Source organism: Parasteatoda tepidariorum, chromosome 1, assembly GCF_982258835.1.
Source record: "Parasteatoda tepidariorum strain Cologne lab strain chromosome 1, Ptep-v5.0, whole genome shotgun sequence".
NCBI classification, from domain to species: Eukaryota; Metazoa; Arthropoda; class Arachnida; order Araneae; family Theridiidae; genus Parasteatoda; species Parasteatoda tepidariorum.
In genome coordinates this window covers 47,358,675-47,605,071 of record NC_141755.1, presented here as the reverse complement: position 1 = coordinate 47,605,071, position 246,397 = coordinate 47,358,675, and the positions used below count along the sequence as shown (strand labels likewise).

Here is a 246,397-nt window from a genome sequence, read left to right as displayed (position 1 = left end):
AATTACTGAAAACCCGTTGTAGAATTCTTATCAAATCTGTACCAATTACCATAATACCAGTAGAACATATTACCGTCAGTAGTACACAATAAGTCAGCGTCATCTGTAAATGGCAATTTTCTATGGTTTTCCTAAGCGAATTTCCCATTAACCTTTTTTTCTTTAACTTCACATTTTAGTTCATAGCTTGTTTTATTTATTTCAATTAATTAATATTATCAATATTAATTAAGCATTAGTGTCATTAGTAATGTCGGAATTTTTTACGGCTCCAAAGATGAATAAGTATGCTTTCTCCATTATTTTTGCTTTTTAGTACAAAAGTTCTTTTTTTATCAATTAACATACTACTAACATTAACTTATCATCGTTGTCATCAATGATAGTATGATCATTACTTAATGTTCTTCTTGATAAATATCTTTATTACATTACTTTTGAGTTCTAGTACATAGTTTATTTATAATATTTCAATATACATATATTACCTAAATTAATTAAACGACATCGTCGTCAATAATAATATGGCAATTTCTTTTGCATTTCTTCTAAGCGAATTAGTACCAGTTTTACATTAATTTTGTCTTCGAATACATAAATATTTCTTTATTCAATTAAAGGTGATTTTAAATAATTATTTTTTCGAAACGGATTTTAAGAGAATTAGTACAATAAATAAAAAAAGCGCTTGGTATCAGACAACTGCAAAAGCATAAATTTGGTGACGCAGAAAACGCGTGCTACCACGTAATGTTGTTCATTTGATTTATCGGATACGGCGAATGTAAATAATTAAATATTTAAATCCTCGCAAGAAGCTATTTTTTCTTCAAATAGAGTATTAAGCTAGAAATTGTCACTGATATCATCTTTAAAATATGTGAAAAACTGAATTGCTTATAGTAAAATTTAAAGCAATGAGCTAACACTTAACCAATTACACTATTCTATTTTGTTTTTCACGCATCCTGCTAGAATGATTTATCTTAGAATGTTCTAATGTCGGCAGTGACCTTCCTCGTGCTTTGAACTATCTGTATGCCAAGTTTCACAGCTTTCGGTCGGATGGTTTAAGAGTCTATAAAGGACATGCACACTAGGACTGATCTATAAATCGATGTATCGAGACATATCGATTTAACGCATATATCGGCAAGACGATACAGCGACTTTCATTCAAGGCGATGCATCAGAAATCTGATTTAAGCCGCCGAGTAAAGACAACAAACGCAAAACGATATAGCGATATAAGGCAAGCAAGGATATAAGATAACGATATAGCGATATAAGACTCTTCTCTTACGTTCCGATGTCGACTCGCGCTGTGGAAGACGATGTTCGTTTCGTTATGTTGAAATGGCCTTGATTGTTGAGCTGTAGAATCAGAATCAGAGTTTTGAGAACACATATCGTTATATCGCATGTTCCTCTTCGCACCTCTTAGCTTTTATTTTCTTTGTTGCGACTTTTCTTGTAGGTTATTTTCAGTGGGACTAACTTCGTGATCGCCGATGTTGCCTTGTTTTGAAGGCAATCTATTATTGAAAAGAATATATAAAGCAGAGTTTCTTCATTAATTAGATAAGTTTTTTTTAAAAAAAACTTCTTTTTATTTTTAAATGTGAAAATTATCGGCAATCTAATTTAGTCGCCCATAAAGAATAGAATTTGTTAGGTTTTATTTTTTTACTTTCTTTTAATTTATTAAAAACTTTTTGGATGAAACTTCTAATAATTTAATGAGTTTTTATTACTGACTTTAAATTTATTAATCTTGTTGTTTTTATTTTTAGAAATAAGGTTAAAACAAAATTTATTTTTGTCATTTGGATTTGGACATAAGTCAATCAACTTTGTTTATACAAAAAAAACTTGAAAGGTTTGCGTATTTTATTCATTTTTTTAAATCATTTAGCACTTCGTTCTATTAGAGAGTATAATAATTTTTTTTTATAAAATATTCTTTTCATATTATTTGTTAATTAGCTAAATATGTTATCGAATATCACATTTTTTTTTAGTTTTAAGAAATTAAATCTTACTTTGTTCTTCGTTCATAATTCGGTCATTACTTGTGCGGGTGAGTGACCACTTGGATCAGTCTACGTAGGGAGCGAGGGTGTGCGGCATGGGTCCTCGTCAAACTGTTCTACCTTAAAGTGCTCGACTTCGCGTGCAGGTCGTCGAGTTACCAAAGCGGGGGTGCCATCCCATCTGCAGAGGATCAAAATTGTGATGGCATGTCTTCGGATCATTCTCAGGAATGTTTCCCAGACCGTCGCCAATAGCTCATTATGCAGCTCTGGTGTGACGTAAATGAACTATAATAGAACTATAATAACTGAAATGATAATAATAAAAAATATTGTTTTAAAAGCGTTTTTTTTTCTAAAATTTATTTAGCACTTTGTTTTAAACATACAATTCCTTTTTAATGTTTAATTTAGAAATTGAACAATACGATCGAACTTAATAATTATGTAATTATTTATGCATAATAGTACTAGAAAATATTAATTTGTAAAAAACGCTTTAAAAAAATTTTTAACACTTTGTTTTACGCGTATTATGAATTTCTAAACAAACATTTCAATAAATATTTCAAGTATGATTTGTACATTGTAGTCAATTTATTTAATATCTTTCTTAAGCAAAACATATATATCTTCAAATTTATAAATTGATTTAAATCAATCTGAGTATGAAGTTTTGATAGAAATCTGACTTTCTGTGTCTTTATAAGTAAATGAAATTCAAAAATACTATATCGCGATATATCGCTATATCGCGATGCAAAACTGACGATGCATCACGATATATAATTTCTAATATCGCCCAGTCCTAATGCACACACAGACATTCTTTTTTATATAGATAGAATTCTGGATGTATATAAAATACTTTTCAAAAATATGACGTATATATTTATATATATAATAAGAGAAAAAATTAACAAAAAATTTATGGAAAAAAGAAAAGGTTCTCTACAGGACGCATTCCTTTACGACAGTGAAATAGACATTTTTAAATAAGGAAGAATTATCCTAAGACAAAAATCACTCTTTATAATGCGTCTATGCCTCTAAAAAATTTAAAAAATGCAATTGTAAATGAGTTTACGATGAAAGAAAGAAGAAAAGCAAAAAAAAAATACCAATATAAAGTAAAATTAATTAAATAAACATGTGATAAAACTAAATATATAATCTAACAGTTAACAAAAATTGTTAATAAGAAAAATATAATGAATGAGTTTTGATTTCATATTGTATAATATAATTGGTGGAAATATGGAAAATAAATTATATTTTGGTGTTGCCATCTATGAAAAAAACACTTTAAAAACCAATACTAATTAGAAAATTACACTACAACTAGTCAATAAACTGATTGAAAACAGAAAAGATAAAAAAAAATGCTCTTTACCGTAAACCATATGGTAAATGGCATGGATCGACAAGCTGTTATGGTTTATTTTACAAAAATTTTACGAATGAAACTTCTAACAATGTGAAAGCACATAGAGCTAGTTTTAAAAAGTTATTTTAGGCTAGAGTCAATTCATATTTTTAGACGCATAAGAAAATTTTCTGTTAATACTAAATGTATACTAGGAAACATTTTAATCTGTCTTGTACCTCCCACCATTAATGATTTTTCTAATAATTTGTTGCACTCAAAATTTATTTAAATCTGATTACACATTTTTAAAAATGCCTGGTTGTAATTAAAAGTTTTCGTAGAATATTTGCAAAAAAAATTATTTTCTTTAATGTTATTAAAATCAACAATTTCTTGTAAGAGCAAAAATTGCCACTCTTAAAATTACATATTGAATCAGATACGAAAATGTGCTTGAGATGGTAGGGTGTACTCAAGTTTGAACAAAATAGAATCTGAAATCTTTCTGAGAAAGGTTTTAGTTGTTTGATAAGTTCAATAAGTCTTTTGGACTCTCCTGTGAGATATTTCAATGCCATTTAATGAATAACTCCATTAAAATACAGCATAAGAATTCCTTAGCCGTCTTAAAATACCTAAATATGTTTCGTCTTGCCAGGAACTACATGTTATGCCAGGAACTACAGTTTAAAACTGTAGTTCCTGGAAATAACTTTCCATGTTTTACAACTGTCCGGAATTGGTAAAAAAACGTGACAATGTAGATTCAGACATTAATTATCAATTAGGGGGATCCTTTGAAAATAACCGAGTGCGTGCCTTCTGAAAACTTCGGCTTATAAATGATATTCATCATTTTAGGTAATTAATTGTTTTAAACGTGTAACTATCACAAAATAGACCTTCCTATTAACTTAGCCTGCCGGTAAAAAATGAATATGATTTGGATAAAAAATGAAGTTTAAGTAGAAAAGAGTTTAAAATTCAAATATGAGAAATATCTCTTACATGTCGATATTTCTTCAAATTTTTACATGCAAATTATATTAAAATCTTAAGACATGGGTAGTTCGTGTGGGTTTTTAACTAAATCAGAAGCGTAAATAAGTGAAAAAAACTGAACCTCTATGCTAAGTTATTTGTGCTTATCTAGGCAAAACTTGATTCCCCGGTAGATAGGGGAGAAGTGAATTGATTTCTTTCTAAAAATGCTGTCAAGTTTCAGCCCTTCGATATTTTTTTTTAAAATTCACAATTAAAACTTAAAAAAAATTACTTTTTTAAAAGAAAAATGAACTTAATTGTACTAATTAATGGAATGTGTTTTAATTACATTACTAATTTAGAAGTAATTCTAAAAATTGACTAAACTTAACCAAGCTGCTTATACTTTCCTTATTATATTAAAATGCACATATATTCTCATAACGTGAATTTTCGTAGTCATGCATTATTTATTTTTTGCGTAATAATTGTATTTGTTTTTATTGCATTATTACCAACCAAAATTTTGATATTACTTCTCCAGTATTTTACTGTACTTTGTTTTACTAGTTTGTTTCACTGTCCTATTAAAATTTATTGCATTTGATGGCATTATTTTATTAGAACTGACCAATTTAAATTTATTGGAATTGACCAATGCAATGTTCAACCACAATTTTTCTGAGAGGTAACATTTTTTGTTAACCAGTCATTTAATATTGGTTTTAGGAATATACTTCTAGCTTGGCACCATATTAGGGTTCGAACAAAATTGAACGTTATTATGGTTCGAAATTTCTTATAATGTTTAGTGACACATTTAACTTAAATTCAACAGTAGTTAAAGGATTCGTTTGGATTTATGCATAAAAGCGTCGCTATTCCGCAGTATATTCAACGTAACCTAATAGTTGCAAATAATTAATTTCAGAAATAAACTCCCTAACGTGATTATGATATTCAAGATCACAGAAATTTTTACTATAGTTTTTCCTTTAATTCACAGTTTTATTATTATGAGCTTTTTTTGGTGTCTAGACAAAAGTTATTATTTCGAAACTGACATAACTGAAATAAAAATGGCAAATAATTTGATAATTTGTTTATTCTTTAAGACAAAATGTGCGTGCATAAAATGTGAAAAAGAATGGAGTGCGAAATTGCAAAACAATAATTCCGTGAAGGAAGTTCAGCAGGTTTGAGGAATAATTATTGGAATTTAAGTGTTGGTTTAGCACGAAAATATTTGTTTCGGAGAATATTTTGTTCAAATAGATTTCATTCGTAATTTAAAAAAATTATATGAAATCATATAAAAAAGTAGCTGACAGATTCAGATTTCGAAAACATCTAAATCTGTCTTGTTAGGTAAGTGTATTTTTAAATTTTTGTATAAGTAAAAGGTGGACATAGCATAAAAGTGCTTCAAAAATTTCAAAATTCTGTTTTTGTGTCTTTCTTATTTTTATTCATTTATTTATTTATTTTTGCTTGCAAAAAATTAAAAAATTCCGATCTTTTTAGAGAATTTCTCTGTATATTTGACAGTTTAAAGCTGTTTTCTTGACAAAACAGTTTTTCTCTAACTACTAAACGTCAGTTTAAATTCAAGTTTTTTCCTCGCACGTTTGCTTCCCGTACGAAAAACTCCACAATTTTTTTAAAGCATATTATAACTACTTTCTAGACTGACTCTCATTTTACAGCAATTGTTTTATAATTTTGAACATTATATGAATAAAACTGGGTGTTTATTGTCTATCTGATTATTATATTTCTTTTTTATACAAGTATTTGGTTAAGTTGCCAGACATTTTATACGGGCAAGCTACTATAATTTTAAACATTTTTACACTTAAATATCATTTCAATAAGTGGGAATTTTAAAATGGAAACAGTGAAAAAAATTCTTAATACTCTGCTACTAAAGATGTGATAGCTTGGAGAACAGAGCTCCCGCCTTAGCGCCACTGAGGTGTCCAAGGTTTGAATCCCAGCATCGACTGGCCGTAAGATTGTTGCGCTGGGCTCGCGTCGACCACAATAATTATTAGCAGGCATAATTATTTCATAGATTTTTTTTGGTAAAATAACAGTTCGTTTGTCAAAGTAAACGGAGGTTTTTTAATAAAATAGCTGTATTTCATCTGCTTTGAAAATAGGCTGTGCTTGTTTAAAATTATATTATTTTTCGGCGAAATAAGCAGTTTTATACGGACATACCAGTTCACATTTTTTTAATAACTTTAGCAGATTTTTTGCATTGTAGAAACACTAACTCATATGTTTAAACAATAGTATGCTTGCATGCTTTATTAATGAATTTAAAGAGTATACTTTTTTCTTATCGAAATTGATTTTTAACTCAGAACAAGGCAAATTTTAAAGACACACAAAACATGTCTTTTTCATCCTCCAAAAGGTTCTAAAACCATAAAAAAAAGTCTACTTGAACTTTTCGAAGCTGGAAAAAAAATCTGCGATGAAGTACGAATTTTTTAATTTTGAAAACGCTGAAGAATAATTTTTTTTTGCATGTAGTATAAATAGAATTATGTTTTACATGCTACAAAACAATTATGGTGCATTCTATATTATCTTGAAATGAAACAATTCCATATTCAAAACAAAAAATGAGATATAAAAAGGTTTAAATTGTAAAAACACTCTGAATGTAAAATTTTTTTGCAATAAATAATAAACTCTGAACATGATACAGAAGGTAATAATTTAGAACTTTAAAAAATGGTTAAATATGACATCAATTTTAAAAATTTAAGTCGGTAATCTCGCCATAAAATTTTATTTAAGTACTAAACATTTTTAAAAAATACACCAATCTAAACACATTTTCTATCAGCTTGGTGTTTAAAATTTAAGCAATTCGCAAATTTTGTTGCTACAAACTGCCCAATTATAATCTTCAATTATAATCTTACTAGACTGATATAAGATTATAATTGCCAAATATAATCTTATATCAGTCCCATCACTTTCACAATTCCCTTCACTTTCTTGTAACCTATATCAAAACAAACGCCGACTAGACTATATGTAGATCCGTGTAGACCCTCACATCCGAAGATCCTGGGTTCGAATCCCGGACAAAGTATGGATGTTTATTTCATTCCCTGTATTGTCTGTGTTTACTGTGAGAGCAACGTTGACCCACCTAATATAGTGCCCCTGAAAGAGTGGTCAGCATATCTGCCCTACTATCTGACGAGTGTCAATCCGGTGGGCATTGGCAATATGAAAAATGCAATAAGGATTGGCAATATCAATATCGGTTGTGTGAGCAATATAAAAACAAACTGTATATTATTACCTTAAACTGAAATTGTTATATTTCTGCAATTTATTTAGATCATTTATATTCAGTTATGAAAAAAATGAATAACTTGTGGATAACTCTTCTTATGTGCGCCGTAGTGGAAATTTACGCTGCAGAAGACGCCGATCACGGTGAATATGGTAACAATAACTTATGGAGAAAGACAATATGCGGTAAGCAATTAATATACATATACCCCATTTGTATACTGCAATATTCTGTTTACTTTCAAAGCAGTACTTGTAACTGAAAATAAATGTGATATTAATCACAAAACGAAACGAATTACATTACATTATTTAAATTACAAATTATGCAATCTGAATAAGAATCTGTATAAAAAACATTATGTTTATTTGTAGAAAATTTAATTTTGATTGTAAAATGGGTGAATAATTATATTCATGTTATAATGTTCTCTTAGATCTGAAAAGCAGAATTTATATTGTAATAATAATCATTAACGTTATTAATATTTAAATAATAAATGTAATAATCGAAGGATTGTCTTGTTTTAACTAATTTCAGCCAGGAAAAATTGCTATTAGAAATTCTAGAACACTGTTAAAAAAGTTGTATTGTGTTGAACCATGATATACTGCAATCAAGCTGCTGCCTTGAAATGGTGCTAAATTGAAGAATATTATCCTTCAAATTTGCCGCTTCTTTGAAATGATGCTGAGTTGAGCCATATTATCTTTAAATTTGCTTCCTTGAAATGTTGCTATGTTTAATCACGTTTACGTACAGTATGCGAAATAAAAACGGTTTTTTTTACTAAGACTTAATCTTAATGGCTCGAGGATCTGACTTCTGAATCAGACACGAAAAACATATCTCAAAAATAAGCAATTTTTTTGTCCCGAGAGCTGTCAAAAGATTGGACCCCTTAATGCTAATTTTGTTTTTTCCATTTTTCTCCATATCTTTAAAACTTTCTAAGTGAATCGAAAAGTTTTTGCACACAATCATAAAATTTGTTTCACCAGAGATAATTCCCATACAAAAATACAATTTTTAATAATAATTTATGATTTCTTTATATCTTATTTAATAATGGTTGAAAAAATAATTTGAATTACAATGCATAAAATTTTTTATATCATTTTACAGAATATAGTTTTATGCAACAAAATACAAATTTGAACATAATCGAATGAAAAGTTAAGGTGAATTTAAATTTTAAGTCTAAATGTTTCTTTTTTAAATTGATAACTCAGGAATTATTTGACCGATTGCGATGAAAATATGGAAAAATTGCATGCTGCATAAGTCCACAGTTTTTTGAATATTATAATAATAAAATAATAAATTTTGTATTTCAATATGCAAAATTACATTTTTCAAAAATAAGTAAAAATTTTTATACCTTATAATTTTTGTCTGTTATTAAATAAACTAATAAAAATAATAAAAGTTTAGAAAAAAATTATGTATGGAATTATTTTTCGATAAATTGAATTTCAAAGATGTACGCAAAAGTTTTTGACTCGATTAAAATGTTCTCGAGATCTGAGAAAATATGCAATTGGCGCAGTATGTCCTTTTTTGGACCTTGTGCCACTAAACTCCACATTCAATTCAATTCAATTCAAATATGCACACAAAAAAAACTAACAGCAAGGGATCCAAACCTTCAACAGTTCTCATGATCTATGTGGGATCATGTTCCGTACTTTATTTTGCACAATACTTCCTAAACTTATTGCATGATATTATGATTATATTTAAATAAAATATTGATAGCCAAGTCCATATTAGTATCACAAAAAAGCTTTTCAACGATTCCTTTAAAGTACCGATGTTATGGTTAAACGTTAAAGGTTTCTATTGTAGAAAACAATCAAAATTTAACTTAAAATTCATCCAAGAAATTTATATTCAGTTGAAAATTCAATCTCTTAAACCATCAATTACTATGATGAATGCTGCAGTGATTTACATATCAGATATTTCTTTTTCTTTAGGGAAGAATGACGAATCTCTGTTTTCTGAAATAGATAAGTGCGTAGATTTACAAACAAAAACGGTGAGTTAAAAATATCTCAATGGTTGGTAATTTTTTTATGTAAGATCTTACAGATAACATTAAAGTACAATGCGTATTTTTTTTCAAGTACAGCAGAACACATACATTTTGCAGACATTTTCCAATTTTCTAATGGAAAAATCAAGCATAGGTGCCCCTTTAAAAGTGCATTGCTGCGATTTTCCTCTTTTTAAATACAATATTAATTTTGCAAGATATAATTTTAGATAAATATTTCTTTTCATTTTCATTTACAACTTTTTTTTGTATAATTCTCAATTTATTTTAAATTGTGTCTCTTTTTCTTATATTAAAGCAAATATATTTTTTTACAAGAAAACTTTCAACTTTATTACGTTTTCATATATTAACAAACCAACACAGTTTTTTGTGCAAAAATAAAAAATAAAAAAAAATTACCTTACGTTTGCAGTCTTATTACTTTGTTTTTTAACCTTACTTTTTTAATACTAGTTAAAATTATATCACATACAATTTAGGCTTATCATTAAGAAAATTATTTTTAAATTCAACTCCACTCGACTCAAATACAAATCACCTACTATTATACTTATAGATTAAAGTTTTCATTGATTTTAAATGAAATAAGCTATTAAAATATTTCTTTTAAAAGTAATTCAAAAACCTCATAATAAACTCCGTAAAATCACATTTTACATGCAAATATATAATATTCACTCTCGCAACTCAATCTGCCCAGTATGAGGATTAGATACGCGTGAGGCCTATTGCTTGATTGAGACAGAAACTAAGATTTAGCACCGTTAAAGAAAATTTTAAATTATCTTGTAATTTTGAACTCCCGGGCCTTCTTAAAGTGACGTTTTTTGGGATTTTTTGGGATATATACAATCTTTTATTTATTAAACATAGTTAATTTAAATGTCATTAGATATTTTTTAGATATTTTGAAGTATGAAATTGAAGATATTTTAAAAGGAAATTATTAAAATGAAAACTAGTGTTATTTCTGAAATGTATAGTCCAAAAAATATTTATCTCTCAAATCTTTACTAAAACTTTAAAATAATATTTTTGCATGAATAGTCAAGTTATTCGTTATAATTTTTATATTGAAAATTTTATTTTATTCATTTAGATACATGAGGCCTTAACAAGTTGTATGAAGAAGGTTCACCCATCTTCCGAAGGCAAATATTCACTGTATTTAAAGGAAGCCTGCAATAATGTGCCTCTATTTCTAAAGGTAAGGCACAATATTTTATGTTAAAATCTATATAATAATAAGACAGATCACCAACTTGTTTTAAATTTTTATTCATTCAATAAAATTCAATTGTTTTCGCACGATTAAAAAAACTTAAGAAACTGACATAATAATTTTTGATTTTGATTTTTTCAATATTATTTTTCTTTTAAAGACCTTTCTCATTAATATTCAACTTCTTCACTTCTTAAGTCAAGTTTTTCTGGCACTAAACTTATATTTAACCTGGTCACCTGATGCGTCACCTTGAAAAATGTATGGTCAAAATTATCAGAATATGGTAAAATTTACCGTGTTTCTGGATCTATGAGAACGCTAAAAAGCACAGTACATTGTCCAAAGTTCATTCCTAATGGCTTAAGGCAAAATTAGCAATAAAAGATGGTTTTAATATCATGCTGTATGGGAATAAATGTAAAATGTGGCAATTTTATCACTATACCTTAGAGAGTGTCACAAAAAACATTTAATTGGTAAAATTTATTTTTCAATTTAGTATTTGTACTAAGTGTGTGCTGATAAAAACTTTCCTTTTTAAAGCCAAAATTTCCAGCAAATCATTCCCATTACAAGCGGTAAAATTACCAGATGAACCTTGATAAAAACTGTCATTCTGAAAGCCAAAATTTCCAGTAAACCATTACAACTACAAGCGGAAAAATTACCAGATGCACCTGGATAAAAACTGTCATTTTGAAAGCCAAAATTTCCAGTAAACCATTACCACTACAAGAGAAAAAATTACCAGATGCACCTTGATAAAAACTGTCATTTTGAAAGCCAAAATTTCTGGTAAACCATTATCATTGCAAACGGAAAAATTGCCAAATGAATGGCTTAAATATTGTATATTTTAAATTCATAATATGAATTATGTTTCTTTTTGAAATCAAAATACCTCATCCTTTTTCTATTAATTTTTTCACGTAAAAAATAATTTAGAATTATATAAAAAACTGAGGCTTTTTGAACTTTCATATCTTTCTGAAATTCTCTAAAAAAATTTTGTTGTTTTTCTTTTAAATTTTAGAAATTTTCATTTTTATTATTTTGCTTAAGCAAGTATAACAAGCTTTATAAAATTAAATGAATGCGTTCTAAACCAAAACAATATTCAGATAAATTCTTTATGAATAAACCAACAATAAAAAATAGTGCGAATATGCTTTAAATGGAATACATATGCTCAAGATGTAACTAAATGTATCATTGGAAGAAAATTGAAATTATATACCCTAAACCCTAAAGCACTTACATTATATGAATGTAAATAGTTATCTAAATCTTGATATTTCTTTTATTTTAGATCGATGACTGTATGGAGCAACACAAATCCTTATATAAAGAGGTTAACTTCTTTTTACATCTTAATTAGTGATAATATTAAATTCTATAAATTTATTTATTTTCCATTTCAAGGCACTGCGTTAAATATTAAAGCTAGTATTTAACCTTCTTCCAAATTATTGTATTTCCTTTTTATTCTAGTTTTATTTTATTTGTGTTTTGTCTTTTCAATAAATATTTAGAGTTAATTTCTGGCCTCTCATTATTTATGTGAATTGGTAAAAATACAAATAAACCCAGACCTCCCCTGCAAAATACAATTTTGAAAACTATAATTTCCGACAAACCGTTACCATATGAACGGTAAAATTATGAGTGGTTTGAATACGGCATATTTTGATTTTATTATCTATAATTATGTTTTATCTTATTATTAATGTAATTACCATGCAGTGCGGTAATTTTAACATTTTGTTTTCTCCGTGAAGAAAAATAAATCCAAGCTATACTCTGTATTTTTATTATTTCTGCAAAGGACACATTTTATTATTTATGGATATAATTGTTTTAAATCTCTATGTTATTGATGGAAAAAAATATTATATTGTGATGAAATTTTTTTTCTTCTTTTAGGTGGGGATCGGAGAAAAAGCATTAGTAAGTACACAACTATACGATCAGAGGACAGAGTACAAGCATTAAAAACCACTATATACTCTAAATTAGCTCAAAACTTCATTTCAATCATTTCATTATTTTATTTTTTCTGCATCAAATTTAAAAAATTATTTTATTATAACCGCTTTCATTCACTGTAAGAAATATCCATTAAATTCACGGAATAAAACTGTCAGATGGTGTGCCAGTATAATACCGTTTACTTCGCAGAAAAATACTGTAATTTGAAACAGATTTTTTTAAGCAGATGGGTACTGGTATTTTAACAAACAAATTCCGTTATTTTAACAAGCCGACACTGGGATTCAAACGTAGGCCATCTCATTGGAAGGTGAGTGCTCGTTCTCCTGAGCTATCACAGTATGAAAAAATCCTAAACTATTTTTATGTTAAAAGCTTTACTTATTGGAACAATATTTAAGTATAAAGTTGCTTAAAACTATAGTAGCCTATCCGCATAAAAATGCCTGGCCTAATATCTGGCCACCCGTAAAAAAATAATTTACCCAAAAATTAGATCTAACAAGACATAATAATCAGGTAGAGTATCAGGTGCTTATTTAAATAATGTTAAAACCATTAAAATAACTGTTGTATAGTAAAATAAGAGCAAGTATTAGAAATAATTTTAAAATGATTTGAAAAAGATAGATTATCGTAAAGTAAACAAAACTGCGTGTCAAAAGATAGAATTTGAACTAATCGCGATTAAAACAGCTTTAACAGACAGATATTTAGAGAAAGTCTGTAAAAAAGTCGATAATTTTTTACAGTGCAGTTATTATGCACATACGAACATAGAACGCATGAAATATTATCAATTTTTATGCAAATTTTATCAAATAGCATCTAATTAAACGCATCAAATTTCAACTCTTTTGCTGTTTTTTTGAAGGATTGTAAAATGGCCTGCTTGATAATTTTTACAAGTTCACAAGTTTCTCAAGTTTAGCAATTTAAAAATTTTTAATTTTAAATTTTTTTCATAACATTCTCTCTTTTTCTATATATCTTCGTAATTTCACGTTATAATTTTTATAATTTCTGCATAGCGAAACAAAATGTAACGTAAAGTTGGGCAACCGAAATAGCAACGAAAATTCTTATGTTACTGATCAATATAGTTCAACATAGAAAGATATCAGAAAGCTTTGATTTATTTTCATTTATTTTGCTCTATGGTATCGCACTTAATCTTTATTTTTTCATGCAGAAAATTTTATTTTTATATTTTCTCCATTCCTTAATGATAAGTTGTACAAATTCTTGTTTAAAGCTTTATTATGTAATTCACGTAAACTTTACCAGATCTTTAAATGTTTTGCAAATAAAAATTGCATATGATTTTGCAATAACATAACGTCATGCAGTATCACACAGAAATTTCTTTAGCAGTTAAATTACTGTAATTTTGTTACTAAACTTATAGCTGATACAATGTCTAGCTTCTAATAATGTCAGTATTTTTAAAATAGTTTTAAATAATAACTCTATCAATAAAAAAGAACTCAGATTTAACTTAAGCATTATTCAGAATGTTTTTTTAAGAATATGCAATACTTAATTTATGTCTCATTATCCATGATAAATTAAGAAAATTGTTTTTATTTACTTCATATTAGTGACAGTTAAATTTAACTGGGTTTTCATTATTATTGAGAGTCTTGCCGTCGAAATTTGTTATTGTACAGAGCTCAAAATAAAAAACGGATCACGTAGAATAACTTTTGATTTATTGATCGAAACTTCCCATTCTAGGACTCGATTTTAATGGTTTGAGTGCGTGACCTCAAATATGCTACTTAACTAAGTTTGTACCCCGTAATGTTAATTTTACTTTTTACCTATTTTTTTCCAGTTCAAAAGCTTTTTATGCGAATTGATACATTCTTGCACATAATTAAAAAATTCGTTTATCCAAATACATTTTAAAGCAAAAAATAAATTTTAGTAATATTTGTTATTTTATGCTATAATAGTTGAAAATATTTTGAATTGTAAGATAGACAAATTTTTATACCATTTTAAAGAATGTGATTTTGTATGGCAAACTACAAAATTTGAGCGAAATCAGTTGAATAGTTTCTGAGAAATCGAATTTTAAAGCCCTATTTTTAAAATTCATTCTCATTAACTATTCAACCAATTTCGCTCAAATTTTGAATATTTTTTACAATGTACAATTACATTCCTTAAACTGATGTGAAAAATTTTATGCCCTGCAAGACAAAATTTTGTCAACACTTATAAAAAAATAATTAAAAAAAATGTATATTTGCTAATAGCTTTTTTTAAAGGAATTATCTTTAGATATAAAATTTTTATAATTGCGAGCTGAAATTTTTAAATTCACTTAAAAACTTCTCGAGATATGGCGAACTATGCAAAAGATGAAAAAATAACATTAAGGAGTGTAAACTCCGGACATATATCCCAAATTGATATCCTCCAGACAAAAATGTATTTCCCAGATTGCGGCTACCCCCTATATTTCGGAGATCAGAAATCCAATTCAACTATAAAAAAATTATGTTTATTTAGAAGAAGTACGTAACTAAAAATTTTGCTTGCCTATTTAATTAGCATATTGGCCACCAACTCAAATCTATGAGATTAAGTCCTAGAACGTTAAGATCTAAGCATTAGATCAAAAGTTATTTAGTTCGTTTTTTATTTTACGCGCTATACAATAATAAAATGCTAAGAAACATGGTCAAAAAAATCTACCAATCTAACTTTTAACTTCTAAAAGGTTAGATACTAAAGATGAATTTGGAAGTTTACCTTAGTCTACGAATAGAATGCTTTTTTAAATGTGAATAATATACTGTTTCAAAATGCAAATTGCTCTGTAATCGACACCTTTAATGTATACTTTCAGAATTCTTATCAAATATGCAATCAAAAAATATCCTCATAGGGATCACGAACTAATAAAAAACACTCCAATTGTTAAAAACACTTTCTTCCACCTTCCTACGTCAATTAAACAGGTTTAAATGCTTAAACTATTCCACTTGCAAATCCTTGCTAATATTTCATCAATTCTTGGGGGATATTTCAATATCGGGATTAGTCATGACTATGAAGAGGTTAGCCGAGTTAAACCTTTCAAGTTGGTCCCCTTGTGTGATTTTTTTGCCCGGAAGTTGCCAAGACTTGGAGAGTTTTATGTCACAGATTACGATACGGGTATCTTCCCAATTTTTGAAAACGTTCTTCTTATTTAAAGTACTACTCTGCGACTTTTATTAATATACTTATGACTTAATTTCTAGTGGAAATTCTAAAGGTATAAAGGTGGTGGTTACGGAGCAAACTATTAAACTTCATTATGTTTTGTAAAGTATTATTTTTTCTTGCATAGGCTTGCCTTGAAGAAACGATGAAAAAACACAACTTGAGGGAATTGCTGGAGTACTATATCGACACAGAATCTACTGAAAAATGATTTAAGCATCAGTTAATTTTACTTATCTTAAGGGAATAAAAAAATGTACCACTAATATTAATGATGATAACAAATATTTCTTCTCAAGACAAAGCTGACATTTTAGCATTAAAAAGGCTTTGGTGACCTGTTTCTGTCACTAAATTAGGCAACTCTTAGAATTTAGAAACAATCCATGTTGAATATAGATAATTAGAAACCAGAATTCACAACTTACTTTCATCCTGAATCAATGGATGGTACACTTTATGTAAGGTTTCTTAATCTAAACGAATAAGGAGAAAATTTTTAAATGAGTCGAAAAATTAGAGTACATTTACTATAGAATAACAATACTATAGAATTAAATGTAGCAATTATGCATTAACTGGTGGCCATTTTATTTTTTTTTTAATTATGAATTTAAAGGATTTTTATGTTTTCACTTCAAGTTAAATTCTCCATAATTGATTTTTTCTAATTAAATCCTTTATAATTACTATAATTTATTAGAATTCGTATTTGTTTGATGTGTGATATGTATGCCAACTTGTGTTGGAATATTGCACATCGCATTATAAATTATGCTGAAAAGTTAGCCTTGTCACATTTATAGTACATATTAATTTTTTAAAAAAATGCAATGTATGCTGAATGTAATAATAAAATATGTATTTATAATTTCCCAATCATTTTTTATTCGTCTTAATAAATGATCTAAAAGATCTTAATTATTTTAACAGAAACACTTTCTATCGGTCGTGAACTATTGAAAATCGAAAATTGCTTTCGACACGTGAAACTTTTAATTCGCATATTACGAAAATTTAAAAAAAAAAAAACAATTAGATTGCATTAATAAACAGTTGCATAGTTTTAGAAACATGTTTTACCATTCAAACAAAGTGAACCATCTAGTGCCCTGTGCATCCTAATAGCATGAATCAATGAAAACACGAAATAAATAGTAGAGTCTATATTTGTTTCGGAGTCTCTATATTTGTTTCGGAGCTATTTTGGCACATTTTTGATTAATTTTGAGAACTCCTTTTCAGCAGTGTAGTAAAAAATATGGCTATTAAAAATCTTTTTTTCAAACATGATGCTTATTATTGTAGTTTTCATATTTTATGAAAGATATAAAATGTAATTCCCTGACTCGCTGTCGCTCGAAAACTGCTATGATAAAATTACAAAATAACTAGCGAGCTGCACCAGCTACTCAATTTCCCTTTTTCTATTAAAAGTGAACTGTTCCAAATCTTTCGCAGGTATGTATGGGTAAGTTGGTAAGAACTAAAACCTAATTGATAACGGAAGAAAACTAAACGGAGGTTATAAATGATTATTACATACATTTTCAAGTTTCATACTACAACTGAACTGGTTTTGAGTGGTTTTTTAGCCAACTTATCTAGTAGTTTTAAGTCGGATTTTTTTTTTAAATAGTAAAATTTCGTTTCGATGATATTTTTTTCTGATTTAAATAATAATTTTAAGTTTAAGTATGCATACTTACAACTATTATAAACTAATAAATTAAAAGCGGGCATACTGAAACATCTTTTTTTTTTGTATATAAGTGGAACTGTGTTCTGCGAATGTGAACTTATGCGTCCATTTCAGATGGGCGGAAATTTTATTTTTTCGGATAAAAAGACCGGTTAGACAAAACAATCACGGATAAAAGGATAATTAAACAAATATTGTCATTAATTCATTACTCTGTCAATTGATTAATTAAAAAAAAAAATTTTATTTCTTTCAATTATATTTCAATCAATTATCTCTCAATTATATTTCAATTATTTTTCAGTTTTACTTCAATTTGTACCTATTACAAAAATCAATTAATCAAAATGGTGTCAATAATAATTTATCGATTTAAGTTTCTTCTGAACGAGTAATCAACTTTTCCCCATTAACTTTGCTCTTTGATACATTACTTATATTTATATTTCAATTTCCGTTGATTTTAAATTATTTGGTTGTAAATAGACGTGTCTTAAAGCCACAACTTGAAACTAAATAAAAAGCTCGCGGAAATACTATGGAAGAGCCACCTATGCAACCACGTTCATGCTGATCATTGAGTTTATCTGACATAAGGAATAAAAAATACTAGTGGGCTGCGCCCCTTGCTCGCTAGCGCTCGCCAACACCCGAAAATTGCTACGCAATCTTATATGGTTTGCTTCTCAAACCAAGCTCGCTTCGCTCGCTACTAACTTAAGTACGTTCAAATGCACAAAATGTTAAGAATTCAAATCCATATAACAACTTTTTTTCAAAAAAAATTACATCTTTTTAGTAAATACTAAGTCATTAAAATAAATTTGAATTAATAAAAACTCATTGACTGAGACTCGTTTTTCAATGAATAACTAATAACAATAATAAAACAAATAAATTCGTGATATAAATCAAAAATCGTCAAATAAATTCATAATACATAAATTCGTGAAAAAAAGCGCTTTCGACAAAATACTAAAATAGAGATCTATCGGCAAAGACTACTCACTTCTGCCTAGCTTAATAGTATGAGATTGCAGCAGCTGAATTGTTATTTCAGTTTCCGCTTTTAAAAGCGCTATAGGTTGAGCCACCTCAACTAGATTTGGCATGTGACATTTTTAACTGCAATCATTGGTCAATTTTCTAGCGTTGCCATTCGGGGAGTTGTAATGAGGCTTTTTTTTGTCGCCGTGTAAGAGAAATATATATATAGATATTGAAATATTAAAATACTTGAAATAAACTCTTTTTTAGAAAACAATGATAGCTATAAACCATCAAACACCATAGACGTCTTTAAAATACTTCTTGAAACCGAATCACTCGTAGTTTAATTTGAAACAATGGCTTACTCTAAGCCAATGAGAAAATTCTATTTCTCATTTTTTTCATTAATTTTGTTTTTCAGTGCAACATTTTATATTTTTATTTCAATTACCATTGATTTTATATTATTTGGTTTCATAGAAACACGTTTTAAAATCTCAACTATAAGCAAAATAAACAAGAGGATAAAATACTAATTAAAGGGCATAGTAAATCTCTATTACCACAATCATGTTGATCGTTGAGTTTATCTGACATAACGAATAAAAAAAGTTAAATATTAATGAACTTGCAGGAATCTCCCTTTTTTCATTAACGAGAGTTATAAGCTAGCAAATATCACTGATATTACCTGATTAGAAACTTCATTTGCTCCAAAAATATATAAAAAGGAAACAACAGTCGAAACGTTTCAAACGCTCAAAAATAGGCGTCCATTTTCAAAACTTCCCAGACTTCTATTTTTGAGCACTTGAAACATGTCGACTGTTGTTTTCTACTTTTTGAAGCGAAAGAAGTGTATAATCATGTAGCATTTTGCCGCTGAAGCTTTTTGAGACTATTTATTTAAAACATCACTGATGTTATCTTTAAAATATTTCATAAAACCGAATGGCCAATAGTTTAATTTTAAACCACGGCTGATTTTAACCCAATAGGAAAATCCCGAACAGTTTATTATCTAATTTTAGGACTTTTAGGATAGGAAACTAAAATGCCTCTTTTTTTCATTGTCTTAAAATTTTGACAAAAATTAAAAACTCTAGGTTCAGGAGGTATATGATAGACACACAGACAAAATCTTCATACTATTGTTATTGCTAAATGAGCTTTAAAAGAGCTTAACATCAAAAATGTCATGATCAAGATAATCATTATCCTTTCTGAAAACATGCTATAGATATCTAAAATACACAATTAATGAATTTAAATTTGCTGAAGAATTTGTAAAAGACTTTGGATCCATAATTATAAGAAATATTGGGATTTTTTTTAATTATACTGAATTTGTTTATATTAACAAGTTTAATAGTATAAAATATAAAGTATTTGTTAATATTTTATATGTTTACATTGTATGAAAATGGTATAATCACGATGTTTTGTAGGCTTGGTAAAGATGCTTAAAATCACAGTAATAGCGATTTAAAACATTATAATTTCTTGAAGAAGGGAAAACAACGATATCACCAAAATTCAAAATATCACCAATGGTCAGCACAGTTTTGTACAGTGTTACTACGTTTCGTGAAAGATACCATAAAGTTAACTGAAAGTATTGAAAAAACAAAAAACAGTAAAATAAAATGAAAATAATTAAATATATAACCTAGGCAGTCTATCGCTGCTTGTAATTTTTGGGATCGTAACTTGCCTTAAAATATTAAATAAATACTTGAATAAAATATAAAAATAATGAAGAAAAACAATAAAATATTTTTTATTTAATATGACCTATTATGTAAGTAAGAATGACTCGAATAAACTTAACAAGTACAAATATGTTAAATATGCCCTTAACGTGTCTGTAAGATATATAGTAATTTCTTGCTGTAACGATATTCAAATCATGAAGCAGTTTGATTCATTACTAAAAGTTTTCAAAGTTTACTATTTCCTTTCCAGTATTTGTGACAATTTTGTAATAGTCTATAATCTTTTCAAAAATTGCATGACATATTTCCGTAAACGCGAAGAGTTTGATAATGACTCACTGAACCGTGAATACATTGTCAAGGCTGAAATTGGTGAATTATCTAGGAGAGAAAAAATTGCTTTACACGCTAACAGGGAAAATCATCCAATTTTCTGCATCGCTGAATTTTCATTATATTCACTATAATAGATCTAATATGAATAAAATTGTTATTTTTGTTACCAAAAGTGTTTATTTTTGGAGTATAAACTACGCAATTGTTTCTTTTTTTAATGAAAAATGTATTGTTTCTTAGATATAAGGACGGAATGACATTGAGGGATTGTAATTAAACTGTATTACAATATTATTCAAATCTTTCTTAAGATAGACAATTTTCATGTTAGCGTCATGTCTTAAATTTTAAAGTCTATACGGAAATTTTAGGAAAAATAAATACTTTAAAAATATTTTTGACTTATTTTCTTTAATCAGTTTGGTTACCAATAAGCTAGTAAGTATCAAAATATTGTAAGTATCTTTTTGAGATTTTAGCAACTTCCAGATTATAAGAAAACATTATGCTTAAGTAAAATATTTTTTTGTAAAAATATATGTCTAAATTGTGTAAAATATATTTAGTTATTACACAAACAAATGAAACTATGCACATTGTAAATTGACTATTTAATTAACTAGCAGTCATTTGGCATTTTGATCTTGGCAGTTTTTTAAATTATTATTTTTACTGTATAATGCAAATTTCGAAATTAGCATGCAATAAGTATCTATTATTCATTACAAAATTAAATGGGGTATAACATTAATTGCCAAATACAAATTGCATAAATTATTGTAGACACTACCTAATGGAAGAGACACTTTCAGTTTTAGACATTTTTTGAAATTTCCCAAAAATTATTTTGAAGATTATATTATAACTTATACAGGTTTTTAGGCCATGTAATTTCAGATGCTATCATTAAATTTTAAAACTTTCTGAGATTTGAAGAGGCGACAATAAATTACAATTAAAAACCAGCATTTTTAAACACCCTATGGCAAGAAAAATAACAATAAATTTTTAATTTTTATCGATCATTTTGGATGTTATTTGCACTAATTGCATACAATTTGGTAAACTTAGCTTAAATATTTATGGAAATATTAACAGTTTTATAAAAAATAATTTTTTGTCTTAAGTTTTTCTACTATAACTTCAAATATATTCATTAAAATTCAACAAAATATTTGGAAAAATTTTGACCAATAACAAAATTTAATTTTAAAATTCTAACGAAATTCAATAGAAATAGCGCTAGGTGTGAGAACTTCAAGTAATTCTTTCATACTGAGCATGCACAAATTTGTTTTTGTAATTTAGTAATGAATCAAATTTAGTAACTTATAAAAAATACTGATTTAAATATCTCAAAATTTGAAAAGTTTTAAGCTATTTTTCGAAGTAGTTTTGTACTTTTTAAATGATTTCTTTAAATAATAATGGACTTTTTTCAATTTTGTTTACAATAAACAATTTTTTTTAATTACAATTGTACTATGAATTAAATTTAGTTAAAAATTACTTTGATATTGTGAGGCATCATTTCTCGTAAAAGTATGTTTCATTTCCTTATATCATTTCATTTAGCTCTAGAAACGATTATTGTAAGGGATTATCATTTGCTATTAAATTTTATTTTATAATACGAAATGAAGTTTGAGGAACAGCCTTTATAATTTAAAGCGCGACTTTGAAGGATACAAAAAAGTAATTAGAAAATTGCGGACTTTATTTTTTAATTTTAAATTTTTACTTAACTTTTAAAACTTTCAAGATATTAAAATCGAACTTTTTTCATTAGTTATCTAATGCGATTAACTACAAACTTTTCCAATGCGGTTATCTAGTTATCTAATGCTATTAACAACAAACTTTTTATTAGTTATCTAAAAACGATTAACTTTTTCTACACACGCTGAATAGGAAAGAACTCCTTTAAATAGTTATATCTTGAACTACTTTTGACATAAATTTTTTTCTCATTTTAAAATTATAATTTTGTAATGAATTTAAAAATTCTCCAAAAATTATGTTTAATTTTTTAGAAGTTATTTGAAGATATAGCAAAAACACATAAGACCAAAATATTATTTTTTTTCATAAACAAAAATGTCCAAATCTATTTAAATACATTAGCTTGGTGTACGAAATTTTATGCGGTTATTGCAAACAACAATCACAGCAATCGGTACATATAACAAGTTAATTGTTATATTTTCTGACACAGGGGGGGGGGGGTTCGAAGATTTTTTTTCTTTCATAATTTACTGGTTCCTCATACCTCGGTAATTTATGCATTTTAAACTTTAACGAAAAGTATGATTAATCGCAGAGGTGTTAACCTCTGAAGTTATAAAATAATTCTATAAGTATTCTTTACAAAAATTAATAAAAATATTAGAAACTTGTGTTCAAAAGTGTTTAAATAATGTATCTTCCAATATTGTATAGTAGTATATAATGTAGAATCAACTATTGTACATTATGTAGTCCTAATTACTGTGATATAATATATTATTTTATAATACTATTATGTAGAGTCATTCAGGAATAATATGAAACATTGTTAAATTGTATTTAAAATTTCAACAATTTTTAAACATGCGTGTATATATTTTATTTCAATGTTTACATACTTTACGAGAATTTTTTTTAACTTATTAACAATTTTGTGACAAAATTTCCTTCCTTAGAAACGTAGTTAAATTTACTTAACTAAATGACTTATAATTGTTGAGTAATTAATATCGTGCATATTTAAACCATGAAATATGTGTGCACATCTTAGTTATAGGATTATTGTTCATCTTTTAGGTTCCATATGTAATTATTGAACTTTCCCTTTATTAAAACTCGATTTAAAAAAAAGAGTATGTTAAATATTCTAAACTGCAAAAATTTTAGACCAAATTACGGTAAAATGTTCTATTACCCTGAGTACTGGCACTTTTTACAGGAAAACTCATTTATGCAATGAATTTTTACGAAATAAAAAAATCTGATGTAACACAATTTTTACAGTATCACTGAGACACTGTAATTAAATAAATACTGTAAAAATAACGTTATAAAATATTTTTGTAAAAACGGATATTGCTGTAAAATGACTTTTATGTCTACTGTACTCAGGGTGACAGTAGATTTTTACTGTAATTTAAATAGGATTTTTTTACAGAGTACTCTTGTAAGGGTGTGCTGTATTTCGTGTGTTTTGAAACATAATGTCGAATTGAAATCCTGAGTTGAAATATTACAGTTAATAACGTTTTACAACAAATATTACAAATTATATTTGCAGGTTTTTGTGAACTTAAAATGAGGAATTTAATTTTGATCATCACTTTATGCACCTTCGTTGCGGCAGATCAGTTTAACGATGCTTGGAAGAAAGCAACCTGTCGTAAGTTGTTCACACGCTAATGCCATAATTAAAGCGTCTTGTTTAAAATAGATTATGAGTTTGAAAATTATATATTACAATTTTATTTTGTTGTGAAACTAACCTGCAGTTGCGTTTATATTTTGTACTCTTATACTGTGGATAATTTTTATTAGATATTTGACATAAGTACTCAAGTACTATAAATTATGCTCAAAACTACTAGAATATGGAAAATTTTACCTTGTTTCTGACTCTATGGGAACGTCTAAGGGATCAATATTTTTTACTGAAGCGCTTTAGCAATGATTTAATAAAATAAACAACTAAATTTAGTTTCGTAAACTACATACATAAAAATGGATGTTTATCTGTGTGTGTGTCCTTTATTATCTCCTAAATCAATTAAACGAAAACAATGAAATTTTAATTGATTGTTTAGAATGCCTGGCATTTTCAGCAGAATGTAAAATGTGAGAATTATTATATACTATTTTGCTCATTTATTGCCTAAAATATCGAGGAATATTATTGCATAAAATATCTGTACACATCATATACTATGAAAAATGCACTTATTTTTTAAATTATTTTTATACAATGATAAATGCACAATAAGGAAAATAAAAAACAATTATATACAATTCACCAAATCACTGTATAGAATGCGTGTAGTTTTCATAAGTATCTTTTCTATTTAATTCTTGGGCAATGTGTTAAATATTTATCAAATTCCATTGAATAACAGATTTCATACAGGGGCATTAACTTACAAACAAAAACTGTTGAGGAATTGAGATATATTTTTAAAACATGACTATACTACAAAAAATTCCGGTTTATATTATGGTAAAGATACCGGCTCTTTGAGAGCAACATCCACAAAATCCATTTTATTTTAAAATAATACCGTGATTTTTAATTGGAATACTTCAACGATTTTACTGTTATTTTTGCTGTAAAAATTATGGATGAATTATCAGATTTTTTTCATAACAAGCTCCGGTAAAAATAGATTTTACGGTTCAATGAATCAGCACCCACATTCCCGGTACATTTCATCGTAAGTAGATCCGGAATTTTTTTTACTGTATATTTGATCAAAATTAGCATTATTGTATGTCACTATATTTAGTATCACTATAATTAAAAACCTCTATTTATTTAAATAATTCTAAAAAATATGTTTTCAAAGATTTTTACCAATATTAAATCAATTAAAAAAGTTTACTGTAAAAAAAGAAAAAAAACTATTAAATTAATTATTTGGACAGATATTCACACTTTTTTTAAGAAGTCTTAAAAAATTACTTTTCTTTTTACTTTTAGAAAAAAATGTTGAGTTTTCAAAAGGTTTAGCAGTATGTTATGAACTAAAAGACAAGGAAGTGAGTATTATGACATCATCTCTTGTACTTTATTTACATTTTTGCTTGAATCTACAATTTATATCTTCATCTAAACTATATTTTAGCACTTCTTCATCATCGTTGTTGCATCCCTCTTACTCTAGGATGGATTCTTTTAAATCACTTTTTTAGTTTTCCTAGCAGTCATAGAAGTACTTTTTCTGTTAACGACACTTTTCGCAACGTTTTTTGGCTAATTTGAGAACATTCTTTTTTAAACTCATTTAATAATGTAAATTGTTTTTTAACTGATAACTAGCCAACGTGCAAAAAAATAAACAAAATACTCGGAATAACTCAATTTTACTGGTTCCTGGGTATAGCGACCAATATGCTAATTAATTATTACAGACGATATTTTAAATTATGATATCAAACAAAAAAACGAACTTTTCATGAATAAGTATACTTTTTTTGACGGATTTGGCCCCTAAATTATTGGGGGTCACTGCAATCTGGGTAATATGGTCTCAATAGTTTTTTTCAGAAAAGCAGTGCAAAATGTTGACCTTTTTATAATATTTATTTATTTACTTGTTGTTGCGTGTTTCGCGATACCAAGAGAATTATCTAAGTGAAATATTTAATTGTAAAATTCGCTTATCCAAATATAAGTCCATGCAAAAAATAATTTTTAGTATTTATTTAATACATTTTATTATTTTATTTTATAATGATTAAAGCCTTTTGAGTTGTAATATGAGCAATTCTACAAATAAACGCCAATTTGACGGCCAATAAAAAAATAAAAAAAATTTGGCGGGGCACACTATTTCTACTTGAATTTTCTTCTTTTTTACACCCTACAAAGGCAGGAAAAAATCGTGAACATGAAATTTTTTCTTTGTGACATACTTTAAATGACAAAATACCAATTTTCAAATTTTCCCGATTTTTCATTTTTCGAACTTTGATTAAGTTTTTTTATTTTTGTTTTTTATACTAAAATATAATCTTATAGTATGAAATCTCTATAAATACATTTTAGAGAGACATTATAATAATATTATATTTATGTAAAGGTCGTTTTACCTGAATAAATGTGTCAGATAAAAGCCTCATTTTAAAAACGAAATTTATGACACATTTTTTGCATCTAAGTAATTAATATGTTTGTTGTTGTTGTTGTTTGTTGTCTTTGATGGCTATAGAGGACATAGCTTCAATCCTCTGCTCGCCACTAGCTAAAAACAACTTGAAGAACAAAAAAAAGGACTAATTTTTGGAAAAGTAAATTTTTACACAGAGTAAATTTTTGAATATGAGAAAGAAAAACAAATGTCTTTTTCGAAGTGTATCGTACGCCACGAATACTGTGAAAAGTATAAAGCATCAAATTTCTCAAGTTCAAACCAAAAGTAAAAAAGAATTACTTGCATCTGTTTTTTCAAATCATTTGTCTAATGAAAGTCGTGCTGTAGATAAAGACTTAAGTCTTTATAATCATCATTATTCTAAAAAATTTAAGAATGAATCGTTTGAATCAGTCGAGGCGGTTGCAAAAATGCAAAGTGAAAAGAGTCGTAATTTAAAAGCCGATGTGACTAATTTTTATTTACGAGATGAAAATTCTTCATTAGCTCCCGGCGCTAAAGACTTTATTACAAAAAATAAATTGAAAATGCGACGACGTTACTTGGCTGATACCATTTGTATTTTATATAAAAAATATTATTCTGAATCGAAAAATACAATTTCTAGAGCTTTGTTCTTCAAACTTCGACCGTTTTATGTAATGAACCGCAAAATTACCGCTCATGAAACTTGTTTATGTAAAGAGCATGAAAATTTTAAACTTATGTTGGAGAAATTACGCTTTCATGAAATTGTAAAAGTTGAGAATGTAAAAGAATTTATAAAATCTATTTGTTGTGATGATACTAGAAAAAAGTGTATGTTTAAAGAGTGTGATAAATGTTCTAATTTTGAATTACCAAATATAACATCCGAAACTATGACATGGGAATGCGAAAAAATAACACGTAAAGGAGCAAAAGATTTAGTGTATAACGTTAAAGTGACATTTAAGAAAAAAATAAGCTGCACTATTACCAATTTGATAAAAAAATTCAATGAAAAGATACCTAAATTTTTGATTCATGCGTATAGAATTTCACATCAATTTACAATTTTAGAAAAGTTAAAAAACAATTTGCAAAAAAATGATGCTCTTCTTGTTGTTGATTTTTCGCAAAATTATAATTGTAAATATGATGAAGAGATTCAAAGTGTCCATTTTGGTGCGACAAAGAAACAAATTTCTTTACAAACCGGTGGTCTTTATATAAAAAATGATTCTGATCAAGTTACCTTTGAATCGTTTTGTTCAATTTCTGAATGTTTACGTCACGATGCTTCTGCAGTTTGGACTTTACTTAAACCTGTATTTCAGAAACTTCGTACTTGTAACCCAGATATTAGTACTATTCATTTTCGAAGTGATGGACCCACAACACAGTACAAGAATAAAACTAATTTCCTTTTGTTCAATCATTTCTGTAAGGAACTGAATTTAAAAAATGCTACATGGAATTTCACTGCTGCTGGCCATGGGAAAAGCGCTGCTGATGGAATCGGTGGAAACGTTAAAGCAATGTGTGACACAGCTGTATCATGTGGCAAGAGTGTTCTTTGTGCACAAGACATGGTTGACATTATTAAAAGTAAAGATACTATAATTACACCATTCTTAGTAACTGAAGAAGATATGAAATTAGTAGACAATTTAATACCAGAAAAAGTGACATCAGTGCCTCAAACAACTGTTGTGCATCAAATATTCTGGACAAGATCTGAAGAAAGTCAGCTCAATTTTCGATAATTGTCTTGCGATTTATGTATTTTGAATGGTCATTGCGATCATTATGGCCTCGAGAAAAGTACAACAAAATATACCGAAACGGTTTCCAATGAACTTGTGGACGCTGTAAGTAGCTTAAAACTTACCCCAGAAACTTATGCTGCAGGTGATTGGATTGTAGTCATTTATGATAAATGGTATCTGGGAAAAATAGAAAAAATTCAAAATAGTATTTTGACAGCTAATTTTTTATCTAGAAAAAGATGTGTATTAACATGGCCAGCAACACCTGATATTCAGGATGTCTTACCGGCGCAAGTACTGTGTAAAATTCATGCTCCATATGAAGAAAAAATGAAAAATAAAAGTACTTTATGTTTATCCGATACCGAGTTTAAGTCAGTTCAAAAAGCAGCCAAAAATTGCATTATCTATGATTAATTTATAATAATTTATTCACTTATATGTAAATATTATTTATTGTAAATAAAATTTTTATATAACTGAAACAATTACATATTACAAGAATTTTGAATTTAGCTTTATTATAGTAGCAAAATTTCATAACAATTAATGCAAATTACTAAATTCAATGAAAAAAGAACAGCTAGGTTCGAACACTATTATAAATTAAAATTTAATTGAAGCTAAAGTAAGTCATTATTTTTATTTTATTTCAAATAAGGAAATGATAATGTCTAAATAACATGTATTTATATAGATTTTATACTATAAGATCATATTTTAGTACGAAAAACAAAAATAAAAAAAATTAAATCAAAGTTCGTATATTGAAAAATCGGAGAAAATTTAAAGTTGGTATTTTGTCATTTAAAGTATGTCACAAAGAAAAAATTTCATGTTCACGATTTTTTCCTGCCTTTTTAGGGTGCAAAAAAGAAGAAAATTCAAGTAGAAATAGATGCCCCCCCCCCAATTTTTTTCTTGGCCGTCTAAGTGGCGTTTATTTGTAGAATTGCTCATATAAAATTAGCTAGTGGCGAGCAGAGGATTGAAACTATGTCCTCTATAGCCATCAAAGACGACAACAAACAACAGCAACAACAAACATATTAATTTCTTATATGCAAAAAATGTGTCATAAATTTCGTTTTTAAAATGAGGATTTTAACTGAGCCATTTATTCAGATAAAACGACCTTTACATAAATATAATATTATTATAATGTCTCTCTAAAATGTATTTATAGAGATTTCATACTATAAGATTGTATTTTAGTATAAAAAACAAAAATAAAAAAACTTAATCAAAGTTCGTAAAATGAAAAATCGGGAAAAATTGAAAATTGGTATTTCGTCATTTAAAGTATGTCACAAATAAAAAATTTCATGTTCACGACTTTTTCCTACCTTTTTAGGGTGTAAAAAAAAAGAAAATGCAAGTAGAAATAGTGTGCCTCAAAAAAAAAATTTTTTTTTTGACCGTCTAATTGGCGTTTATTTGTAGAATTGCTCATATGTACAAATTTTCACAATACATTAAATGATGTAATTGCGTATGCTAAGTACAAAATTTGAACAATATTGACCAAAAAGTTCCAAATAAGTAGAATTTACTGAAAAATCAAAAAAAAAAAAAAAAAAAAAAAACTCAACTTTTCAGCACATATTTAATATTTGATTCACCAGCGCAAATTTTTGAAAATTTTTAATTTTAATTTTAAACATAAATATGATGAAATTAAACTTAAATATACTAACATTCGTAGTTGTATTCGCTTAAATATTTAATGAAAACATAATAATTGTATAATTTACACAATTATAAGAAGCATAATTTTCTGTTAGATGCTGGTTATCGCAAATTTAATAACGTTATTCTTCAATCTTTTCTACAATATCTCATTTAATGTCTTGTTGAGCAAAATACGAACTTTATGCAGTTTTCATTATAGGTATAAGGTTATATTTAGGTTTTACAGCAAGTATGATTGCAATGTTGCTATAAAAATCCTCCCTCTCCCCCTTAAAAAAAACAAACGAAATAAAAAAAATCAAGAGAATGAAAAATATATAATTATTTACGCAAGTAGCTATCTTTTGGGGTGTCTAGCATAGAGTAGAATAGAATAATTTAACTCTAGAAATTGCAGAAAATGACGTACTTACGCAATTAAACTAAGTATTAAGGGAAAAAGAGCATGTTGGAAAAATATTTATAAATGTAGGAAAAAATTTACTAATAGTATATTTTTTTAGGATTTTATTTTATAAAGTAATTTTTTGCAATTTATTGCATTTACGAATTTTTCTTAGCTCCTTTTACAACTTCCATTAAAAATCATAAAATGCATGAAAAAAACATCAAGAGTAATCAATATATTGAATTTAAAAAAAAAAAAATTAGTGAGAAAATAAAATCTATTTTAATAAATAAAAACTTTAAATACGGAGAAAAAAATCCAATTAATTTAATTTCTTTCACAAAATTAATCCAATTTAATAAAATAATACACTAACAGCAATAAATCCAATTTTCAGAGAAAGCTCAATATAAATGCATCTACTGTAGCCCCATAAAAGTATTTGCTAAAGTTCTATCGGTTAATGAAAAATACGAAAAAAATATGTATATATGCTTTATAACATGTCCTATTATTTAAAGGCATCTTTATTATACATATTATTGTTTAAAAGCACCTTTATAATATCTTATATTATTTCAAAGCATCTTTATAATATCTTTTACTATTTAAGAACATCTTTATAATACCTCCTAGCATTTAAAAGCATCTTTAAAAGATCTTAAAAGATTTAATTTTCCAATCTCTAAAATAATTTTTACAATACCTCCTACTATTTGAAAGCATCTTTATAATATATCCTATTATTTAAAGTCACCTTATATCTCCCATTATTTGAAACAAATAGTCTTAAGTGGCAAATAAACGTCTAAATAAAAAAAAAATTACAATTTTAAAATATATTGCTTTTTTTATAATTTACTACTAAACAATTAATTGTGTGGTCTTGCAACTATACATGAAAGCGTAAAACAATAATGGGAATCTGCTTATAGTTCTACTTTTGACAGGTAAACAAAAAAAAAAAAATTCCAGCAGCCCACACGAGCTTCGTTTCCCCCACTATAAAAACATAGGTAATTTAAACATAGAAATCTAATTATAAACAACTTAGGTTTGTAATAAAATAAGACAGTGCTTCATTTAACGCGTAAATTCCAAAAAATAAAATAATATTTATAACTAAGAAATCCTTAGGTGTTTTCTTATCGTTTAAGCTTGAACTTAAAATTGGTGCGCATTGAGAAACATCCAACTTCTTATTGCGCAACTTATTCTTATACTTCTTCAAGCGCATTGAGAAATCATCTGGCAACAATACAAGCGTTTTTTTTTAACCTTCCTCCGCAATACTTCAATAAATTTATGTTTATTTATAACTTTATCAGCAGCTAACGTTGTTTATTTTCTTCTCTCATTTAAAGGTCCAAAATGCTATTGAAGAATGTATGTCTGAAATTTTTCCATCATCTGATATGACTATGGCAGATTACGTCACAGCAGGATGCAAAGATGACGTCCTATTTGAAAAAGTGAGTTGTTTTGGCATTTATTTTATACTCTTAGTCCCAATTCCAATACATGCTATTACATGCTTATAAGAGTTTCATATAATAACTGAGGGATAGGATTTATGAAAACCATGTATACTTTAGCGTAATAGGATTTACTTTAAAATGTATACTACACTTAGAAGAAAATGTACTGTCAAAATTACCATAAAATGTTAATTTACCGCCTTTCTGGCTCTAAGGAAACACCAAAATTACGGTAATTTTTACTGAAGTACTTTGGTAAAATTAACTATAAAATATAATCTCATAACATATGATAAAATTTGATAATTTTTATCGTAATACTTTAAAGCATGGCATAACAGCCATTCATTCGGTTAAATTTACTTTTCAGCTCTGTATTTTCTACTAAATGTGTGGTAATAAGAACTATAATTTTGTGTACCAGAATTACCAGTAAGCGTTGCCGTATGAACGTAAAAATTACCAAATGAATGGTTTGAATACCGTATGCCTTAGCCTTTATTACGAGAATTATAGTGTTTTTAACCAGAAATGTCATTGCAATACAGTACGGTAATTTTACAAGAATGTTTCTTACGGTATAACATCAATATAATATGATACTAATAAGAGCACTCCATTTTGCAAACGATACGCAATTTAGAAACTAAAATAACTCAAGAAAAGAGTACTAAATAGAAAAAATATGCGCAGAAAAATGGAACAAAATGGTGATTAAACTAAATATTTCTGCCGTTTTTATTGCTATTTTATATAGAAAAGGTACTATATAGATTAAATTATGAAAAATCCTTAGGAAAAGATAGAATACTAAGATCTGATAGAGAGATGGGAACTATGGGATCTAACACTTCGCTTAAAAATAGCTCGAGGATCTCTCTTCTGAATATAAATATTTGAAGGAAAAGATTCTCGGCATTTGTTAGTGCATGTGTGCGATGCGCGAAGAATAATTGTTTCACATGCCTATTCTTATTTGAAGATTTATAATGTAGTCCTTTCATAATATAGTACAGTCTTCTGTCATATATTACCCCAGATTCTCGGTTATAATAAAAAAGGGTAGTAATGATACCATGCTTGATATCTTGTCTCCTTCTTTTATGCACTCTCAAATATCGAGTTTTAAATCTTTTTCAATGTTATTGTTTCAAAACAAATGATACATTTCCAGAATTATCTCATTACAATGCTGATTTCTTTTTAACAGATGACTGGATGCTATCGAAAAAATGAGTTGTCCAAAGAAGTAAGTATGTCTTTAACAGGCACAAACATCTCATCATCCAACCATAATCAAGCCCCATTTTTTAGGGTTCTATTTCTTGAAGGGCATGGTAGGATTTCCAAGGTAGGATTTTTGTTTCGCTTAAGTGACGTTAACAGCACCTGAGCTGCTACCTTATCCCCAAACTTCCACACCACATCCTACGAGAGGACTTACAGCCACGATGGATTTAACTCGCATCTTATACTACGTATACACGCCGGTTGTTTTCTCGACTACTATGTTCGAACTCACTACCCCAGTTTTCCAGCCAGTGGTGTGAGTTACGCCACAGACGACTATGCCACCGGAGCTTTGATTAACAAGCACATAGATGTAACTGTTTCTGAAAGATTTTTACATTGCTCGCAATAAGTACGTTATAATGGATATAATGCGTTTTGCAGTCAAAGATTAAAATTTAAAAGGACATTTTTAAGCATAATTTTTACCATAATATTTTTATAAATCTATTTACTATTTTCCCCAAAGAAATTTAGTAAAATTAAAAATAATGTCATATTTAAATAACGCTATTTACTATTTAAAGTCAGTATACCAACGTTATAAATTTGTAAACTCATTTAACGTTTATCTCCATTTATCAATAATAAAAACTATTGTTTTAAGTTTAAACAATAACTTAATGCAAACAAAATAAAAACACATTATTTTACGTAGACTTGGCTTTTCTTCACGCATTTTACAAACCATTCTCCGTATCAGTACTTGAAATTCCATAAAATTTCATATGCTGATCCCTACTTAATTTATTAATATCCGATTTCATTTATTCATTTCCTTATTTTAAGTCCCAGCCACTTTGAAAAAAATATATAAACCAAAGTTTAATTCACAGCAAAACACATGTGTAAAGCTATAATTTATAAGTAGTTACTTTTCACATGGGTTTTATGATTTTGATCTATCGGCAATAATCACTTTATCTTCAATATTTTCTACGCCCCACATGAAAAATAAATTTATATAGAAATGAGTTCAAAACATACTTGTTTTCTTCGCTCCAACTGACGAAAAGGACTTAAAATATGAACTCGAAAAGTGTTGTTAATAAAAATAAAGTTAACTTTATTGAAAACTTTGTTCTTGTTGCTTGAAAGAATTTTAATATTCATCTTCACGCCAAGCGGATAAGTTAGGAAGCACAAATCTAGTTAAATAGGTTAAAGAAAAAGCTTTTCGTACTTCTTTAATATTAAATTGTTTTTTTACAAGTTCTTTCTCTAAAGCATATATTTTAGCATAAATGTGAAACAGAAATATTATTACAAACTTTTATAATTCATTACAGGAAGAAAAGTACGAAGAATCTGTTGTAAGTATACAATCATTAATATTTCATGAAATAAACGAATACAATCAACAGTAATTAAATCATTAAATTATTGATTTACATCAATCTTGAGTAATCATTAATGCTGAAATATTATTAAATTACATAAACGATAAATTATTAATAATTTTACTGTTGAAAATGGTTTTTGACGATATTTTACGAACCCGAACTGATTATTAAAATCCCACATCATTGCCTAAAATAGTCATTTCATGTATGAAAAGACATTCTGAGAAGATGCCATTTTAAAAATCCATTTTCGTTTCAGGCCTGCTATCTAAATTTGTTTAAAAAGTATGAATTCAAAGAATTGGAAGATATCTACAAGAAAAAGCATGGACATTAGCACTGATGAAGTCTCCAATTATGGAAGTGGAAAATTTTTTTAATTTGAAAATAAAGATTTAAATAAAGAAAAATTATTTTCATTTCATTGCATTTAAGCAACACACCTTTCTCTTCCGATCATCTTTCGACGTAAGTTTTCCTTTGTTTTTAATTAAATGTTCCGAAATAATTCATAGAAACTTTTAACGTATTTTAATTCTTACTTAAACAAGGTGTCGATTTTAGAAATGTATTTAACGTGTGACATTTTTGGACTTTGTTATGTACGAGAACTATTCTAATAACTCCAAAAACAATTTTATTTACTCATTAAAAGTCCCGCAGTGGATTGGTCGTTAAGACACGGTTCCCAGCAGATCACCGAAGTCAAGCATTACTGGCTGCTGTCAATGTGCGGGTGGGTGACCACTTGGATCAGTCTGCGTAGGGACCGAGGGTGTGCGGTATTGATCCTCGTTAAACTGTACTACCGTAAAGTGCTCGACTCCGCGCGCAGGTCGTCGGGCTACCGAAGCGGGGGTGCCATCCCCTTCACAGAGGATCAAAATTCTGATGGCATGTCTTCGGATCATCCTCCGGGATGTTTCCCAGACCTTCGCCAATAGCCCATTGTGCAGCTCTAGTGCGACCTAAATTAACAGCAACTTTACTCATTAAAACATAAAATATGTATTTAATAATTGTAATCTCTTATTATGGTTCTTAAAAGTTTTCTAATAAATTACAAAAAAATTTTTAAATGTTTTTGAATAATAATGTATGAGCAAAACACTGTTGCCTACTATTTACTATAAACTAACTGTATTGCCAACTGTTATTACAATTCACTGACTCAAACTTTTCTCGATAAATCTAACTCAGAATAAAACATAATTAAAGTTTTATTATTTGTTCATATCTAAGAAAAGTTTAGTAAAAACAAATTCTTTCTAAAATACCGATTTGTTTGTAAGCAATCGGATTGAATACTGATTCAAAGATTTTATTCGCTTAATTCACTCAATAATTCTATTCACTAGCTTGAAATTTACTTTAATCATTTAACTCAAATTGATAAGATTTAAATGTTTCGAATCATGTTTCCAGTAATTTGAATTAAGATTTGAATCGAGATTCGAATAATTAAATTTAGATTAAATAAAGATTTGATTGATTTAAATCAAGAGTCTAATGATTTGCATTAAGATTGGTAAAACTGGATAGTCAAATTAGTGATATGAATGAAGAAAAATTGAATTCAATTAGGAATTGAAAATTTTAAATCAAGATTTATAGGATTCATTAATAAATTTAATGATTTGAATCAAGATTGATTAAATTCATTGACAATTTCAATGTGAAAAAAGTTGGATTCCTTAATTAATTTCATAATTCTCATCAAAATTTATTAAATTGAACATGAATTTTTAAATTTAATTAAAATTAAATCAGTTGATTTTAATCACTTGTTTCGAATCAGATTATTCAAATTACTTGTTTGAAAACAGTCACTTTAAAACTTAATCAAATTACTGTCCATTTTTTTAACTGACTTAAAAAAAACTGAATTCTAGTTCTCTTAGTTAAAATAACTTTTTATTTCAAAGTTATGTGGCACCATATGTAATTAAAAACTATCCTAAACTGTAGAATTCTTAATGCATTCTTTAAAGATGCATGTAGAACAATTGCTTGTATTTCATTAATTTCAAATTTCAAAAAAATTCCTTAAAACACTCTTTTTTTAATTCTTTACTTTTAATAAATCTAAGCATGCACTGATATCTTGCTTTCTCTGGCCAACGTTCAAGGAAAAAAGTAGAAGCCCTGTTTTTTTCAAAAATTTATTTATCAAGATTTGTTCCAAGAGATCAAAAAACGCTTGCATCATCTTCCTATCTATGCCAAGATGCTAACCCTTTGAGACCTTTTCGTATAAAAACAAGCTGTTAATGGTGACAAAAGAACTGAGTAAATACATTCTTAACTTGCCAATTTTTTTTATTTGTTGAGCCTGAGAATAATACTGATGATTTCATCAAAATTAAAAGCTTATTTTGAGGGATCATATTTTCCATGCTCAAATCCTAAGATTTTGTTTAAACAAAAAAAAAATATTATTTTAGATGTTCTATTTAAGATCTTTCCCCAAAATAACAATAGCTCTCTTTAAGTCATTATTTTTCTCCGTTTCAATGCGATTGCTGCACTGTGTGTCAAAGTATTCGAAATTATTGTGAGTAAAACGAACGGCATTTAAACAAGTAATTTTTTAAATTTCTTGTTCGTATGATAACGGTTTTTCATCCTGGTTTTGAAAATTATAGTTCTTTTATTACCCAACATTTAATAGAAAAGAACAACAGCACTGAAAAGTAAACTTAACCCAATAAATGGTTATCCTGCCATGCTCTAAAATATCACAATAAATTAACCAAATTATGACTAATAAACAGCATGGTAATTAAATCATATTTTATAGTTGATTTTACCAAATGTCATTACTTCGGTAAAAAGAAAGTAAAAGGTGTTTTGAATTGTTCACATTCTGGTAGTTATGACCATACTGTCTTTCTCTGTGGGGTACTGCTTATCTTAAACATTTGCGTCATTTATTGCATTCAGCAAACATTTGATTTCTGTTAGCATGTAAAATCAGGCATAAATTCTCATCTAATTTACATAACACTTGAACATCCAAATACATTTTTGTTTATATCCGTGTTAAATTCGTTAGAATTTACTGAATTCAATGGATCTTATGTTATTTTGTAATTCTGTGAAGCAAGTTATGATCTAAAGCTTGTTATTACAATTTTTTTCAGTTGGTATGCACTTATGTAATTCATTTGTGCCTTTTTGACCACTTTGTCACTAACTAATTAATTAAATAAGATTTGTAGATTTCCATCTGCCTATCTTATTTGAACTGACCTTTTATGTACTTTGAGTGAAATTGAGTTATAATGAAAAAAAATTATTTTTACTTTTTCTCTCGTATGACTGCTTGATTTTGCTATTAGAGTCTGGTTAATTGAAAACCATCTGACGGACAATATGTCTTATTTGGCATGGTAGCCATATTTTATAAAAGCAAATATTACTTCTTTTATTCGAAAAAAAATAATTTTGACAAAAACACATAAAATTTAAGCAAATGTGGCCCTAAATAGCCAATTGTTCTACGTAGGTTAAAAGAGAAGTGAGAAAAATATGTAGATTTCTTTTTTGAAGTATAAGACAAAATACCTTTTTCCCTTTTTTTGCTCGTTTTTATCTTTTTTGGTGTAAAATATTTCCTTTCAATTTTAATTTATATACCTTAATAGTTTTTACAATATTTGGTTCCCTGAATTTGTTGTAAAGTTTGTTATTCTAATGGATTTTCCAGGCATTTTCTCACAGTACCCTTGCAACAACTCATTTTGTGGATGCTTTATATGCTCATTTAACTTATAATCAATAATTTATCTTCAAAAAATAATTAAACTGCTTAACTGTTTTTAAATTTTAAAATAAATTGAAAAAATTCAAAATTTTTAAGTCCGTAAGGCTTTTTTATTTTAAAATATTTGAAAAAACTTTTTTTTCTTAGTGCTTACAATATTCATCTTAACAATTTTGTGTATTCATTTGTTGATATATCAATTAAGATATTTTTCATAGATAATTTTGTAAAAGAGTAGAAAAAAAGGTTAAAAATTCTTGTTAGGTATATATAACATGCTGTAAAAATTTTAATACCGCGTAAAGTTCTTATTCTATGCACAGTTTAGACAAGTGTATTATACATTAAAAAAAATTTTACTTCAAGGTTTTATCTTAAGCAATTCCTTAGAGATTTAATCAGGATTAAAACGCAAAATTATCATCTATGAGAAAAAGCACTTTAAAGTCTGTCTGCTGAACAAGTTTCTGTATTAGGATAATCTAAAATCATTCATGACTTTTTTTAAAAATGTAGATAAAGAGATGACACAAGCCTGCGAAATTGAACTTTTTGAAAAATACAAGAGAAGTTATTGTTGATTTATATGTTATTTGATGTGCTGATTTTGAAAATGACCATCATTTTTCCCAATCACATCAGGATTTTTTATAAAATTGATATTAATGTTTTTACTAAAATCCTATTTAGAAAGGAATTCTCTCAAACAATTTTGCATGTACTATCCGGTAACTCTTCTCTTCATTCATTTTGATCTATGTAAAATTTAATCTTGTGAAAGAAAATTGATTTTTGAGCTATCAACTGATATTTTATAGGTTAAAATGAATAAAAAATACTGTTACCAGACAGCAGAAGTCACCTCTGGTCAAGAGGAAATAATAAGTTCTTTGTGCAACTTTTTACATCAGTTTCTAGGAGAAAATCACCAACATACCATTTTAATTTGTTCTTATTGAGATAACTTACGTAAAATTGACGATTAACCAAGAATAACAAATATTGTGTATGTTTAATGAAAGTTTGAAACAAAAAGCAATACAAGCAAAAAACAAAAGAGAAAAGTTTCTATTTATGTATATACTCATTTTCCTCTGAAACTTATTGTTGATGATCTCCTTTCATGCTTAATCTCAGGTTTATCCCGAGCTATCATCCAACAGTAGTCAGTGAACATGTTCTTGTCCCATCTTCCTTGATATTTATGCTAAATATCTCTGATATCTTGATGGAACCTGTCCCCTTGTTCTTCGCTAACTGCTCCTAAATTTTCAGGGAAAAAGTCCACATGTGAGTGAAGGAAATGCATTTTTACACTCCTGGAGCAACCCAGCGTTTTAAATTTGTCCAGCATTTTCATTACAATTTCCTTATAATCAGGATCCTTGTAGTTACCCAGAAATTTACTGACGACATTTTTAAAAGCAACCCAAACTTCTTTTTCCCTTTCTGTCATGTTAGTCTCAAATTCTTTATCCTTCATGAGTTTGCGGATATCTGGACTAACAAATATTCCTTCTTTCAACTTAGCTTGGGAAAAACCTGGAAACGTTTTGCACAGGTATTTGAAACAATTGCTATCTTTTGGAACAGCCTTGACAGACTGCTTCATTTAGCATAATTTTATATGTAGCGGAAGTAACAATATTTTTTTCGGACCAACTAAGCTGTTTCGAATAACGTTCTTGGTGCCTGGGTCAAGATTTTATCTTTTCGGTCATTCTTTTTTGACCCAATGTTGAGTCTTGTCCCGGCTGTCTCACTGACAAAATGAAACATGGGTACTTTATAAATCCCTCTTGTTAACCAAGAAGCATGGAGATAACTTTCAAATTACCGCAAATGCTCAAACTGTGGTCGGTATATTTTATTTTGTTCAGGACGAGAGCCAGGTTTAGTCTTTGATTTTTTCGGTTATACCCACGAACATGGCAGGAACAAAAATAACAATCATCAAAGTGGTTTAGGGGCTCTCTCCACGTCATAGGAATTCCAAATCGTAAAGCAGTCTTCTTTCCTTGATGCCATAAGCGTAGATCATTGAGACACTGCACACAAACTTTATGAGGTGCCCAAGATTTGTCCTGATCTCCGAGTTTCAAGTCAAAATAAGCGAGATAAAGTTGTCTTACATAGTCTGTAATGCTCCTCATGCGATTTTTAACTACACTATATTCGCTGCATGTATAACAAAAGTCATCTGGGAAATTTTCACAATGTCCTGAACTCAAAGCCATGTTTCACGAAACGCTCAGAAAAAAGCAAACTTTAAAATGTCTCCCTATAACGCTTGCTAGTGCTTCTGAGAGGTCAGCGGATATGGATAAGGATTCTCGCGACGCTATTGGTAGAGAGAGATTGTTACAGAGAGAGGAACGGTGACAGGAAGTAGTGATAGAGTGGTACTTTTGTAGATTTGACCAAAGTAGAATGCTGGTTCATCAAAAAAGGAAGAAATTCAAAAATGAAAATTTTTTTATGGTAAATGTTCATAAAAATTCCAATAAAATTGAATTTTTCTAAAAAACGTGATGTGATGGACATTTTTCATTATTATTTTCCATTTCAGCACCAAAAAATACATTAAGTTCAGCTATCAGACCCCTTGTATTTTTTTCATCGCAGGCCTGTGTGATTTTTTTCAGGGCATTTGAAATAGTTTGAAGTTTTATAATAAGCAATAATTTTTTTAGATATTTTAGTCATTTTTTGGGTACTGTGACACCTTAACAACACGAAATATTTTTCTTATCGATTTTCACTGAAATATTAATAACCTATTTTCCTAAGCTTTGCTCATGGGTCATCATTTTCCTATCCATTTCCCTATCTAATCTATATTTTCCAAATATAATCAATATATTTTTGAAACAAGAAAATTACTTTTATCATTTGTGTTAAGGGAAAATCATCATTAATCGTAAATAAAAACCCCAAGGAAACTGTAGCGGTAAGATATTACTTGATTGGAAACTACGTTCTTTTAAAAAATAAACAAATATGAAATAACAGTCGGCATGTTTGAAGCACTTCAAAAATAGGAGCTCATTTTCAAGACTTGCCTGACGTGAAAGTAAAGAAAACAAAAATTATTTGAAATTAAAACGTAGAGTAGTCAACGAAAACAAAGTAAAGATGAAAAACAAAACTATAAAAACTATATAGGCTGAGAGAGCGAAAAAAGATGAAAAACAGAACATGAAAAATCACAGTTGTGAATAAAGTTTCCAATTAGGTAATATTACTGATGTATTTGGTAGAAATTTGAATAAAGGATATTTTTGTTCCTTTCAAAGTTTTAAATTGTTCTTATATTTCCAGCCAAAGATTCAAATTTCTACCACTAATTGAAAAAGAATTTGCTATCAAGTTACAAAATTACATTGAAATGGCGCAAGTTATTGTTGTCAAATTAATATTGACTTTACCAACCATTCCAAGCGTTTTTTATGCTACTAATTAAAAATATTTCCCATTGCTAAATTGGAAACAGCGTTAAAAACACCCAATTCCTCAGACGTTAAAAGTAAATAATGATAGAAAATTATATTGATTTTAAAAGCCATGCTGAGACTCACTTTTTAAAAGGGTAGGTGTAAAAATGAATTAAATCTGAAATGCCTTAAAAGAAAACTTTCGATAAAAATATTTGATGAATTTTAAAAGAACATTACAAATCTCACATAAATATAATTACCAATTTATTGACAAAACATTACATGTTTAATTGATTAATTATTGCTTTGTTAAGAAATAAACAAATGAATTTTTGTTCGAACAAACAATATGAGGTATATATTATTGAGGTATATAAACGTAGATATAAAAAACTTATCTCTACGATTTTATCTGTGTAATAGTGATTCAACTTTGTTTCTTACTCTCCCAGTGTTCTGCACTTTTGACTAAGTTATGTTTCTTGAACAATTCTGTATAACAAGCCTAAAATTGCAATCGGAAAAAATCAATCATATTAAATACAGAACTAATACAATAGGAATCAAAAATATCACAATACTTATACAACACATCATTATACAACATATCACTATCCTTATAAACACATATAGATCTGTGATATTATAGATTAGCATTGCAGCAAATATTGAAGTGATAGTTTTTAATTATAATTTAATTATATATTCTTTGCACATTTTATTGTTAACGCAAACGTTATTGGAAATATATTGTAATGTGCAAACTGAAACGGAAATCTAAAAATAATGATCTTATTTTTCATTTACAATCAGGACTGAGGAGTATAACTGACTGAAAAAATGTTTCCGATAATTGAAAAACAATACCTCCCAAAAGTTGTATACGTACTAGTGAACTTCTAGTGACACGCGTGAATTTTTTTCAGATTTTTCATGCATCATATTCATTCTCTGGAAAAGCCTTTAAACTTTAAATTTTTTTTACAAAAAACAGAAAATTTATGAATTTTTTAAATCTTTAAACATTGTCATATAAAAACAAATTAACACTCAAAATTTGTGCATTAAATAAAATATTACTTGTGAATTTTTCACTTGTTTTTCAACGATATTTTTGTTTTTTTGCAACAGCAATAAAAATTATGAAATTTTACAAAAAGTACCAGAATTTCTTACAAATTGTTAGGAGAAACTAAAACATCTTGCAAACATTGCGTATTTACTGAAATATTACTTAGGAATTGTTTTGAAATTTTTCTGGTTCATTTTCCTCTTTATTAAAAAAAGAGCAAAAACAAGTTTTTTTTAGCTTCTTACATATTAATAATACTATATAGTGAGACTTATGAAATTGCTACAAAAGGTAAACAAGAGAGAGAAAACCAAAGAGTACGCAATAATTTTACTAAAATATCATTGATGGCTTATTTACATTTGATACAAAATCACAGGAAATAGCAAGACTAAAGAGCAAGATTATTTTCATGACTCACAAACTGTAACATGAAGGGGTATAGATTCTATAAATTTGCAAAAGTTTGTGAACAGTTAGTTAAAAAGATGGATAGATAAAAAATTAATCTAGCTTTGGGCGAATCACAAGTTACCAAATTTCAAAGAAAAGAAGAAAAAAAAAGCCAATTCAAAACATTTTAGTTACAAAAGAAGGCAGGAACATATGCCAGATATAGAATGCTGGATAGACTTGGTGCTGCCTTTGTTGTAACATTACCATATGATTTACAGAGAGCAAAAACGAAGAAAATACAAAATAAATTATAAAAGATTAAGTTGCAAAATATAAAATCTGAATATAAAGATAATCTTCTGAATATAAACATTGAACTTATTTTACATGATAATAATAATGTTTTCCTGAAAGTTGATAATTTGAATAAGTCGGAATCGAACTCTCTAGAAAGTTTGAAGTCTCACTGTAAAAGAAGATTTCTAAGGATTGAATGAATATGTGTAAAAAACCTTCGAAACAAATAATAGTCGAATTTGAAAACCCCATATATTTCAAATTAATAAACCATTCATTCATTTTTGTGCAAAATGCATAGTCTACAAACTAATGTGGAAGAAGAAATGAGTGAGAAGGACGTTCGTTAGCTGATTGCAGGATTCGAACCAAAAAACTTTTAAGTTTTAGTAGGATGTTCTAACCGAGTCATGCACCCCAGTCCTGAAATAGTTAGGAAACTATATATGGTGATCGTTACAATTACACATCATGACAAAAGTGGAAAAGAGATATTCACTTGACATTAGCTGTAATGCAATCCTTTTAACCAAGAGTTATGTAATAATTTATCAATGAGAAATAATGTAGTTTTAACCTTCTCCCTCCAGTCCAAAGACTTATAAGGTGGTCTCTGCATACACTTTATAAATTTTTATGTTTTTGTGCTTTTGAAAATCTATTTTTGTGCTTACAAATTTTCAAATCTGCATTTATTTCAGAAAATATTTTGAGTAACAAGCAAAAATATACTTACTGTCATTTCCGGATTATCTTCTTGCTAAAATAAAATAATTTATCAAGTCAGTCAAAGTTTAAGTTTGTTGCAAACCCATAAATTAATAAAATGAAAGAAAAATAAGAGAATTATAAATCAAATTATGAATGGTGCGCTTAAATAAATCCGTAACCATAATAACCAGTACTGCTATACGATATAGGCATTACAATCTTCTCTCTTTTTTATAAGATAATCACTGGTACCCTAATTGCATTTCTTTTTAAATGAACAAAACACACTAAGTAACATCGCATTACTAATTTTGGAGAAAAAAAAATAAAAGTATAATTGGAAAACTTTTATTTCATTTTACTGACTTTCGTGCAATTTGCATCTATGATAAGCTTAAGTATATTCCACGCTTAAATCCTTAACAAGTCATTTATATTTAACAAAATAAACAATTCAGCACCACATTTAATATCCGCATTCAAAATTTATGCCTTTTTCTAATTATTTTCTGTAAAGAAAGACAATGTCACCCCGATCTGATTTGACTCTGCTCCTTAAAAATTTCCGAATCAAATTAATGTACCATTGTTATTTTAACTATAAATTCTATCTATCGATCCATTCTATCTGTAAAATTTTTATCGTGAAATCTATTTTTACTGTGAAATATTAAACTGTAATGTTTACAGTAATATTTATTTGAATGGTGTGCTTCAGTGTTTTTTTACGATAATTATTACTGCAAAAAGTACGCGGCTTCAGATTTTTCGTCCATTAACATGTTATGGAAAAAATAGATTTTGCGGTTAAAAGTATCGGTACCCTGAATGACAGTACTTTTTACCGTTTTTTAAATTGATTTTTTTACAGTGAGGTTCTTGGTTCAAATTATAAAGAATAACAGATCACTGAGAAAATAAATATGGTCAAAACTACCAGAATATGGTAAAATTTACCGTGTTTCTGCCTCTTTGGGAGCACCAAAAGGCTCGATATTTTTTTTTGAAGTGCTTTGGCAATGATTTTTAGTTAAATTAACAATAAAATATTGTTTTATAATATGAACTAAACTTGGTAACATTTAGTAATTTTCTCAGGACGCCTTACAGTTTTGATTCATCGGAAATTTTGCTTTTCAAAATTACAGTCCTTAACCACACATTTAGTAAAAGTACAAAACTGAAGTAAATTTAACCAAATAAAGAGTTTTAATGCCATTATGAAAGATTAAACGGATAATTTAAATTAATGGTTTAAAGGAATCGTTTAATAATATAATATAATTATATAATCCAGTAATAATGGTTTTAATGTATGAGTTTTTCTTACCAGAATAATTGGGGGGTTTTTTAACCAGAAATTTCATTACAATAGAGTGAAGAAATTTTACCAAAATTTCCGTGAGGAACTACTGTAATACTATCAATGGTAAATGAATTTTACTCTTATTTGCTTCTCGGCCACTGCGATTTTTCTTGTTCTGTTTTTCCTTTTTTTTCTCTCGGCTCCTGTAGTCTTCTGTATTAGCTTCTCACCTTCATTTTTCTATTTTTCTTCGGCAACTTTACGTTTTTTTATTTCAAAGGATTTTTTTTTTACTTTACATTCAGGTCTAGCAAATTTAGATAATGGGTGACTAGCTTTAAGCCCTTGAAACATGTCAACTGTTATTTCTTAATAGTTTATTTCAGAAATGAATGAAGTTTTTAATCAGGTAATACTATCAATAGTGAGTATAAATCATCTTCATTTAAATTTAACAAGTGATGATTTAAATAATTAAACACGATGTTTTTATAAACATCATTTGAAGCATTTTATATTTAATGTACACAATGTTATAATTCACTGTTACCCAACTGTACTTACTTCGCCAGATACATCATAGCCTGCGTAACATGAATTCATCTGTAACAAAAAATACACAAATTTAATTTCTATGAAAATAATTTGCTTAGAAATGAAAGTTAATAATTTTTCCCTTTTAAAATATGCGTGTTTAATTTTTCTGTTAATAATTTAATTTTCAAGATATTTGAATCAGCTGAGAGCTTAAAGACAAAGCATTTACGTAGTGTACCTGGTGTACGTACGTACCTGGATTATTGTAATATTAACTAAAATGTATTGTGAGCAAAAATAAAAATCCATTTTGGTAGGTTTGCTTGTATTGCAAATCACTTTTTCGGAACTGGATATAAAAATGGATGTTATGAATATATTTTAAGTCTTTCAAGATACAATAGCTCTAAATACAAAATTGGTCCTTAATAAGAAGTCTGTAATGATCTTATATATTTCTAGACAATGGTCTTAGAATAGCTTTCTATATCGGACCGAGATTGAGGTGTATAATTTGTGTAATAATAGAGCCTAGAATGCTTTATATTCTGGTTAAATATTTATTTTTATGTAGGACCTTTATAGGTTCGCAGTATAGGGCCATTATTGGGTTGTCTAAAGTTTTTAATATTGGTCCTGGAATGGTTTTGAACAAAGGACCAATGTTAATTTCTTTATAGGACCCTTGTGGCCATTACGATATTAAGCGTGCAGCGTAGCTACCACTACAACTATTAAATTCTAGTTCACTAGTATATAAGACATGTTAACTTTATACTATACTAGGGTACCTTTGAATAGATGAAGGTTGACATAGTCGGTATCCTAGCCTCAAAAGGGCTGCTCGCTGGCTTGTTTGCTTTAACGATCACTCTTCATAGGTGACTTTCGTGCGTGATCTGAACATGCCCATCTCGATATGAACACACTTAGCTGATGGATTTCCATCCATCAGCATAGTCAGCATTTAAGTTGCGATTTGTGACTGCGACATTGACTTTTTTGTGATGTTGCTATTCAGTCTAAGATACAACGGGCTACTTTAGTCTAACCCTATATGGGCGACTCGCGGGCGTGATCTGAATGCGCTTGCCTTAACCAACAATCTACAAGCCAATATTGGGGTGTCTATATTTTGTAATATTGGTCCTAGAGTGGCTTTTAATAATGGTTCAATATTATTTCCTTTTTTTGTCGTATGCCTGTTAAGGCGGTGGGGGTGCGATTGTTCCTGTTTTTCAGTGGCGCCATTTATGACCAAGAATTCGACTTCTGCCACGCCATTCACACAACCACAACCTGTTTATAGAGCGGGTCACATTCACACACAAAAGAGAAAGGACATAGAACACACAGAGAGAGAAAGAAACATCCATGCCTTGCCCGGGATTCGAACCCAGGACCTTTCTGATGCAAGGGCAGTTACCCCCTACACAGGCCGGTCGGCATTATTTCCAATGTAGGACTTTTATAGAGTTATAATGTTGGGTAAACCTGGGTAATGTTGGGTAAGGATGATACATAACATAGGGAAACATAAGGATGATCAAGATTTTTCAATATTTTCCCTAGAATGCCATTAAAAGGGCTTATTAATAAACTAATATCATCAATTTCTATGTAGGAACCTTATAGACTTAAAAAGTTGGGAAAAAATAGGAGTGTCTAGTTTTTTTTAATATTGGTCTTACAATAGCTTTCAATAATGGACCAATATTATTTTCTATGGGGAACCCTTATAGAATTGTAATGTTTGATAAACATTGGAATTTCTAGATTTTCCAATATTGGTCCTAGAACAGTTTTCAATAATGGACCACGATTCATTTCTTTCTAGGTCCTTTATAGGCTTATATTATTGGGTAAATATTGGGGCGTTTATATTTCGTAATAATAGTTCCAGATAGAAATGATTCATATTCCAGTATTGAAAAAATCGTGTTCCAATATTTATGTTCCAATATTGATTTATGAGCTTTTAAATTATGATCTAAGTATATAAAGATATCTAAAGATATAAAGATATTTAAAGTTATCTAAAGATATAAAGATATTTAAAGATATTTAAAGATATCTAAAGATATAAAGATATTTCAAGATATCTAAAGAAATAAAGATATTAAGATCTAAATATATTCAAAATCTAATATAAATTAAATTGCACAGTTTGGGAGTAGTAGAAGACAGAAAAGATTTATAATGTAAATTTGAAAAAAGCATTTTGTATGTGTGTTTTGAATTTGAAAAAAAATCTGAAGAATTTCATACTTCATCATATAGAGCATCATCTTTACAAACTGACTTAGTGAATTCTTTAAGGTCATCGTTGGCTGTTGGAGACATTCTTGAAAAACATTCTTTAATGGGGTCTCGATACTAGAAAAGTACAAAAAAATATTTTATCAATCAGATATATTTCATGAACTGCGATGTAAAAAATTCGCTTTCTTTCAACATACTTTCTCTGTATACTTTTCGCGTAAAGCTGTTTTGTAACTAATCATAAACGGATTAAAATCGTCAGTTCAAATTCTACTATTTGCCATGTGGTTTTGCTTACCGTACGATAACTCTACCCTTTTTCAATTCATTTTGCGATTATTTTGTCAATTTTCTCTTATTTTTTCAGGAATTACTTGATGGTCGTGAACGTCGTATAAATATAGCTGCAATTTCATTTTCTATGCTTATTCCATTTCTCTTCAAACTAAGAAACTAAGACCTACCGAACCTCAAAGAACACGGTACTCGTCTACGAAAATTATTCGTTATTATGGGTTCGAATACCAGCGTAGACTAGTAATATAAATACTGCTCTGAGTTCGCCCCGACCAGACATTGTTAGTTTAGAGCATATTTTGCTAAAATAACAAAGTTTGTTGAAATAACATAACTTATCTGCTCAAAAGTTGGCACCTGGTTTTAAGTGTCAGTACCTTTCCGTGCAATTTTATACAGGCACACTATCTGATAATTATTTTCTGTTAAGTTCGCAGATTGTTTTACTGTGTAGATTAGAAGCAACTTAATTTTAATTGCAAACTCCATGTTTTTTTTAAACATTCATATATGCTACATTTCAATTAAAAATTTGCTATTATACGTTTACTAGCGTTTATTACTTCTTTTTAAATATCATTTGCAATAGATACATCGCTCTTTCTTATACTTTACTCTGAATGATTTTTTTTTTAAATATTAGTTAAGCAAAGGAATTTTACATTTACCACTTATAACTTAGGTAAACTTTTAAACCTTACTTTTATTATTACCTTGAAGGTATATTGTTATCTTTAAGGTAAGGTGAAGTAATTAGATTTTAAGACAAGCGAGCGTTGTTGAAACATACATAGGAAATGAACTTTGACAAAATTAACAGCATTTTAAAAAGTCTTAACATGCAAAAATGTATGAGAGAGTGTAGAATATTCATAAAAATTAAAACAAAATGCAAATTATTAATTTTTATGAAAACTGCATTTCAAGGAATTTTTTCATTAGCGAATATGAACTATAAAACTTTTGCGCAGCTCATAAAAAAAGGAAGTATTAAGAGCAAATTTAATTTTTTTTTTCATTTTTCAAAAATTATAATGGATAGTCATTTCTCTCCTTCTTATTCAGAAAATTCTTTCAACAAAGCAAAATGGTATATTTTAACTCTTTCTCTATAGTAACGGATACAATATATTTCTGAAAAAAACTTGGAAAAATAATTCGCACTTACTGCTTTTGGCTCCAATTCAAAGCAATTATATATGTCCTCCAACAATTCATCGTCATTGCCTAAAAATTTAAAACAAATACTGGAAACAGATAATTTTTTTAAAACTTCATTAATTGCATTACAGCTTACAAATACAGCTAAAGATATATTCTCTGACTTGTATATCATACTTATGCGCCCAAGGGGCGAAATCCACTAACTGCACTTTAAAAAAAAAAATTAGAGAAATACATCATTGTACCAAATCTTCATCTTACATATGAAAATACTCTTGCTTCACTGCCAATTAGAAATTACCTGAATATTTCAATTTCGTTTTAAAAAGAACGCTAAATAACTTGCTATCACAATAAATTTTAACAATTTTACCATTTTTAATCTTTTGTCTAAACAGCAGTTTACATGTTTTGCATTATACATAACCATTAAAAAACAATGAAAAAGATTTTAAAAAATGTACTTCCCACAATGGTAGTTCATAGTTGTTTTTCATACTAGTAACACTATCCGGACCCTTATATATTGGTCAAGTCTATATGTTCTTTTATGCTTCATTTAAGTGAAAAAAATATATATGCTTCTTCCATATTGAACCATAACCTTCTAGAAATGAGAAAGTCTTTGCATGGATCACTATAGTCTGAAAGAACGAAGATAAACTGTGCAGTGAGGGTGTTAAGAAAGATACCATAACTTTGAGACTTCTAAACTGAGATGTGGGGGAAATTGGGAAAGTTGTCACAGAGTTCGAACTATTCAAGGATCAGATTTCTTGCTTTTTGGTAACCCGTTCTAAGACATTCTTGCTTCTATGAGGTTTAGATTAAACACTTTAAGTTTATTCCATCACAGGCATAATGAAACAAACAACTGTTTGTACTATGTTATCATGAATACATTATTCTACTTTTAAACGTAATTAGAAGTAAATAATAATTAAAGCCGTTCTAGTAAAAAAAAAAAGTTTATTCGAAGTCCTGCATTCAACTAAATGTTTCGTGAAAAAATTTTGCTTACTGCATAATGCTGCCTTCCACTCATCCCCTGCTTCACCTGCCGCTGCATAAGTCCAGATGGAAATGACAAGAATCAGACCCAAGTACTTCATATTGAAATATTCTGAAAGACATTCATTACTGTTAAAAGAAAGTAATTATTTCATTTTGATAGTCAAAAACTCCATTTTTGATGGATTTGAAAAATTGAAAAAAAAAAGTCTTTATTTTTTTTAATATTTTTTTTCATGGCCATGGTAGCTCAATGGTTATACAACGGACTTTTGTCCGAAGGGGCTAGAGCTTGATCCTCAACCCCACTGAGACCCACCGAGTACATGTAATATTCGTGATCGTAAAATCTATAGAATCGAAAGTCCTTCGGTTGGTCTCTGAGCAATACCTAGGGTACAGGGTTACAGAGAAAATTTCCTCACCCTTCCGATCTACTTCAAAATTGAGGAAGTGGCCACTGGAATGAATAGTACTGCCATCTTACCAGTGGGGTTCAGAACTAAGATTTACTTGCCCTTTTGTAGTGCTCTCGTGTCAAACGACAGGTGCACCTTTTCAACTTAATTTGCAAAAAAACCATTGGCTGGTGAGCTTGGCTTGTCCAAGTGTCATTGGAAACAACAGCAGCAATACTTTTTCATAAATTAAATCATTAACTTATTAAGTGAGGAGTTGTAATGACAAAAGATTGCAAGTTTAATTTTATTCAAAAATCCCTTTAAATGCACCTCATTCAAAACTTGATCCTAGATTGTTTCATTACCTTTAGATAATTATATTAAAGTCTCTTTTTTGTTATAACGCAGTTATTGGTCTAATTATCAATGCGTGTCGAGAAGTAAATCACAGATAATCTTAAATGAGTTATGAAATTAATCTTTTTCATCACTCTGACAAAATCTCAAAACTCAGATTTATTATATACTATTTTCCCGAGATTGTTGGACGGAAATAATTGAGCAATAAATCTGAATCTCAAAAACCAAGTTTGTTAAACTCTATATTTCCGAAATAACACGATAGAAAATCTTTTGGCTCAAAAATCTTAATAACAAAAATCAGATTTATTGGAAAGTATATTTCAGAGACAATATAACAAAAAATTATTGAGATTAAAATGTCGATCTCAAAAACCAAGTTCATCAGTACAAATATTTCCGACATAATGTGACAAAAAATTGGTGACGTTAAATTCTTGATCTCAAAACACGCTTTATTAGAAACTATATTTCTGAGATAATAAGGCAGAAACCGTACTCAAATTAAAATCTCAGTCTCAAAAAATCAAATTTATATGACCGTATATTTCCAATATAATTTTAGGAAAAGTACTTAAAATCTCTATTTCAAAAACCTAATTTATTCGATACTATATTTCTGAGATGATAAGACAGGAATTTTATTAAGATTGAAATTCCAGTCTTAAAAATAAAATTTATTTTAAAGTATATTCCGGCATAACGTGGAAAAAGTATTTAAAATCTCATTTTCAAAAGTCGAGTTTATTCGATACTAAATTTCGAAATAATAGGACACAAATACTATTAAGATTAATATCTCAGTCTCAAAAATAAAATTTATTCGACAGTATATTTCCGATATAATATGGATATATATTAAGATTCAATAAATTTATTTCGGAAATAAGTATTATCTATTTCCAATATAATAATAAAATCTCAATCTCAAAAACAAAGTTGAAATATTTTGAAACGTAGGGAATTGTCCCTGAGTCCTGTGGATGATTGTTCCTTGCATTTAATTTTTTTAATTTATTAACACATTTTGAACAAAGTTAAGTATGAAAAAAATTGCAGACACTTACTCTGTTATTCAGGCGAAAATGGAGAGAAAAAAAAGAGAGAAAAATTGAATATGTTTTATAGTGTTTTATTTTTTGTTTTGTATTTTAAAAATGACCAAAATGAAAAATGATGTTTGAAACTGGTATCGTGTAGCTGCTATTTAAATTGAAGTGTCAACCTACAAAGACAGAGCGTGTATTCAGAAAAAATATAAGCATGACAAGTTTTATGTACAGTTTCCTTGTGTGTTAAAATAATTGTCGCATTGTTACATTGTTTTATTGAGCTTTTGATAATTTAAAAAGTGATAACATTTATGTGTCGGTAACTTTCCTTATCCACAGAAGTACTATGCCGTTGAAGAGTAATCGAAATTGTTGAAGAGGTTGAAAAACTAATTTAGTTACATTTTCCGATTCTATTATAGCCATTACAGCTGTCACAAAAATAAATAGGCTTTTTTTTACGGTAATTTCCTACATAAATTACTAAAAAAACAGTTTGGTATAAACTCAAGAAATTCTCAATCTGGTACAAGACAATTTCTTGAAAATAACTTGTTTTAAAGGCAGTATTTATGCGATGAAAAAAATAAAATGATTTCTAAAAATTAAGGCTTTCTTTTACCTTTATAATAGTTGCTATACAAATTGATAAGTGTATTTTAACAATTGCTGCGAGAATTTGTGCTGTAAATTAACTTATTTTAAGTTTCTTATAAAATACTTAGAAAAAGGTTTACTTGGTAAAAAAATAGTTAAAGGTTGACATAAAAAATAAATTTTTTATTTATTTATTTAAAGAGTATTTATACTCTCTTGTTAACACATACTTATAAAATAATTATTCTTAATATTATTACGACTACAACTACTTTAATAATAAGAATTTTTATTACAGTGGAAAATGTATTTATTTTTTATTTTAATTTTTTACTTTACTGTTATTTTTTTTTTAAGAATAAATATAACTTGAAGAAAGTTTCACTTTAGAAATTGTGCAAAACGTTTTTTAAAGCGTTTAGAGTTTGCAATTCGGTCAGATATAAATTTATTTTATATAAAATAAATCACTTATTTTAAAAAAATTAAGCTTCGTTAAAAATTATTACTTTAAAAACTGATATTTTTGAAGGGAAAACTATATTTTTATATTCTTTGTTTCAGAATATACTACGTTTGTTTTTATACAAATAATCTGCTAATTTTTAGATATTTCAATATTTTTTTCGTATTGCTTACCAAATAAATTTTTCGAAAGAAGTAAAAAGAAAGGTATTTCCTGTAATATTGAAACTTTCATGTTCGATAATATCCAATTAATTCCTGATTTTCGGTTTCGGTGTTTATTTGTTTTAACAACATTACAACAACATGCAGACAACGCTTTAAGAATAGTGAAAATTATTAATCCGTAATATGACCTTACAATTTCAGGTACATTTTTTTATTAATGACTATATTCGATTAAGGGGACACGGGACCTTTCAAATGAAAAGTTATGAAAACTTGTTTTTTAATTTAATTTTACTATTATGAACATAATTTATTTATTTTTTAGCATATTTTAGGAAATAAGCCAAGTAAAAACAATTTTGGTCAAAGTTTTTTTAAAAATTTAATAAAATATGAAAATTTTACAAAATACAAAAATTGTCCCTTGTGTCTGAAATTTCATCCAAATAATTTAAAATTTTTTCTATAGATAGATAATGATGATATAAAGACTCTCTAGCATCAGTTATTGTTTCACTTCAAAAGGTTTTGAGAAAAAAAATTTTTTTTAGTTCCGACGCTTTTTTTTCGAAAATTTTCATTTCCTCCTACAGTTAAAGTTGTATAAAAAACTTTATAATTAATATTTCGTGAAAACAATGCTACATTGTCTTTATAACAGTCATATGAAGCATATGAAAAATTTTCAGGCAAAATTTTCAATTATTCAGGCACAAGGGACAAATTATAGATGTAAATTATGCAAAAAAAGTTAACGGAGAAAAACTATTTTTTTTGTGTACATTAACTAAAACTCACTGTAATAGCTATAATATCATGCTTAAAATATAAAAAGAACTTCCGATGTATTCTTAATATAATAAATGCTAAATTTTTACCAATACAAACGATTTTTACATAAAAATATTGTTCGTTATGCATCATATCAATGTCATATGTAACCTTGAAACAAAGAAAAAAGATTATTTTTGTGTGCATAAAAATTACACTAAAAACATTATTCTCTATAATTTAAATAAAACAAATAATATATTTGATACCAGATAAATTAAAAAATTATTGACATTGACATAGGAAAAGCATATTGCAGAATTTCGATAACATGCTAGAAAATTTATATACTAATGCTATATTAATTAATTAATTTATTAATGCTATATTAATTAATTAATTTATATGCTATACTAATTAAAAAATATTTTATAGAAATATTGATTTGAACATAAAAAAAAATCAAAATAAGCTTGATAACTACAATGTAAACAAATAGACAGCTTATGGAACGTCAAAAGTGCCACGCCCACTTTTCAGAAAAATAGCTATAAAATCATAAAAAATCATCGTATCGAAAAAATTTGAACAACACGTGATTCAGGCTGACTATCTTTATATATTTAACAAAAAAAAATTTTTATGAAAATTTTATGATTTCAAGGTCCCGTGTCCCCTTAAGTTTACTTACAGAGTTTTGCATAAAGTTTACTAAAAGACAAACATAACTAATATATTGCTTAAAATAATTAAAAAATATAAATACCTCTTGTTATTGTGAAAGTTAAATCTTCACTGAAAAACAAAATAATAAATTATTTCTTTTATAAATGATGATATCTAATCTGATATCAATGTTTAGATCGCGTCATGTAGTTTGCAAGTCGTCATGCAATAAGATTAATCAACGTTTATTCAATGCTTTTGAAACCAAGATGGACTACGAAAAGAATGAACTAGGATAATGCATATAATTACTTAAATATTGTAACTAAAATAATATTTTGTCTGAGATGTTTATTTATTCACGCAGTTAGTTGTAAAATATAGCGAAACAGGTCCCTTCACTAACTATTTAATCCATGTTTTCGAGATTCATCGGAAAAAGAGAGTATTTATTAAAAATATAATCGGTTTTGTATCTAATTTTCTAAATTAATAAATCAGTTGTTATTTTTTAATTAAAATATCTTTAATGTACTTTTTTAATCCAAAAAGAGGCATTTTGGTGAGTAAAAACCTAATTATTAGATCAAACGCAATAAAGCGGGACCTTTCTTATTTTAAACATTGCTCAATTTGAGGACATTTATTATTCAGAGTTATTGGGGCGTGCTTTTTCTCTCTCAATCTGGGTGTTACGTATGGTTATGTAAGTTAATTAGTGCTACTTTGTAAGCAAATTTTCCATATTTCACAGAGAGCTTTGTATTTTGTAATTTCTTTTTTAAAAGAAAAGAAGCGAAAAGAGATAAAGCGAGATGTTTTAAACTACTCTGCATCGCAATTTAAGTGCAAAATGGATAAAGGCTCTAATAACATTATTGTAAGTTTAAGTATAATACATCTAAAACTTATGCTTCAAGAACAGGAAATAAATATTATGCCTTTTTTTCCATCATTTGTTCATAAACTTCAAATCAGCGAAGTCTGTAAATTCCTAACTCTCTTTTAAAGCGTTTCTACCATAGATTGCATATATTTAGCGATCAAGCAAAGTCCTCGAAATACAGATTTAAGTTTACTGCGCGTAGAGCTTTACTTTACTTTTAAAGCACTCACTTTTGAAATAGCATGAGTAAATAGGACTAAATTAATGTTTTGCATCAAGAAATCTCATTAAAAAATATATCTTGGAATATACTTCCACTAAGCACACCAATTCCGATTTAATATACCAATTAATCTGCTTCATATTTTATAACCGTCATTGAACAGTCGACTATCAATGTTCAACTCCGTAGCCTATAATTTTGAACCCAATCCAGAAGACAAGGAATCTCCTGGATCGAGTATTGGAAGAAATTTGTCTACGTGGAGGACTTTTTGATGGAACTAACCCGCATTTGTGTTACATGAAGGGGAAAACCACGAAAATATTCACTGTTAGCCAAAGGGCAAGGGGACTTTAACTCATGATCCGTTTACCACTGTGGATATTTTACATCAGCACTGTGGTCGGTGCGAGCCGGGTTGGTGCGAATTCGTTTCGACCAGCCATACAGCCATCATGGGATGGGGTTCGAACCCGGTTCACCTCATTGGAAAGCGGATGCAATATTCCCTGAGTCACCACGGCTCAAATATGGAAATATCGAGTTTTTTTTTTATTTTCCTGTAGAGAAATTTACTTTTTCAAGGATTAAGGTTCTAAATTTTTTTCCAGTCATTTAGTGGCAAATAGGTGTTATATTGAAATAAAAATACCTGAATGTAAAATTTTTTTAAGAAATAAACGGATTTAGTTGTTAATATGTCAATTCTTGCCAACGGGTAATAAATTTTTTTGTTAATAAATCGTTTTTGCATTTTTTTAAGGAACAGAAATTAGTTATATACTTAATTTTTTAATTCTAGATAACAAATGAAACATATTTGTTGTTATTTCTGCATATGCTTTTTAAGAGAATTGGAATTTTTAAATTTATTTGTTAATTATTGACAATATTCATCGTTAGAAACAGTTTAGTTTCCTTTCAAATTAATAAAATGTATTTTGTGTTGAGCTTGATTTATATTAGTCCTTTTAAATAATTAAAACAATAAACAATGTAAATTTAGCGTACTTCGTGCACATTTTTTTTCAACAGGGCTAAAAAATAAATGTTGAATGAAGAAATTTAAAAAATCTGAAAAACAATTACATTTTATTTGAATTATGAATAAATTCAACTCATTTTTTTCAAAAACAGACAAATATGAAGAGCCTGTGCTTGATTCTTGCAATTGACTTATTTTCCTTTGCGGCAGCTAATGATCATAAGGAAATTTGGCAGAACGCTTAATGCAGTAAGTTTCTTTTTCTTTTCTAAATATTTTCTATAATTACGTTTGAAATAAAAATTTGTTATTGTTATTACCTGTTATTTTATGTATGATGAATAAATGGTGTTGTGTTAAGCTGCTTCTTACACTACATAACTTTCGTTGTATCAAATCATTGCAATGATATCACTGTAGGAATCCTTCTTATATATAGGGGTTATTCTACGACCATGGAAAATCAATTGAGTGTTATAAATCAAGCATGTTTTATATAGGAATCTTGGGTACTAAAGGGACGTGTTAAGACACGGAAGCAAAAAATGTCATGTGATAAAAATGTGCTTATTTACAAAATCAATGCAAGGCACTTCTTTACAAAAATACAATATTTACTAAAATGTTCAAAATTGTGTCCCCTAACTTTAATACGAACTACATCTGTGATTGGTTGGCAACACAAGGGGGGAAGGCTATAGGGAGTCGGGCAAACCGCAAACTGTTGCGTCAACGAAATAATGTTCTTCGCAATTATTGATGGTTGAGATTTCAAGCGCGATAAGTGGTTTTAAGCATGGTGAAGAGACTGACATGTATATAATGAATGGCGCTTCTAATTAGAATGATAGGTCATAGTTACGGTTGTCACAGAAATATTTACAGAGCTGGCGTATGCCAAAGCTCATAATTTTCGAGAGATTGCAACGGTCCCTGTATGCAAACAGGTCATTTGCCACCATCTCTGACAAGAGCAGTGTATAAAGGACTGTACTGCATCCTAGTAAGAAAATCTTGTTGTGAATGAAACACTTCACACAAGTGCAAGAATTGTCAGCCGGGATAGCCTGGTTGGTAAGGCGATGGGCCCATGTCCGAGAGTTCGTAGGTTCGAACCCCGCCGGCCGAAGACTCCCCGTGTAGTAAAGTGACTGATGCACGTTAAATCTGTGGAGTCGCAAAAGTCCTCCATGTTCCCATAATAAATCAATACCTCTGGAGGTACTGGATTGGAGATCGATCGTTCTCCGATTCAGGTCAAAATTACGATCTGCGGTTGAATGAATGGATGTATGAATGGGTAAGCCCTGGTGTGACGTTTGGTGTGGCAGAAGTCGTATTCTTGGCCATAGATGGCGCCACTGAAAAACAAGAAACGCACACCAACAGGCTTGCCCGTGTGGCAAGTGGCATTGGAGCCAACCAACCAAGAGTTGTCCTCTTGATCGCAAGCGGAGTTAGAGCTTATTGCGTGTCAACCGCATGTGAGAGAGCCCAACATTTAGAGAGTGTTTAAGAAAATTGCTTGCACCCCTACAATTTGCAGAGAGTCCAAGTCTTGCAAGTGACTGATTGTGTGACTCTTTGTGTTGATTTCTGTCCATTTGTTTCTGCAGCAGTGAGAGGTGCAGACGAATTTTTCATCTGATGTGCTGTTCACAGAATAAAAAATTTTCTCGCAAAAAATCGTCTTCATTATTTACAAGAATCATATGTGTTCAAATGAGTCTACATATGCCACACATGCATTCCAAATTCACTTCTCTGTGAATGTGTGAGCGGTTATTTTAAACGAATTCCTCATTAAGTTTTACCTCCTATTGGTACGTTCCGATCTATGTTAGATTTAAAATTAGGATTATCAAACTCACGTTTTCTGTTAGTTATGACACTTGTTACTGGAGGCAGTGTTATAGATTTTTTGTCAAATTTTGTTGAGTACTTTCAGAAGTGATGAACCACATAAACTATGTTCCTAGTTATTTTAGGACATTAGATCACCTGTTATAAAAATTATGTCCTTTAATAATAAAGAGGGGAAAAATCAGATCTTATAGAGCTAGCAGGCAAGCAATGTGAAAATATTCCACTTCAGGCTCATGTGTGTGAAATAAAAGAGCTAGTTATGGGTTGTAAAAATAATGAGATTGAGGATACGAAATTGTCATACACTAAAATTATAGAAGAGAGAATTGGGCGAGAAGGACTTGAACTAGGACTAGGACGGGAATAGTAATAAGAACTTGAGTGACAAGAACGACGAGTGGAAATTGAAGGACACCATACATTAGAATTGGGTAAACTCAAATTCAAATCAAATACTGATATTCATAAGCAAAACAGACTGGTATCAATCAAAATAACTTATAAAATACAAATTTATAAAATAACACCAAAAATAAATTGGTAAAGATGAAATGTAAATGTATCTCATATGGTTTGAGCAATGAGCAGAGATCATTTAACGCGACTTAAAAAATCTTTCGAAAAAAATTCATTATAAAATTAGAAATAATGCGGAAACAACCTATGCTACAAAATACAATATAACTTACAATTAAAATAGAAACACTCTGTTCGTGGAAAGACTTATAATCCTCAATAAAACTCAAAAATAAATGAAAATAGTAATTCAATGATATCAAAATAATTTTTTTAAATCCAGTTCATTTAATTTAACAAGCCTTTTAGTTTCATTCTTTAATGTATTTCAGCATAAATGTGTTATAAGTACCATTTGTTTTCCCCCTTGCTTCATTATTTGTTCTTTTTACTTATTTTTTTGTCTATTTTTATTATATATATATATATATATATATATATATATATATATATATATATATATATATATATATATATATATATATATATATATATATATATATATATATATATATATATATATATATATATATATATATATATATATATATATATATATATATATATATATATGAACTTTTGCGAAATACAAAAATCTGATGTAACGCAATTTTCACAGTATCGCTGAAACACTGTAATTAAAGAAATATTACTGTAAAATGACTTTTATGTCTACTGTATTCAGGGTGACAGTACATTTTTACTGTAGTTTAAATACGGATTTTTTTACAGAGTACTCTTGTAAGATTGTGCTGTATTTCGTGTGCTTTGATATTAAATTTGAGTCCTGAGCTGAAATATTACAGTTAAAAACGTTTTATAACAACTATTACAAATTATATTTGCAAGTTTTTTTCAACTTAAAATGAGGAATTTAATTTTGATTGTCACTTTTTGCACCTTTGTTGCGGCAGATCAGTATATATATGCTTGGAAGAAAGCTGCCTGTCGTAAGTTGTTCATACCCTAATGCCATAAATAAAGCGTGTTGTTTAAGATATAATATGAGTTTGAAAATTATATATTACAATTTCATTTTGTTGTGAAACTAACCTGCAGTTGCGTTTATATTGTTAACTCTTATCGTGGATAATTTTTATTAAATATTTAACATAAGTACTCTAAGAAAAAATTATGCTCAGAACTACTAGAATATGGAAAACTTTACCGTGTTTCTGACTCTATGGGAACACCAAAAAGATCAATATTTTTTACCGAAGAGTTTTGGTAATGATTTAATAAAATAAACAACTAAATATAGTTTTGTTACCTACATATATAAAAATGGATGTTTATCTGTGTGTGTGTCCTTTATTAATTCCTAAACTAATTAAACGAGAAAAAAATTACATTTTAAGTGATTATTCATAATAAATTCTCACATTTGACACTTAATTGAAAATTCAAAACATTCTGAACAAAGATTTGATTAATTTAAATCAAGATTCTAATGATTTGTTTTAAGATTGGTGAAACTGAATAGTCAAATCAATGATATGAATTTAAAAAAAAATTTAATTCAATTATGAATTCACAATTTTAAATCAAGATTTATACAATTCATTAATAAATTAAATGATTTGAATCAAGATTGATTAAATTTATTGATAAATTCGATGCGAAAAAATTATATTACTTTAATTGATTAATTCCAATCAAGATTTATTTAAATTAACATGAACTTTTTAGTTTAATTAAAATTAAATCAGTTGATTTACATCATTTGTTCAGAATCAGATTAATCAAATTACTTGTTTCGAAACAGTCACTCTAGTAACTTAATCAAATTACTGTTATTTTTTTTTTATTTGAACTAATTTTAGAAAAAACCCTAAATTCTAGTTCTCTTTGCTTTAAATGACTTTTTATTTCAACGTTATGTGGCACCATATGTCATTAAAAACTATTGTAATGGGTAGAATTCTTAATGCATTCTCTAATGATGAATGCGGAACAAATGCTTGCATTTCATTAATTTCGATATTTCAAAAATATCCCTAAAAAAATTTTTTTTAATTTCTCAGTTTATTTTTTATCTTTATATTATTTAAATTTTTTGAAAATAAATTCAGATGTTTTATTTAAAAAGTTCAATACATTATCATATTAAAACAAAACAATACAAGTTTTTTTTAAAACTATCCCAAATCAAAATTATTTGATCTCTTAACACTAAGTAAGTTATATGAATGATATAAAAACGATATTTCATTTTTTAAAGATCTAAGCATACACTGATATCCTATTTTCTCTGGCCAACGTCCAAGGAAAAAAATTAGAAGCTTTGTTTTTTCGAAGTTCATCTATCAAGATTTGTTCTTCGGGATCAAAGAACGTTTACACCATTACTTATCTATGCTATGATGTTAACCCTTTTTCTCGACCTTCTTTTCGTATAAAAACAAGTTGTTAATGGTGACAAAAGAAATGAATTACATTTTCTTAACTTGCCAATTTTTTTAACTTGTTGAGCCTGAGAATAATACTGATGATTTCAGCAAAATTAAAAGCTAATTTTGAAGGATTATATTTTGCATGCTCAAATCCTAAGATTTTGTTTGAGCAAAAAAAAAAAAGATGATTCTAGATATTCTATTTTAGATCTTTCCCGAAAATATCAATAGCTCTCGTTAAGTCATTATTTTTTCTCCGTTATAATGCTGTTGCTGCACTGTGTGTCAAAGTATTAGAAATTATTGTGAGTAAAACTGCACGGAGAAAAAAATATGGTAAAAATACCGTACTTGTATAATAAATACTTTTTTGTTTTTTCCTTTAAAAAAAGCAACGTAATTCTAGTAATAAAGCTTAAATGGATTACTTTAAACAAGTATTTTTTAATTTTCTTGTTCGTATAATAACGGTTTTTCATCCTGGTTTTGAAAATTATATTTCTTATTACCAAACATTTTATGGAAAAAAATAGCACTGAAAAGTAAAGTCAAACCAATAAATGGTTATCTGTCATGCTCTAAAATATCACAATAAATTATGACTAATAAGCAGCATGGTAATAAAATCATGTTTTATAGTTGATTTTACAAAATGTCATTACTTCGGTGAAAAGAAAGCAAAAGATATTTTGAATTTTTTCACGTTCTAGTAGTTATGACCATACTGTCATTCTCTGTGGCAGTGTTTCCTCAAGTGGTCCATATGGACCCCGTGGTACCATTCAGGTGGTCCGTGAAAAATAAAAACTGATTCAGGAGTCCCTGAACAACGTCAGGGGATCCACATGAGGTTTAGTATAAAATAATAAAATTGTGATTTGTTTTTATTATTATGGAAATTAAGATTAATAAAATAGTAGCGATTTTTACCTCCTAAGTAAACTATAAATAAAGGTGGGTGCTTATAATTATTAACAGTGGTCTGTTACAAATTAAACAGTTGATTTACAAATTTTCTTATATCTTTTGTACCCTTTTTAAGAGATAACAGTATGAAGGAGTCGAAGAAAAAGCGTCGAAAATGCAGTGTTGAATATCTAAAGTATGTCTTTATTTCTTCACCAGGAAATAGTACTTTACCTATGTGTCTTCCATGTAATAAAACTATAACAAGTGATGCAATGAAATATTCCAAGCTTAACGAACAATTGATAAAAATCCGTAGTGACTAAAAAGATAAAGATTTAACTATTTTTCAAACAGTCAAAGAAAAATATCTGAAAGCACCGTCACTGCAACAACTTATAGGTACAACATCTAAGCGAGGTAACGATGGATTGCATGTTTCTCATAGTTTCGCATGTGTCTATATATTACATGATTGCTAAGTCCGGAAAGCCTCACACTACTGAAGAACTTATTTTACTAGTTGTAAGTAAGATAATACTCACCGGGTTGCACAAACCACCTTTTAACATTGTAAAAAGATTTCCACAGAGTAATAATAATGTACAAAGAAGGATTGACAAAATATCTCAGTGAGTAGAAAATTCTTTATGTGAGTACTAAAAAATATCTGAATTTTCTATGCAGCTTGACGAGTCAACTTATTCAGGAAACGAAGCTTTTACTTTTCGTTTATGTAAGATTTGTAAAAGAATAAAAAGTTTATCAATAATTGTTACTTGCTAAATGTTTGGAAAGCGATACGAAAGGTGAAACGCTATTGGCTGAATTAAAAGCTATACCCTTGATTAATATCATTTCTGTAGTTACTAACGGTGCTCCGGCAATGGTAGGAAGATACCGACGTTTTCTGGCTAACTTAAAACAAGCTGCAGCGAATGTATTTTCAGTATATTTGCAAAATTTAACGAAACTAATTTGAAACTACAATATAAACAATTAAATTTAATCAAAACTAAAATCGTAAAACTTCGTTTGTTGCAAACCTTTTTCTGTATAAACAAAATTTGGGAAGATGATATTGTTCTCTCAGTTTCAGTGCCGTAATGAACCTCATCACAAAAAAGTGCTCACAAAAAAAATGAGCCGGACATAAATACACTCTTAAAATCTCATCATGTTCATTCAAGTCATTAATTTTTTTATTTTATTTTAAACAAAAGATGTAATTTCAATAAATAGTTCTTCAACAAAATGTATTTTTTTAATTTGTAATTTTTATACTGTACATATATGCAGTTTTTCACTTGGGAGTCCGTGGGCAAGTTTTGACTATAAAAAGGGGTCCATGGATCAAAAAAGTTTGGGAAAAACTGCTCTATGGGGTACTGCTTATCTTAAACATTTGCGTCACTTATTGCATTCAGCAAACATTTGATTTCTGTTAGGATGTAAAATCAGACATAAATTCTCATCTAATTTACATATCACTTGAACTTCCAAATACATTTTTGTTTATATCCGTGTTAATTTCGTTAGAATTTAATGAAATCAATGGATCTTATATTATTTTGTTATTCTGTGATCTATAGCTTGTTATTCCAATTTTTTTCAGTTGGTATGTACTTATGTAATTTATTTTTGCCTCTTAGACCACTTTTTTACTGCCTAATTAATTAAATAAGATTCGTAGGTTCCCATCTGGTCATCTTATTTTGACTGACCTTTTATGTATTTTGAGTAAAATTGCAAATACCCGTATAACGTAATTGAGTGAAATTGTTAAACGCTGTATCTTTTTTTAAGGGTTATAATGAGAAATTATTATTTTTACTTTTTCTCTCCTATGACTGCTGGATTTTGCTGTTAGAGTCTGGTTAATTGAAATCATCTGAGGGACAATATGAAAATTTTAATTAAATTATTTGGCATGGTAGCCACATTTTTAAAAAGCAAATATCACTTCCTTTATTCAAAAAAATAATACTTTTGACAAAAACATGCAAAATTAAAGCAAATTTGGCCCTAAATAGCCAATTGTTTTATGTAAGTTAAGAGTTAAGTGAGAACAATATGTAGATTTCTTTTTAGGAGTATAAGACAAAATAGCTTTTTCCCTTTTTTTGCTCAATTTTTAAATTTTTTTAATGTAAAATGTTTTTTTTTAATCTTAATTTATGTACCTTAATAGTTTTTACAGTATTTGGTTCTCTGAATTTGTTGTAAAGTTTGTTATTCTAATGGATTTTCCAGACATTATTTTCTTTAACAACAGAAATATTTTTCTTGACGATTTTCGATCAAATATAATTACCTATTTTCCAAAGCTTTGTTCATGGGTCATCATTAATTTCTCTATCTAATCTATATCTTCCAAATGCAATCAATTTATTTTTGAAACAAGAAATTTATTTTTATCATTACCAGGAAAATCATCATTAATCGTAAATAAAAATCCCAAGAAACTGAAGCGGTAAGATATTACCTGATTGGAAACTGACAAATAAACAAATGTGAAATAACAGTCGGCATGTTTAAAGCACTTCAAAATTAGGAGTTCATTTTTAAGACTTACCAGACATGAAAGTAAAAAAAAAGAAAAATATTTGAATTTAAAGCGTAAAGTAGTCAACGAAAAAAATAAAGGTAAGAAGCAAAACTAGAAAAGCTGCATAAGCCGAGAGAGGAGAAACAAGTAGATTAAAAACAGACAAGAAATATCACAATGGTGAATAAAGTTTCCAATAAGGTGATATTATTGATGTATTTGCTGCAAATTTGAATAAATAATATTTTTGTACCTTTTAAAGTTTTAAATTGTTCTTATATTTCCAGCCAAAGATTCAAATTTCCACCACTAATTGAAAAAAAAAATATCGAGTTAGAAAATGACTTTGAAAAGTTTAGGAAATGGCGCGAGTTATTGTTGCCAAATTAATATTGGTTTTACCAACCATTCCAAGCATAACTTTGCGCTTTTACACTACTTGATTATAATTCCACTACTTGATTATAATTCCCATTGTTAAATGGGAAACAGTGTTAAAAACACGTACCACCTCAGACATTAAAAGTAAATAGAATATATATATTAGAAAATTATAGAAAATTATACGGATAGAAAATTATATTGATAGAAAATTTTAGTGATGGAAAATTATATTGATGGAAAATTATAGTGATAGAAAATTATATTGATTTTAAAAGCCGTGCTAAGACACAATTTTTAAAAGGGTAGGTGTTGTAAGAATGGATTAAAACTGAAATGCCTTAGAAAAAAATTTTCGATAAAAATATTTGTTGAATTTTAAAAGAAAATTACAAATCTCACATAAATATAATTACCAATTTATTGACAAAACATTACAATCTTAAATTATTAATTAATGATTTGTTAAGCAATGAACAAGGTAATTTTTGTTCGAACAAACAATATGAAGTATATATTTTTCAGAAATAAAAAACTTATATCTACGTTTTTATCTGTGCAATAGTGATTCAACTTTGGTTCTTACTTTCCCAGTGCTCTGCATTTTTGACTAAGTTATGTTTTTTGAACAATTCTGTATAACAAGCCTAAAATTGCAATCGGAAAAAAATCCATTATATTAATAGAAAATAGAGAACTAATAGAACAAATAGAGAACTAATAGAATGGGAATCAAAAATATCACTATAGTTATACAACACATCATTATACAATATATCACTATACTTATAAACACATATAGATCTATGGTTTTACAGATTAGTATTGCAACAAATATCGAAGTGATAGTTTTTAATTACAATTTAATTGTATAGGCGTTACACATTTTATTGTTAATGTAAACGTTGTTATAAACATATTGTAATGTGCTTACTGAAACAGAAATCTAAAAATCATGATTTTCTTTTTCATTTACAATCAGGACAGAGGAGTATAACTGACTGAAAAAATGTTTCCGATAATTGAAAAACAATACCTCCCAAAAGTTGTATACGTACTAGTGAACTTCTAGTGACACACGTGAATTTGAAAAATTTTCAGAAATTTGCTGTTCTTAGAAAAATTTTAAAACTTTAAGACAGGCTTTTGAGGGGATCGAATATAGTGTGATATACTAATCCATAACTTTTTGGAGGTAGTGCTTTTCAATTATTAAAAATTATTCTTTCGCACCCCGCCCCTCCACTGAGAAGAGCTGGAGAAAATTTTGCTGGAGTCGAAGTTGAAGCTGAAATCGGTATAATCTGCGTAACTCCGATTCCAGATAGTTAGACTTTTATTCATGTAGCTTAAGAAAGAACAAGAAAATTCTGATGTTTAAAATTATTTAGACGAATATACACACTTTTTTTTGTAAGTAAAAATGTAGCTTAAGTATTATGCTAAGTTTAACTTATTACTTATCACAAACTCTTAATTATACACATTCGAAAATTTTTGAGCCTACTTCTTACTAAAGTATTGAAAAAGAACTCAAACTATAAGTATTGAAGAGTACATAAACGAATTATAATAACCAAAATTATTTGACTTAATTACTAAGTATATTAAAATGACGATGAGTTTAATATGTCCATTTTCTAATTCATGCACATACATTAAATACATTTTTTGCCATGAGACATTTATGTATTAGCGAATGAGCGTATGAGATGTTAAAACTATTCCTTTTCTTATAATTCTTCAGCAAATTTTCAATATTTTGTACACGTACAGCTTTTAAATTTGTTTCTTTAATTATTGCGTTATAATATGCAAGATAACTTTAAATCGAGTACAGTTTACATAGAAAAATAGAAATATATTATTTGATCTTATATAATTGATCATATTTTACATGATAATAATAATGTTTTCTTGAAAGTTGATGGTCATTTTAATGAAGAATAACTCTCGAGAAAGTTTGAAAGATTCACTGTAAAAAAGCATTTCCCAAGATTGAAAGAGTTTGTGTAAAAAACCCACGAAACAAATAATAGTCGAATTTGAAAGCACCATGTATTTTAAATTGAAGCAACATTCACTCATTTTTGTGCAAAATGCGTAGTCTGCAAACCGATTTGGAGGAAGAAATGGGTAAGAAGGAAGCTCGTCAGCTGATGGCAGGATTCGAACCAAAAAACTCCAAGTTATAATAGGATGTTCTAACCAAGTCATGCACCCCAGTCCAGAAATAGTTAGGAAACTATATATGGTGATCGTTACAATGACACATCATGACAAAAGTACAAAAGTGATATTCGCTTGACATTTGCTGTAATTCAATCCTTTTAACCAAGAGTTATGTAATAATTTATCAATGTGAAATAATGTAGTTTTAACTTTCTCACTCCAGTCCAAAGATTTATAAGGTGGTCTCTGCATACACTTTATAAATTTTTATGTTTTTGTGCTTTTGAAAATTTATTTTTGTAATTACAAATTTTTAACTCAGCATTTAATTCAGAAAATATTTTGAGTAACAAGCAAAAATATACTTACTGTCATTTCTGGATTCTCTTCTTGCTAAAATAAAATAATTTATCAAGTCAGTCAAAGTTTAAGTTTATTGCAAACCCATAAATTAATAAAATGAAAAGAAAAATAAGAGAATTCCAAATCAAATTATGAATGGTGCGCTTAACTAGATCCGTAACCATAATCTTGCCTATAATATTTAAACCAGTACTGCTATACGATATAGGCATTACAATAATTTTCTCTCTTTTTATAAGACAATCACTACTAGCTTAATTGTATTTCTTTTTAAATGAGCAAAACTCACTAAGTAACATATCATTACTAATTTTTGCAAAAAAATAAATAAAAGTATAATTGGAAAATTTTTATTTCATTTTACTGACTTTCGTGCAATTTGCTTTTATGATAAGCTTAAGTATAAGCTATAAATTCTATCTATTCAATCCTATTCTATCTGTAAAATTCATTTTATCATGAAATTCATTTTTACTGTAAAGTATTAAACCGTAATGTTTCCAGTAATATTTATTTGAATGGAGTGCTTCAGTGTTTTTACGATAATTATTATTGTAAAAATTATGCTGTTTCAGATTTTTCATCCATCAACATGTTCCGGTAAAAATAGATTTTGCGGTAAAAGGTATCGGTACCCTGAATAACAGTACTTTTTACCGTTTTTTAAATTGATTTTTTTACAGTGAGATTCATGGTTCAAATTATAAAGAATGACAGATCACCGAGAAAATAAATATGGTCAAAACTACCAGAATATGGTGAAATTTACCGTGTTTCTGCCTTTTGAAGTGCTTCGGTAATGATTTTGGGTGAAATTAACAATGAAATATTGTTTTATAATATAAACTTAACTTGGTAACATTTAGTAATTTTCTCAGGATACCTTACAGTTTCGGTTCATCGGAAATTTTGATTTTCAAAATTATAGTCCTTAACCACACATGTAGTAAAAAATAAGAAACTGAAGTAAATTTAACCAAACAAATGGTTTTAATGCCATTATGAAAGATTAAATGAATAATTTAAACTAATGGCTTAAATGAAATTCTTAATAATATAATATGATTATATAATATAGTAATAAGGGTTTTAATTAATGAGTTTTTCATGCCAGAATAATTGGAGATTTTTTTAACCGGAAATTTAATTAAAATGGAGTGAGGAAAATTTACCAGAATTTCCGTGAGGAACTACTGTAATCAATGGTAAATGAATTTTACCCTTATTTGCTTTTCGGCCACTGTGATTTTTCCTTTTCTATTTTTCATTTCTTTTTTTCTCTCATCTTTTGTAGTTTTCCGTATTAGCTTCTCACCTTCATTTTTCTATTTTTCTTCGGCAACTTTACGTTTTTTTATTTCAAATGATTTTTTTGTTACTTTACATTCATGTCTATCAAATTTAGAAAATGGGTGCCTAGTTTTAAGCCCTTGAAACATGTCAACTGCTATTTCTTAATTGTTTATTTCGGAAGTGAATGAAGTTCTTAATCAGGTAATACTATATCAATAGTGAGTATGAATCATTTTAATTTAAATTTAACAAGTGATGATTTAAATAATTAAACGCAATGTTTAATAAATATAATTTGAAGTTTTTTATATTTAATGTACACCCCTATGGGTGTGATCAATGTTATAATTCACTGTTACCCAACTGTACTTACTTCGCCAGATACATCATAGCCTGCGTAACATGAATTCATCTGTAACAAAAAATGCACATATTTTAATTTCCATGAAAAATATTTGTTTAGAAATGAAAGGTAATCATTTCACCCTTTTAAAATATGAGTGTTTAATTTTTCTGTTAATTATTTAATTTTCAAGATATTTGAATCAGCTGAGAGTTTAAAGACAAAGCATTTATGTAGTGTTTTTTTTAATTTCATAATAAATAATCCTAAAAAAATCCCTTCACTCCTGAACAGTTTTTTCAAAATTTTATCTGAACTATCAGAAGTTTAATAGACAAGCATTTCCGTTCAAAACGTGAATGTTTACATTGTACTTCAATTATTGTGATGTTCACTGAAATGTATTATGAGCAAAAATAAAAATCCGTTTTGGTAGGTGTGTTTGTATTGTAAATCACTTATTAGGGAACTAGATATAAAAATGGATATTATGAATATGGTTAAGACCTCATAAAACAATTTAATTTTGTGCTGCCTGCAAACACTTTAACTAAATGAACTAATATGTCAGTTTCAGAACCATCAGAACGGCGGTTCAAATCCTATTGTTGACACCTCAATATGTATCGTGGTAGCATAAGCGTGGTAGCATAAGCGGACTACTTTCCCAGATAAATATTTTTAACGCAGTCTAAAACAACGTGTTTTTTATATAGTTATGTTTTTAAAGCATGTTTTAATAAAACTCAATAATTTAAAATCAACGGTAATTGAAATTAAAAAAAAAATTTTAAACAGAAAAGTTAAGGGAGAAATGGTACTATTTCGTTGAAGAGAATCGTAATAAAATACCAATATTATTACAGACATCCGTGATTAGTTATTTTAGAAATAATTACAAATTGAAGTAAAAAATAAGTTAAATACTAAAGGCAAAGTAATAATCGTTTAAGAGAACGTCAAAAATCAGCAAACTATTATTCGCTACACCAGTACTGTACATTTTTAAGATAGATTTTTTTACGACCCCTCTAACATGAAAATATTGGAGAAAGTAGCTTTACTGTGATAAATTTTAAATATCACGAGTTGCCTTGAGCAACAAAATTATGCCAGATGATACGGCAAAGAGTGAATCTTTATTTTGATGGAATAAACTTTTAAAAATGTTTTTTTACTTAACCAAGTTACGAAAGCAATAGCAAAAGCAACAAATAATAATAAATTAAATAAAACATTTCGCATGATTTTGTAGTATTATTCAGTACTGATTAATTGGTGCTTTGCTTTTCACTCAGTACGAGGAACGGGCATTCAACTGGTATGCAATAAAAAAAGTTTGTTTAATAATCGTATTGTAGGCGACCTTTGAAATTTTGCTGGGAGACAAAATCCCTTAATCTAGTTTTAAATAATAATTGAATTTTCATGTGGTTTAAAAATTCGATATGGAAACTAAGAATATCTGTTATTGAGAATGATAAAGGAATTTCAACCATAAATGCAGAAAAAAAAGGTTTCAATTTGTTTCTATTTTGATGATTGGACAATTACAATTGATTACGATATTTCAATAATCCAGTCACATTCATCTTGTTATCAAGCTAGTTTAATTTAGCATATAGAATTCTAATTAATTTATGCAAAATTTGATGTAAAATCAAAAATATGATGTTTAATAATGATGTTTTTAAGTAAAATCAAAAATATGTTGTAGATGTGGATTACATTAAAATGTGGGGGGGGGGAAATAATTTTTCGTAACTTCTACTGTAACTATACTAAATTTCCTCAGATTAGATGAGATCCCTAAGTTTATAAAGCAACTATGTTTTAATAAAGTTATGAGCTTTTAAATTATGATCTACATATAAAAAGATCTTATGATATTATGATAAAGATATAAAGATATCTAAAAATAAAGATATCTAAAGATATAAAGATATCTAAAGATATAAAGATATCTAAAGATATAAAGATATCTAAAGATATAAACATATCTAAAGATATAAAGATATCTAAAGATATAAACATATCTAAAGATATAAAGATATTATGATCTAAATATATTCAAAATCTAATATAAATTAAATTGCGCAGTTTCGAAGTAATAGAAGACAAAAAAGATTTATAATGGAAATTTGAAACAAACATTTTGTATGTGTGTTTTGAATTTGAAAAAAATGATCTGAAGAATTTCATACTTCATCATATAGAGCATCATCTTTACAAACTGACTTAGTGAATTCTTTAAGGTCATCGTTGGCTGTTGGAGACATTCTCGAAAAACATTCTTTTATGGGGTCTCGAACCTGGAAAAGAACAATTAAATAATTTATCAATCAGATGTATTTCATGAGCTACTATGTAAAAAATTCGCTTTCTTTTAACAGACTTTCTCTGTATACTTGACGTGTAAAGCTGTTTTGTAACTATTCATAAACTGATTAAATCCGTCAATTCAAATTCTAGTATTTGCCATGTGGTTTTGCTTACCGTACGATAACTCTACTCTTTTTCAAATCATTTTGCGATTATTTTGTCCATTTTCTCTCATTTTTTTAGGAATTACTTTATAGATTTGAACGTAGTATAAATAAAGCTGAGATTTTATTCCCTTGTTCATTCCATTTCTCTTCAAACTAAGTTACTGAGACCTGCCGAACCTCAAAGAACACGCTGTTTATCTACGAATTATTCGTTATTACGGGCTCGAATTCCAGCATAGACTAGTAATATAAATGCTGTTCTGAGTTCGCACTGACCAGGCATAGTTATTTTACAGAATATAAAATAACAAAGCTTGTTTGTTGAAATAACATAACTTATAACATAACTTGAAATACCACAACATAACGGCTCAAAAATAGGCATCTGGTTTTTATCTGTCAGTACCTTTCTGTGCATTTTTATACTGATACACTATCTGATAGTTATTTTCTGTTAAGTTTGCAGATTTGATTTTTTTACTGTGTAGATTAGCAGCAACTGAATTTCAATTGTAAACTCCATGTTTTTTTAAATATCCATATATGATACATTTCCATTGAAAATTTGCTATTAGGAGTTTACTAGCATTTATTCCTTCTTTTTAAATATCGTTTGAAATAGATACATCGCTTCTTCTTTTACTTTACTCTTATTGATTTTATTTAAATATTGCTGAAGTTACATTATTGAGATTAAAGAAATTATACATTTACCTCTAATAACTTGGGTAAACTTTTAAACCTCATTTTTATTATTACCTTTAAGGTATATTGTTATCTTTAAGGTGAGGTTATGTAATTAGATTTTAAAACAAGCAAGAGTTGCTGAAACATGCATTGGAAATGAACCTTGATACAATTAACAGCATTTTAAAGAGTCTTAACATGTAAAAGTGTATAAGAGAATGTGTATTATTCTCAAAAAGTAAAGCAAAATGCCAATTATTACTTTTTCTGAAAATTGAATTTCAAGGAATTTTTTCACTAACAAATATGAACTATAAGACTTTTGCGCTGCACATAAAAAAAGGAAATATAAAGAGAAAGTTTCGTTTTTTTCATACTTTAAAAATTAGAATGTAAAGTCATTTCGCTCCTTCTTATTCAGAAAATTCCTTCAACTAAGCAAAATGGCATATTTTAACTCTTTCTCTATAGTAACGGATACAATATATTTCTGAAAAAAAAACTTGGAATATTTTAAGCTTGGAGAATTAATTTAGACTTACTGCTTTTGGCTCCATTTCAAAGCAATTATATATGTCCTCCAACAATACATCGTCATTGCCTAAAAATTTAAAACAAATGCTGGAAACAGACAATTTTTTTAATTTAATTAATTCTATAACAGCTTGTAAATATACCGCTAAAGATATATATTCTGATATGTATATCATACTTATGCCGCCAAGGGGCAAAATCCACTAACTGCACTTTTGAAAAAAAAATTGAGAAATACATCATTATACCAAATCTTCCTCAGTATGAAAATACTCTTGTTTCACTGCTAATTATAACTTACCTAAATAATTCAATTTCGTTTTAAAAAGAACGCTAATTGACATTCTATCACAGTAAATTATAACAATTTTCCCATTTTTAATACTTTGTCTAAGCAGCAGTTTGCATGTTTTGAATCATGCACAACCATTTAAAACATTTAAAAAAATGTAATTCCCATGGTAGTAAATGTAGTTCCCATGATAGCAGTTCATAGTTGTTTCCCACACAATCCAGACCCCTATAAAATGATGAAGTCTATATGTTCTTTTATACTTCATTTACGTGGAAAAAAAATGCATAAATATACTTGTTCCGTATTGAACCAATACCTTCTAGAAAGGAGAAGGCCCTTGCATGGATCACTATAGTCTGAAAGAACGAAGATAAACTGCGCAGTGAGGGTTTTAAGAAAGATATCATAACCTTCGGACTACTAGACTGTGCAGTAATTAATATGCTACGTTAGCACTGTATATTATAACAATTTTCCCAATTTTATTATTCCGTCTAAACAGCAGTTTGCATGTTTTGCATCATACACAATCATTAAAAAACAAGAAATATCTTTTAAAAATGTTGTTGTCATGGTAGTAAATGTAGTTCACCTGCAAGTAGCTCACAGTGGTTTCCATGCTCATAACGCAATCCGGACCCCTTAAAATTATGAAATCTACATGTTCTTTTATATTTCTTTTAAGTGAAATATATATATAAATATATACTTCTTCTGTATTGAACCAACGCCTTCTAAAAGTGCGAAGGCCTTTGCATGGATCACTATAGTCTGATGTAATAAATAAAAATTTTATTAATTTTTTTTTTGATAAGTACTTTTAAAGATGGATTTACTTTTCCAGAGGAAATAGTTCACGTATTTCCTCAATAGATTGCAGCGCTGGTTAGCTCTGCTTATTAATGAATTCTTGTGAGTTTTAATGCTGTATAACAGGGGTGTCCAACTGGCGGCCCGGGGGCCACATCCGGCCCGCGGAGCCTTTTTTTGTGGCCCGCGAACTAAAATATATTAGTTGTCATTTTTTGCCGACAATTTTCGTAAAAAATCTATATGGGTTTAAAATACTTTTCCCATTAATAAAAACCTAATTTCTTCGTTTCTGTGAAATTTAACATACCAACGGTAAAAAAAAATTTTTTTTTCAGGTCTTGCATCCAAGAAAATATTTATTCAAATACAAAAATAATTGTGTATGTTGCTCTTTTTTATTACATTCTTTTGTATTTTGTGAATATAATTTAGCATGTGCGCATCAGAAATTTTTGAAAAAATTCTCCGATTTAACTTTTTGAAACCACTCATTTAGGACGAAAATATTTACACACACATTTGTAAATTTTAAATGTAAATATCTATTTTCTGGTGGTTGCAGCAGACAAACCTCAATTTTCTCATTGAACATTTTGTGTGCTACTATGTAAGTTTTAATACCAACCTTTTTAAAGTTTTTTATCTCAATTAGATGTCTGTTGCACATTAATTGTTTAATACATAGGTGCACATTATTGTAGCCCGAGTTTTTATTATTTATTTAATATTTTTAAAAATATTATTAGTAGCAATTAAATATTTTTTAAAATCTACTTCTTATTTTAATTTGTAATTAATTCTTTTGCTTGAACAACTTGGTAAAAATCTGACAGTAATATTTAATATTCCTTCAAACAGAAAAGAGTCCTACATAAAATTTTGAGAAAGTTGCGGCCCGCTACTTGATTTGTGTTTTTAATTGTGGCCCCCGGCCTCATGTAAGTTGGAAACCCCTGCTGTATAACATGATTTGCCTCCAGGTGGCACCACTGTTATAAGTTTTAAATTGAATCACAATAGTGATATTTATCTTAAATTTTAATTGTCTTTTTAAGGAAAATTTTTGGTTGAATTATGTGTATTTGAGTTTATTTATTTTTAATTAGTATTGTTTTATCACTTTTGAAAAGTATTATTTAATTCGTGACTGCTTTTATCGTTGAACGATTTTTTTTTTGTGACGTTCACTGATGTTGTGCTACTGTTCATGGGAGGAAAAAGGTTAGTCTAAGATTCATTCGCTTTGCTGGCACCAGGAAAAGGTGGTGGAGAATGGCTGAGATAGTTGATGAGTAAAAGTGGGGAGCGAAGTTAGGCTCTCCAAGTCGTCAGATTGCTGAAAGTCGGCTGATCCACAGGTGCTAACTGCCATACTAGAAAGAAACCTGAAAGGAGTTTTAATGTGCTGTCGATCAGAAACTGGAATGTTGAACTGTTCCACAAGTTCTGGCTGCAAAACCGGTGGGCGTTCAAGGGATTTGATTTGAAGTTTAAAAACTCTAAGTTTGATTTTAGAAAAGTTTTGAAAGAATAATTTACCTTTATTAATAAATTGCTTTTAGTAGATTTTAAGATACGTGTGCCTTTTATTTTTAATTGTTTTTACTGGATTTAGAGATTACTGAACCTTATATTTTTAATAGCATTTTATTGAAAATATAATTGCGTATTGCTCAATTTTAAACCTGAAGTGGCTAATAATTTGTACATATGTGATATCTACGTAAAAGCATTTGGAAATTATACGAGTTTGTTTTTGTTTGGAAATATTTATTATCAATAAAATTGTTTCTAAATGTTTAATGTTGCGAATAATTCCTTGATTAATTTTTTTTTCGAACCTGGGTAACAGTATTGCCAAAGTTACTATATTGATCACTAGATAGCATAAATCTAAATTTCAGAGGTAACAGTACACTGAAAGATCGAAGATAAACAGTGCAGTAAGGGTGTTAAGAAAGATGGCATAACTTTGGAACTACTAAACTGTGCTGTGGGGGAAATTGGGAAAGTTGTTACAACATTTGGACTATTCAAGGACAAGACATTCTTGCTTCTATGAAGTTTAGATTAAGCACTTTAAGCTTATTCCATCACAGGCATAATGAAACAAGCAACTACAATTGTACTATGTTATCATGAATACATTATTATACTTTTAAACGTAATTACATAGAAGCAAATAATAATTAAAGCTATTCAGGGAAAAAAGTTTATTCGCAGTCCTGCACTCAACTAAATGTTTCGTGAAAAAATTTAACCTACTGCATAATGCTGCCTTCCACTCATCCCCTGCTTCATCTGCCACTGCATAAGTCCAGATGGAAATGACAAGAATCAGACCCAAGAACTTCATTTTGAATTATTCTGCAAGACATTCATTATAGTTAAAAGAAAAAGTAATTATTTCATTTTGATAATCAAAAATTCAATTTTGAAGTAGTTGAAAAATTGAAAAAATATATTTTTTTTATTTATATTTCTTTTTCCAGACAATTTTAGCTCATTGGTTATACAATGAATTCTGGTTCAAATGGCAGGGGTTTGATCCTCGACCCCTTTGAGACCCACCGAGTACAATCAATATACGTGATCGTAAAATCTATAGAATCGAAAGTCCTTCGGTCGGTCTCTGAGTAATACCTAGATCTACTTCTAAATTGAGGAAGTGGTCACTCGAATGAATACTACTGTCATCTCTCAGTGGGGTTTTGAATTAAGACGTACTTGCCCTTTTGTAGTTCTTTCGTGTCAAACGAAAGGTGCGCCTTTCCAACTTAATTTGCAAAAAACATTGGCTAAACAGCTTGGCTTGTCCAAGTGTCATTGGAAACAGTAATAGCAACACTTTCTCATAAATAAAATCTTTAACTTATTAAGAGACTTATTAAGAGAGAAGTTGTAATGACAACAGATTGCAAGTTTAATTTCATGCAAAAATCTCTTTAAATGCAACTCATTCAAAACCTAATCCTAGATTGGTTCCTTACCTTTATATAATTATATTAAAATCTCTTTTTTGTTATAGCACAGTTATGGGTCTAATTGTCTATGCATGTCGAGAATGTGCATGAATCACAGATAATCTTTCATAATTTTTAAATGAGCCTTTTTCATCACTCTAACAAAATCTCAAAACTCAAATTTATTACATACTATTTACCCGAGATTGTGTGACAGAATTTATTGAGCATTAAATCTGAATCTCAAAAATCAAGTGCTTCAGTCACTATATTTCCTAGATAGCACGATAGAAAATCTTGTGGTATAAAAATCTTAATAACAAAAAAACAGATTTATTATATAGTATATTTCAGAGACAATATGACAGAAATTATTGAGATTAAAATCTTGATCTGAAAAACCAAATTTATTAGTGTATATATTTCCGACATAATAGGACAAAACAATTGGTCACGTTAAATTCTTAAACTCAATAATCTCAATTCTTAAACGCTTTATTGGAAACTATATTTCTGAGATAATAAGGCAGAAACCGTATTCAGATTAAAATCTCTATCTCAAAAAATCAAATTTATTTGATCGTATATTTCCAATATAATTTTTTTTAAAAAATACTTAAAATCCCTATTTCAAAAGCCTAGTTTATTCGATACTATATTTCTGAGATGATAAGACAGGAATTTTTTTAAGTTTAAAATTCCAATCTTAAAAATAAAATTTATTTGAAAGTATATTCCAACATAACGTGGAAAAAGTATTTAAAATCTCAATTTCAAAAGTCGAGTTTAATCGATACTAAATTTCAAAATAATAGGACACAAATGCTATTAAGATTAATGTCTCATTCTCAAAAAAAAAAATTAATTCGACAGTATATTTCTGATATAATATGGATATGTATTAAGATTCTATAAATTTATTTCGGAAACAGGTTTTATCTATTTCCGATATAATAATAAAATCTCAATCTCAAAAGCAAAGTTGAAATATTTTGAAACGCGGGTGATTGTCCCTTAGTCCTGTGGAGGATCGTTCCTTGCATTTTATTTTTTTAATTTATTAACACATTTTGAAGTATGAAAAAATTTGCAGACACTTACTCAGTTGTTCAGGTGAAAATGGAGAGAAAGAAAAGAGAGAAAAATTCAATATGTTTTATAGTGTTTTATTTTCGCTTTGTATTTTAAAAATGGCCAAATTAAAAAATGACGTTTGGAACTGGCATCGTGTAGCTACTTTTTAAATTGAAGTGTCAACCTACAAAGACAGAGCGTGTATTCAGAAAAAATATAAGCTTGACAAGTTGTATATACAATTTCCTTGTCCGTTAAAATTGTTGTCGCATTGTTACATTGTTTTATTGCGCTTTTGGTAATTCAAAAAAAGTGATAACATTTATGTGTCGGTAAATTTCCTTATATACAGAAGTGCTATGCCGCTGTAGAGTAATCGAAATAGTTGAAGAGGTTGAAAAACTAATTTAGTTACATTTTCCGATTCTATTATAGCCATTACAGCTGTCGCAAAAATAAATAGGCTTTTTTTACGGTGATTTCCTACATAAATTACTAAAAAAACTGTTTGGTATAAACTCAAGAAATTCTCAATCTGGTACAAAACAATTTCTTGAAAATAACTTGTTTTAAAGGCGGTATTTATGCGATGAAAAAAATAAAAAGATTTCTTAAAATTAAGGCTTTCTTTTACCTTTGTAATAGTTGCTATAAATAGATAATTGCATTTTAACAATTGTTGCGAGTATCTGTGAGGTAAATTAACTTATTTTAAGTTTCTTATAAAGTACTTATAAAAAGGTTTACTTCGTAAGAAAAATAGGGAAAGGTTGACATAAAAATACATTTTTCCTTTATTTATTAAGACAGAATAGTTAAAAATTTAAAATATAAGTTAAAATTATTGAATGCTACCTACATTCTTAGCATTACAAATTATTTAATTTTCTCCATTATGTTATTTTTTATGCTTAAAAGGAAAATTATTGGAAAACAGACTAACAATTGTTCCTTTATATTTTACCACAGCCTGTAAACTTAAACAAAACAAATCATCATGGTGATTCAAATCAATTGAGTCACATATTTGACTTAAGTGATGAAAATCAATGATTTGGATCATAGATTCAAATGACATGTTGATTCTAATCATTTACTGATTCAACATCAACAACTGATTCAAAACAATTATTTAAAGCCAAAACAGTTAAATTGATTCGAAACAATTGATTCAATTTATCTTTAGTTCATATTGTTTCACAATTGCAAAACAGATGGCAGAAGTGCATGAAAGGTGCTTACTATAAGACTCTCTTATATGTGGTACCCCTATTTTATTCGAAAGAGATAGGGAACTCAACCAATCTTGAACTAAAACACACTTGTAAAACACACAATCACTCTAGTTTTTCAAATTTTTAAAAGTTTTGTATATTGATTTCTTTTATAATTTTGTGAAAAAGTCTTAGTTTTGTATATTGATTTGATTTTGTATATTGGATACCTTTTGTTCTAATTATGAAAATATAAAAAATAAAAAGGTTTGCTCAAAATTTTATGTCAATCGGACAATTACAAGGCAACAGTCATCGATGATTCAGTGTGGGAATTTTCACACAAAACGTTGCTTTTGAGAAATTTTTCTTCACTCGTATTTTCGTATTTTCAGTAAAACTTTTATTATTGCTGACTTTAATTTCTGTTACGAGTAATATTTACCTATAACCTTTCTATCTGTGACCTTGTACGCATTTTTTTGGCCCCTCTTTGATAAACAGACATTCAGGGTCCCGTAAAATTCATTTTACCATAAAATTCATTTTATCGATATATGTTACGAAGCATAAAAGTTAACAAATTTCAATTTTTACTGTAATAATTACCAAAAAATTACTGATTGAATCTAATTAAATAAATATTGTTATAAATGTTTATATAATGTTTTAGGGTAAAAATAGATTTTACTATAAAGAGGATTTTTCGGAACTTGCACCCTAAGTTCCAGTACTTTATACTGTAATTTGATCCGGAATTTTTTACTGTGTGTGATATTAACTATTATGACAAAATAATCTGTAATGACTATTTTTTTAATGCGTGTTTTCAGAACCGTTATCAGAAATGAAATTATAAAAATTCATACTGCTGTATGCTATAAGCTACACAATATGTGTTTTGGAAACGCTTAGTAAAAGTTTGTATTTAATAAGATACTTGATTTAAGTAATAATCATAAATAATATTTCGCAACACAAAAACAGATATCTTTAACCCAAAAGCAAATGAATAATTTTATTTGTTTTATAGTGTTCGCATATATATCACAGATCTGTGCACTCAAAAAACGTTTCAAAGTAAAATGTTTTTGGAATTAACTATTATTTAGGAATAACTTATTCATTATAATGCTAACTATTAGAGAAAGTTTTTGAAGTTTTTTACTTGCTTGTCAAACTCTTCAAGAGTTTACGAACTGTTTTTAGTTCATTTCCTCAAAACTAAAAGAACAATTGTGTTTTTATTTAAAACTTTGTGCTGAGCGTTTTTCAACAAATAGATTGAACTGAAATTAAAAATTGTTTTAATTGATATCAAAAGAAAAAACAATAATAAATTAAAATTTAAAAATTAAATAATCACTAATAAAATAACCATTAAGAATAAATTAATTTGAAGACATTCAATCATCATATCTAATTAAATGCGCAATAAAGAATTATATTTTTGAAAATAAAATGTAAAGGATAGAATTGCTTTTAGCAAACACGAATGATTTTCTACCGTATTGCGTGTCTCAATTCAAGGATATTAAAAAAAATTAATGCAATTGCTTTATTTCGTTTACTAAATTCTAACCTGCTTATAATTTAGTGAAAATTGTATAAATTACTGAAAATTGCATGAATTACAGTAATAAAGTAGCAATTATTTTTAAGGTCAAACCAATTGAATGTGAAAGTTGTCAGATTTCTATTCTTTTTTAAAAATGCAAGTCTTTCATTGGGAGATGACACTTTAATTTAAAAAGCTTAAACAATTCTACAGTGTCATATTTTTTTATGAATACATTGTATACATCACAGTAGTATTCAAAACTAAAACTCTATAAAACGCAATAAACATTTTCCCTTTTTCCTCAGTTTTGTCAAAATAACTGAGTAAGTATCTACATTTTTTATTTTGAAAATGACAATTTTTATAACTGTATTATAACGTATTAAAAACTTGTCTAAAAATTACATACCTGAATACAGTTATTACTTTATCAGTAATAATTTCAAATTTTATTCTTTTTTCAGATTTCGTACATTTCATTAGAATAAATCTACAAGTTCCTATAACGCAATTATAATATTTTCGGAAGAGAAAAATAAGAAAAAAAGGTTTATTTGTAAAATAAAGCATTTTTTAAAAAAAAATTGAAGTAAAATTTAAAACTACGTTTTTCTGCCCTCAATTTTCACAAATAAGAGATAACAAAATTATCACATAACTTAAAATCCTTTTCCATTGGCACACAAAAAAAAAATATTCAGAATTTTTTAAAACTTTTATTCTATAACTTTTATATTATAAGTTCATTGGTTCTACCGTCTTTTTACTTTGAATATATTTTTTCATTTCCTTTCAAGATTGCTATTTCAATTCGTTTCAAACTAAATTACATATTTTAAGCTTCAATCATACACGGAGAAAAAAATTCTTGTAAAATTATCGTACTGCATGTTACTAAAATTTTTGGGTAAAATAATAATAATTTTGGTAAAAAACCAATATATATAAATTATTTAAATCTTTTATTTGATAATTTTTAAATTTATATGGTAACGATTTAGAGGAAGTTCTGGTTTTCAAAATTATTGCTAATATTACCACACATATAGTAAAAAATAGAAAACTGAAACGCTAATTTTACCAAAAAATGGCTTTCATGCCATGTTTTAAGGCATGATTAAATTATCAAATTTTATCACATTTTATGTGACCCTATTTGATTACTAATTTTACTTCATAGCTACTCAGTAAAAATAGTCCCAGCTTTTTGGTGTCCCCATAGAACCAGAAACATAGTAAATTTATCCATATTGCTATAGTTTTGACACTATTTTTTTTCTCAGTGAATTATATGTTTTTTTAATCATATTACAGATTTTTGATTAGTGCACATTTTCATGTAGTTCTGGCAGCATTATATAAAGTTCCTTTTTTTTAATGTTTGAAAATAATTTTTAAATTATTTCAAATTTTTTTTCATAATATATTTAAACATTTATGCTTTGTTTTAATTGAGACTTAAGTAAATTTTTAGTGAAAGTATACAGGATGGCCCGTTAATGTTGCGACAAATTCTATGAGAAGTAGGGCACATCATAGGAATTAAGAATTACCTAGGAAACCAGAAACGGAAATGTCATCTTACGCTGCTAGGGGCGCTTTTCTATAATCGACATATAGTTCGTGTGCCTTAGAATTTTATTTTTACTTTTCAAGAATATTTTAATCTCATATCAACTTTGAGTCACCATTCGTTATTGTCAAGAGTTCGATTAAAATGGGCTCAAAAATGCTGTTTTATCGTAGTTTAATGACTCGGCGAGCTTGTCCAGTTAGTTGCTAATTGATTGAATTGCGATAAAACAGCTAATACTGTACTTTCTAACAAGCAGTTTTTGACAATAATTTATAGAATACAAAAAATTACGGTAGTTATGTAAATAAAAGTACCCGATGTTTAAAGGAACACGATGTATCAGTTCATAATAGGAAAACGCCCGTAGCGGCATACGATATCATTTCTGGTAATAGTTTCCGAAGTAATTCTCAATCCTTACAATGTGACCTACTTCCCCTAGAAGTTTCGAGTGAACTTTACGGGGCACCATACATAATAGATATATTTAAATTCTAATTCTAGAATTGAGCATTTAATAGTAGTTAAGAAAATCAAATATATTAATGCTGTATAACAGGGATGGGCAAACTACGGCCCGCGGGCCAACTGTGGCCCTCTGGAAGATTTTATCCGGCCCGCGGATAGAATTTTTATTTGCCGATCAGTGGCAAATATAAACAATATACATCCATTTTCTTGTCGACTATGTTTAAAATTATTTCTGTTTTTCCTTTTTCAACAAAGTACCGATGAAGTTTTTGCTTTCTCTATTTTTGTTCTACAAAACATAAATTGATGGAAATAGTTAGCTCAGACAGCTTCAATTGGTAAAATGTTGAAAGCAGAGGTTCTTTATAGAATAGTCGTAGATTGGCTGCAACTAGCGCTTGTCTCTCTTGAGGAGCTGACTTATGGAATCTAATATAGGTAAATTGCACTTCAAATTTGGCAGACTGCGCATTTTACGCTCCAAAGAGCGGACAATTTAACAATCATCTGAAGCAGTCGTTTCTAAATATTCCAAAGTTTTACAAATCAATACAAAAAACAAGTTTCCGTTCATGCTCAGAAAATCAGTGCATGTATGCTTCATCTTATATATGTGAACAAGTGTTTTCATCTATGAACCTTAGAAAATATCATTTCAGAAGTAGACTAACAGCAAAGCATTTAGCCTTGTTCCTTAAAATAAGCACATCTCACTTCCAACCTTAATGTAAGGAACTTTTAAAAATGAAATCGCAATTTCCTTCATCTCACTAAATATTTAAATTAAAACTTGTATATCACCTTTTTTTCTTAAATTTTGAAGCTTTTACTTGGCCCACCAAGCATTTTTTTTCTTGATTTTTGGCCCCTCGACCAAAAAAGTTTGCCCATCCCTGCTGTATAAGCAAATAAATATTAATAATATTTACACTCTCTTGATAGCTCATACTTGATAGCACATAAAATAATTATTTGTAATATTATTATGACTGCAACTACTTTAATAACAAGAATTTTTATTACAGTAGAACTTGTATTTATTTTTGTTTTTATTTTTTACTTAATTTTTATTATTTTGTGCGTAAGAGTAAATACATTTTGAAGAAAGTTTCCCTTTTGATATTGTACGAAACTTATGATTTTTAGTTATCTTTTAAGATGTATTCTAAAGCGTTTAGAGTTTGTAATTCAGTCAGATATAAATTTATTTAATATAAAATAAATGTACTTACTTTTAAAAAAAATTAAACTTCGTTAAAAATTATTACTTTCAAAACTTATATTTTTGAAAGGAAAACTATATTTCTATATTCCTTGTTTCAAAATATACTACATTTATGTTTAAGCAATATCAATTACAGTTACCAAATAAATTTTTCGAAGTAAAAAGAAATGGAGTTCCAGTAGTATTGAAACTTTCCTGCTCGATTATGTCCAATAAATTCCTGATTTTCGGTTTCGGTGTTTATTTGTTTTAACAACATTACAACAAGATGTAGACAACATTTTAACAATAGTGAGAATTGTTAATTCCTAATATGAGTTTACAATTTTAAGTACCTTTTTTATTAATGATTATATTCGATTAAGTTGGCTTAATATAGTTTTGCATAAAGTGTACTAAAAGATAAACGTAACTAATATATTGCTTAAAGTAATTAAAAAAAATATAAATACCTCTTGTTATTGTGAAATTTGAATCTTCACTGAAAAACAAATAATAAATTATTTCTTTTATAAATGTTGATATCTAATCTGATATCTGTGTTTAGATCACGTCAAGTAATTGGCAAGTCGTCATGAAATAAGATAAATCAAAGTTTATGCAATGCTTTTAAAACGAAGATGGACTAGGAAAAGGATGAACTAGGACTAGGATAATGCATATATTTACTTAAATAACTCAAATAATATTTTGTCTCAGATGTTTTTTAATTCACGCAGTTCGCTGTAAAATATAGCGAAACAGGTCCCTTCACTAACTATTTAAATAATGTTGACTAACAATTTAAGCAATGTTTTCGAGATTCATCGGAAGAAGATAATATTTATTAAAAATACAATCGGTTTTATATCTAGTTTTCCAAATTAATAACTCATTTGTTATTTTTCAATTAAAATATCTTTAATGTACTTTTTTAATCTTAAAAGAGGCATTTCGGTGAGTAAAAACCTAAGTATTAAATCAAAAGTAATAAAGCGGCACTTTAGTTATTTTACACATTGCTCAATTTGAGGACATTGATTAATCAGAGTTATTCGGGAGTGCTTTTTCTCTCTCATTCTGGGAGTTACGTATGGTTATGTAAGGTAATAAGTGCTGCTTTGTAAATAAATTTTCTTTATTTCACGGAAAGCTTTGTACTTTGTAATTTCTTTTTTTAAGAGAAAAGAAGCGAAGAAAGATGAAGCGAGATGTTTTAAACTACTCTGCATCGCAATTTAAGAGCAAAATGGATGAAGACTCTAATAACATTATTGTAAATTTAAGTGTATTACATTTAAAATTTATGCTTTAAGAGCAGGAAATAAATATTATGCCTTTTTCTTCCATCTTTTGCCCATAAACTTCAAATTAGCGAAATCCATAAATTCCTAATTTTCTTTTAAAGCGTCTCTACTATTGATTACATATACTATTTAGTGATCAAACAAAGCCCTCGAAATGCAGATTTAAGTTTACAGCACGTGAAGCATTCCTTTACTTTAAAAGCACTCACTTCTAAAACAGCATGATTAAATAGGACTAAATTATTGTTCTACATCAAGAAATCTCATTTAAAAAATGCATCTTAGAATATATTTCCACTAAGCACATCAATTCCGATTTAATATGCCGATTAATATGGTTTATACTTTATAACCGTAATTGAATAGTCGACCCAATTTTGGGTTTTCGACTGCCAATGTTCAACTGTGTGGCCTATAATTTTGAACCCAATCCAGACGACAAGAAACTCCTGGATCAAGTATTGGAAAAAATTTGCCTTCGTGGAGGACTTTTTGCTGGAACTAACTCGCATTTGCGTTACATGGAGAGGAAAACCACGAAAACATCTTACTGTTAGCCTAAGGACTAGGGGATTCTAACACATAATCCGTTTACCACTGTGGATATTTTACGTCAGTACTGTTGTCAGTGCAAGCAGGATTGGTGCGAGTTCGTTTCGTTCGACCAGCTAAACAGCCATCATGGGCTGGGGTTCGAGCCCGGTTCACCTCATTGGAAGGCGGATGTTCTATCCCCTGAGCCACCATGGCTCAAACATGACTTATGGAAATATCGAGTTTTTTTCAACTATTTTCCTGCAGAGAAATTTACTTTTTCAAGGAAGAAGGTTCTAAAAATGTTTTGCAGTCATTTAGTGGCAAATAAGTGTTATATTGACATTAAAATAGCTTAGAATCAATATGTGCTTTAATACTTTCTTACTTATGAAGAAAAGCATTGGTTTTTAATTTGTTGGATATAAAGCGTTTCTAATATATATTTTACATTTGTTAAAATAAACTTCATCGTTATCTGCAATCTGAGTGATCAATCTTTCTTTACTTATTCTAGAAAATATTTATTTACTTGGTGATTATGGTATCTTCTATTGTTTTAAAGGTATATAAATGCAAAATATATCTGAGGATTCAGTTAAAAACCAAATTGGAGAATTTACAAATTTTTTACAGGATAGAAAAAAAACTTTCTTGTGGAAACTCAATTTGGTTTAATGGTTTTTGTTGTTTTTGAAATGAATGATTTTTTTTTTTATTCTTGATATCGAGTTTATGATTTTCATTATTGTAGCAGTTTTTTAAGAAATAAACGGATTTAGTTGTTAACATGTCAATTCTTGTCGACGGGTGAAGACCTTTTTTTTGTTAATACTTCTTTTCTGCGTTTTTTTGAGGAACAGAAATTAGTTACTTAATTTGTTAATTCTAGATTAAACATTTTCGTTGTTATTGCTGCGTATGCTTTTAAGGAGAACCGGAATTTTTAATCAATTTGTTAATTATAGACAACATTCATCGTTAGAAACAGTTTGGTTTCCTTTCAAATTTATAAAATGCATTTTGTGTTGAGATTGATTTATATTAGTCCTTTTAAATAATTCAAGCAATAAGCAATGTAAATTGAGAGTACTTCGTGCACATTTTTTTTTCAAGAGCGCTAAAAAATTAATGTTTCTTTGAAGAAATTCAAAAAATCTGAAAAACAATTGCATTTTACTTGAATTATGAATAAATTCAATTTACTTTTCACAAAAACAGAAAAAGATGAAGAGCCTGTGCTTGATTCTTGCAATTGCCTTACTTTCTTTTGCGGCAGCTAATGATCATAAGGAAATTTGGCAGAACGCTTTATGCAGTAAGTTTCTTTTTCTTTTGTAAATATTTTCTATAATTACATTTGAAATAAAAACTTGTTGTTTTTACCTGTTATTTTATGTATCATGAATAAGTGGTGTTGTGTTAAGCTGGTTTTTACACTACATAACTTGCGTTGTATCAAATCATTGCTATAATATCACTGTAGGAATATCTGATCAAGAGTCTTAAAATCTTCCTTATATAGGGGTTATTCTACGACCATGGGAAAAACTTAGAGGAACGGTTGAGTGTTATAAATCATGTATGTTTTATATAGGAATCTTGGGTACTAAAGGGGTATGTTATAAAACGGAAGCAGAAAATGACACATGATAAAAATGCGCTTATTTACAAAACGCAAAGCACTTCCTTGCAAAAATACAATATTTACAAAAAATATTCATAATTATGATCACTAACCGTAATACGAACTACATCCGTGATTGGCTGGTAATAATACAATGAGGGAAGGCGATAGGGAATCGGGCAAACCGCAGTCTGATGCGTCAACGAAATAATGTTCTTTGCGATTATTGTTGGTTGAGATTTCAAGTATGATAGGAGGTTTTAAGCATGGTGAAAAGACTGACATGTATATAATGTATAACGCTGCTGAAATGATAGGTCATAGTTACGATTGTCACAGGAGCCGAGCTTTCGTATGCTAAAACTCAAAATGTTCGAGAGATTGCATCGGTCCCTATTTGTAAATGGTTCATTTGCCGCCACCTCTGCCAAGAGCTGTGAATAAAGGACTGTATTGCATCCTAGTATGAAAAAATCTATCTTGTTGTGAGTGAAACACTTCACACAAGTGCAAGAGTTGTCCTCTTGATCGCAAGCGGAGTTAGAGCTTATTGCAAATCATCTGCATGTGAGACAGCCATCATTTAAAGAGTGTTTAAGAAAATTGTTTGCACCTGTACATTTTGCAGAGAGTTCAAGTCTTGCAAGTGACTGATTGTGTGACTCTTTGTGTTGATTTCTGTTCGTTTGTTTCTGCAGCAGTGAGAAGTGCAGACGAATTTTTTATCAGATGTGTTGTTCACAGAATAGAAAATTTTCTCGAAGGAAAGCGTCTTCATTATTTACAAGAATCATATGTGTTCAAATGAGTCAACATATGCCACACATGAATTCCTAATTCACTTCTCTGTGAATGTGTGAGCGGTTATTTTAAACGGATTCCTCAATAAGCCTTACCTCCTATCTCTACGTTTCAATCTATGTTAGATTTAAAATCAAGATTATCAAACTCACGTTTTCTGTTACTTATGACACTACAGACTTGTTACTGGAGGCAGCGTTATAGATTTTTTGTCAAATTTTGTTGATTACTTTTAGAAGTGATGAACTTCATAAACTACGTTCCTAGTTATTTTAGGACATCCTGCTATAAAAATTATGTCCTTTAATAATAAAGAGGGGGAAAATCAGATCTCATAGAGCTAGCCGGCAAGCTATGTGAAAATATTCCACTTCAAGCTCATGTGTGTGAAATAAAAGAAATAATTATGGGTTGCAAACATAATGAGAGACTGAGGATGCGAAATTATCATAGACTAGAATTACAGGTTAGAATTATAGCAGAGAGAATTAGGCGAGAAGGACTTGAACTAGGACAAGAACGGGAATAGCAATAAGAACTTGCGCGAGAAGAATGACGAGAGGAACGTGAAAGGTAACGTACATTAGAATTGCGTAAGCTCAAATTCGAATCAAATACTGAAATTTATGCGTGCCAACACAGACTAGTATCAATTAAAACAAATGATAAAATTATAAAATACGAATATTAAAAATAACACCAAAGTTTTAAGAGGGTAAAGATAAAATGTAAATTATATCTCATACGGTTTGAGCACCGAGCAGAGATCATTTAATGCCGCTTAAGAAACGTTTGGAAAAAAATTTATTATAAAATTAAAAATAATGCGGAAACAACCTACGCTACAAAATGCAATATAACTTACAATTAAAATAGAAGCACTCTCTTTTTCGTGGAAAGTCTTATAATCATCAGTAAAACTCCAAAATGTATGGAAATAATAATTCAATGATGTAAAAATAAATTTTTAAAATCCAGCTTATTTAATTTAACAAGTCTTTCAGTTTCATTCTTTAATGTATTTCAGCGTAAATGTGCAATAAGTACCATTTGTTTTTCCTCTTTCTTCATTATTTGTTCTTTTAATTCATTTGCTTTTTATTTATTTTTGTTTAATTTACAGAATTGGACGAAGAGCTCTTGGATGGTACTGAAAAGTGCTTTGTGTTGGAAGCCGAAGAAGTAAGAATTGAAAATATTATATATCTATTATATCAGCCGCCGTATATATATTGTCAGCCGCCGTAATTACCGACAGCTTTCCTCATTGTCGTGAAGCCGACTCTTGTCGGTGTTTTGGTGTTTCGTGTTGTCGGTGTTTTTTAAATTGAGTACTGCTAAAATGCATGTCATGATATTTTGCCCGGATGTCATCTCAAAGAAGATTTTTAATTCATTTGTTCGAATACTATATTTGAATAATTCAGTTGCTTGAGGAAACTTTTTTCAACTTGTTTTTTTTCTTTATATATATTGATATATTTAAAGAATTTTCTTTAAATATTTCTGACCCTATTTTCTCAGTGCTCTAACCAGTTATTCTTTCTAATTTAAACCTTGAACCTCACTGTAAAAAAAATCACACTTAAATTACTGTTAGAAGAACCTTTAAGTCGCAATGTAATCCGGAATTTTTACTGTGTAGTGCGCACACTTTAATTTTTACTCAACTATAACAAATTTAATCAACTTTTATTTGATTTTCCGTAGTAAAACAATCACTTCCTTCTTTTAACAATTTAAAGTATCTGATTTATTACTCAATTCATTGAACTCAAATATTAAAAATTATGCTTACCTCTTTTTAAGATTCAAACTGCTGCAAAAGAATGCATGACGACACTTTCTCCATCCTCCAGTGACGACATAAAGCAATTCACTAAAGAAGCTTGCGAAGATAGAGCTATCTTTGACAAAGTATGTGCCAATTCAGATAGATTATCTTTTTTAAAATATCAAACATTTTATTTTCTTCTTTAGAGGAAAAAAATCTTAGACTTAGTATCATAACTGATAAAGCTCACTGAATAATTTTACATTCCCTTAGCATTTTCAACTTTTATGAATACGTCCAGAATATATTAAAGTAAATAAAGTTTTGAGCATACAGGACTTTTGACCGACACCAATACATCATTTTTAAATGATTGTAAAAAAGGAAGTCACTATAATAAGTATATTAGGGATTGTGTAGTGACGTTTAAGTGAGACAAAGCGCACATCTATATTTATAATTATCAAAACTGATTAATACAGTTGGTGTGAAGAAGTTAAGGATGAAAATTAGAAAACCCTTACAATTTTGCATTTAAAATGAATAATAGTTTCCTTTTTTTCTTTTTCTTTTTTCGAAATCCTTTTTTTCTGAAATGATCGTCATATTTTGATGAAATTCGTCATATTTCGTTGAAGTTGATCTGTTTCTTCATTTGAATATGAATTTACTGATTAAAAATTTTAGAAACAATAACGATCACATTTTTCACCGGTCAGATATTTCAAGGCAGGTAAAGGATCTCCGCCTCTAATTCTTTTCATAATTCTCTTCATATGGAGGAGTTCAAGAGTCATTATCTGCTTTCATATGGAGGTGAACAAGAGTCATTATATGCTTTCCAATATCCCATAAATCGGTCATTACGACTGCGGAAATTTGGTAATCTAAAAGGGCTTCCTGTTGAATATCTGCACATTCATCCGTGCCTTTTTAAGAAGTTGACTTCGCTTGGTTTGAGGGGTAAAGATTAAATCTTGGAGCCCTATGTTTGCTTCTTTGGGTTTGTAGTTAGCCCTGATTCCCTTTTAATGGGAAACAATTCTTGGACAAATATCTATATATTATTATTTTCTAATCTATCTTAATCTAATCTATTTTATTCTAATCTATTTTAATCTAATCTATTATTTTCTGTAAGGTGAAATTATTATCCTGGTGAATGTACCGGCCAGGTCTCCTCACCTCATCTCTATATTAAGAGACTGTGGGAAGAGCATATGCAGCTAGCAATCTCTCCCATATAATACGTATGGTCAAAAAACAGCATTGGTGGACAAGAATAAATAATGCAGTTTAGAGTCCCAGGGACTCTAAACTGCATTACTTCACCCGTAAAATCACGTTATTACGCTGTGTATGAGTAAGAGGCAGGTATAATATCTCCTAAAAAGCTGTATCTTCAAAAAAAGCACCTAAGAGGTTCAATTCTGCTACCACTATTTCGCAATTCCAAACTGAGTGTTTTATTTGCATTGTATTCACCTATATGTTAATACCAAATTTCATTAAATCTACTTTGTAGCTTTGAAGCGAATTTCTTGAATTTATTTGAATTATAACAACACAATACTCTCCATTTATTTAATTATTAACAAATCTAAACATTTTAATTCATTTTAAGCTGAAAATGTTGTATTTTATTACAGAATAGGGGTTATAACTACTTTCTAAAAAGTAGGAGATCGATTATTTATAAATGTCAAGTAGGTTTATTGTTCTTCACACCCTTTAAAATACTGATCATCGTATACCTTAAAGTACACAGTTTCTTCCTGGTACATAATTACTCTAATTCAACTAAATTGCGTTTGACCTATACATGTATATTTTTGAACAATAATTTTAAACCACCTAATGTGTATTAAAGATAATATTATTGTAATTTTTATTATAGTTGGAAGAATGTATTGACGGCAAGGGTTTTAAAGATGACGTAAGTATTTGTGAACAGTGATTTTCCTCATACTAGCGTATCTGTAAATTTATAAATCTAGAAGGATTTTTTATAAATTTCTTTACCATATCATTAAATATTTTTCAGATTATTACTTAAATAGTATTGAAATATCTTTAAAAAATTATATTTTACATTGAATTATTTTCAGCTTTAAAGATATGACACAAAAAGGAAAAATAACAATAAGCCAACTATATTTCTCCGCCTTTCTGACTAAACTATTATAACTATAATTTCCAAAGTGCTATCTGTTTTCCATAAATTGATGGTCAGAAATCCAAATCCATTTATAAAAAAACTTTCTTATTCTGAAAAAGTACTATTTTGAGTCTATAATTATTTGTGACTAAAAGTATTATACGCACAAGCTACTTAGCAAGTAAGACTAGGTTTTCATACTATAGATTAAAGTTATAAAGATAATCTATTTTTTTCTTATTTAGTGTACCATGTAGACAATATAGCAGATTTATATATATATTTCATCACACTGCAACTGTGAGTAGGAACAAAAAGATATTCTCTTAGAAAATGCAGTAACGTTCTAGTTATATAAGTGTTTAATACAGCTCTATATGTCAGACGACATGACCTATAGGTTATGTCTTTCCACACTTTTAGCAGCATGTCTTCAATGATGTCCAGCAGCAACTTCCGTAATCTTGTGCTTCAACTCGGACAGTTAGGGCTGCGTTGGCTCAGGAGATAGAGCGTTCGCCTCTCAAAGAGGTGACCCTGGTTCCAATCCCAGTGGTGGCCGGTTGATATGAATTCTGCTCTCGGCTCATATCGACCACAGTGCTGACGTAAAATATTCTCAGTCGTAGACGGATCATGGTTAGAATTTCCTTTCCGTTGGTTTTACTTCGAATATTACGCAAATACTGGTTAGTTTCATCAAAATTCCTCAAAGTCCAATTTGTTCCAATACTTGATACAGGAGTTTCCTTGTCTTCTGGGTTGGGAACAAAATTGCAAGAACTTGTAGTTGAGCATTGATAGTCTTAATCTCGGAATCAGGTTGACTGTTCAACGCAGTTTATAAAATAGAATAAAATAAAACTCGGATAGTTGAGTACGCATAGGAAACGCTACTTCACAAAATCTCAAAGGGAAAAAACCCTTCTTTCTTAGAACAGGAGTTTTCGGTACAGTCTGTGAATACTGACGAGGAGTTCTAAAGCATGTTATACTAACATGAGCGTTACATTTGTCGTAACAGAATGCCCTCCCAGTTTCGGTATGGAAGAACGGGGAGTTGAACTTAAGGCCCTCACCAACTCAAGCATTGAATCATTATTATCAAAATGTATCATAAATATGTGGCGCTGTCAACAGTCTTGTTTAATTTTAGGTATACAAAAACCCAAAGTTACTGCTAACAAATTTCCGGAAATTAACAAATTGATTAAATTGGTGGTGTTCTAGAATATAGAGCGTCTGTCTCCCAATGAGTCAGTGCTGACGTAAGAATATCCTCTGCTACAGATGGATCACGAGTTTGAATCCCTTTGCGGCTGAGCTACCCATGGGAGATTTTCATAGTTTTCCTCGTCATATAACGCAAATGCTGAGCAGATACAAACTTACAATGTTCATGGTATTTTCAGAATCCCTTATTTCTCGAATTTTGTTACTATGAGAGGCACTCTTGTGTCTCTAAAAATATTGTAGAGTACGTATTGTAGAAGTTAAGGATTAAGGACTAATTCAATCTTTCAAAATTTAAGTTTATTTCTATTACTTTTCTCATTTTAAATCAAAAACTTTTATTCTATCTTGTTTAATGAATAAGAAAACTTTAATTTTAGAAAGAAAATAAACCAGACGAAGCAATCGTAAGTATATATTTCTTTTTTCAGCAAAAAATTGTTCTATAATTTTAAATGTATTTGAACATGATTTTCAACATAATCTAATTTGGAAAGCAAGCAAAAAAAGGAAAAAATTGCTTAAAATTTTAGATTGGGTTATTTTTCTCGAGTTGTGCTTGTTCTAACATAATGGAAAGCTTTTTAATATAATTTTTAAAAAAATATTTTAGTCAAAATATTCCATGTATACTAAATGCAAATAATATGCAATAAATTTATTCTTAATGAAATATTTTAAAAACATATAAATTAGTGGTTTAAATACCAAGTCCCATTTTGATTTTTATTACTTGAATTATGGTTTTATATACCAGAAATTTCATAACCATGCAGCACAATAATTTTACCAAAATTTTTTTCTCCCCATGGCACTAAGTTTCGGCGAGTTACGTTCATTCTTGAAAACGGAGAACTACAAGCGCTATACCTCAAAGTGTGACTTACCGGAGCTTTTATTGGTAAATTAACAGATTGTAAGGAGAGAACTTTAAAATAACATGTCCAAAATGAAAGAGCAAAATTTTTTTCTCCACATGGCACTAAGTTTCGGTGAATTACGTTCATTCCTGAAAACGGAGAACTACAATCACTATACCTCAAAGTGTGACTTACCGGTGCTTTTATTGGTAAATTAAAAGATTGTAAGGAGAGAACTTTAAAATAACATGTCCAAAATGAAAGAGCAAAAGTAAACACATTAAAAAAGAATAAAGAAACCAACACATAATTGGCGTGTAGATGCTCGAGATGTACTTCTTAATTAAATTCCCTGCCCAAAGTGGTAAGGTAAATGATAATATTTAATTGAAAGGAATTAACACAATAGAACGATGCATACCAATTGAATTCATGAAAATCTAAACCCATATTATAAATTCATTTTTATGCAAAATGTAGGCGGAAATTATTGTATGGCATTTCTAACAAGATATTGCTAATTTATCTTAGAAGTTAAAAATATCCCATGAAAATGTTGTTTTTACATTTAAAATAATATTAATATAGAATATTTAATGACTTAAAACTTTATTTTAAAGAATACTTAAAAGTTTTATTCTTCATAAAATATTTCCCCTTTAACCAAATATTAAAAATTTTATTTCAGAACAAAAATGGATTTAATGTTTTAGAGTTATTAGGCTTTAGAAGCTCCATTCGGCCGGATGCATGGTGGCGTTGTCTCTTAGCCCCCTCTGCTTAATACGGCCACTGGAAGGTGTTGCAAATTATACGTAATATACAACGACTATAAACTAGAAACCATTCATAATTTTACGTGTATTTTGAATTTCTACTATATTGCACATTTACGACCAATACAACTACTGGGGATGCTAAAAGTTTCGGGCAGACATCTAGAGACAGACATGACATTTACGTTTTCTGAAAGTTCGCACCTTCTTAAACCTACCAGATGTATCTCACCAAACGCATCCAGCAGCCACAACTATCTCTCGCAAAAAAATCATTAGATCTTAACTAAAAGAAAGAAAGATTTATCTATATCCATCATACAAACTACCCTTAATTTCTCTCAAAAAAATTCCAGTAATCGAAATGTAATTGAAGTGAGCTTTTATATGAATTCTTTAACTCTGAGAATTTTATTTTTTTAGACTTGCTATCAAGAATTATTCAAGAAGCATGGCTTAACCGAAATGGAAGATTTATTCATGAGGAAGTAATTATAAAGAAAACTGTACGAATTGCAGCGTTTGAAAATGCAGCTGTTTACCTTGTTTTTGCGGTCTCTGTATCGAAATGTGCTTGCTTGAATAAAACTTTATTTACATAATAAAAAATCCTTAATTATTATCAGTTAAAGTTCTTTTAGTTACTTTAGCGTCATTCTGAAGAGTTGAAATTATTTATTTCACGCATAGATAGCTGTATATATTTTTTCTGCGGGGAAAACAAGAATATATTTCTCAAGTTAACATAAAAAGAAGTGCTATTGCTTTTATTGTTTAAAATACGATCTCCTAGATTATTTAAAAAGTATTTTTCATTTCTCAATTTCTACTGAAGGATTTTTTATTAAGCCATTGGCCATACGAACTTATAATATAGGATCCAGATTTGTGTTGGAATTTTGAAAAAAAAGTTTTTTTTTCCTTTATGTTATTTTAGTTTGAAATCATCTTATCCCTTCATTTCATGCCCTTTTCAAACTTGCAACATATATTTCAATTCAGCATTTGCATATGAAAAGTACAGGTGCCTCGTTCGTAATTCTGCATATTTGTGTAAAATCTCCTAGTTTTGAACGTATGAGCAGCTTGTGTCCAACAAATGGCGTTAGGGGTCTCAATAAGGAATTTCAATGAGTGGGAAACGTCCATTTGCATAACCCGCACGATAGACCATCTGTTTCAACCCGGCTAATTACCATTAAAAAACTTACAGTTGTACAGCTGTAAAGGATATACACATTTTAAATTTAATAAATGACGATTGCACTTTTGCATCACAAAGGATAAGAATTGATTCCATAGTCTTCATGCGAATTGAATTTGGTACCATACCTTTAGCATACTCATGATATTGAAAGTGCGCAACATACAATATATTTGATACACATAAAGAGTTTTCGCAAACACAGAACTTCTTATTTTAAAGCTTTTATTTAAAATATCTAGTTAAAATATATTGATAAAATTATAAATTCTTGATATTAAAAATAAAAGAAATGTAAAAGTCTAATTTCAGTATATAGGTTCCTTTTAATTGAAAAACAGAAAAAGCTATCCTTTTCCAAAAATCAAATTAGAAGATTTAAGGAAAAACATAAAACGTATATAAAAAATGAAGTTAACTATAGCATAAAACTATATTGTGCTGACTTAATCCTTAGTAGTTAATATAAATTGTGTGCATAATCGTCTCTTGAGAATTTTCTCTTTACTAAGCAGTTTATAAAAATTTTCATCTTCTTCATAATATCTTTATTTCTTCTTTTCCAAAGTACATTATATAATTCAAGGGTATCTGATCAAATAGTATCACCATCCTAACGATCTTTAGCGTGGGTGTAGCGGGTTCTAATCCCACCTTAACCCTAGATTCATCTTCGTGCTGTCCCTCTCTGAATCGTACAATTGAATCGTATTTATTGAAAAAAATAAACTATGTATTAAATGGCAAAACTATTGGAGAATATTTAGGAGAAGCGTACAAAATCGTCATATTATTTATTTTTATTTTATTTTATAACAGTCGTTGAACAGCCGACCCATTTTTTGGGTTTACGACTGCTAATGTTCAACTCCGAAGCCTTGTAATTTTGAACCCAATCCAGAAGACAAGGGAACTCCTGGATCAAGTATTGGGAAAAATTTGCCTTCGTGGAGGACTTTCTGATGGAACTAACCAGCATTTGCGTTACATGGTGAGGAAGACCACTAGAACCTCCCACGGCGTGCCTGACGGCAAGGGACTCTAACCCATGATCAGTCAGTCTACCACTAAGGATATTTCATGTTAGAACTGTGGTCGGTGCAAGCCGGATGCGGAATTTGTATCGACCAGCCATCGAACCCCGGTTCACCTCATTGGAAGACGAACGGTCTATCCCCTGAGCTATCGCGGCTCTCCTATTATTTATTAACGCCAAAGACGCTAGATTAATTTTGGTAAAATGTCCTAAAAAACAACTTTATTCGTGAAAAGGTACTTATTCGTTTTGTGAAACCGTAAAAAAAATCACCATACTATTATTAAAGGTCCTTGGTGTCTGCAATAGCTGATAATTTTATTTTATTTTATAACCGTCGTTGAACAGCCGACCCAAGTTAATTTACGACTTCAAATATTCTACTGCACAGCCTTGCAATTTTTAACCCATTTAAGAAGACAAGGGAACTCTTGGATCAAGTATTGAGATAAATTTACCTTCGTGGAGGACTTTTTGACGAAGCTAATCCGCATTTGCGTTACATGGAAAGGAAAATCACGTCCATCATTTCGCATATTGTATGTCAGCACTGAGGTCGATGCGAGCCGGGTGCGCAATTTGTATCGACCAACCATTGATGGGATTCGAACCCCATTCACCTAATTAGAAAGCGAATGCTCTATCCTTTTCCACCTCAGTTCTTATAGATGATAATTAAAATTTAAAATATAGCCTTTCTACTTAAAAGCAAAATAATGATTCTATTTTATTTAATCACTAAACTATTTTTCGAAAAATCACCCAACTATTTTTTAAAGAAATAGTTTTAGAGAGAAGTAAAAAATCACCATGACATTTTTTACTCCAATGATGCTCAATTAGTTTTAGTAATAGGTACTAATTAAGACTAAAAAAACAATTAATGTACTGAAAAGCAAAACTGGAGAAGAAATTATACGAATTCGTTATTAAGAACCATAAAAAATTACCATACGATTATTGACGCCTATAATTATTAATTTATTTTGGGAATAAGAACTACTGGTAAATTACACAGTTTTAATAGGTACCAAATATACTAATAGTACAATATATATTACAATAGTACGTGTCATACTTATCAAATCAGTACCAATCAAATACAGTGGAATGGAAAGAGGGTTTTTTACGTCTTCTTGAATGGTACAGGTAGCGAAAAAAATAGAATGTGGTAAATTTTGACCACCCTTACAGTTCATGCTAAATGATACCGAAAACAGTTCATTTTTATTTTATTGGAGTGACCTACTAAAAACTTCTTTTGCTTAATCTAATAGCGTAACACAGGGAAGGATTAGTATATAATAATAAATAAGAAAAATTGGAATTATTTTAGATTTATTAATTGTGTTGCCATAGGTCTTTCAGTTTTGTGCATGGTTTGGTAGTGTTCTTCAACACCATATATGGCAGTACTTTTACTTTCGTTACTTGTACCGCCGGTACAAGTAAAAAGTACGTACTTTCACTTGTACTTCGTTACTTTTTAAATTTAGTACTTTTACTTGTACTTTCGTTACTTTTTTAGGGAAAAAGTACAAGTATTTAAAACGGAAATATCGAATGAAATCGTTACTTTTTTCTAAAACTCGGTAAGCTTTAAAAAAATTAAATTAAAGAAAAATACTTATGTTTTTTTTACTCATAAAATTAATGTGCAATATATATGCATTCACAGCTAACTTCGTGTTTAAATCCGTCTATTTCAACTTATACTGCACATTCAATTTTTTTTTACTAGCTCACAGATCACAAAGCTATCTGAAACCCCTTGTTTGCTTTGTTTACGTTTGTGCTTTTAAAACGCGTTTCTAAAGAGTAAAACAATTTTAAATCAATGGCAATTCAAACAAATAAAAATAATAAACTAAAAAATAAAATCAATAGATAAAATTTCTTTTTCGTGCAAATCCATAAAAAGTTTTATATTAAAATTATATTTGATTTTAAAATTATATTATACGATTATATTATAAAATTATATTATAAAATTATATTATAATATTCTTCCGAATTTAAAAATAAATTAATCTCCATAACTTTCAAAATTAAAAATAATTAAATAAATAACAACAATTTTGCAAAAACATTAAAGAACATAAGAATATTATTCAATAAAAGTTTAGGTTACTTTGAACTTTCGATTTCCTAGAAATGTACTTTTAAATCGTTACTTTTTTGTTCAGTACTTGTACTTTTACTTGTACTTTTTACTCGTTACTTTTTAAAATAAGAACTTTTTACTTTTTACTCGCTACTTTTTTTAAACATACTTGTACTTTTATTCGTTACTTTTTAAAAGTAACGTTGCCATATATGTTCTACACTGATTAAAAGATTATTTTTTTCTTTTCTCACAGTACGATGAATCGGTATTCAGGTAGTACTTTATAAAATCCACAGCAGCGGAGTGGATTCAGAACAGTAATTCGAAAACGTACGGTGGTTATTTTCATATTTAATTATCACTTTATATAAAATATGTATTGAATAGAGATACATAAAACTGGTTGTGGGCCTCAAACACAAAAAGAATATTATTAAACATACCAAAAAATTATTTTTCTTCGAGTTAGATTTTTCGTATTGCAGTTTCTATAAATTAGAGAAACAATAAAAAACTATTAATTTATTAACATATATTTCATCTCTGCTATGATAAAAAATATACCATTATTAAGTTCTAATTTTGAATCAAAGTTATTCAAAGTAATTTCTCTTTCTGCCTGATAAGAAATAATGTAAATAAAATGACTATCCCAACAAATGAATGAAATGTACGTTAATGGTTAAAAAATTAATTCTTGGGAGTAATAAAAATTCGAAATATGTTTGGTTTCTAAGTTATTGAACCTTCCATAGCAAACATAACGTTTTTACCGGGAATTGTGGAATGAACATTTTTAAATAAAATTTTGGATATAACTATTAAATTAAATGATGAAAAATTTAACTCAAATTAGCTTATGAAAAATTATTAGCGTAGAAGGCTTTTATTTTTAAATATTTACTTAATTCAGTTACGCATCTCTTGAATAAAACATACAATTTGCATTTACATCGCTGCAAAAGTTCAAAAGAAAAAAAACTCTGTATTCCAAATTCTAAGTTACTAATATCAAAACTTGCTAAAAAAGAAAACTTGCAAATATTGTTTATATAGTAATCAACTATGACGAAAGTAAGAGGGAATTTAGAGCTTATTTAACTTCTTGTGTAATTTAACTGTTAAACAAAATCACAGAGACAAAAAGATTTTTTACTGAAAAAAAAGTATTTTATAATAATACATTGTTGTAACTAATTAATCGAAGAATTGAAACCCAATGATTTTCGTTCATATACGAATGATTGCAATTTAAAAATTAGATTGAAATAATGCTATTAATAGCATATATTATAATAACATTTTGTGAGTATTGTATTATAATAACATTCATTAATTCATCATGAGAGTACTATCCATCAGACAAATCGTATGTTTATTCAGGGAAAGTATGTTTTTGTGTATGATTTCTCAACTCAAAATATCGTCTACACTAATTTATTAGCATGAAGTCCCCACTGAAGTCAGCCTTCAAGATTGAGTCCTGTAATGTAAAATACAGATCAAATAAAAAGTTATTCAGGGTGGTCCGTTTCTTATTTTGTGCAATACATTGTATAACTGTCCTATGCATGTCCCATGCATGAATGTACAATGTATGTATCCAACAATGTATGCATGTATATACGATGTGTATGTACAATGTATGCATGTATATACAATGCATGTCTGTATCCCATGCATTTTTGTACAATGCATGTTTTTCTCATGAATGTATATACACTGCATGTATGCTCAATGCACGTATGTATGATATATGTATGTCATATGCATGTATGAGAGCAATACATGAATGACCCTCATGTATGTACATTATATGTTCGTCCCATGCATATATACTCAATGCATGAGCGTCCCATGCATGCATGTACAATGTATGTTGGCCCACTCATGTATGATCAATGAATATATGTCTCATGCATGTGTGTACAATGTATGATATTTGCAATGAATATACGTCGCAACGAATGTAATGTATGTCCCCATTTACAAAGTAAGAAACAATAAGTTGGTGGGTCAGAGTATGCGCAATCAATGAAACATTAAATAAACTTACCACAAGGATTTGAAAAATCCCTCACATCCTCTGTATCATCATCGTGTCATAAATATCTGTGTCTACAAAAATAAATGATGATTTGAACTTTATCATTATAAATAAGATTAAACTGGACATAAAAACATTTTTATTCACAAATGCTTCTTCACATTTTCTTTTTAAAAAATATCATTGCTTTTGCAATAAAATTGAAAATCATGATTGTGTGATAATCAGAGCTATTAAAAAGAGAGTTATTTATAATATATTTAACTTGTGATTTTCTGCATAAATGTAGTATTGTAATCTCTTATTGTGGGCAAAAATATTTCAAACGATATTCATCCCATTCTGTGTTTTTGCTGTCCTATGTAACGTCCCAAGATACTTTCCTCTGTTTCTCCATAAAAACTACCCAATAAGCAGAACTAAAATATTGTTAATTCAGGAATAGATCTAGACAAGAAAACAAAAGAACAATTTTAACCCTACCATTGTAGGTTTTGCCATTACATTGCAATACTTTTTGCAAAATAAAAATAATTTTTCAAACGCCACAAAGATTTAAATAGAATAATAGAAATATGAAAATCTGTCGCACTGATTGTTTGTGCCATTCAGGACAATAAACAACGGTTTTACCAACTAATGAATGGGATTGTTTTCTACTTGTCAAAATTATGAATTCTTAAACACTTTTATTCAAAGCAAAAATGGTCATAATCCATCATACATTTTTGTATAGGTATAGAATAAAAGCTTGCTTTACCTTGTGAAAGATTTCGATTCAGTTCAGAAGCAAACTGTAACAATGTTGCTTGATGAAAGCTGTCAATCATCTTATTTTCATTGTGGTGAAGATAACACTTATTAATATTTTTTTTTTTTTAATTTCTGAAAATGAGTGCTTATAAAATGAATGCCACACTGCTATTTTCATTAGCATCGTTTTTGTGACAAAGTAAGTTCCTTTGCAACAAAGTAAAAGTTAAAGTTTCCTTTCATTTTAGATTTAGAAAAGTAACTTATGAGAAATGAATTATAAAAGTCATTTTTCTTGGTTGTTAGTGTTTGTTTGTATTAATATATTTCTTATAGTCTTCAAGGACATTGTAGTTATCATTATCATTTATACAGATAAGCAAATTAAATTTCAAACTGCGACAGTGAAAACTGCGGTATAAAAATTTTGTATAGTGGTGCTAAGTATTTATCAATTTAAATTACCTTATTACAATCTCATAAGAAATTTCAAGTTTCAAAAAATTTCCATTGGAATTAACTTTTTTTATTCGAAAGTACGAATTACTTCGGATGAAATGATATCTTTCATAGTTATTTTACATTGTGAGAACTGATATATATTTACTTCATAAATATAATATTCATAAATCTAAAAAAAGAGATATTGAGATATTATTTATGAAAGTTATAAAGTCAACTTTAGTAATTAATTTTTTAAAAAATTTGTAACGTTATTTCGAACAACTCCATGGTCTAATTTTGAAGCATAGAGTGTAGCTATTTTTTCCCATATAGTAAAATAATAATGTTTTTAGTTATGTAAATTTGAACTCTTGGTCTATCTTTTTAGTAAAACAATAATTTCGAACCATAAAGTAATAAAAGGGATTTACGCAACGTAATGTTTGAACAATTATCTAGCAAATCTATTTTTAGCATAATAATTTTGAAACATTTGAAAGTATAGTTGTTTTAACAACTGTTATTTTTAAAGCATTAAGTAGAAGAGCTGTTTTTTGCGATATCATTCTTAAGCAGTTAGTAATATAAATATTTTTTTATAATATAACATTTCGTTTAACGTGTTCGTGTTGACGGTTATAAAAGGACAATAATACTTAACTGAAAACTATTACTTAACTACGTTATATTTTTCATAAATGGTAACAGCCAGTATTTAATTATGATCTTAATCGCAGAGACACTCATTAAATGAAGGAGATAAAAGAAACAATTACAGTAATTTAATAGTATTTCTACACTGAGAAAAAATGTGTGGTCAAAACTAGTGAATTGTAGCTCAGTAAATTTTATCGAAACACTTTGGTAATGATTTTAATATAATTAACATTAAACTATGGCTTTATAACATGTGATAAAATTTGGTAAAAGTAAGAAATTTTGGCAGTTTTATTATGACCAGTTTTATTATGATATCTCTTAGAACATGGCATTCAAATCATTTATTCAGCTAAATTTACTTTCAGTTTCATGTTTTTACTAAGTGTGTTTATAATAACTATATTTCTTATATAACTATAATTTTTAAATAATATTAACAATTTGTTTATAATTTTATAATTTTTGATAGTAACTATAATTTTTAAATAATATTAATATTTTTTTAATAATTTTATAATTTTTATAGCAACTATAATTTTTAAAACCAGAATTGCTGGAAAGCCGTCATCATAACAAAAAAGTACTAAATGAATAGTTTAAATACCGTATAGCTTGGTTTTCATTACCAGTTATTAGTTTTTTAATCAGAAATGTAATTACCATTCAGTACGGTAATTTCACCAAAATATTTTTCTCTGTATGTAATCGAAAACTGTTAATATATTTAAATAATAGCATTAATAATAATAATAATTAAGGAGAATTTAAACTAAACATTTTGCATAATCGAACTTTTTTAAAGCATTTTGTATTGTTTTATTTAAAGGTTAATAAATAAATGGAAAAAATTGTATCTAGATCTCATCTCATCTTGATGATGCAATATTTTATTTTCACAATTACTTTATGCTTTGCGGCAGCGGAACACCATAGAGAAGCTTGGAGAACAGCATTATGCGGTGAGTTAAATTTGTTACATCCTACAGAAATAAATCCAGATTTATTTGTTCATTGTAACAGTATTAAGTAATAAATAATGCACAAGCGATGCAATTCCAAAATACTATTTTTTTTTAATTTGGGAAGGGTCACAGGAAAAGAGAAAAAGAGAAACTTCAAAGTAAGTGCACTGCAAAAAATGGATACTGATATTTTACGAAACTTTCTTCGTTTGTGACGAAACAGTTTCTTGATGTATGCTCCGAGTGAATATTTCATCAAAATAACTTTTCTAATAACCATTTTATTGTGAGCAACATACAACTGAGCTGAGTCACTGTCACCTTAATAACACAAGAAAAACAAATAGAACAGTGAGATAAATTTCCTCTTGCAAAATGCTGGATTCGGACCAGGGTTCGTACCTGGTACAAGGCAAACGCCTTGGCCACAATACAACACAATCAGCTGCTTTTGTTTCTTTATTTTCAATCTTCTAGTCTTCTCCAAGTTTTATTCTAGTTACAATCTTCCACAATGCACAACTATGAGGTTTCGAGTTGAGGATGCATTTTCGTCATATATTTAAAAGTTTCCGTTTTGTCTTACACCACGTGACGAAATAAATTCTCATAATTAAAGAAATATAGCTCAAAGATTGCTGAATCATCAAAAGTGAGAGTTATATTTCTGAGATTGTAAAAAAACATAATTTTTTTGATATTTCAGTATAACATTTATTATTAGACTTCTAGCTAAAAATGCTAAAACTGAGTTTCTACATATTATTGCCTTTACAATTGACGAATGATCATCATGGTCATCAAAGTCTGATGAATTATCATCAAAGATTATCACTGTGACACAAAATTAAAAATATCAAAAGCAGAAAAAATAAAAGACTTTAACATTATTTAAAAGGGGACTATTAGAAAACCTTTTCTGCTATAACGGAATACTAGGGGGCTCCGCCCCCTGCTCGCTACGCTCGCCAACCCCCAGAACTGCTTCGCAGTTCCATTGCATATTGCTTCGCAATCTTATAAAAACATTTTTACAAATTTAAATTTTAAAATAAAAATGCCAGATATTGAAATCAATTACTTAATGAAATTTATACACTTCTCTGCCCCCTTCATAATTTGATTATCTTTTCTTCATGTAGCTGAGAAATTTGGAGCTGTAGCAGAGAATATATCTCAATAAGATCACCAAATGTACCATTGCCAATTTTATTTAGAAATTTAATACAATCCCATTAACTTTGCAAGGTTCGCATGTTTTGGGTAAGCGTCACTTTATGAGGATTTGTTTATTGCTACTTCCTGTCTTCTCTAACATAAAATGCTTAGCATGACAAAAGTTACAAATAAAAGTCATAGATCCAATAGTAAAGGGGTCACAATCGTCATGAACAATCAATGCAGATTTGTAAAAATCTCGAATTTGTAGAGGTGGCGATTCCCTTCGGCGAGAAATGCTTTCCCGTTTAGAATTCCGCCATTCATTTCTCTGACGTCTGCCAGAGATATTTCGAAGCCTGATAGCAGACATTTTATTTAGGCAGCAGGCACTAAATAAATAAAAATAGAACTAAATAACTAAGATATCGTTTTAAATCTCAAATCAAAATAATTGTTTGTAGAAAGTTTGTTTTGGTTTGAATATTCGCACATTTGTTTTGGTTTGAATATTCGCACGATGCCATTGCCATTCTATTGTAACGAAACAAAAAATTTATCATGAAACTAAAAATTTATCAAAGGAACTAAAGATATTGAATTCTTTTTTTAAGAAATTCAGTTCCATTTTTTTTATCCACTCTTATTTTTGTTTATCAATCTATTAATTCAAAAATGCTTTAAATCAAACGATGCTTACGGAAACAATGTTTATGCGAACCACCCAAAAAATGATTTGCTGAATTCTCATTGGTTGAAACTAAATTATTAATTTTATTAATTAATTAAAGAAAATTTTCATAATTTAAGACCTTATTGCACATCTACATAACAATACCTTTAAAACGACACCTTATTTGTTTAATTCTGTTGCGTAGTTTGGGAGTTTTTAGCGAGACAAAATATTGCTAGCCTATTAATATAAAGATAAATATGCCTTGCATTTTATCCTAATGATTGACTCACACGATTAAGTTATGAATCCCGTGATCGCCAGATTTTGATAAAAAGCATTTTTTATCCAAATAAAACGTGCAACTCACCGTAATGAATATATTCTTTTTCTATGATAGATATCCTTGAAAAGTACATTAAATTTTCTTTATATGATTCTTCTTTGCATAACCACATTTAATTTAATATTTCAAACATAACAGTTTCAATTGATAATTTTAGTTTCTAAGTTTCATTCCAACAGTTTAGGAAAAACAATAAATAACAATAAATTAATAAATAATAATAATATAATTATATTATTACATCGGGTATAAATCTAAATTCAGCAACCATATTGTGACTTAAATTAAAATCTTATTACCCTAATTTAATGCTGTGAACATTTAAAAATAGTTGTGCTAAATCAATAATTCTTTTTTCCAAAAAAATTTAATAGTTTAAGAAAATATAAAATCCGATTACATAAAAAAATTAATCTTATGAAAATAGTAAGTACATAGTAAATAGTAAATTTTTTAAATACAATACGTTTCATGCATAAATATTTGCCAAAAATTCGTATTTTTCATAATATTGATTTAATTATAATTTCTACATCAGAAGGAAATGAAGAACTCAAGCAAGGCATTGATGTGTGCTTCGAGTTGGAAACAAGTGACGTAAGTTTAATAATTATTATTATTATATATATATATATATATATATATATATATATATATATGTTTCATAAAAACGTATGCCCGATAAACACTTTTATATCACTGATAAATATATATTTTTTGGTTTGCTGACTCAGTTTGATGACCTTGTGAGTCAGGAAGCTCTACTACATAGTTTTTAACATATCTCAGCGTTTTTGTGATACAAACATCCGCAATGTTTCACTTTTTTTAAATTGCTTTAAAACTTTTAATGATGACGGAAGTGCGTGCTTATTTTTTTTCTTCAAATGATTTTTAAAAAAAGTGTAAAGCAAGTGTTTAAAAATAGATATTTAGTATCCATCAGAATTTTGAAATTAGGATAGTTTAGTCACATCACCTAAAATATTAGCCATCCAATGTAAATTATATAACTAGATGGAAAAAAAATTTGAATTAATACGTACTTAAGTACACTTGAAATTGTATTTCACATTAAATAACTTTTGATCTCATTATGGACATTTCGCAAACTAAAGTACAACTTTAGTGTTTCGAATGGCACACTTCATATTAACGTAATAGTGCAGAATATATGCCATAAATAAAAAAAAACGTATTTTCTCTAAATAAACATAATTTTTGACATAATGGGTTTACGACCCTACAATAAAGAAGCCCCAATCTTAATTACTTATTATTATGTTGAATAATTATCAGGTTGAATAATTATTATGTTGAATAATTATTATGTTATTATGTCCAATCTTTATTCTGTCGAGGTTTAAACTTAAAAGTATTATTTTAAATTTTTGAGTTTTCCTCATATCTTCGTCTTACCAGAATGAATAAATAATTGGAAAAAAACACCAAATGAATATTTTTTTTTTACATTATTTGCAAAATTAGATATCCCAAACGTTTTAGAAAATATTTAGTTCTTAATTATTAAGTATTTTTAATTTGTATTGCTTTATTTAGTAAGAATTGAAAAATGTTTTGAGTTGCAGGGTACAAAAGTTTTTACAGATTCTTAAATAATGTTTATATGTCAAAAAGTTATTTGTACCGATACGAAAGTTTAAAAGAAAGATTTTTTCCATTCCATAGTATTTTTTATGCGCTGACCACGTAAGAAAACGAATCACTTCCACTCCTTCAAAAACAAAAACAAATATGCATGTCCCCGAATCAGGGAAATTCCTTGAAGCATTCTATTTCATATTTTTTTAGGAATATAGATATTATTTTGAAATATAAATGGAACATTTTTGTGTTGAATGTGTGCTTCTGTTTTCTTTTCTGATTTCTTTTGCTGTCTCCATGATTTATAAAAAAACAAGTCTATTATGCAGCACAAAACAAAACATTGAAATTAAAAAAGTTAAGTTCAACTTAAAATTAAGCTCCAAAAAATTGAATTCCAAAACATCAATCCAACAAATTGTGTTCCAGTTAAATAAAAATGTGCAATTAAAATTAATCATAGAAGCAGTTCAATAAGTGCCATAAATGCCTCTTTTTCATTCCTAAAACGCGTTATTCAATACCTAAAATGTCCACATTTCTGCAACCATCATTGGAACATTTCTGATATGTTTAAAATATTTCAAAAATATTTAAGATTTTGACATGCAAGAACTTTATCATTATCAAGCAGACTAATTTTTTACGAGTTTACAAGACCACACATTAGAAACAGTTTTGGGACTATATGATATTTTTTACAATATTTTTAACTCGCCTGATTTCTACAATTGATGTCATGTTTTCATTACATCTCCTTGGTATTATTATTGCATTTTCACAAATCGATATTATGTTTGGCAGAAATAAATTATTATTATAATTAATATAGTAAAAATTAAATTGGTACATATAAATTTGTTTAGGTTCAGGATTTAACAAGAAATTGCGTGCAAAGAGTCCTTCCTTCATCTCATGGTGACTTAAAATATTTTACGAAAATAGCTTGCACTGATGGAACTCTTTTTGATAAAGTAAGATGTATATTTTTTTAATTATTCTCAGTAATAGTATTTCACTATTAATTATATAAATTTATAGCACCAAAAGCCAATTAAGATATGAAGGTAGACATTATTTAGTAACATATGTTGTGATATCATATGAAGTAATATCTATATTTTTACAGGCTGATGATTGTTATCACGAGCATGAAATATTTAAAAAAGAAGTAAGTAATATTTAGTTAAATAAATGTATAATCAATAAAGTTGCCAAAGCTTTGGCTGCCAATTTCATTACAAACACGAAATCGTGACTTGGTATTGTGCTAAATGGTAATTTCATAAATTAATAATAATATACTTAACAAAAAACGTCACTGGATCTAAAACTTTTAACTTATATTTGTGAACAAATCATAGCAGTTTAAAAAAATCCATATTCACGAGTTAATAACTTAAACTCTTAGGTAATTCTAACAGGAAAAAAATAGGTATATTAAAAAATGCAAACAACAATTTTTATATTGATACTAGTGTCTCTTGCGTCAAAAATCAAAAACTGTCAGAGCTTGAATTCATACAAATGTTACACAATGAATGAATTTTATAGTATACCAGATGCTCCCAGTCATAACGTATATAACATAACCTCACATAACCTATACATAACCTCAATATAACCTATGTTAAGTAAGGGCCAAATCACTCTGTAAAAAAGCAAAACATATAAATTTTCATAAGACAAAAAATAACTAACATTGCTTTAAAAATAAAATCCAACTAATGAATCACTATTATGTTTCTGTCACAATTATCTTCACAAACATAAACAAGTTGTAATGTTATTGCGGCAACCCAATATTACAGCTATATTCTTTATTCTGCACTTTTGACATCAAAAATGCTTTATAAAAAAATATCAATACAGTATATATATTTTTCAACCTGAATTTCATATTTATGATAACTATATTTTGTTTTTCATAAAGGAAATATCTATGAACAGTCTCGCTTCTAAAAATGATTTACTCGTGCTGGAATTGTTGGGGGGAAATTCAGCATAAATTTGTTTTTTAGATGTATGTAAGTTTTTTGTCAGAAGCTGGAAGTTTTTTTTTTATAAATTTTGTCTACTTATTTTTAAATGGCAAAAGTACAACGCACTTACCTATGACTCATACGTTGCCAACCTCGATAAAAAAATACTTTCTATTTTGGCGTAACGAAGGACAAATATGTATATAGATAGATAAGAGGATTGGGAGTTAAAAAATTTTAATTTCCTTTTTTATATCTTAAACGTTTTGAAAGAAAGATAATAAATTCAATTTCAGCGAGCAATAATTCCTCTTTTGTCAAGCTTAACAAATAAATAAGACGAAATTTAAGAGAAGATTATTTTTCATAATATTTTTTAAAATATAACTTTTTTGTAATTTGCAAATTAATACAAATTTTACAAAACCTATCTCCAACTGAAGACTAAAATTCCTTACATTAAATTAAGACAATTCTACATAGTTAACATTTTAATTCGTTGGCTTACTTAATTTCAAAAATATTAAGTTATAATGCAATTTGTTTTTCTTAAATAAATAAAAATACAAAATACTTAAACTAAATAATAATTAAATATACAGAAAAATTTAAAAAAAATTTTGTTCAAATTTTACATTAAAATTTACGAAAGATTAAGTACAGTAAAGAGTAAAATATAATGTGAAACAAAAAGTAAAATAGAAATAGAGTAAAAGTAACAAGTATAGTAAAAAGTGAAGTTAAGCGTAATGCAAAAAATAAAGTAAAGAGTGGAACTTAAAGTAAAACGTAAAATATCAAATAAGGAGTAAATAAAAATAAAGACTAAATAAAAATAAAGATTAAAGTATAATGTAAAGTTTAAAGTAGATAATTTATAAAATATGAAGTGTAAAGTAAATGTTAGGTAGGGTATGAAATAGAGTAAAAAAATGTAAATTATAGTAAATAAACATTAAATGTTAATTCAATCCAAAGAAAGAAGAAAATATTTGTTCAAACAAAGGAAAAAAATAGATACTTATTTAATCAAATCCATGAGGGGTATTTTTCTCACCCTATCTCAGTAAAGGAGGAAATATTGTTCACCCTATAATGCTTAATAAAGCCGACCGGTCTGTGTAGGGGGCAGGGAACTGTCCTTGCAACAGAAAGGTTCTTGGTTCGAATCCCGGCAATGCATGGATGTTCTTTTTCCCTTCTCTGTCTTCACTGTGGGACTCACTATGTTGGCCCACCTTATATGGTGCCCCTGAAAGAAAGGCCAACAAAATCGTCCTGTATATGCCTGAATTAGCGGATGTTAACACAGGTGGGCATTGGAAAAAAATTTTAAAATAATAATTCTTGATAAAACAAGAACAAGTGTACAAAGTGTATTTCTTAAAATAAATGAAAATTCCTAATAATCTCTTTTAACAGTGTAAATATTTGAAAATTTCGTAAAACCGGCTATTTTTAAATTTAAACGATTCAGCAATTTAAAAATAATTATTTAAGAGAGCAGTTACCATTAATGCTAAACGAAAAAGCTAAGCCTAACTTTGGGGTGAGTTTTTAGATTTGGCAAGTTTTACTTCTACCGTTTAGGGAGTCTCTTATCAAGAATCCAGTAACATACAGAGATTAGTGCCTTTAACAAATAAAATCATTTCTCATTTATAACTTTTTGTTCTATCACACATTCTATATTCCTTAGTTTAAATATTTTTTTCGAGTTCAGTTGATTATATTTTAAATGCAAACAATCGCTCATTTTATTAATATAAACATATTAAAAAATGTTCTTGCCTAAAATTATAATAATTAAATATTTTAGAAATAAATTGTTTTTTTTTTTTCTTTTTTTTTGTTGAGCAATTTCGATCTTTACGAGAAAATTACAAAGTTAAATAAGAAGTCACCACTGGATTTGATGAGTGAAGTCTGCTAATATACTAAAAAATCTATCATTTTATTTCGTAATATCTGTTTTTAGTGAGCCTTAATCGTGAGATTCAACATTACTTGACATTAGTATTATATCATAAAACTTGCTGTAGGAAGTAAAACGTCAGCAATTTTCTTATCATATTTATAAATATTAACAAAATTTGTCAAAAATGACCAGAAAACTAAAGGTTTGAGCATGTTGCCATTTAAGTCCGAGATGCGATACAAAAAAGTACCAAATAAATGGTTTAAATAACGTATGTTTTGCTATTATTACCAAAATTAGAGGATGTGTTTACCAGAAATGTCATTACCACACAGAACCGTAATTTTACCAGATTTATTTTGTGACTCAGTGTAAATGTTGTACAAAAAAACTATAATTATCATTTTTCTTTCGTTCAACAACTATCCTATCAGTTAATAATAATTGTCGAAATTATAGATGTAGATGAGAAATGTTCATTTTTATTGAAAACTTTATCCACTTTTCACCACCAGTATATAAAGATCGTCGACATTTTCGTAATTGAGCATGAGTTAATGATGATTAAGAGAGAAAAAAGAATTTTCGAAATAATTATCCTTTAGCTGATGGCTCATATGCACAAAACAGAAGTGATAATTGTAACAAAATATAGCTTCAAAATTTCCAGCCAAGGCAAGCAGAGTGTATATTAGCTGGCATAAATTAGAAATAATGATTTTTCACAGATATTTTAGATGTTCACCATAACTTCCATCGTTGCCATAAATAGAGTTAAAAATAGTTAGTTAAAAGTTAAAAATAATAAAGATAATTTAAAAATAGTTTTGTTTAATGGAAATTAATGTTACTTTTTTCCAGGTGGCAACAAACAAAGCTGCAATTGTAAGTATATCTCAGATTTATGCAATTGAGAAATTCTCATTATAATTCTCATTATCATATCGATCAGAAAATGTCTAAAAAAATATTAAATTGATGCTACAAGCAATTGGTAGAAACAATTTTTAAATTTGATTCACAAGTAAATTTCAGAATATCAATGTGCATTTTCAAATCTGAATTAACGTTTAAAATTTATAACACTTATTCACATTCTAAAATTATTAGAATTCATTAGAATCTATCAAACTTGTTTTCTCAAGTTAAATATATATAAATGAACCAGTTCAATGTGGTTGACATGTATACAGATGGGACAAAATCTCTTTTGCGATGTATTTGACGTGCATACAGATAATTTTCAATAAATTAAAATAAATTACCACAGACTGCCATAACTCAAAATTGCTATAAAACAGAACAAGTGTATTATTTGGTGGTATGTATCCTTTATATTATCAATGGAACTGCTAAATATTTTACAATGCGCTAAATATTTTACAATTATCACAGCTCGAAACCAACTATTTTTAATTATAAACTATTCATCATTATTTTCTTTATATTAGATTAAAAAACAGCTCTGTTAATACGGGAATTGAAGAATTATTAGAAAGTTTTTCACAAAATTTAAAATCGAAGCATTTGCTTTGCATCCAGTGTGCATACACGGCAATGCTTGATTGTAATTTTCCGTACCCTGTGAAAGATTTCCAAAATTAATGTCATTCGCTGAACTAGTTAAAAAATTTAAATTATAACTTTTTAGATATTTAATTGAGAGACTTTACTCATTATAAATGTCGTCTTAAAGGTAAAATCAGTAAACAATCCATTCTTAAATTTTAATTTTTTTTAACATTGTAAAATAATGAAAGGTTTTACGACTGTGAAAAGAAAGGTAATGTGTTTTTAAAAATATTCACAGATATAAAAGAAATATTATTTTTCATTAAGCATTTATATTTCATGCTAACAAAATAATTTGTCTGTATAGTGTTACTCCTAATTTCACTCATGCACAGAATAGATAATTAATTTTCACTCTATTGAAAAAAATATTCCGAGCCATTGAAAAAATTATTGCGATTTTATTCCCATAATAAAAACAGCGTAATGTATTAATTTGTTGCTGATTCTGTTGTATGATTCTTTTAATTTTTTAAAACCCTTAGTCTTTGACTGAATCTAGTCTTGAAACTAGATCAAATATAGCATCCTTACAAGTTTTTAGATAACTCGCTCGGATCAAGTTTGTTCATTTTACACCATTCAGTTTTTATATAATGACGCACTACTCAAAGTGAGTCATTATAATCAGCTTGCTTGAATTCAGATGGCTTGTAGACTATTCATTGTTTGCAGAAATAGTCTCCGCACAAATGTTAGACTATGTAGTATGCAAAGAAGAAACATCTTGTCTTATAGCAACAATATTCATCTCTATTCATAGTCCTGAGATTGAGGTAAAAAAAATTTCAGCTAATTCTCTTCTTTATAAAATTCAGAAAAATTTTGACTACCTTATCAATACGAGTATTAAAGAAATGAACCTTTAACCTTTCTTACAAAGTCACTCTATTAATTTTTATTGGAGAAGTCTTTTTAAATCTATTCTAATGAGACAATAAAAATATGAAAAAAATTGGATAAAAATGACAACAAAACCTGACGTCTTCAGGGGGTACCAGTTCCGGAAGTCATAAAAGCAAAATCTTTTCAATCGAGAGAGCAAGACGACAGTCTAAAATTGCTTTCTCTGTACCCCAAATGTTTTGCCAAAGTCCAGGAAAAGAATATAATGCAAAGTATACAACATAAAATGCATAAAGCAAATACAAATATCTACTCTGTATTTGCTTCATGTATTTTATATGTATTCCTTTTGGATTCACTGCTGCTAAGCGCATTTTTCCAATGGAAGTATTATTATCTTTAATTGCTTTGAAATTTTGAATTCTTTACTTAATAAATCTATTCTACTTATTTTTTTATGCATAGTAAGTCTTGAAATGATTGTGACCACAATTTATCATACTGAGGGTTGAGGGTCTCTGATGATTTCGTGTATAATTAACAATTTTTGTTCATTTCAGTTTAAACAATTTAATGGAGGGTTATATATTTATCTGTTTTTCTTTTTTCAGGTTTGTTATGAACATTTATTTCAGAAGCATGGCATTCTGGAGCTTGAAAACTTTTTCAAAAACCTTGAAAATACGACTACTTGGTAATGCAATATGCAAAAAACTGCATTATTTTGATTGAATAAATTTTTTGAAAGCAAATGCATTTTGAATTCACTTAATGTTCAAGTCTAAATAAGAAATTCAAAAGTTAATTACTTTGTTTTTGATGATCACCAAATTTTCACAATTTATCTGAAAGCATATTTTATATTTTAATATACATAATTTTACTTAGATTGTTACACAATTACAATTGAAAATTGAATTGAACTTGGTTCCTTGTAAAAAAAATACAGTGGTAGATAAGTAATGATAAGTGTTAATATAGAAAGTTTTGGAAAAAGTTTTCAAGCGGTGTAAATCCTCAATAAATAATATCCTCAATATAATTATAACGATTTTCTTTAATATTCCAAAAATGACAATTGTTTAGATTTTATTTCTAAGAACTATTTTTTTTTCACAATGATTAAATTAATTTATCAGTAAAAACTAAATTAGGGTCTAAAGTACTGGTGGTTCGGATGCATCCTCAGTAAATTTCATTTTAACGTATTATCCCTTTTACCGTAAAATCCATTTTTACCATTAAATATTATACCATAATTTTCATAGTAATATCGATTTAATTAGAGTGATTCAATGATTTTTATGGTAATTATCACTGTAAAATTTACAGCATATCAGGTTTTTTGTAATGTAACATGTTTTGGTAAGAACAGATTTTACGGTAAAATGTATGGATTGGATTTTGCTGTTAGATTTGATAGATTCTGATTAAAATCGGTCCAATCCAACGAAAAATCAACCTAAATTCATCCAGAAACCCAACCTTAATCTAACCAAGAAACTAACCTAAATCCAACCAAGAAACTAACCCAATTCTAACCAAATTCAAATAAAACCCAAAGTACTCATTGGATTAATTCAATGTTTCCCAAAGTGTGGTACGCGTACCCCCAGGGCTACGGGAACTGTTTAGCGGGGGTACCAGGGTGAGTAGCCAAATTATTCAACAAGAAATAATCACCTTTTAAGCACTTTTCAAGCATTAAAAAATATTTTTAAGCACTTTGAAAAAATATCATAATGAGGCAGAGTTGGAAAGTTTTTGACAATTGACGGTTTTTTCTTGTTTTAACCGTCATGTCAAAAAAAAAATTTGGCATTGTTTTTGATAATTGTCAAAAATTATGAAATTTTGAATCGTGTAAAACGAATGGCGTTTTCATATGTGCTACGGACTGACAATAAGCCGAAATAGATAGGGTTTGAATTTATTGTGAAAACGTTGAATAGAGCAATGTAAACTGTGTCTCTTTGCATAATTTGAAATGAAAATCGACATAGTAAGGGAAAAATCTTATTTTGAAAAAGGGAAAATTAAGCACCTCTTAAAAACACTCAATGGAAAAAGCACCTTTAATGGCTTTCAAAAAACGAAAATTGAAAATAAGCTCCTTTAAGAACTTCTTAAAAACGGTACGCACCCTGGGGTACGCGTTTTTTGCGAAATATCTTGCAACATACGAAAATTTCAAACTTTTCTATTTAAAAACAAAGCTAGCCATGAAAAGTTACGATTATGTATTTTTCTATTGGCTATTTTTTGCAGACTTAACAGTTTTTAGTTAACAGTATTAGTGGTGTCAACAGCCAGTTGTGATTTTTAACTTCTGTGCAATTTTTTTACAGTAAAAATAGATTCATTTTTTATTAGTGTTACACAGCGTTACGAAAAATTTAGAAAGGGTACACAAAAGTCATAAGTTTGGGAAACACTGATGATTTCAAAATAATAATAATTTAATGCTCATTTAACAGAATGTCCTTTTGTATATCAGCATTATTATAGCCCTAATTATATAACAGAAACAATTTTAATCTTGTCCGAGTCGTATCTTAATTTTGATACTCTTCTAAACAGAATCACTTGCCCTTATCTTGGATTTACAATATTTAAATAATAAAGAAAATATTGTTGGGATATTCTCTTTGAAATATTTCTGTTTAGATTTAGTGGTAACGCGTCTGAAACTTACTGATAAGATAAGATAAAAATTTAATAAAAGAAAATTAATAAGTGTCATCATTGTGTATCTCAGCAGTCAGACTAGCTGTTGCAGATGAAACATGCGTGTCACATAAAATTTGATTTAAAATCATTCTCTGAGCAATTTATGAACTGGGTTATAAATTTGCTCAGAGAATGACAAAAATAGTTAATAATTTTCGCAGCATATTATTGTCAAGAAGTTATATCTCAGTGAAATTAATTAATCAGATTACTCATGTACAGCATCAACAAATTAGATGTATCAACGTCTCTTAATTTGTCATTTGTAAAATTTTTATGTAATGCGTGATACCGTGGTGATTAGTTCTTAGTAAGAATTGACTTATGTTATGTTATTGAAATGCACCATATATTATTGTAAATGGCATTTTAAACGATAGGGGAGAGTGGGGTCAATTGTAACAGGGTACGATTGTAACAGAGCAAAAATTTCGAGTGTCGGGTTCTAGATTTGGTTTCTAGGTGGCGCACAAGGTGTATTTAATAAATCTACATGTACACCCCTGCTGGTAACCATTTTTATGTACTTTTGAAAGAGTTGCATGACAAAAGATATTTTCACGCTACGTAAGTACTTTTTTTTGGTATTAGAATATTATATTGTAACAAAGTAATTTTGTTTAAACAAATAAAAATTATTAACCGAATATGTAAGTGGACACCTTAATTTACATTTCAATAAAAAAAATTAGTTTTGTTAATTAACTAGCATTGTTTTTAACAAATGAAGCTGAAATGGCGTCTTGGGGACATTTGTAACAATAAGTAAAGGGACGATTGTAACAACTGAAAATAAATAATCTTATGTCTACAAACCATTACTTAACTCCTTAATAACCACCAATAGTTTTCTATATCATTTATATTATGCTGCATGTGCATTATTTTATTTGTCACCTTTCACAGCATAGATTAAAATTTTTTACCCCTAAAAGTTAAAAGTTAAACCCTTTAGGTCTCTGCTCATTATTATTTTTACTCCTAAAATATCACTACTATTTTGATCAATAAAAAATATATATCACAACTATGATAATATGTATAATTAACTATGTTTTAGTTGAATTTATGAACTGTTACAATTGACCCCGTAAGAGGGGACAATTGTAACAAGTGCACGACTGTCAAAAATTGTTAATAACTAATATAATAATATTTAAAATAAGGTATTTATTTTTTTTTCTAGTAGAGGATCGTCTACTTTACTCGTCTGTCAATTAATACTAATAATATATTGGATTTTTTGTTAGTTAAAAATGGTTAAGTAAAAAATGTTACAATTGACCCCACTCTCCCCTACTCTATCGAATGACATCACCAAAGATATTATTAGATCATTTTTTTGCTTGTTGCAAAATATTTGATCAAATAACTTTCGTTCATAGTAGACTGTTAATCTAGATTTACTCATAATTTTCTTATCTTTCAAATATTTTTTTTAAAAAATTAAATAAAAAATTTAATAAAAAAATAAAAATTTTAAAAAAATTAAGTAAAAAAAAGTAAAAAAAAATATTAAATTAAAAAAATTAAGAAAAATCAAATAAAAAAATTAAATAAAAAACCTTAAAACATTTTTCTTGAAAACAGAGATAAAACAAAACATTAAATGCGTGCTTTCAAATTCATAATCATTTTCAATTTTTATTTCTTCTTCTTTTTTACAAAAGAAAAGTATATAATCTAAACTGGATATAATCTAATATATATAATTCTCTTACGTGGCTCCCAAATTTTGGCTGTATTTCTCTTCCGCTGGTGGCAACAGTTTTCATTCTTAAAGAAGTACTTTGTACAACTAAATAAGATTCTTTTCACAACACTTAAATATTTACTTTATTTTCTTCATATACACAGAGAACAGTCGGCAAAGAATTCTGTTAGGTTAAAAACCATTTCGCTAAAAAAATAGCGAATTCTAAAAGAAATAAAAATAAACAAAAATGCTGAAAAATAAAATAAAAAAGAAAAATCCTGTTGCTAGCCATGGAATTTTCTGAAAGTTAACTAAGCAACATAAATCAAAATGACATAGAAGCGCAACTAGATCAAAATTATGATACCTGAGCGTTTGACGTAACAAATCCTTCAATTCTATGAGTGTTGATGCCCAGATAATATTGAAATGTACAGGTTTAGAATTTTCTACAGTGAAAATTTTTCGGAACTTCAATATTCAAAAGCTAGACGTTAAAAATATATCCAATGAGCGAGCATTGGATTGCAAAGTAATTCGAAATGAGATGCGAAAGCAGTTCCGTGGGTTGGCGAGCGTCAGCGAGCAGGGCGCGAAGCCTCCTAGTATAACTTATTACAAAAGTTTAACTGTTAGTTGTGGAATACTCAATCTTGACCAGAACTTTAAGCTTATTATACTCTAGCACTTCATAACCCTTTACTTCATCAGCAACTCTGTAAAAAGGACATTTATGAAACAATGTAACAGGCATTCTGATGAAAACTATTGAAACGGAAGGATGGTTTTTTACTTGCTCTGTAGTTTACATCCCTTTGACTGTAAACCACAATAGGTGCCGAGAACACCTGCGTTTGAGAGGGTGATTGAGGCGGTGAATCGCTTCAGTGGTGAATCGCGATTCAGTCCAGATGGCTACTCGAGGCTTGAGTGAACGATATCATCACCCCTCTAACAGTGTCTACAAGGACCACTATGGTAGTGGTGGTCTGATAGTCTGGGTAGTCATTTTGGCAGACGGGTATACCGATTCATGAGTTCAATATAGGTACGCTAACCGATCAGCTGTACAGGGATGAGATCCTTGTCTTATATGTGAGACTTTTCAGTGGAGCTAATGAACTAGAGTTTATTTTTATAGAAGATTACGCAAGTCATCATAGGGCTCAGTTGGTGGACGAATACCTCTATCGGAGAATATTCAGTGAGTGGAGAGGCATATGATGTCCCCTCACATTAATCACATTGAACAAGTATGGGACGCCTTTGAATGCTCTATTTCTAAAACAAGCTTCAACGACCATCAATGAGTTAAAGGGTGTCTTGGTGTAAGAGTGGGTGCGGTTGCCACAGGAAGTAACAAGGACCCTAGTTAACAGTATGAAACACCGATGCGAGAACTGTGCAGCTGTTAAAGACGTTCATACACCTTATTAGACATGTTTTTATCTGAAAGGATGTCGTTAAGCTGTTGTGCTGGACAAGTGACCAGTTTTCTTATTTAGGCTACAGATTGTGCCCTTCATTGATTTCCCATTTATTGGTCATATATTGGATGATATTTTGGCTAAATTTGTTTTCATTTGCTTTGGTAGTTTTTTATTACAAAAAATAATATTTGTTCTTTTAATTGTTTTCCCCAACGTACAAAGAATTTCTGCTTTCAGAACACAGCCAATATTAAATCGCATGAGAGACTCCAGCAAGCAATCACCAGCCGTTAGGGAACACCACGCCATAAACCGATTATTGCACTTCCAATTGATGGTCGTTCATGCCTTTCACGCTAGAGATAAAATCGGGCTCACTTTTGTTGGTCCAATCCAGAATATTTTAATTTGAGCTCATATGCGCACTGGGTTCGTAGGATTACTTAGAGCGGGAATCCACCCGAGCCATAGATGTATGTTGAATATAGGCTAAATTTTCTGGTTTCGGCACTCGGTTTTTATGTCTAAACAAAACAATTAGTCGTTACAATCTTTTCTATAAATAATCTGTGAAACAAGAAGTGTTGAGAAAAAACTAGAATTGAATATAAAAGAAAAATGTCGAAGAGGAATTGTCAACAAAAATAAACATACAAGTTTTTTTCCCTCGCTTTAAGATTCCCAATCAGAAACCCTTTTTGTAAATCGTATAGTTTAAGAATATATAAAGTTAATTTTATACATCCACGTTACATTGGATATTATTTTTTTACTGTCAGACTTAATAGAATCTTTCATTGTGTCATTCGAATCCCTTACGTTTGCCACACTAACGCTACCTATACCTCGCTTGTGTCCTTTGAAAGCCGTAAATTTACCACACTAACGCTACCTGCACTTTACTTACGTCGACCCATCGGGGAATGGCGTCCAACTTCTGTTATAGTTCCGACTGAAATTTCAAAATGGCTAAAACAAAGATTAAATAAGAAAATCATGATCTTAAGAAAAATAAAAGTAGTTTAACAATTAGTGTTAGCCTCACAAAGCACCAAACAGAAGTAGCAAAATTCAGTAATTTTTAGAACCTTAAAATGTTTTTCATTTTTCACGCTTAGAAACTAAACCAAATGTTTGCTTAAAAGTAGATAAAAAGTCACGAGTTCAATATCTTCCGAGCCTTCATTTAACTAGCCCGAGATCTTGCCGTCTTTATTAAACAACAGCACATTTATTTTCTGTACAAAATACATAGTAACAAAATAGAATAAAAAAGCATGCAATAAGGTTGCCATCAGAAGTTCGAAAAGCAATCAATTCTAGACTTTTGGCACAGGATCTGATGTTTTAATAGCATTAACTCTTTCTTCTGTGTTGTTCTTGCACAATTCAATGAAAAATCCAATTTTAAAAATCTAACTTTTTCTTTAAATTTCGATTTCATAGAAACTATTCTCATAGAAACTATACGTAAAAATCTGTATGCATAACAATTCTAAATTTTTCTGACTCTTATTAAATTAAATAATAAACAAATAACAAATGTTTACTCAAAGTTATATTTTGCATGGTCTTTGGACAGATAGATTTTATAATTATGTGCAATACTTCTTCAAATCACTTAAAAAGTTCTTGAGATATGATGAAGTACTCAAAATGCGAAATTAATATTGAAGGATCCGCTCTTCTAAATAAACTATTAGGATAATTCCAGATTGCCACTACCCCCTACATTTTGGGAGTCAGGAATCCGGATCCGTTGAAAAAAGGGTATGCTTATTCAGAGGAAGTACGGTGTTGTGTCTGATTTCGAAAAATATCTGCACTAATTGATTAACACATTTGAGGTCACTCCTTCAAACCATTAAGATAGAGTTCCAGAATGTGAAGATCCAATTATTAGATCAAAAGTTATTAAGAGTGGTATGTTTTATATTTTACGCACTGTAAATTTGTTTACTTGCTTTCTTATTTTTAAGTTTTAAGTAATAATTAGTTACTCAGTAAGTCTTATAGCATTCAAATTGAAAAACAAAATGTAGTTTAACTTAAAAAAGAAGTGAGAAAAATCCTCAAAAAAGCACTTAAAATTGTAATAATTTTCAAACAAAAATTAAGAAAAATCTTTTGCTAAGCTCATAAACGAAAATTGTCTTTTCAGTTCATCAAATTTCAACTCTGTATTTGATTTCTGCTACCTGCATGGTAGTTTTTACTACAAGTTTAACAGTTAGTTACAGGGTTCCGCAGCCTTGAAAATTTTTAAAAAAGGTAACGAAAAAATAACATATGTTGACTTTTTAATTTCAATGTAACCACCACTAAAAATAGTTTTTCATAGAAAGTATTCATGCATGAAAATTCCAGCTTACTAAAATACGTATGTAAAATGAAAGTTATTGGGTTTACTAAAAATCCCTTATAGTCAACTGCATCTAACTGTAAAAAAACTACAATTTACCTAAACAGCAGTCCTCTCTCATAGCCTTGTCTTAATCATTTTTTTTTTTGGTTCAGTTCTTTTGTAGTCGCAATCTCACCAAAGGATATCATAATAAGCCATTTTATTACTTAAATAGTGCCAGCCTGTGTAGGAGTTCAGGAAACTGGCCTTGCATAGAAAGGTTCTGGGTTCAAATCCCGGCCAAGGCATGGATGTCCCTTCCTTCTCTGTACTATCTGTCCTTACTGTGGGAGCAACATTGGTCCACCTAATACGGCTCCCCTGAAAGAGTGGCCAACAAATCTGCCCTTCTGATGCCTGTATGACGAAATCTCTACTCTTCAGTTATAAAAAAGAATATTCAAATAGTATCAAAAAAAAAGCGCGACGTCGCTTAATGGCGAAAATCTTCCTACATTTGCTTGTATCATTTTTATTTTTGCCCTAAAAAGTAAGTTGAGTTTTGTTTTAGGCAGTTACGCTAAGTTCCTTTTATTCTTTATATTTTAAGTATCATTATTATTACGAAAGTATTTCAACTCAAATCATTTTTAAAAAATGTTTTTTTTAATAATGACTCATAAGGCCGTAAAACGACTTGAATATAAAATGACGTGATTCATAATCTTTCTATCTGAATCATATTTTAGTTATAGAAAGAACATGACTCCAACAAACAGCGTAATCATATATAAATTATAGTCTTTATAAAAAAATAATAATAATGGTACAAACTAAATAAAAACTTAATAAAAACTCCAACCCTTCCCCACTAAATGTTTGAAGCATGGGTAGTTGCAATCTTGTTTGCAAAATTTTAAAATATCTCCAGTTATAGCATGTTCATTCTTTTTTAATTCAAAACAGTTCTTTTCACTGTTATAAAATGAATCAATCTGTTAAAATATCCCACGTAGATTCTTTGTTGAACTTGACAGCCTTGACCTTGACAAGCTTGAGCAAGCACTTATTATTTTTCTTTGTGGTATTTACAAACATTGTTTGATTCTATGTTTCAACGCATCATGTAAAAGCGACAAAAAAACTGATTGAGGAAACAGATAACATGAAATAATCAAAGGAAATATTTCATCATAACGAATTATTACACTCAAGGTTCAGTGGAAACAACAACGCTGTTATCAACACATTATATATAATCTTATAAAAGGAAGTAAATATTTGAAACACCAGAGTTTTTTTTTTAAATAGTACTTGCGGTTTTTAAATAGTACTTAAAAAGAACAAAAGCAGGTTTGTACTAAATTTTTGCATTATTGTTAACTGTAAACTAAATACTTAAATCTTTATTTGTTGTTGGATTATGTGGATATTGTGCGGTTTTCAGGAAAACTTCTCGCCAAACAAGGTGGTGGTCATTTTAGTTACTACGGTGAGTCACTTTAAATAGGCACGTGGAATGAATACTTTAAGAAAGCGTCTAGGGGCAAAATTATTCCATAATACTGGTGAAATTAGTCTCCAAAATTAAGCGTTATTTGGCCGTGTTCTTCCCTTTAAGTATAAATATTTTTTGGCTTGGAAAGAATTAAAATCGTTAAAGCAGAACGAATTTTTTAATGAATTAATATGAGCCGCAATAGCTCAGATATTCGAGCTTTCGCTTCCCAATGAGGTAACCCAAGTTCAAATCCTAACTGTGGCTAGTTGATACGAAATCTGTTCACGACAGTGCTGACGTAAAATATCCTCAGTGGTAGACAGATCATAGGTTCTAATTCTCTTACCATTTGGCTAACCGTGGGAGGTATTCGTTGCTTTAAGCTCCATGTAATTCGGGCTGATTCCATCAAAAAGTACTCCATAAGGGCAAGATGGTCCCAATACTTGATCCAGATGTTCCGTTATCTTTTGGGTTGGATTCAAAATGGCAAGGCTATGGAGCTGAACATGGATAGTCGTTAGCTCATAATTTGACCGGCTGTTCAACTCCAGTTTACTTTGTATAGAGCGAATACATTTTTTTTGTTCTTTAGAGATAATTCTATTGTACAGAGGGACTGTTCACAAATATGAAAGAGATTCCAGAAATTCTGTTTATGCTTAGAGAATGGGAGGGGATTCATATTATTGTGATTAAATTAGTGTAAAAGGTATTACCAAGAAGATTGACATCGCACATTCTGAATAAAATAAAGACTTAAAATTAGCTGTTGAAATATACTAATATTTTTTTTTAAATATTTTTTTCTCACAAATGAGATTAAACCACATAATTAAAGTTTTAAAATGAATGATCTATGATATAGTGCAATGCGTGTGTGTTGTATGCCAAGGGGAGATGGTAAATTCTGACTAAGATGGTCAAAAATATTTTTTATAAAAAATAAGACATCATTAATAAACAGCCCACGTAACTTCATTAATTCAGACGGGGCAGACTACATCCCCTTTACAAATTTTATAGGCATTCAATTTGTTATCTAAAATAATTTTAAAAAATTAATTGGATGTAATAAAATACAACTTTTGAAACGTAGCCATTGTGATGAGGAAGCAAATAAAAAAATCCCCAATATCCTCAGCGTTATTCGACTATTTTCCTCTTTTTACTTTTCTGTCCTATCGCAATGTTTTTAATATAATGGAATTGTCCTCATATAAGCCGATTGTATAGTTTTGTCTCTATCGTGACACGAGTCGACTATCTATCTATCTATCGTGACATTTGTGTCCATCGAGTCAAATCTTTTCCTCTGGTTTAAGTGGCAGTCCTAGAGGTAGAGTTACCTTGATTCTTTCACTTTTCTCACTTTCTGACAAAGCAGCTTTCACTTTTGTTAAAAAATTTTACTTGATCATTTTATCAGCTCTTTATATTTAGATTCATTCTTGTTTCAACGCCAGAATCTGGTTTAAGTGGCAGTCCTAGAGGTAGAGTTATCTTCATTCTTTCACTTTTCTCACTTTCTGACAAAGCAGCTTTCACTTTTGTTAAAAAAAATTACTTAATCATTTTATCAGCTCTTTTTATTTAGATTCATTCTTGCTTCAACGCCAGAATCTGGTTTAAGTGGCAGTCCTAGAGGTAGAGTTATCTTCATTCTTTTATTTTTCTCACTTTCTGACAAAGCAGCTTTCACTTTTGTTAAAAAAAATTACTTAATCATTTTATCAGCTCTTTATATTTAGATTCATTCTTGTTTCAACGCCAGAATTAGAGATCAAGACAGTCTCTCAAAAATCATTGATATCTCGTTTCTTCAGTGAATTTAACAAAATTATGTTATTCGCCTTTGCTATATAATAACCATTTATGGCAAGCATATCGAAGATGTCATGAATTCTGAAATTCATCTAAAATTCTGAAGTTGAGCGTAGTCAAACTATAAGCATTCAAATCGTTTGAGCATTATATTAATGTTCACCGAAAAATCATGAGAATTTAACCATGGAGAAATGATTTTCTGTAACTCTAGCAAAAATAAACGTACCCGTAGTGGGAATAATTCTCCAATAGTTAATGCATTTGTTTCATTGAAATTTTGAACTATCATAGAAAACTTGAAATTTGAATTTTTGTCTGAGTGCTTTGCATACTGTTCTTGGTAAAACTTTTTTCATATAGTTATTATTGTTGTATTTGAAGAAAAAAGTCAATGCTTAGTTTATTTTATACAGTGAAGAAGTTTTCAAAAGCTCAATAAGATGTATGCACTGGCTTTTGAAAAATCATAATTATTCCTGGAACGTTGGAAAAACTATATCTAAACATTATTTTATTAAAACTATTTTTGCTTCCGAGGAGGTTGTAATCGAACCAAACGGGAAAAGTTACCAAAAATCTTCTCTTCTAGATTTTTACTCTGGAATTTTTTTCAATTGAAATTTAAAAGCCTTTATAAATTTATTACATAAATAGAGTTGCTTTACTATTATTTTAACTACATATTTGTTACATTTGTGAACGATTTATACTTTTGTGGCGATATCGTAACGCAATCTTCAACGTTTCTTACTACTCTAATCACAGTAGTGCTTCTTTGGTAGAAAACTTTTAGCTGATATTGTTGAATTGCTGTAGTAATGTAAAATGCAGCTGATATTGTTTAGTTGATACTATAGAACATACTACAATGCGTCGTATTTATATTTACTAGTGATTGTTTCTTTTTCTTCTGTAGTGATAAATTCTACTGTATACTGAGAAAAGAAACATAGATGTAGATAATTTATCGACTAAATAAAATGATTAATCGTATATTTGATTAATGATAAATGTGTATTGTATTTAACATAGTGAAAAATTAAAAAAAAAAGAATTATAGCAATAGTTGAAAATATTTAAATCAAATCATGATTTACTTTATAATACTAAGATGAAATGTAGATAAAAAAAATGTCCCCAGAACAGCCCGTTGTGAGTTAGGGAATTATGGAGGTTAATATTCCACAATTTTGTGTAGAACGGCGTGATTGAAACTGTCTGGCCAGCATTGCGTAAGAACCACCCTTAATTACCAGATAGTTTTTACCCATCCATCCGAACCCTTAGTAAGCTTCTCACTGAGGTACACCACTAAGGCATTTACAATAGCAATTCAGTGGCCTTTCCTAGAAATCGCAGATCCAAATGTAGGTAAATGGTAGATACTAACACTCAATTAATTCCGTTTAAAAAAAACACCAAGAAAGTAGAAATAAATCAAATTAAATTCAAACGATTGAAAGAAAATCATGAATTTGTCAAAAAATAATAAAACAAAGTTATAAAATTATCCTCTAACTAAAGAATATTACCACGGTGAGACACTGTGTACAATAGGTTGGAAAGTGTCTAGTTTTTTTTAAAAAAAATGCTTCGCTGTTCTTTTACGGACTCTAGCATTAGAGGGAAAACATTTTAAATCCTTTTTCGTAGTTTCATTTTAAGATAAAGTTATCATGTTAGAATGTAAGTTTCAGAATAATTACAAGCAAGTTTGAAATCGTTCAAAATGAGGTTGTTGAGAGAGTACGTTCGTTCACACATACATTTGAGAAAATGCTTCTTTTAACTTCGGCTATCTTTCTTTTCGTTCATGCAGAAGAGAAGATGAATTATTTATGTTTACATGATACTTAAAAATTTCACGCTCACTAATCTTTGTTTCCGTACATCTAGAGAGAATAATTGAAATCAACGCATCACATGAGCAGGTGATGTCATCGATTTCATATTTGGAATTCTAGTTAATCTTATTATACTCTGAGAACAGGTCTAAACAGAACTATCTTTTTAAGTTTCCAGAAAAAAATTTCGATTTTAAAAAAGTTTTTAAGGCCAAAGAGAGAAAAAAATAAAATCTCCGTTGTGCCCAAAACAGGCAATATAGTGCATTCAAATGTTGCTGGCCATTAAATATCCTTTATACGACCATCGAAAACGCATTTTTTTAAGTAAAAAAAGAGCTTAAGTAAATGTGCGGCAATAACTTCTCCTTACATGCATTTTTAGATATTGTTTATGAAGAATTAAGGAAAATATTTGAAAGTGGAATACAAATTCAACTCTGACGATTATTGATCGAGATTAACTTAGGAAAAATTTATGTAAAAACTGTTAAATACCAAGCTCACTTATGTCACATCTTTATGAATATATATTTATGTTGATTACGGCCATTACTGAATACTGAATTACTGGTTGAAGCAGAGGATAGTAATATATACTCAGTATGCCATCTGTAATGTATATAAAATGTTACTTTATTCTGTTCATATTCTTTGTATTTTTAGTTTAATTGCAATGGCTATAAAAGGGCTTATTTTTGCTGTATGCTGTATATTTTCTGTTGTGATAGCTGATCAAGATGAGAAGGACTCATTTAGACAGACTATTTGCAGTAAGTATAACGCAATAATATGATTAAAGTAGGACTACTTATACTTATAATACTAACTTTTCTTCATTAACTAATCTTATCCTACATTAGGAAAAGATTATTAGCTTATAGTAGGACTATTGATGGACGATTATTGTAGTAGGACTACTTATATTTATGATAGTACTAACTGTTCTACATTAACTAATCTTATACTTTATGCTACATTAGGAAAAGATTATTAGCTTATAGTAGGACTATTGATGGACGATTATTGTAGTAGGACTACTTATATTTATGATAGTACTAACTGTTCTACATTAACTAATCTTATACTTTATGCTACATTAGGAAAAGATTATTAGCTTATAGTAGGACTACTGATGGACGATTATTATAGCAGGACTACTTATACTTATAATAGTACTAACTGTTCTTCTTTAACTAATCTTATACTTTATGCTACATTGGGAAAAGATTATTAGCTTATAGTAGGACTACTGATAGACGATTATTATAGTAGGACAACTTATACTTATAATAGAACTAACTGTTCTTCATTAACTAATCTTATTCTTTATGCTACATTAGGAAAAGATAATTAGCTTAAAGTAGGACTACTGATGGATGATTATTATAGTAGGACTACTTATACTTATAATGATTATAGTAGGACTACTTATACTTATAATGATTATGGCAGGACTACTTATACTTATAATGATTATAGTAGGACTACTTATAATAATAGTACTAACTGTTCTTCATTAACTAATCTTATTTTTAATGCTACATTAGGAAAAGATAATTAGCTTCACAAAAAAAATACAAGGTGAAAAATTTATATTGAAACTTTGTTCCAAAAAATATTTTAAGGTAATTGTAACGAAACTTTGCTCTGGTATTAACAAAATCTTTTTATCTTGGTATAACTGTATATCAGCAACAATTGTTTTGATATCTATATGTGAAGACCTTGAGGTACAATAAATATAAGCCATGCTTTGACATTTGTCCAGGATAGCGGTTTTTGGTGAAAAATACAACATTAAACCTACAGCATGTTTTGTGTGGAGATTCTGATAGTAGTACTAATTAAAGTACTAACTGTCTTTTGTTAACTAACCGTATTCATAATGCTACTCTGTAAAAAGATAATTAATTTCGCAGAAACATTACAATCACATCTAAGGTGTAAAATTTATATTGAAACTTTGTTCTAATACAAACTTTAAGGAAATTGTTACCAAGCTTTGTTCTAATATGAAAAAAAGTTTTTTATCTTGGTATCTAAACTGTATATCAACGAATAATTCTTTGATATTTCCTATAAATGTGAAGATCTTGAGGTAACATAAAAATGAACCATACTTTCACAGTTGTCCAGGTGAGACTTTTTTGGTGAAAAACAAAGCGATAACCATGGAGAATATAAGATATTTTTGTGTGAAAATTTCTTAAACCTGTAAATGATCTGTGTGGAAACAATACGAAAAGTTTACTGTAAGTAATGTTACATTTAAAAAACTAGAACTTATTACTATAGTATTTTAAGTTATTTTAATAAGTTTAGCACATCTACAAGCAAAACGTCTTTCTTCTGACTATCCCCAAATACTTTTCAGAAACAATTTTTATTTATATTAAAAAGTTTTTTTATAAGAGAGGAAAACTTTTTTCATTAAAGATTACTGGATGATCTATCAGTAAAACCTTCAGAAAGTTTTTTTTTAAATATTTAGCTTAGAAGATATTTAGATGAAGGATCCAAACTAATATTAAAATGAATGTTAAAAAAAAGTGTAAAAAATCTTACGAATCGCAACGAAATTTAATTGAAACACGAACTAAAATAATCACAAAGAAGTGTAAGTGTCGGTTGTACTAAAGCATGTTCTTGTTTTTCGACACTTAAATTTAAAATGGTTCAACTAGAGACTCTGCTGAAATTGGTATAATATTGTGGTTCAACATTGGCAGCATTGTGGTTCAAAATATTGCGAAATTTCCATCAGTGAACATAATCAAATGCCGTAACTACTTTTGTATGTACTTTTGAAATCTTACTGCATATCATTAAATACGAAAATTTGAAATCTAAACGAAATTCTCAGCTCGTTTTAAGTAGTGCTGTTCAAATGTTGAAAATATAATATATATTTTGTTTGTAGATAAGAATAGTGATGAATTGTTTGATGACCTGGAGGATTGCTTTCAAAAATACGAAACTAAAGTAGTAAGTATTTATTTTTATATCCTTTCAACTAACACTAAATCGTTCTACTTGACTGACAATCCCTCCTTCCAAAAAATAAATAACCTTTGCTTAAATAAATTTGTTCGAAAAAATGCTTTTTTTCTAAAATTTTTGATTTAAATGGTCAACTTCAGCTTTATGATCTACAACTTTAATTTCAAGAGCTACAACTCCGAAAAAGAAATTCTAAACCTACAACTATGTTTTCTAAAACACTCAATGCTACTTTAATAGAAAATTCGCTTTGTTTCTAAATTTAATTTCATTCTTATAATCATGATTACCACATTTGTGAGATCTGTAAAGAGATTTGCCTCGAGCTCAGAGGTTTGTCATGATTTGACATTTGTCAATTCTTAAAAAAAGTTTGCAAAAGTTAAAAAGATCTCAAAGGTTGCACTTTGGTTTATTACGAAGTCCTTATTCATTGTTGTATTGCTCATCGATGACTCTTTGCACAATGTTGCTTACTCACTTGGCTTAGATTATATTAAGCCAGATGCGATAAAAGAAGTTACATGTACAATAATGCAATACCATATGCAATAAAAGAAGTTACATCTTGTTTGCTGTATTGCATTGTTTGCTGTACGTTTCTCACCATAAGTCACACCACTGAATTTAAGATTCCTTCATAGAAGATAAATTGAAAGATAAATTAAAAATACGTGAGTTTTTCCTCTCTGTTAGAGACTGTATTAAATATGCGCCCAGAAGTTCAGAAAATTCAGAAATATAAATCAGTCTGTTTGCATTATGAAATCATTTGAAGTTTTAAGAAGAAAAAATTACAATCCCCTTGTAGAACAAGACAATATTTTAATTAAAGAAAAATAAATTTTAGAGATACCAATAGCTCCATGCCTCATCAAAGCTGGTGGAAATAAACCTGAGTAAAAAGCCAATTATATATAATATTTATATATTACTTTCTATAACACACTTTATAAGCGGACCACTTAAATTTCAAGCTAAATTTTAAATCTAGTGTTCTTTCAGAATTTCCTGTTGCTTAAAGAACGATATGCCATTGTAGCATGACAATATATCACTGTTTGTGGCCTTTTTAATTCAGTAAAATTTATATTCAATTTTCATGAAATATTCCATAATATCAGAAAAAATTAAAGAATATTTTCTGAGAATTAAAGCATTAAATAGAGGAAATTTTTGGTAGAGCCTTTAAAAAAATCAGAACCTAGATTTGCAGTCGCATATGATTATCTGAAATCACTATCCGTATCTGTTATATTCATATTTTTAGAGAAAGTCAAGCAGAGCGATTTATAGTTATAAACTTTTAAAATCAAAGTATTTTATATAAAATAGCTTTTCTTCGGAAACTATTGCTTGGTTAAAAACCAACATACCAGGTGCTAAGCTAGGCAAGATGGTGGTCAAAGTTTTTATGATCTAAAAAATACCTAGTGTAATTAGACTTATTTACAAGTAAAAATATAAATATTTTCAAACACAATTTTTTATCGAAACATGTCATATCCTAAAGTGAAGAGGTTAACAAAATTATTCTTATTTACTAGATTTCAATTAAGAAACTATCAAGCTATCAAAACTTTAATCAGAGGAACTTAATTTGCAAAAAAAACAGTTTTAACAAAATTAAATTTGCTATAAAATTTATTTAATGAATTTCCATAATTAATTTAAAAATGCTCAAAGTAATGACGGAAAAAAAACTAGAATATAACATCATAAAATTTCATTATAAGTAATATTTTTCGTAGATATAAAGTAGATTTTTATGCTTAGAACTATTAAATTTTTCGACATAAAAACGTTTCATATCTTAAAGTAAAGTGGTTAGCTGAATTATTCGTACTAAACTATAAGTAGACTATATTCTAATTAGAATATATCATAATTAATGTGTTTGTAATTGTTTCATCCGTTTACAAACCGTATTAAACGACATACGGATTTTTTTTCTGTATTTTACTTTAGGAGAAAATAACTTGTTTTCTTGCAAGATTTGAATACGTGTTTTATTACAGAAGTTGAAGCATGTTTAATTAAATATTTCACTTAATGTAGTATCTGGATTACTCAATTCATGCGTTTGATAACTAACTTTGTTTGCAGAGTCACGAGATAACTGCGAAATGCAATACAAAAATATACCCACAGTCAGAAGGAAGCAGCCCCATTATGGTTAAACAAGCTTGCAAAGAGTGGACTTTGTGGAAGCAGGTAAGCAAACAGTGTTTCAATATATTTCAATAATAATGACCGTTAATATCGATTCTCTGTCCATACAATGAACTCTAAATTAAGAAAAATGATCACAAGAAACACAGTTAGCGTAATAAAATGTGGTGTCTGGTTGCACTTTTAACCAGACACCTAACCATAATTCCTAGTATTTGGCAATATACTGCACCATATAATTTAAAAAATAGTGGACTATTGCTGTTAATATCGACTCTCTGTCCATACAAGGAGCTCTAAATTATGACCAAACGACCTTAAAAAATATACGTTTGATTTGACCAGACATCGCACCATGGTTCTTAGTGTTACATTTCTAACCAGATATCCACTATGATTCTTAGTATTCGACAATAAGCTGCACCGTATAATTCAGTATAATAATGACGGACCATTGCTGTTATTATCAATTCCATATAATGAACTCAAAATTTTGGAAACCATAAGAAAATTCTAGTGTAAAATGTTATGTTGCACTTTTAACTAATCATCGCAGCAAAATTCTTAGTGTCCACACAGCTTCGTAATGTTCACTTCACAACTTAATTCTTGTGTTACATTTTTTACCAGACGTCGCACCATAATTCTTAGTATTTAACAATGTACTGCACTATTCATATCTTTATGAATGGACTATTGCTGTTAATTTCAATTCTCTGTCAATAGAATAAAATCTGAAATCTGACAAAGTAACCCGTGTATTATCCTAGCAATATAACCTATATTTAATAAGCGTACCATCAATTAGGGTTAATTTGAGGTAAGTGTGCAAAAAAAGTCGAACACTTTGAGCAACCACCGATTTAGTAATCGGTTTGGATTTTTCTGCTGTAGGACAAAATTTTAATGATTCGAGAGCCTGACCTTAAATATAGTAACTAATTTGTAAAGGCGATATTTTAAGTTACGAAACTAGACACCGAAACCTATTTCCTTGGAATAAACATGCTTTTTTTATACAGATTACGATTCTTTATCTTCAAAATGGAAAGAGCAGTCACTGTAGTTTAAGCAGGGGATCGGTGAAAATTTTGTGCCCCTTAAATTTAATTTCACGTTTTGTGTATTTTGCATGTGGGCTGTTAGAATTTTCATTCGAAAATTAGGATAAAATAACTGGCAGCAGCCTACCACAAAGTTTACGGTAAACCACGTTTTTTTTAATTTTATAGTTTTGAAACCGTTTACAACTAGTATAGCTATAAAACCATGACTGCAAAACTGCACGATTTTTTAAACATTTGTAACTAGAATGGTTTCAAAATCGTAAAAAGAAATTTAACTGGGGCTTAGGAGCTAGACTTTTCGTTAAGTAATGGGCATTGTGGAGCCATCTTTTTTATGGTTATTAGATTATTTTGTTTGAATATGGTAAAATAACAATTAAATAAATTGTGATTTAACCATTTTTTCCGAGAAATTTCTAACCATGTGAAGGAAGTCGTATTTTTAAATTTTTCTTCTCAAGAGTTATTTGAATGATTCCTTTCGAATTTTGTTGATAGATTTTCTTGTTTAAAATTGCTTAGATTCAATTAGCGTAAAAAGTTTATGTGCCATGCAATCCGAAAAAATTCGACCATTATTAATTTAACTAATTGCAAAATAATAAATAATTATCAAAAATAACTCTTTACATGAAATTATCTTTGGATAACGAAAATCTTTGGATTTTTTAGCACATTGTGCAGCGCACAAAAAAATAAATGGATCACTAGGACTAACTTTTCATCTAATGATCGGATCTTTATGTTCTAGGATTCAATCTAAATGTTTCAAGAGGATGACTTTAAATATACTTCTTAATTAAAGCAGACGAAATTTTAAATAAAGAAATCAGACCCAAAAACGTGTTTTCTCTGAATAAGCATAACTTTTTATGGTGGCTTTGTATTTTTGATTCCCGAAATACAAGGGGCAACCCCATAGTTTAGTCAGGACAGCGACCGAATTGAAAAATTTTGCCCGCAATTATAAAATTGGTTTGTCCAAAGATGATTCCATGAGAAAAAAAAATTTTAGTAAATATTTGTTACTATTTATTATATTTAGTAACAGTCGAAACTTTTTTGAATTGTAAGGCATACAATTTTTTACATCATTTTAAAGAATGCATGACTAAAAACAAAATTTGACCGAAATCCTTCGAACAGTCCCTGAGAAAGCAAATTTTAAATACACGACTTTTTGAAAATTTTATTTATTTAAAATATTCTACCAAATTAAAATTCTTAGCATGATGCGTTTAAATGTTTCGTTTCAAGGCTCATTTAGACAAAAATATGAGTAATAAATAATATGTATGCGATAAGTGATAGACATAATTAGTAAAAATAATTACCTATTGACAATCCAAAAAAAAAAATAGTTGTATGTAACAAAAAATTTAAATTTAACAATTATTGTTTATTTTGCATAGTTTGATGATTGTTTTGAAGAATATAAACACTTGTGGGATAAGGTATGTTTATTATTTGTTTATTTAAATACTTATCAGTTATAACTTTACTTTTCTCCATCAATTGATTTTTTATATTTGAAAAATATTTACTTCTTATGCAAATATTATAATTACAAATATTTATTAATTAGTAGTCTTAATTTTAACAGTGTATTCTTAGTCCTCTTTGCTCTAATTTTAATTTTTTTTTTTAAGAAATCCAAAGACATAAATATAAATCTCTTTATTTCTTTATAGTTCTATTCGAAAAGTATAATAGAATCTCTCAGTTATTAAAAATAATATCTCTCAGTTGTTACTCTTATATGAGCACTTATGATAAATTTAATTATATTCATGTTTTGACATTCAGTAGAATTTTTAACTGCTTTTTTTCCAAAGGCAACTACGAGTTATGCTTTTTACAATTTTTTTTCTATTTTTCATATAGATGGAGGTTGGAGAAGAAGGAGACGTAAGCACAACTATTTTTATTTGAAATTTTTTTAAGTTTTAATATACAAAATTCATGAGTATAATAGGCATGTTCCATTCTAAATTGCTTTTAATTGATGAAACTTGAATATCGAATACAAATCATCATATTTTTGACAATCAGATGTAGTTCTTAGGAATCATTAAAAAACTCGCTTAGCTTTTTCAGGATAGCAAACAATATTTTTAAACTAAACGTTTTTAAGGTTTTAATTTTTTTTTTCAAGTATAGTAAACAATGTTGAAACTCTGTCTGGCTTTCATGAAACAAATATATCAAAAACTTGTAAACCAAGTTTTTAGAAATTTAGAACTGTATTGAATTCTATCATTCAAATTTGCTACATTCCTAATACATTATCGATTTTCACCGGTGAAAATTTATAATTCGTCATGGTGAGAATTATCCTTCCTAAAATTTATTACATAATACGATAGTTCATCTTAAGCAGAAATATCATTTAATTTAACAACATTTTAAGATTTTTAAGGAACTTTAAGCAATTAAGCGAACTTTCACGATTTAATGGCTTCAGATACCCATGTAATGCTTCAACGTAAAACAGTTTTTTTTATGATGGTGTAATTAATTATTAATTTTTTTTTTTATTTTATATGATATATTGTGATATAGTTTCCTATTCATATTATATTATAAAAAAGAATATTATTATTTCAAAGTGTATGGGAATACTTTTGTGAAGTAATACCTAAAAATTAAATTCTCATCCAGTTTAGTGAATCCAAATTTAGGCCTTCAAAATTTGCATTGAACATTCTTAAATTCGAAATCAAATCAAGAAATAAACCATTTCAATGATAGTAGGTGTCAGATGAACAATATAGATATGCATTTTTTTGAAAAACAAACTAAGAGCAAGATATTATTTCCTAGCACTCATATATATATATATATATATATATATATGTGTGTGTGTGTATATATATGTATATATATATATGTATATATATATATATATATATATACGCAAGTTTGACGTAAAGTTTTACACGTATGACCAGAAAAGTTTCGAACATTCAGCTCATTTCATACCGAAAGTATAAACAACGAAGTTTTCACATCCTTTAGTTGTGATTTTCGAGATCTGTGAGCGACTTGACGTGGGTGGAGAATCGTAGCTTCAGCTTTGAGTAAGAAATGAACCCTTATAGTTTTCTCCTCTCGTAATACTCCTTTCTTACAAACAACTAAATTCAAACCGTGGTGGCTTGGAGGAGAGATCGCTGCCCTCCACCCCAATGAAGTAATCCGAGTTCGAATCATAGAAATGGCTGGTTGACACGAATAAAACTTCTAGATCTGGCAATGGAATAAATTAGTCTTCGTGGAGGACTTTCGAATTAAATTAACTCGCATTTGCGTTATAGGGGGAGGAAAACTACGAAAACCTTTCATGATTAGCCTGACGGCTACCAGCTGTCACTAGGATTTGAACCTGAGTCACCTCATTAGAAGGAAAACGCTCTGACCCCTGAGACACAGCTGTTCCCGGCAAATGACGTTGAATTTATTTCATTTAAATACTAAAAGTTGAGTACTAAGGGACTATTTTTAAAGGGTTACTTTAATACGACAATTTTTGATTCCATAGCACACACTTTGGATACGCCTTTCATAAAGTGTTTACTTGTAAGAATTCAAACATAATGAGCATCGGAATTGGGTAAAGCTCATAAATATTTTTAATCAGTACCTGAATTCATAAATTGAAAATAATATTTTTTATTTTGCAGAAATGTTATCAGGCAGTATTTGTGAAGCATGAGATAAATGTATCTTGAATTCCAAAGCAATTTGAAAAAGGAATAAGTATTGAAAGTTGCGAATACTTACGAAATTACATATGTATAACCATATGATAAATAAAATGCATTGTTAATCATAATTTGCGTAATTGATTTTTAACTGAGACATACAGGTACAACCAATCACGTACAACATAGCTTTTTTTTCGGCAAAGTAAAAAAATATACGTTAGTATTTTTTTTTTTTGAATAATTTTGTATTTAATAAAAACAAATTTTAGTTACGAAGTAAATATTTAGCTTCATTTTCTATCTATTCTAAAATGGCTGCAGAAGTATTAAACATAAACAGATGCTATCGTACCGCATATAGAAATACCAATTATAGGTGACAGAGCTTGCCTTTTTCGAGAAACAGCATATATATCATTCGAAACTCAAGTTATGGCTCCAGAGGAGCGTGAGGAAGTAGTAAAGCACGCAATGGAGCATTGAGGTGAGTTTTCTATTTTATCTCACAACAAAGGTGGAAATGTTGCCTACTAAAATTAAATGTTCCGAACTCATACTCATTTTGGTTTGTGTGATTTAATGACTGCGAGGTAGAATTTAAGCTATTACTAAAATTCGAAACATAGAGAACTTTGACAATATCGAGGACATCTCTTAAAAATAGTTAAAAAGCACATCCGACAAGACAACAGCAAGACGGTGAAAAAATTTGGTTAATATGATGGTTAAAACTAATTAAAGTGTTAGGATTTGAGGAGTTACAAAAGTATAAAGTGCAGTACAAGAAAATTTCGAAAGTTGACCAAACTTATCACCAGAGGTGACTAGATATATAATATTCAGTAAAGCAACCAAACCTGAACTATAAGGAAAATGTAAAATTTTAACGATATAAATAAAAATAGTCCTTCAAAGAATTTTACTCGCTTAAACTTTGATTTTACCTTATTACTGCCGAATTCTCTAAAAGTATGCAGGGTTATTCAATAAAGTGATCACAAATTTGGAGAACAAGTAAGTCATATGAAAAGGATTGAGAATTGCATAGTAATCCATGCCATACTAAATACAATCCGAAGCAACTAGTGACAATTGTTTGTAACTGGCCAGCTGTTCGTGAGTCTTTGAACTATGCTTTTATTTACCTAAACTATCTTAACTTAATGCTTTCTATTAATTTTTTTACTCGAAAGTTACAGTTTTATTATAATTGAATGATGTGTTGAATAGCTTGGCAAGAATAACATACCAAATTATTATGCAATAAAAACAGCTATTTCTGTCCCTATTTAAATGCAGCTTCTGAAAATATTTATTAAAAGAATAAAATTATCGTACATTTAATATAACTTAAATAAATGAAAGTACCAGCTCAAAGCCACAGACACAAGAAGTTCATAACAAGCCTGCCCCAGACACTGCGTATGACGACATTGTCAGCCTATGATTGCTATGCAATTCTTAATCCTTATGACATGTCTTGCTTTCACTTTAAGTTTATAACTCCTCCTGTTATCCAACTCGTGTACAGACAGACTCGTAGCCATCCTACTCAAGACCATAACAAAACACTCTTTATTTTGGTACAGTAAATCATTAGAACATTAAAAAGTTTTTACAATATTTTACAATCTATTTAATAAAAAGTGGCAAACATGTCTCACTCTATGTATAAAGTAAAACTTTGAGATCAATTAGCTTATTTTAAAATAATATGAACTTTGGGAAACAAAAATATCTATAACGTGTCTTACCGAGGGGCTTGGAAAATTCGAGGCCCTCTGGGGTTGTTTGATATTATTAGTTAACTCATTAAGAGAAATAATTATATATATTCTGTAAATACTGCTATAAAGTTTGTTTCTTCACTAGTGCATTATCTTTGATTCTGTTAATTCGTTCTGTCACTGGATTTATTCATTATTGCTATAATTATATTTTTATCATCATAAATGTTACACAGATCCACAATTAATTTATAAATAACTCAAAAAACTTATATAATAATGCATTCAGTTTGAAAATTCGCACCTTAAAAATGTATATTTAAGCACATTTATTTAATTAAAATATAATCCCGTGATAGTCCTCAAACTTTTATGGTTGAACAGGTCTGTTTTGTAGTATAAAACTGCCGTGCAATTGAAAAAAAGTAACGTAAGTGCCTCACGCTTGATTTGGAGAAAAGTGGCTTGACAACTATTTTCTTTCTTTTGCTAATGCTGTGAACGCTAAAATAGAATTTCAAAGAATGCTTAAACAAAAATTAATATTGTGAAAAAAATGTTTTGTGATAAATAACTTATAATATAAAAATACAAACTATGCAAAAATCTCAATTTTGAATTTTTTTTTCTCTTACGTTGATTTTTCTATTGCTCGGCAGAAAAGTCTGTTCATTAGTCTGGTGATCTATCATACAAGTGTGATGTGTCATTGTGAAGAGCATATTTTCGCAGTTCATTAATTCTTCGGCTCAAGTTTCTATTCTCACACCTAGTCTTCGTCCTTTATTTCTGTTGATTTTCTTACTAATGCCATAATCCATACCGTCCATGTTCTGCACAATGTCTTTTTTTTTCTGGTATGAAGTGAATTTTTACATTGAGTGAACTTTGTTTTTTCGGCTGATACGCAACATCGGATATAAGAAGAGGGAGAACATAGTTTGCACGAGATCGAAGAGAGAAACAAGTGATATTGACAGCCATAAGCCCATGAATCCTCCAATGTAGCTGAACAATTCAACTGCCTGTGAAAATATAAAAAATAAACTCTATTTAGATTATATGTAAATTCTGTGCAAAAATTATGGTTGGTTGGTTCTAATGCCACTTGCCACACGGGCAAGACTGCTTGGTGAAACCGAGCAAATTTAAGGCAGAGTGTGCGTTTCTTGTTTTTCAGTGGCGCCATCTATGGCCAAGAATTCGACTTCTGCCACAACATACGTCGCACCCGTTTATAGGGCGGAGCCATTCGTACATCCATTTATTCACAGATCGTAATTTTGACCTGAATTAGAGAACGATCGATCTCCAATCCAGTACCCCCAGAGGTATTGATTTGTTATGGGAACATGGAGGACTTTTGCGACTCGACAGATTTGACGTGCATCAGTCACTTTACTACACGGGGAGTCTTCGGCCGGTGGGGTTTGAACCAACGAACTCTCAGACATGAGCCCAGCGCCCGACCGGCCAGTCTATCCCGGCCTTAATTCTGATGGAATGTAAGCGTTTTTATGTCTGTTCATTTTTTTCTCCTTTTGTGCATTTCTTTAGAGTCCTCTTTCACATAGTTCAGAATAATTTAGTAGTAAATTTTTCCTTTGGCACATAGAATGTTGCTCTGTGAAGTTTTACTTTTACAAATATTTAAGCTTCCGGAATAATTTTTGTGAAGTAATACTTTAAAAAATTATAAAATTCCAAAAATCTCTTCTAAATGCGTAAAATGTTTCGTAATTTATCGTTATATATTAACTTAATATTAGGCGCAGACGGGATAAATATTGAAACGTCTATTGGGTACAAAATAGTGTACCTACACTTAACGTAGTTAGAGTTTCACGGCATACGTGTAATATTCTCTGATTAGTTGAAAAGTAAATTTTCCGGCAGTATCTTAAGATTAAAGGTAGAAGTTATTTTTTTTATTTCCATAACTAATCTTTCTATATAAAGTATCCATTATAAACAAAACTATTACTAAATAACAGTATGTTTTGTTTTAAAAGTTTATAACATCTATTCTTGGCACTTTTATCAAGCTATTTATGCAGATGTGTGTCCGATAAACTTTTTTCATCAGAAGAAGAAAAATTTGTCCAATCGCCATGATGTAGCTGATAATGATAAGTAAAGCTAATTACTGAAAAATCAACGAAATTAATTTCTTACTTCATATTTTGGTTGTTGAATACGCTTCGTTAATCGGAATTTGCCAAATTCCATCGTCAAGTGAATGCTTTTTGCTCTGAAAAATAAACCAGTTGAGAAAATTCGTTAGATTTTTCAAAAACCACAATGCTTTATTTTTAAAGAAAATTCTAGAGAAAATTCAAATAAAATTACTAAACACCATGCATTCTATTTTCCTGAATAAAAATATTAATCTTTAATAAATTATTTTTAAGCATTCATTTCTTTTCAATTCAACAAATCACTGCACTTAATTTTTTAAAGAAATTTTTCACATATGATGTGATTTCAATACTATTTGTCTGTTTTAATTACTTAATCGAAATTTCAATCTTCTATCTTCTGTCCAGGTACAGAAAATTATTTGGCTTGTGGTAATGCAAATGCACGCACTATGAAAATAACATTTGACAGCGATAAATACCGATAAAGCAAACAAAGCATCAGTTATGCTGTCAATAATTTTTACACTTTTTATAGTAGATGAAGACCTGGCGATCTTCATCTACTATACTTCATCAACATAATTCATCACCGCGATGGTTTTATTTCGGCAGCGAGCTAAAGTTGCACACATTATGTTCCATGTTTCTGCAGTGGCTGAAAATGTTCAAGTTTGTACGGAACGCCATTTTGATGGAATGGTACTAGTTCAGGCTCTGTTCACGCCATCGAGGAAGAGTCAGAAACTCAGAAACTATTCGATTGATTGTGTTCAAACTTTGAATTTTATTACTTAAAATTACATAATTTAAAATAATACAAAAATTTTTATTCTTGCACTACAACTACTCGACAGGTTCTATTCGATTGATTTTGTTCAAGTTTTGTATTTTGCCAAGTAAAATTTCATTCTTTAAAATGCTACAAAAAATTGTATACCTTACAATTCAAAATTTTTTCAAAAATTTTAAGAAAAAAAGTATTTAAAAAAAATAAATATTTAATAAAGATCATTTTTTGCATAGAATTATTTTTGGACAAACGAATTTTATAACTGTGAGCAAAAGTTTTTCGATTCGCTTAAAAAGTTTTCGAGATTTGGCGAAATACGCAAAAAGTGAAAGTTTTTTTATTATTTTAGCATATTAACCTTTATAACACCCCTTCAAGCCATTATGACTGAGTCCTAGAACATGAAGATCCGATTAGATCAAATATTATTCAGGGATGCCCCTTGTTTTGTTTTGCACACTGTACACTAGTTTTAACATACTGTACAACAAGTCAAACAAAACTTTCAATTGCGTCAGTAATGTAATAAATCAGTTTTTTTAATACAGACAATTTAAATACAGACAATCACTTACTTGCAATGTTCATCTCCTTCTATACACTAAAAAAGAAATCAACTGCATTAGAATATTTTTAATGTGACATCAAGGAAAATGATATTATGCCTTTGATGATCGAGGATTTAATCTGTGTTACCTACTTACAGGAAATAACAATATTTTACGTTAAAATAGGTCTTGACACACAATATCTATGTTTATAATAGATGTTTTAGCACAATAAGCCAATGATTTGAGAATTTGTAGTTAAAATTTTTCTTTTAATTTTCACATTTTCGGTAATAGTTTGTTCTAACTTTATCCTATGAGTTTTTTTTTTTCTTTTTGGAGAAGGGTATCTAATTTAATATTTGCGTGAGAATTTTCGTCTTTTTTTTAGCGACACGAAAAGAAATTTTTCATATATTTAAAATCATGCTTTACAAGTTTTTAAACGGTCTTCCTAAAAAGGAAAGGGGGACCTAATAGTTTAAAAGCCCATCTCTCATCTGTAGGTAGACAAGAAGTGAGATTTATCGGCATATGAGGCCCTAGCTCTCCAAAAAGTACTACTAAAAGCATCATATGTACAATTGGAAATATGATAGAACAAAATGCATTTTAAAATAGATTTCTAACAACAGAATGCAAAAGATTTAAGGCAGAACTGTGAAGCCTACGCACTATCTTCATCACTCTATTTTATTAATTTTTGTTGTTGTTGTTTTGTGCGTTTCGTTGTGTTGCTTTGTTCAAGGATAAAAACTTAATCCAGTCTTCAGCTTGTTAGCTTTAAACTCAGTTCTGAAAATTTATACTAATGCGCAAAGTATATGAGGGTGAATTCAACATTCAAAGCAGCAGAGTAATTTTACAGTGAATTACATAACCGAATTACATATATGCCTTCTGAGCCCAAGTCTGCGGCCCAGACACCGGATTTTCGGGATGCAGAAAATCCTCAGCGGTCATGTCGTATGATTATGCGGCATGTAAAAGATCCCTGGAGTGTCTTATTGGCTCTTGGCATTTCTGGCAAAATTAAATTCCTAGTGCACTTTAGCATCCAAATAGAGTCTCTGTGCTGCCGTCTAGCGTGGCAGAAGCTGGACGTCCAAATTAACATGCCCATCTGTATCTCCCCCATTGTGGTGGTCCTGAAAGAGTGGATACCACCTCTGGAAAACGCACTAGGTCTGCTCATCGGCAAGACCGATTGTGCAGCTCATGGGAAATGAAAAAACATAACCGACTATCACGTCATTTTTGATTCATAGCTAATTCTTGAACTTTTTTTCTTTCTTTTTTTCTTGGATGAGAGAGAGGAAGCGGGAGGTAGATCGATAGCAGCAGAATCAATCTATCGTAACAGACTAAATATTACTAGCATATTAAATAAGATCAGTATTTTGTTTTTGGCATGGAATTTACTTTCGATTAATATCACTAAAACATTTAAGATCTAAGAGGGAATGAAGATTCCAAGAGGCATTTTTGTGAGTTTGAGTAAATTATCTTCAATGTATATACGTTTTCTTAAGAATATGAGCAAATTAAGATTATTTTTAGCCTTCATTTTCATCCACAGACATTCAACTGTCAAATTCTATAAATTCATAACACTCAACTGAACTGTTCAAGTCTCAATGTTCTGACTTATGGTGTTTTAGCATGCAGCTATAACAGAGACTTTGGAGGTTGCTGAGGTATGTTTATTCATAAATATACTAGGAAGACCCCTCCGACCGAAGACTCCCCGTGTAGTAAAGTGACTGATGCACGTTAAATCTGTCGAGTCGCAAAAGTTCTCCATGTTTCCATAACAAATCAACACCTCTGGGGGTATTGGATTGGAGATCGATCGTTCTCTGATTCAGGTCAAAATTACGATCTGTGAATGAATGAATCAATGTATGAATGTGTCCGCCCTATAAACGGGTGTGACGTACGGTGTGGCAGAAGTCGAATTCTTGGTCATAGATGGCGCCACTGGAAAACAAGAACAATCGCACCCCCTCTGCCAAAAGAACATACATCAACAACAACAACTAGGAAGACTCAATTACTGTTCACTTAATACATTCCAATCGAAAATATCAATTGCCTTCACATTTAATGCCAGTTCACTTCTGTCACTTAGTACTTTCACTCACTGATGTCTCTGAAATTCGACAGTTAAAAGACTTGTATAGATAAATAAAACTAAAATGAAATCTTCCTCTGAGGAATCTCAACTTTTTTTAGAAATTTTTTTCATTAAAACCTTCTTTTATTTCACCAGTGGTGTTTAACGAAGAGACGAGGCATAGAAAAGTTTAAAAAAAGACGTGAGTTTTTTTAACTAGCTGAAATTCACTAAACTTTGTGATCATGTGTAAATAATTTCGATATGATCACATTTTTTGTACCCTTCACAAGAACACACTATTGCAAAAAATAATAATAATAATTATCTCAATAGTGTTAAAAAAAAGAGTCTAGTATTGCATGTCAAGCTCACCTAAGTCTTAGATTACCTCAAATATACGAGTTGTTGTTTCCAATCCCAGCTGGGATAGTGGAGCTATCCAGATCCATGAGGCCGTGAGTCTTCAAAAAATCGAGGAAAGGGAGAGGTCTTCCATGGTGAAATCCAGGCAATCAAGTAGATGGTGAGGACTAGCCTCGCTGGATTTACACTTTTTACAAGATGGAAAAAGTTTATTTTGTCCACTGAAAGTGAGGTTCTTAGTATACCCACTGACAAATCTACAGTTAGCGGTTTGGTCGGCACGTGTACCCTGAAGGTCAAGGGCTCCTCCAGGACGCTTGCGGTGATACCAATTGTGATCCGGTGGAACAAGCCAAGCTTTATTAACTTTAGAGTTGTGGATAGAAAATAATTCAGAGTAAGTGAGGGCCGTTTTTGGAGAGACTGGGAGGGAAGTACCTTCTTTTTACCAACTGATCAGCACGTTCGTTCTCAAAAAGACCCAAGTGTGAGGGTATCCACTGAATATATACGAGTATTTAGTGTATATTTAGATCTTGATTTTACTTGAATTTGATTACATTTCTTCTATCAATAATAGTATATTCCAATAACTAATTACCATTTGTGTTGTAATATTAAATATTGTGTTTGAAAATTGCGTATTTCCATTTAAAAACAAACTTCGCTTTCAGATTCCGACTATACTACTTGTATTGACCTCATATAGTAATTTAAGGAGAGGGGTGACCTCATATAAGTGTTGAAAGGGCCTGAATTGTTCTATGCATTTTTAATATGTATTCTATACATTTTTAAGTTTTTTATATCTTTCAGATATTTAAAAACAAGCATTTTCAATTACCCTGAAAATATATTAGCATTAATGGAAAGTACCTTTTCTGTATCTCGATCCTCATAATTAGCCCGTTCATACCTACCAGCTTCCTTATATTCAACTACATATCTTTTATCCCTAGAAAAAAAAAGATTTTCATGCGTGTGAGTGAGGAAATTTAACTGAATAGTTATGCATCTTATACAATTTTATGTCTAAAACTTACAAATGCAATGAAAATATAACTCACTTGCACCCGACTCGACACTGCTCCCTGCAACTTTTGACTACTTCATAACTTTTTTCAAAATTAAGTGCTGCAAATTAATCACAAATATAAACTATTTTATTTTATTTGCAAATTTTCGCAATAATGGAACATAGTAAATATTAAAAGGAAAATCCTAAGATTATTTTTTGGGATAAGAATTTTTTGTTAGATCTATACTGCAAAATGTTAGACACTTTCAAACTATATAGGGGTACTTTTGGTAGAGACAGCCCTTACAGAAAAAAGTAATGTCTTTTTGAAGTTGACAAGTGCAGAAATAAGCACCTGAGGTAGGAAATGAGGTTATGTTTTGAAAACCAAAAATAACCTCATTAATAAACCTCAATTTTCACTTCATTTACATCTCATAAAATCATATTCATATATACAAAACTTTTGGTTGAGATAGAGGGAAATCATTTACACCCCAAATATACTTATTCGCCTGAAGTATAGAAAAATAGCCTGTACACCAGAAAAAAACTCTCTAAACTAATTGCTCTAAAGTAGATTTTCAGCAACCTCAAGTGTGAATAAAACAACTCCATACACCTTGAAAAGTTGATCTTTTAAGGTTGCTTTTCAAGTCAACTTCAAATTAACGTTAAATCAATCTATGACACCTCAAAACAACCTAAAATAAACCTCAAAAACACCTTAAATTTTTGTAGAGATGGAAGTTTGTTATGAGAGGGATATACCATCGTTTTCCGTTTTAAATCTAGCAAAAATAATGCTATTTTGACTTTTATGAGATATTCACAATATTACTAATTAAAACTTTTTTTAATTATTAGTACTTTACACTGTATTAAATATTGAAAAACATACTATTTGAGACTATTATTTTTTTTTTAATTTTATGGCTATTAGGTGTTTATTTACATATAGAAAATATATTGACATCCAACTGTGCTTGGACCAATTAAAAAACATTAGTAACTTTTATTATTAAGCGTGAACTTCTGTTAAAATTTCAACACTTAACCAAATCGAAGAAAGAAAGACATTTCGATTCACAAATTCATAACAAATTCCATGTAACGATTAAATGGTTATAGAAATTCAGCTTAAGGGGCTCAAAACCTTTAAAACTTGTATTGTCATTCAGCATATTAGAGCTCCATTTAAGTTTTCAGATTTTTAACTTGTCAGTTACTCGTTGAAATTCTAACTGTCAAGACATTCTTCAACGCGTAAATTAAACAATAAATTATATTATTAGAGATTTGAAATTCTTGAAATTTTTATTAGCATCAAGGGCAAAGATCTAGTGGATACTTAAAAACTTATTACCGTCTTACTTTGTGCAACGGGGGCTACTTTGTGCAAATTCGAATTTGGCACTTTTCAAGTGCTGCTATTCAGTATTATGTTTTTTTTCACGTTAAAAATGTGTGGAATTTGAAGATAGAAGTCTCCTCTATTACTACAAACATTTTTTCGAATTTTAAAACTATCTCAGAGTGTGTTTTGTTTATAAAATGTCAACAACTTTCCGAGTACGTCGGACGTCGAAAAGTGTGCGTGAAAACTTTAGCCGTGAAATGCAAAGACGTTGATAAAACAATTGTCGCAAGTGCAAAATTTTTTATTTATATATTAATAAGCAATTATATCATGTTAGGGTTAGAAACATTTGAAAATTAATAACAAATAAATGGAAAATGAAAAAAAATGCACTGTGGGGCTACTTTGTGCAAAGTTTCATTCGTTTCTTTTTCGACAGAAAAATTGTCAGACGTTATAAAAAAAATACCTGAAACGAGAAATTATCGTGATTACACTTTAGAAAAGCTGCAACAATGTTTGCAAGCAGTTGCTGGTGGTATGTCGATTGCAGAAGCTTCTCGGAAGTACAAAATCCACAGAAATACTATCTCTAATAAAATTCACAAGAACCACGTGAAAAGTGCTGGTAAACTATTATTTTTCTTCTACAAAGATTTTTCTAATGAATTAATCAGACGAAGCACATAAAAATATATTTTATTGGACATTAGGTGATTTTGACAGAAACTGAAGAGCAAGTTCTGTCATGTTCATTCAAGCATGTTATGTTCAAATTTATCAATATTATAAATGTTAATGAATATGTAATAATTATTATTTTTCAAATTTCATCCATTTCAATGTTCAAAAATGTATATGGTTTCCTTTTGTTTAAACTCAAATATTTTGAAATAAACATTCTTTTTAAGAAAAAATTCACTATAAAAAATGGTATTTCAACGCTGAAAATTATTATCAAACTAATATCTTTACATATCTTGATGTTTTTGTTATTAAAAATGTCAACAATTAACTTTTTTAACAATTTTATATCAATATTTTACTAAAAACATGATTATTAAAATGAATTCCTATCGCTGCACAAAGCTTGGGGCTACTTTGTGCAAGGTATGTTTTGACTTATTATTTGTAAATGTTAAATACAAATAATGCCAATATTGATCAAATTCACTCGTCTAAGTCCAGTTATGAATATAATATTGAAAAATTTTACTAAAGTTTGAATTAACATAGTTTTTTTACATGTCAAAGTTCAAAAACTGCGAAATCCTGCACAAAGTAGCCCCACATGACGGTAGTCAAAAAATGGTCAAAATTGTGATTAGAAATAAATTCTAAATGGAGATAAAAGGATAGTGAAGTATTCTTGTACTGTAAATTCGGCTCACAGCACCAGTAGAAACGTGATCGCTTGAACTAGTAGCAAAACAGTTCGAAATTTCGATTGCAAAATCCTTTAAAAACGCAAAAAAATTTAGAAAATTAGCTTAACTCTTACCTACTTTCCTAAATCATGGATACATTTTTCATATTTAAGTCATACACCAAATATTTTAACGATGCACATTGTAAATCGATATAATAAGTTACCCTAAATCCTGTAGTTTTCGGATAACTATGTTGGGTAACAATCCTTGACTACTCCTAACTTCAAACCGAGCATGTACATTTAAAAGATCAATTTCTAAAACATAACAAATGTTAGAATGTTTAACAGATATTTTTTTCCTGATTTTTCTTATTCAAACGTTATCTCACAATTTTAATTTAAATGCAGATATTTTTAGTTTTCAATAGTTTAAAAATGATAATAGTAGAATATTACAAATCATAGAAGCAGTTAAAATTATGTTTTTCAGTTTTCTCTAAAGACTAAAAGTTAAAGCAAAATTATGTCATTAATAACAATTATGGGGAAAATGAAAGAAAATTGTGTATAACATTTTATATTCAGCAGTAAATGTTAAATGCCAAAAGAATATATGAGTGTACAGTATTCAGAAAAGTGTCGCTAAAATCAACTGTGCTCTCAAAAGGAGGTATGTTAAAAAATCGACTGTAGCCGAAACTCTCTCAGTCACGATGCCAAGCTCACCAAGACCAATCAGCTGACAGATAAATAAAAATTCGAACCAGGTGATCACAAAAGTATGGTGTGTGTAGAGATATAATGAATGTAGCTTTTAGTTACTGTAATTGCATCAGAGATATGACATCAAAGTTAATTTAGGACTTCGGTTTCTTCGTCTCGGAAGATGCCGTAAGTGTTGCTCATTTAACGTTACCCTATGGACATCTGTTATCCTAAGATACCGAGGCAGGCAACATTACCCACGCCTCATTTTCACAGATCCTCTCATACGGTGGGCCACATTCACACAGCACAAGACAACACACACAGAGAAACATCAATGCTGATCTGAGCGAGATTCAAACCCGCAACCCTTGGCTTCGCAGTCAATCACACGGGATGCTCACCCACATGTCCAGCATTTAATTTAAAAATTGAATACTAAAATAGGACTATACTTACCGTATAACTGTAAGTCTTCTACGAGAAGCAGACAAAATAAAAATATAAAATAAATTACTCTAAGATAGGAACATTTTATTGACTATACACTAAAGAAATTATGATAATGGATAAAAATTTTAGCAAAATATTTATAGTTAGTTTAAAATAATCTTTTGAAAACATTTGGTTTAACTTGACGTGTTGTGTAGTCACATTATTCATGTGAAATCATTTTATCCATTAAAATAGACTTTAACAAACTTTAGAGCTTGTTTTCCTCTAAACGAAGTTTTTATATTCACCGAAATATATATATATATATATATATATATATATATATATATATATATATATATATAATATATATATATATATATATATATATATATATAATATATATATATATATATATATATATATATATACACAAATCAACATGAAAAACATGAATAAAATAAAAATAAAAAACTAAATGGTAGAGAAACAAGAATGGTATAAGCAAATAGTCGTTGTCAAGACACATCTAATTGCCATAAATAATGCGATATTTCTGAATAAAGAATAATTATCCTAAGATAAAAATTATTCTTTATATGTGTCGATATCGCAAAAAACCTTATTTTGAAAAAAATCATGAAATAAAAGCAAAATGTAAAAGGAAATCAAACTTACAGGCGTGAATTAAAACGCGGTTTAGGTTTAAAAGTACAATAATAAAACAGTTAACAAAAATCGCGAAGATGTAAAATATTGCTTATAGCTTGAATCGAATATAATAAAATTAAAAAAAACATTTGATCGAAGAAGAAGAAAAAAAAATGTTTAGGTAAAATATTAGTGCTGCCATCTATGAGAAACAATTAGTAAAAAGGTAATAAAATTGAAATAATAATAAAAATGTTTAACGGATTGAATAAATTAGCAGTCTTAAAAAAAATAAATAAATAAATAAAATAAAAAAATAAATAAAAAAATAAACATAAAAAAAATAAAAAAATAAAAAAAATAAAAAAATCATTAATAGGGAAATTAATTTAAAAGTCAGTCTGTCAGTCATCTGTCAGTATATATATATATATATATATATATATATATATATATATATATATATATATATATATATATATATATATATATATATATATATCAGAGTTGGCCGTTGATTACAGATAATTACAGCTATGTAATCAATTACTTGTAATCACGATTACAAGTAATCAATTACTTGTAATCGTGATTACAACTTTCAAAAAATTTTGATTACAGCTGTAATTATGATTACAATTTTGATTACAGTAATCAATTATTTGTAATCACGATTACAAGTAATCAATTACTTGTAATCGTGATTACAACTTTCAAAAAATTTTGATTACAGCTGTAATCATGATTACAATTTTGATTACAGTAATCAATTACTTGTAATCATGATTCCAAGTAATTGCGATTACAAGTAATCACAACAAAAACGATTACAAGTAATTATGATTACAAGTAATCAAAATATATGATTGCATGTAATCATGATTACATGTAATTTGATTACATGTAATTGTGATTACTTGTAATCAAACTATACGATTACAAGTTATTACGATTGTATACTATAGTCAAATTTTTTATGTAAGTATTCATGTGTTTACATATTTTTATGTACATAGAATGTACGCACGCATGAACGTACAATTTGCGATTCCTATACATACAATGTATGCACAAACGTTGTTTGTACGTACAATATTCATAATTATATTGTAATATACTTAATGCAATGCGCATATGCTTAGTACATATAATTATGCATTTATGATACATGTACGCATGTATGTTAGTTTGTACAAAAAGGCAATGTTTCGTATCTTTGTATACGTAGACAATGTATGTATGAACGTATATGAAAATAATGTTTATGCGTTTGCATGCTTTTATGTACTTAAGTGCAGATATTGTATAAATTTACGATAATAGCACGTATATACAATGTACGTTTGTATATAAAATTGTACGTATTTGCGTACAATATGTAAAAATGTTATTTGAAGGTACAATATATGCACATAGTTGCATAAATAAAATGCGTACATGTATACATACATATTTATATGTACATCGATATATGTGCACGCAAAGTATGTGCTTATGTACAACTTACGTATGTACTTGTATAACTACATACTTTGTTAATACTTATGCGCATGTAATGCATGGATGTACAAAAAAATAGTTATATATGCACAATGTATGCATGTGCATACAACGTATACATGTACATAATTACAAGTAATGTACAAATACGTGCGTACATTTAAATATATGTAATTACAATATACACATACATTGTGCATACATTAAAAAAATTTATATGAGTAAAGTTATTAAAATTTGTTTTAAAATTATTCTAAGGTATATGAAACTCGACCTCATATTTTTTAGAAAGCAAACGATAATTTTATTTGGAATTTCTAAATATTAATTCCACACATAAAATTTACCGTTTTTCTTACCATTTAAAAAATTTCTATGAATCATGCATTATGTTATAAAAAAAATAAATCTGTATTGTCAAACATTTCATGAAAATACCTGAAAATAATTTTTAATTCAGAGAATTTCAAAATGATATAGAACAATTAAAGCTGAAAACTAAATTTAAATATCGTTTGATTTTGTCATTTAACTTGCTTGAGTCATTAAAAGTTAACTTACATGCATTTTATTTATTGCATTGTACACATATTTAGACATAAATGTAATGTACATATGTATACGTGTAATGTATGTACGCATGTACAATGTATGTACATACATTCATGTATTGTACGTGCATATATAGTACATATGGATATGCATACATGGAACATACGTGTATTGTACATGTGTGGATACATTCATTGTACATATATACATTGCACCATATGCATAGATAGGGATAGCATGCATGTACACATGTAAAATTTGTACGAAAGAATTATGCCCAATATATTTATGCACATACGTACTGTATATGTAGACACATATGTACATTGTATGAACATTATATGTTCATTTCATCATATGTACATTATATGAATATACATCTGTACGCTATATGTATATACATCTGTACGCTATATGTATATACATCTGTACAATATATGCATCTCAAATGTGTGTATGTACGTACGTTATGCATGTCGAATGCATGTATGAATATATGTGAAATATAAATACGCCCAATGTACGCACAATAGTTCACAAATGTATTATGCATATTTGGATACTTACATTGAGCATGAACATATTATGTACATGTACATAAATACACTGGACATGCATATCATGTACATGTATACATACATATATTGTACATCCTACAGATATACCTATATTGTACATGCATACATATATTGTACTGTTCATAAATAAATTGCACATACATGCATGGGACATACATTGTACAGACAATGTATGTATGTTCGTACAAACACAAGTACTTGTATATACATGCGTACATGAACATAGATATACATTTTACATACACAAATATTTGCATAAAATGCATATATTCATTGTGTATAAATGTACATGCCTACGTTGTTTGCACATACATACGTAATTATTATCTATATACATACGTATAGATATTTTATACCTACAATATAAGTGTATGTACATGTGTGTGATACTAAAATGTCTGAACATATGCACTAGATAAAATCATATGTACATACATTTCAGTTACATTCATTTGTACGTATACAAATACGTACAAAATGCAGTACATGTTAATACGTGCAAAATGTATCATTATAAAATACATTCAACTATCTACTGTAAAATATAATCATTTATAAGAATACAATAGTCTTGTAATCGTGTAATTAGATTACATGTAATCATAATTACATGTAATCAAATTACATGTAATCAAATTACATGCAATCATATATTTTGATTACTTGTAATCATAATTACTTGTAATCGTTTTTGTTGTGATTACTTGTAATCGCAATTACTTGGAATCATGATTACAGCTGTAATCAAAATTTTTTGAAAATTGTAATCATGATTACAAGTAATTGATTACTGTAATCGACTATGTAATCATGATTACAGCTGTAATCAAACTTTGTAATCACGATTACAAGTAATTGATTACTGTAATCAATATTGTAATCATGATTACAGCTGTAATCAAAATTTTTGAAAATTGTAATCATGATTACAAGTAATTGATTACTGTAATCAAAAAATGTAATCGATTACATTTTTGGCCAACTCTGATATATATATATATATATATATATATACATATATATTGTTAACAAAGTCTCCAATGATCGCTGGTAGTTACTCGTAGTAAATTCAACCTAAGTCTGAAATATGCTGCTATTTTTTATATAAATTAAAAGCAACACCCATATCTTCTTTAACCCTTTTATATGTTATTTCCAAACACTCTGATCACTAGCAAAATTATATTTAGGTACTTTTTAATTATGAAAAACAGTCTAATAGTTACTGAAAAAATCCATAAAATTATCGGAATTATATTTGTACAAAATTACAAAATTCAATAAAAGAGTAATTTGAAAAATTTTTTTTCATTCATATTCAAAAGTTCATAAAAATTTATTTAAAATAAATTATCAGTCAAATTTCCATTCCACCTACTTAACATGGTTTTATTCTCTTATGAGCTCTATAAATACAATGAAAATATCAGGTGCAATTGTAATATATTGAGTTGTTATGATTTCAGTTTAAACTTATTCAACATGCTCATAGAAGAAAAATACTGTTTCGAGAAAACTCCATGTAAAGATTGACAAAGTTATAGAATGCTGCTTATTTTTATTAATAAAAATTTCAACTTATATGTAATTTTATTTCACCTTTATTCCTTGATTAATTACCTACCATTAGAACATAATTCCTCTTTGTGCGAATAGGCAATATAATCTCCTGTGCATTTTCCTGCTATTATTAGATCTTTCATTTCGCAGTACTCAATGCACATCTGCAATGTTTAATAATTTAAGTCTTTACTAACAAAAAATCAACTATTCAATGCAAATTTAATCAAAAGTCAGATAAAAGGTACAAGTACCAATAAATCGAAATCGTTCTTTTTGTACCTACCATTCGATTCAAAAATGTGACGCTCGTCTACACCCATGAGTACTAACAATATATAACTTTAAATAACTTTTAATAACTTTATCAATATGAAGTGAATTATTAACAGAGAAAATCAACTTGTTGGTGAGATTAGAAAATTAAAATAACTAAAATCATTTTATTCGAATGTTACATAGTTTGTCTTATAGGTTTCATAAGTGGATAAAATCTATACACTATGAGAGAATAAGAAAGTAGTGGATATTTGCAATTTTATTTTTATAAGGTTTTTCCAATTTTTTACTCGAATACGCCTCATCTCTTTTATGCTCAATTCTCCCTCATAAATCTAGTAAATCTTTTTAGTTGTCCTTAAAAATCTAACCCCCTTAAAATTAAGAAATCAATCATCGTTGGTGGTGATCAAAGGTTAAAATATTTTAACCTATCCAAGTATCCAAAGTGAAATTTATGATCCACCAACCCTCTTTTAAGACATTTGACCAAAAACTATTTGAAACTCTTTAATTGAGACTTTTCTCTCATTCGTGAAAACGAACAGGAAATATTAAGGACGTCAATATCTCCTCCCCCAATCAGATGTTCACTAAAAACAAGGTAAGACTGGAAGTCTTTCGAATCTCAAAACCTCTACCTTCAGTAAAAATTTGCACTAAATAAGACTTACGTACAGAAGAAAAAATTAATCAAAAGATCAGATCATTATATAATTGTAATTAATTTGTCATCCATCTTTGTGTGAAAACAAACTAAGATATATAAATTAAATAGTATAGATGATAATTTTGGTAAGAAATTCTCACACAAAAACAAGCTTTTTGTTGGAGTAGTAATTTTTTCTGACTTAACATACCTGTGTCTCCTGATGACGATTTTGCTTTTAGCACATTTTCTATAAATAATTAGCTATATAAAACTAATAATAACTAACTAATTTTCTCTATATAACTAATTGCTCTAATAAAAAATTCTGTACAGCACTTTTTAAGACAGATTTATCCCTACTTTTATGCCAAAATGTATTTTTAATAAATATTAATATAATTTTCCTTTTTATAGATAATAGGTACCATACATTTCATCTGTACAGTATATTTTCTCTATTTTTACCATTTCTGTTTATTCACAATGAAACCAAAATTTCTGTTACAATGTTAAGTAATTTGCTTTTTAATTCGTCCATTTAAATTTCAAAAGGAGAATTAGCAAACTGTTTTCCATATTTTAACAAATCATCACAGGAGAGTCGCAAAGCCGCGAGTCTGCGAGGATGAACTAATGACAGAAGAGCAACAGGCTCTACGTGAAAACACAAAATGGTGAGTTCGGAATCTAGTTTGGGTAATTTTTAATATAGAAATATGCAGAGAAAAGTAGAGTCATACAATAATTAATGATTACAAAAATGTGTCATTTTACTAATGAATTTTTGATGCAATAAAACATAATTGCAACAGCATAATTATGCTAACTATAATATTATTGATCATATATATACCTGTTGATTTAAAGGACCTGTGCCGTTATTATTTCTCCACAGGGCAAGGTAATCTACGCAGTCTGTAACATAAGGATGAGGAAGGCTAATATCTTCTTCCTAAAAAATATAACCCCAGTATCTCCACAAAGTAAATGTTCACACAAGTCTTTTTTTTTAGATATAAGATTTATCATTATGAAATCGGCATACAAGCATTAAAAATGTAAGAATATTTTGAACACCAATCTGTCACATTTTCCGACATTCGCTGTAAGATAAACATTCAAACTACAAGCTTTTTCCGATTTAAAATTTATTCGATCCATAATTGTTTATCATTCATCACTGCCAAGAAAAAGTATTAATTATCGGTCCATAATAACAAATCGCAAGAGCAGCCACTATTTAGCATGCTTAATTTAACGCTAAAATTTGTTTTTCTGTGCAAAAACTAGGAGCCTTAGCTTAACAGTACAAAGGAGTATAAAAAAATGTACAAGAAATACGATGGAAAAAGGAAATTTAAAAATCAATTATTTTGGCGAAGTGAGCAGAGAGCAGAACCTACTAGTATATAAAAAAAAAAATTTCAGATTTTGCATTTAATATTGCTGCACATCTTATCTTTAACTACTCATCACATTACTTTACTTTACTTACAGCTTTCCATGTTTTTAGCTGACGGTAACATATTCTACAATTCAGAAGTTTAAAAGTTTTTAGTTCATTTAATTTTAATGCCATAGAATATTATGTTTATCTAATGCATGGGTAAACTGTTATTAAATAAATTATTAAATTTAAATAAATCTGAATTTTAAACCATAAAATCATTTACATATGCAGCAGTCTATAATTTTTTGTACTGCACCAGGTCTACTATAAAGGCGACAATGAGCAGTTTGTTTTGGAATCAAGTGTAAAATTTAGGAACACTGAGCAAAAAAGACTCTGAATAACTCGAATTTAATAATGACCGAAGAAATTTTAAATTGTGAGGTATACATTTCTCACACCATTTTAAAGAATGCAATTTTATATGGCTAAATAAAAAATGCGAACATGTAGTTCCAAAGAAATCGAATATTAAAATAGTGATTTTTTTTAAAAATACGATTTCTCAGGAACTACTCGGCCGATTTTCTCTCAAATTTTGCCTTTCTCCATTTAAAATTGCACTCTTTTAAATGATGAATAATTGTATGCCTTATAATTCGAAATATTTTCGACTACTATTAAATAAAATAATAATAATAAATATTTGCCAAAAGTATTTTTTTTGCTTAGAATTAGGTTTTAACAAACAAATTTTATAATTAAGTGCAAAATATGTAAATTCAATTAAAATGTTCTCTAGACATGCCGAAATGAGCAAAAAGTAAAATTAACATTAATGGATCCAAACTTTGGATCGTTAGCCTGACCAAATTATTGGGACAATATTTCATGGATTGCAGCTACCCTTTTATATTTTGGGAGTCAGAAATCCGAGTCCCCCGGAAAAAAAAGGTATGTTTATTCAGAGAGAGTATTTTATGTCTGTTTTCGAATCAATAAATATCATCTGCGCTAATTAATTAGCATATTTGAGGTCACCTCGTGAACAATTAAGATTGAGTCCCATAACGTGAAAATCCGATCATGAGGATCAAAAAGTTATTCTAGGTGCTCCGTTTATCTGAACAAACTTGTGAGGGCGGAGTTATCGACAGTGCCAACCTTCATCTATCAAAAGGTACCTCGTGATTGAATCAAGTTAGCATGTCTTATATACCAGGGAATCGATGTTTAATTTTCGTAGTGGTAGTTACGCCACAATACTCCTCCACCAGAATTTTATCAGTGATAGAATTCTATGAACGGATACCACTAGCTGCCGTACTTGTGAAAGACCGGGAGAGCTGGTATTAAGGTTTTGAGTGCTGACTGTGAGAGGTGAATTATCTTCACAGTCGTAGTCCCTCCTGTGTTGCTATTAGCAGTCGAGTGTATGCAGGCAGACGTTGTGTTTAATCGAGACGTGACTGAGTAGCAACAGCGTGAGGAGGTGGATAATGTCGCAATCACAAGTAGCAAGTCAATGTGGACCATCAAACGAAGTAGGCGTTATCAGATCGAAGTGGGCGTTACAGCGTATTCAAATCACGTCCGGAGGTCACCAATATTGGGGTGGAGTTATTGACTTGATAGAAATTGGAGCAAAGTACGACAGTGCCAACCTTCATCTATCAAAAGGTACCCCGTGATTGAATCAAGTTAGCATGTCTCATATACCAGTGAATTGATGTTTAATTTTCGTAGTGGTAGTTACGCCACAAACTGTTTATTATTTAGCATCAAAATATTTATTGCAAATTAATACGGCATTATGAATCAATTTGAAGCCAATTACATTTAACAAATAAATTTGTAAATACGAAAATATCTATATTGAATTTAGCATGTCTTATATACCAGTGAATTGATGTTTAATTTTCGTAGTGGTAGTTACGCCACAAACTGTTTATTATTTAGCATCAAAATATTTATTGCAAATTAATACGGCATTATGAATCAATTTGAAGCCAATTACATTTAACAAATAAATTTGTAAATACGAAAATATCTATATTGAATAAATCATCGAAATTCAAGGTTTAAATTTTAAATTTGCATAGGAAACTCATATTGCTCTGAAATAAGCATTAAATTAAATAAATTTTATATAAAGACAATAGTAACAATAATAATATGGTTTACCATGGAAACAAAAGCTCTGTATCTCATTCCGCCTTTTAAATTTGCACCCTCAGAATAAGGATTAACTATCATTTTTCTGTCATGAACGACAATTGAAATCTTAACCTCATCCTTATAATAAAGGTATTCCTCTGGTTGTAATTCGAAAGAAAGTATAAAACCTACAAAGAAATTTAAAAGAAAGATTGTGAAAAAGAGAAATGTTTGAATTCGATTTCATTTTTACAAGCTTAAATAATGCTTAGTTGTTAAAAACATTGCTTTCTATAATATAAAGCAGCAGTTCCTAATTTTTTTTACGACCGTGGAACCCAAAACATATTAACAAAATGTATGAGCAACCGTGAACATATTGAGCAAAGAAATTTTTTCAATAAGCGTTATATCAATATAGCTTTTAATCGTTATATCAATATCGTTTATAATAGTTTATCAAATAAACGTTTCATCTAATTCTTAAAATAATAAGTTTTATGTCAAACAGTTGAAATCTCAAGGCCTGGAGTGGCATCTAGTTCTAGTTCTAATTTATTTTTGGTGCATATATTAGCTGAAAATAAATAAAATGAGTTCATTATGGTTATCGAAACAGATCTCTTACAAACGTTGAGAATAGTTCTCAGAGAAATATAATTGTGATGCCAGAATTGGCATACACATATTTATTTTCTATCTTTTAAAATATCCTTAATTACTTAAACTTATTTTATTAATGGAAGAATTATTTTTTAAAATAAATCAAAAACTTAATCTTTTTAAGCGAACATAAAATATTTATTTCTTCTCTTCCAGATCAATGTAACGGATACTTTCTTTTTATTTCATTATTATGCAGACATATAAATTCACTGTCGCCTCTAATCGAAAACAAAAATCTATTTATAACTTTTTATTCTAATTTTCCAACGGCTAAATGTTTCGGTTGCATGGTTATAATAATTCACATAAATTTGTTGGCGACTCGTGATCGCCAAGGTGTTCTTTTTAACCCATGTGGACATGCTAGTTGGCTTTGTTTTTGGCTATGATATATTATGATAAATCGCCAAATTTTGGATCTCCTACCCATACTCTTTCTCTGTCCGTTGAGAATAAATATATTCACTTTTAATTTCAAAATTGGAAGGCTGGGAGCCCTTTGGGCCTCCCAGTCTTAATTTTCTAACGGTCAGAAATGTTCTGGCTTTATGATCTCTCAATAGAGAGTATTCTTATTTCATCCCTTTAAGGGATTTCTTATTTTTTGAAGAAATGGCCATTTCATAATTTACAAAATTATGCTTAATAAAATCTAAATTTACATTCAACGATTTGTACATCATTTCCTGGAAACGTTATTGTTTTTATTCATTCAATATTGGCCAAAATGAACATTCATAATTCCACTATACATTAACCACGCCTAATGAAGGAAGCAGCAAAGCTTTCATCATTATAATAATTTGTTTTTTTTTTAATATGGTCATTTTATTCTGAAAAATTCGGCGAGAAATACAAATACAAGTTTTTCCAATTCTTTTTTCATTAGCCATATATTTTATATTCAAGTAACTACATTAAAATAAAGAAACTATCTAGGAAATTATGGTTTATTGTTTTGATATAAATACAAGCTTCACTAATGATTACAGGTTTTAAAAATCTAAATTCTCGGAACTCCGATGACCCTTCCACGTAGCCCCAGGGTTCTAGGGAACACCATTTGGGAACCACTGGTCTAAGTGTAAAAGCATTGCAAGAAGATTTCCACTGATTACTTTTCATTCTATAATTGAATTTTCCTTTATTCTGAACAATATTTAACTTCCTCACTATAGTGTATATTTTCAGAAACAGATAAGTTTTTCTTTAGCGTTAGGGACAAAAAGCTAAAGCTAATTCATCTGTAATTTGAACGTAAATGAAAGGTTGTAAGTTAACGATTCATAAAAACAAACTGTTTTTGTTTTAATTTTGCTCAATAATAATTTAAGCTGGTAATACAACAATCTGCAACTTTATTTCAGTTGTATTGATGCTTAATAACATAGCATAAAAGTGTGACACGTTTTATGAACTGTTTGTGTTTTTTTTTTTACTTTAATTTTAATTCATTTTACAAATTTATGTTACAGTAAAGGTGCTATTAGTTTATGTGAAAATAAAGAATATGCTATATCTACGAATACTGAAATTTATAATTTTCTATGCATAAATTCATATTGTATATAACTTAAATTAAATGCTTAGATGTCAAATGTTTGCCAGGATGTTATGTTGCATATTTTAAGAGCTTTACTTTAAACAGAGTGCTAGCATAAAAACAAAGCTAAACTATAATAAATAAGTATGCAATTAACGAGCACAAATTAACAAGAAACTCAAATAATTTTTGGTTTTCCTGTTGTTGTCTTATTTTTGGGTGTTGGTAAGCGCAGAAATCAGGGGATGGGGCCTCTTTGATATTTCAAAGATTTACACTTTCCAAATATCTTTAGATTAATTTATGGCTGCTTCTCTTAACTTTTCACTCTCACGAATGTTTTTTTTTTCCTAAGTTAAGGATAATTTAGAAAATTCTAAGATAAAAATATGAGTTTCAAGCTTATCATCTAATGAAATTAAAAACTAAAATTATCCTGTAGCAATTTTACCGGTAAAATTTCAAAAGAACAACTGAATAAAACATATCTTATTTAACATATATACATTTAACATGTATGAAACATATATTATTTAACCAGACTTGAATTTTACCAATTTAAAATTTCCATTTGGTTCATTTCAAAGTTTTCTCAATTTAAAAATCATATTTTATCCATTTTTATTTTACAACCAGTATTGAACAGCAGATCCAATTCTGAGTTTATGACTATCAATGTTCAAACCCGTAACCTTGTAATCTCCAACTCAGAAAACAAAGGAATTCCGGGATCAAACGTTGAGACAAACTAACATTCGTTGAGGTCTTTCAAATGAACAAACCCACATTTGTATTACATAAAGAGGAGAATCACTAAAACGTCACATGGTAAGTCAGACAGCATGGGAATTCAAATCCATGATCCGTCAACCTATGAGGATATTTTACGCCAGCATCAATGTTCAGTGCGAGCCGGGAACAGATTTTGTATTAGGCAGCCACCGCTAGGACTCGAACCTGTATCACCTCATTAGAAAACTAACACTCGATTCTCTAAGCCATCTCGGCCTTCTATCTATTGTTGAATATATCTGCGATTGAGTTAAATTTTGAATGGCTATAACGTGTAATAACCACCTATCGAAACTGTTGCCACAGCCCGTACAACTTGCCTGTTAAAATACGGCTCGCAGTGGAATTATAGATGAAGACTAGGTAAAGTATGCGAAAAAGCTATTAGTACCCTTCAATAATTATAATTTTAAAAATTCAAAGATTTTCTTATAAAAAAAAGTAATGTAGACTTACGAATGTTTTTTGGATAAGTAGTTTCTGTAGCGTTGGGTTTTTCCGTCTGAGAGTCAATGACGTAGCAGTAATTTGGCTGATTGTTAAATCCAACGACCAATGGAACTTGAAGGTAAGGTTTGCTGAAAATAATTTAAAAAATATTTATGCTATGTCATAGAGAAAAAAAATTTTGAGTCTTGAAAGTATTAGAGACAAGAAAGCAGACCATTCTTTCTCGAGTCCTTTTATTGTAATTAGTGATTACTCGTGTTTTATTAACACACATAATACAAAACAATCTTGTACAAAGTTTGAAGATTGCAAGTGATTTATATCTCTGAAAATATTTATTGTTAAAATCTCAGCATTCTCAATCTCAGCAGGAATTTCTACACATTCTCAAAAAAAAAAATTTTTTACATTAAAACACACAAAATATTCCGTGCAATTTCAAAATATCTTGGCTCTTGATATTTAAGAGCAAACCTTAAAAATACCTCGAATATACCAAAATAGTCACGTTTTTATACACTGTTAAAATTTTCATTCTAAAATTGAGGCGAAATAACCCGCAGCAATCTGTCCATCAAATTAGCAAAAATATTATGTTCCAAAATGAAATTCCAAAAATATTATGCTCAAAACTACTTACTTTACTTTTAATCTTATATATGCCTATCAGTGTAGCATTAATTTAATGATACTAAATTATGTAGGTACTAATTTAATGACAATACAAATCAATAACAAAAAATAATTCAATAGTAAAAAATAACGATTTTTTTTAATATATACCCAGGTTTATCCACCCAGGATAGATAAAACCAGATACTGGCTTTCCTTCAAAAAAGAACATTTGATGCAACCTCCAAAATCAAGTATTACTTATTCTTGAAACTAATGGGCTAATTAAACATTCAAATAGAGTTTGATAAGGTTTATTTACATAGCTGAAAATGAAAAAAGTGAAACCCGAATAACCCAGATTTGGCCCATTTTTCTTAACCGACAACGACATCTTTTAAAGTAACATACCTACAAACGTATCGTAGCCCATCTAAATCCTTATAGCATTCCGCAATAAGTGCCTCTGAGTGAGTTTCTTCTGTTTTTAAATCCCACGGAATTTCTTTAAAATTTAAATCTCTTACCTCGTCACTTTTAGATGGAACCTGAAATACAAAAATGATCCATTCATTAGTACAAAAGCAGGCTTTTTTTTAAATTTACCATTAGCATTTTAGAAATTTGGAGCACAAAGTCGTAAATGTTTGAGCTCTCTGTCTTCAAAGAAATCTGGGCGTCTACTATGGCTTCTTATCGTACCATCTGAAGCCTCTGATTTTATAATGAAGTAGCTATAATGCTGGTGTTATTGTTTCAAAGTTGAGTTATTTTCCTATCAGACTAGTGGGATAATGAAAAATTTTATTCTACAATACCGAAATATACTCCAATTGTTGAAATATACTTCGCTTATCCGATAGTGAAATACTCTCATACTGGAGCTATTGTATCCGAGTTATTTTCTATCGGATTACATGTTTTAATAAAAAATTCTACGCTTCTATTGAACTATTTGTCGAAATATGCTTCTCTTATCCGATAATGAAATACACAGTCCAGTCACATTAATGTGACCACCTTGCTTGCTGTCAAAATCATTAACCAGGCATCTGCTGCCCCGGCCCATGTGCAGCAACGTTCGTTGAACCCTTGTTGAGGATACACTCTTGGTAGCCCCGAGGTTCATGTGGGTGTTCAGTTGCTCAACAGTTACACGTCTATTTGCCCGAACTTATCTCCGTTGCCTTTATTCGCCTCTGTCATCTATAGCCCGTGGTGCACCACATGTGCCACATCGCTGATTTTGGAAAGTGCCATTTTGCCATGCACGGTATACTTTTACCACGGCGTCAAGTGAACAGTTCACAAAATTAACCGTTTCCGAAAAGCTTCCATCTTTGGCCCGAAAACCAATCATCATGCACTTTTGGACGTCGGATAAATCGCTACGTTTCTGCATTACACCAACGTTTGAAATGCTTTCCAATGCCCTAGGACATCCTTTGTATACACTCCACTGAAATGCGCTACCCCCTGCCTTCAGTGATTGGTTATTTCACGTTGACGTGGAAAGTAGGTGGTGGTCATATTAATGTGACTGGACTGTGTACCTTCGGTACTGTCTTTAGCATATCAATGTTATTTCCCTATCGAACTAGATGCGATAGCGAAGAGTTTATTTGACCACCTAACGAAATGTAGGCATGTTCTCCGATAGTCAAATAGCACCAATGTGACGATAGTGAACATTTGTGAATTAAAATAAAAATTTTAAAAAAATTTCATAGAATCTCATGTAATGTCTAATAGAAAGAAAACAGGAAGCCATATTTATTTTTTACCATATATATGAACAAAGATTTCGAAATTTGTAAGAGCTTAAGGCAAAGTTTCATCACGAGTAATTGGTATCAGAGAAACAACGAAAAACAAAGCTATAAATGCAAAAACTAGAGAAAAGAACGTCAGTAGTTACACTTTAATATAGGAATAACTTTATTTTTGTTTTACTTTATAAATCTATTGTATTGCTTAAAATGCTTCCTCTTTATATAAAACCCTTTTTAACACTTCGTAACTACTATTTTTATTTTGATTAAATTGGTTAAAATACAGTATCTTAAATGTGAGAATTTTAGATTTAAAAAAAACAGCATAATTGTTTTTTTTTCCTTACTAGGAGTCAAATTTTATGTTCCTTAAATCAGCGTATTTTTATCTGAATAATCAATTGAAATTAATATCGATTAGTATAATAGCAAGAAAATACAAACAAGAATCAAAATAAGCTCTTTTTGGAGAAACAAGGTAATTACTTAAGCAGAAGCTTCATAACGAGCACTGCACTTTATTATTTCAAGAAATAATTTTTAAAAATTGTGCGCCTCTGCCCTTCCACTGCTGCTCTATGTGTTCAGATTTTACATTTCAACTTGATTTACAGGAAATTTAACATTTAGGAATGTGATTCACTATCCTCAGTAAATTCAAGATGGTGAAACCCCTTGGAGGAGGGAATAAACATCAGATATATTTAACTTGAATAACTGCTTTAGAAAAATTATTCAGAATTCTCAGAATTATTTCCATATTTAACGTCTCAAAATTTACATATACCGGGAATTAAAAGTCAATAGTTTTCAATTACATGCATATATTCATTACGATAAAACAATGGAAAATCTTACTAAGGGAAATAAAGTTTTATTATCCTTTCGTAATGGACAGAATCGTCGATATTTTTCACAAAGTTCTTCTATTGAATAATTCAGGCAGAAGTGGTGGTACGCTTGACTGCAATAAAACGATCTACGCCTCCTACAATTTATTAATAAATAAACAATTATATAAATAAATAAACAACTAGGGTAAACCAACCAGTGAAGGAACATTTCATATATATTGATTAAAAATAAGAATTTGAAAGTTTTTCTTAGATTGATTGGTAACAATAGCTTACTGCCAAACGATAGGAAGTCATCTAGCAATGTTTTGGATTACCTGGTCAAATAGACTTCTCTGGAAAAGATTTTGAATTTGTTATTATCTCTGCAACATCTTGTTTCTTTTAAAAAATTATAAGATGGTATTTGTATTTATATGTTTGAAATGGAATTAATTGCATGTAATAGTTTTATTTTTCTCACTGTGAAGAAGAGAATTCAAAATATAGTTATTGAAGTTACGTTTTACTTTTTTAAGCATCATAGCATAATAAAGTACTGAGATAAGGGGGTGTATATTTACTGGATCACCAAACGATGAAAAACCAGTGAAGGAACAAGTGTTCCTTTACTGGGTTTTTTTCTAAGTTAATGAAAATAAAAGATAAACTTTAATTTTCTTGTACCTTAAGTGATGTTCCGCAACAAAAGTATGTTAAAAATACGAAAAACAACTTCTAACCAGGGAGGGAACAGGCATGTTCCTTTACTGAGCATAGATTTCCCAGTGAATGAACAGTATGTGTTAATATGTTGACACTTTAATTTTCAATTCATGATTACAAAAAAAGGTTAACATTTTCACAGTATTTATATGTATTTATATGTGAAGAATAGGCTTGTTTTTAAATATTTGTATGGCTTATCAATTCATAAAGAGCATTAAAAAATTACTAAAATTAAGTGTTCCTCTACTGGGTGTTCATTAACTGGTAAGAGCTGTTCCTTCACTTGGTCTTCTTACTACTTGTTATTTGAACTTCCAAAACTTTAAAGCAGTATTATGTAAGTTCTCTGCAATGTTTTTAAATAATTTGCCATTTGTAACAAGTATGTTGACACTGTCATTTAACTAAAATTACGAATTTTGAAATTAATATGATTTTTTAAATGGCAAGCGAAGCTGAAGTGTTCCTTCCCTGATCAGTTTACCCTATATAAATAATATAATTTTAAGGTCACGTAGTTATTGTAATTATTTAAATTGGGGAGCAAAATCCGAGTTATTATGCACATTATGGAGAAAATTTATGTATCAAATTCAATTTAGTAAAAAAGTTGCCAAAAAATAAAGACAAAATTCAACGAACGAAGTTTTCTGGTTAAACTTATATATAATCTGGATTTTGCTTGTTTTGGAAGAGGTAAGATTTTTTAAACGAATTTTTCTTTTAATATTTCTAAATGTAAATGCGTGATTTTGGATAATATAACGCTCAATGAAACCAGCTTTAAATACATACCTTGCAGCAAAAAATTCTAAAATATTAGCTAATTGATGTATTTTATGCTTGTGTAATAAATACAGTGTATTCTACGTAATTTGGGCTAAATAAGATTTTTGTAAGATTTTTCAATAGATATTTATGGATTGCTATGTATGGATATTTTTGAAAATTTGGCACTATTTTAAACGTTACATTCTAATGTTAATCGTATTGTATGGGTATTTTCGGAACATTTAAAGCCCGTGTTTTGAATCGATTTCAGTTATAATGAATGTCGTATTCCAAAAAGAGAAGAAAAATTTAAAAAAAACTTTCAAAATTTTAAATCTTACCTCAGCGCTATGCATTGGGTTTTAAGATTGAGAGTTTTGAAAAAAAATGTCACACGGCTGTCATATTTTCAAAAACCAAGACACCCACATTCTTAAAAAAAGAGGGGGGACAGTTTATAAGGAATGAAGCAATGCGAAATATTTCCAAAAAACAAAAAAAAAAATAATATTCAGCTAATAACAGAAATGTTTAAGTTTTGGAATTCTTTGAAACTAAATTAGATTTTTTTTAAATTGTTTCATTAGTATTTCTATAAAATGTGATGATAATGTCTTAAAATCAAATCCATGTTGCAAAAAATTACGGACGAAATTCGCAATTGAGTTGCATGTAAGCAAAGAAGCTTGTTCTAATTTTCTTAAACAATATTTCTGAGTATATATGAGTATTTTTAAAAAAAAATTACATAGCCGAAAATTTAGAATAAAATCGCGTGGATTGAATAAAATTTTAAAAATTTATAAAAATTCACCGAGTGTTTTCAACTATATAATTTTTTTCTATCTATACATGTATAGGTTTGCTCGAGATGTATGGCAGCCATATTTTAAAATGAAATAAATTTCAAATGATTCCTGCTTTATAAAAGAATTATTAAAAAAAATCACAAAATATCTCGTCTTCTGTTATCGTTTGATATAATCTGAAGCTTACGTTTTTGGACAAAATACGATTTTCATTACTATTTCTGAATATGCATGAATATTTTCAAAAAATATGGCTCTCAACTTTCTAATGAATCTCTGTTACAATTTTTTTTTTAAAAATCGCCAAATATTTGACCTTATGTTATTGCTATTTATGCACTGAACTTTGTGTGCTTTGAATCAACTAAGATTTTTGCTTCAATATTCTATATATATTTTAAGACATATGCAAACCTGTGCTCTTAAAAGTATAACGCCCATATTTAATAATTAAATAAATTTAAGTATCCAGACTTTTTGGTAAGTTTGATTCATGCACTGAAAATTCCTTGTTTTGCATTAAATAACAGATTTAACAAGAGTTCCTCCAAATATTTGTAGGCATGTATGGGTACTTTGGGTAAATATGACTCTTATAGTTTTAAAAAAAAACAGTTTCAAAGGAATGTCATGTTTCAAAAAAGCTGTAGGAAATATATCTAGTATTATATTAGCACTATATATGCAATAGACTTTTTATAATTTGGGACGAATAAGTTTTTTTTTTACGCATTGGCAAAATGGATCTTGATTTGGGTTTGATAGCGTGCATAACTTAACGTCATCACACTTTTCAACTGTGTTCAAGAGTAATAGTAAACAGTGCGCATGCGTCGTCATTGCACGTGTTGCTATGGCGACCACTGCTGTTTTTATTATTAACTAATAATTACTGGCTTGGCGGTGATTTCAATATAAATGCGAATACTGTAGAAAGAGAAGTATTTTGTGACCTCTTGAAACACGTACATCGGCAGGATTTAAAAACCAATCCGACGACAAACATCAATTTAGACAGTTTTTGAAACCCATGATTTGAAATGTTGTGGCGTTAAACGGAGTTGATCCAGAAAGAAAAAGCATTTGACCAATGGGTAACCAATGATCGTAATAAAGCAATCACAATTTTTTTCATTTTTTTTTTCTTTTTGTTTCTTTTGTGGATTTTTAAGTGTTCTGTTTTTAAGAAAACAAAACCAAAATCGGTTCTGTATTTTTTAACATTCTTTTGGGCACTGTTAAACGAAATCTACAATAACCTTACAAATACATAATGTGCGCAATTTTTTTTTTCATTTTTCGATGAATATTTCTAGTTATATTTGGGTATTTTTGGAAATTAAGACACTCATTATAAGCAATTCAAAATTTATTTGTTAAGTATTTAATCATTAAATTCTATTGAAAAACTGCAGATTGATTCCAGAAAGAATATCTATTATTTATCGAATCTTCATTATTTATGTTCTCATCTTTATTTTCAAAGATATAGTAAGTTTCTGTAACAAACATTATATACACCGAAGAGCCATTACATTATGACCACCCTCCAGCTATAACAATGGGCTCGCCCAGGAACAATGTTTTCATGGGGCACATTAGGAGCCATAATCCTCATAGAACAATCCCTGACGTCTGTAAGCTACTTGAGCATAGTTGCAGGCCAAGTTCAACCATTCATGGCAACAGTTTTTCCGGCGGGGGATGGTGTTTGCCAAGAGGATAATGCACCATGTCATAAGGGTCGAATTGTCATGGATTGGTTCGATGAACATTCCAGTGGCTTCCAAGTCGTGTCTTGGCCCCCAAATTCACCTGACCTTAATCCAAAAGAGCATTTGTAGTCCTACTTGGAAAACCAAATTCGGGGTGCCGCGCTACCCCTTCGCAATGTGGGGGAATTGCTGGACCGGTAGGTGAGCGCTTGGTACCAGATATCTCAGACTACCTATCAGCACCTTGTGGAATCAATGCCAAGGCGGGTGCTAGCAGTTTTGAGGGCTAAAGGTGGTCCTACATGTTATTAACAGGGTGGTCATAATGTAATGGCTCTTCGGTGTATATTATTAATGTTATTCATGCGAAAACATAAATACATATATGTATAAAATCAAGTTATTATTTTTTTAACTTAAGAATGATATTTTGAACAATCTAAATACTCCGAGTAGTGAACAATGCAATACGGTAGAATTTCTTTGTTCGTTTCGCATTTAATTTTTTTTATAACATTAAATATGCTATGAATCAGACATTTTTTAATTTCCATACTTAAGTATCATTTAGTTTGTTAAAAGGATTGAACAGTATGTCAAAAAGCTAGAAATTAATAATATAAGAAAGTTTTTCGAAGTACGTTTCGCTTACAAACATATTTAAGATTTATCTCAATTGGATACGATTTTTGCTTTAACCGGCAAATTTTTTATTAAAAAATATATATCGAAACTCCTAGTGCACTTAGTTCAATAGAAGGATACATTTTATGATAATCCTCACCTGTTATTATTGCAAACTGTGATGGCAGGTTGTACTATCTCATAAGGTGTTGAAAACTCTACATTCATAACAGTTGGATATGAATTATAAATGATTAAAAAGTCCCAAGTTTGATATCCAAAGCCGAAAACACAAATGATAAATATTACAATCTTTAGCAGTCTTCGTTTCCATGTGGCGTAAGAAGCAATTTGAGGAAAGCTGGTTATCAAGGAATTACTGAAAACAGTTTTTGCATGACTTTTAAATGAAATCTCTGTATTTGCCTTGAACTGATCCATTATTTCCCTCCGCCGCTATGCAAAACACATAAAATCATAAGAAGAGCATAGTTAATAACACAGAATTTCAAAAAAAAACTTACAAATGATATGATTATTATTTAACCTATTTCGTAGAGGATTACTATCTAGCCATTACGAGATTAGACAGTAGACAAATCGCATGAGGTCGCTACTTGAAACAAATTTTTCCAATATTTTGTATTTGCTACATGCAAAAGGCGATAGTACATATTAAAGCATATATAAGTAGCTCAAATCCAATCCCCAATAGCTGCGATTTTGAAACAAATAATAACTTTTTTACTCTGTCTGGGATTTCTTACCTTTAAATAATAAAGGTTTGTTTATTAGAAGTCTATGTCAAAGCTCATTCGTTTTATTTATTTTATTTCCCAAATTTTCAAATAATAATGTGATAATGGCAGGGCTTATCTTTAAGCATTTCCAAAGCTGTTAAAATCTGTTGACATCATTTTACCAAATAACGCCATATTTACTACTATTTTTATCAATAGAATTGCTTGTTTGTTTCTTCTTTAAACTATTTTAAACTATTCTAATGCAAGCTCTTCTACAGTAGCAGAATATTATTAATCATGCGATATACAATGCTTAATAGTTAGATTTGTCGCGATTATAGTGTTTCCCTTCACGTGCCTTTAATATAGCAAAAACATCTTTTCGGTAATTATAGTAGTTTAAAGATATACCATGAACGATTATAATCGAAGATCAAGGAAGAAGTTTATATTTATAAAAGTTGATTCTCTGATAAAAACAAATTTCAGAATGAAATTTGTATACAAAATATTTCGATCATAAAAAAATAAAATAATAAAGAAATAATAAACAACTATAAAGAATTATTTTTTCATTTGACTATTTCTGGATTAATAAAATTTATACTAGTGTGTACTTTATACTAAGGGCAACCTAAGCGAAAACTATAATTAAGGCGCAAAATAGACAAAATAAGCTAAAAGTATAATAAGCATTAAGGGGTCTAAACGTTCGACCGCTTTCCTGACCGAAATAATTGGGACTGTGTTTCCCTGATTGCGCCTACCCCCTATATTTTGGGTATCAGGAATCAAAATTCGACGAAAAATAAGTACTTATTCAGAGAAAGTAAATTTTTGAGGGTGATTTCGTAACTTAAAATATCATCTACACTAGACAGCATCTACACTATCATCTACACTAGAAGTCACCCCCATGAACCATTAAATATTGAATTCTAGTACTTGAAATGTCGATCATTAGATCAAAAGTTATTTAGGATGTTTCATTATTTTTTATTGAATTATTTATTTGTGCATTACAGCTTGGGGATTTATTTTTTATGCCATGCAGTTATTTCTTTCTGTCACATACCAGTAAAAATCTGATCAAGAAAAGTGAGTACAATGTAAAAAAATTTAGCTTATCTGAACAAAAAAATTAGTGGCGACTATTTTACACCAAAGTGGTGTAGTAAAAAGTCAAGTTTAATTCGTATGTGAATCACTACATCAAGAATGTTCTTTTACATTTCTTGATATAAAGTATTCTCCACCATTTTTGTTATTAAGTAAAACAAAAATTTAGAATAACATTAGATGTGCATAAATGTCAATGAAGTTATTTTTACACAACAATATAAAGTGTGAATCATTAATTTAGAATGCAGTAATTTGTAAATCAATTTGTTATTGTCAATTTGTAAAATTTTTTAATTTGTAAATCAAATATGCGCGAAGCACAAAGAGATTATTAAGTAGAACTCGGAATAGCCATAACAGACTAGAAGCGGATGAAAATTACACATTGCAAAATCATTGAATACTGTATACAAAAATTTATTTACTTATTTATTTATTATTTCAGTTGATGAATATCAACAAACGAACTCTCGCCAGTTCATTCTGGAATGCAAACAAACTACCAGCGTACTAACATGGGTATTTTTGGAAGTGAAAATAATTCTCGTATGGTGGGAAAGCGCGAGAGTTTGGAGTAAGCATATACCATTTTAAATGTTTGGATTTAAATTCCACACTTTAAATTCTATTCTAACACTCGACTTGGTGTTAATCCAGAATAAAGAGTTCCTTCACACTATTTTTTGGGGTTGTGTTGTTGTTGTTTCCAATGCCACTAGCCAATACTAACAAGCCTGTGTGGTGAAAACAAGCAAATTTTAAGACAGACGGTGCTTTTCTTGTTTCTCAGTGGCGCCATCTATTGTCAAGAATACGATTTCAGTTGCACACACGCGTCGCAGCCAGTTAGTTTTTGATTTTCTTTATTTCTATTCAATAAATTTATGATTGATTTTATTACAGCATCAAGATATATAATTACATTGATTTTCAATTGTGTGTTTCAGTTCAATATTTCAGAAAAATTTATTCCAATACAAGAAATGGTTGTTAAATAGAAAACAATAATGCAATTCGCTGAATTTTTTAAAGTGCACTGATGGCAAGAAAAATGGTGACAGTACTACTGGAGTTAAGTTCTTATGAGATATTTGATTGTAGACAGTATTTTTTTCTGTTACAAATGTTTAAAATGTATAATGCACACGACTAAATAAATAATTGCTTTGATCATTAAAATTGTGCGAAAGAAATACTATTTACAATTCGAACGATTTTATGATAGTTTCTATTAGAGTAAAAAGTCATTTAGTAAAAATTAATTCTGATAGTACGTATGCCCTTAAAAGAAGGAAAAAGATCAAAGAACACCTGAAACTGAAATCAGTAGCCAGAATTAAATAAATGTCAACAAAAGCATATCGCTCAGGGGCTGCAGTAGCGGCACAACTCAAAAAATCATGTTTTGAGATAAGTGGGTTTAAAATTTTCATTGCTAAGGAAAATGCATACGAAATGCTTTGATTTGCTTAACCGAAGATTGCCTTCAAGTTGAGCTAGTATTGCTGCTGAAAAGAGTGTGTATTTTCATATTTACACCTGTTCTTAGTCCAAAACGCGAGTTTTTTGAGTTGTGCCACTTTTGCAGCGTAGTGATGTCAATTTCGACCAATAGCGTGGTCCGACCACTTTGAAATTAAACCCCTTATGCCTTTATTGGTTGCTCAACATCATATTCGGAGAGACAATACACCACAAGTTTTAGAGTGACATATCTTACCTCTTTCACTTAAACTTTATTTATCTAGTACATACCTCATTTTCCCGTGATAAAATAACTGCTCATTTACTCTTTTATAATTGAAACAAATAAAAATGCACAGTTCATACATTTATAAAATAAATTTTTAGTGTAATGTTAGAAATATAAAGATAATTGGAATGTAAACTATATCTTACAGCTCTAAGTAGTTCGGATGCCTCATTCTGAACTTTTCTTCGATTTGAATTCTTCCTTTTATTGCTGGGATCAATTTCGATCCTGAAGAAATAATTAATTTTAAAATGAACATTGCTTATTTATCTTTTAAAATCGATTGATTGAATCAGAAAAATCGTATTCATCTTAACTACATTTTTTAAATAAATTTATTTTTAGAAATTGAGAATTATATATAGAAGTGCTTATTAATGTAAGCCCTTCTTATTATATTACGCTTATTTATAATAAGACGAATTTATATAATACGACAAATTTGTATAATAAGACGAATATAGTGTAGAAGTGTTTTCCACGAAAATTGAGATTGTTGTTTTTTTTTCTTTTATTTTAACGAACAACTTTTGAACAAAATAAGATATATCGATAAAAAAAATTTAGTATAAATAATTCTATTATTTCGATACTATTTGGTACAGTAAAAATTTAAAATCTGTAAAATTTTAAAGCTTATTTTCTGCACACAGGAATTACACTGAGAAAAAAAATATAGTCAAAACTACCAGAATTTATTGTGTTTCTAGATCTGTAGGAACACGAAAAAGCTTGGCAATTTTTACCGTAGCATTTTGGAAGTGATTTCGGTAAATCTAACAATAAAATACAGTTTCATAGCATGTTATGTAAGCTGGTAATTATGGTAAATTTTGGTAAGTTTATTTGATACCGTTCAGATTGACATAAAAACCCTTTATTTTGTTATAGGACTCCACACAAATTCTATGGAAATTAGTTATCTATCAAATTATCTGAAAATTTAATATGTTGTAGTTAAAAAAACATTCTGAACAAAAATTCTCTATGACAAAGTCCAAAAATAAACTGTTTTCGAGATTCGAGCCTAAAACATAAGATATTGTTGTTGTTGTTCATTTACGTCGCCCTAGAGCTGCACAATGGGCCATTGGCGACGGTCTGGGAAACATCCCTTATAAGATTATAAGATATTTAGGCAACGGTCACTGTGGATTGCGATGAAGGGTGCTTGAAGCTCACTGCATTAGTTAAGGTTAATGAGAAAAAAAGCTACTCATTTTGCGTTGGACGTTCCAACGTGCTGCTAGCTTTTTCATTATTTGATCTAATTTACAATCCTTACTTAAAAGTTCATCAATAACCATTTTTTCTTTCAATTTTCTTGGTTAATGCCAATGCCATGACGCAATTAGATAATTGAGAATTACTCTTTTATAGATAGAAAGGCTTTGTATCTCGAAAACTATCAATTTTTAAACTTGGAGTCAATGAGAGCTTTGGATGAGAGCTTTGGAGAGCTTTGGATTTTTTTTGAACTACAACATATTAAATTTCTAATCAATTTAAGAAATAATTAATTTCTAAAAGATTTCAGCAGTGTGCTGTACTTTTCAATTTTGTATCTTTTACTAAGATTGTGGTAATGGAATGGTTTAAGTACCATATATTTTAGTTTTCTTAATACCAGAATTATATGTTTTTTTATAAGAAATTTTATTATCATACACTACTGGGTTATGGCAGCCCAGTGGATAAGGAATCGGACTCCGGTCAGGAAGGACCGAAGTTTGATCCCTGACTCCGCTGAAACCTACCAAGTACATGCAATATACGTGCTCGTGAAATTTGTAGAATGGGAAGTACTGGGGTTGGTCACTGAGTACCATGAGTACAGGGATCTGGAGAAAATTTCCTTCCCCTTCAGATCCATGTCTAAATCGAGAAAATGTCCGCATCAATTTGATCACCTCTGTAGATGATGAAAATTATCTTTGGATCCTCGGGATGTTTCCCTGACCGTTTCCAATAGCCTTTTGTGCAGCTCCAGTGTTAATTACCAATTAATGTACCTACGATTTAATGTATCTAACTACGTACCTCGTCTCCCACCGTAGCCCTGGATGTGTATCAATAAATAAATATTTTTTTAGATATATATGCAATCTTATGTGCTTAATACAAACAATGGCTTGTCCCTCATCAAATAGCTTACAGTACGGTAATTTTACCAGAATTTTTCTCCGTGTATTAGTACAGAGTTTTTGCTAACTTCACCCTCTCGAAAAGTTTAGAAAAAAATTAACTATAATATCGGTAAATATGCCATAATATTGCGTAAACTTTCTGAAGCTTTAAAAACTGAAGTGCTTTGCAATTAAATTAAATATAGTTTAATTTCCATAATAAAATGAACCAATCCCAACTTGGATCCGTTTAAGGTTGCAGCTAACATGCTCTAAAATCTCTAGAAGTGTAGGAGAAACAATATTAATCTTACAACAATATACACCGAAGAGCCATTACATTATGACCACTCTCCATCTATAACAATGGGCTCGCCCAGGTTTTCATGGTTTTTCGCCCAGGAACAATGTTTTCATGAGGCACATTAGGACCCATAATCCTTATAGAACAATCCCTGACGTCTGTAAGTTACTTGAACATAGTTGCAGACCAGGTTCACGCATTCATGGCAACAGTTTTTCCTGCGGGGAATGATGTTTACCAACAGGATAATGCAGCATGTCATAAGGGTCGAATCATCATGGATTGGTTCGAGGAACATTCCAGTGACTTTCAAGTAATGCCTTGGCCCACAAATTCACCTGACCTTAATCCAATAGAGCATTTGTGATCCTACTTGGAAAACCAAATTCGTGCTGCCACGCTACCCCCTCGCAATGTGAGGGAATTGCACGGCTAGTTGGTGAGTGCTTGGTACCAGATACCTCAGACTACCTATCAGCACCTTGTGGAATCAATGCCCCGGCGGGTGCTAGCAGTTTTGAGGGCTAAAGGTGGTCCTACATGTTATTAGCAGGGTGGTCATAATGTAACGGATCTTCGGTGTAAAGCAAAGAAATAAATAAAAAGGTTTTTTTTACATATCGTTACCTGCTTATTTTTGGAAGTGTCCTTTTCACATTGTGCGCCATCTCCTCTTCAAATTATTCTGAAGGTTTTATTTAAGCAACAAATTCGCTTCGTTTCATATTCTTTGAATGATTTTTCTGAAGAAAAAAAATTATACATTTCATCTTTAACAGTAGATTAAATATTTATTTATTTGTTTTACTTCAAATAGGATAACATAGAGAAATGAAACAAACAATCACTTTTTTAACCAATTAACATACTAAATTATACCATATTATAATAAAATTGCAAATATTACTGAAAAAAGCTCAATATTTCTAAAATATTTAAGATGTCACCATTAGATTGCAAAAAATATAAAATTATGTAAACAAAATATTTTAATACGGTCCCTTTTAATTCATGTAATTTATATATTTAGTTTGATGAATATTTATTTTTTGAATTGTTAAAAGCTTTAAAATTAGTGTAAGGGATCAGTTGTTGAATAATTTATTGATTCTGAGGTAGAAAGTTACTTATTATGCCTTTACTACAATGAATAATTTATTTTTTACTTTGCATCATTACATGCGTTTGCTTTTTCAGTAAATGTAATAAGCATTAAACCATTCATTAGGTTTGAGATGCGTGATCAGTCATTTTAAAAGCAATTTAAACATTTAATATAGCTAAATGAATATTTTTCAAACTCAATTGCTAAAAATAAGTAAATATTCTAAAGTCAGAAATCATGCTCAGTTTAATGAAGACTGTTTCTCACCGAGAAATTATTTACTTAGGTACTGTACTAAAATACAACTTGTTGAAATGAAAATAGTACACACCAAATATAATTCTTTTCTAGGAGTAATAGGTTTTATAAGGTTTGAGGTATTAGTGGTGCAACATGCTTATGAAAAAAAATTTTAATAACATTTAAATGATTGATCCAGGTTCAACAAGCCTCTAGTTTCAACCTCCGTCTTCCCTTATATTACTTGGAGGCTTCTCCCCGTAATCGCACCACTCTTCAACACCAATAGTTGCTTCTTATTCTTCATTGTTCATTTTTTTCCCTTAAAATTTCACTTAAAAAATTATAATAAAAGCGATTAATTTGTTTATAAAATATGCAATTACTGTAAATTTATGTACGCTGAGAAAAAATCATGATCAAAACTACCGATATATGGTAAAATTTACCTCATTTTTCTGGCTTTCTAACAATAGCAAAAAATAGTAAGAAGTTATCATTTTTACCGGACCACTTTCGTAATGTCTTTTGTTACAATTAAAAATAAAATATTGTTTTCTAATCAATCTATTTAGTGGTAAATGTGGTAAACTTTAATAATTTTACCGAAAAAAAATTTACTTTTGACAGCACTAGTTTAATTTGAGAAAATGCAAAGCTTTCAGTTCAAAAACTTCTATTTTCTTTAAGGCATTTCTATATAAGCTGTAAGCTAATATCTATGAACCTCATAAAACTTTGAAACATGCGTCTTTGTAAATATACAAATGGTTTGATAAAGCTAAAAAACTAAATCAGTAACTTAAATGCGACAAATCAGGAATGTCCCAACATCCTTAATGGAAGCTTGGAGGTAGCAGATACGAATCCCATTGAAACTCCGATAGTATCTATTTACATATGAGACCAAGATAGCCTGCCTGGCAAGCCCATGTCCGAGCGGTCAGGAGTCCGAAGACTTCCTGTATACAAAATGGTGACTGGTGCACGTTAAATCTGCCAGGATCCCAAAATTCACCAAGTCCCCAAAACAAATCAATACCTTTCTTGGTACTGGATCAGAAATTAATCGTGCTCTATTTCAGTTCCAAATGGCAATCTGCAGATGGATGGATGGTGTGTAAATGTATCCTCCCTGTAAAATGGGATGTGACGGATGTATGTTGTCTCTAGATTATCCTCATGGATGTTTCCCGACCATCACCAATTGCCCATTATGCAGCTCTAGTGCGATGTTTTAATTACCAATTAATGTACAGTCCGCAAAAAAAAAAGATATCACGCTGAATAACTTTCGTTCTAATGATCGGATTTTCACGAACTAAGTGTCAATCTTAATGGTTCCGGGGGGTGACCTCAAATATGATAATTAATTAGTGCTAACTATTAATTAAGTTACGAAATCGGACACAAAAACGTACTTTCTCTGAATAAACATATATTTTTTTTCCGCATATTTGGGATTCCTTATCTTCATAATATACGGGGTAGCCGCAATCTGGGAAATGTGGTCCCCATAGTTTGGTCAGGAGAGCGATTCAAAGTTTGGACTCCTTAATGTTAATTTCTATTTTTACGTTTTCAGTCATATTTTAAAAACTAATGAAGCAATTCAAAAAAAATTGCACCCACTCATAAAACTCATTTACCCAAAGATAATTTCATGAAAAAAATAATTTTTAATAATTATTTATTATTTTTTATTATTTAATTAAAGTGAGGATGAAAAAATTTTGAATTATAAGGTAGGGATTTTTTTATACCATTTTAATCTACATATTTTTCAATTGAAAAATCTGAAGTTTTTATTGTTTTTATTTATTAAAAGATGAGAAAAATTAAAATTAATTATTTAAAAAAAATAGTTTGGCGACAATAAAGAAATGATTTAATGGGGCGATTAATATTAAAATGTGATAAACTTACGAGGAACTTGAATAGCGTAAAATTTCATTCATATCTTTTTCGCTAATAATCGTTTGCTAAACTTTTTATTTTTTTAAAACTATAAAATACGATATTTCTTTTCAGTCGTCTAAAATTCTATTTGCAATTTAGTAAAGAAATTTGAATAAAACATTTTAATCAACGAGTGTCGAGTTTTATAAAAGCATGCTTGTGATTGAATATGATTATACACCAGATTTTGCTTATTTAATGTGATTATTTTTTATTTTTTAGTTTTTTTTCGCAAAAACTGATACAATTTCTATAATATGCATACGTATGAATAGATTTGGAATAAAATATTTATCAATTTCTTGAATTTATTTTTTATAAATATTAATAAAAATGCGTAGTCAACATTTTTAAGCATCTCTCACATCATTGCAAATTTCTCAACACCTCATATATCATCTTAATCTTAAAAGTAATTTTTTAATCACCTGTCTGTGAATGACCGAATGTTACCTGTCTGTGATCACCAGTCGGTGAATGTTACTGTGAATGACCGAAATCTGAAGATTGTCGACTTTCACCGGTGAATGTCAGCAATCACATAGTCGCTTTGGTGATTGTCTAAAATATTTTTTAAAACCGATTTGATATTAATTTATTCGCTGATATAATTACATTTATTCAATATTTTAATACTTACTGACGATAGTTTAGAAGAAACATCATTGTAGGGTATACCGGGCAAACGCATACCAAGGAGTGGCACTTGACCTTAAAAAAACATCAGTGTAGGATATACCGGGCAAATGTATACCGGGCTGTGGCACTTAACTAGACCTAGTATATATTTCGGACATTTACCAAAGGTCTAGTCATACTAGTTCTAGTTAATTGCCACTGTCCGGTATACATTTGCCTAGTATACCAGATACTGATGCTTTTTTAAGGTCAAGTGTCACTGTCTGGTATACATTTGCCCGGTATATCCTACACCGATAATTTTTTAAGGTTCAGTGCCATTGCCCGATATATATTAGCCTGATACTCCAAACACTGATGTTTCTTCTAATCTATCGTCAGTATATATTAAAATATCGAATAAATGTAATTATATCAACGAATAAATTAATATCAAATCGGATGTAATAAATATTTCGGACATTCACCAAAGCGACTATGTGATTGTCAACATTCACCGGTGAAAGTCAAACCACTGATTTCGATCATTCACAGTAACATGCACATCATTAATATAACATAATGACCTCATCAGTATGTTTTTTCATATTTTGCCTTAATAACATTTGTCATTCTATAGAATGCCTAGGGAAAGTATGTAATACCTCTCATATTTCATACTTTGCCTAAAAACCTCCGGCATTGTATAGAATGCCGAGACATTCTATTCAATACCGGCGTTTCATACTTTGCCGATAACATATATAAGAAAACAAAAATAATCATAGTAGCAGTATTTGGTGGTAAATGTAGCTGTAATCGTATTTGAAGAATATGCTGTGCGACATTTTATGGTGAATTTGCGAATGTAAGTTTCAAAATGTATCGAAAGATGAGGACGGTATTTGCTAATCATCTTTATCCAAAGAAAACCTTGTAACCTAAATATCTAGCAAAATGAAGCGATTCTTTAAACAATTAATCTTACAATATGCAACATATTATTTCAATATCTTATTCTTAAACGTAACATATTTCAGGGTTTTTAAAATACCACTAAACATTCAGAATTCCTTGAGTTATAGAAAAGAGAAATATCATAAATTATAGAAAACCTTGTGAATGCGCATTAGAATTACTATACAATACACATTTTATTTTTCAAGCTCTTTTTTTTCTTCAAACTTTCTGGCCTAGAACACTTGATTAAAGCTGTAAAAATGATTATCCCTAAAATTTTGTATATAGCCATAATAAGTTATGTTAATTTGATTTTAGTATGAAATCCTAGAATTTTTATAACAAAAACAACTTAATCTAAATAATATCAGATAAAAAGTTCATGTATTTAAATTCTAAAAACTTAGAAAATCATAAATAATTTATAAATCGATTCAAATTTTCTTTTCAAAGGAGATTAAAATAAAATAAAAAATTTGCATTTTGGACAGAAATTAGCTTAAAAATTGTCTATATCCTAGAAACTTTGAGATATTTTCTATTAACTTTGAGATATTTCTATTAAACCTCTCCGAGCAATCACAGAGCATTATTTAAATTTTTTTTTTTACAGTCAGAAATTGGTTGCTTAGCAACCCAGTGAAATTAAGTCCTCTTCTTTTGAATTAGTCAATGGGTTACCTTAAAATATTAATTTGCGTTGGCGACTTTTTCTGGCGGTTTTCTGAAATATCGCCAAATATATAAACCTTTATTGTGACCCAATTTAAGACACAATTTTTTAAAAATTTCGTCTAATTCAAGTGTCTGGATTCCAAATTTGTAAAAAAAAATATATGTTTATTCAGAGAAAGTACGTTTTTGTGTCTAGTTTCGTAGCTTAATTAATAATTAGCTCCTCTTGTAATACTCCTTTCTTACAAACAACTAAATTCAAACCGTGGTGGCTTGGAGGAGAGATCACTGCCCTCCCCCCCCAATGAGGTAACCCGAGTTCGAATCATAGAAATGGCTGGTTGACACGAATGAAACTTCTAGATCTGGCATTGGGATAAATTAGTCTTCGTGGAGGACTTTCGAATTAAACTAACTCGCATTTGCGTTATAGGGGGAGGAAAACTACGAAAACCTTTCATGGTTAGCCTGACGGCTACCAGCCGTCACTAGGATTCGAACCAGAGTCATCTCATTAGAAGGCAAACGCTCTGCACCCTGAGACACAGCTGTTCCCGGCAAATGACGCCGAATTTATTTCATTTAAATACTAAAAGTTGAGTACTAAGGAACTATTTATAAAGGGTTACTTTAATACGACAATTTTTGATTCCATATCACACACTTTGGATACGCCTTTCATAAAGTGTTTACTTGTAAGAATTCAAACACTATGAGCATCGGAAATGGGTAAAGCTCATAAATATTTTTAATCAGTACCTGAATTCATAAATTGAAAATAATATTTTTTATTTTGCAGAAATGCTATCAGGCAGTATTTGTGAAGCATGAGATAAATGTATCTTGAATTCCAAAGCGATTTGAAAAAGGAATAAGTATTGAAAGTGGCGAATACTTGCGAAATTACATATGTATAACCATATGATAAATAAAATGCATTGTTAATCATAATTTGCGTAATTGATTTTTAACTGAGACATACAGGTACAACCAATCACGTACAACATAACTTTTTCTTCGGCAAAGTAAAAAAATATACGTCAGTATTTTTTTGAATAATTTTTATAAAAACAAATTTTAGTTACGAAGTAAATATTTAGCTTCATTTTCTATCTATTCTAAAATGGCTGCAGAAGTATTAAACATAAACGGGTGCTATCGTACCGCATATAGAAATACCAATTATAGGTGACAGAGCTCGCCTTTTTCGAGAAACAGCATATATACATCATTCGATACTCAAGTTATGGCTCGAGAGGAGCGTGAGGAAGCAGTAAAGCACGTAATGGAGCATTGAGGTAAGTTTTCTATCTTATCTCACAACAAAGGTGGAAATGTTGCCTACTAAAATGAAATGCTCCGCACTCATACTCATTTTGGTTTATGTGATTTAATGGCTGTGGGGCAGAATTTAAACTATTACTAAAATTTGGTACATAGAGAACTTTGACAATAACGAGGACAAATCGAGGTTAAAAATGACGAGGTTAAAAATGAAATCAAAGCACATCCGAGAGGGCAACAGCAAGACGGTGAAAAAATTTGGTTAACATGATGTTTAAAACGAATTAAAGTGTTAGGATTTGAGGATGGGCTGATGAATTGGAATACTTAAATGCAGTTGTAGTGTGTATTCGCCTTGGTTACCATTAAAGTTCATGTGCAGTACAAGATAATTTTGAAAGTTGACCAAGCTTATCACCAGAGGTGGTAAGATATATAATATTTAGTAATGTATCCAAATCTGAATTATAAGGAAAATGAAAAATTATAACGAAATAGCTAAAAAGTCCTTCAAAGAATTTTACGATTCTTAAACATCAATTTCGCTTTTTTACCTTATTGCTGTCGAATTCTCTAAAAGTATGCAGGCTGATTCAATAAAATGATCTTAAATTTGGAAACTCATATGAAAAGGATTAAGAATTGCATAGCAACCCATGCCGTACCAAATGCCATCCGCAGCGACTAGTGACAATTGTCTGTAAGTGGCTAGCTGTTCGTGAGCCTTTGAACTATGCTTTTATTTACCTAAATTATCTTTACTTTATGCTTTCTATTAGTTTTTTTCCTCGAAAGTTACAGTTTTATTATAATTGAATGATGTGTTGAATAGCTTGGCAAGAATAACATACCAAATTATTATGCAATAAAAACAGCTATTTCTGTCCCTATTTAAATGCAGCTTCTGAAAATATTTATTAAAAGAATAAAATTATCGTACATTTAATATAATTTAAATAAATGAAAGTACCAGCTCAAAGCCACAGACACAAGAAGTTTATAATAAGCCGGCGCCAGACGCTGGATATGACGACATTGTCAGCCTATGATTGCTATGCAATTCTTAATCCCTATGAAATGTCTTGCTTTCACTATAAGTTTATAACTCCTCCTGTTATCCAACTCGTGTACAGACAGACTCGTAGCCATCCTACTCAAGACCATAACAAAACACTCTTTATTTTGGTACAGTAAATCATTAGAACATTAAAAAGTTTTTACAATATTTTACAATCTATTTAATAAAAAGTGGCAAGCATGTCTCACTCTATGTATAAAATAAAACTTTGAGATCAATTAGCTTATTTTAAAATAACATGATCTTTGAGAAACAGAAATATCTATAACCTGTTTTACCGAAGGGCTTGGCCAATTGGAGGCACGCTGGGGTTGTTTGATATTATTAGTTAACTCATTAAGAGAAATAATTATACGTATTCTGTAAATACTGCTATAAAGTTTGTTTCGACACTAGTGCATTATCTTTGAATCTGTTAATTCGTTCTGTCACTTGATTTATTCATTATTGCTATAATTATATTTTTATCATCAGAAATGTTTCACAGATCCACAATTAATTTATAAATAACTCAAAAAACTTATATAATAATGCATTCAGTTTAAAAATTCGCACCTTAAAAACACATATTTGAAAACATTTATTTAATTAAAATACAATTCCGTATTGGTCCTCAAACCTTTATGGTTTAACAGGTCTGTTTTGTAGTATAAAACTGCCGTGCAATTGAAAAAAAGTAATGTAAGTGCCTCACGCTTGATTTGGAGAAAAGTGGCTTGACATCTATTTTCTTTCTTTTGCTAATGCTGTGAACGCTAAAATAGTATTTCAAAGGATGCTTAAACAAAAATTAATATTGTGAAAAAAATGTTTTGTGATAAATAACTTATAATATAAAAATACCAACTATACAAAAATCTCAATTTTAAATTTTTTTTTCTCTTACGTTGACTTTTCTATTGCTCGGCAGAAAAGTCTGTTCATTAGTCTGGTGATCTATCATACAAGTGTGATGTAAAAGTGTCATTGAGAAGGACATATTTTCGCAGTTCATTAATTCTTTGGTTCAAGTTTCTATTCTCACACCAAGTCTTCGTCCTTTATTTCTGTTGTTTTTTCTTACTAATGCCATAATCCATACCGTCCATGTTCTGCACAATGTCTTTTTTTTTCTGGTTTGAAGTGAATTTTTACATTGAGTGAACTTTGTTTTTTCGGCTGATACGCAACATCGGATATAAGAAGAGGGAGAACATAGTTTGCACGAGATCGAAGAGAGAAACAAGTGATATTGACAGCCATAAGCCCATGAATCCTCCAATGTAGCTGAACAATTCAACTGCCTGTGAAAATATAACAAATAAACTCTATTTAGATTATATGTAAATTCTGTGCAAAAATTCTGGTTGGTTGGTTCTAATGCCACTTGCCACACGGGCAATCCTGCTTGGTGAAACCGAGCAAATTTAAGGCAGAGTGTGTGTTTCTTGTTTTTCAGTGGCGCCATCTATGGCCAAGAATTCGACTTCTGCCACAACATACGTCGCACCCGCTTATAGGACGGAGCCATTCGTACATCCATTCATTCATTCACAGATCGTAATTTTGACCTGAATTAGAGAACGATCGATCTCCAATCCAGTACCCCCAGAGGTTTTGATTTGCTATGGGAACATGGAGGACTTTTGCGACGCGACAGATTTGACATGCATCAGTCACTTTATTACACGGGCACGGGGAGTCTTCGGCCGGTGGGGTTTGAACCCACGGACTCTCAGATATGAGCCCAGTGCCCTACCGGCCAGTCTATCCCGGCCTTAATTCTAATGGAATGTAAGCGTTTTTATGTCTGTCCATTTTTTTCTCCTTTTGAGCATTTCTTTAGAGTCCTCCTTCACATAGTTCAGAATAATTTAGTAGTAAATTTTTCCTTTGGCACATAGAATGTTGCTTTGTTAAGTTTTACTTTTACAAATTTTTAAGCTTCCGGAATAATTTTTGTGAAGTAATACTTTAAAAAATTATAAAATTCCAAAAATCTCTTCTAAATGCGTAAAATGTTTCGTAATTTATCGTTATATATTAACTTAATATTAGGCGCAGGCGGGATAAATATTAAAACGTCTATTGGGTACAAAATAGTGTACCTACACTTAACGTAGTTAGAGTTTCACGGCATACGTGTAATATTTTCTGATTAGTTGAAAAGTAAATTTTCCGGCAGTATCTTAAGATTATAGGTAAAAGTTAATTTTTTTAATTCCATAACTAATCTTTCTATATAAAGTATCTATTATAAACAAAACTATTACTAAATAACAGTATGTTTTGTTAAATAATTATACTTAAAAGTTTATAACATCTATTCTTGGCACTTTTATCAAGCTATTTATGCAGATGTGTGTCCGATAAACTTTTTTCATGAGAAGTAGAAAAATTTGTCCAATCGCCATGATGTAGCTGATAATGATAAGTAAAGCTAATTATTGAAAAAACAACGAAATTAATTTCTTACTTCATATTTTGGTTGTTGAATACGCTTCGTTAATCGAAATTTGCCAAATTCCATCGTCAAATGAATGCTTTTTGCTCTGAAAAATAAAACAGTTGAGAAAATTCGTTAGATTTTTCAAAACCCAGGCTGCTTCATTTTTAAAGAAAATTCTAAGGAAAATTCAAATAAAATCCTAAACACCATGCATTCTATTTTCCTGAATAAAAATATAAATCTTTAATAAATTATTTTTAAGCATTCATTTCTTTTCAATTCAACAAATCACTGCACTTAATTTTTTAAAGAAATTTTTCACATATGATGTGATTTCAATACTATTTGTCTGTTTTAATTACTTAATCGAAATTTCAATCTTCTATCTTCTGTCCAGGTACAGAAAATTATTTGGCTTGTGGTAATGCAAATGCACGCACTATGAAAATAACATTTGACAGCGATAAATACCGATAAAGCAAACAAAGCATCAGTTATGCTGTCAATAATTTTTACACTTTTTATAGTAGATGAAGACCTGGCGATCTTCATCTACTATACTTCATCAACATAATTCATCACCGCGATGGTTTTATTTCGGCAGCGAGCTAAAGTTGCACACATTATGTTCCATGTTTCTGCAGTGGCTGAAAATGTTCAAGTTTGTACGGAACGCCATTTTGATGGAATGGTACTAGTTCAGGTTCTGTTCGCGCCATCCGGGAAAAGTCAAAAACTCAGAAACTATTCGATTAATTGTGTTCAAACTTTGAATTTTATTACTTAAAATTACATAATTTAAAATAATACAAAAATTTTTATTCTTGCACTACAACTATTCGACAGGTTCTATTCGACCGATTTTGCTCAAATTTTGTATTCTGCCAAGTAAAATTTCATTCTTTAAAATGCTGCAAAAATTGTATACCTTACAATTCAAAATTTTTTTAACCATTTTAAGAAAAAAAGTATTTTAAAAAAATTAACTATTTAATAAAGATCATTTTTTGCATAGAATTACTTTTGGACAAACGAATTTTATAACTGTGAGCAAAAATTTTTCGATTTGCTTAAAAAGTTTTCGAGATTTGGCGAAATACGCAAAAAGTGAAAGTTTTTTCATTATTTTAGCCTATTAACATTTATAACACCCCTTCAAGCCATTATGATTGAGTCCTAGAACATGAAGATCCGATCATTAGATCAAATGTTATTCAGGGTTGCCCCTTGTTTTGTTTTGCGCACTGTACACTAGTTTTAGCATACTGTACAACAAGTCAAACAAAACTTTCAATTGCGTCAGTAATGTAATAAATCAGTTTTTTTAATACAGACAATTTAAATACAGACAATCACTTACTTGCAATGTTCATCTCCTTCTATACACTGAAAAAGAAATCAACTGCATTAGAATATTTTTAATGTGGCATCAAGGAAAATGATATGATGCCTTTGATGATCGAGGATTTAATCTGTGTTATCTACTTACAGGAAATAACGATATTTTACGTTAAAATAGGTCTTGACACACAATATCTATGTTTATAATAGATGTTTTAGCACAATAAGCCAATGATTTGAGAATTTTTAGTTAAAATTTTTATTTTAATTTCACATTTTCGGAAATAGTTTGTTCTAACTTTATCCTATAAGTTTTCTTTTCTTTTTGGAGAAGGGTATCTAATTTAATATTTGCGTGAGAATTTTCGCCTTTTTTTAGCGACACGAAAAGAAATTTTTCATGTATTTAAAATCATGCTTTACAAATTTTTGAACGGTCATCTTAAAAAGGAAAGGGGGACCTAATAGTTTAAAAGCCCATCTCTCATCTGTAGGTAGACAAGAAGTGAGACTTATCGGCATATGAGGCCATAGCTCTCCAAAATGTACTACTAAAAGCATCATACGTACAATTGGAAATATGATAGAACAAAATGCATTTTAAAAGAAAGTTCCAACAACCGAATGCAAAAGATTTAAAGCAGAACTGTCAGTCCATGCACAATCTTCACCACTCTATTTTATTAATTTTTGTTGTTGTTGTTTTGTGCGTTTCGCTGTGTTGTTTTGTTCAAGGATAAAAACTTAATCTAGTTTTCAGCTTGTTAGTTTTAAAATCAGTTCTGAAAATTTATACTAATGCGCAAAGTATATGAGGGGGAATTCAACATTCAAAGCAACAGAGTAATTTTACAGTGAATTACATAACCGAATTACATTTATGCCTTCTGAGCCCAAGTCTGCGGGTTCGATCCTCGGCCCAGACACCGGATTTTCGGGATGCAGAAAATCCTCAGTGGCCATGTCGTATGATTATGCGGCATGTAAAAGATCCCTGGAGTGCCTTATTGGCTCTTGGCATTTCTGGCAAAATTAAATTCCTAGTGTACTTTAGCATCCAAATAGAGTCTCGGTGCTGCCATCTAGCGTGGCAGAAACTAGACGTCCAAATTAACATGACCATCTGTATCTCACCCATTGTGGTGGTCCTGAAAGAGTGGATACCACCTCTGGAGAACGCACTAGGTCTGCTCATCGGCAAGGCCGATTGTGCAGCTCATGGGAAATGAAAAAACATAACCGACTATCACGTCATTTTTGATTCATAGCTAATTCTTGAGCTTTTTTTCTTTCTTTTTTTCTTGGATGAGAGAGAGGAAGCGGGAGGTAGATCGATAGCTGCAGAATCAATATATCGTAACAGACTAAATATTACTAACTTATTAAATAAGATCAGTATTTTGTTTTTGGCATGGAATTTACTTTCGATTAATATCACTAAAACATTTAAGATCTAAGTGGGAATGAAGATTCCAAGAGGCATTTTTGTGAGTTTGAGTAAATTATCTTCAATGTATATACGTTTTCTTAAGAATATGAGCAAATAAAGATTATTTTTAGCCTTCATTTTCATCCACAGGCATTCAACTGTCAAATTCTATAAATTCATAACACTCAACTGAACTGTTCAAGTCTCAATGTTCTGACTTATGGTGTTTTAGCATGCAGCTATAACAGACTTTGGAGGTTGCTGAGGTATGTCTATTCATAAATATACTAGGAAGACCCCTCCGACCGAAGACTCCCCGTGTAGTAAAGTGACTGATGCACGTTAAATCTGTCGAGTCGCAAAATTCCTCCATGTTTCCATAACAAATCAATACCTCTGGGGGTATTGGATTGGAGATCGATCGTTCTCTGATTCAGGTCCTAATTACGATCTGGGAATGAATGAATGGATGTATGAATGTGTCCGCCCTATAAACGGGTGTGGCGTACAGTGTGGAAGAAGTCGAATTCTTGGCCATAGATGGCGCCACTGAAAAACAAGAACAATCGCACCCCCTCTGCCTAAACAACATACATCAACAACAACAACTAGGAAGACTCAATTACTATTCACTTAATGCATTCCAATCGAAAATATCAATTACCTTCACATTTAATGACAGTTCACTTCTGAAAACACTCAACAACTGTCACTTAGTACATTCAGTCATTGATGTCTCTGAAATTCGACAGTTAAAAGACTTGTTTAGTTAAATAAAACTAAAATGAAATCTTCCTCTGAGGAATCTCAAATTTTTTTTAAAATTTTTTTAATTAAAACCTTCTTTTATTTCACCAGTGGTGTTTAACGTAGAGACGAGGAATAGAAAAGTTTAAAAAAAGACGTGAGTTTTTTTAACTAGCTGAAATTCACTAAACTTTGTGATCATGTGTAAATAATTTCGATATGATCACATTTTTTGTACCCTTCACAAGAACACACTATTGCAAAAACAAAGAACAATAATAATAATAATTATCTCAATAGTGTTAAAAGAGTGTCTAGTATTGCATGTCAAGCTCACCTAAGTCTTAGATTAACTAAAATATATTTAGTGCATATTTAGATCTTGATTGTATTTGAATTTGATTTCATTTCTTCTATCAAAAATAGTATATTCCAATTACCATTTGTGTTGTAATATTAAGTATTGTGTTTGACAATTGCGTATTTCCATTTAAAAACAAGCTTCAGTTTCAGATTCCGATTATACTACTTGTATTGACCTCATATAGTAATTTAAGGAGAAGGGTGACATCATATAAGTGTTGAAAAGGCTTGAATTGTTCGAACCACTAATAAGCTCTTAGATTATAACTTTGTATTATATGTATTCTATACATTTTTATATCTTTCAGATATAAAAATGTATAGAATACATACAATTTTTTATATCTTTCAGATATTTAAAAACAAGCATTTTCAATTACCCTGAAAACATATTAGCATTAATGGAAAGTACCTTTTCTGTATCTCGATCCTCATAATTAGCCCGTTCATACCTACCAGCTTCCTTATATTCAACTACATATCTTTTATCCCTAGAAAAAAAAAAGATTTTCATACGTGTGAGTGAGGAAATTTAACTGAATAGTTATGCATCTTATACAATTTTATGTTTAATGAAAATATAACTCACTTGCACCCGACTCGACACTGCTCCCTGCAACTTTTGACTACTTCATAACTTTTTTCAAAATTAAGTGCTGCAAATTAATCACAAATATAAACTATTTTTTTTTTGCAAGTTTTCACAATAATGGAACATAGTAAATATTGAAAGGAAAATCTTAAGATTATTTTTTGGGATAAGAATTTTTTGTTAGATCTATACTGCGAAATGTTAGGCACTTTCAAACCATATAGGGGTATTTTTGGTAGAAACAGCCCTTACAGAAAAAAGTCATGTCTTTTTGAAGTTGACAAGTGCAGAAATAAGCACCTGAGGTAGGAAATGAGGTTATATTTTGAAAACCAAAAATAACCTCATTAATAAACCTCAATTTTCACCTCATTTACATCTCATAAAATCATATTCATATATACAAAACTTTTGGTTGAGATAGAAGGAAATCATTTACACCCCAAATATACTTATTCGCCTGAAGTATAGAAAAAAAGATTGTACACCAGAAAAAAACTCTCTAAACTAATTGCTCTAAAGTAGATTTTCAACAACCTCAAGTGTGAATAAAACAACTCCATACACCTTGAAAGGTTGATCTTCTAAGGTTGCTTTTCAAGTCAACTTCAAATTAACGTTAAATCAATCTATGACACCTCAAAACAACCTAAAATAAACCTCAAAAACACCTTAAATTTTTCTAGAGATGGAAGCTTGTTATGAGAGGGATGCACCATCGTTTTCCGTTTTAAATCTAGCAAAAATAATGCTATTTTGACTTTTATGAGATATACACAATATTACTAATTAAAACTTTTTTTAATTATTAGTACTTTACACTGTATTAAATATTGAAAAACATACTATTTGAGACTATTTTTTTTTTTTAATTTTATGGCTATTAGGTGTTTATTTACATATAGAAAATATATTGACATCCAACTGTGCTTGGACCAATTAAAAAACATTAGTAACTTTTATTATTAAGCGTGAACTTCTGTTAAAATTTCAACACTTAACCAAATCGAAGAAAGAAAGACATTTCGATTCACAAATTCATAACAAATTCGATGTAACGATTAAATGGTTATAGAAATTCAGCTTAAGGGGCTCAAAAAACCTTTGAAACTTGTTGTTGTTGCTAATTCCCATCTGGTCTGACGGGGTCAGACCAGATCAATGAATCCGTTGATATTGAGAAAATCCGAAACCAGAATGGGAGAGGAATGAATATCGTTCCAGTTCAGTCCTAAACAGATCAAGATGTGCTCAGGTGATGCCTGGTTTTGTTGGCATTTAGGGCAAAGAGGAAAGATCTTTTGATTTGCAGAAAATGTGAGACTTTTCAGGTGTCCACTGGACAGTCGGAATAGGCAGGTGTTGGTTTGCCTGTCACCAGGGAGAGATAGAGAGAGTCCTGGTCTTTTTTTGAAACTTGTATTGTCATTCAGCATAGAGCTCCATTTAAGTTTTGAGGTTTTCAACTTGTCAGTTACTCGTTAAAATTCTAACTGTCAAGACATTCTTCAACGCGTAAATTAAACAATAAATTATATTATTAGAGTTCTGAAATTCTTGAATTTTTTATTAGCATCAAGGGCAAAGATCTAGTGGATACTTAAAAACTGATTACCGTCTTACTTTGTGCAACGGGGGCTACTTTGTGCAAATTCGAATTTGGCACTTTTCAAGTGCTGCTATTTAGTATTATGTTTTTTTCACGTTAAAAATGTGTGGAATTTGAAGATAAAAGTCTCCTCTATTACTATAAACATTTTTTCGAATTTTAAAACAATCTCAGAGTGTGTTTTGTTTATCCAATGTCAACAATTTTCCGAGTACGTCGGACGTCGAAAAGTGTGCGTGAAAACTTTAGCTGTGAAATGCAAAGACGTTGATAAAACAATTGTCGTAAGTGCAAAATTTTTTATTGATATACTAATAAGCAATTATATCATGTTAGGGTTTAAAAAAATTTGAAAATTAATAACAAATGAACGGAAAATGAAAAAAATGCACTGTGGGGCTACTTTGTGCAAAGTTTCATTCGTTTTTTTTTTCGACAGAAAAATTGTCAGACGTTATAAAAAAAAATACCTGGAACGAGAAATTATCGTGATTACACTTTAGAAAAGCTGCAACAATGTTTGCAAGCAGTTGCTGGTGGTATGTCGATTGCAGAAGCTTCTCGGAAGTACAAAATCCACAGAAATACTATCTCTAATAAAATTCACAAGAATCACGTGAAAAGTGCTGGTAAACTATTATTTTTCCTCTACAAAGATTTTTCTAATGAATTAATCAAACGAAGCACATAAAAATATATTTTATAGGTCATTAGGTGATTTTGACAGAAACTGAAGAGCAAGTTCTGTCATGCTCATTCAAGCATGTTATGTTCAAATTTATCAATATTATAAATGTTAATGAATATGTAATAATTATTATTTTTTAAATTTCATCCATTTCAATGTTCAAAAATGTATATGGTTTCCTTTTGTTTAAACTCAAATGTTTTGAAATAAACATTCTTTTTAAGAAAAAATTCATTATAAAAAATGGTATTTTAACGCTGAAAATTATTATCAAACTAATATCTTTACATATCTTGATGTTTTTGTTATTAAAAATGTCAACAATTAACTTTTTTAACAATTTTATATCAATATTTTACTAAAAACATGATTATTAAAATGAATTCCTATCGCTGCACAAAGCTTGGGGCTACTTTGTGCAAAGTATGTTTTGACTTATTATTTGTAAATGTTAAATACAAATAATGCCAATATTGATCAAATTCACTCGTCTGTGTCCATTTATGAATATAATATTGAAACATTTTACTAAAGTTTGAATTAACATAGTTGTTTTACATGTCAAAGTTCAAAAACTGCGAAATCCTGCACAAAGTAGCCCCACATGACGGTAGTCAAAAAATGGTCAAAATTGTGATTAGAAATAAATTCTAAATGGAGATAAAAGGATAGTGAAGTATTCTTGTACTGTAAATTCGGCTCACAGCACCAGTAGAAACGTGATCGCTTGAACTAGTAGCAAAACAGTTCGAAATTTCGATTGCAAAATCCTTTAAAAACGCGAAAAAATTTAGAAAATTAGCTTAACTCTTACCTACTTTCCTAAATCATGGATACATTTTTCATATTTAAGTCATACACCAAATATTTTAACGATGCACATTGTAAATCGATATAATAAGTTACCCTAAATCCTGTAGTTTTCGGATAACTATGTTGGGTAACAATCCTTGACTACTCCTAACTTCGAACCGAGCATGTACATTTAAAAGATCAATTTCTAAAACATAACAAATGTTAGAATGTTTAACAGATATTTTTTTCCTGATTTTTCTTATTCAAACGTTATCTCACAATTTTAATTTAAATGCAGATAGTTTTAGTTTTCAATAGTTTAAAAATGATAATAGTAGAATATTACAAATCATAGAAGCAGTTAAAATTATGTTTTTCAGTTTTCTCTAAAGACTAAAAGTTAAAGCAAAATTATGTCATTAATAACAATTATGGGGAAAATGAAAGAAATTTGTGTATAACATTTTATATTTAGCAGTAAATGTTAAATGCCAAAAAAATATATGAGTGTACAGTCCGCAAAAAAAAAAAGATATCACCCTGAATAACTTTCGTTCTAATGATCCGATTTTCACGAACTAAGTGTCAATATTAATGGTTCCTGGGGGTGACCTCAAATATGCTAATTAGTTAGTGCTAACTATTAATTAAGTTACGAAATCAGACACAAAAACGTACTTTCTCTGAATAAACATATATATTTTTTTACATATTTGGAATCTAGACACTTGAATTAGGGGGGGTAGACAAAATTTTAAAACAATTGGGTCGTAAATTGGGTTGCAATAAAGGTTTATATATTTGGCGATAGTCCAGAAAACCGCCAAAAAAAGTCGCCTGCGCAAATAAATATTTTAAGATAACCCATTGACTGATTCAAAAGAGAAACGCTTAATTTTACTAGGTTGCTAGGCAACCAATTTCTGACTGTAAAAAAATTGAAATAATGTTTTGTGATTGCTCTGAGAGGTTTAATTAATAGTTAAAAGAAACCCTGTCGAAGTTTCTAGGCAATAGACAATTTTTAAGTTTATTTATGTTCAAAAAGCAAAAAAAATTCTCCTTTGAAAACAAAATTTGAATCGATTTATAAGTTTTTAGAATTTAAATACATGAACTTTTTATCTGATATTATTTAGATTATGCTATTTTTGCTATGTTTATTCGAGGATTTCATACTAAAATCAAATTAACGTAACTTATAATAGCTATATACAAAATTTTAGGGATAGAGATTTTTACAACTTTAATCGAGTCTTCTAGGCATGAAAGTTTGAAGAAAAAAAAAGTGCTTGAAAAATAAAATGTAGATTGTATAGTAATTCTAATGCACATTCACAAGGTTTTCTATAATTTACGATATTTCTTTTTTCTATAACTCAATGAATTGCTGAATGTTTAGTGGCATTTTAAAAACATTGAAATATGTTATGTTTAAGAATAAGATATTGAAATAATATGTTGCATATTGTATGATTCATTGTTTGAAAAATTGCTTCATTTTGCTAGATATTTACGTTACATGGTTTTCTTTGGATAAAGATGATTAGCAAATAGCATCCACATGTTTCGATACATTCTGAAACTTACGTTCGCAAATTCACCATAAAATGTCGCACAGCATATTCTTCAATTACGATAAGCTACATTTACCAACAAATACTGCTACTATGATTATTTTTGTTTTCTTACATATATATATATATCTGATATGATACTCTCTTTTTAAACAGAGCCCTTTTTTAACAGAGCGTAAGGCCCTTAAGATACTGAAATGGGGGCACGAAAACTTAAAAGATTTTTTTTCCCTAATGCCCGCCTGTGTTAACATCGGTCAATTCAGGCATCTACAGGACGACAAATATCTGTGTGGCCTAAGGATTCCTAACGAGCATCAAACATTCTCAAAATTAAGTGTTCATTCACTGGAAAATTTAGTGTTTATTCAATTTAAGAACTGTTCCTTCACTTGGTTATCTTACTACTTATTATTAAACCACCAAAAGCTTAAAGCAATATTATGTAAGTTATCTAAATTTTTTTTACATAATTTGCATTTAATAACAAATATGTCGACATGCATTTAATAACAAATACGTCATTTAGCTAAAATTACAAATTTTGAAATTTTTATGATTTTTTTTTAAAGACAAGCTAAGCTTAAGTATTCCTTCACTGGTTAGTTTACCCTATAAGATTTTGAGAAATTTGCGATGTTGTGAGAGATGCTTAAAAATGTTGACTACGTATTTTTATTAATATTCATAAAATATATATTCAAGAAATTGATGAATATTTTATTCCAAATTTATTCATTCGTATGTATATTATTGAAATTTTATCAGTTATTGAGAAGAAAAAAAACTAAAAAATAAAAAATAATCACATTAAAGAAGCACAATCTGTTGTATAATCATATTCTATCAGAAGCATGCATTTATAAAACTCCACATTCTCTGAATAAAATGTATTTTATTCAATAAAATGTTTTATTCAAATTTCTTTACTAAATTGCAAATAGAATTTTAGACGACTAAAAAGGAAACATCGTATTTTATAGCTTAAAAAAATAAAAATGAAAAGATAAGCAAACGATTATTAGCGAAAAAAATATGAATGAAATTTTATGCTAAGCGCGCGAAGTCAAGTTCCTCGCAAGTTTATCACATTTTAATATTAATCGCCCCATTTAATCATTTCTTCATTGTCGCCAAATTATTTTTTTAAAAATAATTAATTTTAATTTTTCTCAGCTTCTAATAAATAAAAACAGTTGAAACTTTAGATTTTTCAATTGAAAAATATGTAGATTAATATGGTCTAAAAAAATTCATACCTTATAATTCAAAAATTTTTCATCCTTAATTTAATTAAATAATAAAAAATAATTAACAATTATTAAAAAATTTTTTTTCGTGAAATTATCTTTGGGTAAATGAGTTTTATGACTGGGCGAAATTTTCTTCGAATTGCTTTATTAGTTTTTAAAATATGACTAAAAACGTAAAAAGTGAAATTAACATTAAGGGGTACGAACTTTGGATCGCTCTCCTGACCAAACTATGGGGACCATATTTCACAGATTGCGGCTACCCCCTATATTTTGAAGGTTAAGAATGCAAATATGTAAGAAAAAATATATGTTTATTCAGAGAAAGTACGTTTTTGTGTCTGATTTCGTAACTTAATTAATAGTTAGCACTAATTAATTAGCATATTTGAGGTCACCCCCAGGAACCATTAAGATTAACACTTAGTTCGTGAAAATCCGATCATTAGAACGAAAGTTATTCAGGGTGATATCTTTTTTTTTTGCCGACTGTACATTATTCAGAAAAGTGTCGCTGAAATCAACTGTGCTCTCAAAAGGAGTTATGTTAAAAAAACGACTGTAGCCGAAACTCTCTCAGTCACGATGCCAAGCTCACCAAGACCAATCAGCTGACAGATAAATAAAAATTCGAACCAGGTGATCACAAAAGTATGGTGTGTGTAGAGATATAATGAATGTAGCTTTTAGTTACTGTAATTGTATCAGAGATATGACATCAAAGTTAATTTAGGACTTCGGTTTCTTCGCCTCGGAAGATGCCGTAAGTGTTGCTCATTTAACGTTACCCTATGGACATCTGTTATCCTAAGATACCGAGGCAGGCAACATTACCCGCGCCTCATTTTCACAGATCCTCTCATATGGTGGGTCACATTCACACAGCACAAGACAACACACACAGAGAAACATCAATGCTGATCTGAGCGAGATTCAAACCCGCAACCCTTGGCTTCGCAGTCAATCACACGGGATGCTCACCCACATGTCCAGCATTTAATTTAAAAATTGAATACTAAAATAGGACTATACTTACCGTATAACTGTAAGTCTTCTACGAGAAGCAGACAAAATAAAAATATAAAATAAATTACTCTAAGATAGGAACATTTTATTGACTATACACTAAAGAAATTATGATAATGGATAAAAATTTTAGCAAAATATTTATAGTTAATTTAAAATAATCTTTTGAAAACATTTGGTTTAACTTGACGTGTTGTATAGTCACATTATTCATGTGAAATCATTTTATCCATTAAAATAGACTTTAACAAACTTTAGAGCTTGTTTTCCTCTAAACGAAGTTTTTATATTCACCGAAATATATATATATATATATATATATATATATATATGGCAGTACTTTTACTTTCGTTACTTGTACCGCCGGTACAAGTAAAAAGTGCGTACTTTTACTTGTACTTCGTTACTTTTTAAATTTAGTACTTTTACTTGTACTTACTTAACTACTTTACTTGTGCGTACTTTACTTTTACTAGTACAAGTATTTGTAACGGAAATATCGAATGAAATCGTTACTTTTTTCTAAAACTCGGTAAGCTTTCTAAAAAAAAAAAGAAATTAAATGTAAAAATAAATGCTTATGTTTTAATTTATAAAATTAATGTGCAATATATATGCATTCCCAGCTAACTTCGTGTTTAAATACTTTCTGTTTCAACTTGTACTGCACATTCAATTATTTTTTACTAGCTCAAAGATCACAAAGCTATCTGAAACCCCGTGTTTGCTTTGCTTATGTTTGTGCTTTTAAAGCGCGTTTCTAAAGAGTAAAATAATTTTAAATCAATGGTAATTTAAATAAATAAAAATAATAAACTAAAAATTAAAATCAATAGATAAAATTTCTTTTTCGTGCAAATCCATAAAAAGTTTGATACTAAAATTATATTTGATTTTAAAATTATAATATACGATTATATTATAAAATTATATTATAATATTCTTCGAATTTAAAAATAAATTAATATCCATAACTTTCAAAATTAAAAATAATTAAATAAATAACAACAATTTTGCAAAAACATTAAAGAACATAAGAATATTATTCAATAAAATTTTAGGTTGCTTTGAATTTTCGATTTCCTAGAAATGTACTTTTAAGTCGTTACTTTTTTAGTTTAGTACTTGTACTTTTACTTGTACTTTTTACTCGTAACTTTTTAAAATAAGAACTTTTTACTTTTTACTCGTTACTTCTTTTAAAAATACTTGTACCTTTACTCGTTACTTATTAAAAGTAACGTTGCCATATATGTAGATATATATATATATATATATATATATATATATATATATATATATATATAGAGAGAGAGAGAGAGAGAGAGAGAGAGAGAGAGAGAGAGAGAGAAGAAGACACTAAGAAAGTTAAGAAAAACAATAAGTATCATTTATTGCGCAAGTAAACAGCACTCATTAGATAAGTTCAAAATGAAGAATAAAACAAAGAAAAATTATAGACATATGGAAAAAAAAGGGGGTGGGAAATAATAAGTAAAAAAATAACAAACAACATTTTATTAAAAAAAAAATTTAAAAAAAAGTGAAATGTTAATTAAAAAACCGGAAAAAAAGCCGGAAAGTGCTCCTCACACTATTGTATTAATATATTTTGCTTTGGCTTTATTGATACAATATCAGAAAGCACTCTGTTTTGCGGATATAATCGTGTGGGCTGAAGAAAAGATTATATCTTTTTTTTCCGGCTTTTTTTCCGGTTTTTTAATTAACATTTCACTTTTTTTTTTTTTAATAGAATGTTGTTTGTTATTTTGTTTACTTATTATTTCCCACCCCCTTTTTTTTTCATATGTCTATAATTTTTCTTTGTTTTATTCTTCATTTTGAACTTATATATATATATATATATATATATATATATATATATATATATATATATATATATATATATATATATATATATATATATATATTATTAACAAAGTCTCCAATGATCGCTGGTAGTAACTCGTAGTAAATTCAACCTAAGTCTGAAATATGCTGCTATTTTTTATATAAATTAAAAGCAACACCCATATCTTCTTTAACCCTTTTATATGTTATTTCCAAACACTCTGATCACTAGCAAAATTATATTTAGGTACTTTTTAATTATGAAAAACAGACTAATAGTTACTGAAAAAATCCATAAAATTATCGGAATTATATTTGTACAAAATTACAAAATTCAATAAAAGAGTAATTTGAAAAATTCTTTTTCATTCATATTCAAAAGTTCATAAAAATTTATTTAAAATAAATTATCAATCAAATTTCCATTCCACCTACTTAACATGGTTTTATTCTCTTATGAGCTCTATAAATACAATGAAAATATCAGGTGCAATTGTAATATATTGAGTTGTTATGATTTCAGTTTAAACTTATTCAACATGCTCATAGAAGAAAAAAACTGTTTCGAGAAAACTCCATGTAAAGATTGACAAAGTTATAGAATGCTGCTTATTTTTATTAATAAAAATTTCAACTTATATGTAATTTTATTTCACTTTTATTCCTTGATTAATTACCTACCATTAGAACATAATTCCTCTTTGTGCGAATAGGCAATATAATCTCCTGTGCATTTTCCTGCTATTATTAGATCTTTCATTTCGCAGTACTCAATGCACATCTGCAATGTTTAATAATTTAAATCTTTACTAACAAAAAATCAACTATTCAATGCAAATTTAATCAAAAGTCAGATAAAAGGTACAAGTACCAATAAATCGAAATCGTTCTTTTTGTACCTACCATTCGATTCAAAAATGTGACGCTCGTCTACACCCATGAGTACTAACAGTATATAACTTTAAATAACTTTTAATAACTTTATCAATATGAAGTGAATTATTAACAGAGAAAATCAACTTGTTGGTGAGATTAACAAATTAAAATAACTAAAATCATTTTATTCGAATGTTACATAGTTTGTCTTATAGGTTTCATAAGTGGATAAAATCTATACACTATGAGAGAATAAGAAAGTAGTGGATATTTGCAATTTTATTTTTATAAGGTTTTTCCAATTTTTTACTCGAATACGCCTCATCCCTTTTATGCTCAATTCTCTCTCATAAATCTAGTAAATCTTTTTAGTTGTCCTTAAAAATCTAACCCCCTTAAAATTAAGAAATCAATCATCGTTGGTGGTGATCAAAGGTTAAAATATTTTAACCTATCCAAGTATCCAAAGTGAAATTTATGATCCACGAACCCCCTTTTAAGACATTTGACCAAAAACTATTTGAAACTCTTTAATTGAGACTTTTCTCTCATTCGTGAAAACGAACAGGAAATATTAAGGACGTCAGTATCTCCTCCCCCAATCAGATGTTCACTAAAAACAAGGTAAGACTGGAAGTCTTTCGAATCTCAAAACCTCTACCTTCAGTAAAAATTTGCACTAAATAAGACTTACGTACAGAAGAAAAAATTAATCAAAAGATCAGATCATTATATAATTGTAATTAATTTGTCATCCATCTTTGTGTGAAAACAAACTAAGGTATATAAATTAAATAGTATAGATGATAATTTTGGTAAAAAATTCTCACACAAAAACAAGCTTTTTTTTGGAGTAGTAATTTTTTCTGACTTAACATACCTGTGTCTCCTGATGACGATTTTGCTTTTAGCACATTTTCTATAAATAATTAGCTATATAAAGCTAATAATAACTAACTAATTCTCTCTATATAACTAATTGCTCTAATAAAAAATTCTGTACAGCACTTTTTAAGACAGATTTATCCCTACTTTTATGCCAAAATGTATTTTTAATAAATATTAATATAATTTTCCTTTTTATAGATAATAGGTACCATACATTTCATCTGTACAGTATATTTTCTCTATTTTTACCATTTCTGTTTATTCACAATGAAACCAAAATTTCTGTTACAATGTTAAGTAATTTGCTTTTTAATTCGTCCATTTAAATTTCAAAATGAGAATTAGCAAACTGTTTTCCATATTTTAACAAATCATCACAGGAGAGTCGCAAAGCCGCGAGTCTGCGAGGATGAACTAATGACAGAAGAGCAACAGGCTCTACGTGAAACACACAAAATGATGAGTTCGGAATCTAGTTTGGGTAATTTTTAATATAGAAATATGCAGAGAAAAGTAGAGTGGTACAATAATTAATGATTATAAAAATGTGTTATTTTACTAAAGAATTTTTGATGCAATAAAACATAATTACAGCAGCATAGTTATGCTAACTACAATATTATTGATCATATATATACCTGTTGATTTAAAGGACCTGTGCCGTTATTATTTCTCCAGAGGGCAAGGTAATCTACGCAGTCTGTAACATAAGGATGAGGAAGGCTAATATCTTCTTCCTAAAAAATATAACCCCAGTATCTCCACAAAGTAAATATTCACACAAGTCTTTTTTTTAGATATAAAATTTATCATTATGAAATCAGCATACAAGCATTAAAAATATAAGAATATTTTGAACAGCAATATGTCACATTTTTCCATATTCGCTGTAAGATAAACATTGAAACTGCAAACTTTTTCCGATTTGAAATTTATACGATCCATAATTGTTTATCATTCATCACTGTCAAGAAAAAGTATTAATTATCAGTCTATAATAAAAAATCGCAAGAGCCGCAACTATGTATTTAGCATGCTTAATTTAACGTTAAAACTTGTTTTTCTGTGCGAAAACTAGGATCCTTTGCTTAACAGTACAAAGGAGTATAGAAAAATGTGCAAGGAATACGATGAAATAAGGAAATTCAAAAATCAAATATTTTGGAAAAGTGAGCAGAGAACAGAGCCTACGAGTATTTTTAAAAAACAATGTTTCCAGATCCAGAAATTTAATATTGCTGCACATCTTATCTTAAACTACTCATCACATTACTTTACTTTACTTACAGCTTTCCATGTTTTTAGCTGACGGTAACATATTCTACAATTCAGAAGTTCAAAAGTTTTTAGTTCATTTAATTTTAATGCCATAGAATATTATCTTTCTCTAGGACACATGGGTAAACTGTTATTAAATAAACTATTAAATTTAAATAAACTTTAAACCATAAAATCATTTACATATGCAGCAGTCCATAATTCTTTGTACTGCACCAGGTCTACTATAAAGGCGACAATGAGCAGTTTGTTTTGGAATCAAGTGTAAATTTTAGGAACACTGAGCAAAAAAGACTCTGAATAACTCGAATTTAATAATGACCGAAGAAATTTTAAATTGTGAGGTATACATTTCTCACACCATTTTAAAGAATGCAATTTTATATGGCATAATAAAAAATGCGAACATGTAGTTCCAAAGAAATCGAATATTAAAATAGTGATTTTTTTAAAAAATACGATTTCTCAGGAACTACTCGGCCGATTTTCTCTCAAATTTTGCCTTTCTCCATTTAAAATTGCATTCTTTTAAATGATGAATAATTGTATGCCTTATAATTCGAAATTTTTTCGACTACTATTAAATAAAATAATAATAATAAATATTTGCCAAAAGTATTTTTTTTTTTTTTGCTTAGAATTAGCTTTGAACAAACAAATTTTATAATTAAGTGCAAAAATATGTAAATTCAATTAAAACGTTCTCTAGACATGCCGAAATGAGCGAAAAGTAAAATTAACATTAATGGGTCCAAACTTTGGATCGTTAGCCGGACCAAATTACTGGGACAATATTTCATGGATTGCAGCTACCCTTTTATATTTTGGGAGTCAGAAATCCGAGTCCCCCGAAAAAAAAAGGTATGTTTATTCGGAGAGAGTTTTTTATGTCTGTTTTCGAATCAATAAATATCATCTGCGCTAATTAATTAGCATATTTGAGGTCCCCTCGTGAACAATTAAGATTGAGTCCCATAACGTGAAAATCCGATCATGAGGATCAAAAAGTTATTCTAGGTGCTCCGTTTATCTGAACAAACTTGTGGGGGCGGAGTTATCGACAGTGCCAACCTTCATCTATCAAAAGGTACCTCGTGATTGAATCAAGTTAGCATGTCTTATATACCAGTGAATTGATGTTTAATTTTCGTTGTGGTAGTTACGCCACAATACTCCTCCACCAGAATTTTATCAGTGATAGAATTCAATGAACGGATACCACTAGCTGCCGTACTTGTGAAAGACCGGGAGAGCTGGTATTACGGTCACCGGGTTTTTGAGTGCTGACTGTGAGAGGTGAATTAACTTCACAGTCGTAGTCCCTCCTGTGTTGCTATTAGCAGTCGAGTGTATGCAGGCAGACGTTGTGTTTAATCGAGACGTGACTGAGTACCAACAGCGTGAGGAGGTAGATAATGTCGCAATCACAAGTAGCAAGTCAATGTGGACCATCCAACGAAGTAGGCGTTATCAGATCGAAGTGGGCGTTACAGCTTATTCAAATCACGTCCGGAGGTCACCAATGTGGGGGCGGGGTTATCGACAGTGTCAACCTTTTTCTGTCAAAAGGTACCTCGTGATTGAATCAAGTTAGCATGTCTTATATACCAGTGAATTGATGTTTAATTTTCGTAGTGGAAGTTACGCCACAAACTGTTTATTATTTAGTATCAAAATATTTATTGCAAATTAATACGGTATTATGAATCAATTTGAAGCCAATTACATTTAACAAATAAATTCGTAAATACGAAAATATCTATATTGAATAAATCATCGAAGTTCAAGGTTTAAATTTTTAATTTGCATAGGAAACTCATATTGCTCTGAAATAAGCATTAAATGAAATAAATTTTATATAAAGACAACATTAACAATAATAATATGGTTTACCATGGAAACAAAGGCTCTGTATCTCATTCCACCTTTTAAATTTGCACCCTCAGAATAAGGATTAACTATCATTTTTCTGTCATGAACGACAATTGAAATCTTAACCTCATCCTTATAATAAAGGTATTCCTCTGGTTGTAATTCGAACGAAAGTATAAAACCTACAAAGAAATTTAAAAAAAAGATTATGAAAAAGAGAAATGTTTGAATTCGATTTCATTCTTACAAGCTTAAACAATGCTTAGTTGTTAAAAACATTGCTTTCTATAATATAAAGCAGCAGTTCCTAATTTTTTACGACCGTGGAACCCAAAACATATTAACAAAATGCATGAGCAACCGTGAACATATTGAGGAAAGAAATTTTTTCAATAATCGTTATATCAATATAGCTTTTAATTGTTATATCAATATCGTTTATAATAGTTTATCAAATAAACGTTTTATCTCATTCTCTTCAAGTTTTATGACAAACAGTTGAAATCTCAAGGCCTGCAGTGGCATCTAGTTCTAGTTCTGAATTTATTTTTGGTGCATATATTAGCTGAAAATAAATAAAATGAGTTCATTATGGTTATCGAAACAGATCTCTTACAAACGTTGAGAATAGTTCTCAGAAAAATATAATTCGTTTTTTTTAATATGGTCATTTTATGTTGGAAAATTCGGCGAGAAATACAAATACAAGTTTTTCCATTTCTTTTTTCATTAGCCATATATTTTATATTCAAGTAATTACATAAAAATAACCAAACTATCTAGGAAATTATGGTTTATTGTTTTGATATAAATACAAGTTTCACAAATGATTACAGGTTTTAAAAATCTAAATTTTCGGAACTCCTATGACCCTTCCACGTAGCCCCAAGGTTCTAGGGAACACCATTTGGGAACCACTGGTCTAAATCTAATAGCATTGCAAGAAGAAGATTTCTACTGATTACTTTTCATTCTATAATTAAGTTTTATTTGATCCTGAACAATATTAACTACCTCACTAAAGTGTATATTTTTAGAAACACATGAGTTTTTCTTTATCGTTATGGGCAAAAAGCTAAAGCTAATTCATCTATAATTTGAACGTAAATGAAAGGTTGTAAGTTAACGATTCATAAAAACAAACTGTTTTTGTTTAAATTTTGCTCAATAATAATTTAAGCCGGTAATACAACAATCTGCAACTTTATTTCAGTTGTATTGATGCTTAATAACATAGCATAAAAGTGTGACACGTTTTATGAACAGTTTGTGTTTTTTTTTTTTTACTTTAATTTTAATTCATTTTACAAATTTATGTTACAGTAAAGGTGCTATTAGTTTATGTGAAAATAAAGAATATGCTATATCTACGAATACTGAAATTTATAATTTTCTATACATCAATTCATATTGTATATAACTTAAATTAAATGCTTAGATGTCAAATGTTTGCCAGGATGTTATGTTGCATATTTTAAGAGCTTCACTTTAAACAGAGTGCTAGCATAAAAACAAAGCTAAACTATAATAAATAAGTATGCAATTAACGAGCACAAATTAACAGGAAACTCAAATAATTTTTGGTTTTCTTGTTGTTGTCTTATTTTTGGGTGTTGGTAAGCGCAGAAATCAGGGGATGGGGCCTCTTTGATATTTCAAAGATTTACACTTTCCAAATATCTTTAGATTAATTTATGGCTGCTTCTCTTAACTTTTCACTCTCACGAATGTTTTTTTTCCTAAGTTAAGGATAATTTAGAAAATTCTAAGATAAAAAAATGAGTTTCAAGCTTATCATCTAATGAAATTAAAAACTAAAATTATCCTGTAGCAATTTTACCGGTAAAATTTCAAAAGAACAACTGAATAAAACATATCTTATTTAACATATATACATTTAACATGTATGAAACATATATTATTTAACAAGACTTGAATTTTACCAATTTAAAATTTCCATTTGGTTCATTTCAAAGTTTTCTCAATTTAAAAATCATATTTTATCCATTTTTATTTTACAACCAGTATTGAACAGCAGATCCAATTCTGAGTTTATGACTATCAATGTTCAAACCCGCAACCTTGTGATCTCCAACTCAGAAAACAAAGGAATTCCGGGATCAAACGTTGAGACAAACTAACATTCGTGGAGGTCTTTCAAATGAACAAACCCACATTTGTATTACATAAAGAGGAGATTCACTAAAACGTCACATGGTAAGTCAGACAGCATGGGAATTCAAATCCATGATCCGTCAACCTATGTGGATATTTTACGCCAGCATCAATGTTCAGTGCGAGCCGGGAACAGATTTTGTATTAGGCAGTCACCGTTAGGATTCGAACCTGTATCACCTCATTAGAAGACTAACACTCTATTCTCTAAGCCATCTCCGCCTTCTATCTATTGTTGAATATATCTGCGATTAAGTTAAAATTTGAATGGCTATAACGTGTAATAACCACCTATTGAAACTGTTGCCACAGCCCGTACAACTTGCCTGTTAAAATACGGCTCGCAGTGGAATTATAGATGAAGACTAGGTAAAGTATGCGAAAAAGCTATTAGTACCCTTCAATAATTATAATTTTAAAAATTCAAAGATTTTCTTATAAAAAAAGTAATGCAGACTTACGAATATTTTTTGGATAAGTAGTTTCTGTAGCGTTGGGTTGTTCCGTCTGAGAGTCAATGACGTAGCAGTAATTTGGCTGACTGTTAAATCCAACGACCAATGGAACTTGAAGGTAAGGTTTGCTGAAAATAATTTAAAGAATATTTATGCTATGTCATAGAGAAAAAAAATTTTGAGTCTTGAAAGCAGACCATTCTCTCTCGAGTCCTTTTATTGTAATTCGTGATTACTCGTGTTTTATTAACACACATAATACAAAACAATCTTGTACAAAGTTTGAAGATTGCAAGTGATTTATATCTCTGAAAATATTTATTGTTAAAATCTCAGCATTCTCAATCTCAGCAGGAATTTCTACAGATTCTCAACAAAAAAAAAATTTACATTAAAACACACAAAATATTCCGAGCAATTTCAAAATATCTTGGTTCTTGATATTTAAGAGCAAACCTTAAAAATACCTCGAATATACCAAAGTTTATACACTGTTAAAATTTTCATTCTAAAATTGAGGCGAAATAACCCGCAGCAATCTGTCCATCCAATTAGCCAAAATATTATGTTCCAAAATGAAATTTCAAAAATATTATGTTCAAAACTACTTACTTTGCTTTTAATCTTATATATGCCTATCAGTGTAGCATTAATTTAATGATACTAAATTATGTAGGTACTAATTTAATGACAATACAAATCAATAACAAAAAATAATTCAATAGTAAAAAAAAACGATTTTTTTTAATATATACCCAGGTTTATCCAACCAGGATAGATAAAACCAGATACTGGCTTTCCTTCAAAAAAGAACATTTGATGCAACCTCCAAAATCAAGTATTACTTATTCTTGAAACTAATGGGCTAATTAAACATTCAAATAGAGTTTGATAATATTTATTTACATAGCTGAAAATGAAAAAAGTGAAACCCGAATAACCCAGATTTGGCCAATTTTTCTTAACCGACAACGACTTCTTTTAAAGTAACATACCTACAAACGTATCGTTGCCCATCTAAATCCTTATAGCATTCCGCTATAAGTGCCTCTGAGTGAGTTTCTTCTGTTTGTAAATCCCACGGAATTTCTTTAAAATTTAAATCTCTTACCTCGTCACTTTTAGATGGAACCTGAAATACAAAAATGATCCATTCATTAGTACAAAAGCAGGCTTTTTTTTTAAATTTACCATTAGCATTTCAGAAATTTGGAGCACAAAGTCGTAAATGTTTGAGCTCTCTCTCTTCAAAAAAATCTGGGCGTCTACTATGGCTTCTTATCGTGCCATCTGAAGCCTCTGATTTTATAATGAAGTAGCTATAATGCTGGTGTAATTGTATCAAAGTTGAGTTATTATCCTATCAGACTAGTGGGATAATGAAAAATTTTATTCTACAATACCGAAATATACTCCAATTGCTGAAATAAACTTCGCTTATCCGATAGTGAAATACTCTCATACTGGAGCTATTGTATCCGAGTTATTTTCTATCGGATTAGATATTTAAATAAAAAATTCTACGCTTCTATTGAACTATTTGTCGAAACATGCTTCTCTTATCCGATAATGAAATACACAGTCCAGTCACATTAATGTGGCCACCTTGCTTGCTGTCAAAAGCATTAGCCAGGCATCTGCTGCGCAGGCCCATGCACGGCAACGTTCGTTGAACCCTTGTTGAGAATACACTCTTGGTAGCCCCGAGGTGCATCTGGGTGTTCAGTTGCTCAACCGTTACACGTCTATTCGCCCGAACGCATCTCTATAGCCTTTGTTCGCCTCTGTCATCTATAGCCCGTGGTGCACCACATGTGCTACATCGCTGATTTTGGATAGTGCCATTTTGCCATGCACGATATACTTTTACCACAGCGTCAAGCGAACAGTTCACACAATTAACCGTTTCCGAAAAGCTTCCACCTTTGGCCCGAAAACCAATAATCATGCACTTTTGGACGTCGGATAAATCGCTACGTTTCTGCCTTACACCAACGATTGAAATGTTTTCCGATGCCCTAGGACATCCTTTGTATACACTCCACTGTAATGCGCTACCACCTGCCTTCAGTGATTGGTTATTTCACGTTGACGTCGAAAGTAGGTGGTGGTCATATTAATGTGGCTGGACTGTGTAGCTTTGGCACTGTCTTTAGCATATCAAAGTTATTTCCCTATCGAACTAGATGCGATAGCGAAGAATTTATTTGGCCACCTAACGAAATGTAGGCATGTTCTCTGAAAGTCAAATAGTACCAATGTGACGATAGTGGACATTTGTGAGTTAAAATAAAAATTTAAAAAAATTTCATCGAATCTCAAGTAATGTCTAATAGAAAGAAAGCAGGAAGCCATATTTATTTTTTACCACATATATGAACAAAGATTTCGAAATTTGTAAGAGCTTAAGGCAAAGTTTTATCACGAGTAATTGGTATCAGAGAAACAACGAAAAACAAAGCTATAAATGCCAAAACTAGAGGAAAAAACGTCAGTAGTTAAACTTTAATTTAGGAATAACTTTATTTTTATTTTACTATATAAATCTATATTATTGCTTAAAGTGCTTCCTCTTTACATAAAACCGTTTTTAACACTTCGTGACTACAATTTTTATTTTGATTCAATGGGTTAAAATACAGTATCTTAAATCATTGTGAGAATTTTAGAAAAAACAACATAATTGGATTTTTTTACTAGGGGTCAAATTTTATGTTCCTTAAACCAGCGCATTATTACCTGAATAATCAATTGAAATTAATATCGATTAGTATAATAGCAGGAAAATACAAACAAAAATCAAAATAAGCCCTTTTTGGAGAAACAAGGTAATAACTTAAGCAGATGCTTCAAAACGAACATGGTATATTATTATTTCAAGAAATCATTTTAAAAAATTGTGGGCCCCTGCCATACCACTGCTGCTCTAGCTTTTCAGATTTTACATTTCGACTTGATTTACAGGAAATTTAACATTTAGGAATGTGATTCACTATCCTCAGTAAATTCAAGATGGTGAACCCCCTTGGAGGGAATAAACATATATTTAGCTTGAATCACAGCTTTTAAAAAATTATTCAGAATTTTTTAGAATTATTTCCATATTTAACGTCTCAATATTTAGATATACCGGGTATTAAAAGTCAATAGTTTTCAATTACTTTCATATATTCATTAAGACAAAACAATAGAAAATCTTACTAAAGGAAATAAAGTTTTATTATCCCTTCCTAATGGACAGAATCGTCGATATTTCTCACAAAGTTCTTCTATTGAATAAGTTTGGCAGAAGTGGTACTCTTGACTGCAATGAAACGATCTACGCCTCCTACAATTTATTAATAAATAAACAATTATATAAATAAATAAACAACTAGGGTAAACCAACCAGTGAAGGAACATTTCATATATATTGATTAAAAATAAGAATTTGAAAGTTTTTCTTTAGATTGATTGGTAACAATAGCTTACTGCCAAACAATAGGAAGTCATCTAGCAATGTTTTGGATTACCTGGTCAAATTGACTTCTCTGGAAAAAATTTTGAATCTGTAATTATCTCTGCAACGCCTTGCTTCTTTGACAAAAGTATAAGGTGTGTGTTTGTATTTATATGTTTGAAGTGGAATTAATTGCATGTAATAGTTTTGTTTTCCTCACTGTGAAAAAGAGAATTCAAAATATAGTTATTGATGCTACGTTTTATTTTTTTAAGCATCATACCATAATAAAGTACTGAGATAAGGGGTGTATATTCACTGGATCACCAAACGATGAAAAACCAGTGAAGTAACAAGTTCTCCTTTACTGGGTTTTTTTCTAAGTGAATGAAAATAAAAGATAAACTTTAATTTTCTTGTACCTTTAATGATGTTCCGCATCAAAAGTATGTTAAAAATACGAAAAACAACTTCTAACCAGTGAGGGAACAGGCATGTTCCTTTACAGGTCATAGATTTCCCAGTGAATGAACAGTATGTGTTAATATGTTGACACTTTAATTTTCAATTCATGATTACAAAAAAAAGTTAACATTTTCCAAGTATTTATATGTATTTATATGTGAAGAATAGGCTTATTTTTAAATATTTGTATGGCTTATAAATTCATAAAGAGCATTAAAAAATAACCAAAATTAAGTGTTCCTTTACTGGGTGTTCCTTCACTGGTAAGAGCTGTTCCTTCACTTGGTCTTCTTACTACTTGTTATTCGAACCTCCAAATTTTTAAAACAATATTATGTAAATTCTCTACAATTTTTTTACATAATTTGCAATTCGTAACAAATATGTTGACACTGTCATTTAATAAAATTACGAATTTTGAAATTAATATGATTTTTTAAAAGGCAAGCGAAGCTTAAGTGCTCCTTCACTGGTTAGTTTACCCTATATAAATAATATAATTTTAAGGACACGTAGTTATTGTAATTATTTAAATTGGAGATCAAAATCCGAGTTATTATGCACAATTTTAATGAAAAATTTGTATGAAATCAAATTCAATTTAATAAAAAATTTGCCAAAAAATATCAAAAAATTCAACGAACGAAATTTTCTGGTTAAACTTATATACAATCTGGATTTTGCTTGTTTTGGAAGAGGTAAGATTTTTTTAAACGAATTTTTCTTTTAATATTTCTAAATGCAAATGCGTGATTTTGGATAATATAACGCTCAATGAAACCAGCTTTAAATACATACCTTGCGGCAAAAAATTCTAAAATATTAGCTAATTGATCTGTCTTTTATGTTTGTGTAATAAATACAGTGTATTCTACGTAATTTGGGCTAAATAAGATTATTGTAAGATTTTTCAATAGATATTTCTGGACATATATGGATATTTTTGGAAAATTTGCAACTATTTTAAATGTTACATTCTAATGTTCATTGTATTGTATGGGTATTTTCGGAACATTTGAAGCCCGTGTTTTAAATCGATTTCAGTTACAATGAATGTCGTATTCTTAAAAGAGAAGAAAAATTAAAAAACTTTTAAAATTTTCAATCTTCTCTCAGCGTTATGCATTTGGTTTTAAGATTGAGAGTTTTGAAGAAAAAAATATCATACGTTTGTCATATTTTCAAAAACCAAAACACCCACATACTTAAAAAAAAAAGGGGGGGGAAACAGTTTAAAAGAAATGAAGCAATGCGAAATATTTCCAAAAAAAAGAAAAAAGATTTAGCTAATAACAGAAAGTTTTGGAATTCTTTTAAACTAAATTTCCTTTTTTTGAAATTATTTCATTAGTATTTCTATAAAATGTGATGATAAATTATGTGATGTTAAAATAAATTATGTGATGTTTATGTGATGATAAAATGTGATGATCTTAAAATGAAATCCATGTTGCAAAAAATTATGGAAAGAAATTCGCAATTGAGTTGCATGTAAGCAAAGCTGCTTGTTCTAATTTTCTTAAACAATATTTCTGAGAATATAAGAGTAGTTTTAAAAAAATTGGACAGCCGAAAATTTAGAATAAAATCGCGTGGATTGAATAAAATTGTAAAAATTTAGGGAAAATTCACCAACTGTCTTATCTTATTATATACGCTTTGTATTCACTGGATTTCGAGTGTTTTCAACTATATAATATTTTTCTATGTATACATGTATAGGTTTGAACGAGATGTATGACAGCCATATTTTAAAATGAAATCAATTTCAAATGATTCCTGCTTTATAAAAGAATTATTTAAAAAAATCACAAAATATCTCGTCTTCTGTTATCGCTTGATATAAACTGAAGTTTACGTTTTTGGACAAAATACGATTTTCATTACTATTTCTAAATATACATGAATATTTTCAAAAAATATGGCTCTCAACTTTTAAAGTAAATGAAGTTTCTAATGAATCTCTGTTACAATTTTTTTTTTAAAAAATCGCCAAATATTTGACCTTATGTTATTGCTATTTACTCACTGAACTTTGCGTGCTTTGAATCAACTAATATTTTTGCTTCAGTATTCTATATATATTTTAAGACATATGCAAACCTGTGCTCTTAAAAGTATAACGCCCATATTTAATAATTAAATAAATCTAAGTATCTAGACTTTTTGGTAAGTTTGATTCATGCACTGAAAATTCCTTGTTTTGCATTAAATAACAGTATTAACAAAAGTTCCTACAAATATTTGTAGGCATGTATGGGTACTTTTGGTAAATATGACTCTTAGCTTTAAAAAAACAGTTTCAAAGGAATATCATGTTTCAAAAAAGCTGTAAGAAATATATCTAGTATTATATTACCACTATATATGCAATAGACTTTTTATAATTTGGAACGAATAAGTTTTTTTTTACTCATTGGCAAAATGGATCTTGATTTGGGTTTGATACAGTGCGCAACTTAACGTCATCACACTTTTCAACTGTGTTCAAGAGTAATAGTGAACAGTGCGCATGCGTCGTCATTGCACGCGCCCTATGGCGACCACTGTTGTTATAATTATTAACTTATAGTTACTGGCTTGACGGTGATTTCAATATAAATATGAATACTGTAGAAGGAAAAGTATTTTGTAAAGTCTTGAAACACGTACATAGGCAGGATTTGAAAACCAATTCTATGACAAACATCAATTTAGACAGTTTTTGCAACCCATGATTTGAAATATTGTGGCGTAAACGGAGACAATCCAGAAAGAAAAAGCCAATGATCGTAATAAGGCAATCACAACTTTTTTCATTTTACTCTTTCTCTTTTCATTTTTTTTTCTTTTTGTTTCTTTTGTGGATCTTTAAGTGTTCTGTTTTTAAGAAAACAAAGCCAAAATCGGTTCTGTACTTTTTAAATTTCTTTTGGGCACTGTTAAACGAAATCTACCATGCAAATACCACAATGTGAACAATTTGTTTTTCATTTTTCGATGGATATTTCTAGTTATGTATGGGTATTTTTGGAAATTATAACACCCATTATAAGCAATTCAAAATTTATTTGTTAAGTATTTAATCATTAAATTCTATTGAAAAACTGCAGATTGATTCCAGAAAGAATATCTATTATTTATCGAATCTTCATTATTTATGTTCTCAACTTAGCTTTATTTTCAAAGATACAGTAAGTTTCTGTAACAAACATTATATACACCGAAGAGCCACTACATTATGACCACCCTCCAGCTATAACAATGGGCTCGCCCAGGATTTCATCGTTTCTCGCCCAGGAACAATGTTTTCATGGGGCACATTAGGACCCATAATCCTCATAGAACAATCCCTGACGTCTGGAAGCTACTTGAGCATAGTTGCAGGCCAAGTTCACCCATTCATGGCAACAGTTTTTCCTGCGGGGGATGGTGTTTACCAACAGGATAATGCACCATGTCATACTGGTCGAATCGTCATGGATTGGTTCGATGAACATTCCAGTGGCTTCCAAGTCATGTCTTGGCCCCCAAATTCACCTGACCTTAATCCAATAGAGCATTTGTAGTCCTACTTGGAAAACCAAATTCGTGGTGCCACGCTACCCCTTCGCAATGTCGGGGAATTGCTGAACCAGTTGGTGAGCGCTGGATACCAGAAATCTCAGACTACCTATCAGCACCTTGTGGAATCAATGCCACGGCGGGTGCTAGCAGTTTTGAGGGCTAAAGTGGTCCTACATGTTATTAGCAGGGTGGTCATAATGTAATGGCTCTTGAGTGTCTATTATTAATGTTATTTGTACGAAAACATAAATACATATATGTATAAAATCAAGTTATTATTTTTTTAACTTAAAAATGATATTTTGAACAATTTAAATACTACATGTAGTGAGCAATGCAATACGGTAGAATTTCTTTGTTCGTTTTGCATTTAATTTTTTTTATAATATTAAATATGTTATAAATCAGACATTTTCTAATTTCCATACTTAAGTATCATTTAGTTTGTTAAAAAGATTGAACAATATGTCTAAAAACTAAAAATTGATAATAAGAAAGTTTTTCGAAGTACGCTTCGCTTACAAACATATTTAAGAATTATCTCAATTGGCTACGATTTTTGCTTTAACCGGCAAAATTTTTTATTAAAAAATATATATTGAAACTCCTAGAGCACTTAGTTCACTAGGAGGACACATTTTATGATAATCCTCACCTGTTATTATTGCAAACTGTGATGGCAGGTTGTACTATCTCATAAGGTGTTGAAAACTCTACATTCATAACCGTTGGATATGAATTATAAATGATTAAAAAGTCCCAAGTTTGATATCCAAAGCCGAAAACACAAATGATAAATATTACAATCTTTAGCAGTCTTCGTTTCCATGTGGCGTAAGAGGCAATTTGAGGAAAGCTGGTTATCAAGGAATTACTCAAAACAGTTTTTGCATGACTTTTAAATGAAATCTCTGTATTTGTCTTGAACTGGTCCATTATTTCCCTCCGCCGCTATACAAAACACATAAATTCATAAGCAGAGCATAGTTTAGAACACAGAATTTCAAAAAAAAACTTACAAATGATATGATTATTATTTAACCTATTTCGTAGAGGATTACTGTCTAGCCATCATGAGATTAGAAAGTAGATAAATCGCATGAGGTAGCTACTTGAAACAGATTTTTCTAATATTTTGTATTTGCCACATGCAAAAGGCGATAGTACTAAAGCATATATAAGTAGCTCAAATCCAATCCCCAAAGCTGCGATTTTGAAACAAATAAATACTTTTTTACTCTGTCTGGGTTTTCTTACCTTTAAATAATAAAGGCTTGCTTATTAGAAGTCTATGTCAAAGCTCATTCGTTTTATTTATTTTATTTGCCAAATTTTGAAATAATAATGTGATAATGGCAGGGCTTATCTTTAAGCATTTCCAAAGCTGTTAAAATCTGTTGACATCATTTTACCAAATAACGCCATATTTACTACTATTTTTATCAATAGAATTTCTTGTTTGTTTCCTCTTTAAACAATATTTTAAACTATTCTAATGCAAGCTCTTCTACAGTAGCAGAATATTATTAATCATGCGATATACAATGTTTAATGGTTAGGTTTGTCGCGATTATAGTGCTTTCCTTCACGTGCCTTTAATACAGCAAAAACATCTTTTCGGTAATTATATTAGTTTAAAGATATATCATGAACGATTATAATCGAAGATCAAGGAAGAAGTTTATATTTATAAAAGTTGATTCTATTATAAAAACAAATTTCAGAAAGAAATTTGCATACAAAATATTTCGAACATAAATAAATAAAATAATAAAAAAAAATATATATATATATAAAAAAATATTTTTTCATTTGACTAGTTCTGGATTAATAAAATTCATACTAGTGTGCATTTTATACTCGACACATGGCAACCTAAGCGAGAACTATAATTAAGGTGCAAAATAGAAAAAATAAGCTAAAAGTATAATTAACATTTAGGGGTCTAAGCGTTCAACCGCTCTCCTGACCTGAAATATTGGGACTATATTTCCCTGATTGCCGCTCATCCCTATATTTTGGGTATCAGGAATCGAAATTCAGCGAAATATAAGAATATTTATTCAGAGAAAGTACATTTTTGAGGGTGATTTCGTAACTTAAAATATCATCTGCACTATATAGCATACTTCAAGTCACCCCCATGAACCATTAAGTATTGAATTCTAGTACTTGAAATGTCGATCATTAGATCAAAAGTTCTTTAGGATGTTTCGTTATTTTTTATTTATTTGCGCATTACAACTTGGGGATTTATTTTCCATGCCATGCAGTTATCTCTTTCAGTCACATACCACTTTAGCACACTTTTTCTCTCACATACTAGGAAAAAATCTGTAGTACACTGAAAAGATAGTAAGTACACTGTAAAAATTTTAGCGTACCTCAACAACAAATATTGTGGTAACTATTTTACACCAAAGTGGCGTTGTAAAACTCCAAGCATAATTCGTATGGGTCACTACACCAAAAATGTTCCCCTACATTTCTTGGTATGAAGTAGCCGCCACCATTTTTGTTACTTTTCTTATTCAGTATTACTAAAATTTAGAATGGCATTAAATACGTATAAGTGTCAGTGAAGTTATTTTTGCACAACAATATAAAATATGAGTCATTAATTTAGAATGTATACACGCTGTAATTTGTAAATCAATTTGTTATTGTCAATTTGTAAAATTTCTTAATTTGTAAATCAAACATACGTGTAGCACAAAGAGATTATTATTAATTAGAACTCGGAACATTAATTAGAACCTTAACCTCGGTTCTATTAATTAGAACCTTAACAGACAAGAAAAAGATGAAAATCATACATTTCAAATTCATTGAATACAGTATACAAAAACTTATTTATTTATTTATCTATTTATTTATTTGTTTCAGTTGATGAATATCAATAACAAACTCTTGCCAGTTCATTCTGGAATGCAGACGAAATACTAGCGTACTAACATGAGTATTTTAGGAAATGAAAATTATTCTCGTATGGTGCGAAACCCCGAGAGTTTGGAGTAAGCATATTCCATTTTAAATGTTTAGATTTAAATTGCACACTTTAAATTATATTTGAACGGTCGACTTGGTGTTAACCCAAAATAAAGAGTACCTTCGCACAATTTTTTTGGGTTGTGCTGTTGTTGTTTCTAATGCCACTAGTCAATACCAGCAAGCCTGTGTGGTGAAAACAAGCAAATTTTAAGACAGACGGTACTTTTCTTGTTTCTCAGTGGCGCCGTCTATTGTCACGAATACGTTTTCAGTTGCACACACGCGTCGCAGCCAGTTAATTTTTGATTTTCTTTATTTCTATTCAATAAATTTATGATTGATTTTATTACAGCATCAAGATATATAACTACATTGATTTTCAATTGTGTGTTTCAGTTCAATATTTCAGAAAAATTTATTCCAACACAAGAAATGGTTGTTAAATAGAAAACAATAATGCAATTCGCTGAATTTTAAAAGTGGCAAGAAAAATGGTGAAATGGTGACAGTACTACTGGAGTTAAGTTCTTATGAGACCTCTGATTGTAGACAGTATTTTTTTCTGTTACAAGTGTTTAAAATGTATAATGCATACGACTAAATAAATAATTGCTTTGATTATTACAATTGTGCGAAAGAAATACTATTTACAATTCGAACGATTTTATGATAGTTTCTATTAGAGTAAAAAGTCATTTAATAAAACTTAATACTGATATTACGTACGCATTTAAAAGAAGGAAAAAGCCCAGAGCACACCTGAAATTGAAATCAGTAGCCAGAATTAAATAAATGTCCGCCAAAGCATATCGCTCATGGGCTGCAATAGCGGCACTACTCAAAAAATCATGTTTTGAGATAAGTGGGTTTAAAATTTTCATTGCTAAGGAAAATGCATACGAAATGCTTTGGTTTGCTTAACCGAAGATTGTCTTCAAGTTGACTTATGAGTTGTGCTAGTATTGCTGCTGAAAAGAGTGTGTATTTTCATATTTACACCTGTTCTTAGTCCAAAACGCGAGTTTTTTTAGTTGTGCCACTTTTGCAGCCCATGAGCGATATCATCTCCCTTCCCACACGTAGTGATGTCAATTTCGACCAATAGCGTGGTCCGACCACTTTGAAATTAAACCCCTTGTGCCTTTATTGGTTGCTCAACATCATATTTGGAGAGACAATACACCACAAGTTTTAGAGTTACACATCTTACCTCTTTCACTTAAACTTTATTTATCTAGTACATACCTCATTTTCCCGTGATAAAATAACTGCTCATTTACTCTTTTATAATTGAAACAAATAAAAATGCACAGTTCATACATTTATAAAATAAATTTTTAGTGCAATGTTAGAAATATAAAAATAATTGGAATATAAACTATATCTTACAGCTCTAAGCAGTTCGGATGCCTCATTCTGAACTTTTCTTCGATTTGAATTCTTCCTTTTATTGCCGGGATCAATTTCTATCCTGAAGAAATAATTAATTTTAAAATAAACATTGCTTATTTATCTTTTAATATCGATTGATTGAATCAGAAAAATCGTATTCATCTTAAAAACTGCATTTTTTAAATAAATTTATTTTTTGAAATTGAAGATTATATATAGAAGTGCTTATTAATGTTAGCACTTCTTATTATAATAAGCTTATTTATAATGAGACGAATTTATATAATAAGACGAATTTGTATAATAAGACGAATATAGTGTAGAAGTGTTTTCTACGAAAATTAAGATAGTTGTTTTTTTTTCTTTTATTTTAACGAATAACTTTTGAACAAAATAAGACATATAGATAAAAAAAAATTTAGTATAAATAATTCTATTACTTCGATACTATTTGGTACAGTAAAAATTTAAAATCTGCAAAATTTTAAAGCTTATTTTCTGCATACAGTAATTACACTGAGAAAAAAAATATGGTCAAAACTACCAGAATTTAATGTGTTTCTAGATCTGCAGGAACACGAAAAAGCTTGGCAATTTTTACTGTAGCATTTGGTAGTGATTTCGGTAAAACTAATTATAAAGTACAGTTTCATAGCATGTTATGTAAGTTGGTAATTATGGTAAATTTTGTTAAGTTTATTTGATACCTTTCTGATTGACATAAAAACCCTTTATTTTGTTATAGGACTCCGCACAAATTCTATGGAAATTAGTTCTCTATCAAATTATCTGAAAATTTAATATGTTGTAGTTAAAAAAACATTCTGAACATTATGACATATAAGTCCAAAAATATGACATATAAGTCCTGTGACATATAAGAACTATGACATCTAAGTCCAAAAATAAACTGTTTTCGAGATTGGAGCCTAAAAGATATTGTTGTTGTTGTTCATTTGCGTCGCACTAGAGCTGCACAATGGGGCATTGGCGACGGTCTGGGAAGCATCCCTTATAAGATTATAAGATCTATAAGATATTTAGGCAACGGTCACTGTGGATTGTGATGAAGGGTGCCTGAAGCTCACAGCATTGGTTAAGGTTAATGCGAAAAAAAGCTACTCATTTTGCGTCGGACGTTCTAACGTGCTACTAGCTTTTTCATTATTTGATCTAATTTACAATCCTTATTTAAAAGTTCATCAATAACCATTTTTTCTTCCAATTTCCTTAGTTAATGCCAATGCCATGACGTAATTAGATAATTGGGAATTACTCTTTTATGGATAGAAAGGCTCAATTTTTAAACTTGGAGTCAATGAGAGCTTTGGATCAGAATATTTTTTGAACTACAACATATTAAATTTCTGATCAATTTAAGAAATAATTACTTTCTAAAAGGTTTCAGCAGTGTGCTTTGCTTTTCAATTTTGTATCTTTTACTAAGATTGTGGTAATAAGAACTATGATTTAGCAAACCAGAATTTTACCGTTACCATATCAACGGGAAAATTACCCATGGAATGGTTTAAGTACCATATATTTTAGTTTCCTTAATACCAGAATTATATATTTTTTTATCAGAAATTTTATTATCATACACTACTGGGTTATGGCAGCCCAGTGGATAACGAATCGGACTCCGGTCGGGAAGGACCGAGGTTTGATCCCTGACTCCGCTAAAACCTACCAAGTTCATGCAATATACGTGCTCGTAAACTTTGTGGAATGGAAAGTACTGGGGTTGGTCACTGAGTGCCATGGATACAGGGATCTGGAGAAGATTTCCTTCCCCTTGAGTTCAATTTGATCACCTCTGCAGATGATGAAAATTGTCTTCGGATCCTTAGGGATGCTTCCCTGACCGTTTCCAATAGCCTATTGTGCAGCTCGAGTGTTAATTACCAATTAATGTACCTACGAGTTAATGTATGTAACTGCGTACCTCGTCTCCCGCCGTAGCCCTGGATGTGTATCAATAAATAAATATTTTTTTAGATATATATGCAATCTTATGTGCTTAATAAAAACAATGGCTTGTCCCTCATCAAATAGCTTACAGTACGGTAATTTTACCAGAATTTTTCTCCGTTTATTAGTACAGAGTTTCTGTTAACTTCACCCTCTCGAAAAATTTAGAAAAAAATTAACTATGATATTGGTAAATATGCCATAATATTGCGTAAACTTTCTGAGCTTTAAAAACTGAAGTACTTTGTAATTAATTAAATATAGTTTAATTTCCATGATAAAATGAACCAACCCCAGCTTGGATCCGTATAAGATTGTAGCTAACATGCTCTAAAATCTCTAGAAATGTTGGAGAAACAATATTAATCTGACAACAATATACACCGAAGAGCCATTACATTATGACCACCCTCCATCTATAACAATGGGCTCGCCCAGGTTTTCATGGTTTCTCGCCCAGGAACAATGTTTTCATGGGACACATTAGGACTCATAATCCTCATAGAACAATCCCTGACGTCTGTAAGTTACTTAAACATAGTCGCAGACTAGGTTCATCCATTCAGGACAACAGTCTTTCCTGCGGGGGATGGTGTTTACCAACAGAATAATGCACCATGCATAAGGGTCGAATTGTCATGGATTGGTTCGAGGAACACTCTAGTGACTTTCAAGTCATGTCTTGGCCCACAAATTCACCTGACCTTAATCCAATAGAGCATTTGTGGTCCTACTTGGAAAACCAAATTCGTGCTGCCACGCTACCCCCTCGCAATGTGAGGGAATTGCAGGACCAGTTGGTGAGCGCTTGGTACCAGATACCTCAGACTACCTATCAGCACCCTGTGGAATCAATGCTCCGGCGGGTGCTAGTAGTTTTGAGGGCTAAAGGTGGTCTTGCATGTTATTAGCAGGGTGGTCATAATGTAATGGATCTTCGGTGTAAAGCAAAGAAATAAATAAAAGGGTTTTTTTACATATTGTTACCTGCTTATTTTTGGAATTGTCCTTTTCACATTGTGCGCCATCTCCTCTTCAAATTATTCCAAAGGTTTTATTTAAGCAACAAATTCGCTTCATTTCATATTCTTTGAATGATTTTTCTGAAAAAGAAAATTATGCATTTCATCTTTAACAGTAAATTAAATATTTATTTATTTGTTTTACTTCAAATAGGATAACATAGTCAAATGAAACAAACAATCAGTTTCTTTAACGAATTAACATACTACATTATACCATATTATAATAAAATTACAAATATTACTGAAAAAAGCTCAATATTTCTAAAATATTAAAGATGTCACCATTAGATTGCAAAAAATATAAAATTATGTAAATAAAATATTTTAAAACGGTCCCTTTTAATTCATGTAAACTATACATTTAGTTTGATGAATATTTAATTTTTGAATTGTTAAAAGCTTTAAAATTAGTGTAAGGGATCAGTTGTTGAATAATTTATTGATTCTGAGGTAGAAAGTTACTTATTATGCTTTTACTACAATGAATAATTTATTTTTTACTTTGCATCATTACATGCGTTTGCTTTTTCAGTAAATGTAATAAGCATTAAACCATTCATTAGGTTTGAGATGCGTGATCAGTCATTTTAAAAGCAATTTAAACATCACTTGACAACAATTCAAACATAAGCGGAAGACTTTGATGTATTGCAATATTATGCAACTTAGGCCGATAAAGGTTCTGATCGTATCCTATATACTTTTCTTCACTATAACTATACCGCAATGAATAATATATAGCTGAATGAATATTTCTTCATACTCAATTGCTAAAAATAAGTAAATATTCTAAAGTCAGAACTCGTGCTGAGTTTAATGAAGACTGCTTTTCACCGAGAAATTATTGACTTTCGAGAAATTATTTACTTAGGTACTGTACTAAAATACAGCTTGTTGAAATAAAAATAGTACATTCAAAATATAATTATTTTCTAAGAATAATTCTTTTATAAGGTTTGAGGTATTAGTGTGGCAACATGATTATGAAAAAAAAATATTTATAAACATTTAAATGATTGAGCCTAGTCCAACATGCCTCTAATTCCTCCTCTTCCCATAGATTACTAGGAGGCTTCTCCCCGTAATCGCACCACTCTTCAACCCCAATAGTTGCTTCTTATTCTTCATTGTTCATTTTTTTTCCTTAAAATTTCATTTAAAAAAATTATAATAAAAGCGATTAATTTGTTTATAAAATATGCAATTACTGTAAATTTATGTACGCTGGGAAAAAAGCATGATCAAAACTACCGATATATGGTAAAATTTACCTCATTTTTCTGGCTTTCTAAGAAAACCGAAAAATAATCATTTTTGCCGGACCACTCTCGTAATGTCTTTTGTTACAATTAATAATAAAATATTGTTTTCTAATCAATCTATTTAGTGGTAAATGTGGTAAACTTTAGTAATTTCACCGAAAAAAAATTTACTTTTGACAGCACTAGTTTAATTTGAGAAAATGCAAAGCTTTCAGTTCAAAAACTTCTATTTTCTTTAGTTAAAGCATTTTTATGTAAGCTGTAAGCTAATATCTATTAACCTCATAAAACTTTAAAACATGCGTCTTTGTAAATATACAATTGCTTCGATAAAGCTAAAAAACTAAATCAGTAACTTAAATGCGACAAATCAGGAATGTCCCAACATCCTTAATGGAAGCTTGGAGGTAGCAGATTCGAATCCCACTGAAACTCCGATAGTATCTATTTACATATGAGACCAAGATAGCCTGCCTGGAGAGCCCATGTCCGAGCGGTCATGAGTTCGAAGACTTCCTGTATACAAAATGGTGACTGGTGCACGCTAAATCTTCCAGGATTCCAAAATCCACCAAGCCCCCATAACAAATCAATACCTCTCTTGGTATTGGATCAGAAATTAATCGTGCCTTTATCAGTTCCAAATTACAATCTGCAGATGGGTGGATGGTGTGTAAATGCATCCTCCCTGTAAAATGGGATGTGACTGATGCATGTTGTCTCTGGATTATCCTCATGGATGTTTCCCAGACCATCACCAATTGCCCATTATGCAGCTCTAGTGCGACGTTTTAATTACCAATTAATGTACATAAGAGTTAATCTACCTCGTCTTCCACCGTAGCCCTGGATGCGTATCAATAAATTAATATTTTTTTAGGTATATAAGCAAGGTCATGTGATTAATACAAACAATAGCTTGTCACTTGGTAAAATTGAATACCTCTACGCTTGGAGTGTTTGGTGGAAGAGCAATAGTTGTCTTCAACTGCCCTCTAATAATGTATGGTTGTTTTTTGCAATAAATCCTAGGCTGTTTTTTTACAATGCTTCCTCGCCGTTCGGAACCGTTGTTCCGCTAACAGTTCTTAAGCATGGATGTAGTGAAATCGAGTCCTGCCAGAACACTGGGTGCATATTTTTGCTGTTTTCTTTTAAACTTGTGTCATCCATTATTCAAATTGGAAAAACGTTTTTCAGCTAATCCCTGTATTTTCAAATAAATTAACATACGTAAGTGAATGAATAAATAAGCCCCCTTCTCCTATAAAAGATGCATAACCCAGACACCATAGCTTGATCTATCCTAGTTTAGTTTTTTGCAACACTTGAAAGCATCATTTAGACCTATTTACCATCTATTAAAATTGAGTAGTAGTAGTAATATACTTGATTTATGTCAGATTAGAACTGCTCAATGGGCCTAATGGCAATGGTCTAAAAAACATTCCTGGGGTTGATTATTTACAGTCATTTGTTGATTTATGATTGACACACACGTATTAACAAAAGAAATGTTCTTACACGGAGAAAAAGATTCTAAGCAGAATTACCTTATTTGTATCGTAAAAACATCTCCTTTTGTTTAAGAAAAAAACATAATTCTATTAATTAAACCAAAATTTATGATATTTAAACTATTCACGCTGAAATTTTTCTTCTCGTTATGGTAACGGCTTACTAGTTCCTTACACCACATATACACCGAAGAGCCATTACTTTATGACCACCCTGCTAATAACATGTAGGGCCACCTTTAGTTCTCAAAACTGCTAGCACCTGCCGTGACATTGAATCCACAAGTTGCTGATAGCTAGTCTGAGATATCTGGTACCAAGCGCTCACCAACTGGTCCTGCAATTCCCCCACATTGCGAAGGGGTAGCGTGGCACCACGAATTTGGTTTTCGAAGTAGAACTACAAATGCTCCATTGGATTAAGGTCAGGTGAATTTGGGGACCAAGACATGACTTGGAAGCCACTGGAATGTTCCTCGAACCAATCTATGACGATTCGACCCTTAATGACATGGTGCATTATCCTGTTGGTAAACACCATCCCCCGCAGGAAAAACTGTTGCCATGAATGGGTGAACTTGGCCTGCAACTATGCTAAGTAGCTTACAGACGTCAGGGAGTGTTCTATGAGAATTATGGGTCCTAATGTGCCCCATGAAAACATTGTTCCTGGGCGAGAAACCTTGAAAACCTGGGCGAGCCCATTGTTATAGCTGGAGGGTGGTCATAATGTAATGGCTCTTCGGTGTATATAATGTTTGTTACAGAAACTTACTGTATCTGTAACTTACTGTATCTTACTGTAAGAAAAAAACATAATTCTATTAATTAAACCAAAATTTATGATATTTAAACTATTCACGCTGAAATTCTTCTTCTCGTTATGGCAACGGCTTACTAGTTCCTTACACCACATATACACCGAAGAGCCATTACATTATGACCACCCAGCTAATAACATGTAGGACCACCTTTAGCCCTCAAAACTGTTAGCTTCCGCCGTGGCATTGATTCCACAAGGTGCTGATAGGTAGTCTGAGAGATCTGGGACCAAGCGCTCACCAAATGGTCCTGCAATTCCCTCACATTGCGACAGGGTAGCGTGGCAACAAGAATTTGATTTTCCAAGTAGGTTCACAAATGCTGTATTGGATTAAGGTCAGGTGAATTTTGGGGCCAAGACATGACTTGAAAGTCACTGGAATGTTCTTCGACGATTCGACCCTTATGACATGGTGCATAATCCTGTTGGTAAACACCATCCCCCGTAGGAAAAACTGTTGTCATAAATGGGTGAACCTGGTCTGGAACTATGTTCAAGTAGCTTCGTCAGGGATTGTTCTATGAGTATTGTGGGTCCTAATGTGCCCATGAAAACATTGTTCCTGGGCGAGAAACCATGAAAACCTGGGAGAGCCCATTGTTATAGATGGAGGGTGGTCATAATGTAATGGCTCTTCGGTGTGAATAAAAAATACAATACTGAACAGTAAATTTAGCCTAATAAATAGTTCTCATACCATACTAAAAGATAACATGATAAAAATTTCCAAAATATCCTAACTATTACTCATTTTACCATTTATTTGACGTTTATACTTTTTACCAGATAGAATAGTGATAGACAGTTTACATTTCTATGATGTTTTAAAATGGAGATTTATTTAAATGACTAATAGGAGTCAGATGATGGTTAATTATTTATTTTTCGTGCATATTTCTTAATTATACCACTAAGCAGGAGAGCCATTTCCTCTGCAGAAAAACAAAATTGAAATGGCACGTCTTCGGATCCTAACTGCACTTGAATAAAAATATTTAAAAGTAAAAATGCAGAGTGTGTGAAGCAATTAGAGCTAATTTTTCTCATTAACAATGTAAAACGTTATCCTTACATCATATTTTAGTTCAAATTAAAAACATATTTGCTTTTCTTTAATCTGTCTTGAGGCTGTTATATTTTAGAAAATTTCGATGTAAATGTTTAGATTTATAACTGAAAACATCTATTCTAGCTCTCTATATCTCATTTATTTACAATATTTATTCCTTTTTTGACGTTGCTTTTAACATCGAATCAAATGCGAATATGTAAAAGGAAGATCTCGAGGAAGATTAATAAATTTTTCTGCAACAAAGGATAAATAGTCATTATTTTATGTTAAAAAGAGAGAGAAAATTTCGAAAAAGCATAAAAAAGCATGTATAATTTAAACAAATTTCAAACAAATTGATATTTTAAAAATAAAAGCCTTGCATTAGGTTCAGGAATTGAAGTAGCATTTTCAACCTGTCGAATTCAAACTCCTCTGAGGCACGCATGATATATTTTACTATAAATATAACGGTAAATAATTCTTGAATTAATTATCAAATGTTAAAATTTTTTTGTTCCGTCTTACTTACTGAACTTTTTTCAACACTTCTTTGTAATTTCAAGTTTCTAAGTGTTCGCGCCTCAAAAAAAATATTAGGTGATAGCAAAATTATAAGGATAAGTGGAATTTAGAGAGATTTCCTAACCCTAAAAATTATGTTAAAAAATCCAGCCTGTGACATTCTGAGTACCTTCATTTTAAGAAATACTTCTTTTGCACTTAAAAGTGAGTAGCATATTGCCTAGTCAAAGATTTCTTAGAATCAGTGTACAAATTTTAGTATACTAAATATGCTAGAGTAAGCATTAGTATACGAGCAAGTTTAGTTTTCGATAAATAAAAAAAAAGTGGGAGGATATTTTATGATGAAATAATAAAAAGAAGTTAACATTAAGGAGAATAATTACATTTTTTTCATTTAATTGAAGTTGAAAATACGAACCATTTGGTCTCTCCGTGCTATTATAATCTATTTGCAAATCTTATAATTAAATGATTTTATATAATTTATAAAATATTTCCTTCTATTTATTTACATTATTTTTTAACCAGTTTAAACAATGCTAAGATAAAGGCAAAATTAGCATGCATTACGTTTTAATTAACTCTATTCATTAGGGTTTGTACACCCCTTAATAAATTTTCAAAATGCTGCTAATATTGCAATAAAAAAGTTGAAAATTTCTATTAATCAGCTATAACATAGAAATTTAAAACAGAGGCCCACACATTTCACAACTTGACATATTTATATGAAAATATTATGCCTGAAGGTGGGTATAAACTTATTTTGTTACCCATAAATTCTGTTATAATCTCATTTTCTTACTTTTGCCACCCCTTTTTAATATTTTCATAGACCGTATGAACTCTTCGGTTTAATAATTTTTTTAAAAATGGAGAATTAGAAGAAAAGGAAGAGAAATTTGTCTTGCTACTATTTAACCTTCAGAGAACTGAATTTTTCTTACGACCTCCCTTGTTGAAAAAATAACATTGAATTATTATGATTTTTCGTGATTTCGATTCATTATTCAACAGCAATGCGAACTAGACTATTATAATGTTTAAATTTTCTAAAAGCAAAATATGATCTATGTTGAATGCTATAATTTTTTTTTCTTTCTTTCTATTCACTGAAAGGAAATTTTTTAAGTTAGCGTCTCACAGTATAACATGATTATTCTGGAAACTTCATAAAATGTCTAAAAATTAGCTGCTGAGCGAACTCAGTTTTGCAGATAAAACAACAAACTAAGATCATATAGACACGTTTATCAGACTTTCATTGACTTTCATTGCGTTAAAGCATTTTAAAATAATGGTATGAGCTATACCAGTACAATTCACTAGGCCTAATACGAAATACAAATGTTTAGCTTCATTTAATGAGATTCAATATTTTTTATTCAAAAAAAAACATGGATTAAAGAAATTTTTGATTTTATTCAGAAGGAGCGAATGTAATGTAATGGTGAAAGTATAAAGTTTGTCTAATTAACCCTAATAATTCATAATCATAATTTTTACTTACCTTCAGGAAATACTATATCCAAACTCGGTGTCTGTAAACCTAACATGCGTCTGCGTGCTCTGTTTTGCACAAAATAACGATTAGAACCTCTACTGTCCAATCAGTCTCTCTTAAAATTGAATTATGCATAAAGTCTTTATAATAACTATGTCTATATGCTAAACATCTTTTAAAGTGTGTTGGGGTCAGCGGCAGGGATATGTTTGTTACCACAATCAACGTTTCAAAGGTGTTTATAGTTAATTTTTTTAGCAAGCATATGACCAATTGGCGTTATAAATAATAGATATTAACTATCGATAAACAATGAGAGTCTTTGTTTGAGATTTTTAACTACTTTTTTAAAAAAAAAATTTCTGAAAAATAATAATATATGATGAATTTTGTAATCAGATTGTACTCAAATAAGGCTATTTTCAGTTTCTATCATTTAACTAATTCAAATGCGTGAAAATAAATGGCATGAGATGTTGCATAAAAAAGTTAGAATTAGTTTTTTTTAATTATAAGCATAATTAGTATTAATTAATACAATTTTTTTACAACTCCGACTTCGGAGAAGAACTACTCTACAGTTTTAACATTGTATTCATTTTATAAACATTGGAACCTTTAAAAAGTTTTAGTCATGCAATACAGTTACATAATGTATGTAAGACGCTTGGAAATGTGCAATCAATTGTTACAAAAACATTACATAAAGTCAGTTTAGCGACAGTAATCATAAGGATAATACGAATATTTCAGATTTTTTTTCAATGGTATATTAGAGTAAATCAAAATTCTGAAAAAAATATTTTTCAATGCAAAGTAATGACTTGTAAAGAAATGATAGTGTGACGAATCTTAGTGTACTTCACCGTCAAAATATGATCGTTGGTCGTCTACTTTAAACGAAAATAGTGTATTTTATTTTATTCTATAACCGGCCTTGAACAGCCGGCCCAATTTTCGGCTTTACGACTACTAATGCTCAACTCCGTCACCTTGTAATCTTGAACTCAATCCAAAAGACGAGGGAACTCTTGGATCAAGTATTCGGAGAAATTTGCCTCCTTGAAGGACTTTTTGATGGAGTCAATCCGCATTTTCGTTGCATGGAGAGGAAAACCACGAAAACCTCCCACGGATAGCCTCATGGAATAGGGACTCTAATCCATGATCCGTCTGCCACTGAGGATATTTTACGTCAGCTCTGTGTGGTCGGTGCAAGCCGGAAGTGGAATTCGTATCGAGCAGTCATCGCCGAGTTTTGAACCCGGATCACCTCATTGGAAGGTGAGCGCTCTATTCCCTGAGCTATGATTCTAGGTGTTTCACTACACCTGGATCCAAAAAAAAAGATCCAAGTATTTTTTTTTTACAATGCTTAGTATAAAATTGTCGCCACACCTTTTTTTTTTTTTTTTTTTTTTTATTACAGTAAGAAAACAGTTACGAACAGTAATGCTAAATTTACATTAATGTAATTACAGTAATTCTCAAGTTCAACGTTACACTAAGAAAAGATACACATAAAAATCAGTAAAGCTATTCTTAAAATACAATTCAAAGCAAGAATCATTAATTTAGAATGTATTATCATTAACTCCAGACGCCCGGTGGCTGAGAGTAGCGCAAAGTCAAGAAAACTGAGATGGGCACATTGCGCGCCACTGAGTTTGGTTTAGTATTATTAACTCTATATAAAAATCAAAAGATGGCGAAGTTTTCTATTATTGTCGGTGCATTTTTATTGCAGGAAAACCATGTATGATAGAAACCAGTTTTCCCACTTTAATTTCCATATTTTTTAGTTGTCATCAAAATAAAGTTACGAAATTCATAAAGGTATTGTTTTCCTGCATGATATTTTTATAATCCAAATTTAAGGGCATTTACTTGTAAATTTATTCTTCATATTTTACTCTTATTTTACTCCTACACCTTACGTTTACAAATAGATCCTAATAGAACCATAACGGTAATATATTCATACGAGATCTTTCATACGATTTACCAATACTGATTTTACACAGATTTAAATATTATCTTAAATACAATTAGCGTCCTAATGTAGCCCATATTTTTTTTACATCGAAACAATAGTAGAAAAATGTACATTTTTTATTTTCTTAGTTAAGAAATTTGCTTGACGTAAATTAAATCCCAGTCAAGATTCTAATTTCAAACTTCATAAAGTAAATCAAACATGTACTTCATGTTTGATTATAAAGTCTATCAGACATGAGTGATTTGAGTTGCGAATTCAACCGGTTTTTTAAAAAAAAATGCTGCTTTGAGGTATGCATCACTTTGGCAGTCTCTTGGATGCATCAAGTCGATAGATAGGCGCTATGAAAAATTCTGACTTCGAGTACTTACGTACGTTTCTTACTCCTAAGCCTTTGGTCATATCATTTAAAGGTATTAAATATTTTAGTAATGATTTTCTCAATTTCTTAAAATAATCTAATCCATTAAGCTATTTGTAAATAATATGTGTGACTAATAATTGTATGTGTGACATTTCAGTTATGGAAGAATTTTTCAGATAATCATCAACAAAATCTATTCAACAAGTATGTATAATTATGACATAGGTTATAATATGAAAGTTTATGTTAATTTTCGAAATTATTAAAACTCAAAGCTTAATTTTTCCACTATTTTTTTATTTCACTTAGCTGTTTATTCTTTAGAAAACATTTTTATTGAATTCATACAAAAATAATATTAAATTTGTTTAAAGTATTTTCAAAATATTTTTTCAAAATATTTTTTTAAAATATTTTTTTAAATAAGTTTAAAGAATTGTGTTGATTTTATAATATCTAATGAAATAATTATGCCATAACTATTATCTTTAAAATGTAGTAGTTTAATGTTAGAATCTCAGAGATGAAAAGCGTGGGAAAATAGCCACGTTTTACAGGTTTCTAATCACAAAATATTAGCCTTTGCTTTTAGATGAAACAATTTAAATAAAAAAAGCTGCATTTTATCTTTTAATCAAATAACCTTTTTTAGTTAAAGAAAATTTTAAGATTATTGTTATCTACATTACTTTACATAAAAAACGACACGACAACTTAGTTGTCACGTTTAGAAGGAAAAAAACAGGTAAGTAATATTTCTGAATATATTTTATAATATAATATCTATAAAAGATAAAAATACAAATATTTGCTTCGTCAATCTAATGTATACTGCTTTTTATTTTACTCCAACCTACGCCATTTGGTATGGCCTCTCTTCCATTATAATGACAGATACATTAAGTCTCGTTTTCAACGCCACAGTTGTAATGCTAGTTTAGAGCCCATTGAAGCTTCCTCATTAAACAGTTCAATCAAATGTAGCGACCAAAATTTAGTTCCTTTTTTCATTCCCATTAAAGTCACTTTTAAAAATGTGTGAAACATCTTTTTGCTTTCAAAACAAATGCTTCTTCTGAAAATTAATGATTTCATTCCGAAAAAAATTCCAAGGAAATTACTTAAATACTTTTTCTCTTAATGTTATCGCATATTAAATGTAAAACATCTTACATTTCCTTTTAAAAGAAGGAGAGTGAAGCAATCGTTCTATATCAGGGGTTTCCAACTGGCAGCCCGGGGGCCGCATCCGGCCCGCGAAGCCTTTTTTTGTGGCCCGCGAATTAATATATATTATTAGACATTTTTTTGCGGACGATTTATCTATATGGGTTTGAAATACTTTTTTCGTTAATAAAAACCTAATTTCTTCGTTTCTGTGAAATTTAACACACCAACGAAGCAAATAAATTTATTTCTCTGGTTTTGCATCCAAGAAAATATTTATTCAAATACAAAAATAATCGTGTATGTTGCTCTTTTTTATTTCGTTTTTTTGTATTTTGGGAATATAATTTTGCATGTGCATATTAGAAATTTTCTCGAAGAAATTCTCCGATTTAACTTCTTTAAACCACTCATTTTGGACGAAAATATTTACACACTCATTTGTAAATTTTGAATTTAAAATGTAAATATCTATTCTCTGGTGGTTGCAGTAGACAAACCTGAATTTTCTCATCGAATATTTTGTGTGCTACTAGGAAAATTTTAATGCCAACTTTTTTAAAGTTTTATATCATAACAATTATATATCTGTCGCACATTAATTGTTTAACACATAAGTGCATATTAAAGTTATTGCAGCCCGAATTTTTATTATTTATTTAATATTTCTAACAATATTATTAATATGCAACTAAATATTTTTAAAAATCTACTTCTTATTTTAATTTGTTATTCAGTACTTTTGTTTTGTACAACTTGGTAAAAATCTGACACTACTATTTAATGTTCCTTCAAACATAAAAGAGTCCTACATAAAATTATGATAAAGTTACGGTCCACCATTTGATTTGTGTTTTCAATTGTGGTACCCGGCCTCATGTAAGTTGGAAACCCCTGTTCTATATCATAGTTTCCCAGGTTCTTATCTAAAGTGGTCAAGAACTAGTATTCTTGACATCTGAGTAAATATTATCGAAAAAATTATCTCATGATGTAACGATCTCACTTTATAACGTCCATTTTTGCTTGGCCAAAAGGGGTTGTTATATCCGATGGACGACAGTAACTCGTAATAAAGCTGAAATGTGTTTTAAATGCGTTTGTGCTGAAATGCGTTTTATGCGTGAGCCTTGTTTAAAAAAAATACTAAAGCGTTCAACCCTTGCCTGTTATTTCCTCCCCCCTCCAGGAAGTGCTTACGTGTTCTTTGCAAGCCACATCTCTAGCTCGTCTTGCCCAAATTTTATTTAAATACCCCCAACATTTCTCATTTAAACTCTTTTTTATTTCCTTATCGATGCATTAGAAGAGTCCCTCTCATGATCGCTGTTGCTCGCTTCGTAATTTTGCTGAAAATTGGAGTTTTAGCAAAAGAACTATAAAAAGCATGTAATTATTTGTGCCATTTCGAACGCTAAATAACCCAACATTCGAGTAGATAACTTTTATCATAAATATTTTATTTTAGGGACATTTAAAAATGGCAAACCTTTGGTTCACTCTTGCAGTTTGCGCTATCTCTTTAGTAACATTATCAAGAGCTGATGACGACTTAAAATTTGTAAAAGCAATTTGTGGTAATTGTTATTTTTGTATTATAATTATTTCAACATGAAAAATTTATATTGTTAAAAAAAAAGAAACTTGTTCTAACTCAGAGTTCGCATAATCAATGTGTGCTTGTTTATGTAATATTGTAATTCAATATGAAAATTTTGCATAGCTAATAAGCCTCTTTTTTTCTAAATCAAAACTTATATAACAAATAGTAAGACTTAAACCCATATTCTTTATTATTCAACGTGAAAAAATCAATATTGTTGGGAAAGTCATTTTTCTTAAACTTTTAGAACAAACTAGTGGGTTGCGCCCCCTGCTCGCTAGCGCTCGCCAATATATATATATATATAGATAATGTGCGGTATAAGTATTTTCTGCATTACAGTATTTTAACAAGAAAATTTTGCATTGTTGGAAACGGTTTTTTTTACTAAACCGTAATTTTTAAAACAGTAATTCGGTAAGAGATGGATATCTTAGTAATTTGCAAGCAGGTAAAAATCTCCAAATTTTGAGTTTTCTTATTATAATTAATTAGTAGGCTTTTTTGAATTCATGACTGACAAATGGATTCCAACTATTAGAAACGATCTTCAACAAACAAATTTTAAAAAAACACTAAGAATTACTTACACGTGTAAAAAATTTAACGTGAAAAATAATAATAATAAATGTAAAATGTAAAAGTTAAATGCAACTGTAAAATGTAAATGCAAAATGTGAATGTAAAATGTAAATGTAAAATATAAATGTAAAATGTAAATGCAAAATGTAAATGTAAATGTAAAATGTAAATGTAAAATGTAAATGTAAAATGTAAATGTAAAATGTAAATGTAAAATGTAAATGTAAAATGTAAATGTAAAATGTAAATGTAAAATGTAAATGTGAATGTAAAATGTGAATGTAAAATGTAAATGTAAAATGTAAATGTGAAATGTAAATGTGCAATGTGAATGTAAAATGTGAATGTAAAATGTGAATGTAAAATGTAAATGTAAAATGTAAATGTAAAATGTAAATGTAAAATGTAAAATGTAAATGTAAAATGTAAATGTAAAATGTAAATGTAAAATGTAAATGTAAAATGTAAATGTAAATGCAAAATGCAAATGCAAAATGTAAATGCAAAATGTAAATGTAAAATGTAAATGCAAAATGTAAATGTAAAATGTAAATGTAAAATGTAAATGTAAAATGTAAATGTAAAATGTAAATGTAAAATGTAAATGTAAATGTAAAATGTAAATGTAAAATGTAAATGTAAAATGTAAATGTAAAATGTAAATGTAAATGTAAAATGTAAAATGTAAATGTAAAATGTAAATGTAAAATGTAAATGTAAAATGTAAATGTAAAATGTAAATGTAAAATGTAAATGTAAAATGTAAATGTAAAATGTAAATGTAAAATGTAATAAATGTTACGCAAAACGTAATAGTGAAGATTAATTCTCGATTTCAATGCACTGTTTATTTTAATTGATTGTTTATTAATACTCGTTTATTTTCTATAGCTAAAAACAATGATAATCTGCTGAAGGACTTGGCACTGTGTGAAGATTCATTTGGATCAGACAATGTAAGTAACTACGTACAGAAAACATTCTCAGAACATAAACCAGTTAAAAGAATTAAAAACATTTAAAAAACAAACGAAAGAATGAAAGCATGCTCTAAAAATCTAATTTTACGGTACTGACAAAGAAACTCTTATTTACATAAATTGACCTTCTTGTTAAAATGTTTTAAATCTAAAGTCGTAACTTTCAGTCATAAATAAAATGGAAATGTCAATTAGATATCAAAGATAACCTTTATTAGTCCCTTCTTTTAGCTAAAGAGAGATTTAGCAATACCGATTCACATCCCCTCAAATTCGCGAACATTTGTTAACTGCGCATGCTTAAGACATATTCTTCAAACTACGCGTGCTCAGTTACTCCAGGACATATGAACTTTGAAAGCTTTGGTTTGAAATGGTATTTCTAAATCTATTGTTAAATCTATTGTTTATCTATCTCTATTGTTAAATGATAAGGCCTTAGGCTGAAGACTTTTTAACAGCAGAAAAGAGGGTATTACTTAATCTCTCTACTACCTAAATATTATTTCAGCATGAATATCAATTTTTAAAACTTGGTTCATTCGATATCTTTACAGTAAGTAATTACACTATGTACTATTATGATAGCCGTCGAGACTTTTACGTGCAGATAAAAACTAAGTAGAAAAGCTATTAAATTCGATGAAATTTACAATGTGATTTGTTATACTATATACCATCATATGTCATTACTTAATAAAATATTTTAACAAACGGGTAGGTTTTTCCATGTGATAAATTGTGTAAACATTTAATAAATATTTCAGAATATTTGTTTTTTAGTATTTGGCGATACTTAAAATTGGCGTCTCAAGAAGGTCTACCTTCGTCTCTTTCACAACTATGTAACAGAAGTGTCTATTACTTTTAACTGTATATTATTATAATAATAATGGACTATAACTAAGAAATGTCACTAACACTTTCTATATTGTTTTAGGGATTTCAATAAAACATTAATTTATAATTCCTGTTCTTTAAAAATCAATGCCATACGCATAATATTAAAAAAAAATTATGAGGCTCGTTTCAATTAGTATAATATATTAGTATAATATATTAGTATAATATATTAGTGTAATATATCAGTATAACAGATTAGTATAATAAATAAAATTAAACAATATGAATAATATTTCAAAATAACCGAGATAATAACATTATGAATAATATTTATCTCTCGATTATTAATAACATGATTTATTATATTATAACTCATAACTAAAAATACTAAGACGGAACTAGATTAATAGTTTATTGTTGTGTATCAGGCCGTTTCATTATGCTCGAAAGTTCTGCCCAAAAAAAAACCCAAAAAAATATACTGTCTTATGCTGGTACCGCCTTCTACGTTAACAGTGATTGCAGCTATCTGCACCACTTAATGCTGGTTGTATCTAAACAAAGCCCATTTTTCAAATAAAATATTTGCTTTAAAATTAAAATATTATTTACCTTGTCTAAAAATTATTTGTGCCACTCAGTCTAATAGATAGCAAGAGATTTTAAAAGCTAAGCTATAAGTATTTTTATATGTTAGAGATATTCTTTGTAAATTTGAGCATCTTTACTTCTCTGTTATATAATAATATTACATTTAAAGTGTTGAAGTGGATTTGAAAGAAATATTGCTTAATTTAAAACTAATTATTATAATGCATTTAATCATTTCAAAAGTATGATTGCGTTCTTTATAATATCAAAATCTATTTAACTATTCCAAGGCTGCTAATGAAACTTATCATCAAACCTTAGTATGACCAAAAATCATGCACCTAATACAAGTGTTATATAGTGTAAACGATTATAATTATGCTAGTAGAGCCCTCTAGACCTCTAGATTTGAGTGTTATAAGAAATTAAATTGATGTAATCAAAAAACTTTCATACAAATGGTTGAAGTTCAGATTCTGGCTTTACATACACAAAGCAGATTGACTGATTTTATTCTGATATTTACTACAATTAGCAGTTTTGTTTCCACGAGTGAAATATAGCAATAAACCAATTTGCAATATTATTCTTTATAATTATTAATGAAAAATATTTCATTTTATGGTAAAAAAATTATCAAATGTAAAATTTCGAATATTTGTAGTTTAACTCTTATTTATTCACTTACAGAAATAAATACCCAAAGAGTTTTCCCCAGATTACTACATTACAACTTTTTTTTTCTAATTTTCACCATTAAAGGAAAATTTATGAAATATTATGACTAGAAATAATCTAACAATATAATAAATCCCTGGAATTAAAATAATAAGTTTTAATTTGCAACGCTATTAAAATATTTTACCTCAACATTGTGCACTTAAATCTAACGCTTTTTTTTTCAGAAACAAAGAGTAGCAAAAATTTGCTATGCCAGAGTAGCACCTGAGACTGGTGGGGACACATTTGAATTTTCAAAAAGAGTCTGCAAGGACCTCTCTCTTTTGGAAGCAGTAAGAAATTAAAAGCCATTCTGTCTTTACATCCTATTAAAAGCATTTGCTATATACAGGATATTCCTTAATGAGTACCCAATATATATATATATATATATATATATACAGTGGCGTAGTTTTGGGGGGGGGACAAACCCCCCCCGAAATTATTCGTAACTTGTTTAATCAAAATGGACAACTCTATAAAAATAAATACAATTTAATTTGCAAGTGATTTTTTAAATAAAGAAATAAAAATTAATAATAAAAATAAAAATTAATAATAAATATAAAAATAGTATCAATATTCTTCATCTATGCAAAAAACAATTGTTAGTTTCTTTTTCATTTTACACGTGACCACGCGAGTAATATTGCTGACGAGATCAATTTCAAGGCCGCTGTCTCAACCAATCTCCAGCGTTAGGGGGTAAAAATAAAAGAGATGGGAAAAAAGAATTTTAGTTTATGTTAGTGATTGATTCTTTCGATTATAATCATGGATCGTTGGCTAATTAAAAGGCCAAGAATTGAAACAAATAATGACAAAGATATTGACTCCGTTTCGATAAACGATTGTTTCACTAATATGGAATGTTGTTCGAGTTCAGGAAATAACTCAAAAACAGCAGGTAAGCAATATTTTTTTGTCAAATTTTATTATTCCAGTTTAACTTTCTTCTGATTTTTGCTAATAACGTATTTTCTTGAAAAGAGAATTTTCATTATTATAAATTTTAATTTCCTCAGCATAAAGAAAAGCAAAATAAAAATAATATTTTTTTGTTGACTTTAAATTATTTTATTACACTTGATTCTGTTCTATTTGCTTGATTTAAAATTATTTCATATTGGACATGCCGAAAGATATAAAATAATTGAATAATCGTATATAATAAACATTTACATATTTGAAAGAATTATCTTTCAGAATATTTTTTTTACATTTCAATTATTCTTATAAATATGTATAGTTCTATTCTAGATTCCTTCAATTATACACTTAAATATCGAGTTGAAACAAAATTATAAAAATTTTTTTTACCCATCAAATATTTTTTCCAAATTATAAGCGTTACAAATCGTTTTTTTTTTCAAACGTATACATAAATAGTGCTTCTTTTCTTCCGTTTCTAACAGCTTTGCCCATTTCGTTTTTGAGGTGATTATTTACTTTGTTAGCAATTTTAAATGCGAATCGTATGAACGGCTTTTCTTATTCAATACTGAAAGTTTTTTTTATATTTTCAAGTTTCAAATTTGCTTTAATTTTTAAAACTTTCCTTTGTTTCACATTTTCATTAAAAACATAATTTTCATTGCAGTTTTAAATGAATCAGTTATCGAAAGTGGAAGTGATCCAATGTTAAAAGATATTTCGCGTTTAGAGCATAGTAAAAAATACACTGATGAAGAAAAATGGGAAATTTTAAAAAATCGTTGTATGCCAAATGAATCATTTAAGTTTCCTACTAGTGGAAAAAGAAAATTAAAATTTCAAAGAAAATGGCTGTTAGAATTCCCTTGGTTAGAATATTCAGGAAATTTGGACGGTGCATTTTGTCGATATTGTTTTTTCTTCTGTAGTGAAGAAGTAGGTAAGGGGAGCCATACAGTGCCAAATTCTCTTGTGAAAAAGCCTTTTAATAAATGGAAAAACGCTAAAGAGAAGTTTAATTATCATCAAAATTTAGACTATCACAAAAATGCATGCGTGTCTGGGCAACATTTTATAAGCATTAATGAAAATAAAATTCCTAACGTACATCTTCAACTTGACACTGCGAAACAAGTCACAATTAAAGAAAATAGAAAAGTGTTAACATCAATCATCGAAACTATAATTTTAATAGGCAAACAAGAATTAGCTTGCCGTGGTCATTGTGACTCCGGACCGATAACGATGAAAGCTCCATGCCACAATGATGGAAATTTTAGATCTCTACTGCGCTTTCGAATGGCAGCGGGGGATGAAAGTCTAAGGCAGCATTTTGCTCGAAAGGAAGCCGCTTCTAAAAGCCGCTACGTAAGTCCTCAAATCCAAAATGAGCTCATTGAAATTTGTGGAAGGACTATTTTAAAAGAGCTTGTTGTTAAGATCAACAAGTCTGAATGCTTCAGCATATTAGCTGATGAAACTCCAGACGTTAGCGGGGTTGAACAATTATCACTGTGTGCCCGATATTTAGAAAAAACCGAGCAAGGACTAGTTTTGAGAGAAGACTTTTTGACTTTTGTGCAAGTTGATGACGTCACTGGAAGAGGATTATCAAATAAATTAATCAATACTTGCAAAGAATTAAATTTAAATTTGAAGTTTTTAAAAGGTCAAGGATATGATGGCGCGTCTTCAATGAGCGGAAAGTTGCAAGGGTGTGCAGCTCGTATTAAGGAGATGTATCCACAAGCTTTATACGTTCATTGTGCAAGCCATTCTCTTAACTTAGCCTTAAGCGATACATGTGCTAATTCCTATTTGAGGAATGCCGTAGGCGTTATAAAAGAAGTGATTTACTTTTTCAGGCATTCATGCAAAAGGGAAGCCATTTTACGAAATGAAATTAATGAAATAAATAATGAGGTTAAAAAGCAACGTTTAACGAAATTGTGTGAGACGAGGTGGACAGAAAGACTTGATGCAGTTATTACGTTCAAAGAACTTTTTATTCCAATATTTTACTCTCTGGAAAAAATTCAGGAATCAGGAGACAACGAGTCTTCAAAGAAAGCGTACATTTTGTTACAGTCTTTAAAAGGTGGGAATTTTATTATTTCTTTGATAGTGATCCATGAGCTTTTTTCCTTTACTCACAGGCTATCAACATACTTACAAGGAGTAAAGGTTGATTTAGTATCCGCTGTGGATATGGCAGATGATTTAATAAACCTGTTTAAAAGTGCACGTGAAAACGCCGAATCAAAATTTAAATCTTTATTTGAAAATGCGACTGAATTTGCTGACGAAGTTGGAGAAGAGCTCAAAATTCCCCGCCTTTCAGCAAAACAGAGGAATAGAGGAAATTATCCTGCATGTTCTCCCGAAGATTATTACAGGAAATTGATATTTATTCCTGCTTTAGACCACATTATTTGCCAATTAAATATAAGATTTGCTGCCCATCGAAAAGTACTCACAAGTATTCAAAACATTTTACCCGTTTCAGTAGTAAAATTGAGTGAAAAACAAATTGAAGGGTGTTTGGAAGAAATTTTAACGACATGGCCGGACATATCAGACGTTGCAGCAGCTAATATTATTGTTAAGGAAGTTTTACTGTGGAAGCAACGTTGTACTCAACCTTCAGACGCAGAAAGGCCCCATTCATTTATAGACGCAATAAACTTCTGTGATGAACTTTTATTTCCACACGTCTACAACATCTTAAAAATAGGAGCTACCTTACCTGTCACTGTTGCCAGTGTAGAACGCAGCTTTTCGACTTTGAAAAGAATTAAATCATATTTGAGAAACTCCACAAAAGAAACTCGTTTGAACGGACTGTCTCATTTAAGCATACATCGGGAAATTGAAGTAGATATAAATAATGTTATTAACATCTTTTCAGAATCTAAACATCGAAACATCTTTTTGTAACACCTATCAATTTATTTGCTAAAATATATGTACCATATACTAGTACTTGATAATATTTATATATTTCAATGATTTTGCTTTATATGCATCTTATAATTTATTGAAACGAGATATTGCCTGATATGAAGATATATATATATATATATATAAAATTTGTATGTGTGTGTCAAAAGTAGATAACTCCCCCCGAACATTCATCAAAACTACGCCACTGTATATATATATATATATATATATATATATATATATATATATATATATATATATATATATATATATATATATATATATATATATATATATATATATATATATATATTTTTTTTTTTTTTTTTTTTTTTTTTGGTGTCCAAAATGATTTTATAAACTAAACGTATTAGGAGAAATAAATCAGTACTTAGGCAAAGAAGAAGCAAAAGCGCTAACGAAATTTGATAAATTCTAAAAGAAGAAGAGGAATTGTGGAATAGAGAGAGAATTATACTTATAATTGTGGAAATTTGTTTGATTCTAGGATGAAACAGTGAGTTCAAAAAAGTTTATCGGAAACACGATTATGTTCTGCAGCACAGTATGATTCCACTCCAAACGAGCGATTCTACGTTACCGTAAAGATATCGTTAAATGATGTTGTCCTTGTGGTAACGGGTGCCTGCTGTTCTCTACATGAAAGTCCGGACGGGAATCAGATTGCAAGCTAAACCTGGACCCCTGAGAAAACAATAAGCAAGCCCACTGTTACGATGTCCACATTGCATTATACAGGTTAATCTCTATCTACACAGATTTGGCAGGTCGACGAGCATACTGACTAATATTTCTTTAACTGTGTACACGATTTGTCTTGAATCGTCTTCCCGTGGCTGCGGATAGCTGACGAGACCGGTCGAACGCTGAGATCCTTCTTCTTTCTGCAGTTCCTACAATATGTGTATCTGTTAAAATATCTATCTTCATTCGGCGTTATAACTTAGGGGTGATCTGTATTGTAAAGTCTATTGGCATTTCCATCATGTTGGAATTATTGCCAAAGCTTACAGATAACAGTATAGATAACTCCAAGCTATTTACATATAGTATATTGATTTGCATCAGTATTAAGTATTTGTGTTCACTTTTTAGGGTCAAGCTTGCTTTGAAGAGCATAACCAAAGACCTGATGAGGTAAGTTATAGTAACTCAGACAATCACACTTAATCGTGGGTTAAATACTAATCCATATCCGTTTCGACTAATCTATTTCATAAACTGAACCATGCTTATTTTGACTATATTTTTTTTTTAATATTTAATCCATATATATTTATTCACTATCTCTAAAACATAGCATACTCATTTTTCCATTATTTTATTTTGAACATTAACGAAAGTTTTGAATAAAAATATCTTGGTGTGAAATTGTCAAGCTTTTTTAAGTTTTAACTAATTCTCAAACGCTTAACTCATATTTTCAAAGCAGAGCTTAATTTCATTTTTTTTTTAAATATGTTAACTTAATACTAAGGGAAAAAAATACCCAGCTTTTATTAAAAAGGAAAATTAGCAAAAAAAATTAGAAAAAATATTTTAAAGGTAGAAAAGAAAAAAAGAATTAAATAGATCGCATTTCAAAAATGCTTTTAAAACACCTGTACTGTGTATGTTTTTATATAATTTAACTCTAAAATTTATATACTATCAAGAATAAACCAGTTATTATGTCAAAAGGGAAAATAACAGTAAATACCAAAAAATTGGAGGAAAGTCTGAAATCAAACTAAAACTTTTAGCTTAGATCCTATCGTAAATTTACAGAGATAAAGGTATTAGAGTTCTAGTGGTACGCCACCAACGGGTGACTAAAGCAAATTGTAATCAAATGGTACCCAAAATATCATACCGCAGTAGCCCAAAATTTCTACAGGGGATAGAGCACTCATCTCCAAATGATGAGACGACCCGGTTTCGAATCCTAGTGATGGCTGGTCTACACAAATTCATCACCATAGTGCTTACTTAAAATATCCTCAGTGGTAGATGGATCGTAGATTAGAATCATTCTGCCGTATGGCTGACCGTGGAAGGTTTTCTTGGCTTCTCCCTCCATGTAAAGCAAAACGGGTTAGTTCTATCGAAAAGTCCTCCACGAAGGCAAAACCCTTCTCCCAATACTTGATCCAGGAGTGCCAGGACTGTAAATGTCGTCAACATGTGTTTCAAGGAACAATAAATAGAGTCATTCTAATTAACTAGAATTATTATTAGCTGACCCGGATTAGTTTTACATTTCTAGTGCTTTGAAATCATTATAATTTTCGTCAGACTGCACCAGAAAAGGTTTGAAAGAAATATTTTGAAATCTAGTACATACAAAAAAAAATCATTATTTCATTCCTAGTTTCATAACTTATTAAGCCTCATTAGTTAATTAGTATGGTTTAGTTATAAATATCGAATCATTAAGATTTCAAATTTACACAAGACTACTGTAAATGTCGTCAACATGTTTTCATTTTAATTAAATCACTCAATTAATTACTAATCAAAGTAAAATTATTGATAAACCATTTAACAATCTTAATTCATAATGGTGGGATATTTATTACTTTTGAATAACTTCCGGAAAAAACTGATTATTTTTGACATATATTTTTTTTTGCAGTTTAAAGACTTGGAAAAGGGATCTGTAAGTAAAATTTATTACAATTTACTCAACTTTTTACAAAATATATTTACTACTAAAAAGTGGAGGAAAAAAAACTTTCAAATTTTGCTTAACCTATTAATTTAGAATGAAATTAATTTTAATATTTTGTGTAACTAATG

General features: G+C 29.4%; 9 protein-coding genes and 2 long non-coding RNA genes across 21 annotated transcripts in view; 6 read left to right on the top strand and 5 right to left on the bottom strand.

The window, feature by feature from the left end:
- The first annotated feature begins 5,617 nt into the window (after positions 1-5,617).
- LOC107444298 (uncharacterized) lies at positions 5,618-17,491 on the top strand. The gene is made up of 7 exons (XM_016058399.4): positions 5,618-5,754; positions 7,753-7,893; positions 9,688-9,749; positions 10,870-10,977; positions 12,305-12,346; positions 12,919-12,942; positions 16,331-17,491. Exons 2-7 carry the CDS (start codon positions 7,770-7,772, stop codon positions 16,412-16,414), a joined length of 444 nt encoding a protein of 147 aa, XP_015913885.1. The 5' UTR covers positions 5,618-5,754; positions 7,753-7,769; the 3' UTR covers positions 16,415-17,491.
- A 3,671-nt stretch (positions 17,492-21,162) lies between these two features.
- On the top strand, positions 21,163-35,147 carry LOC107444299 (uncharacterized). Of its 3 annotated transcripts, none has more exons than XM_016058400.4 (7): positions 21,163-21,384; positions 24,233-24,334; positions 25,643-25,701; positions 31,991-32,098; positions 33,315-33,353; positions 34,684-34,707; positions 34,997-35,147. In XM_016058400.4, exons 2-7 carry the CDS (start codon positions 24,250-24,252, stop codon positions 35,072-35,074), a joined length of 393 nt encoding a protein of 130 aa, XP_015913886.2. In that variant the 5' UTR covers positions 21,163-21,384; positions 24,233-24,249; the 3' UTR covers positions 35,075-35,147. The 3 variants fall into 3 exon arrangements, with proteins under 3 accessions (XP_015913886.2, XP_015913887.2, XP_015913888.2); XM_016058401.4 differs by having other exon boundaries at positions 21,266-21,401; XM_016058402.4 differs by lacking the exon at positions 21,163-21,384 and adding an exon at positions 21,388-21,459.
- Positions 35,148-42,187: 7,040 nt separating this feature from the next.
- Positions 42,188-55,630, bottom strand: LOC107444301 (uncharacterized). Of its 2 annotated transcripts, none has more exons than XM_043052105.3 (7): positions 55,574-55,630; positions 51,004-51,105; positions 49,987-50,045; positions 48,528-48,635; positions 46,287-46,325; positions 44,442-44,465; positions 42,188-42,445 (listed from the first exon to the last, which is right to left on the bottom strand). In XM_043052105.3, the coding sequence occupies exons 2-7, from the start codon at positions 51,092-51,094 to the stop codon at positions 42,368-42,370; spliced, it is 399 nt and encodes a 132-aa protein (XP_042908039.1). In that variant the 5' UTR covers positions 51,095-51,105; positions 55,574-55,630; the 3' UTR covers positions 42,188-42,367. The 2 variants fall into 2 exon arrangements, with proteins under 2 accessions (XP_042908039.1, XP_042908040.1); XM_043052106.3 differs by lacking the exon at positions 55,574-55,630 and adding an exon at positions 52,822-52,957.
- A 10,945-nt stretch (positions 55,631-66,575) lies between these two features.
- Positions 66,576-85,813, bottom strand: LOC122268207 (uncharacterized). 2 transcript variants are annotated; one of them, XM_043052107.3, is made up of 7 exons: positions 85,703-85,813; positions 77,432-77,533; positions 74,067-74,125; positions 72,553-72,660; positions 70,379-70,417; positions 68,719-68,742; positions 66,576-66,824 (listed from the first exon to the last, which is right to left on the bottom strand). In XM_043052107.3, the coding sequence occupies exons 2-7, from the start codon at positions 77,520-77,522 to the stop codon at positions 66,747-66,749; spliced, it is 399 nt and encodes a 132-aa protein (XP_042908041.1). In that variant the 5' UTR covers positions 77,523-77,533; positions 85,703-85,813; the 3' UTR covers positions 66,576-66,746. The 2 variants fall into 2 exon arrangements, with proteins under 2 accessions (XP_042908041.1, XP_071036001.1); XM_071179900.2 differs by lacking the exon at positions 85,703-85,813 and adding an exon at positions 79,231-79,274.
- On the top strand, positions 82,153-96,921 carry LOC107448007 (uncharacterized). Its single transcript, XM_016063102.5, has 7 exons — positions 82,153-82,301; positions 88,292-88,388; positions 90,622-90,680; positions 91,308-91,415; positions 93,170-93,208; positions 95,044-95,070; positions 96,723-96,921. Exons 2-7 carry the CDS (start codon positions 88,298-88,300, stop codon positions 96,789-96,791), a joined length of 393 nt encoding a protein of 130 aa, XP_015918588.1. The 5' UTR covers positions 82,153-82,301; positions 88,292-88,297; the 3' UTR covers positions 96,792-96,921.
- Positions 96,922-105,370: 8,449 nt separating this feature from the next.
- On the top strand, positions 105,371-116,364 carry LOC107448005 (uncharacterized). Its single transcript, XM_087162805.1, has 6 exons — positions 105,371-105,509; positions 108,228-108,286; positions 110,161-110,268; positions 110,424-110,465; positions 114,056-114,079; positions 116,224-116,364. The coding sequence occupies exons 1-6, from the start codon at positions 105,389-105,391 to the stop codon at positions 116,308-116,310; spliced, it is 441 nt and encodes a 146-aa protein (XP_087018931.1). The 5' UTR covers positions 105,371-105,388; the 3' UTR covers positions 116,311-116,364.
- Positions 116,365-125,007: 8,643 nt separating this feature from the next.
- Positions 125,008-184,613, top strand: LOC107448004 (uncharacterized). 7 transcript variants are annotated; one of them, XM_043052109.3, is made up of 8 exons: positions 126,699-126,806; positions 126,911-126,960; positions 129,651-129,757; positions 131,908-131,972; positions 134,094-134,201; positions 136,639-136,680; positions 137,111-137,134; positions 138,910-139,061. In XM_043052109.3, the coding sequence occupies exons 3-8, from the start codon at positions 129,661-129,663 to the stop codon at positions 138,955-138,957; spliced, it is 384 nt and encodes a 127-aa protein (XP_042908043.1). In that variant the 5' UTR covers positions 126,699-126,806; positions 126,911-126,960; positions 129,651-129,660; the 3' UTR covers positions 138,958-139,061. The 7 variants fall into 7 exon arrangements, with proteins under 7 accessions (XP_015918580.1, XP_015918581.1, XP_015918582.1 ...); XM_016063094.5 differs by lacking the exons at positions 126,699-126,806; positions 126,911-126,960 and adding an exon at positions 125,008-125,165; XM_016063095.4 differs by lacking the exons at positions 126,699-126,806; positions 126,911-126,960 and adding an exon at positions 126,511-126,652.
- Positions 184,614-186,992: 2,379 nt separating this feature from the next.
- On the bottom strand, positions 186,993-193,073 carry LOC147816437 (uncharacterized). The gene is made up of 5 exons (XR_015433542.1): positions 193,011-193,073; positions 192,834-192,912; positions 189,902-189,927; positions 188,569-188,644; positions 186,993-187,396 (listed from the first exon to the last, which is right to left on the bottom strand). It is a non-coding gene; the product is annotated as an uncharacterized LOC147816437 (long non-coding RNA).
- A 16,290-nt stretch (positions 193,074-209,363) lies between these two features.
- Positions 209,364-212,689, bottom strand: LOC139425504 (uncharacterized). Its single transcript, XR_011636697.2, has 3 exons — positions 212,561-212,689; positions 210,355-210,491; positions 209,364-209,487 (listed from the first exon to the last, which is right to left on the bottom strand). It is a non-coding gene; the product is annotated as an uncharacterized LOC139425504 (long non-coding RNA).
- A 4,771-nt stretch (positions 212,690-217,460) lies between these two features.
- Positions 217,461-224,267, bottom strand: LOC147816436 (uncharacterized). Its single transcript, XM_087155135.1, has 3 exons — positions 224,151-224,267; positions 221,190-221,271; positions 217,461-217,760 (listed from the first exon to the last, which is right to left on the bottom strand). The coding sequence occupies exons 1-3, from the start codon at positions 224,189-224,191 to the stop codon at positions 217,461-217,463; spliced, it is 423 nt and encodes a 140-aa protein (XP_087011261.1). The 5' UTR covers positions 224,192-224,267.
- A 9,592-nt stretch (positions 224,268-233,859) lies between these two features.
- The window catches only part of LOC107451430 (uncharacterized), a 15,695-nt gene continuing 3,157 nt past the window's right edge, over positions 233,860-246,397 (top strand). Inside the window, exons 1-6 of the mRNA XM_016067517.4 lie at positions 233,860-233,981; positions 235,872-235,980; positions 237,480-237,544; positions 239,908-240,015; positions 244,715-244,756; positions 246,234-246,257. Coding sequence (XP_015923003.1) covers positions 235,884-235,980; positions 237,480-237,544; positions 239,908-240,015; positions 244,715-244,756; positions 246,234-246,257 — 336 coding nt within the window. The 5' untranslated portion in view covers positions 233,860-233,981; positions 235,872-235,883. The remainder of the gene's footprint in view (positions 233,982-235,871; positions 235,981-237,479; positions 237,545-239,907; positions 240,016-244,714; positions 244,757-246,233; positions 246,258-246,397) is intronic.

Coding starts and splice junctions, on each gene's coding strand:
- LOC107444298 (XM_016058399.4), top strand. CDS start 7,770: ATGAAAAAAATGAATAACTTGTGGATAACTCTTCTTATGTGCGCCGTA. Junction 7,894..9,687: donor ATGGAGAAAGACAATATGCG/GTAAGCAATTAA, acceptor CTTTTTCTTTAG/GGAAGAATGACGAATCTCTG. Junction 12,347..12,918: donor ACAAATCCTTATATAAAGAG/GTTAACTTCTTT, acceptor TTCTTCTTTTAG/GTGGGGATCGGAGAAAAAGC.
- LOC107444299 (XM_016058400.4), top strand. CDS start 24,250: ATGAGGAATTTAATTTTGATCATCACTTTATGCACCTTCGTTGCGGCA. Junction 24,335..25,642: donor TTGGAAGAAAGCAACCTGTC/GTAAGTTGTTCA, acceptor TTTTACTTTTAG/AAAAAAATGTTGAGTTTTCA. Junction 33,354..34,683: donor AAAATGAGTTGTCCAAAGAA/GTAAGTATGTCT, acceptor AATTCATTACAG/GAAGAAAAGTACGAAGAATC.
- LOC107444301 (XM_043052105.3), bottom strand. CDS start 51,094: ATGAAGTACTTGGGTCTGATTCTTGTCATTTCCATCTGGACTTATGCA. Junction 48,636..49,986: donor TTGAATTGGAGCCAAAAGCA/GTAAGTGCGAAT, acceptor GTACTTTTCTAG/TATCGAGACCCCATTAAAGA. Junction 42,446..44,441: donor AAGATAATCCGGAAATGACA/GTAAGTATATTT, acceptor TTGCAATTTTAG/GCTTGTTATACAGAATTGTT.
- LOC122268207 (XM_043052107.3), bottom strand. CDS start 77,522: ATGAAGTTCTTGGGTCTGATTCTTGTCATTTCCATCTGGACTTATGCA. Junction 68,743..70,378: donor GCTATGATGTATCTGGCGAA/GTAAGTACAGTT, acceptor ATTTTATTTTAG/CAAGAAGAGAATCCAGAAAT. Junction 66,825..68,718: donor AAGAGAATCCAGAAATGACA/GTAAGTATATTT, acceptor TTGCAATTTTAG/GCTTGTTATACAGAATTGTT.
- LOC107448007 (XM_016063102.5), top strand. CDS start 88,298: ATGAAGAGCCTGTGCTTGATTCTTGCAATTGCCTTACTTTCTTTTGCG. Junction 88,389..90,621: donor TTGGCAGAACGCTTTATGCA/GTAAGTTTCTTT, acceptor TTTAATTTACAG/AATTGGACGAAGAGCTCTTG. Junction 90,681..91,307: donor TTGTGTTGGAAGCCGAAGAA/GTAAGAATTGAA, acceptor CCTCTTTTTAAG/ATTCAAACTGCTGCAAAAGA.
- LOC107448005 (XM_087162805.1), top strand. CDS start 105,389: ATGGAAAAAATTGTATCTAGATCTCATCTCATCTTGATGATGCAATAT. Junction 105,510..108,227: donor TTGGAGAACAGCATTATGCG/GTGAGTTAAATT, acceptor TTTCTACATCAG/AAGGAAATGAAGAACTCAAG. Junction 110,466..114,055: donor ATGAAATATTTAAAAAAGAA/GTAAGTAATATT, acceptor ACTTTTTTCCAG/GTGGCAACAAACAAAGCTGC.
- LOC107448004 (XM_087162789.1), top strand. Junction 129,758..131,907: donor ATTTAGACAGACTATTTGCA/GTAAGTATAACG, acceptor TTTTGTTTGTAG/ATAAGAATAGTGATGAATTG. Junction 136,681..137,110: donor ATAAACACTTGTGGGATAAG/GTATGTTTATTA, acceptor TTTTTCATATAG/ATGGAGGTTGGAGAAGAAGG.
- LOC147816436 (XM_087155135.1), bottom strand. CDS start 224,191: ATGGCGCACAATGTGAAAAGGACAATTCCAAAAATAAGCAG. Junction 221,272..224,150: donor ACAATTCCAAAAATAAGCAG/GTAACAATATGT, acceptor TTATTTCTTCAG/GATAGAAATTGATCCCGGCA. Junction 217,761..221,189: donor CATCCGAACTGCTTAGAGCT/GTAAGATATAGT, acceptor TGTTTTGTATAG/CGGCGGAGGGAAATAATGGA.